General features: G+C 50.5%; 16 protein-coding genes and 1 pseudogene across 20 annotated transcripts in view; 6 read left to right on the top strand and 11 right to left on the bottom strand.

Annotated features, from left to right (window-relative positions):
- RHBG (Rh family B glycoprotein) overlaps positions 1-1,760 on the bottom strand; it is a 12,526-nt gene extending 10,766 nt beyond the window's left edge. The window contains exon 1 of the mRNA XM_052637586.1: positions 1,574-1,760. Within this exon, the coding sequence (XP_052493546.1) occupies positions 1,574-1,760 (187 nt within the window). The remainder of the gene's footprint in view (positions 1-1,573) is intronic.
- Positions 1,761-23,801: 22,041 nt separating this feature from the next.
- Positions 23,802-29,610, bottom strand: TSACC (TSSK6 activating cochaperone). Its single transcript, XM_052637870.1, has 4 exons — positions 29,484-29,610; positions 28,589-28,648; positions 25,400-25,522; positions 23,802-24,023 (listed from the first exon to the last, which is right to left on the bottom strand). The coding sequence occupies exons 2-4, from the start codon at positions 28,623-28,625 to the stop codon at positions 23,806-23,808; spliced, it is 378 nt and encodes a 125-aa protein (XP_052493830.1). The 5' UTR covers positions 28,626-28,648; positions 29,484-29,610; the 3' UTR covers positions 23,802-23,805.
- A 183-nt stretch (positions 29,611-29,793) lies between these two features.
- CCT3 (chaperonin containing TCP1 subunit 3) lies at positions 29,794-44,305 on the top strand. The gene is made up of 14 exons (XM_052636627.1): positions 29,794-29,934; positions 31,923-31,984; positions 32,666-32,716; positions 32,806-32,868; positions 33,905-34,001; positions 36,184-36,301; positions 37,744-37,930; positions 38,548-38,697; positions 39,611-39,743; positions 39,924-40,005; positions 41,751-41,931; positions 42,708-42,953; positions 43,216-43,347; positions 43,972-44,305. The coding sequence occupies exons 1-14, from the start codon at positions 29,904-29,906 to the stop codon at positions 44,074-44,076; spliced, it is 1,638 nt and encodes a 545-aa protein (XP_052492587.1). The 5' UTR covers positions 29,794-29,903; the 3' UTR covers positions 44,077-44,305.
- A 5,266-nt stretch (positions 44,306-49,571) lies between these two features.
- GLMP (glycosylated lysosomal membrane protein) lies at positions 49,572-54,527 on the top strand. The gene is made up of 6 exons (XM_052637125.1): positions 49,572-49,697; positions 50,150-50,407; positions 50,617-50,817; positions 50,941-51,159; positions 51,548-51,804; positions 51,917-54,527. The coding sequence occupies exons 1-6, from the start codon at positions 49,581-49,583 to the stop codon at positions 52,080-52,082; spliced, it is 1,218 nt and encodes a 405-aa protein (XP_052493085.1). The 5' UTR covers positions 49,572-49,580; the 3' UTR covers positions 52,083-54,527.
- TMEM79 (transmembrane protein 79) lies at positions 53,461-58,061 on the bottom strand. The gene is made up of 3 exons (XM_052637126.1): positions 57,302-58,061; positions 56,832-57,045; positions 53,461-53,674 (listed from the first exon to the last, which is right to left on the bottom strand). Exons 1-3 carry the CDS (start codon positions 58,059-58,061, stop codon positions 53,461-53,463), a joined length of 1,188 nt encoding a protein of 395 aa, XP_052493086.1.
- A 2,844-nt stretch (positions 58,062-60,905) lies between these two features.
- Positions 60,906-87,967, top strand: SMG5 (SMG5 nonsense mediated mRNA decay factor). Its single transcript, XM_052637422.1, has 22 exons — positions 60,906-61,121; positions 64,667-64,765; positions 65,291-65,414; positions 66,014-66,170; positions 68,050-68,139; positions 69,323-69,412; positions 70,105-70,183; positions 73,878-74,003; positions 74,109-74,177; positions 74,638-74,846; positions 75,495-75,632; positions 75,772-76,371; positions 77,845-78,020; positions 79,178-79,253; positions 79,687-79,862; positions 80,872-81,030; positions 83,862-83,921; positions 84,261-84,420; positions 84,810-84,900; positions 85,723-85,797; positions 86,219-86,357; positions 86,539-87,967. The coding sequence occupies exons 1-22, from the start codon at positions 61,048-61,050 to the stop codon at positions 86,620-86,622; spliced, it is 3,051 nt and encodes a 1,016-aa protein (XP_052493382.1). The 5' UTR covers positions 60,906-61,047; the 3' UTR covers positions 86,623-87,967.
- Positions 87,968-88,086: 119 nt separating this feature from the next.
- PAQR6 (progestin and adipoQ receptor family member 6) lies at positions 88,087-98,873 on the top strand. 5 transcript variants are annotated; one of them, XM_052637425.1, is made up of 9 exons: positions 88,087-89,304; positions 89,387-89,483; positions 90,676-90,751; positions 91,199-91,326; positions 91,459-91,664; positions 91,780-91,906; positions 92,287-92,383; positions 92,581-92,731; positions 93,046-94,006. In XM_052637425.1, exons 3-9 carry the CDS (start codon positions 90,701-90,703, stop codon positions 93,318-93,320), a joined length of 1,035 nt encoding a protein of 344 aa, XP_052493385.1. In that variant the 5' UTR covers positions 88,087-89,304; positions 89,387-89,483; positions 90,676-90,700; the 3' UTR covers positions 93,321-94,006. The 5 variants fall into 5 exon arrangements, with proteins under 5 accessions (XP_052493385.1, XP_052493387.1, XP_052493383.1 ...); XM_052637427.1 differs by lacking the exons at positions 89,387-89,483; positions 93,046-94,006 and adding an exon at positions 97,559-98,873; XM_052637423.1 differs by lacking the exon at positions 89,387-89,483.
- Positions 94,149-95,124, bottom strand: BGLAP (bone gamma-carboxyglutamate protein). The gene is given in 5 exon segments (XM_052637429.1): positions 94,149-94,253; positions 94,255-94,372; positions 94,527-94,596; positions 94,797-94,835; positions 95,061-95,124. Coding segments are annotated over 5 exon segments (396 nt in total).
- Positions 96,670-123,551, bottom strand: PMF1 (polyamine modulated factor 1). Its single transcript, XM_052637428.1, has 5 exons — positions 123,391-123,551; positions 101,491-101,596; positions 100,364-100,464; positions 98,767-98,962; positions 96,670-97,174 (listed from the first exon to the last, which is right to left on the bottom strand). The coding sequence occupies exons 1-5, from the start codon at positions 123,549-123,551 to the stop codon at positions 97,121-97,123; spliced, it is 618 nt and encodes a 205-aa protein (XP_052493388.1). The 3' UTR covers positions 96,670-97,120.
- A 206-nt stretch (positions 123,552-123,757) lies between these two features.
- Positions 123,758-141,070, bottom strand: SLC25A44 (solute carrier family 25 member 44). The gene is made up of 4 exons (XM_052636644.1): positions 141,015-141,070; positions 136,012-136,649; positions 129,900-130,027; positions 123,758-126,461 (listed from the first exon to the last, which is right to left on the bottom strand). Exons 1-4 carry the CDS (start codon positions 141,068-141,070, stop codon positions 126,270-126,272), a joined length of 1,014 nt encoding a protein of 337 aa, XP_052492604.1. The 3' UTR covers positions 123,758-126,269.
- Positions 141,071-151,832: 10,762 nt separating this feature from the next.
- On the bottom strand, positions 151,833-152,297 carry LOC128045493 (60S ribosomal protein L23a-like; annotated as a pseudogene).
- A 3,407-nt stretch (positions 152,298-155,704) lies between these two features.
- On the bottom strand, positions 155,705-173,531 carry SEMA4A (semaphorin 4A). Its single transcript, XM_052637849.1, has 14 exons — positions 173,378-173,531; positions 171,492-171,652; positions 170,068-170,130; positions 169,700-169,798; positions 169,376-169,481; positions 168,430-168,546; positions 167,623-167,747; positions 167,283-167,455; positions 166,060-166,210; positions 160,110-160,290; positions 158,533-158,651; positions 158,266-158,423; positions 156,671-156,771; positions 155,705-156,297 (listed from the first exon to the last, which is right to left on the bottom strand). Exons 1-14 carry the CDS (start codon positions 173,517-173,519, stop codon positions 155,705-155,707), a joined length of 2,289 nt encoding a protein of 762 aa, XP_052493809.1. The 5' UTR covers positions 173,520-173,531.
- Positions 173,532-190,504: 16,973 nt separating this feature from the next.
- LMNA (lamin A/C) lies at positions 190,505-209,608 on the bottom strand. Its single transcript, XM_052636567.1, has 12 exons — positions 209,038-209,608; positions 197,513-197,669; positions 196,092-196,217; positions 195,638-195,808; positions 195,309-195,434; positions 194,313-194,533; positions 193,995-194,217; positions 193,482-193,589; positions 193,256-193,375; positions 192,775-192,864; positions 191,722-191,994; positions 190,505-191,434 (listed from the first exon to the last, which is right to left on the bottom strand). Exons 1-12 carry the CDS (start codon positions 209,391-209,393, stop codon positions 191,408-191,410), a joined length of 1,998 nt encoding a protein of 665 aa, XP_052492527.1. The 5' UTR covers positions 209,394-209,608; the 3' UTR covers positions 190,505-191,407.
- Positions 209,609-239,026: 29,418 nt separating this feature from the next.
- On the top strand, positions 239,027-244,178 carry MEX3A (mex-3 RNA binding family member A). Its single transcript, XM_052638203.1, has 2 exons — positions 239,027-239,480; positions 243,070-244,178. The coding sequence occupies exons 1-2, from the start codon at positions 239,027-239,029 to the stop codon at positions 244,176-244,178; spliced, it is 1,563 nt and encodes a 520-aa protein (XP_052494163.1).
- A 5,468-nt stretch (positions 244,179-249,646) lies between these two features.
- On the bottom strand, positions 249,647-255,967 carry RAB25 (RAB25, member RAS oncogene family). The gene is made up of 5 exons (XM_052637917.1): positions 255,925-255,967; positions 252,545-252,740; positions 250,860-251,053; positions 250,160-250,240; positions 249,647-249,774 (listed from the first exon to the last, which is right to left on the bottom strand). The coding sequence occupies exons 1-5, from the start codon at positions 255,965-255,967 to the stop codon at positions 249,647-249,649; spliced, it is 642 nt and encodes a 213-aa protein (XP_052493877.1).
- Positions 255,968-257,316: 1,349 nt separating this feature from the next.
- On the bottom strand, positions 257,317-260,377 carry LAMTOR2 (late endosomal/lysosomal adaptor, MAPK and MTOR activator 2). Its single transcript, XM_052637655.1, has 4 exons — positions 260,218-260,377; positions 259,773-259,935; positions 257,743-257,832; positions 257,317-257,520 (listed from the first exon to the last, which is right to left on the bottom strand). Exons 1-4 carry the CDS (start codon positions 260,283-260,285, stop codon positions 257,464-257,466), a joined length of 378 nt encoding a protein of 125 aa, XP_052493615.1. The 5' UTR covers positions 260,286-260,377; the 3' UTR covers positions 257,317-257,463.
- A 1,028-nt stretch (positions 260,378-261,405) lies between these two features.
- On the top strand, positions 261,406-276,681 carry UBQLN4 (ubiquilin 4). Its single transcript, XM_052636583.1, has 11 exons — positions 261,406-261,538; positions 263,085-263,236; positions 263,638-263,855; positions 264,430-264,692; positions 266,659-266,817; positions 270,660-270,885; positions 271,957-272,096; positions 272,589-272,672; positions 272,826-272,941; positions 273,138-273,324; positions 274,674-276,681. Exons 1-11 carry the CDS (start codon positions 261,431-261,433, stop codon positions 274,824-274,826), a joined length of 1,806 nt encoding a protein of 601 aa, XP_052492543.1. The 5' UTR covers positions 261,406-261,430; the 3' UTR covers positions 274,827-276,681.
- Positions 276,682-276,845: the final 164 nt, after the last annotated feature.

Raw genomic sequence — 276,845 nt, forward strand, 5'->3', positions numbered from 1 at the left:
GGACTGTTCCCCCTCCAACTCCCCATCTCTCTGGACAAATGCATGACCCCAAGAGCCTCCCATCCCAGCTCTGTGGCTTTGATCTCAGCATCCATGACTCACTCATGCAGCCAGAATTGGGGTGAAATGTGGGGAAGGAGGAGCTGTAGCCCTCTCTGCCTAGGACCAAGCCTCGACCAACACTTTGGCCACCTGATGCAAAGAGCTGACTCACTGGAAAACACCCTGATGCTGAGAAAGATTGAGGGCAGGAGGAAAAGGGAACGACAGAGGATGAGATGGTTAGATGGCATCACCGACTCAAAGGACATGAATTTGAGCAAACTCCGGGAGATGGTGAAGGACAGGGGAGCCTGGCGTGCTGCATTCCATGGGGTCATAAAGAGCTGGACACGATGAAGCGACTGAACAAAACCGAGCCTCCACTTCACCCTCTTGATTCTCAGCACTATGAGCTTCATTGTGTTGGGGTTGGGACCGGAAGAGAGTCAGGTGAGGACAGCTGCCACCAGCTCTGCACACAGAAAGGAAGGTAATAAAAGCTGGGATTTTTATAGGAGACACCCACATTCTGGGCCTTGTTTGAATGTATATCTTTCAAATGGAGGCACCTTTCTTCTCATTGCTCAGCTGGGGAAAACTGAGCTTAGAGACCTGCTCAAACATTTGTAACAAATCCTGGGAGATTTGGTGCCACTGGTCCTAGCTGCCCAGGGCCTGACTCACAAGGCTGGTCCCCCAAACTTGAGGGAGAGGCTCTGTCCTCAACACGAAGGAGGGGCTTAAACTTCCCCTTCCTGGGCCTTGTCAGCAGGCAGGTAAGCTGCAGGGCTAAGAGCTTAGGGTGACCAAGTCCTAGTTCCAGCTCTGTCACTCACTTACTAGGTGATCCTGAATAAATCACAGCCCCTTTGAGCCTCAGCTTCCTTCTCTGTGAAATGGGTTAATAACACTGCCTTGCCTCCTCCTCAGGGCTGTGGGGCGGCTACTCTGTGATTGGCTGGTGGCTCCTTACATCATTTTTTCTATGACTCTGGAAGAGCCAGGTTTGGGGGACTGGGGAAGAACCGTCTGAGCCCACTGGCCTCGGCTGCCTTCACAAGGGGACGACATCACTGCATCAGGACGATATTACCTGCATCACTGTCTCCCCCGCCTCACCCCCTACCTCCCCTGCCCAGAGGATTTCTTTTTCTCTTTGTGTTCAGGGTGGAGGCCTGAGAAAAGACAAAGTCTCTAGGCAAAGCCCAGCTAGGCCAACGAGAGAGTAGGTAAAGCTGGAGCTTCAGATTTGGGTTCAAATCCCAGCTCGCTCACTTCTAACAGCAAGACCCTGAACCAGCTCAGTTTCTTCATCTTTGTCTACTTCACAGACTAAAGGAGAAAATGCATGTGCCGCCCTTGGCATAATACCTGGAACGTGGCAGACACTAGTGAAAGGATATTACTATAAATCTGGGGCACCTTAATCTCAAAGCAAGAGGGTAGCCCACCTAGGGGTAGATCTGGGCTCCCTCCCAAGACACCAGGGAAACCGGGTCTTAGCTCCCCGCGCGCCCTCACCCGCACTCACTTGGGTAGCGAAAGTAAAATTCATTGTCCGCGTTACTGTGGTTGCCCCAGTGCCAGAGGGCAGCATCGGTTTCACGGTTGTACCGGACAAAGACCGCAAAGAGGATGGCGGTAGCGCCCTGGAGGAGGAGGCAGAGCAGGGGCAGCTGCAGTCGCCGGCCCGCGGAGCGACGGGGAGACCAGGCCATGGGACAGAGGCTGCGAGTCTCCGACTCGGCTGTGGCTCCAGGCGCGTGGCGAGAGCAGACACACCCGGGGAGGGCGGGGCGAGCGAGGCCCCGCCCACTGAGCTGGGCCCCGCCCATCACGAGAAGGCTTGCCAGAGCCTTCCCGTCCGCGCTCAGTTACCTATCCCAGTACCCGGAAGCGGGTGTTGCGGGGAAGGCGAGGGCCTGGGCCCCAGACGTGAGGCGGGGCGAGGAGTGGGAGAGGTTGGGGCGTTCGTAGCCCCAAGTCCTTTTTCCTTTGGCCCAGCTGACCCTGATGCTGTTCCTGTTGGGACAGATCCTTGGAAATAACCCTGGAAAGGCTCCCCGTGTCCTGCCCTGCTCCGGCACAGCTGCGGGACCGGTGGGGGTGGAGGGAGAAAGAAGGGAGGGCACCCGCCCCCTCAAACATGATGTTAGTTTAGAGAATGTTTCCCAAAGAATAAGCGACCTCGATGGGCTCAGACTTCTCCCACCGGACCCCTCCAGGGTGATACAAGAGAGGGTTGAAGTGTTACTCAATCTTTCCCCCAATTGAAAAACCAATAGAGAACGGAGATAAAGAAGCGGCTCTGTAGGCACTGATGATTAATGTGGCCAGGGAGGTCTGAGTCTCGACAGTTGAGTTCCTTACCCCGCTCCGAAGCCTCCTCGCATTTACACCCCACCAACCTTCTAGGACAGAAGGCTGAACCTGGGAGCAGGCTGGGCAGGGGCCCACTGAAACCTGGGTTCCCTGAACACCCAGTGTGACATGAGAGGTTCTGGGCTGCCCCCAGCAGCTGGAAAGACGGGAAGATAGGTGGTAGGAAGGTCTTCTCAGTTAAGAGTCAAGAGCCCCTTGTTAAGGGTTTGTATTCACCGGTGTCCTGGTAGACAAACAATGAGGAGACAGCTGTTAACCGAGCACTTTCTGTGAGCCAGGCTTTGGGGATGAGCCAAATTACCCCTCCCTCCAGGAGCCACTGTCCAGTTAGGAGAGAGACATTTAGGAGGGGAATTGAATTGCCATCGGGGTAAATGTGTGACCCAGGAATCACAGAGACTGTGGAGCCCAGAGGAAAAGTTGCAGAGCCTACAGGAGTAGGGATAAGGAAGGGGACTGGGCTAGAGAATTGCCTCCTGGGAAGTGGTGCCTGAAGGCAGCCTGGAAGGGCAACCTGGAAATTGAGCAAGTGAAGAAACGAGAGGAGACATCTCAAGAAGGGACCCACACAAGCAGAAACCGTGGGCATGTTCAGGGTGCTCAGAAACTGAGTTTGGGCCTGGGTGTCAGCAGGCAGAGAAACGTGGCCTCTATCTAGTGGGTGCTGGGCCCCTGAAGACCTCTGAACAGGTGGAGGACCTTTTGGTCCTCCAATTATTATTATTGGCTCTGACACCCAGCCCACAAAGGGCTTCAAAGAAGAAAACCTGAAGGCCAGTAGGGCTGGTGGTAGGAGAAGCCCTCTGTCCCCACTGCCCACAGCCTAGCCGCACCTACCTGAGGGGGTTGTTATACAGGGGTAGGGGTAGGGGGCGTGGGCTTGTGGGTGTTTGCAAAGATGTCCCAGACCCTGGCCTGAAAGAAGAGCTGCCATTCCCAGAGCTGATGCCAAGTAGGGCTCAACCTTGCTTCTCCTCTGCCACCTCCCCAGTTCACCTCCTCCCTACCTCCCCTCAGGGCCTGAGCCTTGGGTCCAGCATGGACTCTGCAGGACAGTTGGATTCTAGGTGCCCAACCTGGCAGGCGTGGGAGGGTGGTAGCTGCCTCTGATAGCACTGCTCTAGCAGGCAGAGCAGCCTCTCTGGCCCTCGGTGGCCCCTGGCCCTGAGGCTCTGTGTCACTACTTGGTCAGCAAGATGGCTGTTTTCTTGCTCCTCTGCAGGTGGTGGGGCGGGGGAGAGGGTGGGGGAGATGTCTGATCAACTGCCTTTGGATAACAACTCTCAGATCATTCAACATCTGGGGTTTCCTCCCACATCCAGCCTTCTGCCCCAAAGATGCAGTCTGCTTCCTGAGCCCTGTTTGGAAGAGGGGGTTGCCCTGGGTTGCACAGGCAAGGACTAGACAGGCCCTTAAGGGGAAAGGTTTCAAAAGCACCAGAACTTGAAAGAGAAAGGAGTAGGGGCTGTGTCTTCTCAGCATCTTCTGGGAGCTTCCACCGTGATTCCAGCCTCCTCCATCTCTGTCCCACCTGTTGTCTCTCTTAGTCTCTGAATCCCTCTGAATCTCTGATTTTTCCTTTCCTCTGTTGCCCATTCATTCATTCACAATATTCATTTAGTGTCAACCCTGAGCCAGGTTTGGGGGCTGTGACCTAAGGTTCTAGTCACATGTGTAACACGGTTGGGTCCTGGGTGCCTCCAGCCCTGATAGGTGTTCATCTTCTATGTGTTGGATTGTGGGAGGTCTAGAGGGAGCCCTTTGGGAGGGCCAGGATAGCCGGGCCAGTTTCTTGAAGGCACACTTGGAGACCTTTGGGCAATTGCTATTCACCAGCCTTTATAGGAGGATCTTGGTATTCTCACAACTAGTGGGTACCAGCTGGTATCACCCCTGGTCTAACAGAGAACAAGGTCCTGACAGTCCTCCCCTTCTGAGGGTCTCCCTGGCCCACCTGTCCCCTCTGTGGGCTCTCCTGGCAGGCCTACACCTGGGGGCTCTCCTGGCCCACCAACCACTATGGAGAGTCTCAGTCTATGGTTTTCTTTGGGATTGCCAAGTGCTGTCAGAACGCTTGGCCCTCCTTCCTGCCTTCTCCAGCCCTGGAAATTCTGATGGAATTGGGGGGAAGACTTCATCTCTCACCCATCTCTCCACCCTTGACTGCCTCTGAGGGGCCCCAGCTCCGTCACCAGCGCCCATCCTGCCTGGCCTGGTGGTTTGCCCAAGATTTGACCTTCCATCTCCAGTTTCCAGCTATGATCAGCTGGGCACTTGAGGGTGGCCAAGGGGAACTGGTGTCTGCCGCTTGCCCTGGCCCAGCCTGGCCAGGCTGTTCGTGGGGACCAGGGCTTGGGTTACTGAGTAACTCGGGGTTGCTTGGAGCTGTTCTCTACTGGGGTCACCTTCTGCCTACTCCCTGCTCTCTTAGCTCAGGAATCCTCAAAACCAGGGGGCTTCTTTTCTCCATCGACCTTTCCCAGTGTTTATGGGGAACAAAAGAGAAAAGTAGTAAAGCACCAGAATCAGTAAGACTCTCATCTGTTCATTCTTTCATTCTCTCAACACATTTTTGCTGTATCACCTTGGCAATTGTGGAGACTTCTTTGAGTTTCAGTTTTCTTATCTATAGGAGAAATGATATTCCCTTTGTGGAAATGTTATGAGAATTACAAATAATTGCTGAGGAGTGCTGGCGTTTTCATAGGCAGTCAACAGATACTGTTATTATTGTTCCGATTGGCTGAGCAGAGAGGGTAAATGGGTTGCTGACTCCAACATAGCATGGGCACATGTGCCTCTGGTGACAGGAAAGGATGGAGGGGACAGCCACTCTGATGCGTTCTCCTGTTGTTGGCTGGAGTGAGCGATCAGCAGGTCTGGGGGCTAGGAAAAGCACATTCAGGAAGGGCCTTTGGACCAGCAGGCCCCGTGACATAGCAACTCTTGAATAGAGGAGATTTTGGGAGTTTTCCTTCATTCAACAAATATATTAAGCACCTGCTATGTGCCAGACATGGTGCTAATTGTTGGCAATCCAATGAAATGAGATGTCCCTGGGTGGGGGTGGGAGGTCTATCTGTGTGTGGGGTGCAGATGAATCAGCAGGCAGTAGTATTGCCAAGGGTGATAGTGGGGGACACAAGTCATACCAGGACCCAGGCCTTGCTGGGGGTGATCAGGGAAGGCTTCCCAGAAGAAGTGATTCTTACATTGAGATCTGGCCTAATTTCACAGCTAAGGTGGAGCAAGAGGATTCCTTTTTGTCTAACAGTCTGGTATGGAACTAGAAAAAGAAGCTATTCTGGGGAACTCCTTCGCACCCATTTTCTGGGGGTAGACAAACCCCAGAGCTCAGTTTTTCCCAAAAACCACAGCCATGTGGCACCATAAAAATATTACTGTGTTTACATAAAGTCATTTGTAAAAATCAAATATGGCCTTTTGTCCCCAGAGGCTCACCAAAATAGCTTCTGCATAAAAGGCTGCCAAAATTAGATTACTTGTGTTTGTTAAGTTTTCTTTATCTGTAAAATGAAAACGACAATACCTTGGGAAAGAAGTTGGTCAAAAGGCAGTGATCTCAAAGTGATTTCATTTCAAAGCTTTTCATTCATGTAACACATTTTGTTTGCATTCCTGCTACGTGCTAGATTCTAGAGGATTGTCCTCCGTGTTCTGTCACCACCAAATGGAGGGGAATCATGCTCTATCCTCAGGATGCCAAGGCAGATGAGATGTAGTCTCAATTCCCCAGCCCTGACAGCAGCTCTGCCTCAGTGGTGCAACTCTTGTGATCCTACCGGGGGTTCTGTGGTCAATTCCTGACCAGGAAGTTTTGAAAGACAGCAAAGATCAGAAGGTGAGAGTGCGTCTTCAGATTGAGAGGGACAGAGGACTGAATCCCAGCTCTGCCCAAAAGAGATCTTGGAGAAGTTGCTTACCAGGCCTTGAACCCCAGTTTCTTCATTTGTTCCATGGAGATATTAATAGTACTAATAACACAGGGGTTGTTGTGATGATTAACGTCCACAAATCACGGAACACGTAGTACGCCTTCAGTAGTATAGTCACGGTTCTGACTGTTGTTCATAAAGAAACATATCAATAAGCTGTAGAGCATTTCTTTCTTTCCCTTCCATTCCTCCTCTTCGTAGTGGTAGGAGAACTTTTCTAATTGCTAGGGACATGGGAAAAACTGGCCCTCAGTCCTTAGTTTTAAAAATATAATTGTGTTCAGCTAACTCTCAAGGGCCTGAGTGGAGTCCCTTAAGAGAAAAAGCAGGGAGAACTTCCCTGGTGATCCAGTGGTTAGGACTGGGCCCCTTCACTGCAAGGGCTGGAGTTCCACCCCTGGTCAGGGAACCAAGATCTCTCAAGCCGTGTGGTACAGGCCAAAAGAAGAGAGAAAATCCAGAAGGGAATCCAGGGTGCGGTGGACTTGCTTCTAGAAATGGGTCACGTGAAGGTGACTGCAGTTAAAGGGAGCAGGGAGATGGGAAGCCACATCCCCGTCCCAGCTTCCCTTCCGCATTTCTCCTAAGGATTCCGCCACCATCACCAAATCAACCAAAACCACAGCCAAGAAAGCTCAAGTCCTACCACCTCCCTCTGCCAGAAGCTGTTGTTCAGGCGTCCAGACATCGGACCCTTGCTCCCTCTCCTAGGCCAGCCCCATCCCCAAGTGTGAGTGACACTTTGTGATGAATACCTCTCTTCCCTGGAAAGGGCGCAGTTGAGTAGAAATATTCTTCATATACAACCCAGGACAGGACATTGTGAAGGTTGGAAGCACATCTTCTCTGCCCAGGGCCTGGTGAGGCACAGAAGCGGGGAGCAGCCGGAATGGAGGTGGTAAGATGGGTCCATAGGTTTGACAGGAGCTGCAGAAGGGTGATCAGACGGGGCTGTGAGCCCAGGAGAACTCAGCCTCTCTAGTGCACATCTAGCAACATGGCTCCCTGCTCCGAACTCCCTCCTGCAGCCCCGCCAGCATACCAAGCTCCTGAGACACTGGAGAGAACGTGAGATCTGAGGCTCTTACCAAAGCAAGGTCATGACCATTCAGCCGTTCATTTCATAGCTGTTTACTGAGCCAGGTGTTGCAAGGTCAAGCAGGCCCTGCTTTCAACCCTGAGGCCAGGGAAGCAAATAGTCACTGTCCTTGCCCCCATGGAGCTGCTGTCCTAGTGGAGGAGACACACTATAAACACACACGAATAGATACATTAGATGTCAGGAGAGGTTTGCTGAAGAAAACAAAGCTGAGCTAGAGGATACAGTGATGGGGGTTACTAGACTGGATCACTGGGGGAGGCTCAAGAGGGATGGAAGACGTGAGAGGGGATCTCATAGACTCCTAGGCAGAGGGAAGAGCAAGTACACTGCCCCTGGGCTGAGAAGCAGGGAGGGCAGTGTGGCTAGAGGTCAGTGAGTAAGGGGCCAGTGCAGGGAGGGTATGAGGGCCAGCAGGTGGAGGGCTCAAGGCCCTGGTGAGGAGTTTGGACCCTACTATTAAGATAGTGGGGAGCAATTTGAGGGGTCAAGAGCAGAGAAATAACATGACCTGAAGTATTATTTTAAAGGATCCCTCTGGCTGCCTAAGGAGCACGGCTGTAGGGTTAAGCGGTCGCAGACAACCAGTCCCGAGGCTACTATTACAATCCAGGCAAGAGCAGACAGGAGCAGTGACAGTGTGGAAAGTAGCAGGTTCTGGAAGTATCTGGAAGGTAGAACTGACAAGGTTTATGATGGACTGGATATACGAGAGAGAAAGGAGTTGCTATGGACTGAACTGTGTGCCCTCAGAGTCACATGTCTGGGACTTCCCTGATGGTCCAGTGGTTAAGAATCTGCCTTGCAATGCAGAGGATGTGAATTTGATCCCTGGTCTTGGAACTAAGGTCCCACACACCTCAACTACTGAGCCCATTCGCCACAACTCGAGAGAAGCCAGCTTGCCACAACTAAGACCCAGTGCAGCCAAATAATAATAATAAGTAATTTTTAAAAGTCATATGTCAAAGTGCTAAACCCCACGGTGATGGTATTTGGAGATGGGACCTTTGGGAGGTAGTCAGGTTGAGATGAGGTCATGAGAGTGGCCCCTTGTGACGGGATTAGTGCCCTTATGAGAAGAGACCCCAGAGAGCTCCCCAGCCCCCTGCCCCTTCTGCCCTCTTTCACTCTTGCTCACTCTGCCGAGTGAAGACACAGCAAGAAGGTTGCTGCCGGGAAGATGTGTCTCAGCAGAAACAGATCATGCTGCTAGCACCTTGATCTCGGACTTCCCGCCTCCATAACTGTGAGAAAATAAAGTTCCGCTGTTGAAGCACCCAGTTTATGGGCTTTTGTTATGCAGCCCAAGCTGACCAAATACAGAGTCAAGGATGGTGCCCAGATGTTTGATCTGAGCCACTGGTGGGAGGCCCATCTCCAGTAGGGAACTGAGAAGACCCCTCCCCAAAGCAGCCTGTCTCTCCCTCCAGGCTGAGACTTGCTTGCCAGACTCTGTACTTGAGTCTGGGCTGTTAGCAGAACACTCCTTCTTCTACTAAAACAAGACTTCACCTTCAAGGCCCACCTCAGGTATGACTCCCTGCCTTTGGGTCCTGGCTGCGTGCTCTCCAGATAGAGGGCTAGAAGCCCCACTGGGATTTATCCCTCCACCTCTTCTCTGGACTGGGCCAGAAATGCTTGACTGAAGGAAGACAGGACTTTGACTCCGCCAGGCGATTGGGAGTTCTTTCTAGATCTCCACCCTTGAGGGCCTGCCCTTCCCACCGCTTCCTCTGCCTCCTGCTTTCTCTGCCCGGCCCTCTGCCCTGAGACAGCTGGGCAGCCGGTGGTGGAGCTAAGTGAACACGCCGGTTCCTGCCTCCCTCATAACACCATCACCTTCACCCTAGGGTTGCAGCTCCAGCTCTCCGAGCTCAAGCCAGAAGCAGGTTAGCTCCCCTGGAGTAGGGGAGGCCCCACACCATCATCTGCTGGGCAGTGGTGGCGGACAAGAAAGAGGGGGGCCCTGCACCGCTGGCTGGGCTGGGCTCCCTGGCTGGCTCTCCGTGTGCTCTCAACCATCGTATCTTCTTGCCTGCTAAGTTGCTTCATGTCCGACTCTTTGCGACCTCATGGACTGTAGCCTGCCAGGTTCCTCTGTCCATGGGGATTCTTCCAGGCAATGCTGGAGTGGGTTGGGTTATCTTATGTTCTTAGTCAGATCAACTTGTAAACAGTATTATCTTTCCTATTTATTCACTCAATAAATATGTATCTAAGTATTTCATTTTATTAGCCATTTAAATATGCAGAGAGCCAGCAGTGTGCCAGGCACTACTCCATGCATTGGTTACACAGCAATAGGAAAAACCATCAAGCCCAGGGCAAAAAAACCCCCTGAGTTTTCATTACTGTGAAGTTCATTAACGTGCTTTTAAATTGTATTGTTTTAAAATGTGTCACTACTGGGAATTCCCTGGTGGTCCAGCAGTTAGGACTCGGCGCTTTCACTGCCATGGCTCAGGTTCAATCCCAGATCAGGAAACTAAGACCTCACAAGCCTTGCCACACAGCCAGAAAGATAATAATAAGATGTGTCACTGCTTGAACTGACGATTTGACTGCACCAAACTCCTGCCAGTGAAGTGAAGTGAAAGTCGCTCAGGTGTGTCCAACTCTTTGTGACTCCTTGGACTATACAGTCCATGGAATTCTCTAGGCCAGGATACTGGAGTGGGTAGCCTTTCCTTTCTCCAGCACATCTTCCTGACCCAGGAACTGAACCGGGGTCTCTTGCATTGCAGGTGGATTCTTTACCAACTGAGGTATCAGGGAAGCCCTAAATTCCTCCCAAGGGGCTTGCAAGTATCAGGTGAAAACCCCAAAAAGGCACTGAGTTCAGGAAGGGAGAAATTGGGCCGGTGGGGTGGAGTGTCATGGGGAGTGTGTACCCAGAGAACTCCTCCAGGATTCTGACTCTCCCCTTCTGAACTTCATTTTCCAAGCTCTGGACACACCTGAAGCTCTGGATTCAGTTAGAGTTATCACATCTGAGATGCGCAATAAACAGAGAGGCAGGTTCAGATGAAAACCAGAGGAGGGTGGTGAAGGAACTGGGGCTGCTTTATCTGGACAATGGGGGTCTTAGACTGGGGAGGGGGGTTGGCTGGTTCCTGTCTTCACTGTGAAATTGATTTACTAAGGGCTTGGAGAAAGCTATAGGAGTCAGACCCAGGTTTAGGTACAAGAGCCTTCTAGCAGCCAGACCTGCTGCCCTGGGAGGAGACTGGGCTTCCTGCAGAGGGGCTGGAAGCTGGGTAACTCCTGGCAGGAGAATCATGGGCCCAGAGAGTTAGGGGCCGAAAGCACCCTTATCAGAACCACTGCGGGAAAGTCGAAAAGGCTCAGCAGTTGACTGTGAGGGACTGACATGGCAGCTCCCACTCCTCATGTGAACCTTGCTGGCCTGATAGGGACACTGGATCAGTGTCCCTCTGAATCACCTGGGTTGGGGAAGAAACTCTGAAAAAATACTAGTGCCTGCCCCCACCCCACAGAGACTTTAATAGGCTTGGGTGGAGTCCGAGCACCCGTTTTTTTCTTTTATAGCTCTCCAGACAATTTTAACAGGCAGCCAAAGCCGAAGGTCGCTGATCTAGACCAGCAGCACTAGCGCCTCTACCAGGCAGCTTGTTAGAAGGGCGAGCTCTCAGGCCCTGCCCCAGACCCGCCCAATCAGAAACTCCTGGAGACGCCCCGCAGTATGCACAGAACAAGCCCTCGGCTGATTCTGACGCATGCTGATGTTTTGGGGAACTTTGAGGCCTTTCTAGCTCTAGGAGTCTCAGAACCTCAGGGAAACCCAGCTCCATAACGGCTTACCCTCTTCACCAAGGAGGTGTGTTAACAGTTTAACTCACCTAGAGGACAAACTAGCCAAACCTGAGATCACAGAATGGCTTCACTTCTTTATCACAGTGTCACACTTCATGAAAAATCCAAACCGAAAACTTTACCCATCTTCAGACTTTTTCAGGATGTGTTCAATTCGGCAGCAAACAGTGGTCCTTGAATCAGATATACCCATCACCTCCTGTCTCAGAGTATCTACTGCCTGGGTCCTTTAGACCTGACTGCCTGCTTTATGAGGTCTTTACCTAGGGGACCCTGCCATCTGGTAGGTTTTCATCCTGTCTTCGGGAGTCAGGCATCAGTACACAGAGGGAAGGACCTGCCAAGCGAGAGTTGGCCCCACTCACCCAGAGACGGAAGTGGTGGTAAAGCCAGGATTGAGTAGAAGACCATGCCTGGCACCTCTGGTTCATTTAGTAGCAGCTTTAAAGGGATGGGCAGACCAAACCCCTGAGTCAGAGGAAGCCTACAGCAGAGGGCTTGTTTGCAAAGAGGGAGTGACGCACTCTGCGCTGGAGGCTCTGGATAAGACCAGAAGGCTATGAGGGTCCCAGGATTTCCATCCATCAATTCCCCCCAGTGTAGAAGAGAAGGGACCCAGGCTCCTCTCAGAGATTTTTCTCCAGGTCTTTCTCTTGGCCTCGGAGCAATTAGAAAGGCCCAAGAACCCAAAAAGGAATCAAGACCTGGAGAGGAAGTAATGGCAAAAATCTAGGATCTCTAGGAAAGAGTCACGTAAGAAGGAAGAGGAATGGTAGTTAGTGAAATCTCAGCCCCACCGAGGGGAAGCCAAGGGGAGACGGGCACAGGAGGAATGCTACTCGGGCACACCAGCCACCTTCCCCTCCTGTATGCCTCCCTGCAGTTCCCTCTGAGATACTGCCAGGAGGGTGCCCCACAGGCACTAGCACTTGTTGTAACAGGCTCTTGTTCTGTAAATTCTCTGGCCCTTACCTCTTGCTTCAGCTAATGCTGTGGTTATGGTTTACTACAAGCTTCAGCCAGCTTAGTGCAGGTACTACCTGACAGTGTCTCTCCTTGGAAATGGGATTAGTGCTCTTACTAAAGGGACCCCAGCAAGCTCTCTCCCCCTATTTTCACCATGTGAAGATATAAGAAGTCGGGAGAAGACCCTCACCAGCACCCAGATTTTAGACGTCCAGTCCCCAGAACTGAGAATTCAGTTCAGTTCAGTCTCTCAGTCGTGTCCAACTCTTTGCAACCCCATGGACTGCAGCACACCAGGCTTCCCTGTCCATCACCAACTCTCCTGGAGCTTACTCAAATTCATGTCCATTGAGTCTGTGATGCCATCCAACCATCTCATCCTCTGTCATCCCCTTCTCCTCCTGCCCTCAATCTTTCCCAGCATCAGGGTTTTCTCCAGTGAGTCAGTTCTACAAATCAGGTGGCCAAAGTACTGGAGTTTCAGCTTCAGCATCAACCCTTCCAATGAATATTCAGGACTGATTTCCTTTATGATTGACTGCTTCGATCTCCTTGCTGTCCAAGGGACTCTCAAGAGTCTTCTCCAACGCCACAGTTCAAAAGCATCAATTCTTTGGTGCTTAGCTTTCTTTATATGAGAATTAAATGTTGGTTATTTATAAGCCATTCAGTCTGTGGTACTTTTTTTTTTTGGTTTGTTTTTTGTTTGCTTATTGAAGTATAACTGACTTACAATATTATATTAGTTTCAGGTGTACAACATAGTGATTTGATTTTTATTTTGTTTTGTTTGGCCATGCTGCACAGCTTGCAGGATCTTAGCTCCCGACCAGAGATGGAACCTGGGCGCTCGGCACTGAGATCGTGAAGTCCTAACCACTGGACCACCAGGGAATTCCCTCAATATTTTTATACAATACAAAATGATCACCACTATAGTACTCTATTATAGCATCCCAGACTGATTCAGATAGGGAGTTAACCATAGTGGGGCACCCGTGTCTAACGGGGGTCAGGAGCCAATAGATACATTTCCCCTTTGCATTTCCTCTAAGTGGGTGGTTCTGAAATCCATTTCATGAGGCTCCTCAAAAGGTCCTGTGAGACTGAGCAAGGGTCACGTGCTATGGTAGCTAACTGAATGACACCTCTTTATATCATCTTTCCCTTCTTCTCTCTTTCACTCTGCTTGTTCTGCATACTTTTTCTCTGAATCAAATTCCCAAATAAACTACCTGCATGAAAATATTTGATTCTTGCTTTTGGAAGAAACTGGCTAAAACAACTGGTTCCAGACTAGAATGGGATTTTGGAGCTGTATCACTCTTTAGTCAGATGGCGAAAAGGACTCTGGTAATTCCTGGTGTATGATCACTTCAAGATGACTAAGATCCTCAGCTGTGGTGGATTAGGATGTGGTTAAAGGTGAAGTGTTAGGCATTTGTGATAGCTATGACCCTTGGGATGGGGGCAACAGTAATTAGGAGGATTGGCTGGCTTTTAACTGTTTTGAAAGGCTTCAAAGACAGAAAATTAGAGGCTCAGGTCAACCAACTAACATCTCAAGGTATACCATGCAAGTCAGAGAGCCTCTAGGGAGACTCTCATCTAAGCTGCAGGGCAGACAGTGAAAAAATCAGATATGGGGTATAACTGAGGGTAGCACAGCAGCCAAGGAGACTGAGTGCATCGCATCAACAGGACTCCTGCATCGGAGTCAGGACCCTGAAGGGAAAAGGGTAAGACTAAAAGACCCAGAAGGAGACATCTGGGGATGCACGAACCTGAGAATTCTGAAACTCTGGGTTGATCTGAACACTCCAGGTCAGCAGAAGCAACCCTCTTCCCTTGCAGATTAGTAGCAGCATCAAATACTTAAAGGATAAAAGGATGGTAGTTTTGTTGAGATTAAGTGATGGATACACAAGAGTTCACATATTATTCATTTGTCTCGCTCTTGCAGAAGCCAAGCAGAGTAGATGGGAATCAGTTGCCACAAATTTAACCACATGGTAGCCCCAATCATAGCTGCCACACTGACTGTGGTCTCTTCACCAGCCAGCTTCTAGAATCGATATGTGACTGGTGGTCTGGAAAGTGTGTCCTCCATCCTCCTTGGTAAGGATGGGCAAAAGCAAGTGGCCTTTATAAGGGAAGGACAGCAGCACATCGTCTCCATCTCGCCACAAGATCATATTAACTCTCCTGCTCTCTAACCAACAGTCTGCAGAAAATTCAATTGTCTTGACACTGCCCAACACATGCCAGTCCACTGGATTGATGATGTACTACTTGGACTTGATCATGAAAGATGCTAAGTGGTTTAGTAAGACCAGAAGATTCAGGTTCCTGGCTGTACAGCTGTTAGCAAACTGATGCCCTCTTGGACCCTTGGAGTTTCTCCTTTCCTTTCATTGCTCCTACCCAGGACTGTAACGTGCAGCAAATCATTTCTCTGCCACCAAGGGCTTTGTAGCTAATAGATACTGCCTAATAATCATGAGGACAAAGTTGACTCTATGATCTGTTAGACCCCAAACAATGAAGAACTCTCCCTGACATATTCCTGGTGTCCACAAGACTATCTATCCATTCACAAATCTTAACCAAGGAATGCATGTCTTGTTTCCAAGCACCTATCCCCATACCCTAGGTTAACTATAATATCCCCAGTGGCCCCTCTGCTGTGTGGAGTACAGCTGTGAATGCTTCTGGATCATTGCCCACCCAATCCCATTCCCACTGATTTAATCACCACTGATCCACTGATTATATATGGAGCTGCCTGCTTCATTTTTCAGTCTCAAGATGCCTTCTCAGTTTGGTAGGCACTTTTTATTCCCTCTGTCCTCCAAAACTGACACACTGAAGAAACTTTAAGGGATCCAATAATCTGAGGCATGCCAGAACATCTCATCTGTAATAAAGGACAAAGAGCTGCATTTTGTATCTTGGCTTTCCTGGTGGCTCAGAGGTTAAAGCGTCTGCCTGGAATGCAGGAGACCTGGGTTTGATCCCTGGGTCGGGAAGATCCCCCTGGAGAAGGAAATGGCAACCCACTCCAGTACTCTTGCCTGGAGAATCCCATGGAGGGAGGAGCCTGGTAGGCTACAGTCCATGGGGTCGCAAAGAGTCAGACACGACTGAGCGACTTCATTTTCACTTTTACCACTACGAACAACCTAGATAGCGTATTCAAAAGCAGAGACATTACTTTGCCAACTAAGGTCCGTCTAGTCAAGGCTATGGTTTTTCCAGTGGTCATGTATGCATGTGAGAGTTGGACCGTGAAGAAGGCTGAGCACCGAAGAATTGATGCTTTTGAACTGTGGTGTTGGAGAAGACTCTTGAGAGTCCCCTGGACTGCAAGGAGATCCAACCAGTCCATCCTAAAGGAGATCAGCCCTGGGTGTTCTTTGGAAGGACTGATGCTAAAGCTGAAACTCCAATACTTTGGCCACCTCACGCAAAGAGTTGACTCATCAGAGAAGACCCTGATGCTGGAAGAGATTGGGGGCAGGAGGAGGAGGGGACGAGAGAGGATGAGATGGCTGGATGGCATTACCGACTCGATGGACATGAGTTTGGGTGAACTCCAGGAGTTGGTGATGGACAGGGAGGCCTGGCGTGCTGCAATTCATGGGGTCTCAAAGAGTCGGACACGACTGAGTGACTGAACTGAACTGAACCACTAAGAAGAGTAGTAAAGGCAGAACTCTTTAGATTTTGATGGCAACCTATTCCACATATGGGAACTTTGCTCCACACCATTTATGAGGTGACTTGAAGGGCTACTAGTTTTGAGTGGGGTTCAAAGCAAGACAGAGAGCTGTAGAGCACATCCAGACTATGACTGAAGTTATCCCATCTCTAAAGTCACACCACACACACACACAAACACAATGAATCCAAGGTATTTACAGAATATTGATTAGAATATTGTAGAGAGCCTCTAGAAAACCCCAGTAGAACTGTTAACACAGACTCGAGGTTCTGGAGCAAAATTCTGCCAAATGTGGAAGAGAATGACTTGTCATTTGCCAAGTGGGCTATAAGGCTTGAGCACAGACCCAGCACTGACTATGGGACACGGAGCCTATCCATCTAGAGCTGCTCATCTTGGCTGGGCATTATCAGATCCATTCAGTCATAAGACGGCGAGGACACTGCAACAATCCGCTGTACAATGGGGAAGTGCAGATTTGGTATTAGGCCTGAGCAGATCTGAAAGACACTTGGTAATTAATTACATCAAGTGGTGGTCCAGATTGTCTATGCCCTTTGCTCCAGCGCTTTTTCCCTCAACTCATATCTATAACCTCACGGGAAACTTTCCAAGACAAACTGACAGAGGAACAAAAACTCAGGTCTGATTTTGAATACACCCTGGATATCTGATATTAATGTACTTGATACATACTAAAATATTTACAGTGAAATTACATAATATATGCAACTTGTTAAAAATATCACGAGGAGGGGAAAGGATGGGACAGGCCATGCTTAAGGAGGGAGTGGCCATGGTTAAGCATGAGTGAGGGATAGATGAGAGTTCATATATTATTCTATTTACTTAGGTGTACATTCTAAATTCTCTTTTTTTTTAATTTTTATTTTTTGGCTGCACTGGGTCTTTGGTGCTTTGTGCAGGCTTTCTCTAGCTGTGGTGAGCAGGGCTTCGCTGCAGTGATGGGGCTTCTCACCGAGGTGCTTTCTCTCGTTGCAGAGCACAGGTTCTAGGTGATCGGGCTCAGTAGTTGGGGCTCTTGGGCTTAGTTGCTCTGCTGCATGTGGGATCTTCCCAGATCAGGGGATGAACCATTGTCCCTTGCATCGGCAAGCAGATTCTTATCCACTGTGCCACCAGGGAAGTCCCCTAACTTCTTATCTGGTCCAGAGATGGGTCAGCACGATACACTGAGGTTATCATGATACACTGGGCTGCTGCTGTATCACAGCCTTGCTCAGAGGTGGCCCTAAAGGACACCAGGCAGGGAAACACATGGAGGGCCAAGCCTTGAGCATCACACCTAGTTGTTCACTTTATATGGCAGAAGCGGCCTGAGGTTGAGTATACATGGAGTTCTGGACAGTAGTGGTGAATGGCTTGGCGAGTTATCAGAGGCCTGAAGAAGAAAAGCTTGGAAAATCAGAGACAAGGAAGTATGGGAAAGAAAACATTGGTGGAAAAGAATTAGAGTGACTTTTGTTTCCAGTAATCACATTATGTTCCTAATGGTGAAGCAAGGGTTACTTGGCTTTTTTTTTTTTTTTTTGGCCACGTTTCACAGCATGTGGGATCTTGTTTTTGTTTTTGTTTTTTTAATGTTTATTACTTATTTTGGCTGCGCTGGGTCTTAGTTTTAGCACACTGGATCTTCCACCTTTGTTGCAGCTGAGGCATTTGGATCCAGTTTCCCAAACAGGGATTGAACCTGGACACCCTGCATTGGGAGCTCAGAGTTGTATCCACTGGACACCCAGGGAATTCCCGGGCGCTTTCTTTCTTGAACATGTTTTCATCTAAGACTCTCAGCTTTTCTAATCAAAGCTAAGGAGAGTAGAGTCTGAAAGTAGCTCTTCCTTTCATGGAAGTCTTAACCTTGCGGTGCCCAGAGCTCTGTTCTCTGCCTCTTCATTCCCTAGGTTAGCTCCTCCATTAACACACTCATGTCCATAGAATTTTAATCTCCTCCCCACCGCATTCAAGTCATGTATCTACCCACCTGGCGGACATTTCCACTTAAATATGTAACAGGCATCACAAATTTAACATAGTCAAAACCTTCCTTCTGTATCCACCCCTTTTATTCCTTTTCCAGGCTTCTCTATCGCATAAATGACAACTCATCATTCCAAGTATTCAGGTCAAAAATCTAGCGTCATCCTTGACTCCTCTTTCTCTCACACATCATACCTTCTATCACCAAATCCTGAGAGCTATACCTTCAAAATATATTCCAACTCCAAACATTTTCACCACCTCTGTAGCTATGACCCTGTCCCAAGCCACCTTCACCTCTTGTCTAGATTATCAAATAGTCTCCTCCTCCTCCCTTTGCCTCTATCAATTTTCAACTCAGCAGCTACAGTCATTCTGTAAAAATATATTTCTGGGGTTTCCGTGGTGGTCCAGTTTAGAATCCGCCTTCCAATGCAGGGGGCTCAAGCTCAGTTCCACTAAGTTTCCACACACTGTGGGCAGCTCCAGGGCAACTCAGCCGCGAACAGCAGCTGGAGAAGCCCGCGTGCTGCGACTACTGCATGCAGAGCCAACGCTCTGCAACAGACACCTTGCAGCGCAACTTAGAGCCAGCACACCCAAAAAATAAAGGTGTTTCTGATCACACGACTCTTCACAATCCTCCAGTGGTTTCCCATTTTGCACAAAGTAAAAACCAAAGTCCTGAAAATATCCTGCAATGCCCTACACGTCATCTGGGCTTCTCATCCCTCTCTGATCTCACCTCCTTCCACTCTTCCTTGCAGTGATGCCACTGCAACCATTCTGACCTAGTTGTTCTCCCAGAATTCCAGGCACTCCTCGTAGTCTTTGCACTTTCCGTTCCCTTGGTCTGTAATGTGCTACTCCCATATGGCTCATTCCTTCTCTAGCTTCCCATCTCTGCTCAAATGCTACTTTATCAGTAAGACTTCCCCTGCCTCCCACAATCTCTCCCTTTCCCCCGTTATACTACACCAAGGGTTTTCACACGCTGATTTCAGGACCCCTTTCCACCCTTAAAAATTGAGGACCTCAAACAGATTTTGTATATATCTTTCAATATTTACCTTGTTAGAAATTAGAACATTTTAAAATATTCATGTATTCATTTGAAAACAATAGCAACCTATTAACAAATATTTTTAATAAAAATACAGTATTCAAAACAAAATTAGTGACAGCACTATTTACCTTTTTCAGTTCAGTTCAGTCGCTCAGTTGTGTCTGACTCTTTGCAACCCCATGGACTGCAGCCCACCAGGTTCCTCCATCCATGGGATTTTCCAGGCAAGAGTACTGGAGTGGGGTGCCATTGCCTTCTCCAATGGACATCATTAATTAGAGATTAATATTTGTTTAGTTTCTTTCTTGTTTTTAATTTTTAAATTTATTTGGCTGCACCGGGTCTTAGCTGCTTAGCTGCATGTAAGATCTTTAGTTGCGGCATGGAACTCTTAATTATGGCATGCAGAATTTAGTTTCCTGAACAGGGATTGAACCTGTGGTTCCCTGCATTGGGAGCTCAGAGTCTTAACCACTGGACCGTCAGGGAAGTCCCTACAGTTTTACCTTTTCAAATTAAAATTTACATCCAATGAAATGCATAAATCTTAAGTGTATCATTTGATAAATTCTGACAAATGCATACACCTGTGTAACCCAAACCCTATATCAAAATATAGAGCCATTAAACAGAAAGTTCCCTTTACTTATTCCCAGTCCAATTCTTATTCCCACTCCATCCCCCGAGGCAATTGTTGTTCTTAGGTTTTCTTCCATCGTATATTAATACTGCATGTTTTAGAGCTTCAAATAAATCCAGTGATACAATGTGTGCTCTTTTCTGCAAGATGTCTTTCCCTCAGTATGATGTAATGTTTTTGAGATTCATTCACGTTGTTGCATGTATCAGTAGTTTATTCCTTTTTATTGCTAAGTAGCAATGGCACCCCACTCCAGTACTCTTGCCTGGAAAATCTCACGGACGGAGGAGCCTGGTGGGCTGCAGTCCATGGGGTTGCGAAGAGTCGGACACGACTGAGCGACTTCACTTTCACTTTTCACTTTCATGCATTGGAGAAGGAAATGGCAACCCACTCCAGCGTTCTTGCCTGGAGAATCCCAGGGACGGGGGAGCCTGGTGGGCTGCCGTCTATGGGGTCGCACAGAGTCGGACACGACTGAAGCGACAGCAGCAGCAGCAGCACTCTATTACTTGAATGTAAGTTTATCCTGACCTGTCATTATGAAATGTCACTCTATCTCTAGCAGTATAATTTGTCTTGAAGTCCACACCATCTGATATTAATACAATCCCTCTAGCTTTCCTCTGCTGTTAGCATGGTAGTTTTTTCCCTACCCATTTACTTTTACCAAAATATATTTTTACAAGTAAAGTCTGCCTTATTCAGACTGACTCCTGAGTTCTTCCAACACAATTCTTAAAACAGTTTCTTTCTACCTGATAAGGTAAGATATTCCAGGTTCATCTTGCATTTTTCCTGCCAGAGAACTGGAAATAGTCATTTCTTCAAGGAACTCTGCTTCCTTTAGTTGAAAAAAGTGGCACCTAACGGCTATATTCTGGGTGCTTCAGAGTTGATCCGTTTTGAGGCCTTTTCAGTGAACACGACTTTCTGAGAAAGGTGTAAGCTCAGTGTAGACTCACTTGATTGCCTGTGGATGTCCAGTTGTTTTAACAGTTTGGAAAACACTATCCTTTCTCCATTGGATTGCCTTTACTCCTTTGTCAAGGATCAATTGACTATGTGGGTCTATTTTTGTGTTTTCCCTTCTGTTCCACTGATTTGTCTTTCATCAATACCACACTTGATCAGTGTAGCTTTATATGAAGTCCTGAAGACCTAATAAGTCTTCCTCATTCTCTCCCCTCCTCCTCCTCCTTCAGTAGTGTACTGGCTATGCTAAGTCTTTTGCCTCTTCATATAAACTTTAGAGTCAGTCTGTCAGTATTGACAAAGTAATCTGCTGGGATTTTGATTGGATTGCATTGAATCCATAGACCAAGATGGGAAGAACCGACATCTGAACAAGACTGAGCCTTCCTTGAGACTTCTCTGGCAGTCCAGTGGTTAAGAATCTGCACTTCCAATGCAGGGGATGTGGGTTCCATCCCTGGCCAGGGAACTAAGATCCCATATGCAAAAAAAAAAAAAAAAAAAAATCCCCAAACCCAAGATTGAGCCTTCCTATCCATGAACATGGAATATCTTTTCATTAAGCATGATTATAAATTCTTTTATTGAATATATTTGACAAATAACATTGTGTACATTTGAGATGTGTGTGACATATTTTGTTATGTTACTTTTGGTATCTTTATATTTTGTACTGTGATTGCTATTGTAGTTATACTTACCATATTACATAATTATGGTACATACTGTGGTCTACGTTCATTATAGGGTACATCAAGATCACTAAGGCTTATTTACTACTTATTGAAAGTTTGTACCCTTAAACAACATCACTTTTTTATCCCTCCACTCCCATCCGCTAATAATTACCATTTTACTTTGTGTTTTTTTAGATCCCATAAATAAATGATATCATACAGTACCTGTCTTTCTCTGACTTCTCTCACTTAGCATAATGTGCTTGAGGTCTATCCATGTTGTCACAAATGGCAAGATATCCTCCTTTCTTATGGCTGAATAATATTCCATTCCATACCACATCTTTTTTATCCATTCATTCTCTGAAAGGCATTTAGGTTGCTTCCATATCTTGATTATTGGGAACACTGCAATAAACATGGGAGTGCACTTCTCTCTTCAAAATACTGTTTTCACTTCCTTTGGGTATATACCCAGTAGTGGAACTGCTGGGTCACATGGCATATCTATTTTTAATTTTTTCAGGAATCTCTCTATTGCTTTCCATAGTCACTGGACCAGTTTACATTTCCACCAACAGTGTTTAAAGGTTCCTTTTTCACCCACGTCCTCACCAACAACTGTTATCTTTTGTCTTCTTGATGCCATTCTAATGGGAGCATAACTCTTAAAATTTTAAGTGTGAATGAAGAGATCACTGGCTAAGGGAAGAGGGGACCCCATTCAGATCTTATTCAAAAATTGCATTTTAATGAAGACGATGAGATGATGAAACAAACATACTTCCAGACGTAACATATCCTTCCTCTTTCCAAGCAGTTGGGTCAAAACCTATGCACAAATGTCAGAGCCTCTTTCTAAAATTACTTTATTTCTCTTTTCTCCACAGATAATAGCTTAATCAAAAATTTTCAATGCCCAACCCCAATTCCTCAAGCTTCATTTCAGCCTTATTCCTGCTATCTTCCTATTTTAAAACTTTATTTTTAATTGGAAGATAACTACAATATTGTGATGGTTTATGACATACATCTCTGTGCAGTCTTCCTTTTTCATACAGAATAAAGAACTCTCTCTGGAAGCAGATTCAACATGGCACTCACCTTCTCCTGTCAGACCAAGTCATGCACTCATTTTCTTCTGCAAGACCATCAAAATCACAACCAACTGTTGAACAACCATCAACAGGAAGACACTGGAACCCAACAACAGCAAAGGACTAGGAATCCCCGGAGAATTTTACTTTGAAGGGCAGCAGGATTCGACTGCAGGACTTTCACAACTGTTAATTGGTTATACCCCAATACAAAATATTAATAAAAGTTTTTTTAAAGAAAGAAGTCTCTGAAAAACCATTCAAAGAGTCAAAGCCAATGTGAAATTCTCTTCTCAATCACTGCTTTCTCACCTTCTCATCTCTGTGTCCAGGCCTAACTCTCCTTTTATCTTCTCCACATTCCATAGGAAAATAAGCTTCTGGAAAAAGGGCCTAGTCTCAGTCTCAAGAATAATTTGCCAACGCAAATGTATAAGAAAGTGGTGATCTAATGAGATTCAAATGACTAAGCCAACCTCTGGTGTCCGCTTCTCAAACACTGAAAACATGTGGCTGGATTTGAACCACCATGAAACCTAAACTGATTTCCCAACTCAGAAATTTCAGGATGCTGTCGCTTGGTGCTTCAAGCTCAAGACTAGTCCCTCTCTACAATATAGCTAAGATTTACCCATTGCCTGTCTTTATTTCTAAACCCTTTATCCAGACCCTGGTAGTTTCATAGGGGTCTCTCCACTTCCATCCTCCCTCCACCCCAAAATGTTTTGCCTATTTTGTATCCTTTGCTCCCTGAAAGCCTCCAACGGCTTTCCAGTGCTTCAAATAAAATCAGAGCTAACAGTTGCTAGCAGAACAATTCCCCAGGGAAAGCTGTTCTGTTCTCAGCTGCTCCACATTCTGCTTCACATCACACTCTACATTCTGGGGGTAAAAAAAAAACCTCTTTTCCTAATTTTTGATGACTTATTCCCCTACCTCTAGCTTTTTGCCCAAGCTTTCCAACTGACATGGAACTACCTTACCTCATCTGCCCAGGCCATCCAATGTAGCTCCTTCATCAAGTGGCACCACTTCCTCCGGCAAGATTCCATGACTGATCCAGTATCCTAATAACCGCTATCTCTGAACTTCCATTCCCTCTTAAGGTACTGCTAAATTCTACAATGAACTGTCTTTTCTGCCTTACTAGATAGTAAACTCCCTCCCCACAATCTCTCTCTCTTGTAATATGCGTCCCCAAGTGCCTTGTACAGCACTTTGCACTCAGTGAGCAATACGATCTTGTAAACTAACCAGCCACATATAGAATATTTAAGCCCAGATCCCATCAATGGTTTACTGGGAGGAGAGAAGGGAAAACATACATAATAACTCTGTTCCATGATTCATTTACTGAATTGGGGCAGGTGACTTAACAATAGATTGCGAGATAAGGCTGGGAGAGAAGAGTTCTTGCTTTCTTTCCCAGGAGCCAGTTGCGTCATGGATGCTTGTAAATTTTCCAAAATAGCCATCTGTTGTTGGGCAAGCTGGGTCTGAAGCTGGAGATTGGCATACATACATTCTAGGAGTCCTAGGCATTCCTTGGGCTTGTGGTCAATACCTGAAGGAAGAGCAATGGAGATGCAAAGGGGACAAAAGAGATTTTACAATTGTACTGAGATGGGAAATGTTCTAATAAGACGACCCCTCTAACTTTTCTGGGCACACTCAACCCAGATGCAACTATGCTCAACTGTCACCTTCTCTATGAAGCCCACCTGGCCTGCCTATTTGAAACAAATACACTGGAATTTATTACTCATTCCCTTGCTTCACTTTTCCCCTTAGTACTTACGATTATTTGGTGTAACTTATAATTACTTATTTAACTGTTGGCTAATTCCCCCTTCTAGAATGTAAACTCCAGGAAGACATGGATTTTTGTCTGATTTGTTCACTAGTGTGTCCCAGGCATCTAGAAGGATACTGTCATGTAACTGTTCAACAGATATTTGATAAGTGAATAAAATGGTTTGAGATTGAGGCCTAACCTCCCTTTCAAGGGCTCTGGAGATGCCTCAGCCTTCTCTCTGACCTGACACAGTAAGGTCATCAGCAGTGGCTTGAAGTTCTTCCTGCTTTCTAACTTCAGCCAGTCTTGCTGCACCCATTTTTAATGTTTTTAACTACATTATACACATCCAGCTCTGCCAGTTAACCCTGGCAGTTATTTATATATTGTATATTCATTGGTCTTGACTTCTTTGTTAAACTCTAAGGTACCCAAACTCAGGAGTTATGACTGTCTAGGAGATCAGTCCTGGGTGTTCACTGGAAGGACTGATGCTGAAGCTGAAACTCCAATACTTTGGCCACCTCATGCGAAGAGTTGACTCATTGGAAAAGACCCTGATGCTGGGAGGGATTGGGGGCAGGAGGAGGAGGGGACGACAGAGGATGAGATGGCTGGATGGCATCACCGACTCGATGGACATGAGTTTGAGTGAACTCCGGGAGTTGGTGATGGACAGGGAGGCCTGGTGTGCTGTGATTTGTGGGGTATCAAAGAGTCAGACACGACTGAGCGACTGAACTGAACTGTTTGGCTTCCCACAGGTATGCTAAACACACACTGATTTCTCTGTGGGAGGATGAATAACTGAAATGCAAAGAAACTGAGCTAATAGTTACTATTTCTTTCCCTAGTCACTTTTTAACTAACATTACTAAACAAGCAATGAAAGTCTTATTTCAGTCCTGCCAGTCTAATTAAAGGCATTAATAAGCAAAACAAACAAACAAACGAATTGGTAAAATCAGGAAGAAAACGAAATCAACAGAACTGAATAATCAACAAACTACCAGCGAAAAATCTAAAGGTGCCTGGACCCAGAGGTCAGCACCAAAATCAATAAAAGAAAGCTCCAGCCACCTCGTCCATAAAACCCTCCCCGCTGCTGAGTATATTTGGGAAAGCCACCCTGCCTCCTTCCTTACCTGAAGGCAACTTTGTTGGCAGGATTTTCAGGAAAGTGACTGGTGGGGAACTTGCTTGAAGATTAATAAAGCTGGGGGAGGGTTTGGCTCGACAAAGAGGCACAGTATTACCCTCCTCTTTGGCTGGAACAAAATCAGAGGCAACTAAGTCAGAGTTCATTCTGACAAGGGACAGCCTAATTAGAATCCTGCATCTGGTCTATGAATGCAAGCGCTGAGGCCCTGGCCTGAATGTCTCTAAAGAAAGTTATCTAAGACAAAAAAAGAAACCACAGTGAGACTAAGGGAAACCAAGCAGAGATGGGATAAGCTAAAATCTAACTTGCTTACATTTTACAAGTTCGTATTGATCTGTGCTACAGGCTGACTACTGCGCTGAACGCTACAGCATAAACATGACCTAAGACATGGTTTCTTAGGTGTTTAATACCTAGTTAGGGAGACAAATCACACACTGGGGAAATGGTGATATAGCAACACAGGACATAAACAGTGATTCTGATGGTCTTGGGTGAAAATAAGTCCTTTTATCTTTTAGTTATACTGAAATGTGATTAAATGTAAAAATGAATGTTTTTGAAAAGGCAAGGGAGAGGTATCAACATGAGTACAACAGACAAAGAAGATGCCAGGCAGGTGGAGGATATTTACTGGACCTTGAAAATAGGAAGCTTTGGATAAGTGGAAAAGATAATTCAAGTGGGAGAAAAAAGATGGTACGAGCAAAGATAAGGATGCAAGAATATGGCTAGAATGATAAGGAGCCCTAGGAAAGTGGCCAGAATTAGGGTGGGGAGATTAGGATGGGTCATGGAAGACCCTTTCCAATATAAATCTGAGACTCTCTCAGAAAATCACTGAGCCTTTTTAGGGTTAGAAAATATGATAAAATTTTTAATCAACACATTAGGATTAAAATGGGTTGAACATGGAAGTTCTTAATGGGGAAAAATAGATTACCTTTGGCAAAAATACTTAAGTTAGAAGGAAATTTTGATTTGTAGGAAGAAAATGATGAGTGTTATATGAGACATTTGTTATTTCTGTCTACTGAGCCACCGTTCCTCTGAGAAGCTACTCGTTTCCCAGATTCTAGGTCATACATACATCAGGCCCCTCTCCCTATTCCAACAGGAATGGACATGTGACCCAATATAGGCCAGTCATGGTAGCCTATCCCACTTGGCAACTGGGACTGACCCAAGGGGTAAGCACATGAGGCAAACTGGGCTTGTCATGCCTTGGGACTGATAGGTAGACTCTGTGTCCAAGCTTGCTTTCCTCAATTTGCTCTGCTGGGAAGATGTAAAGCTGGGGTCAATGAAAGCTAGTGAATTTGGCTGGCATCTTTGAGAAGCAGGTATAAGCAAGAGATTAGAGAGAAGAGACAGTATAAGAGAAAGAGAGAGATATATGCAGATAGCTAACAGGCACTGAATCCCCAGTTCTAGTCCCTGTGGTCCTCATCACTCTTATTCATTCTTATTCTCCAGCTATCTCATCAACCCTCCCAACTGCAAAAGCATCTGAATTTCCTTTTTCACTCAAGGAAATCTGAGTTTCAGTAATGTCATATTAACATAAATCACATTTTGGACATACTGGATCTGAGATGAGACAAGGCAGTCCAAATGCCTAAAAAACAGCCAAAGACCTGGCACTGAGCTCAGGTGAAAGGTCAAACTTCCAGGCCAGACACAAAGAGGTGATGAAGGAGCTGCAAGAATCAATTAGCTCTCCAAGGTCAAAATCTGGGAGAGAAACCTGGACCTTTGGGGAACTCCTCCTTCCCAAAGTTTGCAAGAGAAAAAGGAAGTGGTGAGGTAGACTGAGGAGGGTTTTTCTGGTGGTCCAGTGGTTAAGAATCCACCTGCCGAAGGAAGGGACATGGGTTGGATCCCTGGTCCAGGAGGATCCCACATTCCTCGAAGCTGCTAAGCCCAAGTGCCACAACTACTGAGTCCACGCTCTAGAGGCCGGGAGCCACAACTACTGAAGCCAGGGCACCCTAGAGTCTGTGCTCTGCCACAAGGGAAGCCACTCTGCAATGAGAAGCTTCTCTGCAATGAGAAGCCCCTGCACTGCAACTAGAGAGTAGAAGAAAGCCCGTGTGCAGCAAGGAAGACCAAGCACAGCCAACAGCAAGTAAGTAAATAAAAATTAAACATAAAAAAGTCCAAAGAAGAGCAATGGATGGAAAGGCAGAATATCTGGCTCCATGAAAGAATTAAAGGGATCAAGACAGTGGAAGTCCATAGTTCACTGTTATAATAAGATCAAAGAAGATAGAAAACTGAAATTTACTCATTCATACATATAAGAGATAGCTTGGTGCTTCTATATATCAGCCATTAAACAGACATGGTTGCTATTCTCAGAAATGACAGTATTACACTGTAGACAGTGAGTTTTCTACTGAACTGTAAGGTTTGAAGAGTACATTATACACAATCCATATTAAAAGAAGTACATTGATGACTAGACGATGTATAATAGAGTATGAGATTGGGTAGCAGCAAAAAGGAAGAACAGAGAAAATAAACGTAAAAAGTGATTTACATACATTATCTTATACATTTTTCGTACTGACCCTATGAAGTAAGTAGCCTTATCTGCACTTTTTTGAGAAAATTTAAGTTAGGAAATTTGCTCAAGATTTTTCAATGAGGCAGTGCTGGAATTAAATCCAGGCCTATAGACTCCAAAGTCATGTTCTTTACCACTGCACAATATAATCTGTGAAAATAGCTAGTTCACTTATGCTCAAGTTAAGACAGTACAGACCTCTCAGATAATCTATCCCACCTACAGTTAAGTAAACAGGCTCTGGAGTCAGATGGTTTCAGGCATTTCCCTGGCCACTAATGGGACTGTCCCACTCAGTTTGATAATCTGTTCACTCAAGTCAATAGCATGTCTTCTGTCCTAAGTATTAAGAGGAGATGCAAAGGAATAATAATATACTTTTCAACTTATAATTACTGAGTATCTACTATTTAATAGCTCCAGTTCTAGGCACTAGGAATACAAGAACGTTCCATTTAGCGGGAAATGCGTTAACAAATACAAATACTTTCCGACTAAGTAATAGGAAAAAACCATACATACAACTAGCTTCATTTTCCCAAAAGCTGGGCAATTAAGAAGGTCTGGTTTTAAGGGAGAGGAAGCAGGGCATCTGACACACACCTCTTTTGTTAGTAGGATGACTAGGAAGCTGCTCCATCTGAACATCCACAGGTGTGGTGCCTGGGGAAAAAAAAAAATCATAGCAGCTCATGACTGACAACCCATCTTACTGTTTTACTATTAACAATTTCTTAAGTTCTCCCCAGTAGAGCTCAGGCTGTTCCAATTTGGAGAGGAAAAAGTGTGAAAGGATGTACTGTCTTAGTTTATGGCTAAATAGAAGTAACTGTTCTTGAATTGTTTTTGGTCTCACGGCCCTTCCTTTAGTTTGGAAAACAGCTATTTCCTTTTTTTCTGGACAAAAGAGTACTTTAACCACGCCTAAACCTTAAGAGTCTCCTATGAACGGGCAAATATTCTGTGTTCTCTCGTTTTAATTTCTGTAGTATCAGTCCTTTTCCTATTCTGTAGGGTTATTTTAAAACTCTTGCTCTCCAGCATCTCCAATGAACCTGCAGCTGAGGCGATGAGGAGGGCACGGGAGGGAATGGGCGTGGAGAAAGAAAATCTTGAGAGCGCTACAGGGAACACTTGTTTTGGATAGGACAACTCGGGGAAAAACTTAAGCCATCACCTCCTGGTACCGCTGACAGCCTCAGAATAAAGCATCTGCCTAAGAAAGGGAAAGTCCACGCAGAGCAACGAGTCAGAGATAATAAACCACAATTCCCAGCGCGCCGGGAAGGACAGTCACCGCTCAGCCCAGTCGGATTGGACTACAACTCCCATTTCACCCGGCATCAAACCGGCCAGGTCTTCTCTCGACAGCCGGTTTAAGTCCCGCCCCTCTATGCCTCCCCGTTGCTAAGGCTGGAACGAAAGCGTGGAACTGACACGCCTTTCCTGACCTTCGCGGCCCGAGAGAAGCCTAGACGCCAGAGTTTAATGACCTCACCTGCGGTGTTAATCGAAAGCCTCAGCCCCAGCACCCACCCTTGTAGTTGATACACATGCGCAGTGGCGTGCCGGCCAACTGCCGGAGCCTCGGCGCTTGCGCTGAGGTTCGCGCCGCACGCGGCCGGGAGCGGCCACCCTATTGCGCAAGCGCCTGTGCCCTCGCATTTCTATCATCGTGCTTTCTCTATCTAACTTGCCCTGCGTTCTTACGCAGGGGGTGGGGCTAAGAATGTCAATTGGTGTGTTTTCGTGCCGGTCAGTGAGATGCATGCAGTGATTGGTGGTGACTCAGAGAGTAGCGTGTTTAGGTGTGAGCCCAGAGGAGGCAGCGTTTTCTGGGCTTCTCTCTGGTTCTCTCTCTCCAGAAGGTTCTGCCGGTTCCCCCAGCTCTGGGTACCCGGCTCTCCATCGCGCCGCCATGATGGGTCATCGTCCGGTGCTCGTGCTTAGTGAGTTGTGGGGAAGGATGGGAAGGGACTCCCCTCGCCGCAGCCCCCCTTTCCGCACTTTACAGCCTTGCCCCAGCCCAGTCGCACCCTGGTTCGGCCACGGAGCTTTCCAGTCGTTCATTTTGAAAGCCCCTTCTCCCGTCTCCCCCTTTTCTTAACCCATTCCCCTGTCTTCGCAGACGCAAATTGACCTTATCCTCGTCGAACGCGAGGGTTTGTCTTTCCAGGCAAGTGACCTCGGAGAGATGCTTCCCACTCTGCGTTCCGTTCTTCACTCCCAACCCTTGCCCCTGCACGTTTTTCCTTGAGCGGTTTTCTGTGTAGCTGAATGAATAAATGTTTTTTAATTTGACCTAGCTTTATAACCTTGGTCTATCCTTTAATAGTGGTGTGGCTCCGGCCAAATAAAGATCGAAATAGTTCTATCTTTATTATTAGGGTTAACAGTATTTCCTCGTAGAATTGTGAGGCTTAAATGAGATAAGTAGGTACAATTGTTTGAAAGAGGGTCTGGCAAACAGCGAGTTTCCTTGGCCACTTTTTTTTTTTTTTTTTTTTGATAACTGTTTTGAATTTCCTTTTGTCAACCCCTGTTCCTGATGTAACCCTGCTTCTCTCACTGATCATATTATATTAGATGTAATTATCCCTGCAAATGTCTCCTCCGTTGTAATCTTTCCCACTTAAGAACTGAGTTTTCCCGATTTCTTAATTGGTTCTTTTTACCTTCGGGAACATCCCAGATTTCAAGTCCCATTTCACTTGTCTTCCCCTGGTATGTTTCTATCCTGTGTAACTTCTGTACCTCTTCTGCATGATCATTTGACATGCTTGACTAGCCATTTTGCCTTTCTCACCATCTCATCTTCTGTGTAAAGAATGCTATTCCGAGATTTTATCTATTTTCTCTACACCTGGAAAATAACTATTTTAAGACAAGCATTCGCTTAACCCAGGAAAAAAAAAAAAAAAACCTATTTTTTCTGATGAATGCATCAGAAAGATCCATGCAGGATTTTAGTTAACACTGCTTGAAATAGGGATCTAAATCCAGAGAGTTGTGTTTAGATTTGATGGGACCAGATCGAAAATTTTACAACAAATTGTAGGGAAAATATAATTTGGAGAAAGGAGTGAGAAAAACAATACATTGGTTCAGTTAGGGCCATTGGCTTTTCTCTCATTGAAAGGGCCCTAGGGTGAGTTAGTGGTGCATTGTGCAACCTTTCTGAAGTCCGTGTTAATCCTTGGCATTAGCGGCTGTAACCGATTCTGCTCCCTGTTAAAGTATATAGTACACTGTTACTGATGGTAAGTGGGTACCTGCGGCATTCTGATTATATCCAAGCATGAAGTGACCATATCTTGCAAACCCCAATACTTTTGAGTGTGTGTTCTCATTCCACAGCACACTGGGGGTCACTGTCAATCATTTATGCTGGGACTGTGGGTATGGTTCACCATATCCTAGTATGAGAATGTAAACTCCCAAACTCTCCCTTGTTATATAAAGGAGAGATTCGTGCTTTTTTAGGGACACCAGCCCTTTGAGAATCCAATACATGAGTGTAAATACACGATTGTTTGATTAGAGGGAAAGTGATGACCAAGATTCCGCAGTTGAAGCTTTGTGGATTGTTTCTTATTATACCAGGAATTGAAGTAAATAAGTAAGTAGCCATAAGTACGTGTGCTTATTTTTTAATAGTTTGTTGAGGTATAATTGATTTAAAGAGTACAAGTCGATAAGCTTTAATCAGTGTATACATCCATGAAACCTGGGTGTGTGTTTATTTTCAAAGATTAGGAGTAGCTTATATACAGTGGAGCAATACTGGTCTGTCGCCTTTTTTTTTTTTTTTAAGGATAATTGCTTTACAGAATTTTGTTGTTTTCTGTTGAACCTCAACATGAATCAACCATAGGTATACATATATCCCCTCCCTTTTGAATCTCCCTCCCATGCCTTTTGTTTTTATCTATTTTAGGCCAGAACACAAAGCGTGAATCTGGAAGAAAAGTTCAATCTGGAAACATCAATGCTGCCAAGGTAGCATGCGTTGTTTATAATAGTTTGCCTGTATTTGTGTTTGTGTGTTTGTTTGTGATCTAATAGAAGAAAATTTGATTTCCTTTCCTTCAAGACATTTCCCTTTTGGTGGTAAGGAGGAAGAAGCCTTCCCTCTCTGAGATGTGTCTAATGCCTTCTCATACTGTGCATATTATATTGTGTGTTTGTGTCTGTCTCCCATACTAGACTGAGTTACTTGGATACAAGAACTATATTAATTCCCTTTTGTATTCCTAGTACTCACTGTAGATCCTGGATAGGTATATTCAGTAAATACCTTTTGAATGAAAGAGTAAAACAGCCCTGGATATAATTTAGCATGGGGTGGAAGCCACTATCATGGAAGGAAGTACAGATATGTGGACTGTCAGTTACCTGTGAGCTGCTGGGAAACTGAAGCTGTGAGAGCTGTGTCCCTTTTTTTCCTTGTGAAAAGTTATTCCTTTGCACATCCAGAAAACATTCCCAAAGGGGGAAAGACAAAGAACAGAATCTAGCCATATGACACCCTATATTGAAAGTTAGTTGCCAACCCTACTACTTCAGAAGTGTCCTTGTTAAAACACTGGCTCTGTGGGTTGCCCATGCCCCTTCCCCTGAAACACACAATCACCAGCCTCTGGTTTGTGCTTAACACGTTTTGTATTTTCTTTCCAATAGACTATCGCAGATATCATCCGAACGTGTTTGGGACCGAAGTCTATGATGAAGGTAGGCTTATCTCATGCTGAAACTTCAGCTACACATTTTTCCTTTCTGTTTTCTGGGGCACTTAAATATAACTTTGGCTTTGGTCCTAGATGCTTTTGGACCCCATGGGAGGTATTGTGATGACCAATGATGGCAATGCCATTCTTCGAGAGGTACGACTTTTCATTTTGTTTTCTAACGTTTCACAAAAGACACATAGAGAGATAATGTAAATAATGGTTAGTTTCTTTGGGCTGCTTGCAAGTTACCACAGACTGTGTGACTTGAAACAGCAGAAATTTTTTCTCATGAACTGGAGGCTGGGGGTCCAGACTCAATGTGTCAGAAGTGAGACACTCCCCCTGAAGGCTCTAGGGAAGAACCCTTCCTCTTCTAGCTTCAGAATCTTGACCACGTTCCTTGGCTTATAAACTCTCCTTCTGTCACATGGCATGCTCCTGTGTGTCTCCACCATCCCAGTGGTTGGATTTAGAGCCTACCCTGATTTGTCCTGTAACCTCATCTTAACTTGATTTCATCTTCAAAGACTGTATTTCCAAATATGGTTCCAGTCACAGTTTCCAGGGGGTGAGGCATCAGCATGTTCTTTCAGAGGCCACAGTTCACCCACCACAACGGTGCTCCCAATAAATTAGCTAAAAGATACTGTTCTGTTCTCAAGAAACTTTAAGTTGTCTTAATGCATTCCTCCTCCTTCCCCCGTCCACTGCAAAAAACTACTTGAAAAAGCGGTTTACTTAGATATCTTGGGGGCCAGTTTTAATCTTTAAATCTGTGATCAAACAGTAAAAGGGAGTAAGTGTGGAAGCAAGAATCTTTAAGAGTTAGGACCAAGCAGAATGGGTTAAGAGGTCTTTGAGTAGTGTTGATTCAATGAGGTCTACATTTTCCTTTTTCTAATTATTTATGGCTGTGCTGGGTCTCCATTGCTACGCATGGGCTTTCTCTAGTTGCGGTGAGCAGGAGCTACTCTTCATTGCAGCGTGAGGGCTTGTCATTGCCGTGGCTTCTCTTGTTCCCAACTACAAGCTCTAGGGTACGCGGGCTCAGTGGTTGTGGCACACGGGCTTAGTTGCCCTGCAGCATGTGGGATCTTCACGGACCAGGGATCAAACCCATGTCCCCTGCGTGGGTGGGCGGATTCTTAACCACTGGACCACCCGGGTAGCCCTGTACTTTTCTTTTCAGATTCAAGTACAGCATCCAGCGGCCAAGTCCATGATTGAAATTAGCCGGACACAGGATGAAGAGGTTGGAGATGGGACCACATCGGTAATTATTCTTGGTAAGAAGAGAATGGAAGGTTGATAAGGAAAATTAGATTGAAACATTAGATTAAATTATAGTCTTTTCTCATTACGGTAAATTATTTTCTATAAAGTCACCACAAACACTGAATTAGTGAGTACTAAACCATCACTCCAGGAGGTAGTATGGGGTTAGATGCCTTTGAGCCTCTGGTCACATATTTTATCAAGCATAAATACGTGTTTTATGTTTTGTTTTAAAGTGAAGTTGCTCAGTCGTGTCCAACTGTTCGCGACTCCATGGACTGTAGCTCACCAGGCTTCTCTGTCCATGGGGTTTCCAGGCAAGAATACTGGAGTGGGTTGCCATTTCCTTCTCCAGGGGATCTTCCCCACCCAGAGATTGAACCCAGGTCTCCCACATTGCAGGCAGATGCTTTACCCTCTGAGCCACCAGGGAAGCTCTGGATGTTGTTTTTAAGTAAACATGGTTTGTTTTAAAGATACCTTATTTAATGTACGTTGTTGACTCATTAGCATTGAACTCGTGCCCAATATCACTGTAACTCACACCTGAGCTAAGCTTATCTAATAAGTTCATTGTCTTTACAAGGCATGTGAGAGCCTTCTTGTACATGGGAAAACTAGCTAGCGCTTAAGTGCTTTCAACAGTGAAATCACCAAGAAAATGCACAGATTTGAGGAAAACTTGCCACTAAATATGCCGCATAAAGGACACTTGTTTACAAGATGAGAGGTGAAACAAGGCAGAGCGTTCAGTCTTGCCTGGGAATTGTATGCATTGGGTGATGTAAATTTTTCATCTCTGCATGTCTGTGAATGACCATTTAAGTGCAGTAAATAAGATTTTGAGATTACAGATTTTAGTGACTAGTAAAACATAAATATAGAATCTTAAGACTGAGTCTTAGCTATACATGTTTTAATGGCTAATTTTTCTGTGTTCTGTGGGATCATAAAACATCCTTTTGAAAACTTGCGTGTTGCCTTAGTTTTATAAATTTTAAGTTGATTGTGAAATTTTTATAATAGCATTCATTTTGAAAATATCTGTAGCAACATGAGAATTCTCTGATGGTAATCTTACTGGCTCAGTATTAGAGAATCTGCCTGCCAATGCAGGAGGCTTGGATCCCTGGGTTGGGAAGATCCCCTGGAGAAGGACATGGCAACCCACTCTAGTATTCTTGCATGGGAAATCCCATTGACGCTGAAACCTGATGGACCATAGTCCATGATGTTGAAAAAGTTGAATACCAACAATAGCAATCTTAGTTGAATCTCCTGAAGTTACTAAATAGGTTAAATATCCATAGGTCTAGGTATTTTAGATATAGCTATTTAAAAAACACCAAAATATTGCCATTTCTGAAGATAACTTCTATGATACTGTTCTGGCTGCTGTTTAACAGCGCATAGTCTTTTCTAAGTTACTAGAGCATCTTTTAAAATATTTGATTATCTTTTAATATACTTAATAGTCACTTATGAATTCTAAAGTATCAAAATCAAACATCTGAGCACATGCCAGAGAGTAGATATGTGAACTTCGACACATTTGTGTACATTTTAAGAATTAGTGTCAGTGGACCTGATAATATAAGCATTTTGTAAAAGGCCCTTTTTTGACCAAAGTAATCGTGTTTTAGAAGCCAACTTTTGTATGTCAGTGTGTATTTGTATTTCTCTGTGTTTGTGTGTGTTTTAATTAGAAGTAAAAAATAAGGACAGTTTTTAAAAGAAAGGAGCATTTTACCAATAATTCCTCTTCCAAAGCGTAAGTTTTTATGGGTATTCTCTGGGTATAAAGTTTTGTGGCGGGGAGGGTGGGTGGTGGTGGTTATTTTCAGTACCTGCAGTTTGACTACATCTTAGGTATTGAAATAATAAGCAAATCAATTTTCCTTTATGTATTTTTCTTTCTTTTTAGAGTCTTTTGGAAAATATTTACTGTTTAAGAAACTGATAACATATGTGGTTAGATCACAGAATTAAGTAAACCGTAGGATCAATCTTTAGTCATTTAAAATGTATCTGATAATACTTTATTTCAGAGTTGGCTTGTGTAGAGTACAAAATTTGAAATAGTGTTGGCATACCTTTGGGGCAGACCTGCTTTAGAAAAGAAGAGCAGGTATTTTAGAAGCTTTGATATCCAGATACTTTTTAAGATGTTATGGTATATATGTCTTTTCTCAGCTGGGGAGATGCTGTCTGTGGCTGAGCACTTCCTGGAGCAGCAGATGCACCCAACAGTGGTGATCAGTGCTTACCGCAAGGCATTGGATGATATGATCAGCACCCTTAAGAAAATAAGGTATTGGAGGTGGGGACCAGAAGCGGGTGGTGTCAACCAAGGAAGGCCTGAAAGACTGATCTGCTCTTAGGTGGTAAAGGAAGGCCGGGCACATCACCAGTAGTTTGTATTATTTTGCAGGGAGAAAGAGGGGAGCAAAATGAAGGGAAGGATAAGGGGAATAAAAGGTTTTAGAAAACAGCCAAGGATCCAAAGGAGCTAGGTTCAGTTCTTTAAAACATGTTTTGGTTACATGCAGTCTGCTGGTTTCCATGTTAGACTCTGCCTTGGGGAATGTATAGTAAGTGAAGCAGAGCTTCACTCCAAAGTTTTCGATTGTAGTAGGAGAAACAAGGAGTTAGATAACTGATTATTGAGGACCTGATATTAAAATATCCTACCATCATGTATGATTATAACTGTTCCAGTCAGTACTCTCTGTAATACAAAGTGTTGTGTAGGATAATAGTCAGCTGTATTCATTAAAATGAAAAGGATGGTACTGAAAATGCTGTTTGAATCCAGTCTAGTTATCGCAGAACTTGCTGTTGGTCTGTGTTTGCTGAGTGCTATAAGGTATAATAAAAAGAATATAAAAATGTGTGACTTCTACTTAAGGGAATGTCAGTTAAATGAGAAGATGATAAAAAATGCAAAACGTTTTTTATTAAAACAGTTGTTTAAAAAATAAAACCTGTAATCTACTCATATCTTGGGTTGTTGGATACGCAAGTACCCAGCAGTGTGGAGAGCTTTGTATTGTACTGCCTGCTATTAAGAGCCAAAGTGCTTGATAACTAGCAGTCTTAGAGAATGAGGTGTTTGATTGAAGGTAATTTTATGAAGTAAGCTTTGTAAGAACGTAGAGATACAAAGGATTTATTGAATATTCGGAGCTGAATCATTAACATTTTTCTTTTTATCAAGCAATAACTTTTGGAGCTATTGCTTTTTTCTCTAAAATACATGATTCAACAACTATTTAATGATTGCTTATTATGTGTCTTACACTGTTAATAAAAGAGATTTCAGCAGTATGTGAAAATTTGGACAAGATGGTATCCAAGGTCTGTAACTTTCAGGATTTTTTAGTTAAGGGATGAAGTTTCAAAGATGAAGTGTGTCTTGACTCAAGTTGTTAAAGTTATATAGAGTGTATATGGTTGGAGTAGAAAGTAAAGAGAATATTGTACTGTAAACTCAAGTAAATGTGGAGAGTTGTCAGAGAAGGGAGCAGATTTTTCAGGGATTTGAGACACCTTCCAGGGATGGGTCAATTGTAAGCTTTCTAAAAAGCAGAAGATGGACAAGGTTACTTCTTGATAACACTTTAGTTTCCTATGAAGGAACAAATTTCGCCTTCTGCCTGGTGGCCCTCTGTTATAGCTGTCAAGATGTAGATGAGGGATTTCTTAAATATCCAAGATCCCCCTAACCATATTACCCGTTTTTCTTTTCTCCAGTATCCCTGTCGACACCAGTAACCGAGATACGATGCTGAACATCATCAACAGCTCCATCACTACCAAAGTAATCAGTCGGTGGTCTTCTTTGGCTTGCAACATTGCCCTGGATGCTGTCAAAACTGTACAGTTTGAGGAGAATGGCCGGAAAGAGATTGACATCAAGAAATACGCAAGGGTAGAAAAGGTAAACTCTCCAAGTGTGTACTTTGGAATCAAATTATTTCCTAGCATCACCCCTTTATTATTAGAACCAGGAAGAAGAGTATTTACTATCTGGAAAACAAAAGTCTTGAAAAAGAGGGTGCTAAAGAGGTATCTGAAATAATTCTGTTAGCTTCACTGCTCTCTCTACCCACGGTTTACAGGGGCAAGGGAAAGGCTTTTTTTTTTTTGGTCTGTGTTTGTGTGCATATCAGACACTAGGTCAGGAAATAAGGGCCCCACACCACAGCACTAATAAAGCTTTCTCCAATATTTAAAAGTAGCATTAATAACTTCTGACCAGTAGAGGGAGCCCTATACCTAAAATTCGTGGAAATCTCTTTGAAGAGGTAGTGATATGTGCCCCTTTAAATCTTTGTGAAGCACTGAACTTGTTTCAGCCAACCTTCAAATTGTGTGTCATGGTCTAAGATTGATGTGCTTCCCAGAGAGAAAGAAAGGTGATTTGCAGCTAGTTGTTTTTGAGGTTTGTGGAAAATTTAGAAGTCTGAAATGGTGGTTATTTGGGAAAGATGAATGTCTGAAAAGGAAGTTGAGAAGTGTCTCCTGGTTGTGGATTAAAGTAATTCTTTTGCTCAGATACCTGGGGGCATCATTGAAGACTCGTGTGTTTTACGTGGAGTCATGATCAACAAGGATGTGACCCATCCACGAATGCGACGCTATATCAAGAACCCTCGCATTGTGCTGCTGGATTCTTCTCTGGAATACAAGAAAGGAGAGAGCCAGGTAAGGGCACTGGCCCTATTCTGTAAAGTTGATGTAAGACTCTGTTGCTATACCAAGGAGATAAGAAGTACTTAGTACGTGCCTACTGTGTGACCTTCACACGTAGTCTCTGATTCACATGTAGTCTCTGATTCTTACGGCAACCCTTAAGAGCAAGTGATACTGACTTTCATTTTACAGATGAGGGATCTGTAGTTCAGAAAAGTTAGGTTAATTGCTTCAGGAACATACCTTGTATTGGCCAAATCAGGGTTTGAACCCAGCTCTGGCTTCAATTCCAGAGTATCATGCAACCTTTTCTAATGCATTAGTAGAACATGGAGTAGGAGTTAATTGAGCTTTGAAGTGCTAAAAAATTTCTAAATGACAGGAAACTCACAAGGCTCCATCACACTTGAATAAAACAAAGTAATTGAAGCTTATCAAACAGTGATTGGGAACAAGAATCATTATTAGTTGGGAGAATTAAGACCCTGAGTTACCCTGCATGCTGACAAGTTAAAGGAAACGTTGAACTAAGTGGCTATAGACTTAGCCAAACTCTCCGCTAATGCACTGTGACTTTCCTTCCAGTAAATAACTAAATGGAGTTAAACTAGATGTAGATGATTGTTGGAGCTAAACTGGTGTACAGAGGTGTTGGATCATGGTTTATTCCAGCTCTTGCTTTCTGGGATACGTGAGAGGGCAGACAGGGGTGAGGGGGGGCGGGTGTGTGTCACTTGCTCGGTCGTGTCCAGCTTTTTGCAATCCCCTGGACTGTAGCCTGTTGGGCTCCTCTGTTCATGGGATTCTCCAGGCAAGACTGGAGTATGTTGCCATTTCCTTCTATACCAGAGGGAGTGTGGTAGTAGCTAAAGAGCTTCACCAGTTCAGAATTTTTAATTCGTGGTGACTTTTCTTCACCACACAGACTGACATTGAAATCACACGAGAGGAAGACTTCACCCGAATCCTCCAAATGGAAGAAGAGTACATTCAGCAGCTCTGTGAGGACATCATCCAGCTGAAGCCTGATGTGGTCATCACAGAGAAGGGCATCTCCGGTAGGACTCCATTCATTTTTCCAGCCTGCTGTTGTGGTAGAAGAGGGTGGGTAGCTTTTTTCATCCCATGTTGTCATGTACTGAACATAATTTACAGTGATGGTTAGGGTACATGGAAGATAAGAGCAGTTCAGAACCTGGAGTTTCTGGCTTCCAACTTAGACATCTCTATTTCCACAGATTTAGCTCAGCACTACCTCATGCGAGCAAATATCACAGCCATCCGAAGAGTCCGGAAGACAGATAATAATCGCATTGCTAGGTGAGTAGGTCAGGTAAAAATAAAATTGTGCTCCTTCCTATGTGTTTTTATTTTGTAGCTTCATAATGTAGTCATCATTATCTGATAAAGCTTAACAGGATACAATCAGCCAAATCATTTACAGGTGGAAATAACCTGGGATTAGCCATCTGCCCTGTTCAGAGGTCCTCTAGAGTAACAGTTATCTGCTGCATGAGACTCTATTGCTCCTAACCAGAAGTGAGCAGCTTATGCTTAGATATCTGTGATCACCACCTTGGTGTAGGGGTCCATTTCAGAGTCGTCTGTTTTAACTAGCTCAGAATATGATAGAACCAATAATTAACGTGATTGGATTCTCAGTTACTGTTAATGCAACCTTAGATTGCATTCACTACTTGAGCATGGATATCTAGGCTTAGGTCCATCTTTTTTATTTTTTTAATGTTCAGTTCAGTTCAGTCGCTCAGTCGTGTCCAGCTCTTTGCGACCCCATGAATCGCAGCACACCAGGCCTCCCTGTCCATCACCAACTCCCGGAGTCTCCTCAAACTCATGTCCACGAGTCGGTGATGCCATCCAGCCATCTCATCCTCTCTCGTCCCCTTCTCCTCCTGCCCCCAATCCCTCCCAGCGTCAGAGTCTTTTCCAGTGAGTCAACTCTTCACATGAGGTGGCCAAAGTACTGGAGTTTCAGCTTTAGCATCATTCCTTCCAAAGAAATCCCAGGGCTGATCTCCTTCAGAATGGACTGGTTGGAGCTCCTTGCAGTCCAAGGGACTCTCAAGAGTCTTCTCCAACACCACAGTTCAAAAGCATCAATTCTTCGGTGCTCAGCCTTCTTCACAGTCCAACTCTCACATTCGTACATGACCACTGGAGAAACCATAGCCTTGACTAGACGGACCTTAGTCGCCAAAGTAACGTCTCTGCTTTTGAATATGCTATCTAGGTTGGTCATAACTTTTCTTCCAAGGAGTAAGCGTCTTTTAATTTCATGGCTGCATTCACCATTTGCAGTGATTTTGGAGCCCCCCAAAATGAAGTCTGACACTGTTTCCACTGTTTCCCCATCTATTTGCCATGAAGTGATGGGACCGGATGCTATGATCTTCGTTTTCTGAATGTTGAGCTTTTAATGTTAAGTCTGTCCTAACATCACATAATACGCCATAGATCCAAATGCAATTTTATACTTAAAACCCTTGCTCTGAAATGGCTCAGGGCATGCATGCGTGTATATAGTTGACTCTGCATGCCCATGAGTGGGGGGAAAGGATGACCGATAAAAAATCAGCCCTACATTCATTAAAATGGGGTCAGACATATATTTACCTTCCTTCTCGATTGACCTTTGTTTTTAGTATAGTCCTGTTATTGGCCTTGAGATCTAACTAGGCAATATAGGACAAGTTCAACATAGAAATGACCATTAATTTATGTCACATGTGCATAAGAACTCATTTGTCCAAATTTTAGGGTCTACCGAATATACTTTGAATTAAACAGTATCTCATTATAGTAGTTATCTTAGGTATGTACACTTACAAAACTATATTAGTTTAAGGAAACTTTACCTCTGTATTTGGAAATCTGTTTCACCAGGCAGCCAAGACCTCTCAAGTTCGGTAGAAATGTTACTAGCAATCCACTTTTGCCCTTCCTTTATCCCCCACCACAGACTCTAGGGACCAGGAAGATGAGTAAAAGTATCTGACATCATCTGGTCTTCTCCCTATCCCCCCTCCTCCCCATCTAATCATTAGAGCCTGTGGGGCCCGGATAGTCAGCCGGCCAGAGGAATTGAGAGAAGAAGATGTTGGAACAGGGGCAGGCCTGTTGGAAATCAAGAAAATTGGAGATGAGTACTTTACATTCATCACTGAATGCAAAGACCCCAAGGCCTGCACAATTCTTCTCCGGGGGGCCAGCAAAGAGATTCTTTCGGTGAGTCAGCCTTAGAAGTGTGACTGAATTGAAGTAGGTCATTCCATTTCTTGAGTTTCCCAGAGGCCCTAAAATTTTCCTGTTGGCCATTTATAGTTACTCAGTTGTCATCTGAAGCTGCAAATGTGTTTAGTTTATTTATTTATTTAAAAAAAAATTTTTTTTTTTCTTTGAAAATGTGTTTAAATTGTGGTTAAAATTTTTTTAATGTAACATTTATTGTCTTAACCATTTTTAAGTGTATTAGTTCAGCAGTGTCAAGTGTATTCATTCTTATGCAACAGATCTTTAGAACTTTTATTTTGAAAAAGTGACGTGCTACACCCATTAAACTCATTGTTTCCCCATCCCCTAGCAACCATTGTTTTCTTATTTAAGTTGAAATTAATAAATACTACCTTTTTTTTTCTTAATGAGGTTAAATAACTTATGGAAGGCACATGAGCTAATAGAGTTTAGAGTAGAGTTTCCACTACACTGCAGCCTCCTAGAGTATACAGCTAGACAGGACAGAGCAGGGTATAGGTCTGTCAAAAACAGCGGACAAAAGCCTAATATCCCAGAGTGACACCTCCTCTCTGTGGCCTTGGAATTGTAGTTAATGTCTTTTTCCAGAGTTATAGGATCTGCCCTTCCCAAAAGGTTTGAAGGACCTTTCTTAGTCTTGCCCTCTTTGGTGGTTTACCATACTTGGCAGTCAGGAAGTCCTTTGGTGCTTCCAGTTTGTTCCTGAGTCATCGAGCTTTGGCTTTATACTGTTTCTTTACTTTCCCAAGGAAGTAGAACGCAACCTCCAGGATGCCATGCAAGTGTGCCGCAATGTTCTTCTGGACCCTCAGCTGGTGCCAGGGGGTGGGGCTTCTGAGATGGCTGTGGCTCATGCCTTGACAGAAAAATCCAAAGCCATGACTGGTGTGGAACAGTGGCCATATCGGGCTGTTGCTCAAGCCCTAGAGGTCATCCCTCGCACCCTTATCCAGAACTGTGGAGCCAGCACCATCCGTCTACTTACCTCCCTTAGGGTGAGTTCCTTTCCATGCTGTTCTCTTAGGTAGGAAAAGCTGTGTTTGGACTAAGAGGATGGTTCATGTCTGTCCTCCCAGGTTCTCCTGGTAGCTTCTTCCCTTAAAAATCTCTATCTTAATTTTTGCCTTATTTGCCGTCATTGGCATTTTCTTTCCTACCTTATCAATCAGTGTATTATTTGGTTTTTGTCTAATGGTCTCTGTCAGCTTACTTGTTCCTAATATTTCCTTTAACTATTTATGCTTGTTCTAACTACAGGCCAAGCATACCCAGGAGAATTGTGAAACTTGGGGTGTAAATGGTGAGACAGGCACTTTGGTGGACATGAAAGAACTGGGCATCTGGGAACCATTGGCTGTAAAGCTGCAAACGTATAAGACAGCAGTAGAGGTAAGGCAGTCAAAATCATGTGCTGTGCTATTTGAGTATTCTTCAAAAGATCTCCCAGGGAATTCCATCCCCCTGCTTATTTTTAGCTCATTTAAAAAGCAAGGTAGTGGGAACTTTCCTGGTGGGCCAGTGATTAAGACTTTACTCTCTACTTCATGGGGTGCAGGTTTAGTATCTAGCTCGGGAGCGAAGATCCCACATGCCTTGGGGCCAGAAAACCGAAATATAGAACAGAAATAATACTGTGACAAATTCAGAAAAGACTTTTTAAAAAATGATCCACATGAAAAAAAAAGTCTTAAAAATAAAGAGCAAGGTAAGGAATTTCCTGGCAGACCAGGGGTTAGAGCTCTGCTCTCTCACTGCCCAGAGCCCAAGTCCAGCCACTGCTCAGGGAACTAAGATCCAACAAGCTGTGTGGCACAGCCAACAGGGAAAAAAACAGTTAACTAGCACAAGTAGCATCTCTTGCTTAGGGAGAACTCCATTTACATTCAAGACTATTGAAGGGTAGATTTCAGATAAAATGATAATTATGTAGGAGGAGCTAGGTGATAATGTCTAAAAGAAAACAAGTGTCCTTCCTGTCTGCTGACCTCTTTGGGGCTGTGGTTTTTCTTCTAGACGGCAGTTCTGCTGCTGCGGATTGATGACATCGTCTCAGGCCACAAAAAGAAGGGTGACGACCAGAGCCGGCAGGGCGGAGCTCCTGATGCTGGCCAGGAGTGAGCAGTGGGCAAGGCAACCTCGACGCACAGAGCCAGCAGAGTCTCCCCCTTCCCTGAGCCAGACTGCCAGGGACACTGTGGATATCTTTGTTTGGAAGGGATCAGGTTGAGGGGCAGCCCCAGTCTCTTTCTGACCCAGCTCAGTTTGCAAAAGGCACTGACATGTAATTCTTCTCTATTGTAAGCTTTCCATTTAGTTTGCTTCCGATGATTAAATCGAAGTCATTTGAGATGGTTGTTATGTGTTTTTCAACCTTGGGTCATATCTCTGCCTCCTGGCAAGAAAGGAGAAGGCAAAAAACTTTACTGGGGAGAAAGAAAGATGGGGATTGAGGTCATTAGGTAACTTAGTCTTCTTGAGAGGGTATTCTTCACACTTGTCAGTAGATGCCAGTTGGGATGGCTCTTGAATTCAAAGCTTGATACTGTAAGGCTTAAAGCAGCACAACTTTGCATTCACCACCCAAAGAACAGGAAGAACCTGTCCAAACTATGGGTGTTCCTTGTGTGTGGCTGTATGTAGAGCAACACGCAGGAGGTGCCAGGGCTCTGGCGTTCATCCTGAAGAACACAGAGCATGTGTTTTTTGTACTGTATCCTGTAGCTTTCCAGAATCTTCGCTGTCCTACCTAGAATTCTTTCTTTGCTGTCTCCCAGGGTTCTTCCTGATTCCAGTCTGTTCTGGCTTGCTGGCTGATTTTCCTGGTGTGTTTGTGTCGCAGTAGGCTCTCTACTTGCCCTGCTAACAGGAGCAAAAGATGTCCCATTTTGTGCTTCATTTTTATCCAGACAAAAAAAAGTCTTGTGACCCTGAGACTCTGGAGGCTAGGTGGGGCTAGCCTTTGATTTCTTTGGAGACCTTCCTCTGCGCTGTCCCATTCCTTCTGTCCTCGTGACTCATGCCACCAGATTGTATCTCCTCCGTGACCACAAGAGTTAGTATTACTAAGTTTAATACCAGGTGGCATGATAATGGCTGGCACATAGTGCTTGTTGTAGAATGGGTATGTTTTGGTCACTTTGCATATATTAGCCAGTCGTTAAAAGGACCCTGTAAGATGGGTAATAACCCTGTTTTATTAGGAATCCAAAGCATAAAGTAATTTGTCCAAGGGTCACAAAAATGATAAGTGGCAGGCCTAGAATTACTGGGTAGATGGTCTGGCTCTAAAGTTGCATTTACAACTAGCAATGATGACTGAACAGAGGTGTGCTATGGAAAAGGGCCTGTGGAGATCTGCTCTCATCACACCTGGTATTTAACTTGCTGTTTAACCCGGTCTAAAATTTTCAGCTTTTCCTTTTCTATGAGAGGCTCTGAAATTAGCCTACCTACCTTTTGCTGAAATCCCTGCCTCTACATGAAGTGTTAGTTCCCTCAAGAGTTTTCAGACATTAAAGAAAGATAATGAGTTAATTCTCAAAGATCTTGAAGAGATGGTGCTTAAAAGACCTAAAAATAATGGAGGGAGGAATTGCCTCCCATTTGTTCTTTACACTTTTCTAGGTCCATTCTGGTTTTACCTCTAATGGTTAAATACATGGATAATTAATTGTACATAGTATCTAACCTATGGAAATTCCTCCTGGAATGTTAGATCAATCTCTGTCCTTCATCAGAGCTTTCAGAGCCCCTTTGTGCTTTTCAAAGCCTAAATTTAAGTCATTAAAGTCTACCCAAGCAACTATGTTGCCTGCCTGGGCTCTAAAGTGATTCCATGAGCACAGTTTTTGCTGCCACCTTGACTTTGTCATGATTCTCTGGCAAATTCCTGGATTCAACTAAATTCTATTCTGCACCTGCCCCCTCATAAAGCAGTGTTTTGGGGGTGGGAAGAGCCTTGAATCCTGTTAAATCACCATGTACTCAGCCAAGACACTTCTGTATATCCTCACTTGTCAAGTCTGCAGGTGACACTTGAGAGGGTGCAACTTATTTTTTTCTCAAGGTTTTTAAATTTGAAGTGTAGGTGATTTACAGTGTTAATTCTATTGCACAGCAGAGTGACATATTGGTGTGTATTCTTTTTCATGTTCTGTCCTATTCTGCTTTATCAGGATAGTGAATGTGGTTCCCTGTGCTGTACAGAAGGACTTTGTTTATGCATTCTACATATAGTAGTATGCATATTGCTAGTCCCAGACTGCCAATCCTTCTGTCCATCCCTGACAACCATAAGTCTGTTCTGTGTGTCTGTGAGTCTGTTTCTGTTTCACGAGTATGTTTGTGTCATTTTTCTTTTTCTTTTTTGGACATGCAACACAGCATGCAGGTCCTTGCCTCTCTGGCCAGGGATCGTGTCCATACCCTCTGCAGCAGAAGCACAGATTCTTAACCACTGGACCACACCAGGGAAGTCCCTTTGTAGACGTTTTTGGTGTGACATGGCCATGGTGACTGGTGTGTGTGTGTATATATATATATAAGCTCATAGTTTATAATTTTTATTGGAGTATAGTTGATTTAATCTAGTTTTGATTGGCATTTCTTTAACAGTGTGATGAGCATCTTTTCATCTGCCTGTTGGCCATTTGTATGTTTTCTTGGGAGACATATCTGTTCAGGTATTCTGCCCATGTTTCAGTTGGGTTGTTTTTTTCTTGCAGTGGAGTTGTATGACCTGTTTGTATATTTTGGTAATTAATCCCTTGTTGGTCACATCATTTGCAAATACCTTCCAGTACGTAGGTTGTCTTTTAGTTTTGTTTCTGGTTTCCTTTGCTGTATAGACGCTTGTAAGTTTGATTAGGTCCCATTTGTTTATTTTTGCTTTTATTTCTGTTGTCTTGGGAGACTACCCTAAGAAATCATCAGTATGATTTGTGGCAGAGAATGTTTTGCATATGTTCTCTTTTAGGAGTTTTATGATGTCTTAAAATTGTCTGTCACCTCCCTAGTGGCTCAGATGGTAGAGTCTGCCTGCAATGCAAGAGACCCAGGTTCAATCGCTGGGTTAGGAAGATCCCCTGGAGAAGGCAATGGCAACCCATTCCAGTATTTTTGCCTGGAAAATTCCATGGACGGAGGAGCCCTGGGGACTACAGTCCTTGGGGTCACAGAAAGTGAGACAGGACTAAGCGATTTTCACATACATATGTTTTCTGTAAGCCGTTTGAGTTCGTTTTGTGGCTCAGCTGGTAAAGAGTCTGCCTGCCATGCAGGAGACCTGGGTTCAATCCCTGGGTTGGCAAGATCCCCTGGAGAAGGGAAAGGCTACCCACTCCAGTATTCTGGCCTGGAGAATTCCATGGATTGTATAGTCCATGGGCTCGCAGAGTCAGACACGACTGACTTTCACTTTCACTTTGTGTATGGTATGAGGTGTGTTCTACCTTCTTTGATTTACATGAGACTGTCCAGCTTTTCCAACACAACTTGCTGAAGATACTTTTCTTTATTCTATATTCTTCCTTCTTTGTCAAAGATGAGTTGTCCATAGGTGTTATGTGTTTCTTTCTGGACTCTTGTTCCATTGATTCATATGTCTGTCTTTGTGTCAGCATCAAGCTGTTTTGATTACTGTAGCTTTGTAGTATTGTCTGATGTCTGGGAAGGTTATGCCTCCTGCTTTGTTCTTTTCCCTAAGGATTGCTTTGGCAGTTCTGGGTCTTTTATGGTTCCATATAAATTTTAGGGTTTGTTCTAATTCCTGTGAGAAATGTCATGGCTAATTTGATAAGGATCACATTAAATCTATAGGTTGCTTTGGGTAGCATGGTCAGAAAAAAAATGAAAATTTTTAAGGAAACTTGAGTTTATCCTAGACTAGCCATCAGAGGGAAAAAAATGAAACTGGATCCTTTCTTTGTTTCTTAAAGCAAAATTGGTTTCTGGCAACTGAAAGATTTAAATATAAGAGCACTAAAAAAAAACATGAGATTTAAAAATACGCTCATCAGGATTTCCCTGATGGTCCAGTGGTTAATAATTTGCCTGCCAGTGCAGGGTACATGAGTTCCCTGGTCTGGGAACATTCCATGTGCCTTGGGGCAGCCAAGCCTGAGCACAGCTACTGAAGCCCACACATAGCAACAAAGGCCCAGCACAGTCAAAAGTAAATCTTAAACTATACACTTACATAGCAGGGGAATTCCCTGGCACTCCTTGGGACTCCATGCTTTCACTGCCAAAGGTGCAGGTTCCATCATGGGTCAGGGAACTTAAGATCTTGTGATGTGTGGCAATAAATGAATGAACGATAGGGACTCAGAAAAATAGGCAAAAGGTATAAATAGTTCCAGGGAAGTAAAAATAAATGACTAATAAAACATGGAGAAGTGTTTCGTTTTATTCATCGGGAAATGCAAATTGTTTGGTAAGCACTTGTCAAAGTGTTGGGGAAATGGGCCCTCAAACATGGTGTAATGAATTGAACTTCATAGAAGGCAACTTGAGGCAATTCTACTCCTGAGTATTAATCTTACAGATTTGGTTACAAATATATATGAAATGCTGTTCATACAGGGATATTTTCAGTGTTTTTTGCCTGTAGCAAAATGTTGGATACTATCAAGGTTCTGGCTAAGTATATCCGTGGAATATCCCCCTTGCAATGAAAGACTGGAGAGATGCAGAATAGTCCTCAATATATGTGAAAGAAAGTTCTAGACAGTGGATTCCATGGTATCTTATTACCCACATGTATGTATATAGTATTATTAAATATGTATGTATATATGCAGTCCAGTGGTTAAGACTGCTTCCACTGCAGGGCATGGATTCAATCCCTAGTTGGGGAACTGAGATCCCACATGTCATGTGGTGTGGCCAGAAAAAGGAATACATAAACATGAGCACACATAGAATATTTTAGGAAGGACACAGAAGAAACTGGTAATAATGGTTGTCTCAAGGAAGGACCCAGGTTGCTGATATCCTCTGGTACTTTATAAATACTGTACTGTGTGCATTTTTTCTTAGCTAAAATGACTAGGATTAAGAAACAAAAACCAGAAGTGCGTTCATTCAGCCAGGCATGCGCTGAGTTATGTATTCAGTTCTATGACAATTGTGTATCACTTTCATGTCTTGTTTTCTGAGGTTTCTTTTCTGCACAGTAAAATTGTGAGCTGTCTTCCAAGACAAGAACCTGCATAGCCAGGGGCTCAATAATTATTGATAACTGACAAAAAGAACCCTCTGAGGTGTGCTATTCCCCCACCGAATTGTTTCAAATTATCTGTGCCTTCCCTGCCACAGTCTTCTGTAGATTCCATTGGATGTTTGAATCCAGATATCATGCCCCCTTGTAGGTAACTTTAGTGGAACCAGTTGGGTAGGAGAGGTTAGGAGTGTGTCTGCAAATCTAGTCTGAGATGGCTCACTTGCCAGCTCAGGTGGGGATGACAAACTCCTAACCTTTCTGATTCTATTCTTAAGTTAAATACCGAAGGGAGGCGGACTCTTTAAGAACTGTTGTGACAGCCCCGCCCTTTTAAGAGATCAGCTGAATCTGTGAGTCACATGACTTCAGCGTCTCTTCCGCTCTCTGAAGTCGGGACCACATGAGCGGCTATGAAAAGCCTAGCCGGGGTCGGGGGTTCTGTGCCCCCAGCCCCGTGCTCCTCCTGAGTCTACTGACGGCAGCTCCACTTGGCCTGCTGGGGGAGGAGACCCGCCAGGTGAGGGGCTAGAGCAATAGGTGTTTCAGCATATGCTGCCTTGAAGGGTGGTTGGAATCTAGGACAACGGAAGGGTGGGGATGAAAGGTGCTTGCATTGAGGAGTCGGGGCAGCCGTGGGTCACGGTACAGGACTATGGAGTAGGATGGATGTGGTAGAATCTGGACCCTGACTTAGCCCTGAGTGAGCCAGGTCCAAGCAAGTGTTGCATTTTTTCCTTCCTCTCAGCCGTGTGCCCTGATCTCTCGACCAGGGTTAGGGCAGTTTGGGCTCTCCCCGCCTCTCCTCCAGCCCATGTCTGCCCTTGACAGTAAGGTTCTCTTAGCTCCCACAAACATTCCTCTTGCACTCTTTCCCCATCATTTTGCAAGCCCCCTCTCATCCCCAGACATCTTTGTCCTGTGTCTCTCCCTGACCCTCTTCTCCTGACCAGCCTCTACTCCTTGTTCCAGGTGTCTCTGAAGGTCATCTCTAACGCGCCAGACTTTTCCCAGAACCTGCTTCATATTCGGGCAGTGGGCACCAACTCCACGCTGCACTATGTGTGCAGCAGCCTGGGTCCCCCAGCAGTGCTGTTGGTGGCCACCAACACCCCCAACAGCACCCTGAGTGTCAACTGGAGCCTCCTGCTCTCCTCTGATCCTGACGGGGGCCTGATGGTGCTCCCCGAGGAGAGCATCCAATTTTCTTCTGCCCTTGTCTTTACCAGGGTGAGGAGGTTGGGGGAGATCCAAGGGGAAGAGTGCAGAGGAGAGGGTTCATTCCAGTTAGAGGGAGAAATTGAAGACTGGGAGTAGGTGAAGTAGAGTCATGTGTGAGAGCCTGGGGTGGGGCCAGTGAGTGCGGGGTGGTGATTCAGGAGAAAGGTGGACTCTGGCAAACCTTGTCCCTCCCCACCCCTCCCCCTCTCCCCCTACAGCTGTTTGAGTTTGACAGCACCAATATGTCCGATGCGGCCTCAAGGCCTCCAGGAAAATCATATCCTCCGTACTCCTTGGCCAATTTCTCCTGGAACAACATCACTGACTCACTGGATCCTGCCACCCTCAGTGCCACATTTCGAGGCCACCCCGTTCACGACCCCACTGGGGCTTTTGCCAATGGCAGCCTGGCCTTCAGGGTAAGGATATAGGGAATTTGAACTCGAAAGGCTGGTTTATGAGGGTGGGAGTTAATGATAGGGGTCGCCTTCAAACACAGGCATCCACCTGCTTCCCACTTCTCCTATGCCTCTTCCATTTAGGTCCAGGCCTTCTCCACCTCTGGCCGACCAGCCCAACCCCCTCGCCTCCTGCACTCGGCGGACACCTGCCAGCTAGAGGTGGCCCTGGTTGGGGCCTCTCCCCGGGGAAACCGCTCCCTGTTTGGACTGGAGGTAGCCACCTTGGGCCAGGGCCCTGGCTGCCCCTCAATGCAGAAGCAGCACTCCATCGATGATGAGTACGCCCCCGCTGTTTTCCAGGTGAGGCTTCCGGCAGAGAAGCAGACAGGTGGGGGTGTGAAGGGGGACTCTATCATTCAACAACTCACTGTTTAGCAACACCTCATTCAGTTCCTTTAAGTGCTGAACGCTATGCTAATGAATTTAGCCCAGAGGAAAGGCGGCGCAGTGTGACTATTGCTCCAACTGGTGGGCTGCGCAAGGGCCTGGGGTCCCAGAGTGGGGAGCTGGTGCAGGCTTGCTGGTGTTGAGACTGGGAAAGGACTCAGCGCCACCCAGCTGCGAGTTCTAGAACCAGGCCTAGGATTCAGGACCGCTCATGACAGAGGGAGGCTGTGAAAGGGTGGGGGAACAGAGTGGCCAAGCATCTTTTGTCCTCCTCAGCCTGTGTGTTTGCGTTTCTCCTCAGTTGGACCAGCTGCTATGGGGCTCCCTCCCATCAGGCTTCATGCAATGGCGACCAGTGGCTTTCTCCCAGAAGCAGGGCAGCCGGGACTCAGCCATGCCCTGCCAATCTTCCCCACTTCACCCTACCTTGGCATACCTTCTCCCCCAGTCACCCATTGTCCGAGCCTTCTTTAAGACCCAGGACCACTCCTGTGCCTTCAATCTGACATTTGGGGCTCCCACAGGCCCTGGCTACTGGGACCAACACTACCTCAGCTGGTGAGAGTCGAGGCCTGGGCTGTGGGTTTGGGAGGTTGCAGAGGAGGAAGGCTAGGCCTCTCAGCCTTCCCTCCTAAGCCTGACTCTCTCTCTCTCACTCTGCTTGCTCTAGGTCCATGCTCCTGGGTGTGGGCAGCCCTCCAGTGGATGCCTTGTCCCCGCTAGTCCTAGGCATCATGGCAGTGGCCCTAGGTGCCCCAGCACTCATTCTGCTGGCAGGAGGCCTGTTTCTGCTGCTGGGCCGCAAGCGGGACTCTGAATACCAGTCCATAAATTGAGGCCTGCTCTCTAGAGGAAAGGACATTACTGGACCTGCCTTGCTGGTCTGCAGGTTTGAGGGTCAGTATTCCCAGGCAGCTCCTCCTCTTTTGTATCTTCCTGTTCGGTAGAACCTCAGATCAGCTTCAACTTCCTGGGGGACCCAGGTGGGGCTTCCTTCCAACTCTGAGGAGGGACCAGACACAGAATGATTGCTAGAGGGAGGGTCCCCTCCGTGTTGCCTCCCCGTTCCTCCACCATCCCATTTCCCTTGAATGGGACTCACAGGCCTAAATGAGAGAGGTCTTCTGACTGTTTGCTGCACTGGAAGGCATGAAATAGACTAGTTTTTTTTTTTCCACAGGGCTTGTCTCTCAATGTGGTGCATTGTTGGGCAGGTTTGGACCTGGTTCCAGGGAATGAGAGGGCTGGAGGTGGGGCTTGGAAGGCAAGTTCTTTTTGAAGCCCCATTTCCTCATCAGGCCTAGTTCTCTCTCTTGCCATGGGACCAGGCTCCTGCCAGCCACTCTTCAATATGTGGAGCTGGGAGGTTTCTGGTGCAGTTTGAGTCAAACAAGGAAGGAACACTTGAAGTTGAGGGGCAAACCCTACGGAAGAGCCAAGAAAGGCTGTGGTATTAATCGTTTATTATTATATACACATTCAGACTGGTTTAACATCAACCACCATGCTTTCCAACCACTCCCAGCCACCACACGTGTGGGCATGCACGCACATACACACACACACACACACCTCTTAGGAAGCAGGTTTCCCTGTCTGCTCCTCTTCCCACAGGAGAGAGATGACTGGGCACTTTGGAGGTGCAAAGTTACAGGGACCTAAAGGGTTGGAAGAGAGGAGTCAGCCACTCTGGGCTGGAGCAGCTGTAACTAACTTGGCTGAGGCTAAAGAGCCTAGGAAGGCCAGTCACGGAGGGTCCTGAACCCAGGTCCCCAGAAGGGTTTTCACCAAACAGGAAAGTCCTATTTGATGTGATGCCCAGCCTTTACCTAAGGCATAGGCAATGTTTCCAGTCTCTTGGAGGCCCTCTGCTTAGACAGCCAGCACAGAAAAGGTCAGAGTTTCGGCTGTGCTCTGCCAGCTGCCTCAAGCAGGAGGCTGCAGAGTGGGCAGCAGAGTCCAGTCTTTGTGGACCCTGGTGGCAGCAGAGGCTACTAAGGAAGGAACCATGCCTCTGGCCCTGGTCCCATGTCCTCAGCATTCTTAAGGAACATGGCTGTCCACCTCTTTCCCTGAAAGACTGTTTAAGTCCCTCCCACATAATTGTCCCAGGCTCCTAAGATGAAGGGAGCACCCCACACTCTGATTAGATGGCACCCCTGTCGGGGCAGTAGGTGGGCTCATCCCACCCAGGAACGAAGGGGGTGGGGCAGCTCAGCCCCGGGAGCGGGGCCTGTAGTCTGAGGCTGAGCGGGCATGGTCAGGGTAGTCCAGGCGGCTCTCGGAGGCGGTGAGCATGCGTTCAGGCTCCACCACGAACATGTAGTAGAAGTTCCACATCAGCATGGACAGCAGAGGCAGGAAGGTCAGGCCGTAGCCAAAGCCTCGGAAGGAGCGGCCCACAGCGAAGGTCAGCCAGTATATGAGCCTGGGAAGCAAGAAAAGGTCGAGCTTTCCTTGAGGGAAGTGCATCAGCTAACAGGTTGATGATAGGGAGAGTGGGAAGTGAGGGAGGCAGATGGGGGTTGGCTGGCACAACTGATACCTCTAAAAACAACCAGTGTTCACGCACTGACGTATGTGCCGGGCACGGTACTAATTACTTTAGGGGCACTATTTAATTTAGACCTCACATCTCTATGAAGCGTGCATATTATTCACCTGCCTCTTTGTATACTTCTCAAATTTGAATTAAAAAGTTTTGAGTAGGCAATATACATTTACACGGTTCAGAATTCAAAGGCACCAGTGAATGTAGTAAAACGTTTTCCTCCACTGATTCCCAGATACTCTGTTCTCTTCCTTCACCTCCTCACCTCTATTCTACTCCCACCCCAGACATCATCCATTATTATGGTTTCTCGTATGTCGTGAAGCTTTCTGTGTATATAAGCAAGAAAACTTATGTTTTCCTCCCCTGCCTCTTTTTTTTTTTTTTTTTTGAGGTTTGGGAGCATACTATTCCATGGGGTCGCAGAGTCAGACATGACTGAGTGACTGAACTGAGCATACTATAGAGACTATTCTGCACATTGACTTTTTCCCCCCATTTAATGCATCTTGGAGATTATGTCATTGTGTGTGTGTGTGTGTGCATGTGTGTGTGCGTGTGTGTGCTCAGTTGCTCAGTTGTGTCCGACTCCTTGAGACTCCATGGGCTGTAGCCCACCAGGCTCCTCTGTCCATGGAACTTTCCAGGCAAGAATACTGGAGTGGGTTGCCATTTCCTCCTCCAGGGGATCTCCCCGACCCAGGGATTGAACCCACATCTCCTGCATCTCCCACACTGGCAGGTGGATTCTTTGCCACTGACCCACCTGAGAAGCAATTGTGTCGTATCAGTGTATAAAGAGCTTCATTATTTCGCAGCTACAGTACATTCCATTGTGTTTATTTCCCTTTTCGTAGATGGAGAAACTAAGATTCCAAAAGATTAAGACGGGTCCAACGTCACATATTGGGGAAACAGTAAAATCATGATTTGAACCCATGCCTGTTCATCAGCCTCTCTCCTACCATTTTACAGGGGCTGAGGGAAAGAAGAGAGTAAGGAAGCCAGCTTCAAGAGAGCTTGAGGCCCAGAGGGATGAATCAGGCACAACTAAATTTCCCCTTTTGGAAGATCCATCCAAATATACACACCCCTCAGTGGGAGGAGGGCAGCAGTTTCCTCTTAACTTACAAAGGACCATCTATGACAGAATTGAGATGCCCCTATATTTTTACCTGTGTAATAGAGGGAAGAGTACATGCTGCCAGTAACTTGCCCATAAAGAAGGACCCTGGGTGAGAGAGGGAAGGGACTTGGGTTCTAGTCCTGCCTCTGCTGACAGACCTATGCAACTCTTCTCACCGAGTCTGTAGTTACTTCCTCTCATAGTCATTTTTCTCTGTAAAATGGGTAAGATGGCCCAGACAACCGCTGGTCCTTTAGCTCCCTGATGATTCTTACTGCTTAAACCAAATTAAACCAACTTCTTATCTGAGATCAGCGTTCGCTGAGAAGGAGATGGGAGGTTGAGTTACATGAACAGGAACATATTAATCTTGGAAAACATCCACTGGAAGAACACGCACGGCTGTATGACAGTCAGGAGACTGGCGGGACAGATGACCATTAGACTACACTTAGAAGTGACAGGAAGACAGATTTCAGCTTAATAGGAAGAATGCTTTAGCAGTTAAAGCCACCTGGAATCCTATATGGAAAATAACAGGACTTCCCTAGTGGTCCGGTGGTTTGAGGATCCACCTGCCAGTGCAGGGATGCAGGTTCGACCCCTGCTCCAGGATGCTGAAGCACGGTCCTACATGCTGTGGGACCCCTAAGCCCCCGTGCCACAACTACTGAGCCCGTGCCCTAGAGCTTGCGAGCCCCAGTCACTGAGCCCACACGCTGCAACTACTGAAGCTCGCGTGCTTTGAGCCTGTGCTCCGAAACAAACCCAGACGCTGCAGCTAGAGAGTAGCCCCCACTTGCTGCAACTAGAGAAAGCCCTCGCTCAGAAACAAAGACCCAGCTCAGCCATAAATAAATAAATATGATAAAATCTTTTTAAAAAGAAAATAACAAAAGGAAATGTATTAGGGGGAAAAAATGGAAAGATCTGCCTTTCTGAAAGACTTCAGAAATTCAAGGGTACCTTTCTGGGTTAACATAGTTTACATGAAAATACCCCTGCTGCTGCTGCTGCTGCTGCTAAGTTGCTTCAGTCGTGTCCGACTGTGCGACCCCATAGACGGCAGCCCACCAGGCTCCCCCATCCCTGGGATTCTCCAGGCAAGAACACTGGAGTGGGCTGCCATTTCCTTCTCCAATGCATGAAAGTGAAAAATGAAAGTGAAGACACTCAGTCGTATCCCACTCTTAGCGACCCCATGGACTGCAGCCCACCAGGCTCCTCCGTCCATGGGACCTTCCAGGCAGGAGTACTGGAGTGGGTTGCCATGTGCCCTCAATTTGGATGAACAGGACAATCCCTTGGCCAGTCCCCACCCCCTTCCCATTTGACAAGCAGAATTTCCTGCCTAGATGGAAAGACACAGGCTAGTGAAGGGACCAGGACCATTTAGCAAAGTAAGCACTGGGAGAGCAGACTGTTGGGAGTCAGAATTGAGAGGTATTGTCAAAGATCTGAATTGACTAGAGAATTCCAGAGGTTAGAGTCAGGGCAGAAGTTTTTAGCACAATACAAAAGAGAACTTTATAAAAACTAGGACTTTTGATAGGTAAGACTGCCTTATAAAGAACAAAGCATTTGGTCACGGGGATGTTCAACCAATGTTCAGCCAGTGGCTGCCTGACCAGAGTGTCACAGAGGAGTGGTTGCAGTGGGTGGGAAGCTGGTCTAGGTGACACCCGAAAGCCCTTCCCTTCCCATTCTAGGTTGATATATGTGTCTTACGAAAGACATAGGAGCTGCCAAGTGAGGTAAAGTGCAAGGCAGAAAGTGGACTCAACTTTCCAGGGTGCACATTTGGGCTGATTCAGAGTCCAGAATCTCCCTGGCTCTCCAGACATTCAGATGCCCAGGTCCCTTAAGCACCACTACCTCCCCTGTGCCCCACCCCCAGCCCCAGCTCACCGGGAGATGGCAAAGAGACCGGTGAGTAGAGGGAGCAGTTTGAGGGTATCTTGAGGCAGGTAGGTGGAAAGCACGGCCAGGTTGAAGAAGTAGAGGATGAAGAGCTGGACCGACTGGGCCACGTATCGCCGGTGGATCTCCACCTCCCGCCGCGGCTCCCCGAAGGGCCGAAGGGCAGAAAAGCACAGCAGGCTCAGCCCGTACACCAGGATCCCTGGATGGGGTTGGACAACACACAGGATCAGGTGAGGAAGCAGGCGGCAGAGTTTGTAGCATGGGCATGGGCTCTGCACCCTGGGTGGGGCTGAGGTGGTCCTGAGTGGAGGTGGGCACACAGGGTGACAGGGTGTGGGAGGCCCTGAGGGTCCAGGTCTAGTGATGGAAGCTTTCCTGCTCTCCAAGTCAGGCAGGCCCTGCCCTCCAGCCCAACTCCCAGACGCCCCCTCCCTACCCGCAGGGCCCAGGCTCACCCAGTACAATGGGGAAGGTAGCAAAGACCCCACAGCGCAAGGTGTAGATAAGGCGGGAACTCATGGTCGGCAGGCGTGGGGCATCGAAGGGCAGGAAGGCGTATGCCCCGTAGAGCAGGCAGGGGAAGAGGATGAGGGCAGCTGCCACCGAGGCCACGGCCCTCAGCACCTCTCGGCCTCCACAGCCCCCACAGCCCCCACAGGAGTGGCCAGGCGGCTTCACCACTGCTTCGGCCCACTTGCACTCCGGGGGCTCAGGGTGGGTGGCCCGGGGGGGCAGGAAGGTCCGGCGGTGCTCGCCCTCGCTGGCCTCACAGCACACAACGAGGTCCTCCTGGGGCCGCCGCTCAATGCACTGTAGGTCGATGGGCACGAAGGCCCGGGCTGCCTTCTCGGGCAGCAGGCTGGCTTCATCTTCAGGCAACTCCTCTAGTTTGGTGGGTGGCTCTGACTCGGGGGGCTCAGGCTCAATGTTCCTCCAGCCCGGGGGATCTGGGAACGGGGCACTGGGCTGGGGGCCAGTTCCCCAAGGCAAAGTGGCAGCCTCACTTACTGTGCTGTCTAGACCGTCCTCGGTCCCCTCTCTGGCTGTGGGAGACTCAGCTGAAGACCCCACTCTAGAGGATTCAGCTCCAAGGGACTCAACCCCGTCTTCCCCTTCCAGCTTCCGGCCATTGGGGACCAAGGCCTGGGGTGGGCTCTTCTCCAGGGTCTCAGGCCCCTTCACTTCCAGCAGGGCCAGGGTCTCGGGTTCTGTCATCCTGGGACCTGACTTCTGAAGTCTACCACAAAGTCATGTCACCCTGGAGGGAGCAGAGCGAAGTTCTGTCAGAAGCTGCCATCCTCTGGCCCTCAGGAGGGGTTGACTGAACTGCAACTTTCCAGGGCAGCTGGCCTCACAGGCTTTAGCCCCTTCTGGGATCTTAGAGAGAACCTGATCTGGAGGAAGGTGTTCAAACAGTGGGAGGCAGGAGAGAAGTGAGCAGCTGAAATGGAGGCACCCTTTCGACATCAAATGCTTTTCAGCAGGAGAGGGTGAGTCAGGGGGCGCAGGCGCTGGCAGCTATGTCCTCAGCCAGCCTCCACCCACACCTTCTACCCCCTCCACCAAAACCCCTGGGGTCATGGCCACCCTAACGCAGGAACGGGAGGAAAGGGAGATATTTAGAATTTTGCCAAGGGCTTTCTTCCCATGAAGGATCTTGTGAACAGAGAAGCTGCCCCTTCTCCTCCACACCTCCCCTTCCCCTGCAGATCCCCGACTGGAACTTTCCTGGCAGCTGACACCCATGATTTGCCAACAGATCTGTCCCAAGGAGCTGGCAGTGGCAGGGCACCCTGGCCTTTTGTCTCCAATCTGGATACTCGGTCAGTTTCCAAACTTCTCAGTAACCCACCCCCTATGTCTCTGGAGGGCCCAGGTGGATCCACTGTGACCTCTAAGTCTAATGAAGGTTGTTTCCCATGCCTCCTCTCTGGTCTTTGTCCCCTCCCTGCTGTCTTCCATCTCACTGCTTCTGGATGGGGCTGATTTCCCTCTCTCTGCCTCCCCAAGCATCTCCTCCCCGCTACTGTGTGGACCCATGACGCCCTCTTACTTTCCATCTGGAGAGAGGTAGAGGGTCCCCAGCGTCCGGGAAGGAGCTGCCCAGCTCTTCTGCTGGCTCTGCAAGTATTCCTTTCGGTCTCCCTCCCTTTACCTGTGTCTCCAAACCTGTCTGACCAGAGCAGGTGGGGCCCAGTTTAAAGGGGAAGGCCCCGCCCTGCTGAATCGGCCGACAGAAAAAGCATTAAAGGACGACGTCATACTTTCTGAGCCTAGAGGTGTGTGTCCTGGGAACATGGGATATGTAAGAACTCCCAGCACAGGAAAGCAAAGGGGGCAGAGTGGGTTTCTGCATCAAAGGGCTCTTGAAATAGATTGGGATACCCCAAAAGAAGTAGAATTACTACCCTTATTCATTCAGTATTTACTGGGCACCTATTATTAGTTAGGCACTATTCTAGGGACAGACACAGGAAAGAACAAGATGACAGGCAAAGTCTCTGTGCTTAAAAAGCTGGCTCTGTTGGGGTAACAGATATATAAGAAGCCCAGCAATTAAACCAACATGACAATATCAATAGGGAGAAACCTCTTTGCCAAAGTGATATTTGAGCTGTGACCTGATGGGAAATCTGGAGAATAAGTGTTCCAGACAGAGGAACAGCAAGTGAAAGGCCAATTAGTGGGAAAGAGGTTGTTTCAGGACAGAAAAGTCAGTCGATGTCTAGAAGGTGAATTTATGTTCCCACTACAGGGTGTACATGGGTCCACTGAACACTTTGCTTTTTAGGTTAAGTAAGTAAATAAGCAAGTGAAGTCGCTCAGTCATGTCTGACTCTTTGTGACCCCATAGACTGTAGCCTACCAGGCTTCTCCATCCATGGGATTCTCCAGGCAAGAATACTGGAGTGGGTTACCATTTCCTTCTCCAGGGGATCTTCCCGACCCAGGGATTGATGCCGGGTCTCCCGCATGGGAGGCGGATGCTTTAACCTCTGAGCCACCAGGGAAGATACTGCGCTTTTTAGGTTAGGTTTAAGATTAAGAACGGAGAAGGCAATGGCAACCCACTCCAGTACTCTTGCCGAGAAAATCCCATGGACGGAGGAGCCTGGTAGGCTACAGTCCATGGGGTCGCGAAGAGTCGGATACGACTGAGCGATTTCACTTTCACTTTTCACTTTCATGTATTGGAGAAGGAAATGGCAACCCACTCCAGCGTTCTTGCCTGGAGAATCCCAGGACGCGGAGCCTGGTGGGCTGCCATATGGGGTCGCATAGGGTCAGATGCGACTGAAGCAACTTGGCAGCAGCAGCAGCAGCAAGGTTAAGAAAGCAATAGGAATCCAAGGTGATCTTTCCCATGGAAAGACCAGGTGGGCAGAAACATAAGGCTGTTGCTTCTCATTCCTGTGGATCTTTTCCCCTAAAGTCATTTGAGCTTTATGAGGGGAGGGGCAGTGTCTGAGTTGCTCATGCCTGCATCTCCAGAACCCAGAATTGTGGCTGGAAGACGGCAGGTGTTCAATAAATGTTTGCTGGGCTGGTTGGAGATTAACAGCAAATGGAAATCTTTGAGTTGGGGTAGGGGAACTGAAGGGCCCAGGTACAGAACTTCTGTATTGGATGGCCTTTCTTTTATGTCATGCTTGACTGTCCAAGAAATTTTTCACATACACGTTTTTTGTTTAATAGGGAAAAGGGGAGCATTTGAGTCATTCTATCCAGCAATCTGAAAGAGGCTCTGCTCAAACGGATGGACCAATGACCACTGTCGGACAAAGCAAAGTCATGCTCCTAGCTGTGAGCCCATCTGCCCAGATCCAGCTTAGCCTCAGCACCCTCGCCGCAGAGGCCACTGCTTGTTGTCTGGCAGCTGTGTCAATAAAGTTTTTCGCAAGGGCTCACCGAAGCCGGAAAGAGGCGAGGCTGCCCAGAGTTAGTTCTGGCAACTTCCCGGGAGGGAAAAAGAGTTTCGCGAGATTTGGTAGCGGCAGGCCACTGGCCCGCCACCTGCAGCTGCTATCGCGAGATTTGGCAGGCGGAGGAGGAGCTGTCGCGGTCAGCCGCCTCACAGCGATGGCGGCCGAGCAGGGCCGGCGGCGGTGGCGGCTGCGGCTACGGCCGGAGACAGCAGTGGTGGCAGTAGCGGTGGGTGGCGGGGGCCTGTGACCGGGAGCCGCCCCTGGGCCCGGGCATCATGAGCCAAGGCCCCCCCACAGGGGAGAGCAGCGAGCCCGAAGCAAAGGTCCTCCACACTAAGCGGCTTTACCGGTGAGAGGGGCCGCGGCGTGAGTGCAGCCGCCAAGGGAAGTGGGGGACAGCGAGAGGCGGGGCCTCCCGGACGGGCGGGCTCCGGTGCCGGGCAGGGTTATGGGTGAGGGAAGAGGGTGCAATTTTGGAGGGAGCAAAGGGGGCGGGGCCGCGTAACCCGGGATTGAGCTGAAAGAAGGAATTGGGTGGGTGGGAGGTTGCGAGGGAAGCACGTGGAGGGAATCTCTTCCGCAGTGAGCTTGGGACGGGCACCGAGCTTTACGGATTTGGGGTAAGAAGGTGGAAATTGGGGACTGCGGGGGTTGAGAAGGTGAGCGTGGGGTCACAGATGGGAGAAAAACCCGGAAGGGAATAGTGCTTAGAACCCTGTAAGGATTTACAGGGAAGAGCCCTGGACTGAAATCGAGAGAGGTCTTTGCTTTGCCGTTCACTGTGTGACCTTGGGCCTTAGTCTTCTCATCCTTAAAAGGAGAGATCTGGATTTGATAGGCGTTTAGGTCTCTTAGCGCTCCAAGTTTTGGGAATCTGAATGAAAATAAAGAGGCTGTAAGATTATTTGTGTTAGACTGGAAGGGAGGTGAAGGACTTTGAGTCCAGAGTTTTCATAGGTCATCGGAGCCCATTTCCAGGCATCTGGGGACTCCTGAGCCTTGCTTTCCTTCCAGCCTCATGACTGCAGTCTCTTGCCAGGCAACTCCATTCCTGGTTTCTCATTTCCACAGTGCCACTCACGCTTCTTAACATCTTCATTCAGCCTTTCAGCCCTCTGTTGGAAACAGGCCAGGGTGAACATTTCCCGCTGAGTGGAGGATATTTTTGTGTGGGGCAGCTAGAACATGGGTTCTGGATGTGGATCAAAAATAGAATGACACATAGAGACCAAATTGAGTTTTCCACTTTCTACTAGGAAGTTAAGAGTTTGGGGTTTTCATTTGGCTAAGGCTCTGGAACCAGAGGTGTTTGCATGAGAAGACTACCGTCAGAGCCACGGGCCCCATCTTGGCAGGGAAAGAGTCAAGAGCATGCTGTCTTTTCCTCCCTTGTGTAGGCATCCTGCCTGGTCTGGCTTCTTAAGCCAGGAGGCCAGGGGAGTATCGGCTGCTCCAAAAATAGAAATGTGATCCAAGCCCTCAGCCTCTGGGCTCCCACTGTGGGCTGCCCCAAGCAGTCTCCGGGCGGGTGAAGAGACTGGGGTGGCACGTGTGCCTCGTCATGCTGCCGAGTGTCGGTGCTGCCTGTCAGACAGAGCGTGGGCAGTGTCTGCGAGATTCCTCACTTGTCTCCAGTTTTCGGAAATGGCTTTGGTCATCCTTCTTATCATTCTCAAATCTTGTTTTTTCTCAAGCCACTGCCCTCACAGAACTGACTGACTTAAGCTGATATGTTTGCATGTGTGGCTTACATGTGTGCACAGGGGTCTCTCTGCCGGTGATTGTGTGTTGTTGGCATTGGGTAGGGTGGAAATTTGAGGCAGCACATCTCTTTCTATCGTTTATTATAGCAGTGGTGATTGGTGGGAAGAACTGGGGGAAGAAGGTTTGATTTCTCGGCCCAAGGTAAATATGTTGTCGGGCTATGAAACTGGCATTGGAGCTTCTGTAAATTTGGGAAATTCCCACAATCTGTTTATAGAAATGAAATTCTGAAATCTTTGAAGCCCCTCAGAAAAGGCAGCTGGAAAAGGGATGCAAGCACCAATTATTAATAATTAGGCAAATTTTAACTACTTAAAAATTTTTTTAAAACATGTTTTTCTTTTTTAACACTGTGCTTCACCTAAGATTACAGTAGTAAATGAGACACAAGACTGGTTTTTGCAGTTTTTGTTCTAAATGAGATTACAATTTAATGGAGGAGCTTATGGTCTGATGGGAAATGTAGAAGAAAGTGTGGAGTCCTCTAAGGTTTAAGAGTTTGCAATTAGAACTCCCTGGAGTAGTGGTTACTAACCTTTTTGAACTGAGAATCTTAAGGAAGGCTGTGGAGCCTGTCCATGAAAACTACGTCCTCCCACCCCCCCACCCCAGATCTGTGCATGGCCCTTTCCTGGGGACTAAACTGGCATATCACTGATGGCAGCCTGGTGCTGCCTTTGGCATTGAGGGCCTGGCTGGCTAAAAGAGCTTGTCTTCCATCTCTAGGCAGCCCAGGAGGTGTTTGGAGAAATGCTGGGCTCTTAGGATTGTCTTTGAGAAGGCCTTGATTACCATCCCACCCACTCAGCTGGGTGTTGGTGATCACTTCCCAAGTACAGGACAGCTTTTAGGGGTACCGACTGAGCCGCCACAAGATGCTAGCCTGCTGTGGCCCACTTTTTCCTGGCCCAGGAGCACATTTCAGTATTCTGAATCAGTTTTGGACTATTTTAGGAATTGTAACTCACTATTTTTCGGTTGTTTTGTGTCCAAGAGCAGTGCCTGATTCATCTGTTCTCACAGCTGCTGTCTGTCATCCTCTGGGTTTTTCCCTTCCAGAGATGATGATTAGGTACCTCTTGGCCATCCATTGCAGAGTTGCCCTGAACTTTTCTCTTAAGGCCTGGAATATCCTCCTCAGGATGAAGACCGATACTTACTAAACACTTACTGTGTACAAAGCATTGTTATGAATGCTTTATGTATTAATTAATTTAACCTACACAAAATAAGTGATGTTACTAATCCCATTTTATAGATGAGAGGACTGAGATAAAGAAGTTAAATACCTGACCCAGGACTGTATAGCTGGTAGGAAGTAGAGCTAGGATTTGAACCCAGGCCGTCTGATTCTAGAGACTATACTCTATATTAAAACAACTGTTTCCTTCAGCAGAATCCAGGAGACCTTAAGAACTTCAGGGACACTCTCATTCCCCTTTCTCTTACCCCATTATTGCAGAACGGAATTTTATGTTAGGAATGCTTTTCCTTTATGTCTGATAATAAGTCAGCCTTTTAATAATAATAATTCATTTCACCAGTATATATATCACATGCTCACTATATACCAATGCTGTATTTAAATTATTTCATTTACTCTTCACAACAGCCCTTTGCGGTAACTACTCTTGTCTCCATTTTTATAAATTGGTAACTAAGCCTTAAAGAGGTTAGGTCATTTCACCCAAAATTATAGAGTTAGTAAGACACAGCCAGATTCAAACCCTAGATTTTCTGCCTGGCATCAGAACCTGTGCTGTTTCCATTGAGAGAGCCTGCCTTCCCATATCAGAGTTTCTCTACCTTGACAGTGTTGACAGCATGACAGTTGTGATGGTGGACTGTCGCATGTATTGTGGGGTGTCTAGCAGCACACACTAAATGCCAGTAGCAGCGCCTCTCCTTCCCCTCCCCAGGGTTGTGACAATCAAAAATGTCTTCAGCATTGCCAGACATCTTCTGAGGGGGTGGTTGTATCAAGATGGAGGCTCTGTTCATCTTGTTTTGAATGGAGCTCAACCTGCAGCCATTTGGTTTCCCTGCCCCTAATTCTGTAGCTTTTCCTATGAGATTAGTATATGGACCAGATGCATGGCTCAAGGGCTGTTTGCCTGTAATTCCCTGCAGGGCTGTGGTGGAGGCTGTGCATCGACTTGACCTCATCCTTTGCAACAAAACCGCTTATCAAGAAGTGTTCAAACCGGAGAACATTAGCCTGAGGAACAAGTAAGCTGAGACTCTATAAACTACACATCCTTAGAGTTTCTCTTTTCCTGTCCACCTGAAACTCTGTCATATACATACATGTTCTCTCTTACCTCCTGACTTCATGGTACATAAATGGTCTGTGACATCTCTGGCCTTCCTAAGAGGGAGAGGGGATCCCTCACTTTCTGCAGCTTCTGTATGTAACAGACTGGTGCCATTAGAGTGGTGTTTGAGTTGGGGGAATTGACTGTACTGCATAAGGAAGGAAAGAAAGAGATACAGAGGCCGAGTGGAAAGGAGAGAACGGTGCAAGGGAAGAAGATGAAGACTGTTAAGATTCTTACTGCTCCCGCCTGTATCTTTTGGGGCTCCACTGCCTTCTAGGACTGCTTGTCTTGTGTCCTACTGAGTGAGCCTGGATGTCTAATGGGAGACACAGATGTCTGTCAGTTGGGGTGTTGGCAGGTGCCTTCTTGCCCTCAGTTCTTGTGTCCCCCACGAAGGGATGGCCAGTCCCTCTCATGCTTCTCTACATCCTCATAGGCTGCGTGAGCTCTGCGTCAAGCTTATGTTCCTGCACCCGGTGGACTATGGGAGGAAGGCTGAGGAGCTACTGTGGAGAAAGGTATACTACGAAGTTATCCAGCTTATCAAGACTAACAAAAAGGTAAGTGGAGGGCTTCTCTGGTGGCTCAGACAGTAAATCCGCCTGCAGTGCAGGAGACCTGGGTTGGATCCCTGAGTTGGGAAGAGTCCCCTGGAGAAAGGAATGGTTACCCACTCTAGTATTCTGGCCTGGAGAATTCCATGGACAGAGGAGCCTGGCAGACTACAGTCCGTGGGGTCAAAAAGAGTCAGACACAATTGAGCAACTTTTGCTTTTCAAGAGGAGGTCGTAGAGCTTGGAAAGAAGTTGGTCTAAAGAGGGGAAGCTAAGGAATGAAAAGACAGCTAGGCAACTGGCCCAGAGCATGGCTGTAGGTAGGGATATCAAGGAAGAGATAGAGAGGAGGGAGGGAGTCATGTAGAATTAGGATTAGGAGAGGAGGGAAGCCTGACCCCAGGAAGGAGACCAGAGAAGGAGATCTAAGGGTATAGGGGTGACTCGTGAGTAAGAGGAGAGGTGGGTAAAGTTCCAGACTTTATCCAGTTTCCAGAGCCAAAAAGATATGCTTATTTCTTCAGTGAGGTAAGTATGATTAGGGACAGGGGAGCAGAGCTCTGATCTTGCTGCTTAACTGGCCGCTTCTTTTTCCCTATCTCCAGCATATCCACAGCCGGAGTACCTTGGAATGTGCCTACAGGACTCACCTGGTTGCTGGGATAGGCTTCTACCAGCATCTCCTTCTCTACATCCAGTCTCACTACCAGCTGGAACTGCAGTGCTGCATCGACTGGACCCACGTCACCGACCCCCTCATAGGTCAGTGAGATCTGAAAGGTGGGCTGGAGGAGCGAGCTGGGTTGCTTCTACTTTGGCCTTCTTATCCCTCAGTAGCTATGTACCTTGTGACCCAGCCAAGCTGTGAAGATTCTAGAAGACATACAAATGCTTCATGAAATTTGGATTTAACCAAATAAGCATGTGAGTTGGGGTAAAGATCTTAAGCAAAGAGAGAGGCCTCTTTAGTTTGGGGTTATAGACTGATGTAGAGCCAGTGGGAGGGATGGAATGATCTAGAGAAAGTCTGGCACTGGAAGATGATATTGATAGCATTTTTTTTCTCCCAGTTGGATTTGACTGGCACGTTCTTTTAACTTTAGAGATTGTTTCCTAGTATTTGATGAAAGGATTCAAGTATTTAGAAATATTGGGAAAATCATGGACAGTCTTTCAAGATAGTGCAGATCTCTTTTTTATTTTCTGAGGTACTGGAGCCATGGTTTACCTCCTTTTCTAGTTGATGGTTTTCTCTTCAGTTTGACTGTCCTTTGGAGCTCCTTCCCTCTTCCTGCTCCCTCCATCTCCCCTTGCTCTTCATACCTCCTGCCCTCCCCCAGCCCCCTTCCCCTCCCCTCACCAGCAGAAAGACGTTCTGGGTCAGAGATGGAGCTTATGTCTGTGCCACTGTGTGGCAGCATTCTCTGATCAGAAGGCACTCTCCACTTGAAACACTTAAGAACAAAACAGTGGGGGGTTTCCTGGTGGTCTAGAGGTAAGGCCTCAGCACTTTCACTGCCAGAACCCTGAGTTCGGTCTCTGGTCAGGGAACTAAGAGCCTACAAGCTGCACGGCCAAAAATAGAGCAAGGTTAACCCAAGGCAGAATTCACAGGTGTCAAATGAGGTTGACAGGAGGGTCCATAGCCTGAACGAGGATGACGAACCCTTACCTCAAAGAATTAATTCCCCAAACAACTTTATCTCCTTATAGATACTTCTCATTCAGCCAACTCAGCAATGCTTCTATAGTAAATATCGGGAAGGGCTTCTCAGAGTGGGAGTTGCATACCTAGGAGAGTGTCTGCAAAATGGAGGGGATACGTGGATGGTCTCTGGAGCCAGGTTGCCATTTGGATCCCAACTCTGTCACTTACCTGTTACGTGACTTTGACTTCTTTACCTGTAAAATGGAAGGAATAAGAGGAACTACTCGTTGGGGTTGCTTTGAGGATCACTTCAGTCGGCCTTGTGGTACACTTAGATCAGTGCCTAGCGCATAGAACTGCCTCCCAAATAGCTGAAGCTCTTTGCAGTCCCAGGGCTGCCCGGATAAAGGGAGGGGTGAGAGCCCCGGCGACTGTGCTCTGTGCCACCACCTGTCCTCAGCCCAGACAAGTCTCCTCCACAGATAGGCTCTTCAGGAGGCTGCCTTCTCCATGAGCTCCTCCGCCAGGCGGAAGCCAGGAGCATTTCCTTTGCCCGCATCCATATGCCATTCTTCCTGGGCAAGTTTCCCATCTTTACCCAAACCTTTTACCTTTAGGTGGGGAGTGGCTCCCCAAGGCACCCACAACTATACTTACACTTGACTTTTCACTTCTTCTTCCTTTCTATTAACCTTCCTGTGATGACCTTTCACATGACCTTTCCCCCAGCAGCTGTCCTAGGTTGAGGACCCTAGACCATCTCTTCCAGTTCCATCCTGTCCAGTGAATGACTCCTACCCAGGAGCCTCTGTGTCCCTATCTCTGCCCACCTGTGAGCTTGTGTCTTGGATGGGCGTCATCTCTGCCCCATAAGGCTGGGCTCCAAAACTAGACCTGGATTCTTGATCTCCATTCTCCACCTAGGAAAGGTGTTTTCCAGAGGTAAGGTCAGAGGAATGGGCTTATAAACCTCTCTCTCTCTCTCTTTCTCAGGATGCAAGAAGCCAGTGTCTGCCTCAGGGAAGGAGATGGATTGGGCACAGATGGCATGCCACCGATGTCTAGTGTACCTGGGGGATTTGTGTAAGAATCAGAACCTTTCATTTTTCTCTGTTTTGGGCTCCAGGACAGGCTCCAGCCGTTCAGATTGTTGGTCCCACCCTTTAAGCGACTGGATGGCAGGAGGAGGAGTTTGGGCTCTGATAACTTTTCCCCTCCAGTCTGTTCAGTGTTTCTTTCTCTTCACTGTTCTTCCATGAGTCAAAGGATGAGTGAACGCAAGAAGAAGGGAAAAATGTGTTTGTGCTTTAAGAAAGTCAGGATGATAACCTGGTTTTAGTAGTAAGTTTGGAAGGTTTTAATTTGATGTCCTTCTCTTTTGGAGTTTTCTTTTCATACATTCCTAGGGGAATTACGGTTAGACCTCAGGGAGGACTTACCTACCTGAAGTATGTTTCTCAGAATGGAGAAGGACTCCTGCTCTATGCCCCCTGAGTCACTAATCCTGATGGATAAAGACCTCTAGTCCTGTTAGGCTCCTGGTGTGTGGCTTTTGGATGCATTGTCTGTAATAGACCTGAGGCGCCTCTCCCTGCCCTTATCCCACTCCTGCACCCTTTACAGGTAGGGGCACAGGGAGAATCGGGCTTCCCAGGCGGTAAAGAGTCCGTCTGACCGCGCAAGAGGTACAGGAGACATGGATTCAGTTCCTGTGTCGAGAAAGGGAGGAGAAAATGGCAACCCACTCCAGTATTCTTTTCTGGAAAATTTCCGTAGACAAAGGAGCCTGGTGGGCTGTAGTCTATAGGGTTGAAAAAAGTAGAACATGAGTGAGCAGACACAGGCGCGTGTGGGCACACACATACACAGAATCAGCTGTTTCACAGTAGATTGACCTGGTGTCATTAGTAATGTCTTCTCTCTAGAACTGAGCAGTTGAATTCCAGAACCAAATAACAGAAGTTATTTCAAGCATTAATATATGCTGTAGCTCCCCTTCCTTGGGAAGAGATAATCAAGAAGAGCCTCTTTACAAACACTAAATATTCTTTACATTTTGGACCTACCAGCAAGGAAGAGTTGAACAATTTGCCCATAGTCATGTAGACTTCCAAATGTGCCAGAGACCCAGACAGCCTGCCTTCTAGCTCAGGTATCTTCCTCTCAGGCTCCTATTACAGCTCTCTAGAGTGGACTTCCAGACTAGGGGAGGTGTTTTCTGAGCATGGGATTACCGTATTTCTTTTCTTCCCCCCCCCCCTTACAGCACGGTATCAGAATGAACTAGCTGGCGTAGACACTGAGCTGCTAGCTGAGAGATTTTACTACCAAGCCCTGTCAGTAGCTCCTCAGATTGGTAAGTGGACCCCCCACTGGGGCCTCCCAACCCAGCAGCATTTTCTAAGAGGAAAACAGTGTTGAGATGGCAGGCAGGCATACTCACTTCCCCCTAGGTCCTCCTCACTCAGTTCTTTCATACTTCACCTTGGTTCTGAATTCTTTCCCAAGTAATGCACACTCAGAAGATGGTGGAAGAGGAAGAGAAATGGGAGAGTCTTGAACTAAGAGGGAAGGAGGCAGAAAAGAAGGGAGAGAAGACGGCTTCCTCATCTCTGGTGTCTGTAGAAAGAGGAGACTGTGCTTTAGCTGCCACTTTGGAGGCACAGTGAGGGAAGAGATGAGGATAAATTACAGGGAGGGATGGGGACTAGCATGTCAGAAGGAGAGCTCAGAGGCAAGAGACTGAGCCGAGGTGAGAGGGTTCCAGGAGCTGAGTCAGTGTTGGAAGAACCGCAGCTGCTGTTGAAGGAGTGGCACCCATCAGTGCTAAATCCCTGAGGGCCAGGTGGGATTAGACTGACAGGACATGAGTCTGGAATCAGTGACCCTCTGGAGGAACAAGGTTAGCTGCTGATCCCCCGAGAGACCAGTGTCTCCTGCAGAGCCACTGTTCTCCACATGAGTTCTCTGATGCTTAGCATGGGTTGGGCCTGGCAGCTTTCGGTGAGTGTTGTGGCCACAGACTGTGTGACTCCTCTTTCTCTCCAGGAATGCCCTTCAACCAGCTGGGCACCCTTGCAGGCAGCAAGTACTACAATGTGGAAGCCATGTATTGCTACCTGCGCTGGTGAGTATTTGGCAGCTCTTTTCCCAGCTTTCACATCTGCACAGTTCCTGCTTTGTTTTCTCTCTTTCCGTTCTCCCTTCTCTAGCTCCTGAGTAAGATAGATGGGAGAATGGTGAGATTAGGGTGCCCTCCTCAGGGGCCCTGCTTCCTGGCAGCCCTGCTGCTTTTCGCACAGCCGCCTGGATTTGTAGGCACTTGGGCAGCTAATGTAGCTGTCTGCTATCATGAAATCTAACAGGATAGCTACCTTCCTGAAGAAAGAGATAAATTGGATAGAGTTGGTAAAATCGTACCAAAGTAACCTCTGACAAGAACTTCAAAATTGTCTTATTTCTTAGAATTAAAAAACAACAACAACAAAACACAATTTTTTCAGGGCACCCAAAGTTGGTTAGACTTAGTTTACTAAGTCACCATAACCAAACGGACATGAGACTGATAGGTAAATGAGAAAGCCTTTGATTAAATTTTAGTGAGACATAAACTGCCAGGAAACTCACTGTTGCCACCTAATCAGGGCCAGAGTCTACTTGAGAAGCCAAATCATTCTCAGTAGTTACATAGTGAATTGGCTTTCAAAGCCCAAAGGGAGTAAGGTGGTCTTATAGGTTAAATGATAAACTACTGAAGTGTAAATTATGATACCTAATTCTGCCGTAGAATTCCAGGCTGTGGTCCTTGATTCACCTGGTCAAGGAAACCTGTTTTCAGTATCAATAAATATTTGCCCTTATCTAGATCAGTACAGACTGGCCTCCCATCCACTGTATTTTTATTTTTATTTTTTAAAACTGAAGTATAGTTGATTTACAATGTTGGATCAGTTTCTGCTGTACAACAAAGTGATTCGGTTATATATACCTTTTTAAAACTTTATTTTTGGTTGCTCCGGGTCTGTTGCCACGTGCAGGCTTTCCCTAGTCGCAGTGCCTGGACTGTTCGTTGCGGTGGCTTCTCCGGCTGTGGGGCACAGGCTCTCGGTGTGTGGGCTCAGTAGGTGCAGCCTGTGGGCTCAGTAGGCGTGACTCCTGGACCCTAGAGTGTGTGAGCTTCAGTAGTTGTGGCTCTCAGGCTTTCGGTGTGTGGGCTCCGCAGTTGTGGCACGGGGCGTACTTGCTCTGAAGCGTGTGGAATCTTCCTGGACCAGGGATCACACCCCGTGTCCTCTGCATTGGCAGGCAGATTGCTCTCCACGGTACCACCAGGGAAGTCCGGTCTTACAGGCTTTTCCATCATGGTTTACCACAGGATGGATGTTGAGTATAGTTGCCTGTGCTGCACAGCAGGACCTGTTTCTTCATTCTAGATGTAATAGTTTGCACCTGCTAACCCCAAACTCCAATCCACCCCTCCCCCGCCTTTCCCTGGGCAACCACAGTTCTGCTCTCCAGGTCTGTGAGTCTGTTTCTGTTTCATAGGTAAGTTCATCTGTGGCATATTTTAGACTCCACGTACAGGTGACATCCTGTGGTATTTGTCTTCTTCTGACTGACTTCACTCAGCATGGTAATCTCTGGTTCCCTCCATGTTGCTGCACATGGCGTTATTTCGTTCTTTTTTATGGCTGAGTAGCAGTCCGTTACATAGCACAGTAGGCGTGCGCCTGTCTCCACTCGTCCAGCTGTAGATGGATGTTTACGTTGCTTCCATGACTCGGCTGTTGTAAACAGTGCTGCTATGGCTCCAGAGGTGAAGAACGCCCCTGCCAATGAAGGAGAAGTAAGAGATGTGGGTTTGATCCCTGGATCAAGAAGATCCCCTGGAGAAAGGCATGACAACCCACTCCAGTATTCTTGCGTTTTTTTGGTGAATCCCACGGACAGAGGAACCTGGCAGACTACAGTGCGTAGGGTTCCGCAGAGTTAAGCGCAGCCAGAACAACCTAGTACGCGCACGTGAGCACAGGGGTGCATGTGTCTGCCTGAGTTATTGTTTGTCTGGATATACAGCCAGGAGTGGGATTGCAGGATCATAAGGCAACTCTGTTTTTAGTGTTTTGAGGAATCCCATACTGTTTTCCATAACGGCTGCCCCAGTTTACATTTCCACCAACAGTGTAACGGGGTTAGCTTTCTTTCACCTTCTCCCGCGTTTATCATTTGTGTGCTTATTCTTCCGTATGATTACCAGGTTTCTGACCTCCCGTTGCGTCTTTCCCATTCCTTGTATGCCTTCCAGGGAATGCCCCCCTTACTTGTCCTGGATCCCGTATCACATTCATAATTTTGATTTAGGGTGAGTCACTTGCAAAGAGAGCCACGTACCTCCAGGTTTGGGAGGTGCCCACTAAGGTCCTCTACTGTGCTTAAACAATTCTGTCTCATGTTTCGTGGGCTGGGCACTTGCCTAGGCTCAGTCTGGGTGGCCTCCCCCTGGTGGCACTGTCTAGGGTCAGGCAGTGGTATTCGGCTGCTCTGGTGTCTGATGTGTCTGGAGAACTGGCTTATCTGGACCCCTTTCCCTCTCCTTTTAGTCTTGGGGCCTCTCCATGTGGTGTCTTGCTCAAGGTAGATGGACTTCTTACATCGTGGCTCAGGACTCCCAACAGCGAATAATGGCCCAAGAAACCTGAAACTAGGGTCCGCCCGTCTCTTACGGCCTGGGCCTGGAAACTGGTGGCGTCACTGCCACAGTGCTTTCTCGGCCAAAGCGTTTCAGTGGCCGTGGTCTCCCACCCCCGCCCCCTGCCAAGGTTGAAAGGCAGGTGACGTAGAACCCACTTCTCAGTGGGAGGAATATCAAAAAATTTATAGCTGTATTTAATTCACCTCTAATGTGTATTTCTTCTTTTCTATACCTTGCTTTTTATAGTTAAAAGATGTTTCAGGGACGTCCCTGGTGGTCCAGTGACACAGAATCGATCTCTGTTTGGGGAACTAAGATCCCACATGCCGTGGGGCATGACCAGAGGAAACAAATAAAATAATAAAAAATTTTAAAAGACATTTCAAAAAACAAGACATTTAAAAAAGTGTGGCATGCTGTTAGTCTTTGTGGTGGGGCAGATTGGGCTGGAGATGGGGCTGCACTGTGTTCAGCTGCGTGGCCTTTGCACTATACTCGACCTCTCGGGCTTCATCCCCTTGTCTGTAATGGGCAGTAGTAGGGTGCAGTGCCTGACAGTGGGGTGCTCAGTACATATTTGCATTTGAGTGAATATTGTGAAGATTAACGAAAATAGAATACGTAAATATCCTTAATGCTTATTAAATGCTGCCTGTTAAGTGCTCTGCTTTTAAAAAGATGAAAAATAGTGTATTTCAGCAATGGTGACTATGTTTGTAACATTGAATGGGATTAATTGTCCCATACCTGGATGCAGAGGAGATACAGATGTTGTCATTACTCTGATTAATCTGAAAGTTGTATGTGTGTGTTTTTGTTAGGAAAGATAGTTCTCACCCTCAGTCTGTACGTGAAAGAGGCGGCTGGGGGCCGCCTGTATATACTAGAAACAGTGCTCCTGGGACATCCCTGATGGCCCAGTGGCTGAGACTCCACACTTAATGCAGGGGGCCCAGGTTCAGTCCCTGCTCGGGGAACTAGATCTCACACGCCACAACTAAGACCTGGCACAGCCAAGTACAGAAACAAATATTTAAAAGAAAAGCAGTGCTTTCTAAATCCCTGGAAGACTGACATTTCCCCTCTCCTCCTCTGCCAAGACTCAGTAGCTCACCTCTGTCTCCTTCAGCATTCAGTCGGAAGTGTCCTTTGAGGGGGCCTATGGAAACCTCAAGCGGCTGTATGACAAGGCAGCGAAAATGTACCACCAGCTGAAGAAGTGTGAGACTCGGAAACTCTCTCCCAGCAAGAAGCGGTGAGTGGGGCCTGTGGGAAGAGGGGGGTCTTCTGCAGTTTGTACAGTAGGACCACAGGGACTCTGGAGCTGTTCGCCATCTACCTTGGGCTCCTCTCATTTCAGATGTAAAGACATTAAGAGGTTGCTGGTGAACTTTATGTATCTGCAAAGCCTCCTGCAGCCCAAAAGCAGGTGAGTAGAAGAGAGTGTGAGCAAGAACTGTGTCCTGGGAGCCCCATCCACAGTGGCTTCTTTATGGCAGGGGACTTGGAGAGGAGGGAGTGGGCTGGTGAATTCTGTCTCTCGATTGGAAATTCTTTAGCTGGTTAGTCCTTTCTCGGCATCCCTCACTGTCTCACCCTAGGTTCCATGCCCATTCTCTGGGTGGCTCACCCTCTGGCAGATTGGGCGCTTACTGGAAGTTGAAGGAATGGCCGAATGGGAAGCCCACCCACATCCCTTCCACTGTATGTGTGCCCTTCCCGTGTTATTCTGTCTGCTTTAGAGATCAGCCAGCACTGAGTCCCCCTCCTCCTCTCTGAAGTCTCCCTTGCAGGATCCCATAGTCTTTTCTCTGAATCCTGAACTCCCAGCTCTTTGTGCCTGCCCCAGCCCCCATCACTGACCTCCCATTGCTCCTGCGCTTCCACAGCTCCGTGGACTCAGAGCTGACGTCCCTTTGCCAGTCAGTCCTGGAGGACTTCAACCTCTGTCTCTTCTACCTGCCCTCCTCACCCAACCTCAGCCTGGCCAGTGAGGATGAGGAGGAGTATGAGAGTGGATATGCTTTCCTCCCGGACCTTCTCATCTTTCAGATGGTCATCATCTGCCTTATGGGGGTGCACAGCTTGAAGAGAGCAGGTAACTCTCCCTGCGTCCCTCTTTTCTCTCCCCCTGGCTTCTGGGATCCTCACTGCCCTTCTCTGCAGCTCCTTACCCATAAAGTTGCTCCCACAAGTCGTCCCTTCACTACCTGCGGCACTGGCTGGCTGTAGGAGAGAGCCCTGAAGGAGCTCCTCGTGAACAGACAAAGGCAGCAGCCTGGTCCCACCCCCTCCACCCTCCCACACCCACAGACGCACGCAGCCTTGTCTGGGACCTAGGCAGACAGAGTTGTTGAGAAGCTTAACTGTTGATCCAGACGGAATTCAGGCTTGGTGGCAGTGGGGCCGGGGGCAGTTAGTTTCTGCCAGAGGTACACGTAGAGCAAGGTCGGATGGAAGGGAGGGAGAGACGGGACTGGGTGTGAACGTGCTTGGGGAGGGGCCTGTGTGAACCCGTCAGAGCTGGGGAGGATGAGGTGGGACGAGAGAGAGCAGGATTAGCTGGCACATTCCACATTACAGGATGGGAGAGCAGAGACCTGAGAAATCTGTTTTTACCTTAGAGAAAGGTTTTGGAGGTGATTAAATCCTTGGGAGAGTTGAGAACAGGTGAGATGGGGTTGAAGTCAGTGGTGCTTCCTACTCTTCAGGCCTCAGCCCCTAACACTGGCTTCCCTGGGTTTAGGGTCCAAGCAGTACAGTGCAGCCATCGCCTTCACCCTGGCCCTCTTCTCCCACCTCGTCAATCACGTCAACATCCGGCTGCAAGCTGAGCTGGAAGAGGGCGAGAATCCCGTCCCGGCATTCCAGAGTGACGGCGCAGGTGCAGGGATGGGGGAGGCTGTGGCTGTGGAATGGTTAGCATGGGGTGTGGGGATCATGGGAGGGGGACATAGGTGTGGCGGGGTGAGGGGCTGTCAACACCTGCCGGTGTCCCAGTGCTGACCATCCTCTTTCCGCAGATGAACTGGAGTCCAAGGAACCCTTGGAGAAGGAGGAGGAGCCGGGTCCTGAGCCGCCTCCTGTAGTACCTCCAGAGGGTGAGGTCAGAAAGAGTCGGAAGTTCTCCCGCCTCTCCTGCCTCCGCCGCCGCCGCCACCCGCCCAAAGCAGGTGATGACAGTGACCTGAGTGAAGGCTTTGACTCGGACTCAAGCCATGACTCGGCCCGGGCCAGTGAGGGCTCAGACAGTGGCTCCGACAAGAGTCTTGAAGGTGGAGGAACAGCTTTTGACGCTGAGACAGATTCAGAAATGAACAGTCAGGAGTCCCGATCAGACCTGGAAGATATGGAGGATGAGGACGGGACACGGTCCCCAGCCCTGGAGCCATCTCGGGCCAGGTCAGAGGCTCCTGAATCCCTCAATGGCCCTCTGGGCCCCAGCGAGGCCAGCATTGCCAGCAATCTACAAGCCATGTCCACCCAGATGTTCCAGACCAAACGCTGCTTCCGACTGGCCCCCACCTTCAGCAACCTGCTCCTCCAGCCCACCACCGAAGCAGCCGCCTCGGCCAGCCTCAGGCGCTGTGTCAACGGGGATGTGGACAGGCCTTCAGAGCCAGGTGCGTGGGCCTCTGTCCGTCGCCCTGCTCTGGTCCACACCTCTACTGTCAGCACTTACCTGAGAGAGGCTGCTCTTGTCTCCGAGTACTTCTCATCCCTACCCTTGCTGCCTGGCTTCCAGCCTCTGCCTATAGTGTGGCCCAGGAGCTTTTCCCTAGGGATCCCCTCTCCTGCTCACTTCCTCATTCTCAACTCCCAGCTGATTTTGTGGTCCCATTCCCACCTTGCCCTATGGGTTTGGGGCTTTCCTCCCCACACAACACTGTAGCAATAACTTCTCCTGTGCTGTCCCAGGTCCTTCCAGGGCTCCTGGAAACTAGAAAAACCAGCACCCACTAGGAGGGCAGGTGGCTTAGAACAAGGCGTTCCTCCTGAGGGCCTTCCCCTGAGGTGCAGAGGGAGCGCCTGGGCAGCGGTGGCGAGCGTCTGTGGCGTCTACCCTGTGCAAGCACTGGGCTGCACTTTTTAGGGTCTTGGCCTATTTAACTTTCATGGCAGTCTTTTTTTCTTACGAGTTTGTTGTTGTTGTTGTTTAGCTTTTATGGCCAGACCTTGTGACATGTGGGATCTTAGTTCCCTGACCAAGGATTGAACCCGTGCCTCCTACATTGGAAGCACTGAGTCTTTACCACTGGACCCCCAGGGAAGTTCCCACGGCAGTCTTGTGGTGGGAGAGTCAGCACCCCTCTTCTGAATGCTGTCCTGCTAAGCTGCTGTGCAGTGCTCCTTTATCCTGGAACATGCTTTCCCTCCCTTGCTCTGAGTGTGTTGCTTGGCTGAGTCTCACTCGCCCTCTAGATTTTGGCTTATACGTACTTGGTCTGGGAGTCCTCCAAGGGCCGGCTTCCTGTGGCCTCCTGTAGCTTCTACACCTCCACAGCTTCCAGCGCTTTCCCATTCAAGTGATGCTGTCCATTGGCTTGTACGTTTGCCCACCAGTACCACGAGCCTTTTGAGGGCAGGGCAGTCCGTGTTTTGTCTGTTGCTGAATCCCCATTACCAAAGGCAGGGCTTGGCACAGTGCTGGGACTTAGGAACCACTGAATGAGTAGAAGAAACGCGGAAGCTGACGCTCAGAGGGGAAGTGTGGCCTGCGTCGTGTTCTAACCTGCAGGCTTGCAGAGCCGGGAGCTGAAGTAGTGTTCAATTCTGTACCCTTTGTCACCCTACCGGTAGCTCCTTTCCGACTGCCTGCCCTGCCTTTGGCACAGAATGAGCACATCAGAGGTGTCAGTTGAGCGAGTAGCTGTAGATCTCACAAGTTAGCTCGTATTTTAAAAGGCACGAGGCTCTTGGCTTAAAAGCAATCAGTGGGCCTAGAGAAATCAGGCTGGAATCTCATTCCTCTCTTTTCACATCAGAATTCTTCAGAAGAGTCCAGGCAGGTGGGCGCACGCCCCTCTCAGAGAGCCGAAGTCTGTTGCCGTGTGTCTGCTAGTTGCTCATCCCAGTTCTCTGTCTCCCACTCCCAGCCTCTGAAGAGGGCTCGGAGTCGGAGGGAAGCGAGTCCAGTGGGCGCTCCTTTCGGAATGAGCGGAGCATCCAGGAGAAGCTGCAGGTCTTGATGGCCGAAGGCCTGCTCCCTGCCGTGAAAGTCTTCCTGGACTGGCTGCGGACCAACCCCGACCTCATCATTGTGTGTGCGCAGGTGCGTCACTCCACACCCACTGCCCTCTTTAGCTCTCAGGGTGTGAGGGGAGGGCTGGGCCAGCCACAGTGGGGCGTGGGAATCCCCTCAGCTGGGCTGGGCAAGACAAAAGTTATTGTGAGGCACCTGTTCTGTGCTGGCTCCTAATGCTTTTACAGGCTAGGCTTAGGCGTGACCATTGCCCTCAGAGCCTGTGGCCTGGGCTGGGATACAAGTCCTGTGGACTGGGAAAGTGAGAGAGCTGCTTATTCGGCTTTGTGTCCCCAGCGCTAGGCATAATGCCGGCTATAGTGAGTAATGTTGGTGAAAATACATGTTCAAGGGTTAACCTTGGTAGGTGAACATCCGCACCCAGAGAAAAGAGAGGGCAAAGCGTGGCAACAAGAGAGATGGGACTAGGCGGTGGTGGGGTGCACAGACGAGGTGCAGCTGCTACGGGCAAGGGAATGGCTTAAAAGAGTTCTGCAGCTGGAGTGAGCAGTGTCAGAGGTGGGCTTCCATGCAGGCTGGCTGGGTTGATGGCGGCCTTCTTCCCTTCTCAGGTTCAGAGTCTTCATCTCAAGCCTCTGGTGTTCTGAGGCTTTTCCTCAGTGTGGTTTTATTCCAGAAGCAGACCTACCTGCTGTGGAAGACCCTTTTCCCTGTCGGTCACCCTCTTCCCTGGAAGAGAGAGTTTAGGTCAGGGCCAAGCACACCCTGGGGTGTGTGCTTGTGCCTGACAACAGCTAGTTAGTCACTGTTAGTCATCGAGAGTGGTGTAGTGAAGATGGCGGTTCAGGCTGCTTCCCCAGAGAGCTGGCCCAGCGCGTGCACCTGGAGGGCTGAAAGGAGGAGTTTGTGCTAGACAGACAGACGCTGCTTCAGTGCTGTAGCTTTTTGCACTACCACGAACCAGAGAGCTCTTCTGTGGTTTCACACCTTGCCTTTTCACAAAGCCTTCACTGCTGATGAAGTCCACTGAAGCTTCAGGGTTCCCCTTCTCCATTCCTCCCTGTTTTCCAAGTCCCCTGTAAGCCCCACTTGTGTTCATTTTTTTGTCAGCGCTTCTAGGCACATGACCATAGCCCCAGACCTCCCAGATCTAGTGCTTTTCTTGTTTACTGCCAGCCTCCAGCCCTGCCCCAGCTAAAGGCTTCCTCTTGTGTCTCTCTCTCAAGAGCTCTCAAAGTCTGTGGAACCGCCTGTCTGTGTTGCTGAACCTGTTGCCAGCTGCTGGCGAACTCCAAGAATCTGGTGAGAGTCCCTGGCACTGCCCTCCCTTCCCCTCTCCCTCGCTGGCCCACGGACTCCCCCACCCCCATCCTGGTAACCTGGTGCTTAGGGTAAGGAGGTTAATGCGATTCACTGCGTCACCTCCCTAACACACAGCAGTCATTGTGGTCTGGGCTTCTCTCGTTCCCTGCCCCGACGCTGCCCTGCTGTGGGCAGGTGGCCTGGGCCACCAGGGAGTGTGCTTGCAGAGCGGTTCTCTAACCCTTCCAGTTCTGGTCTCCTAAAGCTCTGCCTGATGGCCCTCTGGACCATCTCTCCTTTCCTCCCCGCATCTCTCCCCACCTTCTGTCCAAGGAGTATATCCTGCCTGGGAGTTCCCAGTGGGAAGCACTGTGTCCCTCTGACTGGGGGCTCCCACAGTGCAGGGGTCTCATGTGTCCTGTTTTCTCCCCAGGCCTGGCCCTGTGTGCTGAGGTCCAGGAGCTTCTTGAAGGTTGTGAACTGCCTGACCTCCCATCTAGCCTGCTGCTCCCAGAGGACACGGCACTTCGCAACCTGCCTCCCCTCCGGGCGGCCCACAGACGCTTTAGCTTTGATACAGCTCGGCTCTTGCTCAGCACCTTAGAGGAGGTGAGGCTGTCACTCCCCGTGCCACAGGCTTTGTCTTTGAAGACTTGGTAACAAAGCAGGAGCTCAGGCTGGGGGTGGGGGTGGGGGGCAGGCTGGCGCCCCTTCCATCCAGACACAGAGCATGTCCCTGGCTGCAGGTCTGAGTCCTTTTTCACTCTGAACCATCTGGGCTTCCTGTCACTCTTGGCAGGATGTCCATCCAGTGTCTCCCCTTGTAGAACAAGCCATCTTCCTCTCCCCCCACCTTTTGGAGAGGACAGAACAAGTAAATTATTAGGGCTTTAAAATCTCTGTTGCTCTCTTTTCTCTTCTGAGCCCAGCCTCCTCTAAGCTGACTAGCAAACAGAGAAAGTTGGAGCTGGAAGGGAATTTGCTGCCTATTTAGTCCAGTGACTTTCACCCTTGAATTTGTGTCACCACATGGGCCGTCTGGGGGCAGCAGAGGGAAGCCAAGTGGACTGGCGTACCAGCACCATGCACACAGGCACACACACACAGCACACACAGCCCCTTTGGCTTCTCCTTCTCCAGCCAGAGCAGGTTGGCTTTATACTCTGTTTTATATTTTAGCACTCTAGATTAAGATTTTTGTTTGGTTGGGAGAGAAGGGTTTTGCTGACCAAGAACACAAGTTGAAATGGTGACGTAGTTTGTCTTCTCGCTGTACACGTGAGGATCGGGCCCTAGAGGAGAGAGATGCATGAGAACCCAGGTCTCGTGTCTCCCAGCAGGTGGCCTTGTCGCTCGCTCTCTTCTCCGCCCTGAGTCCTGCTTCCCCAGTCCTTCTCAGAGTCTCCTCCCCCTACGTGATCACTCTCTTTCTGGTAGCTACAGGTCTGGGCCTCGCTGCTCCTCTTCTCCCTACACACCCCAAGCCTTTGCAGGGAGCCCATGTTGCTGAGGGGGCTGGACTGGTGGAGGGCGGGGAGGGGAGGAGGAAGGAGCCCAGGCGGGGGCAGGTGAGCCTGGAGGACCCTGCTCAGCCAGGCTGGCTCCCGTGTCTCCACAGACAGTCGTGCGGATATGCTGCATACGCAGCTTTGGCCACTTCGTTGCCCGCCTGCAAGGCAGTATACTGCAGTTCAACGCAGAGGTCGGCATCTTTGTCAGCACCGCCCAGTCTGAGCAGGAGAGCCTGCTGCAGCAGGCCCAGGCCCAGTTCCGCATGGTGAGTCAGGCTGCCCCTCCCTGTTCTCTCTGCTCCCACGGGCTCACTGAGAAACCATGGCCAGAGGCTCAGGCATCCTGCGGCCCTTGACTGAAGAACCTGGTTGCTGGGGCCAGGGCAAGGGAGACCGAGCCTAGGGGGACCAGAGGGCAGGCAGAGAACTAGGGCAGAGATAGGGGGTGAGAGGGGCTGTGAGCAGGGGCAGCCTGGCACCGCCGCTGTGTCTAGTCTGACTGGGGGATGAGGGCCATTTCTGTCACCCCCCAGTCTGAATTGAGCAAGTCACTTAACCTTGCTAAACCTGTTTCCTCACCAGTTACATAGGAATAGTAGAATCAGCTTTATGGGGTTGTGGTGACTAAGGCATGGTAGTGAATGTCAGGCACTTTGCATGTTGTGTTATGCAGTGTGTGTGCTCAGCAGATGCTCCTTGACTGAGGTTCCTGCATCAAACACCATGCAGGAACCTCCCATCCCACAGGAGCCCCAGAGTAGGAGGCGGCCTGTGTGATTTCTTTTCCATTCAGTCATTCATTCTACAGATACTCACTGAGAATCTGCTTTGTATCAGTAGTCTAGGCCTGGGGGTTACAGCTGTGACGAGACAGGCCTGTGTCTTGTGGCGCTGATGCTTTGTGAGCAGCCGTCCGGGCTCTGCAGTGGGGCCTGCACAGCCCTGGCGTGTTGTCCTCCCCCGGCTCAGTGGCACCAGCACATTTGGGGTGGTGGTGTCTGGCACAGCAAACAGCCCGTGTGTCTTGGAGAGCCCAGTTCTTCCTCGTCTCAAGCCAGTCTCCTCCCCCATGTTCTTCCTTTCCCCAGCCACAGGCTCCCCTACCTCTGAGCACCCCCTTCCTGCAGATGGGAAGGAGCACTGGCTCCCCAGAAACTCCCTTCCTTGCTGTGTTAAAAGCAAGCACATTTTGTTAAAAACTAACCTTTTGTGTTAAGACTTTTATTCCTATTCCATGGGGGGAAACAAGGGGGGGTTACAAAAATAATTATGGGGAAGTTACACAGCATCAGAAAATGTAGTGTTTTGCAGGCATTTCCTTTGGCCTAGAACTCCTGAAAACTCCTCCTGGGGGGCGGGGAATACTTGAGAGCCCCTCTGGTGTGCTGCTGGACACCACAGGCCACTCTGGAGCCAGGCCACACTGCCTGCTGGGACTGCATCCTGCTCCACCCGAGGCAGGGTTTCCATCCCGAGGGGCTCAGCTCCCAGGGGTGGCAGCAGTGCGCTCCTTGTCATATTGCCACCTCCCATCACTTATTGAGTTTTCCATGTGCAGCACTGCCTTGCATGTGACATCTCAGGTGCTTGCATCCTTATTTATAGGCAAGGAAGCACAGAATGTCAGGGGGAGGTATGGGCGGCTGAGCCAGAGCCCTGGAATCGGAAGGCCTGGCTCCTGTCCTTGTTCTGAGCTGCTCTGGGAGCTCAGCTTCTCCGCAGGCCAGGGGACCGCTGCTCCTGCTCTCCAGGCTCTAGTGTCTGCTTGGGTTAGGGAACCCCTCGTTCCCCATCGCCCGGTCTCCTGCCTCCCTTCTTTCCTTCTCTACCGGCGTTTCTCAAAGGGGACACTCTGGAGGGGTAAGAGGTGGACACTTCCTACCAATAGTATAATTACCAAAACTAAGAAATTAGGATTGGTGCAGCACTATCAACTACAAGCTTTATTCAGATTTCAGTAGTTTTCCTACAAATCTCTTTTTTTTCCCCCCTGAGGATCCCACGTTACATTTGATTATTAACGTCTCCTCAGTCTTTCCTTGTCTTTTATGATCTTGACACGTCTAAAGAGTACTGGTCAGCTGCTCTGTGGAGTGACCCTCACGTGGCTTTGTCTGGCATCTTCTCATGATCAGGAGGAGGCTTACATCCCAGGTTACTATTTTAAATCCTCACTCTGATGATGCCAGTTTGTTCATCAAAGAGTCTTTAGTGGTTCCCCATGTCTTCTAGAATAAGTCCCCATTCTTAATTTCATCTTTAGACCATGTTCATCTAGAAGACAAAGGAAGACCATCACAGGCTTTTAGTCAGGGCCATGGTGGACCACAGATGGTTTTTGAAAGATTTCCTTGGTTGTCAGCAGAGAAAATGGGTTGGAGGCAGAGAGCAGAAAGAAGGTGGTTTTAATAGTCAAGGTGGGGGGTACTGGCTTAGGCCAGGGTTGTGCTTTGAAAATAGAAGGATGCAAAGGGATGTGAGTGACTTCTTTTTCTTTTAAGGAGGTACAGTCGACAGGACTGGGAGGCTGATAACTTCTGGGGCTGAGAAAGAGGAAAAAGTTGAAGCTGGTTAGCTTTCTGACTTGACAGATGGTGGTTTATTTAGCAAGCTGGGGAACATGGAAGGATTAGAAGCAGCTTTGGAGAAGCAGATTGGGCTTTTGAGTAGGCAGTTGGGTATATACATCTCGAACTCAGGAGTGGTGAGGTCTGGGCTGCAACTGTAGATTTTGGAAGAAGTCTGCAAGTGGATGGCGACAGAAAGTGAAGGGTTCGTGTTCCCTGGAATGGATGGTGTTCCCTGGGAGGAGGGGCGGATGAGGCGGGCAGAGATGAGACCAGACAGGTGCTGGCCCCGCCTTTTCCCCCTGGGCGCGAGCGCTGCTCACGGGAGGTGTTCAGAGTGCACCAGAGTGGCATTTTGGCTCCCACGCCTACCTCCCCCTCACTTAGCAGGAGCGATAGAGAGTTGACTTATATAAGGCTGTACCTATTTCAGACCCGATCCCTGTTGGAGTTCTTGATCCCTGGAGAAAGGAATGTTCCCCCAATGCCTTGTCCCAAGCTTAACACCTGTCTTTTTCTCCCCTTTGTAGGCACAGGAGGAAGCTCGGCGGAACAGGCTGATGAGAGACATGGCCCAGCTACGACTTCAGGTAGGAAGCCAGGGCCCAGCACTGCTTCTGCTCTTGATCTGTTGCCGCCTGAAGCCCCCGCTCCGCCCGCTGTGGCCCTCCACCTGGCCCTGACTACCCTCACAGCCTCACAGACTGCCCTCCACTGCTGACTTGTCACTGAGCCTTTGTGCTCCCCTTCCGCCTTCACTTCTCTTTTCCTTCTCTTCCTCTTAACCCTTGTTCCTATCTGCGTTTCCTCTGAAGCCATTCGTAGAAATGGCAGCAGGAGGAGTCCCATAAGAGCCATCTTGAGAAGCCTTCTACCCCCACCCAGCCCACACCCAGCCCCCCGACCCCGACCCTGCCTTCTCTCAACAGCTTGAGGTCTCTCAGCTGGAAGGGAGCCTGCAGCAGCCCAAGGCACAGTCAGCAATGTCTCCCTACCTCGTCCCCGACACCCAGGCCCTCTGCCACCACCTCCCTGTCATCCGTCAGCTGGCCACCAGTGGCCGCTTCATCGTCATCATCCCAAGGACAGGTGAGTGTCTTGGAGAGGTCGGGGCACATGGCTGAAAGAGAATCTGGCTGGGGGTCGAGAGACCCTTACTTGGGCCCAGTTCACACACAGTGGCCTGGGTCAAGTCCAGCCACCTCTCTCAACTTCGGTCATGTCATCTGTGAAGGGGGCATGACCATCTCTGTCAAACCCTGACTCACAAGGAGGTTGGGAGAAGCAGGTGAGAAAATGTGAGGGAAAGCAGTTGGTAAGCTGCCAAGTGCACTGTTGGCAGAAGGTCAGTCAGACCTTCAGGGCTCCTGGGGGCTGCAGTGTGTCCTGGAGCGAGTGTGGGTGCTTCTGCAGAGCCCACGTCACAGCAGCCGGGGCTCATCTGTTTTGTCCTCCCCCACCCTCACCATGTCCGCCAGTGATCGATGGCCTGGATTTGCTGAAGAAGGAACACCCAGGGGCCCGGGATGGGATCCGATATCTGGAGGCAGAGTTTAAAAAAGGGAACAGGTGAGTGCAGGCCTGGCTGGACCTGTCTTGAGCCCAGGTCAGCACAGACACCTGTGTGTTCCTTGTGTAAGACACATGCTCGTGGTCCCTGCTCACAGTTGGCTCACGGCCTGGGGAAGGAGGCCGAGGATATAATTATTAGTCGGGGGTTAGGTGCTGAAATGAACAATGATTGGAGGAGCCAGGAGCCCTGTTGGGGAGTACTGGCCTGCTGTCCATCTGCCTCTGGGGCAAACATGGCATCAGTGTCAGTGGGGAGAGGGGAGCAAGCCCCCAGCTCAAGCCTTGGGCGCTTTTGCAGGAGTTTCTCCTGCTTTAGGTGATCAGGTTGACCAGGGGCTTCCCACGGTTCAGGGGGGTGGGGTGGCAGCGTATAGGTGCTCAGCCCAGCACAGGCCCTTCTGCCTTTGGGGCCAGAAGAGGACTAGGCACTGGGTGTTGGGAGGAGGGAGAAAGCTCCCCGCTCTCTGCTGGCTGGCCCACCCTCCTCTGCATCTGCCCTTGCCTGGCCAGGAAGCCACACAAAGCCCTCTTGTTTGGACCTTGTCTCCAGAAGCACTGACTTGAAAAGCATCCGCTGCTTCTCCCCACCCAGCTCCTCCCCAGGGAGGAACCAAAGAAGTGATGTTATCAGGAGGAGGAACAAGCGGGGCTCAACAGCTGGGGAGCCACTTAGAATGGCTCCAGATGGACCTGCGACGTGGGAGACGCCCCTTCCCCTCCCGTGACACGGGGTCTCTGTGCCACAAGGGCCCACTTTGTGTGAGCTGGGCACCCCCCCACCCCTGCCCCTACCCCTGCCACTCTCCCGTCTCCCTGCAGGTACATTCGCTGCCAGAGAGAGGCAGGGAAGAGCTTCGAGCGGCATAAGCTGAAGAGGCAGGATGCCGATGCCTGGTAACATTTCTGTCTGCGCCCCTGGAACCCCAGATACGCTGCCTGCCCTGCTCCTCCGCGGGCATGCCCCAGGAGAGAGAGACAGGGCCAGGGAATCCAGGCACAGGCAGCAGGACCAGCCTGGGGCCAGGCACCTCTGTGGCTCTCACCCTAGAGGGAGTGAGAAGTCACCCCAGCTCTGGAGGCCCTGTGGCCCTGAGGCCCTTGGGTGCAGGGCCCTCCCTCTCCGTATCTTTGCCTGGTTCCTGGAGCTCATCCTCCAGGCCAGCTCCCAGAACCCACTGCTCCGAGCTGCCTGCTAGCTCTTGCTGTCTCCTGGGCCCCTCCCCATCCCAGCTTCCCCTCTGCCCTGGGGATCTGGTATTCAGGTTGTGCTAATGCTGGGACTTGGCCCTCCTTCCCCCTCCCCTCCCCGCTCCAGGACACTCTATAAGATCCTGGACAGCTGCAAACAGCTGACTCTGGCCCAGGGGGCAGGTGAGGAGGACCCGAGCGGCATGGTGACCATCATCACAGGCCTTCCACTGGATAACCCTAGCACGCTCTCAGGCCCTATGCAGGTGGGTCACGGGCTGATGTTCGGGGAAGTGCGGGATGGGGAAGAGGTACCGGAGTCGACTCCCTCAGACCAGACAGCTGTCCTTTTCCTCTTCCACCACCCCTTCCCCAGCCCCTCAACGACTTGACCCATAATTTAGGAGGTCAGGCCCTCCTCCATCTGTCCTTCCCCCAATTCCACAGGCAGCCTTGCAGGCCGCTGCACATGCCAGTGTGGACATCAAGAATGTTCTGGACTTCTACAAGCAGTGGAAGGAGATTGGCTGAAACTGAGCCCCAGGCCCTGCAGCGGGGCTGACTCCAGATCTCTCCTGCCCTCCCTGGCAGCCAGGACCACCACCTGTAGTCACCCCACCACACGCAGACTCACGCACGCACACAGGAAGGAAGCCCAGCTGCACACGGGCTGCAGGGAGGGCCCAGGAGCCAGCTGGGAGGGCGGGGTCCCCCTGTTGCCAAGACGACGTCAGGAAAGCAAGGAAAGTGCTCGGAGCAGGAGAGGCCTGCGGGCCCCTAGCCAGCCTTCCTGCCTCAGCCCCCTGCTTTCCCCAGGGGCAGGCAGCAGGTGCGGTGTCTGTTTCATTGGAGTGGTACCTGGACCTCTGAGGGGAAGGGACAGCAGAAGGGGCCTTTCCTCACCCCAGAACGCAGGGTGGGTGGTGCCAGGAGTTGGGGCCCTCAGGGCCTGGGGCAGAGTTGGGTAACACCGGGTGTCTGGGTGGTTCTCTGCAGACCCTTCCTCTCCTCAAGGACTGTCCACCCCTCTCATCCCCCTTTGCAGGGACAGGCAGCTCTGGAGCCCTGGGGACTCATAAGGAAGAGGGGCCTGGGGCTGCTGGCACCGACAGCAGGGCAGGGCTTGGATCCCCTCCTGCTGCGGGGGCTGCACACCGTTGCCCCACTTGTTCCCTGTCTCCCCGCTTCTAGCTTCCAGTGCAGGGAGCAGGCCTGCAGCAGCTGCAGGCAGTCGGGCCTGTGTGCCAGGGAGGGCTCCTGTGCCCACCAGCCCCCGGTCACTGTGCGTTGTGCTGTGGGCTGGGACAGAGTGGGGCGCCAGTAAGAGGAGAGCGGTGCAGAGTTTGAGGCCACCACCCCCCTAACTATCGAGGGAGGGGCCTGAACTCCGATGGGCAGCAGAAAGGAGAGGCCCCTTGAAGTTGCCTGGCTGGGCGCCCTCTGCCCTAGCATGCTTCCCTACTTCTGTCCTTCCCCAGGACTGAAGGCCTGGGGGAGCCAACCGTGGGGCTAGCTTGTGGAGAACCAAGGCGAATGTGAGAGCAGAGATCATGAATAGCTCAGGGCTGTGAGTGGAGCCACGGGAGCGGGGCTGTGTGAGGGAGGCTTTGGCCAGGATTGCCTCGGCCCCTCCCACCTCGGGCTGCACATGTAGCGTGGGCTGGGGGTTGAGGGTGGGGGGTCTCAGCTCTGCTGTTCCCCACCCCAGCGCTAGCCCAGCTTCCCAGGCTGTTCTCAGGGGACAGCAGGCTTCCTGCATCCTTCCTCTAAGAAGGCAAGTCTGGGACAGCCTAGGGGGAGTGGCGTCACTCCCACTTCCAGTCCCTGGCAGAGACTTGAGACTAAAGCATCACTTAATAAAGACCCCCTGAAGCCCTCCCTGCCTCCCGGTGCCTTTCTGTACAGTTTCACTGGGACATGGGAAAGATTACAGGCTGAAATGGCAGTTTGGAAAGGTTTCTACGATGTGGCCCAGTTGAAGCAAGAAACCAGCAGTTGAAACACAAACTCCAGAAGCAGTTTTGACAGCTGTGGAGTTCGCTGACTGCACTGAGCTGGGGTGCCTTCACAGGGCGACCTGCTAGTCGCTCGGTCGTGTCCACTTGTTGTGACTTCATGGACTGTAGCCTATCCATAGAGTTCTCTCGGCAAGAATGCTGGAATGGGTTGCCATTTCCTACTCCAGGGGACCTTCCTGACCTAGGGATCAAACCCAGGTTTCCTGCATTGCAGGCAGATTCTTTACTGCCGAGCCAGCAGGGAAGACCAGGGCCGACAGGTAAAGGCTATACAGATGCCCGAGAACACCACGCGGTGTTAGGGCACTGACCCCCATACAATCAGACATCTGCACGTGGCTATCCAGTTGGCTTTCTGTATTCAGTTTCACATCCTTGATTCAAACATGGACCATGTTGCAGAGTACATATTTAGTGAAAAATTGTTTATAAATGCAGTTCACACGCAAGTTCAAGGGTTAACTTTTGAAGGTGACGGCCTGGGGGTGGTTGGCAGTCTTCAGCTGGGTCCTCTGAATCAAGGAGAAGCCTCAGGAGAGATGGGGGTGAATCTTGAAACCAGCTTCTTGAGTCTTCATCTGTCCCTTCGCTAGGATTGACACACCTCTCTGCGTTTGGGGAGTGGAGAAGCTTGGTGAACCCCTCGTGGTTTAAACCAACGTTTACCAAATGTATTTGCTCTGAATTCTGTCCAGCACCAGGCACTAAGGCAGCAAAGCACAATGAGAAGTGATTCTGGAAAATCCAAAGTTGGGGTTGGAATTCCTCTGCCTAGCCTAAGGCAGAGTCCCCCATCTTCAGCTGCTGGGAGAGCCTGGAACCCTGGAGCTGTGGGGCAGCCCGCACTGAGGGGTCCCTCCATACCGGCCTGGCTGCCTCCTGGCTAGGGCCTGGGCCTCTTCCGGCCAGTCTGCTCTCAGTGGGGTGGGGTCAAGCTGCAGGGGCTGGCTGTTTGCTGGAGGCCGAGTGAGCTGCCTGCTAATGGGGCTGGGCCACCCTGCGCTGCTCCCTGAAGGCTGGACAAGGCTAGGATTGTTTCCCCGCTTCCTTTGTCTCCCACACCCCGCCCAGGCCTGGCCCGCCTGCCTGCCGCTCTTCTCCCTCCCGTTGGCCCGGCTGGCAAGAGCCAGGGACTCCGCCCGTGGAGCGCGGGGCCTGCCGACCCTCTGACTTGGGAGCGCCCGTCAAGCTCTGGGTAAGGAAGGTCATCTGGGGGGCTAGAGGCAATGCACCTGCTCCAGCTGCACCACCCCCCACCACCCATTTCTTGGCTACAGCTGACTACTCCAGAGACCTGACCCTAGTCCTGAGGGGAGCTAGACCCCAGCATCGTCCTGGTCCACCCCTCCCCGAAGTAGCTGGGCTGCACTCAGGGTAGGTCAGGACACCCCCATCCCCCTCTTGGGAGGGGTCGGTCATCGATCTTGGGTAGTTTCTTGGATGTGTTCCGAAGCTTGTGGGGTCTTAGTTCCAGGACCAAGGATGGAACCCAGGCCCTCGGCAGTGAAAACACGGCGTCCTAATCACCGGCATGCTAGGTCACTTCAGTTGTGCCCTACTCTCTGGCCCCAGGGACTAGCCCACCAGAGAAGTCTGACCGCTGGATGGCCCCAGAATTCCCAGGGCCATCTACCTTAAAGCTTAGCCGGGGTGCAGACTAGGGACCAGACCTCCCTTGTGTCCAGCAGGGTCCCCAGCATCCAGCTCAAGGGCAGAGGCTTGGGGTTCAGGCTGGCTGTGTAAGGCCCGGAGTGTGTGAGGCGCAGACACAGAGTCGGCAAAGCGGCAGCGGCAGGAAGAGGGGTGGGTCTGGGCTGGAAAGTTTTGGCCTGGAGAGGTGGGCGGGGTGTCCTGTTTTCCCTCCTCCCACCCTGGTGGCCCAGCCCCTCCACTTGTGCCAAGGAATGTGCCTGGGAGAGGCGGCCCGGGAGGCGGGCGGGGCAGTAGAGCCGCGGCCACCCGGAGGCAGCACACAGGTCTGAGGCTGAAGGGCGCGGGGCTCAGGAGGGACAGGGACCGGAACACCCCCGGGGGTGTGTGTAGTCGTCGAAGAGCTAAGCTTCCCCCAATTCCTTGCCCCACCAGTGGGCATCTGGTTTCTCCCAGAATTCTTAAGCTCCCTGAGTTTTCTGTGCTCAGCCTAGGCACTGGGGGCCAAGGGGCTTTCTGCTGGCGGCGGCGGCGGTGTGCCTGGGCTCTCTCTGTGCTGTCCTCTGTAAGTCAGGGTTCTGAGACAGAAATTTGGGGTTAGGCACTTGGATCCAGGGTTCCTGAGGCAGCCTTCTGGCTGAGGAGGCCACTCCACTCCTCGATGGATCAGTCCCCCTTCATGGGGGAACTGAATGGCCCCAGGTTAGGCTGAGGAGGGCCTGGGGTTATGACCACTGGGGAAGATGGGAGCCCCCCCCAGGCCTGAAGGAAGCAGCTTGGTGGCCAGCTACCACGGCACGCATGCCTGTACACAGCCCACCCTGGGACTCAGGGATGGGGTCCAGCCTGGGCCTGGGTGAAAAGGGACCCATGGATGGGGGCAGATACCTAAATCCCCTCTGCCCTTTGTCTCCAGGTCAACGTGGAGGTGCCGGGCCACCATGCTCAGTCTCAAGCTGCCCCAACTCCTTCGAGTCCACCAGGTCCCCAGGGTGAGGGATTCACCAGCTCCTACTTCCCAGGGTGCTGGCTGGGTGGAGGTGCTTCTCTTTGTGCAAGTGGGGAAATCTTTGCCACAGGCTACCTCTTATCCCTGTCATTTTGGTGTGGGGCTCCTGTTCTCTAAGGAGCAGGGTTTGTGACCTGCTTCCTGGAGCCCAGCACGCTGCTTTACCTGGAGTCCTGAGCCTCAGAGGCCATGTGTCCACCGACTCCCAACCCCACCTTGTCCCCTTCCTCTGCCTCTTCTGTCCCTCACCTGCTCTCTGGGTACTGGGACCTGTGCTGAGATGGGCTTGGATTCAGTCTGGCTTTGGCACCATGGTGACCTCCAGACCATTCCCTTCAACCCTCCTTCCACAGGTCTCTCTTGGAGAGAAAGGGTGAAACACAGTGACTCCCCTCTTCTCCCCCCACCCCGCCCCCACCCACTACCCTAGGTGTTCTGGGAAGATGGTATCATGTCTGGCTACCGCCGCCCCACCAGCTCGGCCTTGGACTGTGTCCTCAGCTCTTTCCAGATGACCAACGAGACCGTCAACATCTGGACTCACTTCCTGCCCACCTGGTGAGGGAAGCTCTGTCCCAGGCTTGGGCCTCGAGCTCAAGGGGGTACTCAGGCGGGCCAGGACTGCCTGGGCCCACGGGCTGCAGTGGGAGTCGCCGGGGCTCCGGTGGCCTGAGCACGTGCCTGCCGCAGGTACTTCCTGTGGCGCCTCCTGGCGCTGGCGGGAGGCCTGGGCTTCCGGTCGGAGCCCTACCACTGGCCGCTGCTCGTCTTCCTGCTGCCCGCCTGCCTCTACCCGTTTGCATCGTGCTGCGCGCACACCTTCAGCTCCATGTCGCCCCGCGTGCGTCACATCTGCTACTTCCTGGACTACGGTGCGCTCAGCCTCTACAGCCTGGGTGAGCCCCACGGCGGCGGCGGGCAGGGGGAGGGGAGTTCGAGGCAGGGCGGGGGTGTGGCACGGGGGTCCTGGGGCGGGGCCTCAGTTCCCGCCCCGCCCCGCCCCGCCCCCAGGCTGCGCCTTCCCCTATGCCGCCTACTCCATGCCGGCCTCCTGGCTGCACAGCCACCTGCACCAGCTCTTTGTGCCCGCCGCCGCACTCAATTCTTTCCTGTGTACCGGCCTCTCCTGCTACTCCCGGTGGGTTCTTGGCCAGTGGTGAAGGGGAAGGCGGAGGGACAGAACAGGGCACCCATAAACACTTGGACACCCAGGACCGCTGGGTGTGCCTGCGCCCCACTGCTCCTGAGCAAAACTAGTGGCTGTGGGGCCGTTTATTGAGGACTTAGTGTGCCCAGAGCCTGCGCCCCAGCACCACCCCGGCTCTGTCTCTCCCTCAGCGACCTAAGCGGCACGTGTCTATCCCCGTTTTACAGCTGTTGTCACTTAACAGAGGAGTTATGTGGCCTAAGGGCTTTCGAAGCCACTAAACATTCCATGGTGGCCAAAGGTCCCCTGCCCTCCTCTCACCCCCATCCCAGCATAGTGACGGTGACCAGCCTTTCCCTCTTGCCTCCCAGGTTCCCAGAGCTAGAAAGCCCTGGGCTCAGTAAGATCCTCCGCTCGGCCGCCTTCGTCTATCCCTTTCTGTTCGACAACCTCCCACTTTTCTATCGGGTAAGGCCGCTGCTTTCCTGTCCTGACCCTCACAGTGCCCAGTCCCACCCCCTCGAGCCCTGACCCCAGCCCTGCCACCCACCCTCCCAGCCCAGCATCCAGTCCAGCTGTGCACCCCCCCAATCCTCACCAGATCCCAGACATATGATGTCCAGCCCCAAAGCCCCTCCCCACCAACCCTGCTTTTCCTTTGCCAGCTGGGACTGTGCTGGGGCAGGGGCCACAGCTGTGGGCAGGAGGCGCTGAGCACCAGCCACAGCTACCACCTCTTCTGTGCGCTGCTCACTGGCTTCCTCTTCGCCTCTCACTTGCCTGAGCGGCTGGCACCAGGACGCTTTGATTACTTCGGTGAGCACAGACCTGGCCTGGCCCGGGGGGGTCAGGGTGACAGCTCCCAGAGCCCCGAGTGAACTGAGCAGTGTTCCCGGCAGGGCCCTCAGGTTAACAGCAAAACTAGCAGCATGTACGCCAGGGGCTCTGTGAACAGCAGCTCACTCATAGTTGCTGATAACTCTGGGAACCTAAAGAAACCCTGGGTTTCTTATTTCTAGTTTAGGGGAGTAGCAGGCCCAGATGACAGGATGCTCGCCATGGATCACAGGACGAATTGGGGCAGCCCTGGGGATGGGCTATGTGTCCTCACCTGCCCACCCTCCCCACAGGCCACAGCCACCAGCTATTCCACATCTGTGCAGTGCTGGGCACGCACTTCCAGCTGGAGGCGGTGCTGACTGATATGGGATCTCGCCGAGCCTGGCTGGCCACGCAGGAACCGCCCCTAGGCCTGGCAGGCACGGTGGCCACTCTGGGCTTGGCAGTGGCCGGGAACTTGCTCATCATTGCCGGTTTCACGGCTTCCCTATTTCGGGCCCCCAGTACATGCCCCCTGCTGCAAGGTAGCTCACTGGAGTGGGGTACAAAGGCCAAACTGCAATGAGGTCCCATCTCTGAGTTTGCCCTGGAAAGAGGCAGAGTCCAGGCAGGCCCTCATACAGGGGAGGAGCCCAGACCCAAGCCTGATAAGATGGGGGCACGTCTGAGCCTGGAAGCAAGAGTGACTGAGGACAGAGCGTGGAGGTGAGAAGGGAACTGGGAAGACAGAGGTGAGGCGAGGGCCTGGGAGGCTGGGAAAGAGCAGGAAGCTCAAGGAGGGGGCTCTTGATGGGGTTGGGAAGTGCTGAGGGTCTGAGAGGGGAGATGCGTGTGTCCAGGCTGGAGCTGCCCCACCTGCCATCGAAGGCTGGGGTGGGAGGCACTGGGTCCTTTTATCTGGTCCCATTTCTGGTGCTCCTGGAATTTCTGCGCAGCCCAGGGAAGAACTAACATGGCTAACCCAGGCCCACCCTGAATGCTTGTTAACCTGGCTGGGAGGCCCCCTCGTGCCCTACCCCCAAAGCAGGCAGCACTGGCCGAGGCAGTTCTTGGCCTGTGGCCGTGAGGGCATCTGTCCTGGTCACAACCGTGGACTCCATATCCAGGCCTCTGGGATCTGGTCTGTTTGGGTGTGTCATGGATGGGGCAGTGGGTTGAGGTGGGGGTGGGTGCTGGGCTAGAGAGGAGAACCCTAGCTAGACTTTAGGAAGCTATCTTCAATGCTTCTGGAATCAGGCAGGGATAAATAAATAAATCAACAACAGATTTTGGGAAACACTTTCTGGGACTAAAAAAGGTAAAACCTCTGGCTCCACTCCCCATCGTCCCAATGCCTCCTCCTCACAATCCACAGATGGACAAAAAATCACAGCCCCAGTTCCTCTTCTGGAGTTTATTCTAGAGCAGCGGGGATGATGGGGAGGGGAGGGGTCCTGGAGAGAAGCCAGAGCTGGGGGCCGCCAGCCAGGTCAGCAGGGCTGCGAGCTCTAGACTGGGCCGTAGAAGCGCCGATAGGCCTCCTGGAAGCCGATGTGGTCAGCTAGCTCATCACAGTCAGGGTTGAGCTCACACACCTCCCTCTTGGGCTCCAGCGGATCTGGGTAGGGGGCTGGGGCTCTGAGAACCCACCACACTGGCCATCAGCCTCCATGCAAAGTGCCCGCCCCTCCTCCCACGGCACTTGGGGCTCCAGGGGACACCCACAGCGGCCACTCCTCCCGGCCCATCCTGCAGATGCAGGGCCTTGGCCCAGTACCTCCCCTCCTCTCACCCCAGCCCAGGATCCAGGTAGCGCCTGAGTCTCTTCACCACCTCGCTGCCCTCCTGCTTGGACACGAAGGCTGTGGAGCACAGGGGCAGGGGTCAGGTGGCTCCCAGTTTGGGTGGATAAGGTGAGGAGCAGGCTGGCCTTCCTGAGAGCCAGACGGGAGGGAGCCGGAGGGGAGAATGGGACTGAGGGGACTGGGGTAAGAACGGGTGCTGGGAGTGGGCAGCTCCCTTGGGGATACGGGGCATAGCCCCCGCCCAGCCCACTTCATACCTGCACCTTTGCCTGACTCTGCATCACCAGGCTTTGCATCTGCAAAGAAAAGGAGCCCAGTTCACCCCTGCCCATCCCTAGGGCCCTCCCCACCCTCCCCTGCTTCTGGCAGCCTGCTCTTCCCTCCTTTTCCTCCACAAGGAGAGAAGGGGGCAAGTGGATTGTGACTACAGAAAGCTAGCTGGGCCGTCGCAGGGACTGCCAGTGGAAGGGGTGAGGAGGGGAGGCCGTGGCACTGATCTGGACCGGGGGCGGGGCGCTCACCTGCCTGGCCAGCAAGGCAGAGCGTGGCCAGGCCCAGCAGGGCGAGGAGCACGGGGGCTCTCATGGTGTCTGTCAGCGGCTGCGCGGACCCGGCCAGTCTGCTTCTCCCGGCCTCCAGCGCTGTTTTATACTCTCTGGGTTGTGCCCCAGAGGCAGGGGTGCGGGCGGGTCATGGGGGAGTCTGCCAGGGCTGCTTGGGGCTCATCCGCCTCAGCTCTGTCAGCCAAACCCCAAAGGAGGTTGTGGTTGGAGCTGTGGCTCCCTGGGCAGGCCCCTGGAGTGATGGAGGAGGGCTCGCCTTAATCCGAGACTGCCAGCCTCCAGAGAAGGTCCCCAGCTCCTCCTCACGGGGCCGCCCCAGGTCCCCCAGCCCCTACTCTCCCTCTGAGCCCCAGCCTCAGTTAGGGCCATCAGTGGGGCAGGCTGGGAGGGGAGGATGGGGAGCCTAGAGAGGAAGGGCGGCCGGGGGTCTAAAATAGAATTGCGCGGAGTTGGGCTGCAGCCTCTCAGACTGTGATTTCCACCATTGGCCCCATGGGCAGGAGCCAAACCCCAGGGAGGGCGGGCCTGCCGACAAGATGCCCTCATTCGCCCCGAGGAGCCCTGTCCTAGAGAGGCCTCGACAGCGGGGGCGGCTCGGCCCTGTGCATCAGGACAGGGGAAGGGGGTGGGGCAGCTCTTTGGTCTGCCACCGGCCAGGTGGGCCCCAAGCTGAAGACCTCCTTACCCGTGCCCCTCACAGGTGGGGACGCAGGGTCTGCACGGGGCAGGAAGATGAAGAGCACCCCTGGGCTCCTGACCACCCCATCCTCTTCCTGCCCTCACAGCCTCCCCAGTGCCAACCCTGGGGACCTGTCCTCCAAGGGACAGAATATCCATCTCGAACTTCTGCCTCAGCTCAGGCTGGAGAAGAGGGGTGTGCTCACCCACCCCCACTCACCGAGTAGAGGCCTGGCAGACAGCATTGCCCGCCCACCCCCACCTGTGGCTGGGTGTTTGGATACCTCCACGGGAGAGGAGCCACTGGGCTCAACTTAGGGGTTGGTGTCTGTGAAGAGGGGCCACCCTGTCATCTCCCAAGTGTCCCTGGAGTTCCCAGACAGACCAATCAGGCCTCTGTCCACAGTGAGGGTGAAGCTCTCGCCCATACCCCTCTCACCCTCTGGTCTGGAGGAGGCACCCACCCCACCTTTGGCCAAGTCTCTCCTGATGCCGTGTGGCCCTGGCTGGGCAAGAGGGGGCGTGAGGAGCCAGAGGACAAAGTCCCAGCCCCCTGGAGGGCCCACCGATGCAACCACTGACGAGGCCCACCACAGAGCGTCTCTCAGAAGCAACCCAAGGGGAAGAGAACGGTGGGCTGGCTTGGACAGAGTACACCCCGCGGAGGCTTGTTCTGGCCTCAGGGAACCCAAGGGTCCTGGTTTTGGTGACGGGGCTTCCCAGCCCTTCTGTATATGATGGTTAAACACAGCCCCCACCCGCCCTCCCCAAGACCTCTTGCAGCCCTGCAACCAAAGACCTCGATGGGAGCCAGGACTCCGGTCCAGGGTGGAATCTTGGCCTTGGAGAGTCTGGGGAGAGGCCCAGGCGGAAGCAGCACCCTCACAGATTACAGTGTAGTGGAGGAGGTTTATTTGCGGATGTGGGGAGAGCATGGCAAGGGCCCCTGGGGCTGGCCAGCAAGGGGGCAATCAGGAGACTGGAAACAGAGTCCCTGAGCCAGGTCCGAGGGCGGGCTCAGGAACTGGCAGTGTCTGTCGGGGGGTAGGGTGGCGGGTTGGCCCAAACCTATACGAGAGGAAGCACAGGGCCTGCCTTCCACGGCGGAAGCTGGCCAAGAGTCCTCAAGTTAGGAGAAAACGGGAGGAATCTGAACGTCGTGTATGTTTCTGACACCAAGGAGCCCCAAAGTACAACAGCAATGGAGACACTTCCTTCTCCAGCAGATTCCATCACTGCTGAGGGACTGTTCTCACATGCAGCTCACTCAGGCCCAGCATCCTGGACCACAGGCCCTTGACCTTGACTGCCCTCTGCTCCTGGGTCTGGCCCTCTCCTCCTCACTCAGGCTCCTTTAGCACGGCCAACAGCTCCTTCTGTTCTCTGTGTAGAGCCTGACATCAATGAGAGAGAAGAGACAAATTGGGAAATGAGAAAACCCACACCCCTTTCCTCCACTGTCCTTGACTCTAGGCCCGAGTTTCCAGCAGGACGATATGGAAGGCGTCTGTGACTCATGTCACGGGCCCAGCAGGGCATGTTAGGAAATCCACCCCACTCAGCAGGTGTTTATGGCAGGCTTGAGGCCTCCACAGAGAAGAGCTGATCTTCAGAAAGGTCCCTAAAGTGTCCCCCTGACCCTCTGACCTCAGTGGAGATTGCTAGCAGAGATGCTTTCTTAAATGGACTTTCAGCTGGGCTAATGGTTTAACTGCTAAGCTGTATCCAACTCTTTTCGACCCCATGGACTGTAGCCTGCCGGGCTTTTCTGTCCATAGGGATCTCCAGGCAAGACTACAGGAATGGGTTGCTATCTCCTTCTCCAGGGGATCTGCCCAACCCAAGGATCAAACCCACACCTCCTGCTCTGCAGGCAAAGCCTTTACCACTGAGCCGCTGGGGAAGCCTTCAGCCGGACTAGACATGGAAATTGCGGTAAAAGGGGCTCTCTGGGCGCACACAGGGCGCGGCGCTGAGCACACCTGACCCACTTCAGACAATGGCTGGGATCTGCGCCTGTGGCGGGAGAGGTGTGGCTCTAAGCAGGGTGCGCCCTCCTTCCTCTTACGGCAGAAGTACCGAATGCCACAGCTGGCAGGGCTCTGGGGATCACTATTTGGCCAATTTGGAAGCCAGAGCCCCGTCAGGGAAGTGACCTTTGGCCTCACAGTGACGGAGTGGCAATGTCAGAGCACCCGAGACACAACTCTGAGCCACGGAACCCGGCCCAGGAGCAGACCAGGCGAGGGCCTCGGCTACCCGCCCTGGGCTCACCAAGCAGGCCTGGGCCACTACACAGCACGACAGTGCAGCCCCAGGGCAGGAGGCTGAGGAGTGCAGACGAGAGGAAGCAGGGCAGGACACAGCCCTTCTCCCGCCGCCGCCTCTCTCAGGCTCGGCGCCTTGCTGAGGCTGCGGCACGGCCTTTAGGTTCCCCTGACTGGTCTTGGGAGGAGAAGACCAAGGAACCCAAGAGCCACGGATCTGGGGACCTATCCTGCTCAGGATCAGGAGGGTTTGCCCCAGGAAGGGAGCTGTCAAGTGGCCACGATAGACATCAGCTGGACAGAACCCAAAGGCAGGCCATGGTTCAAGCCACACTAGAAACCCTCTTTGGGACCGTGCTTTGAGCCAGCAAGGAAACCGCCTCATCACTCTGCCCCACACCTGCTATCTGTGCCACCCAGCCTGAGCAACCCTTCCCTTTGTTTACCAACCTGGCTCCAAGTGACTGGGCCACTTTCAGGACACGCTTTTGTTACAGGGAAGCTATGTTGTAGGTATGCTGACACTCTAGAAGTCGTTCTAAAGTACATGCTGTAAAGGTGCCGGGCAGTGGTCACGTGGAGTTGAGCCGCCATGGCTATGGAGTGTTGACCCTGACCGTGACAGGGAGAAGCCGCCCCTGGGCACACCACTTGCTCTCTCTGGGCCCATTCTCTCCTCAGCTGCCACAGGGCACTGAGGGCCGGGCCGGGGCACTCACCTGCCAGGCCTGCTGCCGGGCCTGGGCCTGCAGCTGCAGCTCCTCCAGCTGCCTGCGCCCAGCTAGGACAGCGTCCGCCAGCTGCCTGTTCTCGGCCTCCTGCTTCTGCACACGACGCTGCAGGGCCCCCCGCTGCTGCAGCAAGTAGGGCCCCATGGCGCTGCGCAGGTCCTTCTCCGGGATCCCACTGGGGCGCCTGCAGGGGGCACAGGGGTGGGGACAGGGAGGAGGAGGAGGTGGTGGGGTGAGGCCTCTCCTCCAAGCCCAGGTGGCACGCCCACCTTCAGCCTCGAGCTGAGCTGGCTCTCCTGTGGTCCCTCTCACTCCCAAACCCAATCGCATGGCTCCTGCTCCTGAAGGGAACGCTGACCCCGTCCCTCAGCTTCCGCTCCCAGGAACCCACCTCTTCCCTTCTCACTAGTCTGCACCCTAGCCTTCCTCCTTTCATCCACATACACTCTCCCCAGCTCTACGCCTCCCGGGCTGGAGGCGACTCTCCTCTGTGCTTGTGACCATGTGGCTTGCTGGGGCGTCCCCGCTGTCAAGACTGTGAGCGGCCCGAGAGCAGGCCCAGACCCCAAGAGGCCATGGCTGGCTAACGTGGGAAGATAAGGAAAGACAGATCTGAGAGGCCAAGATTATAGGAGTTCTGAGTGCCCAGAGGGAGGAGATGGGTCAGTTCTGATGGGCAGGGGCATAGAAGCCACTGTAGGTTCTTTAAAAATCCTTTGTCAGTTATCAAAGGTACTTCTCTTCAGTTCTAAAGATCATAAAGCATTAAATTGAAAACCACGAAAACGGTTTTCCCTCCTCCTGACCTAGGAGTCTGCTCAGGCAGGGAACGGAGGCAGGAGCTCCGGCCGCTGTGGCTTCGGTGGCCTCAGCTCTGCACTCCCGTCCCCAGGGCCCCCGCTCCCTCCTGCCCAGGACAGCCAGGCAGTGGGTCTGCCCCCAGAATCTCGTGTCTTAGTCACTGGCGAACCTCTGGCATGAAAAATAGTTCTGGGTGTATAGTAAATGCTCCTGAAGTATTTGTTGAATGAACAAATGAATAAAAACCAGATGCCTGGGCCAGACTAATCAACCTAAGAGTCCAAACGTCTCTATTCCACCTCATCCCACTACCCTCCACCCTCCCTCTACCCTCTCTCCCACAGGCCACGGGGGTGCTGAAACAGCTGCCTGGGAGGATTCTCTCATCCCAGTCATCTCAACCCCAGGATGACATGCGTCTGCCCCCAGCTCTCCCTCCCCAGAGCGGCTATGCGTTTGTCTCTCTGTGCTGGGGCACTGTCTGGTGTTGGTCCTCTCCACCTGTCCCTGTCACAGGGTCCTCTCAAGGGCCGTGAGCCCACAGTCTCATGCACGTGGTTCCACCAGAAAAGCTCTTTCAAAATGCTGAAATGCTGGGACTTCCCGGGTGGGCCAGTGGAAGCCTGGGTTCCATCCCGGGTCACAAAAGTCGATCCCACATGCTGCGCAGCTAAGATCCAGCACAGCCAAATAAAAAGGAATTTTTTTTTAAAAGATGATGAAATGCTGCCTCTTTCCCTATGAGACTGCCTGTGTCCAGGGGAGCAGGCAACGCCCTTCTCACCAGGCTGGCTCCTTGCGGTCTTTGCTTTCTTCCACAATCGCGTCCAATGCAATCAGGACAGCTTCCAGGTTTCCCTCAGCTTTGATCTCAGAGATTTCCTCCTGGAGGGAAAACAGGCAGGAGCTATAATGATACTAGACAATTCCATATGCTGAACTACTAACGGCACTTAGTAGAATTCTGGCTGACTCAGATTCTGTCTTCACAGAAGCATGCCAACTTTCCCACATGTGACTTCTGTAAGCACGGAAGCGCAACACAGAAAACGCTCTAAGAGCCTGCGTGGGCTTCCCTGGCGGCCCCGTGGGTCAGAGTCCGCCTGGCAACGCAGGGGACGCCGGTTCAATCCGCGGTCCAGGAAGACCCCACATGCCACACGGCAGCTAAGCCTGCGTGCTACAACTACTGAGCCTGTACTTTGGAGCCCATGAGCTGCAACCGTGAAGACTGTGTGCCACAAAGCCCGCGCTCTGCCACAAGAGAAGCCGCTGCAGCGAGAAGCCGAGCCTCGCAACGAGAGAGTAGCTCCCACTCTGTACAACTAGAGAAAGCCCACACTCAGCAACAAAGACCCAGCACGGTTAAAAAAATTTTAAGAGCCTGCAGCAATACTCCCCTCCTGCCCATCATCTCTGAAGGCTGCACGCCGAGCGCCCCCAGCTGACAGCACACACACACGTTCTGATGCTTAACGAGGCCCATCCTGGAGGGTGCCAGCATGGAACTGAGACTCCCCAGGGAGAGTTATTGGAATCCTGTCCTTTCCTGTGGCCCCTCCAGTATGCAGTTCCCGTGAATTCAACCATTTGCTAAATGCCTCCTCTGTGCCAGGCTTTGCAGCAGGTGCTGGAGAAACAGAAAGAAGCAGAACCAGGCCTGCCCTTGCTGAGCTCCCAAGGTCAGGTGGGACAGCAACTATGACCACTGTTCCAGCACGGGACAAGGAGACTAGAGACGCCCACGTCATCTGGAGGGAAGGGAAGGCGGTCACTGCAGCCCCTGGGCACAGAGGACAGTCTTGGGGACTGAGGGCAGACGGGGGCCGAGGGCACCCTGCCCTCGGAGGGCTGATGACCTGGAAGACAGGACCCGAACCAAGAGTGCCTGCGGGGATTCTTGCCACTCACCTGGATAGAAGTCTGCAGCTGAGTTACAAACTTGTCATGGATGCGCTGGGTCATCTCAGGCTGCAGCTGGTAGAAGCTCTTGTAATAGTCAGTGAACCTCTGGAAGCTGGTAGGAGGAGAGAAGGCATAGGCTGGATTCAGAGTCATCAGCTGGCGCCTGGGCAGCGCTGCCCCTCGTCACAGGGCTCGAGGCCTTGTCTCCTTCATGACTCTGGCTAACGGCAGTGGGGGCAGAGTCTCATCTGCAGCTCCAGTCACTGAGGATGGCTCAGCCCCTCCAGTCTCCCCACTTCCTCTCAGCAGAGCCCCGGCTGAGTTCAGGTGTCCCCCTCTGAAGGGTGGGTCACAATCGGGCCAGCCACGGTACTTAAACTCGACCTTACCAAGCACCAAATCACCAGGAGGGCTGACGAAGACTCAGACCACTGCCCCGCCCCCATTCTGAACAAGCTCCCAGGCGATGCTGATGCTGCTGGTCTGCGCCCCTCACTTTGAGAATCTCTGGTCCTTCCAGTGCCCTTGCAGGGCTGCATTAGGACAGGGTATGTGGACGCTGGGAGAGGTTTCCTTACCCCTAAAAAGAACCACACAGGAAGAGCTGATGCCCGTTCTGTGGGCCTTAACTATACCCAGGTGAGGTTCCAGCCCCCAGCAACCACGGGGGCCTGGCCTGGGAGCAGAGTTTCTACCCTACGGAGGCGGAGCAGGAAGAAGGAAAGAACCGGGCCTCAGAACATCATCAAACTGCTGGAAACATCAAGCTGGAGCCATCCTACCTCGGGGCTTCTTGTTAGTGAGGTAATGGATTTCTCTTATTGTTTGTGCCGTTTAAAATCAGGGCTCTGTCACTGGCAGCTGACACACTCCTTGTAGCTGCAAAGGTCAAAGGGTGCCCAGTACACTCCCGATGGCTGGCTCCTCTTGGACAAAGGAACTGAAGTAACTGAAACGAACTCTCATGGCTGTTTCCTCTCCCCCCTCCACCAGTCTCTGCCTGCTCTCTCAGGCTCTTCCCCTCCACAAGTGTTCTCTTAGCATCTGCTATGTGCTGGGTGCTCTGGGTCAGTGAGGCTGGCACGGCCCCCCTGGTGCTTCCAGTGGAGGAAGAGATGGCAGGAAGTACATAAACTCACATGTGAACGTGGGGATGGTTACTAGTGGAGAGTGCTTGGAGGGAAAAAGGCCAGGAGTTAGGGGCTCAGAGAGTGCACTGTGGGGATCACCTTTAAGTGTGGGGGTGGTCAGTGAAGGCCTCTCTGATGAAGGAATGTCAAGGGACCTGCAAAAAGTGGCTGAGGAGGTGTCCCGAAACACACCCCGAGGCTTCACTGCGGGCTCAGATAGTCCTCAGCCATCTGGGCCAGCTAGGGGCTCTGGACAAACAGGACGTTAGGTAGCTGGAGCCCAGTGTGCAGGCCCCGCCGCAGCCAGGGCGTCGCTGCTGGGTCCTCCCTTTCTCACGGCTCTGGGCCTCCTGGCCCATTCCTGCCACCAGAACAGAGCCCTCTGAGGCAGATGCAGAGTGGCGCGGTGGTGTGCCGGAGCCAGCTCCCAGTGGCTGCAGGAGGCAACCGCTATATTGCCAGGAGATCTGTGAGGCAGTTGTTAAACACAGTAATTACTGAAAATTAAATTATGCAAGATCACAATGGATTATACTAAAAACAAAGGTACTGGGGCTTTCCTGGCGGTGCAGTGGCTAAAACTCTGCGCTCCCAGCACAGGGGGTCCGGGTTTGGTCCCTGGTCATGGAACTAGACCCTGCATGCTGCAACTAAGATCCAGCACAGCCAAATACATACATAAGCATTTTTCAAGAAAACCCACAAAGGTGCTAACTGCTTCTACACATTTCCCTCTGCTCCGGAGGCCGACTCCATCCACGGTCTCCCATCCGTGGAAGCACTGCTGCCCGTCCCCCCTCTGCTGCATGTAGAGATGCTACGCTGCTAGGCTTATTTACACCTAGGAAGTGGGCAGACCCTGCAAGCCAGGGCTTTATTTCTGGAGAGCTGGCTGTACGCATCTACCAGCACACCTCTGGCTACGGGCGACCGTCTCCCATCCTCTTGAGGGTACACATTTGGTATCCGCGCACCTTGGGGGCAAAACCAAGGTACCAAATACAAAGATGACAGACGTCCTTTCACCCTCGGCAGAGCCCCAGACATCCTGTTGTTTGGCCGCTGGCCCCACGAGCCACGCAGTCTGCGGCTACATGGAGGAATGTGGAGGGACACACGACGCCTGACAAAGCGCGGCTGGAATGGAGACCGGGTAATTGTGGCTTGAAATGGGTCTGGCTCAGAAACAGGAGATCCTGTTCCTCCTCCCAGCCCACTCGCCTGGCGCATCTGAGCTGGGTGCATCTGCTCTCAGCCCAGGCTGGCAGCAGGCAGGGCCCAGGGCAGGGGTAGGATAATTCTGCTCACCAGTGCTGGTGGTCAACTCTTCTGGCGTCCCCTTCCTGGTCTGCGAGATCAGTGAAAGTGACGGACCCAGAAACACGCACACTGATACAAACACACAATACAGAAAGCATGCTCCGAGGATGTGGAGGGAGAACAGTCAGGCTGGAAGCGGGGAGGAAAGTGGTTTCTTTTCTTTTAGTTTCACTGAGATATAACTGACATCTAGCACCCTGTAAGTTTAAAGTGTACAGCATAATGACATATATACTGGTAAATGATTACCACGGCAAGTAAACATACACCATCTCCGAAACAAAAAGGACTTCCCTGGTGGATCAGATGATAAAGAATCCGCCTGCAATGCGGGAGACCTGGGTTCAATCCCTGGGTTGGGAAGATTCCACGGAGGACGGTATGGCAAGCCACTCCAGTATTCTTGCCTGGAGCATCCCCACAGACAGAGGAGCCTGGTGGGCTACAGTCCATGAGGTCACAAAGAGTCGGACACGACGGAGTGACTAAGCACACACAGAGAAACAAAAAAGAACACTGGATTTTCCTTGTTATGAGAACTTGTAGAATCTGCTTTTTAAACAGCTTTCACATATACCATACAGCAGTGATAACTGTAGCCATCAAGTTGTGTGGCGTCCCTAGTACTGATTTATCTTATAATTGGAAGCTTGTATCTTCAGACCACCTTCTTCACGCAATGCCTTCTCCCCTCAGCCCCCAGGGATTCCTTTCTTAAGAGCCAGTGCAGACTTGGGAATACTGTGAATGCTCTTGTAAATTTCCTGAAGAAACACACTCACAGAGAAATAGGAAAAATGATGCATTTTAGAAAACATTCACGGCCACTCCCGCCAAGTGTCAACTTTTATCTTCTCACGTAAATTCTAGTATCTCTGTGGATAGGGATGCCATCCATAATGGCGCTGGGATGTCCAGGGTAGCCAGAACAGTGTTAAATACACAGCAGCACTCAAGACAAGCTGCAGACCAGGTGAGTGCGACTAAGCTGAGGCCCAGGCTGCACGGCCTCAGACGTGGTCCATTCCCAGCCACCTCCCCTACCCTGGACCCTAGGGTACCAAGGCTTGGGCTGCTTGATCAGAGGCGCCCTCTCCACAGAGCATCTCCATCAGCCTCTCTGCCAAGCCCTCCTGTGCCCTGTGCTGCAATGGTCTTCTGGCCTTGGCCTCCCAAGAGTACACAAGGGGCCCTCCAGCTGTCCATGCCGGGTGAGTGTACCAGCTCTAAGGACTGCCTGTCCTTTTGCCTGGGTTCACATCCTACCTCTACCACTCATCAGCTGAGTGACCCTGGACAACTTCTTTACCTTTATAAGCATCACTCTCTATCTCCATCAAACAGAGATAATAACTATCCATAAGTCACAAGATTGCTGGTTAAATGAGGTTAAATATGTAAACTCTTAGTACAGTGTACAGGGAAATGCTCCACGTTAGCTTCAATTGTTATTACTATTTTCAAAGCGACAGTCCTCACCACCCCCTGAAAAGTGTAGAACGCAGCCAGTGACTGTTTCCCAGGGCTGGGAAGTCTGTAGAACGCAGCCAGTGACTGTTTCCCAGGGCTGGGAAGTCTGAAAAAGGCAGGGGCTTAGTAAAGCATCTTGACTGCGACTGCATGTGCAGGAAGAACCCGACCCCACTGCAAAGAAAAGGCTACACTGTGGTCCCACAAAAACGGCCACATTTTTCATCAATGAAAGTATTTTCTTATTGGAGTATAACTGCTTTACAATGTTGTTACTTTCTGCTGTGTAAGAAGTGAATCAGCTGTGTTTACACATGTACCTGCTCCCTTAGACGCCCCTCCCACCCCTGCCACACCCCACCACTCTAGGTCCTCACAGACCACCAAGCTGAGCTCCCTGGATTACACTGCAAGTTCCCACCAGCTGCCTGTTTGATACATGGCAGTGTATTCACATCAAACCCCATCTCCCAATTCATCCCACCCTCTCCTCCCCCGCCACCCGCTGCTGCGCCCACGAGTCCACTCTCTGTGTCTCTGCTCCTGCCTTGGAACTAGGTATCTGCACCATTTTTCTAGATTCCTCATACACACTGGCTATACATAGAAAACACATATATCGTTAACATATGATATTTGTTTCCCTCTTTCTGACTTAAACTCCGTTCTGCATAGCAGATTCTAGGTCCATCGATACCTCTCCAAGTGACCCGATTCTGTTTCTTTCTGTGGCTGAGCAGTATTCCACTGTATACATGTGCCGTGTCTTCTTTACTCATTTCTCTATCGATGGAGCCTGAGGTTACTTCCATGTCCTGGCTATCGTGAACAGTGCTGAAAGTAACTGTTCAAAACTGCATTTACTGAATTTCAAAACAGAGATGACTACACACTAACTGATTTTAACCTGTTTTTTTCTCTTATTATCCAATATTTGAGACACCATCACTGTTCTTGAACTCATCGAAAAAGCATGTTATTCACAGCACTAAAAATTCATTGCAAGGACTTCTCTGGTGGTCCAGGGGTTAAGATTCCACATCTCTAATGGGGGCCTGGGTTCGATCTCTGGTCAGGGAACTAGATCCTGCATGCTGCAACTAAAACTCAGTGCTTCCAAATATAAAACAAAACAAAACCAAACAACCTCACTGTAAACTGAGTTTTCACATATGTTTAACTTAAAATATTTAAGGCCAGAATCAAGCTCTGGTGGCTAGTCAATCTGTCAGTTTACAGACACAGATAAATTGTGCAGGAATGGAAAGACAGAGGCACAGACAAGTAAACATGTGTACTAGATGGAGAAGGAAATGGCAGCCCACTCCAGTGTTCTCGCCTGGAGAATCCCAGGGACGGGGGAGCCTGGTGGGCTGCCGTCTATGGGGTCGCACAGAGTCGGACACGACTGAAGCGACTTAGCAGCAGCAGCAGTGCTAAAGAAACCTGGTGTGGCCGCCTCCTTCACGGTGACCCGCTTGCTGCCGGCCTGTTCCACAGACTGTCCACCAGAGGGCGGGTGGGAACTGGCGTTTTCGCTCAATAAAGGCATGGAGGGTGAAGACAGACCAATACAAGCATACAGAAGCTGGGGGGCGCTGTCACAGAGACCCATGCTCTCCACCCGCCACCCGCCACCTGTACAGCCGCCCTGCTTTATTAAGAAATGTTTCTCTAAAATGAAAAAAAAAAGAAAGAGAGAAAAGAAAAGAAAGAAATATTTCGCTGCTTGGTCTTTCCCCCCTCACCCTTTTCAGCCTCAGGACCGAGAAAGGAAGAGGGAATAAAAACCAGAAGTGTTCCCTGATGAAAGTAAGAGGTCAGTTAGCTGCATGTAAATCCAGCTAGAACATCTGCTCACACCATACACAAAAATACACTAAAAATGGCTTAAGGACTTAGATATAAGACCTAACACCAAATAACTCCTAATACAGAACATAGGCGAAACCTTCTCTGACATAAATCATACCAATGTTTTCTTAGGTCAGTCTCCAAAGGCAACAGAAATAAAAGCAAAAATAAACAAATGGAACCTAATCCAACTTACAAGATTTCGCACGGCAAAGGAAATCAGAAATGAAATGAAAAGACAACCTACGAAGTGGGAGAAAATATCTGCAAATGATGTGACCAACCACAGGGTTCCCTGGAGGAAGAAGTGTCCGAGAGCAGCAGGAGTCAGTGAGGGAAGGACAGAAGGCCCGGCAGCAGCGTGAAGATCAGAGTGTACGCACGCCTGGGGGTGCAGATGCCGTGACGAGAAACACGCTCGGGGCACCGCCTGAGCCAGGCACTGTTCCAAGCCCTCTATGCCAAGCAACGCACTTAGTCCTCATGATAACTGAGGAAGGGTCTATTCTCACCATGCCCATTTTTCAGATGCAGACGCTGAGGCAGAGAGGAGTCTGCCCAAGGTCACAGAGCTGGGACACGGTGGAGCCATCAGCTCTGGGTCAGGTGTCCTTGGCCGCCAAGACACACAGTCTGCAGGCTGGTGGGTCAGACACACAAAGTCTACACCGTATCATGATAGGAAGAGCTGGAAGAGGGGGTTTTGGGCAGGGGTGGGACAAGATCAGATCTGTATGTTAGAAACCCCCTCTGGCTGCTGGGAGGGGGGACTAAGGAGGCACAGCTGAGCTGACGGCTGCCTCGAGCAAGGCTGACACAGCAAGGACAGAGTGAGATGGGTCATCTGGGAACACACGAAGAGCAGACAATCAGCACAACGGGCTGAAGCCGCACACCACAGTCTGGTGAGTCACAACCACACTTCGGAAACTAGCCGCTGCCAGCCGCACGCATCATCTGCACATTCGAAGAGCGTGAGATATTTCTGAAGCACTTACTTAATCAGAATATTTTAAATATCAAACCACTCTTTTTCCTGTGAAGAACTGCTTCCTATGAACACCAACAGTCGCTGCCATGCGTTTAAAACTCTACCAGTTCACGTACATATGCAATTAGCTCTCCTTCCTTGGCCCCTGTCAGACACAGGCTTCAAGTCAGTTTCTACAAACCACCCTCTGTAGCACGTGTCGGGCAGGAAGACCGGACCCGGACAGGCACTGGGCCGGGCTGGCACCTCAGAACTCAGAAACGGTTGGTCACCTCTCACTCCCTCAGTGCCCCCGGGATGGACACCACTCGTGGCACCGCTGCTGGGGGCCGTGGGTACCTGCGGCAGATGGGGCGTTCCCCCCAACGGTGCTAACTTCAACCGGGGCCCCACCAACACCAACTCTAAGCAACTGCCTCTCTTGGCGGGCCCTGATTTATAACAAAACACAGCAAACCTCATCTACTTGCTTTAGCTAAACAGGAAAACAGCTGTTTCTCAGAAGGTCCAGGAGGCTGTATGGACAGAGAAGAACCCTTCATTTTCAGAAGACAAGGGGAGGTCGCATATGATAAGCTCCAGCGGGGCCACATTTCTATATCCTGAAGCCTGAGAGAGGACAGATTCGGACGTCTCTGCCTCATGATCCAATGACAGGAAGACACCCTAACGGAAGACGGGGGTGTGGGTCTGCGAGATCTGACAGCCCAGCAAGGCCAATATCTTCCAGTCACTCTGGAGTGTATCATGTAATCTGCCCCTCTGGTCAAGCTAACATGGATGGAAAAATATGAGTTGTAGGGGAATCCAATCTGCAGTTTAAAATATCCCTTAGGCTAACTGACATGTGAACAGGCCAGCTTTTACTATGCAGAGATTCCTGTCCTCTGCATAAGTCCTTGGTCTTTGGGACTGAGGACTTTCAGTGACTCAGGAGAGGGTCAAGCATTCGGACACATCTTAAAAGGCTGTATTCATACATGACATTTGTTGAGCCCTTTCTACGTGGAAGCCAGCTGTCAGTTCCTACTTAACTGAATGAGGGGAAGGGTGTTCTAGCAATGAGGAAAAGCAAGTGTAAAGAGCGGGCGGCAAGGGTGCGGGACAGCAGCAGCTCTCAACGCCTAAGAATTTACGTGCGTGTGTTTGCACACCAAGTGTGCCCTGCTGCACACCCACGGCCCTGACCATGGCTGGAGAGATGGGAAGGGCCAAGGCGTGAATGGCCTTTACACTAAGCTAAGGAGCTGAGCAGTCCTGAGCCAATTCGACATTATAAGCAGAAGGACATGCTCAAATCTGAGCCATAGACTGGAGGGAGGGAACAAGATTGAGGATGGAGGGCCATTTTGGAAGCTGGTGCCACAATTCTATGACAGACAGTGAGGGCCTGGACTGAAGCATTTGCATCACGATGGAGAGGAGATTGAGGAGAGAGGCTGAAACCAACAGGGCGTGGTGGCTGACTGGAAGCAAGGGGTCAGTGAGGAATCCCAAATCTCTGGCCTAGAGAATGAGTAGATGGTGGCATTTTCAACCGATCTGGGGACCACAGAGGGAAGAGAAATCCTGTTTTGCTGAACGTGGTGGTTCTGTGGGACACCAAGTGGAGATTTCTAGTAGTAGACTGTTAGAGACAGAGGCCTGAAGCTCGGGAGACAGATGTGGCTTGAGAATCCTCACTTATTCCAAAGCTATTTACTGAATGTTTACTATGTGCCAGGCACCATAATAAGCAATGAGCAGAGAGTGATGAATAAGACAGATCCGATTCAAGGATCTTACATTTCATGTGGGGAAGACAGACCACAGACAGACAACAGAACAACATGCTGTGATAAGTCTTTACAAAGGAATAAAATAAGGTGTCGTGATAAAGAATAACTAGGGGAGAAAGGTGGCTTTAGAGAAGATCAAGGAAACCATTTCTGGCAGAGCAAACATCAAGTGCAAACAGCCTGAGGCAGGAAAGCTCTTGACAGTCTAGGGAATGAGAAGGTTAGGATGACCAAGTATAGCTGCAGCGGGAACAAGAGGCAGGCAGGGGCTAGAACACGCGGGGCCTTGAAAGCCACGGTATGGAGCGATGAACAGCCACTGAAGGGCTTCCAGCACAGCAAGATGTCAAATGAGCTGTGATCTGCACACGTGCAGGTGAAGCAGGAGAAGGGCAATGCTCCCACATTTAAGGGACAAGTGGACGAAGAAGAGCCCAGGAAGGAGCAGCCAGTGAGGCGAGGGGCAGAGAATGGTGTCGGAAGCCAAGGGAGGAATTTCAAGGACAGAGAAGTGGTCAACAGTGTCAAATGCCACAAGGAGAGCAAGTACATTTAAAGATGAAAAAAAAGTCCAAAGTATTTAACAACAAAGAGTTATTCTTGACCTTGAAAGGAAGGTTTTAGGCGAATGGTGTCAAACTCCCCTAAGCTGAGGGAAAAAACTGGAGATGGAGAACTAGAAGCTGGGAAGGCAGAGCCCCGAAGTCACAGCCTGGGGTGTAAAGGGGAGGACACTGGGGTGTAAAGGGGAGGGAGCTAGGAGGAGGCAAGACCAGGCGTCTCGGCCGAGTTTTCAGGTGTCTGAACTCCTGCCTGGAGTCTCTATTCTCTCTGTGAGCCAGGTGTTGAGGTCGTTTTCAGTGAGCGTGTAGAGGTAGCAGGGGAAGGGCCCGAGGAACAGGATAAAGGCTTTAAATATTAATACTTCTGTGGAGAAGGGGAAGAGAGCTGACCGGAGACATGAGGATAATGAGCGCTCTCAGGGCCCAGATGAATTCCAAGAACACGACTGTGTGGAAGCACCATTTTCCACCATGGGCGAGACTCCACAGCGGCTCAGAGGTTGAGTGCAGGGCCAGAGGAGTGCAGACAGGATCCTGAAGGTGGGTTTCACAGCTGGTGGGTTGGAAGCATGAGGGGGCAAAGGAGCTGAGATACACAAGTGTGGCTGCCTTGCACCTCCAACTGAACCTATCCAAATAGAGGTCTTGATCTCCAACCCCAGACTCATTTCTCTCCCCCAGCTCACGGGCGAGTGTTTCTTCCTCGTCTCAGTAGATGGTGAACCTGCACTCAATCACCATCATGAAGAGTCAGCACCCTCCTGGAGGTCCCCTCCCCCTCACCTTTCCTTCCAATCCAATCCGATTCTATCTCTTATTGGCTCACATCCACCCACCTCTCTCATTTACACTTTATCTGGACCTTTTCAGCCCCAACCATGCAGTCAGCATCCCAGGCTCAGGACCGTGACCTGACAAGTAGGGCAGACAAGATGATTTAGACTCAAAAATAATGGGAACAGCTTCAAAAGTAAAAAAGCTCAACACTGACCTGATAATTGTCGTCTTAGAGTAATAAAAAATATAACAGATCAACGAGTCAACTACAATTTTAATATGACTAGATACAAATTATATTTCATATGGGATACAGACACTTTTCTCCCCATGACATAACCTAATTTTTAAACTTACCATTATAACATGGTCATTTTTTCCATAAGTATTATTCAAAATATAACCCCATAGTCATGTGGCATAGGAGATCTTAGTTCCCCGACCAGGAATCAAACCTGCACACCCCAGGCAGTGGAAGCATGGAGTCTCAACCACTGGACTGCCCTCAATAGCATCTTATTAGACAGTTATTATACTTACATAACCACCATCCTTCAAATGTGGAACATTTTTGGTGGTTTTCAACTATTTTCTACTGAACATGCTGCACGGATATTTTTTGTACTTTTTATTTTATGATGTAAATTTTTTGACAATTTTATTTTGAAATAGTAATATTAGAGGAAGCTGCAAAGAAATGTACTCTCCCCAATGTTAACATCTTATACAACCATAGTACAATATCAAAACCAAGACGCTAACCTGGTACCATCTACAGAACTCATTCAGATTTCAACAGTTAGACACACATTTGTTTGTATTTGTGTATCTTCACCACATGTGAAACCTCGCATAACCATCACCTCAGTCAAGATACTCGATGCTTTTTAAATATATTTGTCATGATATGGGTTGAGGTGGCAAAAAAAAATCAGAGTGTAGAAGCCTAGAAAGACCTTACGGTAATCCTACTAACAATCTATTAATATCCTGCACAGCAGTCAGAGTACCTTTAAAAGATCAATCACTGTATTCAGAGCATTACAAATAAATAGATTTTTAAGTCCATGGAGAGCCATCTCCTAAATACACACACACACACAAAAGGATCAGTCATGCCTTAAAAACATCAATGACTTTCCATTTCTCTTAGAATAAACTCTCTTGCCTCTAACAGAAAATAATAACCTCTATATATAATGTAACAAAGACAAACAATGGGAAAAAATAGATACAAACAACTGTGATGAGAGATTTTTTCTTTTCTTAATTTTTTAATGCATTTTTAAAATTTATTTATTTTTTAACTGAAGGATAATTGCTTTACAGAATTTTGTTGTTTTGTGATGAGAGATTTTTAAGATGAAATGAATGGCACAATCAAGACCATTTTTAAAATAAGCATATTCTCTCTCCATACACACACACACACACACACACACGCACGCATGCAGACACATGTAGGCCACATCTTGTGGCATGTGGGATCTTAGTTCCCAGACCAGGGATCAAGGAACCTGGGCCTCAGGCAGTAGAAGTGGAGTTCTAACCACTAGACCACCAGGGAATAACTAAAATACTTTGACAGTAAAATTTAAAAGCTCAAACTAATAAATAAAATAGAATTCTATACCCAGGAAACAGAAACTATATGCTCTTTTCAAGTATACATGGAACATTCACAAAAACTGCCCAAAGACATAGCCATAAAGAGTCAGAATGTCAAAAATTCCCACAAAATCAGCATCACACAAACTGTTGTTTCACCACAACGTGATAAAATTAGAAATTACAACAGAAGGATAACTCTTTAAGAATTACATGTCTGGGAGCCAAATAACATACTACTAAATAATCACTGGGTTACAGAGGAAATGATAAGGAAAATTACAAAGTACATAAAATTAAATGACAATGTCTATATGTCAAAAAATGAAATTGGATCTCTTTCTCATACCATACAAAAACTACCTCAAATTGGGTTAAAGACCAAAATGTCAGAATTAAAACTATAAAAGTCATATAAGAAAATATACGTATAAATCTTTATGACCTTGAATTACACAATGGTTTCTTCAGTTCAGTTCAGTTCACTCAGTCGTGTCCGACTCTTTGCGACCCCATGAATCGCGGCACGCCAGGTCTCCCTGTCCATCACCAACTCCCGGAGTCTCCTCAAACTCATGTCCACAAGACGGTGATGCCATCCAGCCATCTCATCCTCTGTCTTCCCCTTCTCCTCCTGCCCCCAATCCCTCCCAGCATCAAGGTCTTTTCCAATGAGTCAACTCTTCGCATCAGGTGGCCAAAGTATTGGGGTTTCAGCTTCACCATCAGTCCTTCCAATGAACACCCAGGACTGATCTCCTTTAGGATGGACTGGCGGGACCTCCTTACAGTCCAAGGGACTCTCAAGAGTTTTCTCCAACACCACAGTTCAAAAGCATCAATTCTGTAAAGTCTGACACTGTTTCCCCATGTATTTCCCATGAAGCGATGGGACCAGATGTCATGATCTTCGTTTTCTGAATGTTGAGCTTTAAGGCAACTTCTTCACTCTCCTCTTTCACTTTCATCAAGAGGCTTTTTAGTTCCTCTTCACTTTCTGCCATAAAGGTGGTGTCATCTGCATGTCTGAGGTTATTGATATTTCTCCCGGCAATGGTTTCTTAGATGACACTAAAAGCTCAAGCAACCAAAGAAAAAATTCTTTGCAATTTTAAATCTAAATAAATGTTAAGAAATAAATAATCTAAATGCAACTGTGGACGTGACTGGCGATAGAAGTCTGGTGCTGTAAAGAACACTGCATTGGAACCTGCAATGATAGGTCCATGAATCAAGGTAAATTGAAACTGGTCAAACAGGAGATGGCAAGAGTGAACATGGACATTTTAGGAATCAGTGAACTAAAATGGGCTGGAATGAGCAAATTTAATCCAGATGACCATTATATCTACTACTGTGGGCAAGAATCCCTTAGAAGAAATGGAGTAGCCATCATAGTCAACAAGAGTCCAAAATGCAGTACTTGGGTGCAATCTCAAAAATGACAGAATGATCTCTGTTCATTTCCAAAGCAAACCATTCAGCATCATAGTTATCCAAGTCTATGCCCCAACCGCTAATGCCAAAGAAGCTGAAGTTGAACGGTTCTATGAAGATCTATAAGACCTTTTAAAACTAACACCAAAAAAGATGTTCTTTTCAGCATAAGGGACTGGAATGCAAAAGCAGGAAGTCAAGAGATACCTGGAGTAACAGGCAAGTTTGGCCTTGGAGTACAAAACAAAGCAGGGCAAAGGCTAACAGAGTTTTGCCAAAAGAACACACTGGTCATAGCAAACACCCTCTTCCAACAACACAAGAGATGACTCTACACATGGACATCACCAGATGGTCAATACCCAAATCAGACTGATTATATTCTTTGCAGCCAAAGATGGAGAAGCTCTACACAGTCAGCAAAAACAAGACCAGGAGCTGACTGTGGCACTCCTTATTGCCAAATTCAGACTTAAATTGAAGAAAGCAGGGAAAGCGACTAGACCATTCAGGTATGACCTAAATCAAATCCCTTACAATTATACAGTGGAAGTGAGAAATAGATTCAAGGGATTAGATCTGATAGACGGCCTGAAGAACTATGGACAGAGATCCGTGACACTGCACAGGAGGCAGTGATCAAGACGATCCCCAAGAAAAAGAAATGCAAAAAGGCAAAATGGTTGTCTGAGGAGGCCTTACAAATAGCTGAGAAAAGAAGAGAAGTGAAAGACAAAGGAGAAAAGGAAAGGTATACCCATCTGAATGCAAAGTTCCAAAGAACAGCAAGGTGAGATAAGAAAGCCTTCCTCAGCGATCAATGCAAAGAAATAGAGGAAAACAATAGAATGGGAAAGACTAGAGATCTCTTCAAGAAAATTAGACATACCAAGGGAACATTTCATCCAAAGATGGGCACAAGCAAGGACAGAAAGTTATGGATCTAACAGATGCAGAAGATATTAAGAAAAGGTGGCACGAATACACAGAACTGTACAAAAAATATCTCAAAGACCCAGATAACCACGATGGCATGATCACCCACCTAGGGCCAGACATCCTGGAGTGTGAAGTCAAGTGGGCCTTAGGAAGCATCACTACAAACAAAGCTAGTGGAGGTAATGGGATTTCAGTGGAGCTATTCCAAATCCTAAAAGATGATGCTGTGAAAGTGCTGCACTCAATATGCCAGCAAATTTGGAAAACTCAGCAGTAGCCACAGGACTTTCAATCCAATTTGGGATTTTTCATTTCAATCCTAAAGAAAGGCGATGCCAAAGAATGTTCAAACTACCATACAACTGCACTCATCTCACACACTAGCAAAGTAATGCTCAAAACTCTCCAAGCGAGGATTCAACAGTATGTGAACCAAGAACTTCCAGATGTTCAAGCTGGATTTAGAAAAGGCAGAGGAAGCAGAGATCAAATAGCAAATATCTGCTGGATCATAAAAAAAGCAAGAGAATTCCAGAAAAGCTTCTACTTCTGCTTTATTGACTACGCCAAAGCCTTTGACTGTGTGGATCACAACAAACTGTGGAAAATTCTTTAAGACGTGGGAATACACGACCACCTGACCTGCCTCCTCAGAAATCTGTACATAGGTCAAGAAGCAACGGTTAGAACTGGACATGGAACAATAGACTGGTTCCAAATCGGGAAAGGAGTACGTCAAGGCTGTATAGTGTCACCCTGCTTATTTAACTTATATGCAGAGTACATTATGCGAAATACTGGGCTGGATGAAGCACAAGCTGGAATCAAGATCGCCGGGAGAAATATCAGTAACCTGAGATATACAGATGACACCACCTTTATGATAGAAAGCGAAGAGGAACTGAAGAACTTCTTGATGAAAGTGAAAGAGGAGAGTGAAAACGCTGGCTATGAAACTCAACATTAAAAAAACTAAGATCATGGCATCTGGTCCCATCACTTCATCATGGCAAACAGATGGGGAAACAATGGAAACCGTGACAGACTGTATTTTCTTGAGCTCCAAAATCAATGCAGATGGTGATCGCAGCCATAAAATTAAAAGACACTTGCTCCTTGGAAGAAAAGCTATGACCAACCTAGACAAACAGCATATTAAAAAGCAGCTGCTGCTGCTGCTGCTAAGTCATGTCAGTTGTGTCCAACTCTGTGCGACCCCACAGATGGCAGCCCACCAGGCTCCTCCGTCCATGGGATTTTCCAGGGAAGAGTACTGGAGTGGGTTGCCATTGCCTTCTCCAATTAAAAAGCAGAGACATTACTTTACCGACAAAGGTCCATCTAGTCAAAGCTATGGTTTTTCCAGTAGTCATGTATGGATGTGAGAGTTGGACCATAAAGAAAGCTGAGCGCCGAAGAATTGATGCTTTAGAATTGTGGTGTTGGAGAAGATTCTTGAGAGTCCCTTGGACTGCAAGGAGATCCAACCAGTCTATCCTAAAGGAAATCAGTCCTGAATATTCAGTGGAAGGACTGATGCTGAAGCTGAAGCTCCAATACTTTGGCCACCAGATGCGAAGAACTGACTCACTGGAAAAGATCCTGATGCTGGGAAAGATTGAAGGCAGGGGGAGAAGGGGGCGACAGAGGATGAGATGGTTGATGGTATCATAGACTCAACGGACATGAGTTTGAGCAAGCTCTGGCAGTTGATGGTGGACAGGGAAGCCTGGCATGCTGTAGTCCATGGGGTTGCAAAGTCAGACGTGATTGAGTGACTGAATTGACTGAATCTAAACTGGATTTCTCAAAATTAGAATTCTTACCAGCTAACAGTAAAAAGACAAATAACCCAATTAAAAAATGAGCAAGGAATCTGAACAGACATGTCTTCAAAGAAGATATCCAAAGGTCAATAAGCACATGAAATATGCTCAGCATCATTAATCATTAGGAAAAGGCAAATCCAAGCCACTATGACATACCAACTTACACCCACGAGGATGACTACTGGTTATAATAAAAAAGACAGACCTAACCAGTATTGGTGAGAATGTGGAGAAATCAGAACCCGCCATCAACTGCTGGAGTAAATGTAAAATGGTACACTTGCTTTGGAAAATAGCTTGGGAACTGCTGAAAAAGTTAAAAATAGAGTTACTATACAATCCGCCATTTTCACTTCTAGGAATATCCCCAAAAGAACTGATAACATCTGTTCACAGATGTTGATAACAGCATTATTCACAATAGACAAAAAAGTAAAAACAATTCCAAACGTCTATCAACTGATGAATGGGTAAATAAAATATGATATACCATACACTGGAATTATTATTCAGTCATAAAAAGGAATGAAATACTGATACATGTCATAACACAGACGAACCCTAAAATCATCACGCTATGTGTAAGAAGCCGGACACACAAGATGACACGATGTATGGTTCCACTTAAATGAAATGTCCAGAAAAGGCAAATCCATAGAAACAGAAAGTAGATAACGGTTATCAGGAGCTAGGAGACTGGGGTGAGAAATGGGAAGTGACGGCTAAACAGTACAAAGTTTCTGGGGTGATGAGAATGTTCTGGAATTAGAGTGGTGAAGGTAACACAACTTTGTGAGTATACCAACTGCACACAGTGAAGGGCGAATTTTACGGAGTATGAAATAAATCTCGACTTAAACAAAGACTTGAAAATATTAGAAAGCAGTAATTACATGAAAATGTACAGTTTTAAACACACTTTTCAGGAGACAAAAGACTGAAAAAGAAGAGTTAAATGGTCAACTCAAGAACTTCAGGGAATTCCGTGGTGGGCTTTCACTGCCATGGCCTGGGTTTAATCCCTGGCGTGGAAACTGAGAACCTGCAACTTGCAACCAAAAAAAAAAAAAAAATTGGGAGGAGACTAATAAAATAAATCTAATTTTAAAAATTAAGATAAGGATAGATTCCAAAGATAAAGACACAAGATATAACCTCAAAACACAGGAAAAAATTTTTAAAGGCTAATTCTTTAAAAAGATGAATAAGAACTCCGGCTACATAAAGTCAAAAACAAAGAAACAGCATGTACTGGAAAAAGAGGAAATAATGAAAATTAAATAATTTAAAATAGTTCAAGAGACAAAATTTCGGGGGGAGGGGGAACCTATAATATGGTAAATCTGTCTTAAGAAGAAATAACATCTAAACAGATCTGTAGTCATTAAAGAAACAGTAACACCAAAAATCTGCAACAAACACTGCCCAGACACTTTATGGACACAACCAAAGATGCCCACTGAATCACTGCTGCTTAACATAATACTGGCAGGCCTCAACAACCCAGAAAGCTTCAGGCATAAATGAGCTCTTTCAACCTTTTGAAGCATAGGTAATCCTGATTTCATGTAAACCATTCCAGGAGAGGAATATATGTGGCTAATATATCTTTGATTCTATAAGCTGATAAGGATGGTGTAAAAAAAAAAAAAAGAAACTATAGTCTCATTTCACTTCAGTTCACTTCAGTCGCTCAGTCGTGTCTAAATCTTTGCAACCCCATGAACCAGGCCTCCCTGTCCATCACCAACTCCCGGAGTCCACCCAAACCCATGTCTATTGAGTCGGTGATGCCATCCCACCATCTCATCCTCTGTTGTCCCCTTCTCCTCCTGTCCTCAAACTTTCCCAGCATCAGGGTCTTTTCCAATGAGTCAGCTCTTTGCATCAGGTGGCCAAAGTACTGGAGTTTCAGCTTCAGCACCAGTCCTTCCAATGAATATTAAGGACTGATCTCCTTTAGGATGGACTGGTTAGATCTCCTTGCAGTCCAAGGGACTCTCAAGAGTCTTCTCCAACACCACAATTCTAAAGCATCAATTCTTCGGTGCTCAGCTTTCTTTATAGTCCAGCTCTCACATCCATACATGACCACTGGAAAAAACATAGCCTTGACTAGACGGACCTTTGTGGGCAAAGTAATGTCTCTGCTTTTCAATATGCTGTCTAGGCTGGTCGTAACTTTCCTTCCAAAGAGTAAGCATCTTTTAATTTCATGGCTGCAGTCACCATCTGCAGTGATTTTGGAGCCCCAAAAAATAAAGTCTGCCACTGTTTCCACTGTTCCACTGTTTCCCCATCTATTTCCCATGAAGTGATGGGACCAGATGCCATGATCTTTGTTTGCTGAATGTTGAGCTTTAAGCCAACTTTTTCACTCTCCTCTTTCACTTTCACCAAGAGGCTCTTTAGTTCTTCTTCACTTTCTGCCATAAGGGTGTTATCATCTGCAATCTTGATTCCAGCTTGTTTCGCATGGTGTACTCCAGCCCGGCGTTTCGCATGGTGTACTCTGCATACAAGTTGAATAAACAGGGCTACAGTATACAGCCTTGATGTACTCCTTTCCTGATTTGGAACCAGTCTGTTGTTCCATGTCCAGTTCTAACTGTTGCTTCCAAGAGCTTATAAACATTGATCTAACTAAACCCAACTATACATTTTAAATACATCATATTCAAGATTTATTCCAAGAATGCAGACCAATGTAGATCATAAACATTAACAAACTGAAGAAAAATGACAAGCTCTTCCTGAGGAAGAAAACATCTGATAAAGTTCAACCCCTAATCGTGATCTTCTTAATAACTCTCAGAAAACTAGAATGAGACAGGGACTTCCTTAATTTGCCAAAAATATGTACCAAAAACTGCAGAACCCATATGCACTGGCACAAAGAGAGGCAAATAGATCAGTGAGACAGAAGAGAGACCCAGGGGCACAATATGCAGAGGGACTTGCCGTGTGGTAAAAGGGGCTCCATAAAGCAACGGAGATGAATGAACTGCTTAGCTGGCAATGACTGGGAACACTAAAAAAAAAGTAAGAGTAACTGAAGCTACCATTTTACACCTGTGATCACACAGATCACAGACTGAAAGAGTAAAATGATAAAACAGCCAAGAGAAGAAAACACGGCCTATCACCCTTGTGATCTGGGTGTGGGTACAGCCTCTATAAGCAAGATACCATAAGCACAGGCCAAAAGATTAAACACATGGCTTACATGAAAATTGAGGGGTTTAAAATGCAAATTGATTAGGTGACACCTAACAATTTATTAGGACTGTTTGAGGGACGTGGAGTTAGTGCAAAGGCTGAGTAGAGTCATGAGTATCCACATACCATAGCTTGGGAGAAGGCCCCCTGGGATGACTACATTTCTCTTTCTGCCTCATTTTCCTGGGGTAAAGTGTAAACGATTAAAATCTGCAATTCTAATTTAATTAAGGATTTCTGTTACTCAAAGGACACGATACGCAAAGCTAGTATCTCATAGAGATAGCTATTTCCTCTTCAGTCTAAAACTGACAAAAGGATTGATATCTAGACCATACTGGGAACTCCAGCAAATCAGTAAGATAAAAAACCCAATTTTTTAAAAAGTAAAAAAAAAAAATTACAGGAAATAAGTAGGCAGTTCTCAGAAAAGGAAGTCAAATGACTAATGAGGTATACAAAGAATTGCCCACACCTTATAAGGAATTAAAAATGTGCAAATTAAAATAATAATGAAATACCCTTTTCACACCTTCAGAATGGCAAACATCAGAATGGTGAATATAGGAAGAGCTTTTCCGGAAAGCAATCTGACGAAACATAGGTAGATGTAAACCCTTGGATCCAGTGATTTCACTCCACTGTACACCTCAAAGAAATTCTAGCACCAGTCTGTGAGGGGAGGTACCCTGGCATAATCTGTGGAGAAGGGAGTTAGAAGCAATCAAGAGTTCATGACTGGGAACGGGCAAGTGCTGGACGTACATGTATCATGAAATGATAAACAGCACTGAGAAGCTATGAACCACCTGCATTTACAGTCTATGGTTCTATCTTAAAAACAAAAGACACGCAGCACGATTATGATTCATATAAACTTAAAACCTATATAAATTTACAGACGAAACAACACACCTTACAAGGGCGCAAACTTATTCAAATGTCAGGTCCTTGCACTTACACTAAACCAGACCCATCCCTATTGCTCTCTATTCCTTTTCGCTGATTTATTTTTCTTTATGGCACAAGAAAGTCTATTCCATAAGAGCAGGGACCTTCCTATCTTCAGCGCTGCAGTATTTCCAGTTCCTAACACAGAGCCTGAGACACTAGAGATGTCCAGTAAATATCTGCACATGAATACATGAAAAAAATGGAGGACAAACAGCTAATGGAGAACAGGGCCTATGGGGAGGGGCGAGGAAGGCAAGAATGAGCAAGAGAAAGCCAATCAATCGATCAATAACAGAGCTTGCCTGGACATATGATGATGGTGTGTCATGAATGGTCCGTAAAAATGATTATAAATTATTTATCAAAGTTATTACTATGGAAACTGAGCCCTGCTTAGTAAGCCTATCCCCTGCCTGTCCAGCCTCCTCTCATTTTACTCTCATTCTGCTACTTCCTAGAATGCCCTGACCATTTCAAGGCCTTTGCACAAGCTGTTCCTCTAGCTCTTCAAAAGGCTGGTTCCCTCTCATTCTTCAAGTTTCAGATCCATTTCACTTTCTCAGAGTGGAATCCCTATCTTATCCAATGTTTCCCTTTCCCCCAAGCTGCCTCTGCATTGCCTTACCAAGCTCTGTGATGATTTTGCTTACTTCACATCTCCACATGTTGAAGGCAAGCTCCAAGACAGCGGCCTTGTTTTATTGTACCCCCAGCGCCTGACACAGTGTCTGGCACAGGCACTTAAATATTTGCTAAGTGAATCAATGAGTGATGAGATGGATCCTAAGGTCTCTGTAAGAAACAAAGTCCTACAACTAGGAAGGACATCAGAAGATGAGAGTCTTGACCAGGTCAAAGAACAGAGGTAGTGGGGACATAGAGGGTGGATGGAGAACAGGCTGTGGTCAAACCCCTGAAGGTTCTGGTAACAGTGTTTCAGCACTAATGTTCTGGGGTATGGGACCATGGACGAAACTCGCCCGTTAAAGTGTCCAATACTGCTGTGACAGGCTGGGACCTGGGTCCCTTTGCTGCGATGCTTGCACCTGGGCAGAAGTCTCCTCAAACAGAACACAAAGAAACCATAAGGGACTAAAACTGACCACATACACGCACACTTAATGGCAAGTTATGAATGAGACACAAAAAGACCAAAAAGCCAGCTGTTAATTCTGGGCTGTTGGAAGTAAAAGCTGGGTACTGCCCATGATCCCGGCACGCAGCACCGCTGAAGGGGTAGGCAGAACACTTAAGCCTCCGCTCCAAGCTGGACGAATGGATCCACCCCTGTCCTCTCCGCATTTAAGGGACCAGCTGCCTCTCCCACAGGAAAACCAGCAAGGACTCCTACTACAACTTTTTTCCAAGCCCTCCTGCTGCACCACAAGTCTCAATAAATGCTTGCCTGAATTTCTCCTCTTACCAATTTCTATTGTTTCAAGTGCTCAGTAACCCACGTCAGTAACATTGTTAGAATACTGTTCATAGACAGTAGACCGGAATCGTTTCTTTCTATTCTAAGACATTCAGTCCTCACACCCACCCAGTGAAGAACGTATTACTATTTTCATAATAAATTCTACAATTCTAATGCTTTCTACGTGCCCGGCACTGTTCTAAAACCCTTACGACTATTTACTCATTTAAATCTCGGAAAGACCCTATGAGAAAGGTACTATTGTTGCTATTTTATTCACGCTGAACAGAAGCACAGAGCAGCTAAATCTTTTTCATTTTAAGTTGGGCCATGATTTGAACCCTAAATCTAATTCGAAAGCCTGTAACGTTCCTCCCAACCACCTATAATCAAAACCAGGTTTACTGGAGAAAGGAGCAGCTAGAAGTCCTAGCTCTGCTCCACCGTACCTGCGTTAGCAAAATAACCAATAACCGCGCCCCGCCCCCCACATCCACGTGACTCAGCTCTTTGCCCCAACCCTCCCATCACGGGCCGTCCTGATCTCGCGAGGTTTAGATTCCAGTGGGACAACAATCCACAACGAGATTTTACACTCAGCCTCACTTCCTCTACCTTACCTCCCGGCAGCGACCAACTTCTGGAGGAAGGTGTCCACCATGGTGTCGAAAAGCTTCACCCTCGAAATGATAGTGCCGGGGCGCGCAGATTCCTGAGACAATTCCTCGGGCCCTTTTTCTTCACAGCCGCTACCTACGTTGACGCTGCTCGCTTCGGCCATGTTGAAATAGAACCGCCAAAACCCGGACGCCCCGCCCACCAAGGCCCCCGATTGGCCGCTCCCGGCCATGGGTGCCTCCGATTGGAAGCAGCAAATGTCCATCACCCAGCCGCGGGGAGGGAACACTGCAGGAGGCGGAGGATTATGCAAACAAAAAAACCATAGTCCTTTCTTGGCGAGAAGGCAAAATAAGCTTGAAACTCAGGGACTCGATAAAAACGTTTAATTACACTTTTTAGAGAATTCGTACAGTGCAACAGTGAATGTTCGCCGTTAATATTATTCACAGGAGTCCATTTTATCAAATGTTAACTGTATCTGCATTTTTATTCCCCTGTCCAATACTCCCATCAGGTTTCCCCGTCTTGCCCAGTCTCCCGGAAGTTCTTCCAATTTTGGCTACGGACCAATACATCAAACACTCCAACTGGTCCGATCCATGGTCCTGGGAAAACGGAAGGCCACGGTCCCATCCCCACCAAGCCATATTTTAACCAAACCCAATACCAGTCCCTAAAATATTAGATGGAAAAGTAAGGGGCCATGGATCCTTTTTAGTATATATGCACATCATCTTTTAAAACACCTGTGCGCGCATGTGTGTGTGTGTGTGTGTGTGTGTGTGTGTGTGTGTGTGAGAGAGAGAGAGAGAGAGAGAGAGAGAGCAGGAAACAAGACTGAAATACTTTACAAGAAAACAGAAGAAAAAGAGTTGAGGAGTCTGGGTCGGAGAAATAAGAGAAGCAGGAGGCTACCTCTTGTCCATGATACCTTACCCACTTTGCAATGGTGGGGAAGGACTGAATATAATCTCTAGGTAGGGGAAGGTGTGGCGCTGAGAAAAATCAGCCTCCAAAGGTCTCAATGAGTTTAAAGAGAAAGAAGGGACCCCTGGCTTCTCTTCTCTTCGTGGTTCTTAGGGTAAAGGAGTGACTGAGACACAGGAAGATTCAGAATGATGTGCAGACCCAACCCTTTAGATGACCTTTTGTGAATAGAAATTGGAGGACTCTTGACAAAAGTCTGAGAAGGGACAAACAATGAAATGAATGAAAGAGAAAATAACCTTCAAAGAGCACAAGCTGGGAAGTGGTGGTAAAGGTAGAGAACTCAGATTCTGATCTAGGCCGGGGGGATAGACTGTGGGGCAGCCGTAATAAATATCAAGGCTTCAGGTAGCTAGCACCTTTCAAATTGGCACCGTGGCCTCTCCCAAGGGGTGGGACCAAATGAAGTTTGAAGGGTCATCCAAGTCAGATGTTTCAAGCAGAAGTGTGGGTTTGATATGCCTTCTCATTCCATTTGCTGCACCTCTCCCCACTTACCACACTGACTTGGTAGAGGAGGTGTGTGTTGGGGCGGGGGGGGGGGGGGATGAGGCAAGAAAGCAGCACTCATCACCTAGCTCCTGAGAGCGTCAACAGATAATCTTGGCAGTATCAGGCTGGTAAATGCAGTGTTCCTGGTATTGAGTGACTTCCAACCCGCCCTTTACCCTCCTCCAAGCATCGCTCCAGAGGGTACCATGACCGGGATGTCTCCTTACACTGGGGAGAAGAAAAACACCAACAGTTCCACATCTCAGAGATTCCCATTGTGAGACAACATCGGTTTCTGTGAGTCCAAGTGATGGGGGGGGGGGGGGGGGGTGGGGTGTGTGTGTGTGTGTGTGTGCGCGCGCGATGACTGCCTGGGGTTAAGAAGCTCCACTACCCTCTGTTAGGTTTGGCTCAGCTGTAACGGAGATGAACTAGGGCATACAGATCCTTCTGTCACTTTCCAAACCAACTACTCTCTCAACCAGACTTTTCAGGGTAGTGTTCCAAGTACAATGTGTCCCAGACAGTCTGATTTACTTAGAGCTGTGCCCACCACTGTAGTCATCTGGGCCAGGGGAAAACAGCAGCTTGTTTGTCCTAGGGCTGCTGGCCCTGTAGGGACTGGGAGGGATAGGGAACTGGGATTGAGGGAAAAGCTACATTACATTTTTCACCTGTCTGAGGAAGGGGTAGGCTCTGACTGCAGGATTGGTGCTTTAGCAGGACTTAGACAGTAGCCTGGTTCACAGGAAAATATACACACAAAATAAAGTATCAACATTTCTCCCCAACCTAATAACTCTCCAAAGAGAGGACAAGTGCTCTGGAGAACCAGAGGTTGTTGCTGCTCCTATGCCCTGTGTAAAAGTGCCTGGCACCTTGTCCCCAGCGGCAGAGAAAAGCAGAGTAGTCTGGTGGGCAGCTCAGTCCCAGAAGAAAAATAAGCAAACCTAAGAGATGAAGGGCTAATGGCAGCTGCTTGGAATTCGGACTGAAAGCCCAATAGGAAGAACTAGCGCTAGTAACCAAGTTCTGTGTACAGCTCTTCTCAGGATCTCAGGGACACAGATGGAGGGAGAAGGCAGAGAAGGGTCAGTAGGGGATCGATGGAGTGGGATTGGCAGGTAGAGTGGATTTCCTTAGGGCAGGACTGAGTACCTGGACTGAGTGAGGAAGCCCAGCTTGGCAAGAAAATTAAAAACAATGAGGATGGGGGATCCAGGCGTGGAGCCTCTTCAGCAAGAGCAGTTCAAAGTCTCTGTCCCGGTCCCAGCAGGCCACCTGGCCCACAGCAGGACTAGGTCTGCGGTGGGGGCACTTGGAGAGGATGCTGGCCTCTCCTCTCTGCCCTGGACCCAGGGTAGTGCAGGAAACAGCAGGCTTCTCTCCCCATCACTGGTTACCAGTGTCTCGAGTCGACCAGCTCAGGTCGGAGGCTGAGTTTCTTGAGGCTTTCATAGCCCACCACAATGACGATGGTGGAGGGCGTGGCTGAGATGATTCTGGCGGACAGGCCTTTCATGAGCCCCCAAGGCCCCTCTTCTGCCATCAGCTGTCGGAAGGTCAGGATGATGGAGTTCTTGCCCTCAACCTGGAAAAGTCCACAGAGTGCAGGATCACAGTCTGCAGTCAAAGTCCCTACACCCAGTCTCTCCTATCTTAGCCTAAAAGTGGAAAGAATTAGACTTGGGAGTCAGAGGGCTAGACTCTGCTTCAGCAGGACAGTTCAGCAGAATGAGTGTGGCCTCTGGTGCCAGAATGCCTGGTATGAATCCTGCCCCCTAATTTACTAACAGCATAATCTCAGGTAGTTTACTTAGCACTTTGCATCCCAGTTTCCTCAAATATATAATAATAATGATAGTACCTACACCGTATGGTTGTTTTATGCAGTAAGCAAAAGAATTCTTATAAATGCTGAGAACAGTGCCGGGCAGACAGTAAGTATTCAATAAATGTTAGCTTCATTAATATTATTACATAAACTACACAGTGATGAGTCTAGACCAGGTTCTCCTCTCTGGTCTCAGGGAAGCTGGATTAAATCACCTCCAAGGCCTCTGCAAACATTTTGATTCTATCATCTCAATTCCTCTGAACCCACATGGCTAGAGTCCTCTGCTCTGTCCCTGCCACCTCCCACCCTGTGACCTGCCTTCCCTATCGTACCAGAAGCCTGGCTATGGCAAGAATCTTTTCTCTCTTCTTTCCTAATACTCTTGCCCTCTTCTCCATACCTACAACCAAACAACACACTCAGAGACCACCCCACTCAGCCCCGCAACCAATGCAGGACAGACACCCTCCTTGATACGCCTCTCCCTATTCCCAAGGTGGGCCCATCTTTGACTGAGAACATCTCCCCATTCCTCTCTGCTTCCTTTGGCACCCACCTCCACATTCCCTCACTCCCTTCTTCCTCTGACCACTTGTGCGCCTCTCATCTTCCACTTATCTACAGACATGTCAAGGACCTTTTTAGCTATGGCCCTGGTCCCCATACGCACTTTGTCTCTTCTAGCTTGGGAACGCCTCAAAGAAGTTGTTGTTTAGTTGCCAAGTCATATAGTAGGGAGCTGTTCTTTCCCTTGATTCTCCTCATGGAACCCCCACAACAAGGCTAGGAGAGAATAAGGATGGAACTTGTGCACTTTATTATTTGTAAACCGATCAGATACCATTCATTTTAAAATGTATGGGTCATAGCAGGGGCAATCTTTCCTAGAGATAAATATACAACTGACCCTTGAACAACATGGGTTTGAACAATGTGAGTCCACTTATAAGCAGTACTTTTTTTCCAGCAGTAACACTACTAACAGTACTAATAAAAATAAAAAATAAAATAACCAGAAAAACTTCACCATTGCTTTTAGTCTCTATCTATGTATTGTATATCTTGAAACATATCAAGATACATTCTTGTTTCTCTAAAGTATATACTTGGTTAATTTAAGAATTTCATGCTTATACAACATTAAATTTAAAGAGATTATTTAACTTCTCTGGAAAAAATCAAAATTTTACATAGGTAGCAGAGTTATTACATAAAACATTGAATTTAGGGAATTCCCTGGCTGTCCATGAGATCATGGCATCCAGTCCCATCACTTCATGGCAAATAGATGCAGAAACAGTGGAAACAGTGGCAGACTTTATTTTGGGGGGCTCCAAAATCACTGCAGATGGTGACTGCAGCCATGAAATTAAAAGACGCTTACTCCTTGGAAGAAAATTTATGACCAACCTAGACAGCATATTAAAAAGCAGAGACACCACTTTTCCAACAAAGGTCTGTCTGGTCAAGGCTATGGTTTTTCCAGCTGTCATGTACGGATGTGAGAGTTGAACTATAAAGAAAGCTGAGTGCCGAAGAATTGATGCTTTTGAACTGTGGTGTTGGAGAAGACTCTTGAGAGTCCCTTGGACTGCAAGATCTAACCAGTCCATCCTAAAGGAAATCAGTCCTGAATATTCATTGGAAGGACTGCTGCTGAGGCTGAAGCTCCACTCCTTTGGCCACCTGAGGTGAAGAACTGACTCATTGGAAAAGACCCTGATGCTGGGAAAGACTGAAGGCGGGAGAAGGGGACGACAGAAGATGAGATGGTTGATGGTATCATAGACTCAATGGACATGAGTTTGAGTAAGCTCCGGGAGTTGGTGATAGACAGAGAAGCCTGGAGTGCTGCAGTCCATGGGGTAGCAAAGAGTCGGACACAACTGAGCGACTGAACTGAACTGACTGAACTGGCTGTCCAACGGTTAAAACTCCACGCTTCCACTGCAGCGGGCATGGGTTTGATCCCCAGATGGGGAACTAACATCCCACATGCCACGTAGGGTGGCTAAAAAAAACTGAATTTAAAACTGAACTGCTTGCTTATATTACCCACAATATAATTAAATGTCTTTATGACTGTAACCAATACCAAAATGATTTAAGTAAAAATTCATTTTTATTCATACTTAAAAAAAACACCGCCCCCCCTCCCCCAATCCTGTAGTACTAGACAATCTGTGGATGAGGAGCCATGGATTTAGAGGGCCAAGTTACACTCTGATTTTCAACTATGCAGAGTGTCGGCTTTCCCAAACAACATGTTGTTCAAGGTTCAATTGTACCTAGATTTACCAATCACCCATGTCCAAACATCCTGGTATCAGAAAAGCTGACTTCACCTCTAACCTGTTAAGGTTTTTATCCTTCCTTCTCCCTCATTCTCGGGCTTCCCTAGTGGCTCAGAGGTAAAGAACCTGCCTGCCCATGCAGGAGATGTTGGAGCCACTGGCTGGATCCTTGGGTCAGGAAGATCCTCAAGAGGAGGAAATGGCAACCCATTCCACTATTCTTGCCTGGAGAATCCCATGGACAGAAGGTCCGGGAAGGTTATAGTCCATGGGGTTACAAAGAACTGGACATGACTGAGTGCACATGTGTACACGCATGCACACACACACTCCACCTAAAGCTTTATAGAGCAAAATGCATCATTTGTATACTATATATTATCCTTTAGATTCAATTTCTTTGGCCTTCAGGTTGTGAAACTGTCACTGAGCTGACTAAAGACAGGGTCTAAAATTTCTGGACAGCACCACCAAGGCCTTTGTATTTGTGCTGAGACCATACAGAACCATCTGTGAAAACTGTTCAAGAACAGTCGCTTTCACTGTAGAGAGCTCATAGCCAAGTGGAAAACCCAGAGAGACTTATGAAATAAACTAAAATCGTGTTTCTAGTATCTACAAACCTGCCAGACAAGGAAAGGTCACTGATATGCTATGCTAGGGCTTCCCTGGAGGCTCAGACGGTAATCTAACAGGACAAGAGCCTAGAAGACAGCAGTAAGAATTCCTGGGGGCATGGGCAAGGAAAAGAGGCATGCAAGGTGGTAGACAGGGTGATAGAAACATCCTAGGCAGTTCAAAGTGCTCAGCTGGTTTCTGTAGATGGTGAGTCATAACCACAAGGAAAGGCTTCTCATGGCTTATCTGGCAGCTGGGGAGAGAAGAAGACTGGTCTTACCTGTACTCGGGTTCGGATGACATCCATGGGATTGGTGAGGATGGAAGCAGTGGCTGCAGCCAGAGGCCCCGAGATGGCTTGAAAGACAATGTGAGGGCACTCCTTTGGGCAGAGGGATGAGAGCTGCTCTGGAACCGAGGGAAAGACAGTGCCTCAAGACGCGAGCTACCAGCCCACGTGCCCCTCGCTGCTTCTACCAGTTGGCCCAACGATGACAAAATTTCCATCCTTGGCCGCCTTAGACCCTGTAACTTCCGTCCTGTCTTTTCTTCATGTCCATCAGAACCAACAAAAATTTATAAATCTCAGGCCCCTTCCAAAAGTCAATTTGAACAGGACAAAAATTCCTCTGGAGAAGGGGATTTCAAAATCCCTTTGCTTGCTGACTCCTTTCATCTGCTGGACAGAAATCCTTCCTGATGTAAAACTCTTATGCTGATATTCCACTTCCCCCAACTCACAGGCACCAGATAACTGGTAAAATACATTAGAAAGTGGTAACACTGATTGTCTTCATGGAAGGGAGCTGGGTGACTATGGCAGAGAAGCGTTTTCACTGCACACCTTTTCCTACCTTTTGAATTTCAAACCATGTGAATATTTGTAAAAATAAAAAAACAATTACAGTTAAAAGAGAAAATCATATCCTACAGTGAAAACTTTTCTTCAGCCTATATCAAGGAAGGAAAATTCATTTTTCAAAATGGTGATGAAGCAGATGCAATAACACCCAGATTCACCCAACCCCAGTATCGCTGGGAAGTTCACCTGCAACTGAATTCTTTTGCTTTCTCCCTCTCTGGAGGTGAGAGATGAGAGTCTGTTCATTTATTCAACAAAGATTCACTGAGTGACTACCATGAGCCAGTCAGCTTGGGTTCTGAGGAAACAACAATGAATGAAAGAGCCTCAAGTCAGCATCTGAGGAGAATACAGGGAAGCCGCAAGGGTGACTGAGACCTCTCCCGAACCTGGCCATCCTTCTGAACGTTCCATGAACAGTATGATGTGACCTGTCCCCACTTATCTCAGCAACTTCAATTCTCTCTCATTGTACATTAATGAGAAAAGTAAAGTAGCTGTCAATGCTTGCCACTGGGGAGCCTGCCTCCAGCTGCTCCTGGGACAGACCTGCCCCGGGGAAGGGCCACCCAGATCCCCAGGTCCTGAAGGGCGAGATCAGAGGTCCAAATTTTTGTCTAGTTAAACTGGGCTATGTATAGGAATATTAAAATTTATCAGATTAAAAAATCTAAAACAACCTTACAATATTGAGGAAGAAAGTGACAACAGAAGGAAAAAGAACTTTTACCTCGCCAAACAAAGCTAGTGTGTATTTCAGGGTGGGTTGTTTTTTTTGGGGGGGGGCAACTTTTATAAATCCAAATTGTAATGTCTGAAAAAAAAAGCTTCAAATCCCTGCCCTTATGAAATTTACACTCTAGTGGGGGAAAACAGACAATAAATAAAAAATGAAATATATCAGAAGGTGATGTATGCTAAAATATACATAATCCCAAAGAAAGGCAATGCCAAAGAATGGTCAAACTACGGCACAACTGCACTCATCTCACACACTAGTAAAGTAATGCTCAAAATTCTCCAAGCCAAGCTTCAGCAATACGTGAACTATGAATTTCCAGATGTTCAAGCTGGTTTTAGAATAGGCAGAGGAAACAGAGATCAAATTGCCAACACCCGCTGGATCATCAAAAAAGCAAGAGAGTTCCAGGAAAACATCTATTTCTGCTTTATTGACTATGCCGAAGCCTTTGATTGTGTGGATCACAATAAACTGTGGAAAATTCTGAGAGAGATGGGAATACCAGACCACCTGACCTGCCTCTTGAGAAATCTGTATGCAGGTCAGGAAGCAACAGTTAGAACTGGACATGGAACAACAGACTGGTTCCAAATAGAAAAAGGAGTATGTCAAGGCTGTATATTGTCACCCTGCTTATTTAACTTATATGCAGAGTACATCATGAGAAACGCTGGGTTGGAAGAAGCACATGCTGGAATCAAGATTGCCGGGAGAAATATCAGTAACCTCAGATATGCAGATGACACCACCCTTATGGCAGAAAGTGAAGAGGAACTCAAAAGCCTCCTGATGAAAGTGAAAGAAGAGAGTGAAAAAGTTGGCTTAAAGCTGAACATTCAGAAAACAAAGATCATGGCATCTGGTCCCATCACTTCATGGGAAATAGATGGGGAAACAGTGGAAACAGTGTTTTTATTTTTGGGGGCTCCAAAATCACTGCAGATGGTGACTGCAGCCATGAAATTAAAAGACGCTTACTCCTTGGAAGAAAAGTTATGACCAACCTAGACAGCATATTGAAAAGCAGAGACATTACTTTGCCAACAAAGGTCCGTCTAGTCAAGGCTATGGTTTTTCCTGTGCTCATGTATGGATGTGAGAGTTGGACTGTGAAGAAGGCTGAGCGTCGAAGAATTGATGCTTTTGAACTGTGGTGTTGGAGAAGACTCTTGAGAGTCCCTTGGACTGCAAGGAGATCCAACCAGTCCATTCTGAAGGAGATCAGCCCTGAGATTTCTTTGGAAGGAATGATGCTAACGCTGAAGCTCCAGTACTTTGGCCACCTCATGCGAAGAGTTGACTCATTGGAAAAGACTCTGATGCTGGGAGGGATTGGGGGCAGGAGGAGAAGGGGACAACAGAGGATGAGATGGCTGGATGGCATCACTGACTCTATGGACGTGAGTCTGAGTGAACTCTGGGAGTTGGTGATGGACAGGGAGGCCTGGCATGCTGCAATTCATGGGGTTGCAAAGAGTCAGACACAACTGAGCGACTGAACTGAACTGATGTATATTTTATATACATATAAAGATATGTATGTTTTTAGGTATAGATAAAAATAAAGCAGGAAAAGGAGATAAGAATGCCAAGGGTAGAAGGTGAAGATTAAGCAAAGAGTTAAAGGAGAGTGTAAGCCTTATCGATCTGTGGAAAGAACTTTCCCAGCAGAGGTAACATCCTATCCAAAGGCCCTGAGGCATGAGTATGCCTGAGATCTTCAAGGGGCAGCGAGGCCAACATGTCTGGATGAGTGAGGGGAAGAAGAGTATATGAGGTCTAAGAGGTAGGTCATTTAGGGCCTTGAAGCCATTGCATGGACTTTGGCTTTTACTCTGAGTGAGACTGAGTGTCAAACAGATTTAAGAAAACAGTTAAGAATTCTTTTCTGGGAGGAGGGGCATTATAAAGGTAGGGGATTAAAAAGTACAAGCTATTGGGTGTAAAATAGCTACAGGGATATATTATATAACACAGGGAATATAGCAAATATTTTATAATAACTATAAATGGAGTATAACCTTTAAAAATTGTGAATCACTATATTGCACCCCTGTAATTTATACAATATTTTATATTAACTATCAGTTTCAGTTCAGTCGTTCTGTCATGTCTGACTCTTTGCAACCCCATGGACTGCAGCACACCAGGCCTCCCTGTCCATCACCACCTCCCAGAGTCTACTCAAACTCATGTCCATTGAGTCAGTGATGCCATCCAACCACCTCATCCTCTGTCGTCCCCTTCTCCTCCCACCCTCAATCTTTCCCAGCATCAGGGTCTTTTCAAATGTCAGTTCTTCACATCAGGTGGCCAAAGTATTGGAGTTTTAGCTTCAGCATCAGTCCTTCCAACGAATATTAACTATACTTCACATTAAAAAAAATAATAACTTTTTTCTCATGCTCCTAGTTTTGGTGATTTATGGCCAGGCAACTAAAGATTAGAGAACAAGTAGGAGGGTAGAGGTTGGCAGGGCAGAAGCAAAGGCTTCCAAGACCCAGACAGAATTCCTTAAGCCCTACCAGAATCACCTCTCCCCTGATTTCTAATCACTTTCTTCCCCAGGGTCAGCATACAAACAGAAACAAAGTGAACTGCCAGCTGTGCCTCAGGGGTGTCTTGCTCTCCAGAAAAGAAAACATTTCACAAGCATTAGAAGGTAGCATCTGGACTGCCACTGCCAGCCTCCTCGGGCCTGTCTGCATTGGCATCCAAGCCAGCAAGCTGCAGTGGGATTCAGATTCCAATTCTAATCACTCACATACGCCATTTTCCCGGGGTTTACGAAGAGGATGAAAAAAGAAAGACAAGAGCGTGGGAGAAAGAGTCCCAAGTCTTTCCTTCTCCGTTATTCACTCAACAAATGTTTATTGGGCATCTATTATCTGCAAGGCAGAAGATAAACCTAGGCTTACTTGGTTTAAGTCCTTTCTGGCTAAATGACTTTGGGCAAGTAATATAAATGAGCATTTACTTAACATTTACTTTATGCCAGCCACTGCGAAAGCACTAGGCATAAAACAGAGAAATGGGCAGGGAAGTAACTTCATGGAACTTACAGTCTAATTAAGGAGCTGCATGGGAGCTAGGGATAAAACACCTGCAAATTATGCTAAGTGCTCTAAAGGAAAAGGTGCTGAAAAAGAAAACAGGAAGCGCCCTCTTTCCGGCTGGGTAAAGGGAGCATGTATGCCAATGCCTGAGGCATGAGAAGGACCCAGCCACAGAAAGAAAATGGGCAAGGGTGTTGCAGGCAGAAAGAACAGTATGTGCAAAGGCTAGGAGGTGAGAACAGAGCTTGATGTATCTCGGGAATTGAGCCAAGGGCAGTGAGGATGGACCAGAGTGAGTAAGGGGAGAGGGGCGCGAGACGGGGCTGGAGGAGATGAGGATCAGGTCACACAGACCTGTACTGACTGTGAGAAGCATTCGATTTTATTCTAAATACCCATAAGGAAGCATTGGTAGATTTTAGCAAAACGGAGTGACAAGAACCAATCTATTCGCTCAACAAGTATGTCCTGAGCACTGACAATTCATCAGACCCTGAGACACACAGTGTCACAGAGCCTGGCACACAGTGAGGGTTCAATAAATGTTAGTGGGGACAAGGAAGAGGCAGGGGCCAAGCGTGATGCTCAAAGCCTCCGTCTCGGTGATCTGGAGAATAACCTGGCCACTGACACCTGAAAGTCAGTCAGAAATAGGAAAAGGTTGGGATGAAAAATGTTATAGTTGAGTAAAATTTCAGATGTACGTGCATGCCTTCAAGTTGAAAGGTCCAACAGTCAGAAAATCTGTCCAGAGCTCTGGACAGGTTAGTTTGGGAAAAGAAATAGAGATTTGGACATATTAGAAAAGGACAACCCTAATTGTAGATGAAATCAAATGAGGAGACAGGGGTGAAGATAGACTCCAGAGAAAATTGTTCCTAGGATGTTTCTCTAACATTAAGATTACCAGCATCTGTTCCTAAAGAATCTGATACAAAGGGTCAAGGTGGAGTCCACATATTTGAATTTTACCAAATACTCTAGATGAAAGACTGTTAGAAGAAAGAGACAAAGTTACAACACTGTGGATGTTTCAGGGTAGCAAGCACATACACGTCCTGCTCTTGGCAATATGCTTTGCCCTTTCAGAAGGAAATCTGGCGGTATGTTTATTAAGACCCTCAAAAATGTCATCTCTTGGGACTTCCCTGGAGGTCCAGTGGTTACGATGCCGTGCTTCCAATGCAGGGGGGTGCAGGTCTGAACCCTAGTCAGGGAATTAAAACCCGATATGCTGCTCGGCCATTAAAAAAAAAAAAGTTATCTCTGGACCCAGTAATCCCATTTCTAAGAAATACTTGTGAACAAAAAATACAGGATTAGAGAGCTTCAAGACTGTATTACATCTTGAACTTAAATTTTAAAATACCCAGGAAAGGCATCCAACTCAAAAGCTCACACTATCACCATTGATTCCATCTTTAAATCCCAAGGATTTTGTCCCTCTCCACCCATTCTCTGCCAATATTCCACAAACCTTAGTTGATCCTGACGCATGGAGAACATACTCAATGTTCTACAGTCATAGATTTTACTTGTTTGATTCCCTCCACTATAATATTAGCTCTCTGAAAGCAAGAACCATATCTTATTCACCTCTGAATCCTCTTGAATTCAAATGTTTGCTGTATGAATTCTCCCATTAAATCTCCCATTCGAACAGGCCCGGGGCAATATCATCTGTCTCATGAGTAACCCCTCCTCCACCCTCACCCTCCTAGTTCCCGCTTACCTGCATAGAAGTGGTAGAAGGGCCACCAGACAGCACTGTTTGGGATGTAAGTAAGCAGTGAAGCCACGTAGCCTCGGTAGAAGCCACGAAGTCCGTCAGCCCGCAGGATCTGCCTGATGATGTCCTTGGTTTGGCCAAAGGCAACTACCCCGTGTCCCTCTGGACTCCCTCGCACTTGGAAGCGGCCCATCTTCTCACCCTTGCGCTGCATCATCAGGTGCTGGGAGACCACATCAATGGGCACCGTGATGCTCTGGGCCACGAGAGAGGCCGAGCCACCAGCCACCAGTGACTTGACGGTGTTGCTCTGGCTGTAGTCGGCTACGAACTTCCGGGTGAGCTCGTAAGTGGTGACATAGCACTGGCCAGATATGAGGGTGAAGGTGTTGACCAGGAACCCCCGGTAGAGGCCAGTCACACCATCCGCCCGTAGGATCTTGATGAAGGCGTCGAAGGTCCCATGGTAGAGGCTCCTGCCTTTCTGAACCTGCAACCGAGTGCGGATGAGGGTGAAGGGGTAGACGCTGACGCGGATCATCATTGTCATTGCCACACCGAACACGTAGAACTTCTTCTTGTCCAGGTGCTCCCACTCGATGATCTGGATGTTACGTTTGTCCTCCATTGTGCCTGGAGACCTGGGGGCTGGAGCAGGATGGAGGGAATATGAAGGAGATCAGAGTTCACACTTTCTCCTCTTGGCTGGGCTCTGAAACGCTATTCTCAGGCTTCATCTCCTGGGGTACTCACCTCCCAAAGCTTAGACTTCAACTAATCTGGCTCTGCCAACCCCTGCCTGAGTCTTCCTTCACAGATTAAGATGCCCCCCACCTTTACCAGTCCGTGCATATTCAGGGCCCTCCTGTGAAAGCTGTTTCTCACCGCAGGGACTCCCCTGCCCCAGTCCCACCTTAGCTCCCTGCTCCCAGCTTGCTGGACTCGTCTGCTCTCTCTGCCTCTGCCCAGGCCCCGGCGTCACGGCCATCCTTTTTCCTTTTCTAGCTCACCCAGACAGCTCAGGATGCTGTGGACAAACCAACCACGTCACAGGAGGCAAGACCTTTAGGTGGGCTAATGGGATGTCACAAAGTGATATTCCAGGGGTTCCTAAAACCTCAAGGGAAGCGCTCCATTTCTGACGCCCCTAGGCCTACTGAGAAGGTGAGGCTTTCAGCCTTCAGCCACTGAGCCTCAGCAGACTACCTCTTTTAGCACCACTTACCAGCTGACTCACCTGACTTTATTTCTGGTTTCCTGCATTGGCCCCTCTGAGCTTCCCTGACCCACACTCACTACACTTACATTTTCTCCAGTCTGCATTAGAAGAAAACGTGAGGAAGAAAGCAAACAGGGCTTTCACGCCACAGCCGCCACCCCCTCCCTCCCTCCCCTTTAATGAAAGAAATTAGGAAGTCAGGAACAAGTCAAAGGTCAGAGTCCTCTTTGGTTATTAGATAACTCACCCAAGAGAAAGAAATGAACCACCTGAGAGCTAAGCAGCTTCCCTGAAGAGTCTTGACAACTGTAGAGAACATGCCTGGCCCCCTTATCCCCAAGCACAGAAACAGTAACCTCAGCCCTAGACAATGAAGGGAGATTCCAGTGACAGAAGAAAGAGCAACTCCGCCTTTGATACATTCAGTCTCTTCAATGAGACTCAGTATCCCTCTGGGGACTGGACATAAGAAACAGAGATAAAGCAACCAGGGCAAATTAAATACATGGGGCCTTCATGTTACGTGTATCCAAAGACTAAAGTTTCAAACAAAACTCATAAGCTAACAACTGTAATAACTATATAAAATCAGGAGCTTCCAACTTAAGAAATGTCAAATGAGAGCACGTCATATACTGGACATAGACACAGTGACAATGTAATGTGCTCCTGGGTAGGATACTGGACATTTGCAGCCAGAAGGAGAAAGTGGAAAGTTAAATTCCAGGAAGTGAGAAGTCAGGGGCTCCTCAAACTTTAAGTAGCTTCTTGGTTTACCATACAAGTCTGTGGAGAAGCAAGGTTAGCTTTTTGGAATTCCCTGAGCTGGACTGTTATCACTTTCATTAAAATACAAGATACCTGCAGTATAAACTCAGTACATGTGAGCTGCAGGGAAAACCTCAGCTTCAAGGTGAGACATGCGTGAGGCACATGTAACCAAGACAGGCTCCCTGGAGGAGGACAAGGCAGGTGACTGGAGAAATACATGGGGGCAGTGGAAGGGAGAGAAAAATGGCGGAAACAACTGAGTTAACCAGAACAGAGAATTGAGGTCATGGGCAACGAGCTAGAGATTGAGTTCTAGGAGGAGAACCTTTGGAACACGGATGTGCCACTTGATGTGGGCCCTTCCTCCAGCCTCAGCCCACGACACCCACCAAGTCCAGTGCAGAAATCTTCTCCTTTGAGGCCCTTCAAAAGAAGGGGATCACTGTACCATTGAAAAACTAAGTGGGTGTTTGTCATCCAGGGTCCCAAGGTCATATGTCCATTTCTACCGAGACAGGAGGAAAGAGAGAGAGATACTAGGATTCACTGAATACATACTACCTCATATAATCCGTACAACTTAACTTGTGTACAGTTAAGACATTTCTGCTAAATGAGAAAGTAGAGGTACAAACAGGTTAAAAGAAACAGGCCTAAGGTCACACAGTCGTTCAGTGGTGGAGGCAGGACATGAGCCAAGCTTGCTCCTCTGCTCCATCATGCCCTCTGCCCCCTGGGAGTTGAGGAGCTCCAGCACAAATCATCTCTGTTCTGTCTGAAGCTAAGTCATTCCAACCCTGGGAGGCAGAATTAATGCCTTCACAACTGCCAGTCACACAAGGGTTAAGCATAAGCTCCTGGCCGTGCAGATGCTCAGGGATTTCTCTCAGCTTTGTTCCAGAGGAACCAAGAGCTGCCTCTGCTTTCCCAGCGTGTTTGTGGAGGGACTGAGCAGAGTGGCTGGGCGGGCCTGTTGTCGTCACAGGACAAATACAGCAGGGCTCAAGCAGGAGAGCCTTCTGCCCGGCTCATGAATAGTGCGTGACAGGCAGGGCAACAAAGGACTCTGTCCCAGAACCTAGTTTTGAGGGCACCATCTCAACCTATGAAACTGAATGACAGAGTACCAACATCTGATTACAGCAGCACCCAGTGCCTCACTTCCCCACTTTCCTCCATCTCCATCCCTCACATGTGCCAGTCTAGTTTAAATTCCCAGAAAGAAGGAAGGACTCTCCAGGGCCAAAGCAGGAAGCTTCCACCACTGCCATGACAGAGAAAGCCGCTATGGGTCATGCCAAGAGGGCTAAGCCTCTACAGTTGAAGGTGAAGGCTCTGCATCTACCCTCCCTACCCCTTTGAAATGTAGGGCTGCTCCTAAAAGCTGGGATCTCAACCTGCTCTTTGTTCTATAACCTCCCAACTTCATGCAGATATATCAAAACCAGTTCCTTCTGTCTCTCCCTCAGGAAAATCCTTCTTGCAGATACCTGTACACTCACTTCCTACAGCCTTCCAACTCAATCAGTCCAGCTTCTTTATGACTCTTTCCCAGACCCTCATTTGTGCGGATGTGTACATGCTCAGTTGCATCCGACTCTTGGCGACCCTATGCACTGTAGCTGGCCAGGCTCCTCTGTCACGGGATTTTCCAGGCAAGAGTACTGGAGTGGTTGCCATGCCCTCCTCCAGGGGATCTTCCCCACCCAGCGATCGAACCGGCGTCTCTTACGTCTCCAGCATTGGGAGGCAGGTTCTTTTACCACTGCACCACATGGCTCCAATTGTGAACTGTCTCCAATCTTTTAACATAGGTTAGACACAAAGGTTAAAGTGCTTCATGTGGAGACCCACCAGATGACCCAGGATGTCCTGAAGTCATCAAATGAGATGTCAAAGGCAGAGGCCTCACTGATGAGCCTATCAGAGGAGAGGGACAAACTGGCCCAGGCAGGTATACTCCCCCTCCACTTCAGTCTCCCTGTACCAGAACTACATCAGACTTCACTAGGATCTCAGATAAGATTCTCGTTCAGGACAACACAGAGTCACCTGGAATGTAAGGTCATTCGATGGAAAGAACACAAGCAGTCAGGAGACCCAAGTTTGAGTTCCACTACCATTACTTTCTAGTAGGATTGGAACCAAATCACTTCTTTGAAATTCAGTTTCCTCGTCTCTGAAATGGGGCTAATAAAGCCTGCCATAGCTATACAACAGTTTGGGGCAACTCACCTGAGCTAATATGTGTGAAAGCACTTTGTAAACAACAAAATACTTCTATTACTGCAGAAAGCTCTGCTGGACAGTGCTGCTCTAAATCTCTGCTACTCAGAGTGTGGCACAGACCAGCAGCATGGGCATCACCTGGGAGTTTGTAAGAAATACAGAATTTCAGGATGCTCCACAGACCTGCTGAATAAGAGCCAACATTTTCACAGGATCTCTGGGTGATTAATACATAGATCAGAGCTTGGAAAGTACTGCCTTAAGTTTTAAGGACTGTCAGTATTATAAATGGTAACAACTACTCTAGGAGTCCAGGATCGTCTGACTCCATCCTGACTGGTCACCAGGACTGGGCTCAATGATGTCTACTAGACTCATTCAGATCTTATCAGTCGACAACCCCCACCAAATCAAATTGACACCTACAACTTCTGACAAGTCATCTGTGGGGTTTGGTCCCCACTTCTGTGCTGCAAACAAGATCTTTGCTTCCTCCTCTGCTCTTACTGCATCTGCCTGAAGGCTCTGCATCCTGGGAGCTAGCTACCACATGAATGTGAATATATTTCCATGCTTGCCCACCAGTCTTAATGAATATGCATTTCCTTAGGGAAGTTCCCTGGCATGCCTCCAACCTCTCCCTCCAAGACAATCCCCGCTCTGGGACATGAAGAGATTCCCACCCAGCCTTCCTTTGGTCTTTCATAGGCTCCCATGTGACGCTTCATGGCAGACGCCACATGACAATCCTCTTCACCTACTCCACATGACACACGCTTTAAGCTGCTTCTGTCCTGGCCCCCGACCTGCCGCCTCTGGATTCTCGGACTTGTCCCTCGCCATGCCTCTCGCCATGCTTCTTTCATCTCATGCTCCTCCGACAGAAAGAGATGACTAGTTGGAATCGTCCCCCATTCCCCAAACTGCGTGGCGGGCCCCCACTGAAGCGCAGCCGGGCACTGCAGGCGCCCGCTGCCTCCTTGACAGGTCCAGCTCCTCGGAGACCTTAGTCCTCAGGCACCCAAGCAAGTGGTTTCTTACCTCCTCAGATCAGGGTGGTTCCGCCGCGTCTGAGGTGAACTCCAAGTGCGGACCTCTAGGCTGCAGGTCCCATTTTATCCTCTGTTTCTGGCGACTGATGGCCTCCGGTCGCATCTTCCTCCATCTCGACCGGGCTCCCGGTACTGACGGAACCGGAAGTTGGGACCTTGTCACTCCCTCCCCTTGAAGGGGCGGAGATGAACGGTGCCAATTCCACCAATGGGGTTCTGAATCTTCAGCCTCTCCCCCCGCCCCCGCAGCAAGAGTGGAAGTTCCTGGCAGCCCTCTTGAATTCGGGCAGAGGCCACGCCTTCATGAGCTCGGACATGCCCTCAGCTGTACAGCGCATGCGTTTTCTTTCCACTTGGTGGAAACTGAGTCCGCCGGCCCTGCTTGAGTATCTTGTCCTAACTGGGTCACCTTGTGTTTCGATACTATTGGGATCCTTAAATTCAAAGCTCATCTGTTATTTTTCTCATCTCTTGAGCCAAAACAGAGGCTAATGTGCTGACCAGGGAGGACTAAATTTAGACAACCAATTTTAACGTTTGAGAGCTCAAAGAATTGCAGGAATAGAGGACATCCTGGAGGTGGAGTAGTCTCTCCCAGCTCTAAAACAATTTGCCTATACATGGATTTAAAAGAAGAGGCAGAACCCTTTAAATAAGGGACTGGGAGGTGGGGTATGGGGTGGCGAATAGATTCATTTCAAAATAGATATTTCTACACCGCCACAAACAGACAACCCAATTCTTTAAATGGGTAAAGGACTTGAATAGACATTTCTCTAAAGAAGGTAGCCAAAAAGCACAGGAAGAGATGCTCAGTATCATTAGAGAAAAACAAATCAAAATCATAAGATCTCACTTCACACCCACTTGGGTGGCTAAAATTAAAACTAGCAAGCAAACAACAACCTGGAAAGTAAGGAGTGTTAGCAAGGATGTGGAGAAACTGGAACCTTCAGGCATTGCTGGTGGAAATGTAAAGTGGTTTAGCTGGTGTGAAACAGTTTGATTGTTCCTCAATAGGTTAAGCTACGTTAATATATAACCAAACAATTTCACTCTGAATAAGTATCTGAAAGAGTTGAAAACAGATGTTCAAACAAAAACTCGTAACACAAATGTTCATAGCAGCACTATTGCAATAGCCCAAAAGTAGAAACAAGGGTTCCTTGTTTATCTGTACAATGGGGCATAAGCTATTTAAAATAAAATATGGATACATACTACAATGTCGATGAGAATTTTCAAACCATTATGCTAAGTGAAATAAGCCAGACACAACAGTCCCATATTGTGCAATTCTATTTAGATGCAATATGCAAAATACACAAATGTATATAGACAGAAAGCAGGTTAAGTGGATTAGCGATTCCCAGGAACTGGAGGGAGGAGGAGTGGGAGTGACTGTTTAATTAATACAGAGTTTCTGTTTGGAGTGATGAAAGTGTTCTGGACCAGATAGTGGTGATGATTATACAACATTGTGAATGGCTAAATGTCAGCAGTAGTAAATTTTATGTTATACGTATTTTAGGTGGCACTAGTGGTAAAGAACCCACCTGCCAATGGGCTTCCCTGTTGGCTCAGAGGGTAAAGAATCTGCCTGCAATGCGCGAGACCTGGGTTCAGTCCCTGGGTTGGGAAGATCCCCTGGAGGAGGGCATGGCAACCCACCTCAGTATTCTTGCCTGGAGAATCCCCATGGACAGAGGGAGCCTAGCAGGCTACAGTCCATGGGGTTGCAAAGAGTCAGACACCACTGAGCAACTAAGCACAGCCAGTGCAGGAGATTCACAAAACGGATTTGATCCCTGGTTCGAGAAGATTTCCTGGAGGGTGGCATCAGTATTCTTCAGTATTCTTGCCTGGAGAATTCCATGGACAGAGGAGCCTAGCAGGCTACAGTCCTTAGGATTGCAGAGTCAGGCATGACTAAATTGACTTAGTATGCAGGTACAAAGAATTTGATAGTTCTAGGAAAGATCCGTCCTGAACACCAGATTTGTATTGATGACTGCCACAAAGTATCAAATGGGCATTTCAAACTTATTGTGAAAGTTAGTCTTATGTCAGTCTGGCTAGCGCTATGAAGGTGAAAGTGAAAGTTCCTCAGTCTTGTCTGGCTCTTTGCCACCCCATGGACTAGTCCATGGAATTCTCCAGCCAAGAATACTGGAGTGGGTAGCCTTTCGCTTCTCCAGGGGATCTTCCCAAACCAGAGACTGAACCCAGGTCTCCCGAATTGCGGGCGGATTCTTCATCAGCTGAGCTATCAGGGAAGCCCAGGACTATAATACTTATTCACTAGTAGATGTTGCTGTGAAGATGTTTTGTAGGTGTGATTAACGTCCACAATCAGTTGACTCTAAGTAATGATTACCTTGATAATGTGGATGGGTCTCACTCAGTCAGGCGAACGTGTTGCCTTTGGAGCGACACTGAGGTTTCTTTGGGAAGAAATTCTGTATCAGGACTTCAGCATGGTGGGGGTATGTAAAATGAATAAACAGCAAGGATGTACTGTATAGCACAGGAAACTATATTCAATACCCTATCATGAAATATAAAGTAGTACCCTATAATGAAAAAGAATCTGAAAAAGAATATTTATACATATAGCTGAATCACTCTGCCGTACACCTGAAACAACACACCATTGTCAATTAACTACATTTCATTTTTTTTAAGGGTTAAAAAAAATAAAGACTGCAGCATCAACACCAGTGTTCACAGCAGCACTATTTATAGTAACCAAGATATGGATACCATCTAAATGTCCATCAACAGATAATGGATAAAGAAGATGGGGTATACAGACAATAAATGCTGGAAAGGAGGGAGAGAAAAGGGAACCCTATTGCACGGTTGGTGGGAACGTAAACTGATACAGCCACTATGATGAACAGTTTGGAGATGCCTTCAAAAACTAGGAATAAAACTACCATATGACCCAGCAATCCCACTACTGGGCATAAACCCTAAGAAAACTACAATTCAAAAAGACACAGATACTCCAAGTTTCATTGAAGCATCACTTACAGTATTCAGGACATGGAAGCAGCCTAGATGTTCATCAACAGATGAATGGATAAAGAAAATGTGGTTTGTGTGTGTGTGTGTGTGTGTATAGAGAGAGAGAGAGACTAGAATATTACTCAGCCATAAAAAGGAACAGATTTGAGTCAGTTATAGTGAGGTGGATGAACCTAGAGCCTGTTGGACAGAGTGAAGTGAGTCAGAAAGGGAAAAACAAATATTGTATATTAACACATATGTATGAAATCTAGAAAAATAGGACTGATGAATGTATGTTCAGGGAAGGAATGGAGATGCAGACGTAGAGAATGGACCTGTGGCCACAGTTGGGGAAGGAGAGGGAAGGGAAAATTGAGAAAGTAGCATTGACATATATATATACACTGTCTGGGGAAAAATAGATAACCAGTAGGAAGCAGTTATATAACACAGGAAGCCCAGCCTGGCACTCTGAGATCATCTAGAGGGGTGGAATTGGATGGGGAGAGAGGGAGGCTCATGAGGGAGGGGATACATACATACTTATGACTGATTCGCATTGTTTTATGGCAGGAACAAACACAACATTGTAAAGCAATTATTCTCCAATTATTAGTTTTAAAAAAGAGTAATAAAAAATATGCCAGCAAATTTGGAAAACTCAGCAGTGACCACAGGACTGAAAAAGGTCAGTTTCCATTCCAATCCCAAAGAAAGGCAATGCCAAAGAATGTCAAAACTACTGCACAATTGCACTCATCTCACACACTAGTAAAGTAATGCTCAAAATTCTCCAAGCCAGGCTTCAATAGTATGTGAAATGTGAACTTCCAGATGGTCAAGCTGGATTTAGAAAAGGCAGAGGAAGCAGAGATCAAATTGACAACATCCGTTGGATCATCAAAAAAGCAAGAGAATTCTAGAAAAATATCTACTTCTGCTTTATTGACTATGCCAAAGCCTTTGACTGTGTGATCACAACAAAGGGTGGAAAATTCTTCAAGAGATGGGAATACCAGACCACCTGACCTGCCCCTGAGGAATCTGTATGCAGGTCAAGAAGCAACAGTTAGAACTGGACATGGAACAACAGACTGGTTCCAAATCAGGAAAGGAGTACATCAAGGCTGTATACTGCTCCCCTGTTTATTTAACTTATATGCAGAGTACACCATGCAAAATGCTGGGCTGGATGAAGCACAAGCTGGAATCAAGATTGCCGGAAGAAATATCAATAACCTCAGATATGCAGATGACACCACCCTTATGGCAGAAAATGAAGAAGAACTAAAGAGCCTCTTGATGAAAGTGAAAGAGAAGAGTGAAAAAGCTGGCTTGAAACTCAACATTCAAAAAACTAAGATCATGGCATCTGGTCCCATCACTTCATGGCAAATAGATGGGGAAATAATGGAAACAGTGACAGACTTCATTTTCTTGAGCTCCAAAATCACTGCAGATGGTGACATGAAATTAAAAGATGTTTGCTCCTTGGAAGAAAAGCTATGACCAACCTAGACAGCATATTAAAAAGCAGAGACATTACTTTGCCAACAAAGGTCTGTCTAGTCAAAGCTATGGTTTTTCCAGTGGTCATGTATGGATGTGAGAGTTGGACTGTGAAGAAAGCTGAGAGCCGAAGAACTGATGCTTTGAACTGTGGTGTTGGAGAAGACTCTTGAGAGTCCCTTGGACTGCAAGGAGATCAGATCAGTCAATTATAAAGGAAATCATCCCTGAATATTCATTGGAAGGGCTGATGCTGATGCTGAAGCTCAAGCTCCAATACTTTGGCCACCTGATGTGAAGAACTAACTCACTGGAAAATTCCCTGATGCTGGAAAGATTGAAGGCAGGAGAACAGGATGGTTGGATGGCATCACCGACTCGATGGACATGAGTTTGAGCAAGCTCCAGGAGTTGGTGATGGACAGGGAATCCTGGCATGCCACAGTCCATGGGGACGCAAAGAGTCAGACATGACTGAATAACTGAATTGAACTGAATAAAAAAAGCAACATGATAGAACAATCTAGTCATGAGATTAAGGGTGTAGAAGTATGATGTAAATTCTAGAAGCCTATATAAAGGTGGACAGTATTCCAATCCTAATTTAAAAAAAAAGAGATATGGTACATATATACAATGGAATATTACTCAGCTGTGATAGAGTATATATATAAATTATAGAAGCATTTTATATTGTTTTAAAATATAGATTATTATTATTATTAAATATGGGGTGATTAATTACATATATATTAATATGTCAAAACTAGAACTCTTGTTCTTCCCTGAAATCTCACCCACCTGTTTCTCTTCATCTCAGTTCACTGGCAAATTCATCCTTCCGTTCACTCAGAACAAAAATCCTGGAGCCATCCTTTTTTTAAAAAAATATTTTACGTATTTAAAAATTTTTAAATAAATTATTAGCCAGTTTTTTTTGAAGTAGAGTTAATTTATAATATTGTATTAGTTTCAGGTGTACAGAAAAGTGATTCAGAAATACATATGTATATATATATTCTTTTTCAAATTATTTTCTATTATAGGTTGTTACAAGATATTGAATATAGTTCCTAGAGCCATCATTAACTGTTCTTTTTTTCCTCATATATCACACACAATCCATCATCAAATACCATTGGCTTTATCTTAAAAATATATCTAAAGCTGTGGCCTGGGAGGAAATATTTGCAAATTATGCAGCCCACAAGGGCTTCATTTCCAAAGTATACGAACAGCTCATACAATTCAATTTAAAAAAAAAGAACTCAACCAAAAAAGGGGTAGAATGCTTAAATAAATATTTCTCCAAAGAAGACATACAAATGGCCAACAGGCACATGAAAAGATGGTCAACATCACTAATTCCTAGAGAAATGCAAATCAAAACTACAATAAAGTACCACCTCATACTACTCAGAATGGCCATCATTAAAAAAAGTCCTCAAATAACAAATGCTGGAGAGGATCTGGAGAAAAGGAGCCCCGTTACACTGCTGGTGGGACTGTAAATTGGTGCAGTCACTATGGGAAACAGTATGGAGGTTCCTCAGAAAACTAAAAATAAAGTCGCCATAGGATCCTGCAGTGCCACTTCTGGGCATACATCCAGAGCAAACTATAATTCAAAAAGATGCATGCACCCCCAATGTTCATTGCACTGCTTATAATTAGCCAACCTAAATGTTCATCAACAAATGAATGGCTAAAGATGTGGTACATACATGCCATGGAATACTACTCGGCCATAAAAAATAATGCCATTTGCAGCAACATGGATGCAACTAAAGATGATCACGCTAAGTGAGGAAAGGCAGACAGAGAAAGACAAGGATCACATAGTATCACATGTGTGGAATGTGAAGTATATTTCAAGTGAATATATCTGCAGAACAGAAACAGACTCACAGATGTAGAAAACAGATTTGCAGTTGACAAGGTCAGGGGGTGGTTTGAGAGTTTGGAATTAGTAGATCAAATTATCATATACAGGGTAGATAAACAACAAGATCCTACTGTATAGCACAGGTAACATAGGATATATATTCAACATCCTGTGATAAACCATAATGGAAAAGGATGTGAAAAAGAATGTATATGTATATGTGCGTGGTCAGTTGAGTCCGACTCTGTGACCCTATGGACTGTAGCCCATCAAGCTCCTCTGTCCACGGGATTTTCCAGGCAAGACTACTGAAGTGTGTTGCCATTTCCTCTTCCAGAGGATCTTCCCGACCTAGAGATCAAACTCCTGCGCTGGCAGGCAGATTCTTTACCACTGAGCCACCTCGGTAGCCCACGTATATGTATATGTATGTATCTGAATCACTTTGCTAGACAGTAGAAATTAACACAACCCGTAAATCAACTATACTTCAGTAAAATAAAATTTTAAAATGGCCAGAGCTTGAGTATTTCCCACCACCTCCATGCTGCTGCTGCTGCTGCTGAGTCACTTCAGCTGTGTCCGACTCTGTGCGACCCCATGGACGGCAGCCCACCAGGCTCCCCTGTCCCTGGGATTCTCCAGACAAGAACACTGGAGTGGGTTGCCATTTCCTTCTCCACACCACCTCCATACTACCACCCTAATCTCAGCCACTATCATCTCCTACCTGGATTATTCCAGGAGCTTCCTCACTGGTTTCTTTGCTCCCACCCTTGCTTCTGCTATGTACTAACCAGAATAAAGCAACCAGAGTGATACTTTTAAACTTTAAGTCAGATCAAGTCCCTCGTCTGTTTATAATCCTTCAATGACTCCCCAGTTTATTTCAAGTAAAGGTCAAAGTCTTTACAGTGACGGACAGGGTCCCATAATCTTCGCCCACATACAGACAGCATCTTTCTCATTTCACCTACTATTCTCATTTCTGCCTCAGGGCCTTCACACTGGCTGTTGCTTCTGTCTGGAAGTTCTTTCTTCAGGCATTCACATAGCTCCGACTTTCCCTTACTTCATTGTTTTATTGCTCAAACACTGTCTTATAAATGAGACCTACTCTGAATTTCCTATTTAAACTTGTAGACACCCCTCCCACTCTCAACCTTCTTTCTCCAATTCAAGTTTTGTTTTTTTTTCCCTCCATAGCACATCACCATTTAAAGTACCCTATCTGAAGTTCCCTGGTGGCCTAGTGGTTAGGATTCCGGGCTTTCACTGCCGTGGCCCAATTGGGGAAGATCCTGCAAGCTGCATAGTCAAAAAGTTGTTTATATAGTACTCTATTTTATTTATCTCTCTTCTGCACTAGAATGTAGACTCTGTGATGGCAAGAATTGCATCTGTTTTGTTCACTGACATGCCCACAATATGTAACAGTGCCTGTCACCCAGTAGGTGCTCAGTAAGTATTTTTTAAATTATTTATTTTAATTGGAGGCTAGTTACTTTACAGTACTGTAGTGGTTCCTGCCAGACATCAACATGAATCAGCCACGGGCGCACATGTGTCCCCCATCCAGAAACTCGCTCCCACCTCCCTTCCCATCCCGTCACCCAGGGTCATCCCAGTGCACCAGCCCTGAGCACCCCGTCTCATGCATCAAACCTGGACCGGCAGTCCACTTCACATATGATAATATACACGTTTCAACACTACCCTCTCAAATCATCCCACCCTCACCTTTTCCCACAGAGTCCAAAAGACTGTTCTGTACTCTGTGTCTCTTTTGCTGTCTCGCATACAGGGTCATCATTACCATCTTTCTAAATTCCATATATATGTGTCAGTATACTGTATTGGTGTTTTCCTTTCTGGCTTACTTCACTCTGTATAATCGGCTCCAGTTTCATCCACCTCATTAGAACTGATTCAAATGTATTCTTTTTAATGGCTGAGTAATACTCCATTGTGTATATGGACCACAGCTTTCTTATCCATTCATATGCTGATGGACATCTAGGTTGCTTCCATGTCCTGGCTATTATAAACAGTGCTGCGATCAACATTGGGGTACACGCGTCTCTTTCACTTCTGGTTTCCTCAGTGTGTATGCCCAGCAGTGGGATTGCTGGGTCATATGGCAATTCTATTTCCAGTTTTTTAAGGAATCTCCACACTGTTCTCCATAGTGGCTGTACTAGTTTGCATTCCCACCAACAGTGTAAGAGGGTTCCCTTTTCTCCACACCCTCTCCAGAATTTATTGTTTGTAGACTTTTGGATAGCATCCATTCTGACTGGTGTGAGATGGTACCTCATTGTGGTTTTGATTTGCATTTCTCTGACAATGAGTGATGTTGATTATCTTTTCATGTGTTTGTTAGCCATCTGTACGTCTTCTTTGGAGAAATGTCTGTTTAGTTCTTTGGCCCATTTTTTGACTGGGTCGTTTATTTTTATGGAATTGGTTGCTCAGTAAATATTTGTTAAACAAAGGAATGGATTTCGGCACTGAGAGAGTGCTTACCATATGCCAGGTACACAGAAACACAATGAAGAAACAGCACTGTATGAAAATGGTTATACTGGGGTAAACATTGGTCACTAACTCTGCATGGGCAGTTAGAGGCCAGTCCACAGAGAGGATGCTGTTCTAGGGGGGAGTCAAAGCATGTCCAAAGGAACCTGACTGTTGGTCCCTCTAGGCAGAATGTCTTTTCATCTCTGTGTCATCAAGGCCTGGAGTAGTGCTAGGCACTCAATAAAGCTTCCCGCAAAGCTGTGTAGAGAAGCTCACGATCTCCAAGTAGTGTCTAGGTGTGGATGGGGGAGCTGGAGACAAGCCATGCCATACCAAGGGGTTTTCATCTTTCTAAATCTGGATTTAGAGGTTTAGGCAGGCCTTATTTTTTCCTTCCTTCCTTTTCTTTCTTTCTTCCTCCCTCTCTTCCTTCCTTCCTCTCTTTCTTTCCTTCTCTCTTAAGCTCCCTTTGACTGGAGAGTGGAATCCAGGATGGGAGTAGGAGAAGGTGGCAGAGGCTGGTCAGGGATCGGCTCCGGCTGTCATAGGAAGGGGTCTGGGCCACTGGGAATGAAGAGGTCCTGAGGAATTCCAAGAAGAGGGAGGAGGAAGAGGGGATGAGATTGGTGGTATACTAAATGCGGAGAACATAAGAGAAAAGAGGTCCCAGGCTTCCGCATTGCAGTATGGTTAACCAGCATGGGGAACAAAGGAGGGGAAGCAGGTTTGAAAGGGTTGATAAATTCAGTTGTGGACACATTGCATTAGAGATATCTGTGGTGTATCCGGGTGGTGGTTGGGGTGGAAGGTACAGGAGGCCTGAGCTCGCAATACTCTGTCCCGCACCCCACTTCTCCCCCACCCCACCCTGGGCTCTGATTGTTTCCATCTATCCCTTTTGCTGGATTGTAAGCCCTTCGAGGGTAAGAAGCAGGTCTGACTTGTGTTTCTCCCCAGGTCAGATTCTCTCTCTCTCTCTCTTTTTTAAGTAAAAAGAAACAAATTTTGGCTGTAACACCTGGCATGTGGGATCTCAGTTCCCCTGACCAAGAATCGAACCTGCACCCCCTACAATGGAAGCCCAGAGTCCTAACCACTGGACCATCAGGGAAGTCCCGAGGCCTGATTCTGAACCACGCAAAGTACTGAGTGCTTGTTTGCTGAATGAATGAATCTGCATCCTTGGTTGAGGAGTGAGAGTGGAAGCAATAGGCATGGAAGATATTATCCAAGGGGACTTTTCAAGGGAAACAAAAAAAAAAAGAGAAGCGCTTGGAGGACGCTGAAAAGCACAGCCAGAGAGGCAGGAAGGTACACAAAAGCACTGCAGCCGGGGGCCAAAGCGTAGGTGTTACAAGAAGGAACTGTCACTGATGTCAAAGACTGCAGAGAGGTCAGCTAGGCTGAGACTGACCAGGGTTTTGCTGTCATAAATGGTAAGCATTTTCCAAGCGCCTCCCCTCACGAGAGCATCGTGCTTCGCTCTGTAGGCTGTGGAGATGGGAAGCAGATACACCTGTCCCCAGGGTGCTGAGCATCCAGCAGGAGCAACTACATGTGCCATCCCATTCTGTGTTACATTCTTTGTGGAAACTTTTATACTGAGAAGTAGCCGGCTGGATTCAGTTTAGATGATCCCAGTTCTATTGGCAACCTCCAAAGAAAGCATCGTAGTCAGGAGCCAGTTGAACACAGGCCTTCTTTTCTTCATCAGGCCTGATCAGAGTGTTGACCTTGGCCACAGAGCTCTTTCACAGCCTGTTTAGCCTGGTGCTTGTTGGTCGTGACATCCACAGTGAACCCCAGTGAGTTGCTGCTGTTCCCTGTCTTCTTCCTGGCTGATGCAGTGGTGAGGGGGAACTTGCTGATAACATAGTGGTCAAGCGTGTTTCTCCCAGGGGCGCTCTTCCAAGGATTTGGGGGCTGCCTCCTAGCCACAGTATTCTGGGTGCCGGAAATGTAGGTAACATCGGACTGTCCTCTTTTGGTAGCTCTGGACGCCTTTCAACACTGCTTTCTTGGCCTTCGAAGACTTTGCTCTGGCTTTGACTTTCAGAGGGGCAGGGGCCTCCTCCTTCGCCTTCAGTGCCATCTTTGTGAAAACCTGTATTCTACATTCTTATGGTTGGGTCTAAGTACCTCTGAACAATACAGACAGTGAGTGCTGGGGAAATCTTAGGGAAAGACTAAGCAGCCAGAACTGGAGCAGACTGGGAAGAGAAGGAGGAGACAGCCCCTAAACTGTGCCTGAGAGGGAGATGCAGAAAGAGTATCCAGAGTGATGTCGGCTGGAGGTAGAGGAGGGAAAGAGAAAACATGGGGTTCCGGGAGCCCCCAGGTCACCTGGATAAAGAGGTCCGACAGTGTTATCCTTGTCCTGGCCAGAGCACAGGGGAAGGCTAGGCTCTGGAGCTGTGTATTTGACAGAGAGGGATCCATAACACTTAAAGCAGGAAGTTTCCTGTGCATCCCTTCCCTCTGAGAAGTGAAGAAATTGAGGTGCAGACGGGAAGGTGCCCAAGTCTATCGTCAGCAGATCACAGGCAGGAGCTCAGTCCTGGCCCTGTGCCCTTTCCACTGGCCCACAGCCCTTGACCTAGAGGTCATGCAGGAGCCATAAGGAGACAGCCTGGAAAGGATGCTCAGAACCGTGAAGGGTGGGCCTCAGGACAGAAGTGATGAGAGGAAGGAAAGGAGCCAACAAGGGAGAAAGAAACAAAAAGCCAAATACCTCCAACGAAGAATCCGTAGCAGACAGGATCTTGTGATATCTGCACACCCATGCCGACTGCGGCATTATTCTCAACAGTGAAGAAGTAAAAACTACCCAAATGTCCATCAACAGATCAGCAAACAAACTGCGGTCTCTACATACAATGGAATATTAATCAGCCTCAAAAAAGGAAGAAAATCCTGTCCTATGCAACAAAATGGATGAACCCGGAGGCCAGTACGGTGAGTGAGATAAGCCAGTCACACAAGATCAAATATAAGACACCTAAAGTAGTCAGACTCATAGACAGAAGACAGAATGGTGGTTGCTAGGGGTTGAGAGAAGGAGGAAATGTTCAGTGAGCATCAGCTTTTAGGTTCACGAGCTGAAAAAGTTCTAGAGATCTGCTATACAATGATGGGAACGTAGTTCACACGCTGAACTGTATGCTTAAACTGTATGGTTTGTTGCTGTTTAGTTGCTACATCATGTCTGATTCTGTGACCTCATGGACTGTAGCCCGCCAGGCTCCTCTGTCCATGGGGTTCTCCAGGCAAGAATACTGGAGTGGGTTGCCATTTCCTTCTCCAGGGGATGGAACCCACATCCCTGCATTGTAGGCAAATTCTTTACCACTGAGCCACCAGGGAAGCCAAAGCTGTATGGTTAAGGGGGTAAATTTTATATTACCATGTTCTTCTTACCACAACTGAGAAATTCTTAAACATCTTCTAAAGAAAAAGCCATTGTAGAAGAGAGTGGCTGCTGCTGCTGCTGAGTCGCTTCAGTCGTGTCCGACTCTGTGCGACCCCAGAGACGGGGGCCCACTGTCTCTGGGATTCTCCAGGCAAGAACACTGGAGTGGGTTGCCATGTCCTTCTTCAATGCATGAAAGTGAAGAGCGAAAGTGAAGCCGCTCTGTCGTGCCCGACTCTTAGCGACCCCATGGATTGCAGCCCACCAGGCTCCTCCGTCCATGGGATTTTCCAGGCAAGAGGACTGGAGTGGGGGGCCGCTGCCTTCTCCGCAGCAGAAGAGAGTTATGAGGAATCTAGCAAAGAGCGGATATATGTTTAGGTTTAACTGATTCGCTTTGCTGTACAGCGTAAACTAACACACCGTTGCAAATCAACTATACAGCAATAAAAATTTAAAAAGAGTGAGTTGTGAGAAGGGTAGCATGGCCAAGGTGTGAAGACTACACAGAGATCAAGGCCAGCGAGAGGCTTATGGAAAATCGCGAAGAGTCATCTAAGTAGAGAGGTGGGGGGGGAGCCAGCCTGCAGGGGATTAAAGAGGGTGAGGGTGACACTGAGGGTGCTGGGGGGACAGCCAGAATGAACCCGGCCCGGTGTTCAGTAGTTGACAGGAAAGAGTTTAGTGAGGGTGCAGGGGGCAGACTGAAAGTGCGGAGTTGCAAGAAGGATCATTGCTTTTTCCCCTTCGGTACAGAGAACGCCCAGTACACTTGTGGGTGGAAGAAGGGAGATTAACAGGGAGGGAGCAGTAAAGTGGGGAGGGCAGGGGAGGGCATCTTGGCATGGCCCGTGGAAGGGCCAGCGCACCTGTTAGCCTTGGATGGAAACAGGACGAACGTTGTGACAGGATGCAGAGTGGGAGGGTGATAAGGGGGTGTGCACAGAGCATTTGTCAGATATTAGGAAGGATGTGGCCAGGATGGGGGTGGCTGCACGGGCTTTCTATAAATTCAGTCCTCCAAGGGTTGAAACCAACTGCTGCCGAGGGGAAGGGGGACTGAGTAGGAGTCTCGAGAAGTGTGGGACAGCTGAGGATAGCAACTGTGGGGCCGCGGCACGGAGTCCGGGATGGATAAGGTGTTGCCTGGCCAGCAGACAGATGTGAGTTGGCCCCAAAGACAGAGTTGGAGGTGCTCTCCAGCAGTGTCTGGAGTAGAAGGAAGGGCTGTGGGGCTGCTTGGGGGCTGGGAGGGAGCTGGCAGGGAGAAAGGGGTGGTTTGGAGCTGGAGAGAACAATCACCCCACAAACCTACTAATGTCCTCAGACTTCCTGCTCCCCTCACGGTCCCTGGCTGGAGTGCTCTGCTCTGACAAAAAACAGCACCAGTCACAAGCTTTGTCTTTTTAATAAAAAATAAATTGTCTGTGACAAGCAGGTTTTGAATTCCAAAACAGAGGAGAGGGGAGAGAAGAGAGTCCAGGGGTCAGCCAGGGAAACGAGTGATCAAGGCTCAGATTACCCCTGCCGTTCCAGCCAGGCCAGAAGGAGTTAAGTGTGCCCCAACTGAAGCAAGATGGAAGGAGGTGAGACTTGTGGAAAGACCTCCCAGCAGAGCTGATGGGGGAGCTGGAGGGAGCGGCTCCCTGCAGAGTCCTGGCGAGCCCCTGGGGAGTGTTGGTGTCCAGGGAGGCAGCTGCTTTCAGAGTGGAGCCTCCAGGTGTGGTGTGCTCACGCGCTCACTGGTTTAGGGTCTCCTGCAGCGGTATGTCTCTGGACGGTCCCAGGATGCCCAGAACTGAAGGATCCTCTCTGGGTCCTCCTTTCACGGCCTGGACCAGGTCTGGGGCAGCTCCCCTTAGAGAGGCCACATGCTTGGTAGAAGCGGGTTCCACAGAGGGGAGCCAGGCTGCTGTGCCCAGCCTCACTGAGCGCTATCAGTGGCACAGAATGGCGGAGAAGGTCCTCTGGTGGGGGGAAAGCGGTCTTTGGTGCTACTCCCAGCCTAGTCAGGAAGGAGCAGCTCCCGGCTCCCCAGCCAATGGCCGCGTGCCCTGCCCTATCCAACAGCCCCAGCCTGTACCCGGAGTCTAAGCCACCTCTGTGCCCTGGAGGTTGTTGTCGGCGTCCATATCACTGGCAGAGGTCCTGCTTTCCTTGGGAGGTTGGAGGCACTGCTCGCTGCTCAGTGGGGCTTTCTCCCTGGGGGGCAGGGTCCCACAGCCTTGGACTTTGCCCCGGGCTCGGAGTGCCCCCAATGGGGATGCAAGGAAGGTGATGAGGGCTCCTGAAAGCACCAGGGCAAGGAGCACAGTGACGGTGAGGAAGTGGGGCCAGTAGGACTTCGGGGCAGCCAGGGCGGCCCCGCCGCCAACCCTGGTCAGCGGGGCCTCCATGCGCTCCCGGGGAATGCCCGCCAGTTTGGGGTCCAGGGCCAGGGGCTGGTCCTGACTGTGCACCCAATAGGAGACCACAGGGTATGAGAAGTCATTCTCAGTGGCCCAGCACTGATAGAGACCCCCTGCCCCGTCTCGCAGAAGCAGCAAGAGGGATCCATTGTAAACTGTGGAAGGGGCCTCTGGGATGGCTTCTACCCCGTGACTCCAGTGGTAAGAGGCCAGAGCCGAGCTCTGGGGACAGGGGAGCTCCAGGATGGAGTTGGGGACAGCCAGGACTTCTTTAACTGTAGGGGAAGGAAAGGGGCCAAAGGTTAAGGGGAGAATGCAGGCCCCGACATGTGGGGCCCCATTCCCGTCTCCAGCTATTTCAAGTCCTAAACTCAGCTCTGACCCCTTTCCTGTCTCCAGTCTGGGCCCCAAACTAACCCCCAGTCCATCTAACTCCAGCTCTGACACCAGAACCAATTTCAACTCCAATCCTGAATCCCAGCTTAGAATTCCTATCCCTCCGCCCTACAGCTGACATTCAAATCCATCCCAACTCTGGGTACTCAGTTCCCAAGCCAGGCAGATGCTGAGGGGAGAAATTGATGCAGGAGTGTCTCCGCCGCTGGAAGTCCTCCCTAGCCTTTGCACCTTCTCTGGACCCACACTCACTGATTTGGGGGCGGCTCCTGGGCCCCAGACTCCTGCCCATGGGGCCACTGGCACATGCCCACTCTGGGTTCCCTTGCTTCATGTCCTGCTTCCAGGACTTCCTGAGGAGGGAAAGCAAAAATTATCCCTTGAAACAGGCAAGAGTGGGAAGAGGAGGGAGCAAGAGAGGGAAGTGCAGTGGGGAGAAAGATGGGTCGGGGAGACAAAGTAGAACAGAGATCAGGGGATGAGAAGCCCGGGGTGGCCTGAAACAGATCAACAGTGCAACTCCATTCCTGGAGGAGACCCCAGAGGCTGGGGGTTGTCTTGGAGGAGATGCATTAGTATTAGGTTGATGAAAACGTAATTACGGTTTTTGCATTGTTGAAATTTGCCATTTGATATTGGAATACATTCTTAATAAATGTGGTTATAGTATACACCATTTTAATGTATATTTTTTGCTTTATGTTTTTTGCTAATGACTTACTACTTGATGTTTACAAATTTGAGCAATTTTCTTACTCGAGTTCAAAGTGGGTCGTAAAACGGCAGAGACAACTCGCAACATCAGCAACGCATTTGGCTCAGGAATTGCTAACAAACGTACAGTGCATGGTGGTTCCAGAAGTTTTGCAAAGGAGACAAGAGCCTTGAAGATGAGGAGTGCGATGGCCAAAAGTTGCCAAAGAACTCAATGTCCACCATTCTGTGGTCATTCAGCATTTGAAGCAAATTGGAAGGATGAAAAAGCTCAATAAGTGAATGCCTCAGGTGCTGCCCACAAATCAAAAAAATCGTCATTTTGAAGTTTTATCTCCTCATATTTTATGCAACAATAAGAAACCGTTTCTCGATCAGATTGTGATGTGTGATGAGAAAAGAAAAATGGATTGTATACTATAACCAGTGACTACCAGCTCAGTGGTTGGACCAAGAAGAAGCTCCAAAGCACTTCCCAGAGCCAAACCTGCACCAAGAAGAGGTCATGGGCATTGTTTGGTCAGGACCTCTTTTGGTGCAAGTTTGGCTTTGAGAAGTGCTTTGGAGCTTCTTTTTGGTCCAACCACTAAATGTCTGATCCACTACAACTTTCTGAATCCTGGCGAAACCAGGACATCTGAGAAGCATGCTCAGCAAATCGATGGGATGCACTGAAAACCACAATACCTGCAGCCAGTTCAAAAGAAACGGCCCCTTCTCCACAACAACAGTCAAACACGTGCCACACAACCAACACTTCAAAAGCTGAACGAATTGGGCTGCAAAGTTTTGCCAAATCCACCATATTCACCTGACCTCTTGCCAACCAACTACCACTTCTTCAAGCAACTTTTTGGAGGGAAAACGCTTCCACAACCAGCAGAAAATGGTTTCCAAGAGCTCATCAAATCCTGAAGCACAGATTTTTATGCTTCAGGAATAAACCAACTTATTTCTTGTTGGCAAAAAATGTATTGATTGTAACAGTTCCTATTTTGATTAATAAAGATGTATTTTAGCCTAGTTAAAATGATATAAAATTCACAGCCCTAAACCGCAATTACTTTTGCACCAACCTCATAGCATCTGGAAAGAGGGAACCCAGACACACACCCTGGGTAACTGGCACTCACACGATTGGGGTGGGCAGGAGGCGGCAGGTTTGAGACTCAGGGTCCCAGGCACAGTGAGGGTCCCGGGCAAGGACACAGTCCATACAGCTCTCGTAGACACTACAGTTGGCTCGAGGAACCTTCCAGATGCCTCCTGAGAAGCCTGCAAACACTGCTCCCTGGAAGAGAGATGAAGCCTGTCAAGTCACCCTGCCACAACTAGTAAGGACCTAGCACCCAAGACCTGCCCCTCTGGAGACCCCATCTGAGGGTCAGGCCCTTTCCCACCTGGGTAGGGGCCAGCTGCAGGTTGCGAACAGGTTCAGGGTCAGGGAACAGCTGAATCTCCTCCACCAGATGAGCACTGTGGTGGCCACTCACCACAGCCTTATGGAGGGAGCCTGTGCCTGTGGAGAGAGAGAGCTGAAAGCACCTAGCCTCTCATGCTTGCTCTCTGACTCCAGATGGCCTCCCCTAGCTGTCAGAAAGTTCCTTCTGGGACTTCTCTGCTGGCCCAGCGGTTAGGTCTTTGGGCTTCCAAGCAAGGCGTGCTGATTTGATCCCTGCTTGGGGACCTAAGATCCCACATGCCTTGAAGCCAAAACAAGAAAGAAAGAAAGTTCCTTCTGAAGTCTGCACTGGACACAGATCTGTCAGACCATTTCCTTCCGTTGCCACGGAGACGGAGCTCTCCTAAATGGCTGGAAATCCCTTGCCTCTCAGTCCTTCCTTGGAAACTGCCTGGTCAAACTCCAGCCCTAGAGGAACCGAACTATCCCCTTTCTTCATGGATATGTGGACTTTTAATCACTTCTGGAGAAAATCACATCACCAGCCTCCCTCACTTCTGTCAAGGGTCTCTACTCAAAGTTCAATGAGGTCTACCCCAACCACCCTTTCAAAAATTACCACCTCCCCAACAAGCATTCCTGACCACCCCATCACACTGTTCTATTTATTTTCTGATCTCGTAATGTGCCAAGTAACTGACTCCTTCAGTATGTTTATTGTCTGTCTCCATGCACTCCAAAAGGAGCTAGCTTTTTGTCTGTTTCGTTCTCGACTGTGCACTCAATATAGGCACAGCTGACGTCCTAAAAGAAAGAATGAACCTGATGGGCTGCTTCTACTAAAGCTCAAGGTCATCCACCTTAGCCAGGCCCTCAATACATATGCTTCACAATCTTCCCCATCCCCCCACAGACCGTCTCTCCTTCTTTCCACAAAGAATATTTGAATCTACTTCTCTCTTCTCAAATCTGCCTTTTCCATCCCTCAGTCCCCACCACTCATGACCTTGTGTTCTCCTACTTCATAGAAAACACAAAAGCCTTCACCTAAGAGCTCCCTCTACTTCCTGCCCATCTTCTCCCTCCCCAAGTCTATACACTCCTCCTCTATCCTCCCTTACTCTGCACCTTTCTAGCATGGTTCCCCCCATAAGACAAATAAACAAACAGCTCTTGCTAAGGTCACCAAAACCCTTCATGCTTCTCTACCCCACCAGACTGAAAGTTCAGAAAAGTTAGGGATGGGGCTCTTTGGTTCCCCTGCTAGATTTTCAGAGCCTAGCTGGGTGCCAGGCACAGCGCAGGTGCTCAGATAAATATTTGCTGCTTCGTGATAACCTAGAGGGGTGGGATGGTGGGGGGTCCAAGAGGGAGGGGTTATATGTATACGTATAGCTGATTCACACTGTGGTACAGAAGAAACTAACACAATATTATAAAGCAATTATCATCCAATTAAAAAAAGAATTTGCTGAATGAATGCATGAGTGAATGAACTCAAAGGTCTCCCCCCTCAACCTGAGTTGCAACCCAGGCTCCAGTCCCTTGAGGGGTGCCCTGGAGCCCTCTACTCACTGGTGCCCAGGTACATGACCAGATGGCTCTGCCCGTCGATGCCCTGGGCTGTCTCCACCGCAAGCCATGTGTACTCTACACCAGACTTCACCAGCAGGGGTGTCCCCACCACCGGCTCATCCATCAGGAAATGGTCCTTCATGAAGGTCAAGGCTTTGTCAGAGGAGGGGCCCTCGGAGCACTGAAGGGGGAAGGAGGCAGATCAGGTCAGCGTTCTCCTTCCCTTCAACCCACCCGTGGCCTCTTCTCTCCCTCCCTCCCCCTTGGCTAATCTCCTTTGCCTCCCTCCCTCTTGGCAGTCCTTATTTCAGGATTGTGATTAAAGCTGCACTCTGGCACTGCCTGGCTTTAAAATGCAGCGTCTGAATTCAGCATGTCTGAGGTTCCTTAACAGTGAACTGGGCCTATTACCAACACAGCACAGACTTGCTATGAGGATGCAAGCGAATTACATGAAAAGTAATTAGAACAGTACTTGGCATGAAGTAAGTACTTGATAAGCGTTAGCGGTCATTATTTCTATCCATCATCCCCGTCACCAAGGATGCCCAGCCACCAGCAGAAAGTAGGGTGAGGATCCCCTGCAGGTAAGGACCACCCTGAACTCATGTCTGTAGGCCCAGGCTTAGCATAGGACCTAGTACTCAGTTGGGGCCCAATAAATGTTCACAGAGTCAATAAGGGACTGCAGTCTGTCACAAAAAGGGGTGGTGTAGCAGGGAGTATTCTGCATCATGGTTTGGCATGAATTGGATGCACGACTCGGGGAGAGTCCCTTCTCCATTCTGGGCCTTCTTTTTCTTACCCATAAAATGAGGGGGTTGGACCGGCTGTTCTTGAAAGGCCCTGCCAACAACAGCATATTGTGGCTCTGGGACACCTGTGTCCTGATCACTGGTCACGATTCTTGTCCTCCATTTCTAACAGCACTGTCTTAAAGCCAGCCACAGCTGCGTCACCTACATGCTGTGTCCTCAGACAAGTTACCCTACCTCTATGAGCCGCAACTTCCTATCTGTAAAGTGACGTAATAACATCTGTATCTCATTTAGATGCCAGAATGAGCACATGTACCTACTCTCACATCCTCCAAAAGGGATTTTTTTTTAAAAAGACATGTGAGAACATGAGAGGAGGCAGAAGCAGCCACATTTGGGAAGCTAGAAAGCAAATGAACAAAAGGGAAAAGACTTAGCAGGAAAAAAGAATCTTTCTAAGCCAGCCCAGGCTTAAATTCTGATTTATAAGGCAGAATTTCTGAAGTTCATAAATTAGTGGCCTCAGTCCCCTCTGGAAACGGGGCAAAAGAAAGGCTATATTTGAAAATCTATTTAAGAAGCAGGCAGATTTCGTCCCAGCTCCATGCAGCTGAGTGACTGTCCCTTCCATACCCTGGCCCAGGACTGGAGGCTTATTCTCTAGAGAGGACTCTGGTTGGAGGACAGCGGAGGGGTGACACACCATGATGAAGGCAGGGGATTAAATGCAGGTAGACACAGCACCTGCTGAGACTCTTCCCCCACCCGCAGCCTTTCTTCCCCAGATCCCAGGAGCCAGACCGCCTCACTCCAAGAGAAGACCAGAAGAATCTGTTCCAGGAAAGCTGACTAAAGGCCCAAAAGGAAAGACTTAAAGATACTGATATTGAAGGTCTCCAGTAAAGCAGCCTAGCCAGCCCATTCTCAGTGGAGTTATCATGGAGTTCAAGTTGCCAAGTCACCCAGCGTGCAGAGTTTTCATAGCTTCAAGGTCCCCTTGCTCTTAACTATGAGTAGATAGCCAAGGATGACCAAATATGTGAGTGAAACCATAGACATGAAAGATATAAACAAACAGTGACATGGGAAAAAATTAATAAACCTTAAGAGGAAACAAATGATTCAGAGAAAAGAAAACTTCACAGCAAAGTATCCTTACTACCTTAAGAGAGAGAAGTATGAAGACAGCATACCCATGAAACAAGAACACACATAATGCTTCAGGAGAGGAGTTCTTATTCCAAAGAATGCGGCCAGAGATTATAAATGTCCTGAAAGAAGACCAAACTAAATACAAGTTTTTATTTTGCTTCCCAAAGTCAAACTTTAAGAGCAAGTTTTTATGGTCAAGTTTCTAGATCCAAACAGCAACCAATTTATAGAAAATACTTAAACTCCACCACAGCGATGCAAAATCATCAAGATCCAGACTGTGGGAAATTCTATATAACAAATAAATCGTAAGAGAAAGAAAGAAGTTGGAAAGGGAACATATAGAGTAAAAGAGACTGAGAAGAACAACCAATCCAAATTTACAGATCTTATTTGGATTTTGATTTCAAAAGCAAACTATATTTTAAAAAAAACCCTTATGATATCTATGAGACTATTAGAAATTTGAATACTTTTGCATATTAGATTAAGAAAGTGTTATTAATTGGGGCAGAGTGGGGGGCTTCCGTGGTGGCTCAGATGGTAAAGAATCCACCTGCAATGCAGGAAACCTGGGTTCGATCCCTGGAGAAGGGAGTGGAAACCCACTCTAGTATTCTTGCCTGGAAAATCCCGAGGAGCCCAGCAGGCTACAGTCCATGGGATCACAAAAAGTCAGACACGTCTGAGTAACTAAACATGCACGCATGCGTTATTTTTTTGGTGTAATGATGGAACTATACATTATTTTTTTCAAAGCCCTTATCTTGGGTGACACTAAAATCACTATGGATGAGGTAATGGGATGGATGGTAGCCACCCAAAGGTATGCCCATTGAAAACCTGGGAGTGTGACTTTATTTGGCAAAAGGCTATTTGCAGATATAATTAAAAGTCTCAAGATGACTCATTCTGGATCACATTGGGCTCTAAATCCAATGACAAGTGTACTCATAAGAGAAGAGGAGGAGATACGCAGAGATAAGGCAACGTGACGGCAGAGGCAGAGACTGGAGTGAGAGAACACCAAAGACTGCCCCAGCCAGGGCAGGAGTGAGGCGCGGAACAGATTCTCTCTCAGGGCCTCCAGGAGGACCCAACCTTGACTGCAACTTTGATTTCAAACCCCTGGCCTCCAGAATTGTGAAAGAATAAATTTCTGTTGTTTTACACCACCAAGTTTGTTGTAATTTGTTATGGCAGCCATAGGAAACTAACACAGATGAAATGATGCCCAGAATTTGCTTCAAAAAATAAGAGGGGAAGTGAGTGGGGTAGAGATGAAGTGGTCTGACTGGCGAGGAGTTGCAGCTGGCTGATGGGTGTATAGAGGTCCATTATACTATTCTGTCAGAGAAGGCAATGGCACCCCACTCCAGTACTCTTGCCTGGAAAATCCCATGGACAGAGGAGCCTGGTGGGCTGCAGTCCAAGGGGTGGCTAAGAGTCAGACAAGACTGAAGCGACTTAGCAGCACCAGCAGCAGCATACTATTCTGTCCAGTTTTTATATGTTTAAAATTCTCTATAATAGAACATATTTATAAGACATATCGGAGAAGGCAATGGCACGCCACTCCAGTACTCTTGCCTGGAAAATCCCATGGACAGAGGAGCCTGGTAGGCTGCAGTCCATGGGGTCGCTAGGAGTAGGACACGACTGAGCGACTTCACTTTCACTTTTCACTTTCATGCATTGGAGAAGGCAATGGCAACCCACTCCGGTGTTCTTGCCTGGAGAATCCCAGGGATGGGGGAGCCTGGTGGGCTGCCGTCTGTGGGGTCGCACAGAGTCGGACACGACTGAAGCGACTTAGCAGCAGCAGCAGCATAAGACATATACAAAGCTCAAAAAATCTAGGAAATTAAATATGTTAGCATAAATTTAAAATCTGACAGAAGGATCAGAAGATAAAATTGAGATATTCTCTTAGAAAGTAGAACAAAACCAAAGACTTGGGAAAATTCCTAAAAAGGATTTTAAAAGTTATAGGATCAACCAATCCAGGGGGTTCAGAAAGAAGTGAGAAACCATTCCAACAGTAGAATATCCTCTCCATGAAGAAAGACTTTTTTGTTTCTTTCACTACTATGTCTTCATTGCCTACAATAGTGACAGGTGACCTTAAAAAATATGTATTAAATGAAAAGGTAACAGTTCAAGAAAACTTCTTAGAACTGAAAGAACTAAATTTCCAGGCCTAATAGGGGGCAAAGTGAACGCCCAGGCAATAAGTGAACAAGATCCCATCAAGGCACAATATCATGAAATTTCAAAATAACCAGCAACACAAAAAAGGTACTACAAGGTTTCAGAGGGAAAAACAGATATTCAAAGCTTTGGGGATCAGAATAGCTTCAGACTTCTCAAACAGGAGCACTGTAAGCTAGAATATAATAGAGGATGCCTTCCAAGTCTGAAAGGAAGATTATTTTTTCCTAGAATTAAAATAGATACAACTAGGCAAACTATCTAAGGTGAATGTAGAATGAAGACATTTTCAGACATTCAGGGTCTCAAAAAAATTTACCTGCTGTGTATTCCTTTCCAGGAATTTACAGAGGCTGTCCTGGTGGCTCTAGTGGTAAAGAACCCACCTCCCAATGTAGGAGACATAACAGACATGGTTTTGATCCCTGGGTTGGGAAGATTCCCTGGAGGAAGACATGGCAACCCACTCAGTGTTCTTGCCTGGAGAATCCCATGGACAGAGGAGCCTGGCAGGCTATAGTCAATAGGGTCGCACAGAGTCAGACACAACTGAAGCAACTTAGCACCCACCCACCCATCCTCCACTAAAATAAGACAGTGGAAGAAAGAAAAAATAGGAAGTTGTGGGACACAAGAAACACCAGATTATCACAAGAAAGAGGAAAAGGGAATGCCCAGAATGATGAGGAAGGGAGCTTCCAGGATGGCAGCTGTGCTCCGGATGTACATGAGACAAAGAGGTAGTCAAGACTGCAGCAGATAGAAGGGATTTCCAGGAAAATGAAACTCTTAGACTACCAAATGGGTCTGTTTGCAAAAGAGATTCAGTTAATTGAGGTAGAGTTTGGGGTTGAATTAAAGATAAGAGCTTAGAAAACAAAGCAAAAAAAAAAAAAAATCAAGATAATTACTAACCCCAGGGAAAATTTTTTTAATTATGCAAAAAGGAAAAATAATCATGGCCTACTACATGGCTCAGCTGTGAGTAATGAATCATAATATAAATACTGGCCTGACCAAACTGACTATAAACCAATGCTAGGAGATAAGAGGTGGGTACAGCAGTGTGTTGGTAAGGCTGCTCTGAGATGATGATTTTGCTGATTTCCATAATGTATTATTCCCATCATGGCTAATTTCAAGCTATCAATGTAATGTTACTGAACTCGGATTTGGAAAGAGATGCACAAAGGGTTCTTGCTAGTTGCTGCGAGTCAGATCCAGCTCATTGCTGAGTGGGGGTGGGGATGGGGAGACACGGTTAAATCTTCACCATCCACAATGGGAATTCAATAGATGCTGCCTGAAATGGAAGCGTCAAGGAATAGCAATAAACATATTTTGAGATTTGGGGATAAAATCAAAAGAATCAGCTAAAAGAGTTGAAGGTGACTGTCTCTAGAGAAGGAAAAGTGCTGAAGAGAGGAAACTGGGCTGTTGTTTGTAACCAACCATGTAAATCTTCTTCGAATGTTGTACATATACAACTCCAATCCAAAAACAAAAGTTAAATAAGAAATGCAGATGAAGAGGCCCAAGAAAGTCCTTGGCACAGCCTGTGCTCCTTTGTTTTTTCAGTGATATACCGAAGTATATGGTGTGCACTTAGCTGGGGTGCAGGGGTGCTATTCAGTGTTTAGGATGGGGTTGGACACCACGGATGTAGAATGTGGGCAGCGGGAATGGGTGAATACCTGAGCAGACAAGACTTGGGGGTGTGGGGAGCACTAGCATTTATGGGGCACTATCATGCTGTGACAGGTGCTTTGACACGCATATTATATGTCCTGGGGAGGAGGGCTTTACTCAGTGGTGTGGATGATACTCACACTGCCTGGCCGTGGACTGATATCAGGATATTCATAAGTAGTCCAGCGTGAAGTCTCTTTGTCCAGTTCCTTATACTTCCCCTCAAAGACATTCTTGATGTCCTTGAGTGAGAAAGCGCAGACAGCAGAGCTCCTGGTCCCACCAAGGTGCCTGGAGACAGCCAGAGGGGATGTCGTCTGTAACGTCCTCTGCTACACCAGGAAGCTCCCCCTCCCACCTTGGCCTGCTTTTGGTGAAAAACCCCAGAAGGGGAGAAGTATGAAGGGCTGGGTCAGTCCCCAGCCGAGGCGATAAGAGCTAGGAGAGTCCCAGACTTTATCCCATTTTAGGATCTGAGGTGTGGTTATCCTTAATGAGAACTAATCTGGGCTCAGGCCCTGGGGCGTCACCCGCCTGGCCTGCCCAGACTGAGCCTCTATGGGAGAAGCAATGTAGCCAGCTCCCGGACAGGCTCCAGATGAAGCTCTCCTCCCTGGGGGTCCAGTGCATTCTCGGTCCTCAGATAACCAAACAGAACCCAGCTACGAGACTATTTTTATTCCTTCCGCCCTGGTCTGTGGAGACAAAAGCTCTGTCTCTATTGTTTCCTTTTAACCTGACTGTGGCATAAACCATATTCTCGGTCCTGGAAGCCACAAATACCAGACCCTGCTTACAAAAGATATCTTTGGTACCTGATACATTGTCAGCAGACACCTGGAAGCTGTGGGAGCCAGACCACAACAAATAAGTCTCAACCTCCAAGCAACGACTTTATTTTCATCTTAGGTTGTTGATGGTGTTTCGCTTTATGCTATGACCACTAGGAAGTTCACAGCTACATGTCTCCCAACATCCCCAACTGTATAAGTGATAAACATCTGTAACGTGCTGACTCGATTGCTGGGTTCTCTTATTCTCCTTTTATGTCCATTTCCTCATAGGTTTATTTTATTTTAATGTTTGCCTTTTGTAAGCTGCCTCCTATCCTTTTTGGAACCAGGCAGGACATAAACTAATAAGAACCTTTCTGAGCTTTATTTTCCCTATCTACATTGAGCCCTTACATTAAGGGCGTGAGTCAAATTCCTGGGAGATGGTGATGATCAAATGTCTTCATATGTGAAGTGTGGAGTTTGTGCTTCGCTCACATCAGTTCCTACCCTCCCTGGCGGGCCAGGGCGAGATGGGGGCTGACCCCAAATCCCACTTCCAACCCCCACGCTCTCGCCTAGCTGCTCACCACTGAGAGGTAAAGACTGCGTAGACCTGGGGATCGGTGGAGGAATTGTCTGCCAGCAGGACAGCGTGACGGATAACGTTGAAGGGAAGTTGTTCCGGCTGGGTGCAAAGCAGCTGGGCCTTTAGGAAGGTGGTCCACTTCTTCTGCAGTAACTTTTCGCCACCCACGTCATTCTAGGGGCGCAGTCTAAGAGTCAGAGGGTCCCCCGACTGCCCACGCGTGACCACGCCCTCTAACCCGCCCCCTCACCCCCATTGGGCCCTAAGCGCCCGGCCCCGCCTCTGCCATCTCCCCCATTGGCTTCTCCACGGCCAGCCCCGCCTCCCACCAGGCTGTCGACCTTGCAGACTTGGGCCACCCGGGAAATGTGAAGCTTCTCGAAGAACTCAAACTCGCTGGCTGTCTCCTCGAAGAAGAAGTAGACCACCTGGGTGGAAGGGATGGCTGCCACGAAGGAGGCGTCCGCTGCAGGGGAAGGGCAAATAGGCTAAGAGATGGAGCACCTAGGGGTCCTGGTTTCCCCTTCGGGAAAACTCTTGACTCTGAAGACCAGGAGGTACTATGCCCCGGATCCGCGGCTGGTCGGGGCGAGGCCATGGGTGAGGGGAGGTACTTTAATTATTTACATAAGATGAAAGCTTCGTGAGTTTCCCTGCCAATGCCGGAGACAAACGTTTGATCCCTTGTCAGGGAAGATCCCACATGCAGCCGCTAAGCCTGTGGGCTTCAACTATTGAACCTGTGCCCCAGAGCCAGAGAGACCCACAGCCGCTGCGACCCCGTGTGCTGCAACTACTGAAGCCTGCCTGCTCCAGAGCCTGCGCTTCCCGACAAGAGCAGCCACCACAATGAGAAGCCCATGCACTGCCCACGACTGGAGGGTAGCCCCTCGCTCGCCACAACTAGAGGGAAAAAGCCTGCGCAACTACGAAGACCCAGCGCAACCAAAATTGTTTAAAAATTAAAGTTTTTTTAAAAAGATGAAACCTTCCCCGGACAGGAGCTCTGTCTTCCCTGCAGTATCGCCTTGCATGTAGTACGCCTCAACCACTGAGAGTTGAGTGAATTAACAGCAGTTCAGAGTGCCAGGTCTCCGGGACTTGGGGAAGGGGGCCAGACCTGTGCTGGGTGGGGCTGAGATCCTTACGTTGCAGCCAGCGGAGGAAATTGTCAGTCTTGAGGACAGGCTGGGATCCCAGAGTGCGCAACAAGATGGGCTCACTGCCCAGGAAGTTGTTCATGGTGCCGGAAAAGAGCATCCCATCTAATGTGAGGAGAGGAGGGGGGACCTTGTCAGCTGGAGGGTGCCCCTCCCCTTCTCAGATCTGCCTCTGACTGAGGTCAGCATTGACATCAGTCTGTGGCCTTCTTCATTTGTTCTGTACCTTCCCGTGGAGTCCCAAAGCCCAGCTCACAGCCCACCCTGAGCACCGTTCTTAGGTCCTTCTCCCACAGGGACTGGCGAACTTCACGGCCTTCAGTGTTTTGGCATTTTTCCAGCCTTTCTCTGGCTCCTGCCTCCCATATCCAGCTGAACCACTTGCCAGTTAGAATCACTCATTGTTCCCCCAGGATGGCTGTTTTGTTTCTATACATGAGGGCCTACCCTTTTCTTCCTGGAACACTTTCCCTGCCCATCTACTTGTCTTTCAAGGTCCCACTCAGTCAAAGGCCACCAGCTTCAGGAAGCCAAGGGGTGAGGGGAGTGATGGTTTGTGTCCAGGAGGGCACAGCACCATGATTTCCTCTTTGCAATCCCTACGTTTCCTAGCACAATGCCTGGCACACCAGAGGGGCTGTTCATACAGATCTTGCTTGTTGAACAAATGGTGACTCTCAGGCCTCTTCCCTGTCTGAGACCCTTCCAGGACCCTCCTACCTCTGTGCATCCCTCCACATCCATCTTGCCCCACCTCCCTCGTGGCAGCTTCAACTGGTTGGGGTACCTGATACTCCCTCTGATTTTATGCTCTGAGGCTCCTGTCTTCCCCTCCCTTTGTCCTCTTGCCTTTCAGGAAATCGTCAGATTCCCTGTGTCACAGAGTGACCTGGGAAAGCAGTCGTCGGGATGGACCAGGGAACCCGACACTCACCTGCCATGACAGCCGTGTGCTTATGGGTGGGGTCGAAGGGGCTTTGGCCTTTCCCCTCCACGACCCTGTCCTCCGAGATGGGCAACAGTTTGGAGTCTTGGAGTTCCTAGAGGGGGGAACGTGGCTGGGGGGGGGCCAGAACGCCAGAGAAAGGAAAGGAGGGACCTGAGGGAGGAAGGGGTAGGGGGTGCAGAGGAAAATTGACCTGGAGCTCGGAAGCTCACAAGGACCCTGGGCTGCAACATCAGAGTTTTTCAGAACTGCAGAGGATGAGCCGGGGGTGGAGGTGAGGTGGGGCCTGAGAGCCGGGGCCAGATAACTCACAATGAAGGTACAAGCAGGGCTGAAGGCGAACGTGCCGCAGGCATAGAGATGGGTGGCGTTGAAGGATACCAGGACACGAATAAAGTTGAAACACTGTGTCTGGGGGAGAGAGACAGTTCAGGCCTCCAGAACACTTGCCCCAGACTCCCGGCCCCTGGAGGACTGCTCCCTCACTCGCCAGTAGGGAGAAGGGCTGGGCAATGCTGAGGCAGTCCCCATAGAACAGCAGGCCATGTGATCATGATCCTCTAGGACACCATCACTCAAACAAGCGTCCTCTGCTGCCTGCCTCACCTAAGGTCATCCAGTGATGGCCTGGGGACACCAGGGCTCTCTTCCAGAGCCCCAATATCGCCACCCCTACTTACCTCATTGCTCTTCCTCTTAAAGGCACATTCACTCTTTTTTCTGTCACTGGCTGGCCAGGGTATCTGAAGTAGGGCATTGGGAGAGGGGAGATGAAGGGAATGAGATCTTGAGTTCTCCGACCTGCGACCCCCTCCTTGGCTCTGGTGTGAAATCACCCGCAGGCATAATGGTGAGTTGCATGCTGGTAGGCTGTAAGAACCTCACTTTGTGACCCTGGCTATTACTCTAATGATACTGATATTCATGAGGACACAGCTCCATGTAAGAACATGGTCAATGGAATGAGACCTGAGCTTGAACCTAGACTCAGCCACTTACTGGTTGAGTGATCTTGGTCAATGGCACAGATTTCTGTATGTAAAGCACCTAATGCCATGCATGGTATACAAAGCAGCAGCTGGAAACAAAACAAAACACACTTCCTGGGGAAATTGTTAAAAATTTTCGGTTCCTCACACCTCAGAGAAACTGTATTTTTAATCCGCATCCCATATGTGCAGGTGGCCCACAGACCACACACTGAGCAACACAGACTGTGTTGAGATGCTCAGTAATTGCTTGCTCCCTCCCTCCCTCTTTTCCTTCCCTCTCCCTTTCTCCCTCACATTATTCCTGTGAGTAGGGTGACTATAATTTAACACAGAAGCTTCGGTGGTATCTTCCAGTGGGTGGATATCACATTATTGATATAGTTTGAGTCAATGTTTCTCTCATATGTCAATTTCCATATCAGTCATTTTAACAATTAGTATTGGGGCTTTCATGGTAGCTCAGCTGGTAAAGAATCCGCCTGCTAATGCAGGAGATCCTGGTTCGATTCCTGGGTCGGGAAGGAGACCCTTGAGAAGGGATAGGCTACCCACTCCAGTATTCTTGGGCTTCCCTGGTGGCTCAGCTGGTAAAGAATCTGCCTGCAATGCGAGAGACCTGTGTTCAATCCCTGGGTTGGGAAGATCCCCTTCACCCACTCCAGTATTTTTGCCTGGAGACTTCCATGGACTATCCACGGGGTTGCAAAGAGTTGGACACAACTGAGCAACTTTCACGTTCACTTTGTCAATTTCCATATCAGCCATTTTAGCGATTAGTATTATTCAACCAGTATTCATGGTACCCATGAAGAGTGAGGCCACTGTTGTGTTTCTTGTCTGTCATAAAAATCATACATGTATATGTCTATACTAAGAACTGCTAATCGGGAACTCATGTACACACGTGGTGGATTCATGTCAATGTATGGCAAAACCAATACAGTATTGTAAAGTAAAATAATAAAATAAAATAAAAAATAAAGAACTGCTAATCGTTGCTGATTATAGATGACAGCAAATTGGGTAGTTATCCATGCATAGACAGCCCAGGCCCAGGGCAGCTGTCAGCCCCCTCCTCACTTCCAGCCCTCACCCTTTCCCTGGCCTCTCACCATGTTCTTCAGCCTTGGCACCCCAGGATCCTCGATATTCAAGGCCAGAATGGCCTCTCGAGCCCCCACATAGAGAGTGCCTCCATCATCACTCAAGAGCAGAGTGTCAAAGTCCTGGAGGCCCTTTTGGTGGAAGAAGCTAAGAGCTCTGCGTCCATCCCCTGTTGAGAGGTGGTGAGAAGGGGTGAGTGATGAGAAGGCAGTGGGCAAGCAGCTGATTTCTGAGAGAAAAGCAGGGAAAGGAAAGGGTTGGCAGAGTGTGCTCCCCCCAGCCCTCGCAGCCGGACCCACTCCTCAGCAGCAGATCCCTGCTCTGCCCGACCCTGCTGACGGCCTAGGAGCATTGGGTGCTGAGCTCATAGTGGAGAGGAAAGACAACCAGAGACAGGGCAATAACAGCCTGGGACAGACGGAGGGCGGCCCACACTCAAGAGACAGACAAAGGGACAGGAAATAAAGCGAGGCACAGGGGATGTTCTTCCAGGCCTAGGGGGCTGCGGCTGGGGAGGACACGTCAGTCCTCACAGGCGGGGAGGGCAGAGAGCAGATAGACAGACAGGAAGGTGTTGGCAGCCACAGACAAGGCTAGAGGCAGATAGGACTATGTGTCAGAGTAACCGTGGGTTGCAGTTGTCCCAGTCACCAGCCCCACTTTCCTTCCCTCCTCTACAGGAAATTTCCACCATGAGAACCTCTGCCATAGGTGGAACAGAAAGAAATGTTTTTCTCGAGTTTCCTGCAGGCGCCTGGATATCACCTGGACTGGGGATTTCGGTTGGCTGTGGGAGACTCCCTGAGGTCTCCCCATCACTGCGATGTGGCAGAGGTGGGCGTGTGTGACCGGTCCCCTGGCACATATGTCCCCTGGCGCAGAGAGATGAGCTTCTCAAACTCTCCCTCTCTCATGAGCACATTTGCACTTTTGCATTAGAGGACTGATCAGCTAGCTGTTAGCTCCGGAGGCGCAAAGAATATTAGCACCAACCACGCAGAGGAGTTGGGGCAAGGTGCCAGAGAGGCTGGCCTCCCCAGAGCTGTATAAACCCCTCTGTCATTGAACTGATCACCCTCGAGTATGACTGTGTGACGGCCCACCTGCCTGCCCCTGGGGACCATCAGCACCTTGGGGGCAGGGTTTATGCTGTAATCCCAGCACCTAACACAAGGGAGGCCCTTCCATCAATGGGCAACATGCATTTCCTTTACCACGTTGCCCCAGAAAGATGTTAAAGACTCAGCCATGCCCAGGAGACCCTGCCCCTACAACTCTGACAGGGCCCATGTCCTTTCTTGAGTCTTTTCCTTGGAGGTGGAGGGCCAGCAGCCCCCACAGCCTCAGTAAGAAACCAGTCAAACTGTGCCTGCAGGGTCCCAGGGCCCATATCCCGGCAAGGCTACTCTGGGTTCTTCTATTCCTGGTGTCCACAGTACTGGACACAGCATGGTCCAGCATCATCTGTGCACTTTGTGTCCTGGGTCACCAGGTCCACGGATTCCCTGCCGCAAATGTCCTTGGGGCAATTGAGGGCATGAAAGCAGTTATGGGTTTGAAGTGCCCAGTTTGATAACAGTGACACTGAAGGAGGGAAAGAGAAATCACCAGCTCTGGAGAACCAGAAGGCACATCGCCCCTGGCCTCCTGCTCCCCTCACCTCCCTGTCCTCAGTCTCTCCCCCAAGTGAGTTTCATCATTCACTCCTTTCTCAGCCTGAATTTCTATTTCTGGCTGTCTCTCTCTCCCTGATGCCCTCTGCCTCTCCATGACTTATCTATTGTGGTTTCTCCAAGTCCAATTTCCTACCCTTCTCCTTCCATTCTCTTTCCTTCCTCCACCCGCCTCCAGCCCGGGGCTGCCATCCCCTACTTCCTGATCATCAGACCCTTACCTGCATAGTATTTGACCCTGGGTGTGGGTCCCTGCCCTTCACCCCCCGCAGTTGTCGGCGGTGGCAGGAACAGCAGGAGCAGCTGGAAGAGGAAAAGGCCCAGGAAGCTCCAGGAGTCCAGGCCCAGGGCTGGAAGGGCCATGCTCAGCCAGGGGCTGTCACTGGACGTCTCTGGGGAAACAGGCACCGGGTACTCTCTGGGTGAGCCGTCCTTACCACATCCCCCCTGGGAACCAATCAGAGAGCCCCAGGCAGCAGAAGTGTGTATGGCAGGGGGGGGATGCTAGGGGAACGGGCCAGTTTCCTCTCCAGCGTGCCCTCAGAGAGTCTCACTTCCATCATTCTAACAGGCTCACTCCGCCCCACTCTCCCCTCCGGGCTGAAGTCCAGTTTTTCCCCATCCCTTATGACCTCTTTGCGCCAATAGCCCGGCTCTGCCTTTCCTCACCTTACTCTCAAGGAAGTCCTTCTTGTTATCTACTCTTTGCCTTTCCTCCTCCCATAGCCCAGATCCCAAACCACTGCCTGGTCCTGGCTCCAGGACTTTCTAGGGAGCAGCTTCCTGCACTCACAATATAGGTTCTTCAGACTTGATTCTCCCGGCGCTTTCAGATCTCTTGATAACCAGGGCCTTGTACTCAGCCCTGCCCTCTGATGACCCAAACAAGAAGACCAGGTCTGAATCGGCCTGCTCTGTTCTCTGACTCTGAGGCCTACAGGCCTCTTCTTGCAGAGAGGAGATGGGAGACCAGCCCTCCAGGCTGGCTACTAGCATCGCAAGGAAGGTGGCCCAGGGCAGGGAGCGGCTGGTCGTCTCCCAGCCTCTGCAGCTCCCCGCCCCCCTCTGGTCTTAGTGCTGCTGCTGTCCGTCTCCCTGGTCTCTGCATAATCCTCCCCTTGGACTGCCACCCCTCCAGTTAGCCATCACATCTCACGTACCGTTGAGCCAGACACAGCATAGAACCCAGGTATCCAGACTCTTGGGCAGGGGGTGCCATCCAAGACAAAGAAGAAGGGAGGGCTCCCAGGCCCCAGAGGTGGGGGACGGGAGGCTCAGCCTGGCTGGGCCAGGAGTGCGGCCCTCCAGGTACCCATAGTGGCAAAGCCCGCACTGGGAGCTCTGGGCAAGGGAAACCAGAATTTCCACCTCTCGAGTTGTGACAGATCCCTGGCTTGGGCGGAAGTTGGTTGATTGGGAGGGGAATAAAAGGAGACACACCTCTCTCTTTGGCCCTCCTCTCACCTGTCTATCAAAAAAGTTTAAAAGGCCAGAAAGTTTCTAGGTCATTTCAGCCATTCCCCTGTCCCTCTATCTTGTCACAGCCAGTCTAACAAGCCTAGCAGGGATTTTACCTCTTGCTCAAGATTTCCCAGACAGGAGACATGATACCATCTTTCATATTCCTCTTTTCACTTACCCACAAGGTGGGGTCTCTCCACTCCTACCAACAGGGAAATCCCTGAAGTGGGATAACCTTTCAGACCTCCCACGTCCAACTGAGCCATAGTCTTTAAAAAACAATACAATTGTGAACAACAAGGACCTGCTGTATAGTACAGGTTGCTGCTGCTGCTAAGTCGCTTCAGTCGTGTCCGACTCTGTGTGACCCAGAGACGGCAGCCCACCAGGCTTCCCCATCCCTGGGATTCTCCAGGCAAGAACACTGGAGTGGGTTGCCATTTCCTTCTCCAATGCGTGAAAGTGAAAAGTGAAAGTGAAGTCACTCAGTCGTGTCTGACTCTTGGCGACCCCACAGACTGCAGCCTACCAGGCTTCTCCATCCATGGGACTTGCCAGGCAAGAGTACTGGAGTGGGGTGCCATTGCCTTCTCCAGTATAGTACAGGGACCTATATTTAATACTTGTAATAACCTATAATGGAAAACAATCTGAAAAAGAATATGTTTATATATAATCTGCCTGCAATGCAGATTGACCCGAGCTCAATCTCTGGGTCAGAAAGATCCCTTGGAGAAGGAAATAGCAACCCACACCAATATTCTTGCCTGGAAAATACCGTGGATAGAGGAGTCTGGTGGGCTACAAGTCCATGGGGTCGCAAAGAGTCAGACACAACTTTGCAATTAAACAACAACAACCAACTCCAGTATTCTTGCCTGGAGAATTCCATGGACAGAAGAGCCTGGTGGGCTGCAGTCCATGGAGTCACAAAGAGTCAGACACCACTGAGCGACTCACACTTTGAATTTTCTTATCTATATATACGTATGTGTATGTAAAACTGAATCACTTTGTTGTACAATTTTCTCTTCTTTCTCTCTTTTTTTTGGCCACACTACTCAGCAATGTGGGACCTTCCCCAACCAGGAATCAAACCCCCACACCCTGCATTGGAAGCATGGAGTCTTAACCACTAGACCACCTGGGAAGCCCACATTTTGCTGTACATTTAAAATAACACAACATTGTCAATTAAATATATTTCCATTTAAAAAATGATTTCGGGGCTTGCCTCTTGGTCTAGTATCTACGAATGCACCCTGCAATGCAAGGGACACAGTTTCGATCCCTGGTCAGGGAACTAAGGTCTCACATGCCTTGGGGTAACTGAGCCTGCATGACAGCTAAGACCCAAATAAATAAATAAATATTTTTTTAATGATTAAAAAATTTTTTGTAATAAATAAAACAATTGCATTAGGCTCTCATCCATGGCTTTGCTGAGAAAATTCCTTCTGTAGTCTTATCTCCAGCGCTCTTAGGGCGGCATCAGGCCAGTGGGAGACCCAGAAAATTTCCCATCTGCGCTCATACTTCTGAGGCACCCAAAGGCCCGATGGTGGCTGCTCACCCCTCCCTTAGGGCTCCAGGGATCTCATAATGCAGGGTTAATGAGGCATCTAGCACCAAAGGCTTCATGACCTAGAAAGTGGGTAGTTTCCTGCTCACTCAGCCCCAGCTGACTGCTGGTTACAGAGCACAGACGTCCCAGGGCTAATCCAACTCTAATAAATAGACCACCTCCTTAAATGCATATTCCTCATGGTCAGGAAGTCTTTCCTGCTGCGTAATATCCACCCACCCACCCCCCTCCCTGCCACAGCAAGGTGTACAGAAGGTGGGACAGCTTAGACTCCTTCTTAGAAGAATTCCTTGTCAGAGTCGGCTCAGCTTTCTTCCCTTTCCCTCTGCTTTCATTTTCCCTCAATTTCTCTGAGGTCTCAGCCAAGCCGCTCCCAACAACTGTTTCGGGCAAGACTAGCTTCAGGGACTTTCCTGCTGATCTAGTGGCTAGGACTCACTCTGCAGTCTCAACTTGGGGACCCAGATTTGACACCTAGTTAGGGAACTAGATCCCACATGCTGCAACTAAGACCCAGCACAGCCAAATAAATTTAAAAACAAACAAACAAACAAACAAAAACACTTACTTTAGACTCCCCAGACTCTCATGGAGTCTCATTGCCAGGCCCCTGGGAGAAGCCATTGGCCCAGTCACCCGGAGAAAATTTTCTGGACTCTCAGAATCAAGGATCACTCCCACCTGGACCCCACATTTCATGCCCCTTAACCCTCAGTTTAGAGTGGAAACCTACCCTGCTGCAGGCCTCTCTGCTTGAATGGACTGGCTTGTCTGAGAAGAGTTCTGATGGTGGGGAGCGGGGAGGAGGGAGGAGGTTCCAGCCCCAGGCTCCCGGCCCCTGCCTTGTTCCTGTCTCTCCCCGGAAGCCTTAGATTCAATGCCCTGAGCCTAGTCCTTCCTTCTGACAAGTCTTCTTTACCTCAACCACAAGTATGAAGTTTGCCTTATTGATAAAGGCTTTGATCTACCCAACAATTTTAGCTTCTAGATACTACAGTAATCTTTTTTTTTTTTTTGGTCTTGCCATGCAGCATGTGAGATCTTAATTCCCTGACCAAGGATAGAACCCTCACCACCTGCTTTGGAAGCATGGAGTCTTATCCACCGAATCACCAGGGAAGTCCCCACATTTTAAAGGTAGGGGAAGTGAGGCAGAGTAGCCCGAAGGAAAGGTAAACCAGGTCTGCCTCGTTCCAGAGTGAATCCCTTAGCTACAGTGCCTCTTAGCTGTCCTCCTCCTGCCCGGGTCCAGGGAACTCAACTCTGAGCAACTTGGCTGGAGAAAGCAAGTTCTAGTTCCCCCCTGGGCTAAGAAACAGTATCTCTGGGCTGAATCCTGACTCAAGAGGAAACAGAAGCCTACAAGTCCTGCCTCCACTGCCTCCACAAGGGCCCTCCGGGCTAGTTCCCTGAGGAGCCTGGTGGGGAGGAGGGTCACCTTGCCCCCATCACTGCCCATCTTGTACCAGAGTCTCAGGAGTCAGACTTCAAGCCGCACTGCCTCTCTCTTGCTGCTGCACACAGAGCCAGCCCACAGTCAGGGCTGGCTTCCTGGGCACGTAACCTGGGCAGTCGCACAGGGGCCCAGGCTCAGTCTAACGCCCAAGTGCTGCCATCTTGTAAGCCTTGATATATATATATATTTTTAACTTAAAAAAACGTTTACTAATGTCTATTCCCACTTAGGCTACAGTCCATGGGGTCGTGAAGAGTCGGACACGACTGAGCGACTTCACTTTCACTTTTCACTTTCATGCATTGGAGAAGGAAATAGCAACCAAATGGCAACCCACTCCAGTATTCTTGCCTGGAGAATCCCATGGACAGAGGAGCCTGGTGGGCTACAGTCCATGGGGTCTCACAGAGTCGGACACAACTGAGTGACTTCACTTTCCATTGTTCTTGCCTGGAGAATCCCAGGGATGGCGGAGCCTGGTGGGCTGCCGTCCATGAGGTCGCACAGAGTCAAACATGACTGAAGCAACTTAGCAGCAGCAGCAGCAGCAGCATTCCCACTTAAACATAGCCCTGTCATAAAGGGAAGAAAGGGAAAGGGAAGTTGCTCAGTTGTGTCCGACTCTTTGCGACCCCATGGACTGTAGCCCACCAGGCTCCTTTGTCCATGGGATTCTCCAGGCAAGTGTACTGGAGTGGGTTGCCATTTCCTTCTCCAGGGGATCTTTCTGACCCAGGAATTGAGCCCAGGTCTCCGGCATTGTAGGCAGACGCTTTCCGTCTGAGCCACCAGTCAAGCCCCCAAAGGCTGGCTTGTCAGGAGTGGGATAAAAGAAACTTTAAATATAAGCATTTGCAATTTTTTTATAATTTCACATATGTGTTCATGAAATCATAATGAAATTGATCTGGTAATCCATAATATTTTCAGGTTGTAAACTGCAGAGGCTATATATGAGATAGGTGATTTCAGAAATGCAAGGAAGGAGTTTGGGAGGGAGGAAGAAAAGAAGAAAGGAGATAAGGTCTTTGAAAACAGAGTTTTCTGTGGAATCTCTTGAAAACATCTGGCATTCCAACCACAAGTATGAAGTTTGCCTTATCAGGCTTTGTTCTACCCAACAATTTTAGCTTCTAGATACTACAGTAATCTTTTTTTTTTTTTGGTCTTGCCATGCAGCATGTGGGATCTTAGTTCCCTGACCAAGGATAGAACCCTCACCACCTGCTTTGGAAGCATGGAGTCTTATCCACCGAATCACCAGGGAAGTCCCCACATTTTAAAGGTAGGGGAAGTGAGGCAGAGTAGCCCGAAGGAAAGGTAAACCAGGTCTGCCTCGTTCCAGAGTGAATCCCTTAGCTACAGTGCCTCTTAGCTGTCCTCCTCCTGCCCGGGTCCAGGGAACTCAACTCTGAGCAACTTGGCTGGAGAAAGCAAGTTCTAGTTCCCCCCTGGGCTAAGAAACAGTATCTCTGGGCTGAATCCTGACTCAAGAGGAAACAGAAGCCTACAAGTCCTGCCTCCACTGCCTCCACAAGGGCCCTCCGGGCTAGTTCCCTGAGGAGCCTGGTGGGGAGGAGGGTCACCTTGCCCCCATCACTGCCCATCTTGTACCAGAGTCTCAGGAGTCAGACTTCAAGCCGCACTGCCTCTCTCTTGCTGCTGCACACAGAGCCAGCCCACAGTCAGGGCTGGCTTCCTGGGCACGTAACCTGGGCAGTCGCACAGGGGCCCAGGCTCAGTCTAACGCCCAAGTGCTGCTGTCTTATAAGTCTTCGTTGTTTTGTTTTGTTTTTTCACTAAAAAAATGTTTACTAATGTCTATTCCCACTTAAACATAGCACTGTCATAAAAGAAACTTTAAATATAAGCATTTGCAATTTTTTTATAATTTCACATACATTTTCATGAAATCATAGTGAAGTTGATCTGGTAATCCATAAGATTTTCAGGTTGTTAACTGCAGAGGCTATATATGAGATAGGTGATTTCAGAAATGCAAGGAAGGAGTTTGGGAGGGGGGAAGAAAAGGAGAAACGAGATAAGGTCTTTGGAAACAGAGTTTTCTGTGGAATCTCCTGAAAACTTTTCTGGCATTCCACCTTGGAAAGATATTTTGGTAAATAGTCAGAATGTTTGAAAGTCTAGATTTTGAAAGAGGGGCCCCACACTTTCATTTTGCACTGGGCCCGGCGAATAATGTAGCAGGACCTCTCACAACATCGAGGATGCTCAGAGCTGATGGGGTCCCACCCCATCACTGTACAAATGAGGAAACCAAGGCCAGGGAGAGGAAGTGTCTTGGCTGAGGCTAGGTAGGGCAGCAGTTCAGGTGGGGTGGCGGTAGGAAGGGGTCGGTGGTTCAGGACCAGGTTGTCGGGGCTATGCCATTTCGCAGCTGCACTGTGGCGGCTCCGCAACTTCTTTCTCTCTAAGCCCTGGGGCCCAACCTGGGGACCCCCATGACAGCTCTGCTGAGTTCAGCCCTGACCTCCTGGTGGGGACTCCTTCCCCATGGCCCCTAGACCACATCAAATAATAACCCCTTTCTGGCCAGCTTTCAGCCCAGGATGGAAATCTAGGTGTGGGGATGGAGGTGGGAGAAGTTGCTTCCCATACCCACCCCATGCTCACCCCAGGGTCTGTCTATTCTGCACTCTGATGGAGCCTGGATACCTCACCAAGGGAGGGGTCCTGGAGCCAGGAGAGAAGCCACTCCTGGCTGTGCCAACGACCCAGCTGGTCTAATTCTTCCCACCACCTCTACCCTCAGCTTCAAGGAAGCCCCATAAGAGCACAGTCCTAGGGAACATCAGATTCCCGGGTCCGCTTCTTAGCCCTATCTACCCAGTCCCTTGTTATCCTCTTTTTTACAATCACAAGCAAGTCAAATCAACTTATTATTAAAGAGTCAGACACGACTGAGTGACTGAACTGAACTGAACTGAATGTGTGTAAGGCACTAAGGATATATCCCCAAGCCTCTGCTCCCCCAGCACCCCCCACCTCTTCTCACCCCCACAGTCTCCAGCCTTCTTTCCGTCCACCCAACCCAATCCCCTTTAACCCCTTACCCAGTGCCTCCTGGGTTTCCTCCTCCTGTCCGACTAGTGCTGGAATACTCAGCTGAGTACTGAACACAATGGCCTGACCCCCTCATTCTGCCCCCTCCTCGGGGCAGAGCAAGCGCCAGACAATGGACCGCCCCCTCCATTCTGAACTGTCAGCGCTTCGGCTCCCTTACCTGGAGCTTGGATATGCTGCTGCGTCTCCCTCCCTCTGGAATGCCAGGCTTCCGGTCTCCCAGTGCCTTCGTCCCTGCCACACCCCCACCCCCCACCCCCAGCCCCATCCCGCCTCACTGGTCCTCAGTCACCATGGCAACTGCATCTCTAAGTGGGAGGGACTAGAATCTCCCCATATTCTTCCTCCTCCTACTCGTGTCCCCCTGCGCCCCACCTTCTGTGGCTCCTGAATCCACATGTGTGGAGGACGCAGGGCTCTGGATGTCGGGGGAGGTAGGAGGGGGAGCACACTAGCCTCTGGGGGTCCTTGCTCATCTCCCTTGCCCACTGTCAGGCAGACATCACGAGGCAGATGTTCCCCAGCTTGGTTCAGAGGATTAGTTGAGGCCAATTCTCCTTTATGGTCAGTTTCTCTGGGTTTTCCCCCTTCCTTCAGGAGCTCTGTATATGTAAAGGGTTCACCCCCGGATGCTGGCCAGCCTGACATCAGGCAAACTGAGTTTGTCAGCGAGGATGCAAATGAACACCCAAATCCCTATGCAAATAAGCCAAGAGGCAGGGTCTCTGTCAAGAAGCTTAAGAAGCTGTCTCCTACTAATATTATCCTGCCCTGCACGGCAAGGGCTCCACTGCCAGGCTCAAGTTCTGTGTTTATTTCTAAGCCACTGTACTAAGATGCCAGAAGCCTTTGGCTAACCCCCTGAGACCTAGTAGAAGAAGAAAGTTTGTGCTATAAGAGGAGGGACGGAGGGTAGACTTCAGAAAGGACTTTCCAGAGGATCAGACCAGATAGGAATTGAAAGAGACAAGCCTAGGCTGGATTCTTTCCTATTTTGAGGCAAGCAGGGGTCTGGGCAGAAGCTTTGGAAGCTGGGCCTGGTGTCCTCTACTAGCCCTGATCCTGAGCCACTATTTACCAGAGCTGCCTCCTGTCCCGGCTGGGCCTCACTTCTTCACTGGAAAAATGAGGAGTTGAAAAAGCCCCTTCTAGGGGATCTCCCTGGCGGCCAGTGGGTAAGACTCTGCACTTGCGCTGCAGGGGACAGGGCTGCGACTCCTGGCTGGGGGACTCAGATCCTATATGTCACACGGCCAAAAACAGGGAAACAAAAAGCCCATTCTCGAATGGTCTGTCCTGGTCTGTGGGAAGACTGTGAAAAGAGGCACCATGGGGCTGGAAAGCAGAGGCCCTGGATCCTGGGCCTGGATCCCTATAACTTGCTGTGTGATCTTAGGCAGGGCACCTGCCCTCTCTGATTCACATAAGTAAAATGATGGCTTTTCAGCTTACCTGGGAGCAGCTTGGCTCATCTCTAGATTTAGTATGTTTACAAAGAAGGAAGTGAGTGTTCTGGTGCCGGTCCAGGGCAGAGAGTTTCACAGGCCAGATGTGGTTCCCCTTAAGGTCTGGTTTGGGGTAGTGGGTGAGCATTTCCGCCTGGGGCAGGGCAAGAAGGGCATGTGTAGAAAGCAGAAGTGGACTAAGCAGAGATGCTGTCACATCCCCCACCACTTCCTGACACGCCACCCTCTGTACCCTCAGCCGTGAGGCCCTGGGGATTCAGAGAAAGCCAAAGGATTCTTCCTGAGGCAGGAGGCAGACGGGCCCCTCAGGCCCACGATAGGAAATCCATTCCATATGGACTGAAATTCCAAGAAGAAAGTAACAGGACAGTTAAGAGAGGAGGCTGGGCCCTGCCCAGACTACATATCACTCATCTTTAGGGCACCTGTCTGACCACGCATCCACAGAAAGGCTCCTTGGAGATCATGGGGAATAATGCTAAGGGATGGCCTACCCATAGGCCTTTGCGGTAGAGTCCATCTTGACCAAGAGATGCATGGGCAAACGTGGAAGGATCCTGAGATATATGAAATATGGACTGTGAACCAGGCAAATCACAATGATTGGCCAAACGAAAACCAGAAGAAATACCCCATAAAAATAATTCCAGCTATCACGAGGGCGCGACTCAGGGACTCTCCCTCTGAGTCTGCCCATGTGTATATCCAAACATACTGTACTCTTTTCCTCCAAATAAACACTTTACTAGCCTCACTGCTTTCCAGCCTTGTGGGAATTCTTTTCTGCAAAGCTTGTCCCTGACCACTGGTCTAGTGGCTAGGATTTGGTGCTCTCATCTCTGTGATCTGACCTCAATCTCTGGCCGGGGAACTAAAGCCCAACTTCAAGCCACTGCAGGCCAAGGCCACTCGAAATCACTCTCCCCCAGGATTGGGACACACAGCAAGAGAGGAAGAAATGATTTGGAATCAAGGTGGCAGGGGCTAAAAGACACTGAAATTGAGCTAGGGCTTGACTGCAGAGCCTACACCTGGGGGTGTCCTTGGGCCCCTGCCCCAATGCTTTCCCTTTTGGGGGCGTTGGTCCCAATCCCTGTAGCAGAATTGGAAGAGACTACATTTCCATTTCTGAAGAGGGAGGAAAGTAGGGGAAGTCTACAGTCCCCCCTCTGCTTCTTTCCAGGTTGCCCAGCTGGGCTTCAGGGAACCCTCTCCTGGTTGTGACGTGGAACTCAAAACTTCCAGGAAGGAGCTAAGTTGCCCCATGAGGGAACAAAGACTTAGTCTCTGGAGGTAGCTCTGGCTGCCGTTAGAAATTTACGGGGGTGAGCGGGACACCCGAGTCCCCTGTCTAGCTCTTGGGAGTAGAGAAGGAAGGAGGTGCTTTCTGCAGCCTCACCTCCACTTCTCCAGCCGGGGCACACGATCCTACTGACTCTGGTTTGCTTAGTCTCAGTTTCCCCATCTGTGGGAAGACAGGGTGTCAGGGCCCTATGTCCTTAATTGAAGGAGGGGCAGGAAGTGATTGGACAGAGGTTAGCAAATGACAGTCCCAGGAAAATGAGATGAGGAGTGAAGGGTGAGGAAACGCAGGCATCCTGTCCCCCTAGGCTCTGTCCCTCAAGATCCCTGGGGTTACCCTTCCCCCACTTTGAGGCCGGAGGACCACCCAGAGGGCCCCTTAAGTTATCCATTGAAGTTGGCACACCGATATTCCATGTCCACAGGGCTAGGAAACTGACATCCCACACACCCCCATCCCACCCCAGGGGCCGAGGTCCTCCTTCCCCACCACCTTCAAGCCTTACCCCCAGCCCAGCAGTGCAGACCCTAACCCAGGCGTCCAAGACTTCCAGCAGAGTCTGTACCGGGCAGGGGGCGGAGCAGAGGCAGGCAGGGAGGGGGAGGGGTTGGGGACCCTGCCAGCCCCCTCCGATGTCCCAGTTCCCAGGCAGCTCTTAAAGGGACCAAGGAGAATTAGCTAGGGGCAGCTTAAGGGGGTAGGTGTAGAGGAAACTGGGTGGTGGGGAGAGGATTAGGTCTGCCAGGGATAGGAGGACCAAAGTAGGGGGCCTGACACATCCCCTCTTCCTCCAGAAACCCCCAGACTCTTCAGTCTAGCCTTTTCCTCATCCCTTGTGACCCCCATTTTGGCCACCCAGCTTATGACTACCACTTCCTCAAATCCTGGCCCCTATTTTTCCTTGGGTCCTTGCCCACTTCCTCCCCCCTTCCCCATATTCATGCCACCCCAGTCTCCGGTGGGAGCTGCCAGCTGGCACTGACTGGTACTAAGCACGGAGACTCAGCCCAAGGATTGTAAGGGCCCGAGGCCTGGCCCAGAGGGGGCAGGGAGGCCAGCGCCTAGAGTCCATCCAGGTTGGCCGGGGTGGGTGGGGAACAAGAGGCACCCTCCCCTCTCAGCTGCCTTCTAAGTCTTGCTTCCTCCACCCCCCTGGCTGGGCAGGGGGCACCGAGGCATTGGAGAGACTAAGAGACAAAGGGTCCTGTCTCAGCCGCTCCCTCTCCTGATCCCTGACAGGCTGTCAGGGTGGTGACACGGAAAAGGAAAATGGCTTAGCCAGTTACTTCTGGGCCTGGAGGGGCAGGGGGCAGCTGAGAGACACACACATATAAGGAGAGGGGGAAAGAAGTGGGAACTGAAAGACATCAGTGAGCCAGCAGAAAACCTCAGCGCTCATATCACTGCTCTGCTCAAAAATACCCCCTGGCTCCCCAGGGTCCTGGGAATTAATTTCAGGCTCCCTGATGGTGTTCCAGGCCTCCTCTCATCCCTTCAGCCTGGGAAGGCTCGGCCCAGTCCACCTGGACTCTGCCTTTCCTCAAGTATCGGTTTATTATGTTTTCTGTATCCTTTTTTCTTATTCTTTTGTTTTTCTTCTTTTTTTAAATGAGAAAAAAATAAAAAATATTTTTTAAAATGAGAAAAAATTCATTTTTAGTCTTTTTCAAGTTTTGGTTTAAATTGCATCCCCTACCTGGGATGGTGTTTCTTCTCATTTCTACCTGGTAGAAAACTTCCCACCTTGCCATGCCCTTCTCCCAAAGGATCCCTTCCTCTGCAAAGTCCTCCTGGGTCCTCCCACAGTATTCTGAGTTGCCTCACTGTCTTCTGGGAATCAGGAGTCCTAGGCTCCTCCAGCAGTGAACCGGGTGACTTCAGGTAAACCTCTCGTTCCTCTGGGTCTCTGCTGCCTTGCTTAAAACGGGACTACTAATAGCCTGCCCCCTAGTGGCGATTGTGCAAATTGGTTCTATCGCTTTGGAAGCAATTCGGCTGGAGGTCTCAGGTTCTCCAAAAGTGCTCACACTGAGTCTATTTCTGAGTCTATGAATTTACAAATACTTATAAAGCACCTACTATGTTGTCAGACACTTCACTAGGTACTGGAGATTCAGACAGACAAAAACACCTGCCCTCAGATGTATGTCTTCAGGTATGGAAGATAGATGATGAACAGATACACACAAGAAATACGGGCAGTGAAAGTGAAGTTGCTCAGTTGTGTCCAGCTCTTTGCGACCCCATGGACTGTAGCCTACCAGGCTTCTCTGTCCATGGGATTTTCCAGGCAAGTGTACTGGGGTGGGTTGCCATTTCCTTCTCCAAGGGATCTTCCCGTCCCAGGGATCGAACCCAGGTCTCCCTCACTGTAGGCAGGATGAGCCAGCAGGAAAGCCTGAAATAAGTGCAGTGATGTTAAATGCACTAGAGAAAAAATAAACCAGGGAGGGTGGCTCGGAAATCGTCAGGCTGAGAATGAGAAGGAGTGTGTGCGTGCTCAGTTGCTTAGTCGTGTCCAAGTCTTTGTGACCCCATGGGCCCCGCCAGCCTCCCTTGTCCAAGGGATTTTCCTGGCAAGAACACTGGAGTGGGTTACCATTTCCTTCTCCAGGGGATCTTCCCAACCCAGGGATTGAACCCATATCTCCTGAATCTCCTGAGCTGCAAGCAGACGCCTTCTCACTGAGCCACCGGGGATATCCACGAGCAGGAGGATGCTATTTCATTAAATTTGGTCAAGGGAAGTTTTACTGGGGGTGGGAGGGAGGTGATATTTGAATAGAGACCTGAAGAAAGTGAGGGAACAAGCAAGCAGATATTTGATCGGGAAAGTGGTCCAGGCAGAGGGAACCACTTGTGCAAGTATCCTGAGGCAGGCGTGCGCTTGGTGTGTTCTAGGGAGTGTCTGGGTAGTCACTGAAGTTGCGTGGAGTAACCATGAGGGAGAGCAGGGGGAGACGGGCTGCAGGAGTTGCCACGCCTGGCTTTGCATGCCATTTTGAGAACTTTGGCTTCTACACTGAGGGCTTTGGAAAGGCTCTGGAGGGTTTTGAGCAGAGGAGTGACTCAACTATTAAAGGACCACTCTGCTACTGTGTGGAGAATGAAGTGTACGGAGCACAGGCAGGAGACCGGTTAGGAAACTGATCCATAACCCAGACAGGAGATGGTGGTGGTGGTGGTGGTGGTGAGAATGAACTGGATTCCAGATATATCTTCAAGATGGAGTTGGCAACATTCACTAATGCACTGAACTCGAGGTATGAGAGGACAAAAGGAGTTAAGGACGAGCTCCAGGGTTTTTGACCTGAGCACCTGGAAAGAAGGGTGGTCATTGGCTGAAGTGGAGGAAATTATAGGCAGAGCAGGTAAGAGTCCATCAAGAATGGAACAGAGGGGTAGAAACCAGCATATCAGTTCGGGACATACTCACTTTCAGATGCCATTTGACTTCAAGTGAGTATTCAGGCCCTGGGTCAGGGCACAGGAATAAGCTAAAGATTTATGGAGGGCGTTTAAAGTTGTGAACCTGGAGGAAGATTCTCAGGGCCTAAGCGCAGACAGAGGAGAGAGGATTGAATGCTAGGTCACTTTCTCTGTCAGGGGTCAGGGAGAAGAGGATGATTCAGCAATACTGGCTGAGCAGTGACAAGCAGGGCCAAAGGAGCTGAAGGCTGAGAAGTGGCCGCTGGGTTAGCAGTACGCAGGTCACAAGGACCTTGCCAAAGCAGTCTTTTTGAAATGAAGGAGGAAGCAGGTCAGCAGCTGAGAGTTAGGAGAGGAAGTTTGAAGAGAGAGGAGAGGTGTGAAATGGTCATCTGGAGAAAAGGATGACTGAGTTCAAAACAGCAATAGCAGGGGAGGAAGTCCCAGGGGTGTGTGGTCATGAATTTAAAGTAAGATTCTGTGCTAAGAAACTACCTGAAATATTTACAGAAAAGTGATTCACTGCTTCATTATTTACAATCATAAAATTGAGAATTAATCTAAATATCCGGGGGAGGGGGTGGTTAAATGAAGTGCTGTCTATTCATTCAGCCACTAAAAATGGCTGTAAAATATCTGCAAAACACATGACTTGATAGCTGTAGATAGATAAAATTAAGAGAAAAATCTTTCTCCCTGATCTTAAGAACTGATATGAGAAAGATCCTGCCAATAGAAAGATGGGCAAAAGGGATAGAAATATGTTATTCACACCAGAAGAAAAGTAAATAACCAATGTATGTGGATGGAAAAAAATGTTCGACTTCTCTTCAAAGAAATGCAATCTGAAACACTAATGAACTGCAACTGTTTTCCTAACAGGATGGCAAAGATTAAAACTGACAAAAATCCTGGTGTTGGGAAGAGTTTGGGGGCAAAGTGGGCTCTGCTGCAGGTGAGAATGGTAAGGACCCAGTTTCTCTGGGTTACACTTAGCAATATTATCAATAGCCTTTATAACATGTATACCTTTGATTCAGCTAGTTCCCTTCTTGGAATTTATTTCATTGACATGCCCAGAGATGTGTGCAAAGATACCCTGTTCTAGGACACATTACTTATAAGAACCAGGAGAAAACTGTAAATATATGTATATAAGTTGAACAAAAAAATGCTTGAAGGCCTCCCCCCATGGTATTCACAGAGGTTATCTCTGAGTAGAGGAAGTATAGATGGTTATTATTTTTTTTCTTGTTCTACCTTCTCTATAATGATCAAGTATTACTTTAGTTAGTGTCTGTTAATGAAAGTTGCTCAGTCGTGTCCACCTCTTTGTGACCCCATGGACTGTACCGCTAGGCTCCTCTGTCCATGGAATTCTCCAGGCAAGAATACTGGAGTGGATGGCAATTCCCTTCTCCAGGAGATCTTCCCACCCAAGGATCAGGAACTCAGGTCTCCCGTATTGCAGGCAGCTTCTTTACCATCTGAGCCACTAGGGAAGCCCCAAGTATTACTTACACGATAGGAAAAGAGTCGATGCTATTTAAAAATAACCCATATGGGGGAATTCCCTGGTGGTCCAGTGGCTAAGACTCTGTGCTCAGTGACAGGGGGCCCGGGTTCAATCCCTGGTCGGGGAACTAGATCCCACACGCTGCAACTAAGACCTGGCACAGCTAAATAAGTTAATTAAAATAATTTATAATTTAACTTAGAAAATGAAAATAATGCTTATAAACTTTGAAATAACATCGGGAAGTGCTGATGCATGTCAACCGAGTAAAGCAGAATTAAAGTTTAAACCACGGTGAGATCTTAAGTATGTAAAGTGTATGTTCAGGGGGAAAAAAAAATCTGAAGGAAGATCCATCAGGAGGTTCCCTCTGGGTGACTGAAAAGGAATGGGTTCGTTTTTCTCTCCTTTTCGTAATTACTTGTGTTTTTTCCGTTTTACTACAGAGTATGCGTTACACGTTAAGAAGAATGACCAAATCGTTAATAGTCACGTGCGGTCCGCTGAGTCACATGAGGTAACCACGTGTGTGACGCACCCGCTGGGCGGAGCTGGAGCTACCAATTCGCCTGCGCGGTCAGCTTGCCCCGGGTTTCGTGGACCTGCCTTGCCCTCTGCCTCGCTCAAGAGCAGGGACGCTGCCTGCTAGCCCGGCCCTCAGTGCTTCCAGCGCGGAGCCCCGCAGTGTTCAAGCTGCCCGGGAACCCACGCCGTGAGCGGGGCTCTGGCGCCCCCAGGTGTCAAGTCTGGGAAGTCCATATGGGCTGTCCCATTTAGAAAAGACGGGAACTCCATTGACGCCCAAGTCCCATATTCCCTGGGACCCCTGAGTCCTTGCCTGGGACTGAGAGAGAAAGGATTTCCTTCTTCAGAACCACCCTCCCCAGATAAGGACCGCTTCCTCAAGTCCATGCCCTATCCTCTCCGCATCCCTTTCCCAGAGGCACCTGGCTTGAGCCCCTAGGTAACCAGGACTTTCCAGCAGGACTTCAGAGGTTTTTCTGATCTCATTCATTTTGCTTTCTCCAGTTCTTTTTCCCACAGCCCCAGGCATGCTCTTTTTCTCACAACTTTTGACTGCAGGCTCAACTCATCTGCCCCAGGGAACGCAAACTTATATTTTACCATCACTGTTTTGTTTTGTTTTTTCCCAGAAGGGGAGCATAATGTCACAGAAGCAGGGGTCTGCAGCCAGGACCCTGGGTTCTCTCTGCCATCTAGTAACTGTATGGTCTTGTTAACTCTGAGCCCCCATTTCCAGGGACAAAGGGGACAATAACCACCTGTGAAGACAGCATGAGGGTCAAATGAAATAGCGCAGAGATGCATTGGAACCTATAAAGGGCCAGAGAGGGGTTGGTCCCTGTAGCTCATTTTCCCTGCTTGAGGTCCTTTCCCTCAGTCTGGTTTCCCCATTCCCCTACATTAGAGGCCTCCCCCTGAGGCTCCGACTCCACCTGACCTATCCCTTTGTCCCCAGCAGTCCACTGGAGTGTAAGATCCCTGAGAACACTGAGTACACGGTCTTGTCCATTTCCCTGTCTCTGAGGTGAGCACAGTCTGGCGCAGACGGACATTAACTGCATGCTTGCAAAGTCAGTCCTGCCCCTTTCCTGCTAACTCCCTCCTCCCCATCTGTCCTTGCCCCGGGTCCTGAGACGTCACCGTCACCCGTCCTCAGACTGGGTCTGTATCATCATGTGTCTTGGTATTCATGCTGAGCTCAGGGTCTAGCACAAAGAAGGTTCTCGCTAAGTGCTGGCTGGTTGAAGAAGTCAGGAAGGAAATGCCTGCCCTCAGGCTCTGCCTCTCTGCGGGACTCACGGAGACAGCCCTGCACTGGGTGGGCAATGCTCATGTCAGAGCGTCTCCCCAGCAGCCACTGCTGGGTGCCCAGCTGTGCACCTGAAGCTCTGCGGTCTTTGTCTCCCTAGAGCAAGGGGGAGGCTGGGCGGCGTGAGGATGCAGGTGACCGAGTGACATGTGTATGGGACCCTCAGAAAACACACAAGGACACCCACCAACAAAGACACCACAGCAGCCAGGGATAGAAACAACTAGTGTATTGATTCAGGGAGGAGAGAAGTGGTGCAGATGGGAAACGGGAGGCAAGGGGCTCCTTAGTGTTTGCCGAAACCCACTGCCGCAAGCCCTCCACACCTCCTCCCCTTCCTCCCCTTCGGTGGGGCCCCAGCAGGCTCTCCCCTTTCCTAGTAGGCCTCCCTCTCCCTCCTCCCCTACACCCACGTGACCTTGATCGACCTCCAGTGACTGGGCAGAGCCCACCCCTGGCTCTAAAGCTAGGTGAAGGCAGGCTCAGACTAACCTTATTCTACCTCCTTCTACCTCCCGCCTCATTCCCATCTCTTGTCTAAATAACATACAGAAGAAGCAAACGCAGCTAGGACCTGAGAGAATCGAGTCACCCCGGGGCTGGGGAGAGGAGGGGCGGGGCGGGCAGGCGGAGGAGCCTCTGCCGGGGGTAGTGGAACGATGGGGGCCGGCCCAGGGGCGAGGCTCAGCCCTCCTCCCTTGGAGGCTGGCGGAGCAGACTCCACACCTGCCTCTCAGGCACCATGTCACGGGGTCCCCGGGATGGGGGTGGCGGGCAGGGCAGAAAAGCAGAAACGAGGCTTTGTAAAAGCATCCCCTCTCCTCAGCTCCCTCTTTGGTTTTAAGGCAGATACGGAGTTTCTCGGAAGCAGGGAGAAAAGGGGGGGAATTGAGAGAGATGCGCGGGGTTTTTTTTGGCTTATGTTTTTCCTTCGGTATAAAACCACTGTAGAAAATAACTTCTCTTAGAAAAACAAAAAACAAAACATAGAAGAAAAAATAAAGGGGTATTTTTCTTTGGCTTCGAACCCCTTCCCGTGAGGCGCAGGGCAGGGGTGGGCATGAGGTGAGGAAGAAGCATGGGCCTCCGCCCCCACCCCTGCCTGGCAGGTCCCAGGTTACATGATGCTGCAGTTCTGGGGGCTCTAAAAGAGAGGAGAGAGGGAAGCGGTGTGAGTGGCAGTGCTTGGCCGAACCCTCCCTTCCCCTCTTAACCCAGCCCCGCCCCTGCCCTCCAATCTGGGGCTCAGACAGGAGGGGCAGGACGCAGGAGCAGCAGCCGCTCTCTAGGATCTTGGGCTGCGGGGAGGAGGCTCCCACTCCCCCGGGCTGCGGAAGAGAAGGCTCTCCCTCCCACAGGGCAGCCTGGCCCTAACCCTGGAGGACTAGGGTCCTCTGCCCGCCGGGGGTTGGAGACAGAGGGCCGACTCACCTGGGTTCGGGGTCTGGAGTTGCCCAGGAGGTAGGAGCGGGTGACCAGGCTGTCCCCGAAGCTGCCACCCCCACTGCCCCCCACACTTCGGTAGCTGCGAGTGACTGTAACACTGGAGGCGGAGGAGCCAGAGGAGATGGATCCGCCCACCTGGGCTCCCGAGCCGCTGGCAGGCGCCTTGTCTGCGGGCTGCCCGCAAGTCCCGCACAGCACGGTGCGCGAGCGCAGGTTGTACTCGGCGGGGTCCCCCGAGCTGCTGCCTGCGTGGGAGCCCTGAGGAGGGAGACAAGGCTCAGGCCGGACGGCGAGTCTGGGACTGACCGCTCAGGCCCAACACCCAGGCTCCGCGCTCCGGCAGGGTCCAGGCAGAAAGGTGGGCTTCTGCGCTTAAGTAACCTAACTGGTGGGTGGTATAGGGCTTGGGGTGGGGAGCCTGGGCTGGGAAGAGGGGAAGGGAAGGACATGACAGGAGGAAGGGTCAGGAAGACTTGGGGACAGGCAGGCAACGGGAGCCACGCTTTGACTCTCGTCTTAGCTACTCTAAGCTTCAGAGGGAAAGGAGAGTCAGCAAGCTTGTAGAGCGGCAGGCATGCAAAATTAACTGGGAGGAGGGTAGGTGCGAGAGACCCTTCTCCCGGGAAAAATGGGGAAAATGAGAGGCCATGCAGGTGACCAGGATGGGGAGGAGACAAGAAAGGAGATGCATGCGAGAGAAGTGTGGGCGGAGAGAGGCAGGGCTGTGCGCCCCACGTCTGTCCTCCCTTCCCCGCCCTGGGGGATAAATCCAGACTCTTGTCCACCGCTCCCATGGGAAGACTCCGTGGCATCAGAAGTTCCCACTCCCTTCCTTACCAGAGTAGGGCACCCAGACACCTGGGTTCCCTGTTCAAGGTATAGGGAGGAGAGAGAAGAAAAGCCAGGGCAGCGAGTGAAGTTCCAAAATGTTCTTTAATGAAAAGATTTTTTTGGCAGGGGGAGGCCAGGGAGAGGGTGTCCCCAGGCCGGGCTGGGTGCCCTGGCGTGGGCTGGGCCTCAGCGGCGGCTGCCACTCACGTGGTGGTGATGGAGCAGATCGTCTCCATCCTCATCGTCGTCGTCCTCGACCACGGTCACTGAGCGCACCAGCTTGCGCATGGCCACCTCCTGCCACGGACACAGGACAAGGCCGAGGGTTAGGGGCTGCGGGTCGGAGAAAGGGTGTGCAGCATACCCACCCCAGTGACCTCCAGAAGCCTGCTCGCGCTCTGCCCCCTGTCCAGGCTGCCACCTGCTCTGTCCTCCGGGGCGCTGGAGGTAAGACACTTGTTTCTACTCCAGGGGCGTGCTGTCCAGGTCTCTGGATAGGAGCATGATCTGCCCTTAACCATGCTCACTGTCTAACCCCCACCCCTCCTGCTGCTAGGGGAGCTATCTCTGGGTGGAGAGTTTGGGCCCTGGGAGAAAGCGGCCCTGAATTGGCGTGGGGGCAGCTGCCTCCGACTCTGGCCGCCGGGGAAGCCTTGTCCAGTGAGAGGCCAGCCTGCAGCACACTCACTTCCCCAGTGGAGTTGATGAGAGCTGTGCGCAGGCTGTTTCCGCAGCCCCAGGTGTTCTGCGCCTTCCACACCAGGTCGGTAGGGGGGCTGTGGGTGGCCCCAGCTCCTGCAGCCCAGATCTGGGGGACGGAGAATTCATTAGAGAAGGGCACTCACGCTCCAGCACACCCAGCCTCAGGCCAGCCCATCCCCACCCGAGGCCATCCCAAACACCCAGCCACTCACCGTCACCACCTGCCCAGCCTTCAGAGTGAACTTTGGTGGGAAGCGGTAGGTCAGCAGGGGGTCATCTCCATTCTGGCGCTTGATCTGCCAGTTGCCCATGGACTGGTCCTGCCCGAGAGGGAAGGGGCAGGTGAGAGAGGCTCCTTCAGGCTCTTAGAGGGTTTATCACCTTCTCTTCCTCCCCTCACAGCTCTCCCCCTTCAAGGATAAACAACAGCTACATCTAGGGGCACTTAGGCTGTACCAGACCTACTCAGTCCTTCCACCTTCCCAAGAACTCAAAAGTTAGGGACTATTGTTCATGCCTGTTCTGCAGATGACAATGCTAGGAGAGGGGAAATACATTGCCCAAGAAGGTCTCACTGCACTGGTGAGTCCCGGGGCGGGGCCTGGAACCGGAGTGTGGAGGAGATACCCACACTTGCCCTGGTCTGATGTGAGGAACCACCCTCCCCGCAAACTCCACCCCTTCACCGTCCAGGTCGTCTCCCTAAGCCGACCTGGGAGGCCTACCTCGTTGGACTTGTTGCGCAGGCGCACGAACTTGCCTTCCTCGTCCACCTCCTCCACGGCCACGCGCCCGCTGGTGCGAGCGTGCTGGGAGAAGCTGCTCCGGCTCTCGGTGGACTCCAGCTTGCGCTTTTTGGTGACGCTGCTCCCACTCTGGGTCTGGGACGAGTGGGAGGAGGCCCGGCCTCGGCTGCGCTGCGAGGTAGGGCTGGGGGACAGGCGGAGCCTGTGGAGGGGGAGGCAGGGGTGAGGGGGCCTCGTCAAGGCGGGTGGCGGGCAGGCAGGAGGAAGGGGCCTCCCCCTGCTGCCCCCGGAGCCCACCTCTCCTCCTCGCCCTCCAGGAGCTTGCGGTAGGCGTGGATCTCCATGTCCAGGGCCAGCTTGATGTCCAGCAGCTCCTGGTACTCGTCCAGCTGCTGTTGCATCCTTGCCCGCATTTCCGCCATCTCCCGCTCCTTGTCTGCCAGCAGCCGCCGGCTGGTGTCACGCTCACGGGCCAGCGAGTCCTCCAGGTCCCGCAGCTTCGCTTCCTTAGCTGCCAGCTGGTTGAGGGGGAATGGGGGTCTGGTGAGCTCTCGAGGTCCCCGAGTATGGAGAGGTAAGGGATAGGGGTGGGGCACACCCCCCCCCCGGGGCACACACCCCCCCACCCCCCCACCCCTGTCTTCAGGTTCCCATCAGAGCCTTTCATGGGCTCTAATGTGGCTGTGGCTGGCTGGCGACTGCAGAGTCCTTCTCAACATCCAACTGAAATCTCTTAACTTGAGGCTAGAACCTATTTCCTCTGCCACAAATGGCACAGCCAGCGACAATATTGATGCTGTTAACACCTCACTATGCCTGCAATGCAGGAGACTCCGGATCAGTCCCTGGGTCAGGAAGATCCCCTGGAGAAGGGAATGGCTACCCATTCTCCAGTATTCTTGCCTGGGAAAGCCCATGGACAGAGGAGCCTGGCAGGCTACAATCTGTGGGGTCACACAGAGTCAAACATGACTGAGCGACTAACACTTTCACTCTTGTTTTTTTTTTCCACTTTTAACACCTCACACTGAGTCTTGTGGCAGATCTGAGTTAGGGAGGACAGGAATGATCTCCATATTCAAATGGGAAAACCTAGGCTCTGAGAAGTGAAGGTCAAGCAGGTAAATATCAAGAGATAAGAGGTAGTCCTGGACCAGCAAACAGGTCATGTGGCTCCAAATCCCAGGCTTCTTACTCAGTCCATGCTCCTGGGGGCATGTTCTGCGCCCGCCCTATGGGGAGGGGAGGGGCGGTGGGGGGGGAGGGGCGGTGGGGGGGGAGGCGGGGCAGCACCTGCTTCTGGAGCTGGCTGAGCTGGGCCGAGAGGCTGTCGATGCGGATGCGGGACTGCTGCAGCTCTTCGTGGGCAGCCCCCACCAGGTTGCTGTTCCTCTCCGCTGACTGTCTGGCATTATCCAGCTGGGAGGGAGGGCACAGGGTTAGGGCTGCAGGGACCAACCAGGAAGGAGGCAGGGGCCCGAGAAGGACGTCGCTGATGCAGCCCGAGGTCCGGAGCAATCTGGGGCCCCGTCCACCTGATCTCCCACAGAACATCTCAGGGAGGGCAGCAGGGAGGGCTGCTGGGGACAGAGGCAGCATGGGAACCCCGGGAGAATGAGCACCTTGGCCGAATAGGTCTTCTCCAGTTCCTTCTTGTACTGCTCCACCTGGTCCTCATGCTGGGCCCGCAGCTCCTGCAGGGCATCCGCCAGCCGGCTCTCAAACTCTCGCTGCTTCCCATTGTCAATCTCCACCAGGCGCGTCTCGTGGCGGCGTTTGGTCTCACGGAGCTCCTGGAAGGGGTGGACCCAGAGACCAAAATCAGAACTAGTCCTTTGAGGATGAGGCCCAAGTGGCTGAGCTTCCAGCCCAATCCTAACACTGAACAAAGTCACTGTGAGCTCCGCTTTAACCTGGGGGCTGGCCACCAATCCCCCCAGCCCTCACCCCGACTCCCCATCACTAGTACAAGCCAGCCTGGCCGGGGAGCTCTGCACACAGCTGATACCCCAGCCCAGCTCTGACATCTTTCACCACCCAGCCCCAGTCCTCCGGTCTGCAGGGCACAGTTCCCACCTCGCTGTAGATGTTCTTCTGGAAGTCCAGCTCCTCCTTCAGGGTTTGCAGCCGGTTCTCAGCATCCACTCGTCGCAGCATTTCATCCTGAAGTTGCTTCTTGGCCTCACCCAGGGCTGCCTCGAGCTGAGAGGAAGGGGACAGAGGTCAGGGAGAGGGGTCATAGGACACCAGAGCTGGAAGGAAGCTGAGAAGGGGGTCATGTCCAGCACCTCCCTTTGTATGTGGAGAAACAGGCCTAAGGGAGCAAGAGCCTTGGATGCCCACAGAGGTGATGACGCATCTACTTCACAGTAATGACCTTGGATAGTTGCTGTGCTAATGAAAATATAGAGTGCCTCCTCTCTATATAGCTGCATTTTGCTACAGCCACAGAAATATGCCCAGAGTACAGAAGGAACACGAGGGAAGGGACCAAAGTGTGCCTGGGGTGGTAGTGGGGGGCTTGTAGGAAGGCCTCCAGAGTCTGAGATCTGAAGGACGGGTGAGTGGGCAGACAGGAGCAAGTGCAAGGGCGTAGAGGTACGAAAGCACACACGTGCACTGCGGAAGGCTCAGTACTGCTGAAGCCGAAGGATGGGGCCCTGGGGGGAGAGTGATGGCAGAGGTGTCTGGACTGGAAGGCAGGGGCTGGGCCATGGATCCATGGATCGCACCCTGACTGCCACGAAAAGATCCTCTGAAGCCTGAGTAGGGGTGCACCTTTCCTAGATCTTCATCTTAGAAAGCACAAGCTGGGCGGTGCAGCTGGGAAGGGGTGGGGGCAGGGCCTGGGAGCAGAATGGCCCAGCCTTGATTTTCTGGCCAAACTGCTGGTTTCTCCTGGTCTCTCCACAGTGTACTCTGGTGGCAAGGCCTAGCAGGGAAGAGCACCCTGGACAGAGGCTTGGTGGCTGACTCTAGTCCTGACCTTACTCTGAGCAGATGTGGCGGTGAGATTGGGAACAAGCCTGCTTCTTTGATTCTGTTCCCTAGCTTATACCATGAGACTAGAAGCTGGAATCGATAGCAAAGTGTTTGAAAGTAAAGACCATCGTATACATTAAAAACCTACGTCCATACATGGTCAGCCATCAGCTCCCAACTAGGGCTCTGTGGACAGTCTACACTCTTCTCTGATCTTCCAGAGAGGTCACGGCTGTCTATAGCAAGGCCAAACGGGAGGGATCCAGGGCCAGGCACAATTCATTTCAAAGTCAGATGGAAACGGTTTGTGGATTCTTTTAAATTCATGGTGCTAGACACCATGGGGAGCAAAGGAGGAAGCACTGGTCTGGATGGATGCAGCAATGCTAGGACACAGGAATGGCTCTGATGCGGCGGGACAGGCGCCTCCTGAGAATGCCTGGAGGGAGCAGTGAGTGTGCGTTTGGGCGGGGAGCAGGGTGCCCGCGTTTGGGTGGGTCTCGGGTGGGCCTCACCTTGGCCGCTTGCCCCCGCAGGTCATGCAGCTCGCCCTCCAGCGTGCGCTTCTCGCTGAGAGCAGTGCTCAGTGCAGCTTCCTTGGAGTTGAGCAGAGCCTCCAGGTCCTTGAGCCGGGCCTGGGCGGCCATCAGGTCTCCCTCTTTCTTGGAATTGCTGAAGAAGCCAGAGAAAAGTGGCTTTAAGAGGAGGAGTCTGCGTTCCTAGACAGAGTTAGGTCTCCCACGGAGAGTGAGAAGTCAGGTCCTGGGAGGTCAGCGGCAGGACCTGGTTCTGCTATCCCCCAAGCTGCCAGGAGAGGGCATCCTTGGCTCTGGTTTGTTTGCGTCTGCCCGCCTCTGGGGCTGGACTCCCACTTCTCCCAAGGCCCCCCAAACCCCTTTCCTGCTTCTCCACCCTTCCCATGACTCAGTGCTCAGGAACGTGCCTGGGGCCGAGGGCAAAGCTCAATCCCATGAGCTGAATGCTTTTCCCTCTCTCCCCTCCCATTCCTTCCCAAACAGACAGAACCACCTTTGTCTCCTGCCCCTTCTCACAGAGGGCCTTAACCTTCTCCCCCTGACTCCACCCACCTTCCATTCAGCCCAGCCTCCTCCTCTGCAGGGATCCAGACAGCCAGGCTCCTAGCCCTGGGGTCTGAGTGTCCCTGACGCTTATCAGTTTGAGTGCTGAAAGTGTCAGTCACCTGCCCTAGTCCCTTCACACACCAGGGACTGCTGGGAGGGAAAGTTTGGTCAAAGCTCAGGGAGACCTGGAATGAAGACGAGCAGGCATTGTGTTGACCTTTCCCTTTCTCAGGCCCAGTCTGGGTCCCCTGATGGGGCAGAGCACAAGGGTTCCAGCCTTCCTTCTCTCTCGGCCTCATCAGAGCCTGAGAATGCTGAGCCCAACCTATCGACCACAAGCCCAGCATCTGGTTCCAGATGTGACCCCAGGCCTCCAGGTCCATCTGGGCTCCAGCCTTGAACCTCCACACTCCTCAAACTGGGTAAAGCTTTACCTAGAACCAGTTCAAACAGGGGGTGGCCTCTGCCACCTCCCTTCCCTTTCCAGGCCCCTGATTATTTCTGCCGGATAGTGACCTGGAGAAATAGACGGATCCTATTTTCTTAAAGGCCTCTGGGGAATGCAAGAACTTCCCAGTTGGAATGATCCCTTCACCGATGTGTGGGGAGAGAAAACACTAGACCCAGGGAGTGGAAGGAAAGAGCCCAGGGGCCTAGTCCTAGCTGCCATCTGCGACTCAGCAGACTTCAAGCATGAACCCACTTGGGCAGATGGAAAAAACGAAAAGCAAACGTGGGCAGGGGGAGAAAGAAATCTATCCTGAAAAGCAGAGAAGTGGCCCCGCCAACATTTTTCTCCTGCCACCAAGCCCTCAGCTCCAGGAGCCCCAGCAATTCAGTGTGAAGAAGGATGAAGAAGGCCCAGCAGGAGAAGCTCTGGACGGAGGGCCCAAGACTGGGGCAGTGTGCTTCTGCCGTTAGCTTAGAAGTCTTCAATCAGGAGTCACCTCCCCTCCAACTGGGCTCCACTGCGAGGGGGACAGAGTGCCACCCAGACAGGCAGGGGAAGGACGTGAAGATCTCGGGGGAGCCCCCCCCAGCCTTGCTCTGTCCAGGCCTCTGGCCACATTTCAGAACAAGCTGTTTAGAGCAAGAGTGTCTGTCTCCTGTGAAAAGAGGCCCTTCCAGACCTGAAGGAGCTCTCCCCTCCTCCGTCTTAGCCAGAAAAGCTAAAAATAAAGTCAAAACCCAGCTCAGGTTTTGGCTGCCATCCGGCCTATCCCCCGGCTGGGAGCACAGCCCCAACTTTCCATGACTTCAGAACTTTTCCGAAGCTGAGGCAGCTGCAGGGGGAGGAAAGAAGAAGAAGAAAAACCGCTGGTAAAGTGAAGCGACACGGCAGACAAAGATTCCGAGCTCCTTGGGCTGACTCCAGGGCTGGCAGGGACTTCCCAGAACAGGCCTCCCTGCCCGGCAGGCTAACGGCTGGGAGGTTCTCAGAACTTAAGAGAACTGGGAGGAGCTTCGCATAGGTTCCGCTTAACCCCCTCCTTTTACAGATGAGGAAACTGAGGCACAGAGGAGGAAGGTGAGTGACCCCATGTCAAACACAGCATGCAGCTCTGGGGACCCAGGCGGAGTCACAGTCAATTCTGGCTGCTGATCAGGAATCCTCCCCCTGCTCCTCCTCCTCCTCAGCCACAGGTCTAGAGAGAACCGAGCCAGCAGGATACAGGGCTCCCGATCCAGCCAGCCTGAGCTGGGAGCAGCAGGACAGAGCACCATGACGCTTTCAGAAGACGTCTCGAGGGTGTCTCTTCCCTAGCCCCGCCTCCATGGCCTCCTCAGACCCAGAGGAGAAACTTCAGAAGTTCTCCTTGGAAATACCTTCCCTGTGAGAGTGCCAGGCAGACACTGACACAGGAAAATGTAGCTGCATGGTCCCTGCCCTCGGGGGCTCACAGCCTGACAACTGCAGGATTTTGCCTTCAATCTAACCTCTTCAGTTAGGACGCTCCCAAAGGTGGGGTGGTAGTAATACCCATATTAATACTAATAGGACTAATACTGGTAATATATAATGACAGCAGAGCTGACTGTGTACACGTTATGGCTGTTGTTCAGCCACCAAGTGGTGTCCGATTCTTTGCTCTAAAAACTGTATTAACTGAATCGCCACAGCTTCCTCACTGAGACAGGTGCTAGTCCTAGGTGTCGGAGGAAACAGGCTCAGAGAACTCTGCCCAGGGCACCTCCAGGATCCTGCAGCAAGTCTGGGAGCAGAAGTGTGAATGGGTGCCGGATGGCTCCCCCTGCCCTGCTAATGGTCTCCAAAGAAATTAAGGGGGCGATTTTCCTTCCCCTTCTGGAGACTCTGATTAGCACTTAAAAGAGTTGCAATGAAAGGACCGAGATACACTCTGCAGATGAGGGAAGCCACTTGAGCAGAGAGGTAAGCAAGGAAGAGCCTTTGTGGTTTTCTCAGTCATTTTCCGGGAGCTCCCCTCTGTGGGGAAGCAGCCACTATCACCCATGGGCTTATGACTCAGACCTCAGGAGCCCTGTGGCCAGGAGCCACACGCACCCCGCAAGAGACGGCTGGGGGTGGGGTGCAGAAGCCAGCGCCTCCCGAACCTCCTCCTCAGTCTTGCCTGTCCACTAGCTCCAACTGACATTGCTTCCTTAGTCGGGGTCCCCAGCCCTAACAGGGATCCCAAGCAGACACTGGCCAGGCGTTCAGCCCAAGGAGCGGTGCTGCGTGTGCCCCAGTCCACTGGGGGCCAGCAATGGGAAAGTTGGGCACATGCTGCCCCACCGTGGGCTGGCAGGAAGAACAGGGTAGGGCAGGCAAGGGGAGCTGGGAAGGGTGGGACCCAGGGGCTCCACAGGTGACTCATCCTCCAGCAGACAATACCCGGGCAGGTGTCAGGAAATCCTCTAGTGCTCACACGGGAGACCCTGGATGTACCCACGTCCTGCCCAGGCCCCCGTGCCACGCCACGGGGAGCCCACTCGCTCCCTCCCATCCGCCAGGCTCCTCCAGCACTGGAGTGGGTTCATCCCAGTGGGCTCCTGATACAAGGGCTGGGCATCCTGTTTGTGAACTCTTCCCATGGCTGGCAAATCTGATCGCAGAAGGCGGGAAAAGTCGGGTGGGGCAGGGCAGGAGAGCAGAGAGGAAAAGGATAAGGCCGACACACACGAGAGCGGAGAGCTCCCAGGCTGGGGTGCTATTAGGCAGAGGCTGGAGGGATAGGGGAGCCGGGCTTCAGGGCCACTGCAGGGCAGGACTTTAGGGGCTTCTTGGGCGGGGGTGGGGGTGGGGGGAAGCAAGGCGCCTGGCGCAGCAAAGGGGCTGCGTGGGCACCGCGCCAGGCGCGGACCTGCCGGCTGAGTCAGCCTCCTCAGCCCAGCTCGGATGCCAGATATGGAAGCCAGAGCGGCCACAGGCCTGTTTGGGCCGGGTTGCTGGGAGCAACTTGCTAGGCCCCGAGGGAAAGGCCCCCATTTCCTCCGCTGGGCTGAGGAACACGAGGCGAGCAGAGACAGCCGGCTGGGGCTAAAAATAATCAGTGGGCGGGGCAGATGGCCACAGGGGCAGTGGAAGAGCCTGGCCAGCCCGCCAGGGCGCCCTCAGACCCGCCCCAGTCCCCTCGCTGACCACGCCCCAGGCTCACCAGCCCTCGGAGTTCCCCATCGACGGGCGGAGAAGAGGGGGGAGGGGAGGCAGGAGCACCGAGATCCCGAGTCCCTGGCGTTTCCTGCCTCACTAAAAAGGGAGCCCCCTGTGGCTGGGCAGGGCAAAGCAGGGCTGGGTGTGCAGCAGTGAGTCCCAGCCCTCCCCTCTCCTCCCAGACGGCTAGACCTTCCCAGGCTGACTCCCTGCCAGGTGACCGGGTCTCTCCTGTGGCCACCCCACGCCGGGCCCCCACGTTCCTATCACCCCTCCTTTTGTTCCAGCAACTCCTCCCACTTCAATGTATTCTTCCCTCCCTCCACCTATCCAAACCCACACCTGCCTCCTTCATTTGAGCCCTGCGCCTCCAGACCCAGCCACACCTCTCTCTCCTTTTCCAAGTCCGCTCAGCTGTTGTTTTACCTGCTGGTTCATTCTCTTTCCAGTTATAAGTGTGTCTCACGGCTTTTTCTGTATGTCCCCAAATGCCCTGAGGCCAGAAGATTCATATGTTCAAGGTGTCTAAGGGGGAACCTCCTTCTGGAACAATTCCTGCCCTTTTACAGGTGGGGAAACCGAGGCCTGCAGAAGAGTAAGCTCAGACCCTAAAACCCTGCCCTCCCGGTCACCTGAGGACACTCGGAGCAGATGGAGACAGGCTCAGAAAACGGCACGATGCGTGCAGGGCTCGCAGAAAGTACGCAGTAAACCCCCAGGAAGGGTGCCCGGGAGACACCTGGGCTTCTGCTCAGTGGCCAGGAGTCACCCTAGTTCCCAAGTGATGACACAGATACCTAGCGAAAGAGCCCTCAAACATCAGCTGCACCGCAGCTGTGTGTGGAGCCATGAGGTTCCGCAGTTCCCTCTCCCAGGAGGAACCACTCCTGGGTTTCTAGGCTGGTCTGTGGGTCTGCCATCACTCTCAGGTATGGGCAGGATGTGGAAGGGCGGGGACATTTGGTTCCGCACTCTGGCTTTCAAGGCCCCAGCCCTCTCTGGAAAGGAGACCTTAAGGAGATCAACTGAGAGGGGCAGGTGTTCTAGGGACTGAGAAGCCCCTTGAACCTTCCCCACATGCCACCCTGTGGAAGGTCTGAATGTCTTACACCTGGAAAGTACACGGGAGGATCCCAGTATGGATCCCTGCCCCCACCCCTCCCACCCCGGCACGTGCACCCACAGCAGGCACGGCTCTGCTTCCGCACGCCTCCCTTGGGCGTGACATCCACCACATATGCTCGGGGTCCGAGGGCCCTCGGATCCCCTTCCAGAGCTGCTAGGCTCCCAGCTGTCCTCACCCCAGACAAAGCCAGGTCTTAATTCCAAGCAAAGGGAGGGTTGGGATGGGGGAACTGGCTGGCGCTGAGAAGGGGGACAGGAGGCCTGTTGACATGTTCAGACGCAACTCCAGCAGAGGCGCTGGGCCTGGCGCAGGGCCAGGCCTGAGTCACAGCTGCTGGGTGTATCAACGTGGCATTGTGCAGCAGCCGGAGAGGCCTGCAGTCCGAGGCCGGTGCGCTGGGGTCCTGGACAACAGGCGGCGGGCTTCCTGACTAACCGCTCCCTCCTGCCAAACTCCACTTTCCTTCTTCCTGGCCTGTCTCTCCAGAAATCATTCCTGTGTTGTCATAAAAATGCAGGCCAAGGCCTGGAACAGACCAAAAGAAGTCAGGGCATGGAGGGGAGGATGGTCTAGGAAGAAGTAGGAGGTCCTGGGTGTGGGAGGGAGGAAGGCCACTGGCCGACATCCCTACAAGAAAGCGATTCAGTTGTCCCTTCTTAGGATGTATTAACCTTCCATCCGGTGGCTCACAGTTATTAACCCTGACAACAGCAGGAGGAAGGTGGGAGCCGCACCCCAAGATGGAGAAAGGAAGTTGGGGAGGACCTAGGAGTTCTGGTCCCACTGCATTCCAGCTCCAGCCTTGGAAGATGCAACGCTGTCTCCCAGCCGGTAGAGGGTGGCAGCGTCATCAGAGCTTTGGGAGGAGGAAGTGGGGGGTGCCTTGGCAATCCCAAACATCCCCCTCTGAACTGCCAGGGACTGCGCTCCTGGAAATCAAGGGTCTCTTACTTCCCTGAGCCAGTCCCGAAAGGGATTCCTGTATTGTTCCCCCTCCATCTGGCCCCCATCTGATTCAGATCCTCCTCCTTCTTCCTGCCACTCAGAAAAGTAGTTTTCAAAAAAGGCCGTCCCTCAGTCTTTCTTTCTCTGCCTGGACAATTCAGGGTCTCCCATCCACTCTCTACTCTGCCCTCTACCGTGACTCAGCTCCTCTGCTGGGCCTGGGATTTCGGCCAGAATTATTCCTGGTTTCAACAGGCAGGATTCAGGCTTCCTCACAAAAGGACAGGGGAGTGTGGCCCCCTACTCTGCCCTACCTCCTTCCCAAACTATCCCCTTCCTTGAGTGTTAAGGGACAAGACCTCCTCACAGCCCAGCCTCAATGGGGGCAGGAAGAGCAGAAGGTGGGCAGTTCAAGGTCACCCTGCACCTCCCTCTGATTCCGGCCCATGCTGTCTAATCCCGGCCAGCACTAAGGTAATGGGCCTGCCTGCCTGCCCCAGAGCCTCTGCTTCTTCTCCAGCACAGGTCCTCAGGACTCTCCTGCATGGTACAGCCTCAAGGGAGGTATGCTCAAAATACAGTGTCCTTTCCTAATAGTAATAAAAACAAAGCCTAAGCCAAGAGTGTAATGTCATAATAATTACCTGTTTGTAACAAACTTTCTTGGGAAAAGAGAGGAGGGTGTTAGTACTTTTAATTCCACAGCTTGTGGGCAATATTTCTATTGAGAATAGCATTGGCTATTAACTATTTTCACATTAATTATGTCTGCTTTTTATATGCATAGCTTGGTATTTTAGAGAACTGTTTTCTCACTTTGTGGGTCATGGTACTACTTTGGAACTGGAGGCATCTCTGGAGATCTTCCGCCTTAACCCCTTTCTTTTACAGCTAGGGAAATCCAGAGGTGGAGGGTGATTTCTTCAAGGTCACAGAGCAGTTTAGAGGCAGGGCTAAGCCTGGAACTACGGACACCGAGGGCCCGGGGTATTTTCACTGCCGCACGCTACCTGTCAGTTTGTTGGTAGATCACCTTGCCTTTTGTTAAGAGACAGGAGAACCTGCAGCCTCCCCCACAGAACCTCTTTCCCCGCCATCTCCAAGAACATGAGAGCTTAGCCTGTGCCATCTTCAGTTCAGGAGTGGGGGTTCCAGGGGCCAGGGAGGTAAGAATGGAATGAACTGCCCTGGACCTCTGGTCCAGGCTGCTGAAGCTGCTAAAGGTGGTCAGGGGCTGGGGAGGAGGGAGACTGGGGGGTGGAGGGAGGAGCACAGGGAAGCAGGGGGCACAGTGGGTTCTCCTCCCAGTTGTCCCCCACAGCTGTCCCTGCCTTCAGCCCTGACACTGAGCTACTGAATCACTGGGGATGGGCCTGGGAGTGCAGACAATGGGCTCATTCCGTGCAAAAGTAAGCCTCAGATCCCTGGAGGCCAGGGGATGTGCCAGGGACGGGGCATCAACCGTGGGAGGGCCGTGGGAGGGCCGTCGTTGGGACCCTAGCAGGAATTACAGTCTTTCTTGTTTCTCTTGGGCTTCTCAAGTACTTCCAGCTCAGCCCCTGGGGTTAATTGTACTTTCTTCTTTCCATTTGAATAAGAATGTGGACTTCAGGGTGAGGGGTAGCGTGGAGAAATGACAACAGGAGCACGCTCAGCATCCTCAAAGGCCTCCATCCCCGCTATCCTTATCCCCAAAGGGCACACTTTCTTACACATCCAGGCAGGCAATTCCTATGACAAGTCCCAAGACGGTCTCAAGACAGGAGTTACCAGCCTCTCACAGCTCATGATTCATGGCCTGGAAGGGTCCTGGGTCTTTCCAGGTATGGGCTGTGGCAAAGGCTATTGATCAAGTGATAACAGGCCCTGCAGGACAGCAGAACATTAAGACAACACTGGCCTCAGAGCAGAATCTCCAGAGTGCAGGGGTGCACTTCAGTCACCCCAACCCTCCTTCTACATCCTCCAACCTGTCCCTGAAGCTAGAGAAGTGAGGTTTAATGGTGTGTGTGTGTGCATGCTAAGTCACTTCTGTTGTGTCCAACTCTGTGCAGCCTTATGGACTATAGCCCCCAGGCTCCTCTGTCCATGGGGATTCTCCAGGCAAGAATACTGGAGTGGGTTGCCATGCCCTCCTCCAGGGGATCTTCCCGACCCAGGAATCGAACTGGCATCTCTTATGTCTCCCACATTGACAGGCAAATCCTTTACCACTAGCGCCACCTGGGAAGCCCAAGGTTTAATAGTAGGAGCACTCAAATGAGAGTCAAAAGACATGTGCTCAAGTCCAGGCCTGTCATTCATTGGCTGTGTGACACGGGACAAGCCTTCGCACCTCTCTGGTTTTCCCTGTTCTTATCCTGATGAGAGCTTGGAAGAACCTGGGCCTGCAGGTCCCTCCGTGTCCTGACTGAGGCCATCATGTAAGGCGGGCAATTCAGGAAGTTGTCGGGCACCCAAGGCCTTGTTCGGGGGAAAGGGATGCTTCTGCTTTGTGGGTCTGGGATCTCCCCACTTCTGACTCAGCCTTCCTCTACCAGTTCCGTTCGGGAAGACGCAGACCCTGGCACCAACCCGCAGCCCAAGCCTACAACTCTGGACTCTGCTCTAGAATTACTTGCGTACACGGTCTGTCAGGAGCCCTGGTTCCAGACCACCACCTAAGGAAGAAGGCAGAAAAGGATCCCAGGATGCAGTGGGGAGCGGCGAGCAGGGATGCAGACACTCAGGCCCCCACCCCTCCCTTTAAGACATCTGCTGCCTCCACCCTGTCTCTTGCAAAGCCACTGGGGTGGGAGGGAGGGGGGCAGTATCTGAGTCATCCACCCAGCTGTCCTGCCTGGGATGGGGCCTAGCTCCAAGCTTCGACCCCAGGCCAGCCTTCTCTGATGCTTTTAACCTCCTCTTTCTTCCCGCGAGTAGGTGTTCAAAACCCCTGGGCTCCAGAATAAAGGATGTGAGTCTGTGTTTGTGGGCAGGAGCAGTGTTTCTGCTTGGAGCCTGTAACCCAGCCTGATGAGAGGGGGCCCCAAAGCCCTGGGTGTGGTCAAGGTACCCAGGCTGGGCCAGGAATCGCCACAAAACCTTACAGACAGCTCTGCATCCCAACCCAAAGCCTGGCCCTGAACTCTGAGCTCTAATTAAACATTAAACCAGACAACACCTTCTCTCTAGGCTTTAGTGGGAGGAGTTAGGACAATGCCTTTCTTCCTCTCCCAAATTCTTCATGGCGTTCTTCACCTCACCCTGAGCAAAGCAGACACTCCTCCCACTGGGGACATAGAAGGGGACAGAAACCTCAATTGAGCCCTCTTTGTCTCCGCCCAGCCTCCTATCAGCCTAGGATCCAGGTGTGCAAAACCACCCCCCCTCTTCCGGAAGCCCAGCACCCCCAGCCAGGATCAGTGGGGGAGAGGAGAGGCAGGCAGCTAAATATAACAAGTACACACACCACCCCCGGCCCTGTCCCACGTGCGCGCACACCCGCCTGGTGTCCCAGACCGGGACAGCTGCACCAGGAGGCAGAGACAGACTGGCGTGGCTGGGTTAGCGAGAGACCACAGACTCCACAGGTTCTGTTCCCTGACCAACACCTTCCCCAGAAAAAGACCTGCTAAGAATGCCCTTGGCAGGGACCCGCAAGGTAGTAGTTCGGTAGCTGGGTAAGCTAGTTTAGAAGACTGATTCTCTGGGACTCCCCTAGCTTGCCTCTTGTCTGCCCTGTTAACTAAGTTATTCATATCACTAGTGGACAATGACAGGAATGATCCCTTTCAACAGAAATAGCCCCTCTGAGTGCCCTGGTGGCCTAATGGTTAGGATTCCTGGCTTTGGACCCCTGGTCTGATCAGGGAACTGACACCCGGCAAGCCTGGGCTTGGGGGTGCGGGGGGTGGGGGGGGAGAGTCACCTGCCTGCCCACACCATTTCCATCTACTCTTCACTAGGGGATGATACATCTGCCACACGCACCATGCCAGGGGCTGGGGGCTAGCGAAGGGGTATAAAGAGCAGCAAATTCACAGCGCTTCTGAGAAGAGCATGAGCCTGAAGAAGACGCAAAGGGGAAGAAGACCAACCACTACAGCCTCAGCCAGGGGTCTCCAAGCACCTTAGTGCTCTCTGGCTGAGGTCTTCTCAGAAAACAAATCCTTGGGGAGCTGAAGAGGGCCTAAACTTCCCAGCTCCAAAGGCCTTTTTCGAAAAGAGGGAGGAGACAAGTAGGGTGCGGTAGGGTGGGGCAGGGATGGGTAAGGTAGGAGGGGCCTGAGTCTTCCAACGGCTGGATTTCAAAAATGTCACAGTATTCCAGGAGTTTAATAAGGCAAAGAACAATAACAAAAAAAAAGTCCCAGTGGCTGAGAGGGCCGGCCAGAGCAGAGGCTGCTAGGCTTGGCCGGGAAAATGAAAGTGGCTCACCCCAAGAAGGGAGGCAGGGAGGGACTAGGCAGAGGGTGAGGGTGGGGAGGTGGGGAAGGGGAGGTACAGACCTGGGCATACATAACACAACTTCCTGAGCCGGGAGCCTCTGCCCTCCGTCTCCCTCCCTCCCTTGCATTCCTGGGCCAAGCAGGCCAAGGGCTGTGGGAGCTGCGGGGGAGCGGCTCTCCTAGAGCTGATCGGTGGGCCTGTCAGAGGCCAGGGGAAGTCCCAGACATGCAGGGAGTAAAGGAGCACTTCAAAACTCTTAACAGGAGCCCGGGAAAGGGTTGTGCAGTGGGGGCCATCGCTGTGCCCCTGCAGGGGGAAAAGGGGGTCACCCGGCTTTGCTGACCTCTCTCTGGCACCACTGGACATCTCCCAGCCTAGGAGCTCTGTTTTAGTGGGAGTCATGTCTTCAGAGACAGGCTGGGCAAAGTTGGCACGGCGCCAAGGCTGCCAAGAAAGTTCCAACAGGACCCTTTCACCCACTCCTAAGTGTCTTGGGCGCCTAGATGTCTTAGACCTGGCAAGGCCAGTTCGGCTTTGCTCAAGGCCCTCTCTCAGGCCCCAAATGACTGGCAAATCCCACCCTGACAGAATGCGGGCCTGCCACCAGCTCCTACTTGGCCCTGATGAACCCCGCCATTCCTTATATACCCCACCCTCTCCCAGAGACCTCTCCCTTCTCAGTCCTGTCTTGACAATTTCACTGCCAGGCACTCGCTGGGGGCAGTTCCGGGAGGGAGGAAACTATACGGCAAAGTTATCAACGGCCTGGAGCCCAGGCAGGGGCGGCAGTCCACCTGCCCTCGCTGCTCCTCCCGGCCCCACGCCGCCACCTGGGGCACTCACCGTGCCTTGAGCTCCTTGAACTCCTCTCGCACTTTGCTCAGCTCCAGCTGCAGGCGGGCGCGCTCCTTGGCCACCGAGTCGAGGGTCTTGCGGGCATCCCCCAGCTCGGCTTCGTAGGCGGCCTTTATGCCAGACACCTCGCGGCTGACCACCTCCTCAGACTCAGTGATGCGAAGGCGCAGACCTGCATTCTCCGTTTCCAGCGAGCGCACACGGTCGATGTAGACAGCCAAGCGGTCATTGAGCTCCTGTAGGTCCTCCTTCTCCTGCAGCCGGGTGATGCGGGTGGGTGACAGCGGGGTGGAGCTGGCCTGCGCCCCGCTGCGGGTGGCGCGCCGCTGGGACGGGGTCTCCATGGCCGGCAGGGTGGCAGCACTGCCCGAGGGGCAGAGGTCCCGGGAAGGACGCGGGGCTCAGGCCGAAGGACAGAGACTGCTGGGGTAGGAGCGCGCCGGCCGGCTGGCTCTCGGCTGGCTCCTGGCAGGCTTGTGGATCTGGGCCGGGCGCTGTCAGACCTCGGGATCTGGGTTGGCCGGTGTGGATGCGGAGCTCCCGCGAACACTCTGAGTCACCGGCTCCCGGGCAAAGGCTCTAATAGGTCTAGGGAATGGGAGGAGGGGCCACTCTCTTAAAGGGGCCGTCGCTAACCCACAGGGGTGGGAGAGGGAGGGGTGAGCAGGGGAGACGACGGCCCGGGGTAGGGCCCCACCCTCCCTCAGGCACCCCCACGTGCCTGGGGCTTCCCTGAAGCTCGTCTCTAGGTCTCTACCTGCTCAGCGATCCAAGCTGAAAGCTTGCCCCCACTGCCTTTGGCCTTAGAGGGGGAAACGGGCAGAGCTAAGGGGTGAGGCTGGGTGGGCAAAGGGCAGGGGGAAGAGGGGCAGTAGGCACAAAGCAAGGGAGGGCGCCAGGCAGGCAGATCCAGGAAAGTGGGGGGAGGTTGAGGCTGGTGCCCATGAGGGTGACTCACTCTTCCACCACTGGCCCCCCTTTTCCTCCCCATAGTAATAGTGAGTCACCCCTACTCCCCCACCCCCCACCTCCATGAGTGGGCAGTCCATTCAAAGCCACATCTCAGTATGCCAGGGTGGGGTGGGGAAATATGCCTGGGTTCCCTGGGGTGGTTGGAGGGAGAGCTGCCACAAAGTTCTGGATCCTGAGTTCCTTTTACACCCTCAAATTCAGGGTGGGGACCAGAGTTTGGGGTTATTCTTTTCCTATTTTCTGCCCCAGTTTAATCTCCCTTTGAAATCAACTATTGGATCGTAGACCCAAAGAACAACCCCGAGGCCCCAGAGAAGGTCAAGAACAGGACCCAAGTACTGCCCACCCCATCCCCTTCCTTTGGACCCCAGCAGTCGGAAAAAGAGCCTGCCTGAGGTTCCTCCCAGCTTTGGTCCCTTTCTAGTCCTCAGCCCAGCCCAGCCCATCCCACCAACCCCAGAACTGTACTTATTTTTTTTTCCAGGACTGTACTTATTTTAATGGATAATTTAAAACAGATACCAGAGCTGTGCATGCGTTCATCACATTGCCAGGACACCAGGTCCCAAATTTTTGTGGTTCCCAAAGGGGCCTGAAAGGGGGAGCAGGGCTGGGGGCTGGACAGCCAATTTTGGGTCTCTATCCTGGTTTCAGCCAGAAAAGGGGGGTGATGGGGGTGAAGACAGCAAAGGCGCCCACAGCCTTGCTGACTGCTAGGCCAGCACCGCACTTATCTCCACATTCCTCTCTGACCAGGTCTGCTTTGCCACTGGCTCCGGGGAGGGGCCAGGCCCTCTCACAAAACAGGATCATCCACGTCCCTGAGCTTCCATCCTCAGGACTCGCGGGAGACCCCTTTAATCAGCCTCCTACTCCCCACTCCCATCCGGGCCCCGGCCCCACCAACCATCTCATCTCATCACCTCTAAGAGGTGGCAGAGGCTGAGGCTCCAGAACCCATGTGCTTTCCTGCCCTGACCCTGGGCCTCTCATGGCTTAGTCTCTGATGAGGAACTGGGGAAATTAAATTATGTTGCTAACTCCTACAGCTCCAGGATATCAGGATACACAGAGAAACAGGGCTGGACAGGTCTTCTGTTCTGGAGCTGGGGCAGGATTAAGGCAGGGACTCTGAGTGTTCAGGGAGAGAAACACTCCCTGAGGGATGGCAGGTTTCCATCTCCAGGGGTTGACTGGGCAGGGTGGTGAGCATCCAGGATACTCAGAGTTGGGGGACCCGCGATATGGTTCCCCTCCCTGCAGCCCCCTTCCTCAGGGTGGGGCACCCACCTTCAGCTTCCCAGACAAAACAGAAAGTCTTTCCCTGTTTCTCCCTCTTGTGTCCCCCAAGTCAGAACGAGAGGTGGGGTGAATGAGCCAGTGAAACGTGAGGGACAGTGGCTGTTCCCACTGCCTCAGCCCCCCTCCAGAGGGCTCCCCGGCCTCTGCCCCACCCAGTCCCTGCCTGGCCTGGCCTGACTTCCCCTCCTGGCTGGGGAGGCAAAATCACACTTAAGCCTTCCTCTCTCAGACCTCCCCATCTTTGAGAAAAGAGGCAGGATAAAGGAGAGGGGATTCTCACCCTAAGTTTCTCTCTTTCCAAAGGGTTCACCACCACCACTACCACAATGGCCTCAGTCCTAAACCTGAACTTCAAAGTGGGCCTTTAACCTAAATATTCAGGCCTAACTCTGAATCCCAGATGTCATCATCTGCTCTCCCCCTGCCAGGGTGTAGATGGTCAGTCCCAGCAAAAGCAGAAGGCAGGGAAGGCCAGGTCCAGAGGAGCGGAGCCTGCTGGGGGTGAGGGGTGGCAAGAATTGTGTCTGGGTGGAGACCAGTTTCCAATCCTATCTCTCACTTGGCCAGGTGATGACAGGTCTGTGACTGAATTCTCTGGGCCTCAGCTTCCTCATCTATAACAGGGGCAGAGTGGCTATCAAAGAAATGACGGTTGAGCTACTATGTTTGCTCTCTAGGGAGTTGTCCACCGGTAGGGAAAACAGGAAGAGGTGATACCAAGCACAAGGGGTTAAAGAGCAGCATAGAACCCTGAACTGGTTAATGAATTTCAAATGGGTTCCAGAAGCCTGGAAGTTGGAACATTAGTAAGTGATATTAGAATATAGTTGTTGAGTGCAAGGGTCCAACTATCAGAATACAATTGTTGGGCAGTGGAAAAGACACTTGTCTTGAAGACCAACGACTTTGGGGAGGGGACCCTCCTCTTTCCCATAGCATCCTGGACATCTGTGTCCCTAACACTTGGCCCAGTGCCTGCATTCAGGAGGTGCTCAGTGTTCCTTAAATGAACAAATGCATCTGGCCCTGCCACTTCTCAGTTGACTGACTGGGCACGTTCTATCTTTTCTTTCAGCCTGTTTCCTCGTTTATAACATGGGGATGCTGCCATGATTAAGTAACATGCATTTAAAGGGAGGCTTCTTGGAGGAGTTAGGTTTCAGGCTTTACAGAAGTGCCTTATGCACACAGTGAATTCACTCATCCAACAAAGATTTATTGAATACCCACTGTGTGCCAGGCACTGCTCTAGACACTAGGGAGACAGCAGTGAATAAAACAGGTCAGAATCCCAACCCTCATGGAGCTGACATCCAAGTGGAGGGAGATGGTCCATAAATAAAAGACAAAATTAGTTTGCTGGGGCTTCCCCAGTGGCTCAGTGTTAAAGAACCTGCCTGCCAATGCAGGAGTCACAAGAGATACAGGTTCAATCCCTGGTGAAGATCCCCTGGAGGAGGGCATGGCAACCCCACTCCAGTATTCTTACCTGGAGAATCCTATGGACAGAGAAGCCTTTCAGGCTACAGTCTGGAGGGTCATGAAGAGTCGGACACAACTGAAGTGACCTAGCATGTGCACATGCATGCACATAGGATACTGCTCAACAAACTGGGTAACTGGCACTTTGACACTCTTTAGTATGTTTTCACAAACATGCTCAATCTGGCCCACAGAACCACCTTATGGGCTGGGAATCATTTCCCTGTTTTACTGCTGAGGCTGACTTTCCCCAAACTAGACATTAATAGGCCGAGCCCAGAAAATGGAAGAGGTGGCCTGGACCAGGATTCCTTCACTATCTTATGCCTCTTTGATGGGCCGTGTGGGAGAAGTTGGGGTGGACTGGTGCTGGGAGGAGTTCTGTACAGAGGTGCTGAAGTGGGAAAGAGCTGAGGAGGATACACAGCTCAGCTGAGCAGGCAGACACTAGACGTGAGGTGGGAAAGTGTGGGAGCAAAGGCAGGACTGGAGAAGAGGGAGATGGAGGCAGCCACCTGGCTCAGGGATGGAGACCTGCGGGAGGGAATCTGGCTGCTTGATAAGGCTGGGCTCAAGGAGGAGAGAAGGGAGGCCTTGAGACCTGCAAGGAAGGAGTCAGAGGCAGCAAGTGAAACAGTGGGCTCAGCAGAAGGGTGAAATGAGGAGGGCTTTGAGGGGCATACTAATAACGATTCATGTGGGGAGCATTGTGGAGTACCTACTATTATTAGGCACTAGGTATCTGCATTACTGTGTTGAACCTATACAATAAATAGCCCTACATGGTAAGTACTGTTATTAGCCCTATTTTATAGATGAGGAAACTGAAGCCCAGGGAGATTAAATTATTCCTTTAAGGCAGGGATTCTCAAAGTTTGCACTATTGACATTTTTGGGCCAGATAATTCTTTGTTGGGTGGGGAAGGGTCCGGGCCCTGTGGGATATTTTGCTGCCTCCCTGGGCCTCTATCTACCTCTGCCCCCAGTTATGACCATCAAAAATATCTTCAGACAGTGTCAGTGTTCCCTATGGGGCAAAATCACCTCCAGTTGTGAACCACTTACCTAAGGTCATATGGTGAGTAGCAGGACTGAGATTTTAATACAGGTGGACTTGACTTTGAACACCAAGCACTTACTGCTGCTGCTGCTAAGTCACTTCAGTTGTGTCCGACTCTGTGCGACTCCATAGACGGCAGCCCACCAGGCTCCCCCGTCCCTGGGCTTCTCCAGGCAAGAACACTGGAGTGGGTTGCCATTTCCTTCTCCAATGCATGAAAGTGAAAAGTGAAAGTGAAGTCACTGAGTCGTGTCCAACTCTCAGCGACCCCATGGACTGCAGCCTTCCAGGCGCCTCCGTCCATGGGATTTTCCAGGAAAGAGTACTGGAGTGGGGTGCCATTGCCTTCTCCCAAGCACTTACTATCAAAGCTGTAATTCTAGACAGGAGTCTAGGAGTGGGAGAGACGCGTTCAAATGGATCCTAGGCCACTGGGGAGACAACTCCCCCATAGGGATGGGAAGAGGGGAACTCCTGGAGGAGGGTCTAGGGAGTGGAGGCTGATTGGGAAAGTGGGAGCTGGCTGAGAGCCATGGTTTGAGGATCCTTTTATAGTAGGTTCCAGAGGGAAGGTCCCTTTCTTATTCATTCTTTGATCACAGGGTCTGGCACAAAACACCTGTTGAACTGCTGAGTCACTCGTGCACAGGTGAATATTATAACCTTGAGAGTGGAAGGACTCTCCTGTTCTGTAAATGGTTGTCATGTACAAGGCACCCGGTGAGGGGCTGTGTGGGGCTGATCCCACTTAATCTCCACCTAAGCCCTAGGAAGGAGGTATTATTATTGGCATTTTATGTACCAAAACCCCCAGACTCTGAAAGGTTGGCAAATTGACCTCAGGCCTTCCAGCTGATTAGACTGCCTTCTTCTCACTCAGACTCAGCTAGATGGAATGATGCAGGCTGTGGGCATTCACTTAGCTTAGTTTAGCCAGGAAGGCCCTTAGAAGGAATGTGTGTTTGACAGTCCTTTGGAAAGGCAAAGAACTCCTCATTCGAATAAAATCTCACCCCCAGAGCCTAATATACTACATGACAGAGACAGAGCCTCTCTAGCAGGGAAATTTTGGGACCCCTTCTTGGTGATCCCTTGCCCAGAGGGCCCTCAGGGCTCTGGGGAATAAGCCCCCGTTTTTTTTACAAATAGGCTTCTAAGGCCAGAGGAGAAAAGATTTGCCCAAGGTCACACAGGTAGGCCTGCCCAGAACTCCTGAAATAGTGCTCTGACCCCATCATATGCTACCACAGGGCACAGGGCACCTCAAGGGAGGGCATTAATATCCCCTTGATGTGGGGGTGCTGGCTGCTGAGCCAGGGTCCACGTCTATTCCTTCAGGGAAACAGCCTGGTCAGAAAGGGCCACTGGACAATGGGCAGAGAGCCAGTCCTTTACACCTCACAACCTGGCTGGGCAGGTCTCCCAGGTGTGGCCCTTTGACAATTAAGATTACTACCATAACAGTCTCAAAGCTCTTAGAGGCGCACAAACACCATTATCCCCATCATACAGATGAGGAGATTGAGGCTTGGGCGGGTTAACTGATTTGCTCAAGGCCACGCAGCTGACAAGTGACAAAAGGAGTCCTCAAACCCCAGGTGTCCGCCTCCAGGTCAACTAACATCCCACCTCTTCAGCTCAAACCCTGAGGAGACAAATCCAACAGCAAAATCCGAGGATCTGCCTGGGAGCTCCAGCCCATCATTTCAAACCCCCTTCCCCACCCAATGGGCCAAGACAGCCACCCACCTGAGAGCCTCTAGTTTCCCGAACTGTCACAGGACACACCAGAATACACACCAGACTAGGGCCAGAGAGGAATTCCGCAGTGACAGCTCCCACTCTGCTCGCCATCCCCCAGATTTGGCCCCTGCCACCAGGTGAGGGTAGGGGAGGGTGGGCGTGGATAGGGGCGGGGCACCGAAGATGTGGGTGGAGCCATGGACCGGCTGGTCCCGGGCTGATCGGCTGGGGCTGGTAGGCTGGCTGGGGTTCTGGCTGGGTGGTTCCTCCCTCCTTCCCGCCTGGAGGCGGGCAGTGCTGACGGCTCCTGCTGACGCAGGCCCCTGCGTGTGGGCGGCTGCCTGTGAGTCTGTGTGTCTCTGTGTGTGTGTGTGGTTGCTGGGGCCTCCCAGGTCTCCTAAATGGGGGTTTCCTCTCCCTGTTGTCAAGGAAACAAACAGAAGCTCCACAACTCCAGGGCTGGGGCTGGAAGAGCAGGGTCCCCGAGCCTTTTACACCCATACATTTCCAGAAGGTGAGGCAGAAAAGGATCCCCTGTTACCCTCCGCTGACCAAACAGTGGGGCCCTGAAACTGGAGTAGCCACCTGTCTGTCCTGTTTGCAAAGCACTGGGGAGTTTCCTAAGACAAGGGAGTGGTGGTGCTCAAACCAGGGCAGGTCCTGGCAAACCCGACAACTGGTCTCCCTACACGTTCATCCAAGTTTTGTGGGGAGTCTCTTTTTAAAATATAAGAATATCTTTTACAGATTTTACACAGATATATGACCATGTGGAAACATGGGCAGACTCCTCTGAGGGTCTTGGAAACCCCTGTGCAGCTGAGGGTCCCTGAGCTTCCCCTTCATCACCTTCACTAGAAACCCACTTGAGGCCCCAGTCCCCCCAGCCCTTGAGCTCCTGGGTCACTTTGAAGGCTACCCCCCTCTCCCACCAGGCACTCACACTAGGGGGATCCACTGGGAAGGTGAATTCTTGAAAGGAAGATGGTGTTAATCTGCAGATTTCCTGGAGGGTGGACCGAGCAAAGGGTTCTTTCTGGAGAAGTGGTTGGGCTGCCAGGTGGGGCAGGTGGCTCGGCAGCGTCTCTGCCAAGATCAAGAGCTCCTGGAGAGCGGCGCCATGGGTGGGGGAGGGACTGTGTTGGGCCAGTGCTTCATCATTCATTGCCTAGAAGCCAGAACTTCGGAGCTGGGAGGAGTTAGGGCACCACACAGACCAACCTCTCATTTCTAAACCCTCCTTGGTTGAACTCCCCGGATTGCCCTGTCCCACCATCCTTATGCCGCCTACAGACCTGCCCCAGAGTAGCACCCCATTTGCCCTCTTTGTCCAGTAAATCCAAAGCTTACAGGGCACCCTGAGAGCCCACCTCACTTTGGCCCTCGACTCTTGAGGGGCTCTTCATCAGAGTAACAGGTAATGGGGAAACCACTGGAGCAGGGTGGGGCAGCAGGGGCTGGTCGGGAGAGACAGGATGCATGGGCTGAGGCTGTGCTCCCAGGCTGCCCAGGGAGGGGCGGAGGGGGCATCTGTTTCCTCTTGGCCAGGATTCCCTCAATCTCATCCCCAAAGGAGGTGAAAATGGTCCTGGCTTCCCACAGCGGAGCTTCCTGGCCTGGGAATGGAGGATGGTCGAGGTGTCCATCAAAACATCCCATATCCCCTCTCTTCCCTCTGCCTGGAGCTTCAGGGAGCTCAGCTAGGGTTTAGGGGTGGGGGCAAACTTCCTGTTGCAGCAGACAGTTAAGGTCCTGGGGCTCAGTGAGCACCAATGATGTACCTGAAGCTTTAGCCATGCTGGACTCTCAGTGGGTGTAGTGGGGTAAGGGAAGGGGACTTGTCTGGCTCAGTTTTTGGGGGGGGGGAGGGCTCACCTTAGTGGCCTACAGATGGAGGATGGACCAGAGAGAGGTGAGCACAGAGGGTAAGTGGGGATGAGGGAGAGATACAAGTAAAGGAAGGAGGTTAGGGAAGAAATCTACCATGAGAGACGAAGAACTGAGCTTTGAGGCAAGGGGCAAGGGGATCAGATCTAGAGCCCAGGCCAGGGGGCACCAGGAGGAGTGGCAAGCTGGGCAGAGGGGGAGCCCAGGAATTGAGGAGAGGGGCAGCTGCCCAAGCTGACGCCAGCACTCCAGCCCCAGATCTTGGTGGGGCAAATATTTACCAGGCAACAGTTGCTAAGTAAGGAGGAAGGAGGAGGAAAGCCAGTAGCTAGAGGGCTTTCCAGGCTCCTCCCATCCTCACAAAAGAGAGGGTGAGCCACACTGTTCTCCTCAGCCCTCCACCCCCACCACACAGGCGTGGCCACATCCCTTCATGCACACATATCCTGGAATCACCCCTGCCAATGCCCACTCCCCCGCCCCCACCAAACCCCAAGCTGGTAAGAGGACAGAGGGCTGGGCTAGGGGCAAGTTCATCCCGGGGCTGCCAGGCCTTCCGCCTACCCTAGGACATCTCTGCCGCTCAAACCTTGTGAAATTCCCCTTCCCAATCTGTTGTTCAGTGGAGGCTGGAGAGGAGGATGGTCCAAGCAGTCAGGATACAGTGAGGGAAAGGATGCTGAAGGATGGAGTCAAGATGTCCAGGGGGTGCAGGCTGCAAGAGAGGATGCGGAGGCGGAAAGGCGGGGAAGAAGTGACTCCATTAGAGGCTGTGCAAGGGCAGGCAACTGGGGGCTGCTAGACCCAGAGAAGAGGGATTCTCAGGAGTCCCTCCTGTCCTGGCCCCTGGGCAGAGGAGGGGGAGGGCAGAGGAGGCGAGGGTGTGCTCAAATGGAGCCAGATGTGGCCCATGTGATGTGGGCTGTCGCTGGCATGGGCACAGTGGGGGGCTGGGCATACAACTGCCGCCAGAAAGAATTAGTCAGAAGCTGGGAGGGGACAGGGGAGGACCGCTAGCCCAGGACCCTCGGGGGAGCAGATGAGAGCTCTGGGGAAGGGTGGGAGGGCTTACAGCCTGCAAGAAGGGGTTGAGATGACCTCCCAAGCCTCCTCGAAGTTCCCATCCATTGCGCTGGCTAAGCCCCGATTTCCTTATGCAGAAGAGATGTCCTGACACCCCTCCCCAGGACAGAAGACATGCCATGGGCCCGGCTGACAGCCTGACACGTAACAGGGGCTCTCTTCTTTTTACCCACCTTCTCAGGGTGAGGTCTCTGCTCTGCAGGGCTTCTCTTTGGGGGTCAGTGGGTTCAGACCCTCTGGAAATTGGGGCGCAGGAAGGGGAGGGAAGGGCACCAAGAGGGTGCTGCTGGGGCAGAGAGGCGGTTCCGAGCCCAGGCTCCCTGGCGCTGATGGAGGTTCTTGAGGGTCGAAGGGTCGGCCAGAGTGACTGCAGGCCCCATGGGTCCACCCTGAAATGGAGGTAGATGGAGGGCCTTCACTATGGAGTGACACCAGAGAAGAGACCGAGGCGCCTCCCCAGGGGGTACTTCCGGGAGCCCAGAGCTCACACAGAGTGAGCCTCCAAGAGGGAGCGGGGGTTGGGACCCCAGGATACAAGGCAGACCTGAGGGGTGGGCCGGGGCACAGCCCTGTAGAAACAGACAGAGGGACCCTTGGCGGGCCAGGTCCAAGCTGGCAATGGAAAGAGTGTTGCTTTCCAAACTCCCGTTGGAAAGTTTGAAAAATACACATGGAAACATGACTCACTGCCCCCTCCCCATGGCCCCCCTTTCCTGATTTCTGTGATTTTTTTTTCTCCCAAGAGTTAATTCAAGTCACATTCCCATAGAAACCATACTTAATGAGGGGGGGCAAAGGGCAGGCTGAAGGAGGCAGAGAGGCACCACCGCAGGAGCCGTCTAGAGATGGAGATGTGTCCTGGGCTGGGGCAGACCAGTGTGCGGCAGTCTAGCCGCAAGGGAACACCTCAGACAAGGAGAATTCAGCTTCCAAACACTGAGATGCTCACGTGAGGGAAGTGAGCCCATTCACACGGCCGCAGCCAAAGCTGCTGCAGAGCGGCTGCTGCGCCCTGTGCCCCTGTGTAGCCCAGGCCCAGACAGCGGCCTTCTGGCCGCCTCCTCAGAATCCATTGCCGAGGCCACAGCTGAGGCCAGAGGCCCAAGGAGGAGGGAGTGGTGGCGGAGCTCCCTGAACTCATCGCCTCCACCGCTGCCTCCCCAGAACTGCCTCCCCGGAGCTGGGCTCTCCCCCTTTGGGCTGGGGAGGATCCTGCACGCCTGGCCCCCAGGGTGTCCCTAGGCCAGGAAGTCCCAGCCTATCCAGGAGAGGCCAGGGAAAGGGAAGCCCGGCCCTGGGCCAAAGGTGAGGGGCCCTTCCACTCCAGACGGCTCTCGGGAGAGGCCGTGCAAGATTCCCAGGGCAGGGGTGACTGCTGAGCTCCCACACTTGCCATCCCTCCTTGGATGTCCCACATGGAGCTTCTCAGGCCTCCCCACCACCAGCCCAGCCCCGCCCTGTGCCTCCTCCTCAGCCTCACCCTTTCTGTCTCCCTTGGTGAGCAACCCCCGCAAAGTCCTCTGGATCCAGAATCTCTCTCCATTCTGCCCACCACATCCAGCTCCTGTGGTTCTTTCTGTTTTGTTTTTTTGGCCATGACACGCGGCTTGTGGGATTTTAGTTCCCCCAAGCCGGGCCCTCAGCAGTGAAAGCAGGGAGTCCTCACCACCGGACCACCACGGAGTTCCCCAGCTCCGAGGTTCTGATGTCACACCTTCAGGCCTTGCCTGAGGAACTGCAGGAGCCTCCGGCCAGTCTTCCTGCTTCCACCTTTGCTTCTGTTCTGATCCTTTCTCCTCGCTAAACCACAGCCATCTTTCCAAAATGTAAACCTCGGCGTGTTTCTACAAGACTTCAGATTCCCTGACTTTATTCGGGATAAAGTCCAAATTCCTTGAGCTGGAGTGTAAAGCCCTCCTTGACCCAGGCTCTGCTCATTATCTTCAGCCTCGCCACTTGCCTCACTCTCATCTCAGTTCAGTTCAGTCGCTCAGTCGTGTCCGACTCTTTGCGACCCCATGGATTGCAGCACGCCAAGCCTCCCTGTCCATCACCAACTCCCGGAGTTCACTCAGACTCATATCCATCGGGTCAGTGATGCCATCCAGCCATCTCATCCTCTGTCGTCCCCTTCTCCTCCTGCCCCCAGTCCCTCCCAGCATCAGAGTCTTTTCCGGTGAGTCAACTCTTCGCATGAGGTGGCCAAAGTACTGGAGTTTCAGCTTTAGCATCATTCCCTCCAAAGAAATCCCAGGGCTGATCTCCTTCAGAATGGACTGGTTGGATCTCCTTGCAGTCCAAGGGACTCTCAAGAGTCTTCTCCAACACCACAGTTCAAAAGCATCAATTCTTCGGCGCTCAGCCTTCTTCACAGTCCAACTCTCACATCCATACATGACCACAGGAAAAACCATAGCCTTGACTAGATGGACCTTTGTTGGCAAAGTAATGTCTCTGCTTTTCAATATGCTGTCTAGGTTGGTCATAACTTTTCTTCCAAGGAGTAAGCGTCTTTTAATTTCATGGCTGCAGTCACCATCTGCAGTGATTTTGGAGCCCCCCAAAATAAAGTCTGACACTGTTTCCACTGTTTCCCCATCTATTTCCCATGAAGTGATGGGACCAGATGCCATGATCTTTGTTTTCTGAATGTTCAGCTTTAAGCCAACTTTTTCACTCTCCACTTTCACTTTCATCAAGAGGCTTTTTAGTTCCTCTTTGCTTTCTGCCATAAAGGTGGTGTCATTTGCATATCTGAGGTTATTGATATTTCTCCCGGCAATCTTTATTCCAGCTTGTGCTTCTTCCAGCCCAGCGTTTCTCATGATGTACTCTGTATATAAGTTAAATAAGCAGGGTGACAATATACAGCCTTGACGTACTCCTTTTCCTATTTGGAACCAGTCTGTTGTTCCATGTCCAGTTCTAACTGTTGCTTCCTGACCTGCATACAGATTTCTCAAGAGGCAGGTCAGATGGTCTGGTATTCCCATCTCTTTCAGAATTTCCCACAGTTTATTGTGATCCACACAGTGAAAGGCTTCGGCATAGTCAATAAAGCAGAAATAGATGTTTTTCTGGAACTCTCTTGCTTTTTCCATGATCCAGCGGATGTTGGCAATTTGATCTCTGTTTCCTCTGCCTTTTCTAAAACCAGCTTGAACATCTGGAAGTTCACGGTTCACATATTGCTGAAGCCTGGCTTGGAGAATTTTGAGCATTACTTTACTAGTGTGTGAGATGAGTGCAACTGTGCGGTAGTTTGAGCATTCTTTGGCATTACCTTTCTTTGGGATTGGAATGAAAACTGACCTTTTCCAGTCCCGTGGCTACTGCTGAGTTTTCCAAATTTGCTGGCATATTGAGTGCAGCACTTTCACAGCATCGTCTTTCAGGATTTGAAATAGCTCAACTGGAATTCCATCACCTCCACTAGCTTTGTTCGTAGTGATGCTTTCTAAGGCCCACTTGACTTCACATTCCAGGATGTCTGGCTCTAAGTGAGTGATCACACCATCGTAATTATCTTGGTTGTGAAGATCTTTTTTGTATAGTTCTTCTGTGTATTCTTGCCACCTCTTCTTAATATCTTCTGCTTCTGTTAGGTCCATACCATTTCTGTCCTTTATCGAGCCCATCTTTGCATGAAATGTTCCCTTGGTATCTCTAATTTTCTTGAAGAGATTTCTAGTCTTTCCCATTCTGTTGTTTTCCTCTATTTCTTTGCGGTGATCACTGAGGAAGGCTTTCTTATCTCTTCTTGCTATTCTTTGGAACTCTGCATTCAGATGCTTATATCTTTCCTTTTCTCCTTTGCTTTCTGCTTCTCTTCTTTTCACAGCTATTTGTAAGGCCTCCTCAGACAGCCATTTTGCTTTTTTGCATTTCTTTTCCATGGAGATCGTCTTGATCCCTATCTCCTGTACAATGTCACAAACCTCAGTCCATAGTTCATCAGGCACTCTATCTATCAGATCCAGTCCCTTAAATCTATTTCTCACTTCCACTGTATAATCATAAGGGATTTGATTTAGGTCATACCTGAATGGTCTAGTGGTTTTCCCTACTTTCTTCAATTTAAGTCTGAATTTGGCAATAAGGAGTTCATGGTCTGAGCCACCGTCAGGTCCTGGTCTTGTTTTTGCTGACTGTATCTAGCTTCCAGCAATCCTGATCTCTCTCGTTTATTCTGAGCTAACCTTCTGGGGCGTGGCACACACTTTGCCCTCTGACCAACTCCTCCTCATTCTCCCGGCTCAGCCAAGAGTGTCCCTAAGTCGGGGTCAGGTGTCCCACTAGGCCCCCAACATCCCTTGTCACATGAAATGGACAGTGTTCAGCTCTCTTTCCACATCAGGGGAACTGCTTGAGGGTAGAGGCTGGGTGGGTCTGGTGCTAGTGGTTTAGCCGCTAAGTCATTTCCAATTCTAGAGACCCCACAGACAGTAGCCTGCCAGGCTCCTCTGTCCATGGGATTCTCCAGGCAAGAGTACTGGAGTGGGTTGCTATTCCCTTCTCCAGGGGATCTTCCCAACCCAGGAATTGAACCCAGGTCTCCTGCATTGCAGGTGGACTCTTTACCAACTGAACTGGTGGGTCTGTCTCTTCCCTTTATTCTGAGACACCCAGCATGGTACATAGGGACAGAGAAGTTTCTCTTCACATGTGAGCCGAACATCTCAACATATCTCCCTCCTGAACGGGTACTCCCAAAGCTCTATTTCTCCCTCTACTTTTTCCATTCACCCCACTCTTCACCACCTAATTCTAGCCCCGCCTGCCTCCCACGTGCCTCTCGCTGCCTCCCTGCATATGCCCTGCAGCCAGGCCTCTCTCCACACCCAGCCCACAGCCGAGTCTCAATACCAGTCGTAACAACAGCTACTGTTTACTGAGTGCTTGCTATGTGACAGGGCCTGATCTAGGTTCTTTCCATTCATTGGCTCATTCGATACCAGGCAGGAGCTAAAAAAAGAGATTGGCCCAAGAACCTGACTTTTCTGATGGCTCAGTACCAGTCTCTCCAGGAGTTCATACCTCTGTCGTCACTGTGTGTAAAAGAGATGGGTTATATGCTAGGCCCTCAATAAATGTTTACTGAAGGAATGAACAATGTAACTGCCTACCTGTGAAGCAGGTCCCATCGCTAGTGAAACATTATCTCTGAGCAGCCCTGAAAGGTGAGCAGGGCAAGGGCATTATTCTCACTTTATAGAAGAGGACTTGGTCCAAGTGAGTGAGGAGAGACCTGCTTCTGGCCGCACGGGTGGTAGTGGGCTCCCGTTCAGTGGCAGCACCTCCGGGCCTTGCAGAGGGTCCCGTGTGGCACAGACAGGGAGCTGCTGTCCAGAACGGGGGTGAGGGTAGGGAAGGATTTACTTGAGAGTTTTCAGGAGTCATGGCTGGAGGAAACCCAGTGGTCTCAACCCTCACTGGGCAACAAAATCACTTGGCGGGGGTGGGGGGTGAGGCCACTGCCTCTGTGGTTCAGTGGTTAAGAACCCGCCTTCCAACTCAGGGTACATGGGTTCAATCCCTGGTCAGGGAACTAAGATCCTACAACTAAGCCTGAGTGCTGCAACCACTAAGCCCAAGCGTTCTAGAGCCCGTGCTCCGAAACAGGAGAAGCCCGCTCTTGCCACAGCTAGAGAAAGCCCACGTGCCACAGCAAAGACCCAGCATAGCCAAAAACTAATAATAGTAAATCGCTTGGGAGAGGGAGCTTTCAAAACTGCCAGCCCCCAGAGTCTTAGATATTTTGATTCAATAATTCGTCTAGAGTGGCTGCTGCTGCTGCTAAGTCACTTCAGTCGTGTCCAACTCTGCAACCCCATAGACGGCAGCCCACCAGGCCCCCCCGTCCCCGGGATTCTCCAGGCAAGAACACTGGAGTGGGTTGCCATTGCCTTCTCCAATGTAGGAAAGTGAAAAGTGAAAGGGAAGTCGTTCAGTCATGTCCAGACTCTTCACGACCCCACGGACTGCACCCCACCAGGCTCCTCCGCCCATGGGATTTTCCAGGCAAGAGTACTGGAGTGGGGTGCCATCGCCTTCTCCCGTCTAGGGTGGAACCTTGGCGTTTTTCTGTAAACACTACTTTAGTCTTTCATTTACCAGATGGAGAAGCTGAGGTTTGGAGCAGGGATCACAATGACAGCTAACACGGAGCGCTGATGGTGCCCAGCTCTGTTCTAAATAGAGCAGGGGGATTATTCACCTGATCCTCACCGTCACCTTTTATGGGAAGGACTGTTATTATCAGCTCCATTTTACGAGTGAGGAAACAAAGTCCAGTGGGTCCAGGGTCACACAACCAATCAGCGGCGGAGCTGGGATTCAGATCCCAGAGACCTGGCTTGGAAGTGCACACTCTCAACCCCAGAGTTGCAAAGGGGCCAGTGGCAGAGCCAGGCCCAGCCAGGCGCCACCTCCTCTAGACAGAAAGGTCAGAAAGCTGGTGAGATTGGGTAAACTGAGAGCAGCGAAGCCACAGTCCAGATGGGAGCCCCTCCCTCACAGAGAGGGAAGGGGAGGGGTGATGCGGGGCTGGGCAGTGAGGCAACTTCCCCGTGGGACCACCCTTCCACCTGCCTGCCTCCCTGGCCTCCTGGAGAGGAGCCCTGACCAGCCCCAGCTGAGCCGGCACCTACCCTGTGCTAATTGATGGAGCCTCCTAATTGCTGATCACAAGCAGTCAATTAAGTCAAATTAGGGAGCTAGAGCTAATTAGTGCTCAGCTTCCTACAGCCTCTGGGCACCCCTGGGGTCTGCAGGAACCTGCTGCCCACCTCTCCCCACCCCCAGGGAAGAGAATTGCTGCTTGTAGTGAGCGTGTCAAAAGTTCATTTGGCTTCCTTGCTCTCGTAAGGATCAAGGGCTTATCCCCCATCTCTGCACTCCCGCGCAGCTCTGTCTCCAGTCCCACCATGCATGACTTGCCTTCTTTGACAATCTGACAACATTCATGTCACCCCATAATTCATAAGGATCATCCCATTCACCATCCTGAAAACCCTGGAGGCAGGGCACTCCATATCATCACTGCGGCTCAGAGAGGGTAAGAGCTATACTATGGGCTTCCCCTGTGGCTCAGTGGTGAAGAATCCAATCCTCCTGCCAATGCAGGAGACACAGGTTCGATCCCTGGGTCAGGAAGATCCCCTGAAGAAGAGAATGGCAACCCACTCCAGTATTCTTGCCTAGGAAATCCCATAGACAAGAGGAGCCTGGCGGGCTACAGTCCTTGGGGTCTCAAAAGAATTGGACCCAACTTAGCGACTTAACAATAACAAAGCTATACTATGTGAGGTTTCTCCATTGAATCTGCTGTCCTCCCACTGTTCCTCGGCCTGACTCCAATTCCAAGACCCAGCGTCAAATTCAAAGAGGTTCTTTCTGAGATCACAGAACAGGGGATATAGTTTTCTCTTCTATACTAATTCATTCTGTGACCTTGGAGAAATTGCTTCCCTTCTATGGGCCTCGGCTTTCTCATCTGCAAAACAGGTGGACTGGGCCAGAAGATTTCCAAGGCATTTTCACCTCCGTCCCTTCTGCTTCAAGGGAAGAGATAGTGACCAGCTAGGGCTCCTTGCATGTCATGAGGGCCCCTGGATGGGATAGGAATACTCCCTTTCATACTGAAATTCTGGGGGCCCCATGGCTAGACAAGAATGAAACTGTGCTGGGACTTCTCTGGTGGTCCAGTGGTTAAGATTCCATGCTGCCAATACGGGGGGCGTGGGTTCCATCCCTGGTTGAGGAACTAAGATCCCACATGCCATGCAGCACGGCCGAAAGATTGAAAAACAAAACATAAATATAATAATACATTGGAAACATAAAAAGGAATGAACTGTCCTGATAGCTGCCAGAGGATGCTGGGAATTGCCCGGCTCTAGCAGGGGCTGGGAGCGGGGAGTAAGGGGGCAAGCATGATGACCTTTCTCACCGTCTCTCTCTCTCTCTCACACACACACACACACACAACTACCCCAAAGACAAGGATACACGGAAAGTTGTGGGGGATATTGGATGGCCAGAATTAGGGCCTGCTTCTTTGCACTTGGAAGATGGTGAGAGGCAGGCTAGATGCAGTTTCTGGCTCACATCAGGCTGTACACTTTGCCAAACCCCCTCTCAATCAGGGACGGATTCACAGAGGGCAGGGCAAGCAGGGAGGCTGGGGGAGGTGGAGGGAGTCCCCTCCTGCCTCCTCCTGGGTCTTAGCCACACTGTAACTTGCATGCGCCTGACCTGCTTTCTGGATCTTCACGAGGATGGTTAGAGTCAGACTAGACTGGATTCCAGTCTTCACTCACTCATGTCCCACTTCAGTCACCCTGGAGTTACTAGAGTCACCTTTGGCCAGCCTGACAGTTTCCTCTAGTTTCCTCTTCTGTAAGATGGGCTGACACTAATTCCAGGGGCCGTTGTGAGCAACAAGCAAGATGTGCACGTCCAGTGAGGAGCAAGGGCCCTGCCCCTTGTCAGGGCTCAGTTCCCCTCGAAGCATCTGAAAGAGCACAGGTCCAGGAGCTGTGGTCAGGGGAGCGTGTGCTGAACACCAAGCAGGAGCCGCAAGGCATCCGGTGCCTAGCACCCAGGCCCTCTGCAGCTTTCCTTTCCTGTGGTGAGTCACTCCTCACCACCCTGGGGACTCAGGAGTCCCCAGCTTGCCACAAACACTACGATTGTCATAGAAACCAGGCCTCCCCTTCCTCTCTGACTGATTGATTTCACCACATTGTCCCCCACACTCTCTCCGGTTCCTAGATCTCTGCTTTTGACTCACTGATTGAATCGCTTCACATTCCTGTGCCCAAGATACTATCAACCTCGTCCCCGCTTCATGGTTTGCGCCCACAGCCCCTCAAGCAGGGCCCCTTTCCCCAGTGGCCTCTGCTCCCTTCTCTGCCAGGTTAGGCTGGGCACCCCCTAGAAAAATGTCTGCCCAGGAGAGATGAGTGAGCGTCAGCCCCGGCTCTGGCTCCCCCGCCACCTCCTACGTCAGGCGCCCAGTTCAAACTCCTTTAGCGCGGGATTGTGAAACCAGCAAGGGCAAGGGAGGTGGCCACGGGCAGAGACTGACGGGCACTGGCGCCACCTGCTGGCCCCGGGGGAACCAGCCCCACCTTCTCCCTATAGGTGGGCGTGCCCAGGCTAGTCCTGAGTGGCAGAAGGCCCTGGTTCTGTGTCTTGTCAGAGCAGCCATCCACGTCACCCGTTCCTTCCTTCATTCACAGATATTCACAGATCTGTGTGCCCCAAAGAGCTCTTTCCCTCGTGGAACAAGCAATTAAAATGGCACGAGTGCCCCAAAAGAAGCAGCTCTGGAAGGCAGGGACAGAGAACCAGGCCCCTAACCAGGGGTGACTAAGCTAAGTCCTGAGTAACAATCACCAACATTCATGAAGCACTTTCTGTCCACTAGACGCTACGTCAGTACTTCACATGCCTCTTCCCACTAATCACACGTCAAACCCATGAGGCAATTGCTACCATTATCTTCACTTTATTGATGAGGAAAACAAGTTCAGAGACATTAAGTAATTTGCATAGGGCTCGTGGGTAGTGCCACCTGCCTGCCTGTAGCCCAGGTGTGGAGGACAGCCACACTATGGGCTCCTGCTTGAATAGCTGGGCAGAAAGGCCGGACAAAGTGCGTGTCAGGTGGAGGAAACTACAGGCCTAGGAGCCACTGGCCCTGGGGACAGAGGAGGAGAGATGAGCAAAGGAGGCTGAAAAAGAGCGCCAGGCAAGCAGGAGAAAGGTCAGGAAAAAACGCATTTGGAGAAGGAAGACGGGACCAGCAGGGTCAGAGGCCAGTGGCTGAGCAAGACTGAAAACGGAGACTGGACTCACCCCCCGCCCTGAGGGAGCCGGTTAGTGTGGGAAGGTGGGGCCAGAAGGCCTGGAGAGCAGGGCAGGCAATCCCTCTGCACAGGTCTGACCTCAGGGCTTGGGCCAACCAACAGGCTTGGGGCAGCCTGGGAAGGCTGTCTGGGAGAGGCATGCAGAGTTACCACCAGGCAGACCAAGGAAGTACCTCAAGAAAACTGGTAATAAGGGTGGCAATAAGGGTATAACTGGCTTCCCACACGGCGCTACTAGTAAAGAACCTAGCTGCCAGTGCAGGAGATACGAGACACGGGTTCGATCCCTGGGTCGGGGAGATCCCCTGGAGGAGGAAATGGCAACCCACTCCTGTATTCTTACATGGACAGAGGGGCCTGGTGGGCTACAGTCCATGGGGTTGCAAAAGAGACCCGGCTGAAATGACTTAGCCGAAGATATATCTGGCAACCTGGGTACAACTAGCCAAGTCCCAAACTGGACACAACTGGGGAGCAGCCTGGCCCTCAGGCTCTGGCGGGCGGTGGGGTGGTGGTGGGGCGGCTTATGCAAGGATGTTAAAACAAGAAAGTGCCTGGAAGGCCTTTTAGCCCAAGCCACCCCACCTGTAGTCCTGAGTGGGAGGTGGCTTGTACCTGTTGGTAACAGACCTTGCTCACATTGAAATCAGCCATGATGAGAGAATTTACACCCTGGAAATCGACAACCACCACAAACCAGGGCTTCCCCTCACCCCACCCGTTATTAAACGTGTGCAAGTACATCTCTGTTCTACCTCTCCTGCCCCCACTTTACAGAAGAGGAAACTGAGGCCCAAGGATGAGGAGTGACTTTTTCAGTATCATACAGTAATTTTCTTCCGCTTGCTCATTTATCATTTGCTTAACAAATTTTTATGGAGTGCCCCACCTGTTAGACTTTGGGGAGACATGTCCCTTGTCCTGGGGGCACCTGAAGTCTGGACTAGCGTACAGAACATGTACCCCAGCTGTGGCACTGAGGGCTGATAACCACAAAAGGGATGGGTGCCAGAGCCACGGCAGACTCAGGAGGACACCAGCGTCCATCAGCATGGCCAGGAAGGCCTCTCGGAGGACAAGACTCCTGAGCGAAGCTCTGAAGGATGAGTGGGAGACAGATAAGACGATGGGGGCGAGAGGGCTGGAGGCAGAGAGAACAGCATCTGCAAAGGTGTAGCAGGGGGGAGGGCCTGGCAGGGGCACGTGACCTGTGGGCACCTCTTCGTACTCTCAAGGACCCCAGGTCCAAGACTCCTTTTACCAGCAGCAACCGAGAGGAGGGGTACACTGCTTAGACCCCTTCGGAGCCATCAGTCAGAAGTCACACCAGCGAATTAGCACCAGTATTGAGTTCCTGCTGGATATGAATTCTAGACTAGGCACTGGGGAGAGGAGGAATCCAGTGAGGGTGTATCTGAAGCATCACCCCCAGGGGATCCGATAAGGAATGTCTGTGACGGCCAGGGTAGGGGGTGAGGAGGGCAGGGGAGAGATGCAGTTGGGTGTGGAGGGTGGGAGGTATGATGGAAAAACAGAGGGAGAAGATGAATATTTGGTGGGGTGTGGGGGCCAGAGGCCGTTCAAGAGGAAAGGATGGATGAGCATGCACCGCTTCTAAGCAACAAACATTAAGCACTTACTGTGTGCCAGGCACAGGTGCGGGGAATACAAGAGTGGATTAGAGCCCGTCACTGTCTTCAAGTGGCTCCCAGGTACTGGGGAGACAGAACTGTAAATGGACAGTTACAATATAGTGTGATCAATGGTAAGACATCCCCAAAAATGACCAGGGGAGATTCCCCGGTGAAAACAACATGTGATTTGAGTCCCGCAAGATGAACCAGTATGAGCCAGGTGAAGTGTGAGGGAACAGTAGATGGGGCAGCCCAGGCCAAAGCTGGATGACAGGCCGAACAAGATGCGCTGAAAGCCTGAAAGAGGGCCCACGTGGCTGGGGCGCAGGGAGGAAGGGCAGGGGCAGCTGGACTGCTGGGCAGAGGGAGGAACGTGAAGGACGTTCTAAAACACACTAGGGAGGGAACTAGCGGCTAAACCAGTGGTCCAGAGGTTAAATCTCAGTGTTTCCAATGCAGGGGGTACAGGTTCAATCCCTGATCAGAAAACTAAGATCCCACGTGCTGCATAGCCAAAAAAAAAAAAGGGGGGGGGTTTAAGTAAGCCACCTGAGGGCTTCCCTGGTGGCTCAGTTCTAGGGTAAGTCTGCCTGCCAATCCAGGAGACACGAGTCCAATCCCCAATTCGGTAAGATTCCACATGCCATGGAACAAGAGATACTGGTTCAATCCCTGGGTTGGGAAGATCCCCTACAGAAAGAAATGGCCACCCACCCTAGTATTCCTGCCTGGAGAATCCCAAGGACAGAGGGGCCTAGTGGGCTCCAGCTGACGAGGATGCAGACAGCTGGACACGACTGAGCACAGCACAAACCACACCGAGGAGTTTGGTCTTGGATCTAATGACAATAGGGAGCTGAAAAAGGGCTTTAAGAAGAAGAGTCTCATGATCAGATTTTTTTTTTTTTAATGATCGCTCTGGCCACCTTGTCGAGAATGGATTGAAGGGGCAGGGGAGACAAGAGTGGAGAAGAGAGACCAGTAAGAGATTACTGCAGACAGGAAAGGATGATGGCTTGGATCAGGAGGGTAGCAGTGGCAGTTGATGGATTTGGGAAATGTTTTGAGGCGCAGTTGACAGAACTTGTTGATGGGTTAGATGGGAGGAATTAGGGAAAAGACAGGAATCATAGATGGCTTGAGCCACCAGGTGGAGGGTGATGTCATTTACCAGAAGCAGGGGACGGGGGAGCAGGTTTGGACTGTTGTCACAGAGCCAGGACTAAAAACTCAGGACTCCTGATTCCAAGCCAGCACCTGTTTTCCCTGGGGGGACTGCTGGGAGAAGGTGGGGAGAATGTGGGACAGAGGAAGAGTTACACGGACATGGAGAGGAGAGGAAGCAAAGGGAAGAAGATAACAGTAACCATTGCTAAGTCAGCACCAGGCACTGTGCTGGTATACATGCCCAGCTAAATTCTCACATGACCATCCTTTCTAAATCAGCCGCCTCACCTTTCTACCCCGATATCCTGCTTTGTTCTCCCTCACAGTGATTACCACTACCAGAAATTACATGATTTACTTGCTTATTCTCTATCTCCCCTCTCCCACAGAATATCAGCTCCATGAGAGTGAGGACCTTGTCTGTCTGGTTCAGTGATATCTCCAGGCACCTGGAACAGTGCCTGACACAACAAATGTTCAATATGTATTTATTGGATGAAAACTTATATCTCCTTATCAGTTTTATTATTATTCCCCTTCGGATCCAAGTCGGTGGTACTCAAATGTCTGATTAGCCTGGCCCCAAACAGTGTCTTCCAGGGACTCAGAAGGTCAACCGGACACGAACCAGTCCTGAGCAGTGGAGAGGGCTCAGGATGACCTGGGGAGCTGGTCAGACCATGTGGATGCCCAGGTCGTGGCCACCTGGCTTTTTCATCAGACTGGTAACCTTATCTCCCGTATGTTAGATGCCCTGCCAGAAAAGGGCAAAGTGGAAGCTGGAGATGACACCTGAGGAGGCAGGATTGAGCGCAGAGCCCTAGCTTGGGCAGGAAGAAACCTCTGGGCGCTGGTGTCCAAGCCCACCCTGGAGCTGCTCCCGGTAGCTGGTCTGCAGCGCCACCTCGTGGCCAAAGTTCAAAGACGCTTTTCCTCCCCCTGTCCCCTGCTGCTCAGAATCCAGGCAAGCTGGCCACTAGTCCAACTTGCAAGCTTCCTGAGTACCTCTAGCATCAGTCTTCAGCCATCCCTCCAGTCCTTTCGCTTTGAATGAACCTCTCTCATCCTCAGGGACTCCAGATCCACTTCATGCAGGAAGCCTCTTCTGGTCAGTGATCACTCTCCTCGGCCTCCAGACTACTCACTGGGTATCACTGTTTACCTCTGGGTTCTTAGACTTTGGGGTCAGACAAATCTGGCTTTGAACACTGGGGTGTCCATTTACCAGCTGTGTGACCTGAGCAAGTTACCTAATCTCTCCAACCCTTAGGTCCCTGACGCTAAGCAGAGATGGCAATTCCAGTCTCACAGGGATGTGAAGAGGATTAAATGAGATCAAGAAATGAGATCAAGTCTGTAAATGCAAAGAGCCTAGCAATAAGAAAACTCGGGAAATAGAAAGTCCCTTCCCACCCCTCTCAAACTTCCTCTTCCCTTTCCTGAAAAAGGAAGCATGATGAAATAGAAGGCGCAAGTCACAGGACCTGGGTTCTCTCGGCCGTGGTTTTCTTGCTCTCTGTAAAATAAGGCCATGAGACAACTGCTAGATCTATTCATTCATTTACTCACTCACTCACTCATTCATTCAGTTTCTAGTCTACCTATGACATTCTAAACAGTGAATATGTCTTTTATATCCATTCATTCACCTGTGCCAGACGCTGTCTTATGCTTCAGTACCAACCTGCTAGTATCCAGCCCAGTGCCTGGCACAGAGAGGGCACGGGAGAAAATCCTTCCCCAACAATCTACCAAGAACATGTTTCCTGCCTCCCCTTCCCTGCCCCAAGAGAACACCCAGCCCTGCCTGGCACCAGGTGCCCCTCCCTCTCCTCAGCCTGAGAAACCAGAGCTGGCGCCACCGGGTGAGGAATCTGGGGACCAACTGTCACAGCTCCGGTATCACCCGCCTCTGGGACGCCTGGGTCCGATCCTGAATCCCAGTGGGGCTCTATCCGCCAGCTGTCCTGGGGGACCCTAGCTCTGCCCCAGCCCCTCTGAGCTGCTCTCCCTGGGGAAATCAGAGAGGGCAGGCGACCTGCTGGGGGGAGTTCCGGAGTGGTACTGGAGGAGGAACAGAGAGGAGTTTGTCTGTCCAAGTCCAAAACTCAGGCTGGGCGGCAAAGCCCTTGGAGACTGGGTCCACAGCGGAGGACCCAGAGTGGCCTCCTCTCTCCTCCAAACTCTGCAGGCCTCCAAGTCCCAAACGCTGTTTTGCCCTCACATTTATTCCTGTTTGGCCATGTTCTGTGGGTCAGATAGGCTAGTTTCTGTGTCTTTCTGTGGGCAGAGAGCAAGCCTGCCATTTCTTTTGTGTGTCCTACAACAGAATTTTAGCCAATACATTCTCCTTGATGGAAATGAATGAGTTGGTTGTATTTGAGCAATACACCCAACAGAGGGAATACTGGCTGCACTCTCAGCAGGAAGGATGATGTTAGATCACAAGGCAGACTTCCCATAAGGGAGGAATATTAAGAAAAGAAAACAAAAACCCCATAAAGTTCAGTAGAGGAGGCTCAGTAGGACCGATGGAGGTGGCTTCTCAAGCGCAGCAGGGATACACAGGTGAGATAACCTCTGTAAGGACCAGCCAGCTTAGAAGGGCAGCCTTGCTGGTAGCCTCCTGCGTCTGCCTCCCTCCCCAGGGGCTCTGAGAAAAGGACAAGGGAGGGGCGGCATCAGGTCTGTGCCCCATCCCTTGATACCTGGTGCCTGGACAGCAATAACAGGTGCCCAGTTTTGCTAGAAAAGGGACATAGACGCACAGAGATAAGCACAGTCCGGACCATCCATCCCACCCCTGTCCTCCAGCCTCCACTGGAGTTCTGGGCCACCCCACTCTCAACTAGGTCACCTTTCCTGCCTTGCAGCCAGACCTGTGGGTACACATCCCCACCCACACATATACAACTTGCACACAGACACACATGCTCGTAGCGCCAACTCAACAACTCCATAGGGGCCTCTTTCCACAGGCCTGAGGCCGTGTGTGTGTTGAGAGAGACATATATAGAGTTGGCTTGCATTCCAGGGCTCAACAGGAATTATGTTTGGATCTCTCTGTTTGTTTGTTTGGGATGATCTTATTTCTGCAAGTCTAGATCCAGAACTGACTTCAGGTGACTCACAGTGGGTCAGGATCTCCTCCAGTGCCTGGCACATCCTAAGAACTCAATAGGAAGTAGTTAGCTGAATGAACGCATTAAAATTAATTAATGAAGACCAGAGTCTAGCTAAAGTCAATTGCCAGCAGAGAACAACCAGGGCCCCCAAACTAGCATTGATTGAACATCTAAAATGAGCCAGACACTGTGCTAGGAACTTGGCTTATTATTTCCATTTGAAAGATGAGGAAATCGAAGCGCAGCAGTTATTGACTGTTCAAGAAGCATAACAGGGACTTCCCTGGTGATGCAGTGGATAAGAATTCACCTGCCAATGCAGGGGACATGGGTTCGACCTCTGGTCCGTAAAGATTCCACATGCCTTGGAGCAACTAAGCCCATGTGCCGCAACTACTGAGCCCGTACTCTAAAGCCCTCGAGCCACAACTACGGAGCCTGATGCTGGAGTTGCTGAAGCCTGTGCACCTAGAGCCTGTGCTCCCCAGCAAGAGAAGCCAGTGCAGTGAGAAGCCCACAAACGGGAAGGAGAGTGGCCCCCACTCACTGCAACTAGAGAAAGCCCGCGTGCAGCAACGAAGACCCAGTGCAGCCAAAACCCAACAAATAAATAACGAAGAAGCAGAACAAGCAGCGCTCTTGGCTCCAGAGGCCACCTCCTTCCTCTTACACCATGATGCTTGGAATGTGCAATTTCACTCACCACACCCTTACAGAGTTTCTGCTCGGAGTAGGGCTGTGTGCTGGACACTGGGGGACCAGGATGGGACACAATGACAAAGGTGAGACACACAGTCCTGTCCTCCAAGGTCCTGAAGGGGACATATGCCACCTACCTACCTTTCTGGTCATAGGCAGAGTGCAGGATGGGGAGGGGTGGGCATAGCTGTCTATTTCCAAGCAAAATTGTTTAAGTAAGGCCTTCGGTCCTCATGGTCGTAATTCTAGATTGAGTAGGCAGGGACTTCCCTGGTGGCGCAGTGGGTAAGAAGCCACCTGCCAATGCAGGGCACACGGGTTTGACCCCTGGTCTGGGAAGATTCCACATCCAGCGAGCAACCATGGCCACGCGCCACAACTTCTGAGCTCCTGCTCTAGGACTACAAATACCGAGCCTGCGAGCCTGCGTGCTGCAACTACCGAACCCGCTGGCGCTCCCCAACATGAGAAGTCACTGCAGTGAGAAGCTTGGGCGCTGCAACGAAGAGGGGCCCCCGCTTATCACAGCTAGAGAGAGCCCACGAGCAGCAATGGGGATCCAGTGCAGCCCCCACCCGACCTAAAAATAATAATATAATAAATAGACTGGGTAGGCAGAGGGAGAGGAGAATGGGAGCCGCTGGACAGAAACAGCTTGGCCAACATGTCAGCGGATGAGGGGAGTCCCCTGAATAAAGGAGGCCACCCACTTCCGGAAGTGAGGAAAGAAAGAAAGTGGGGGTGTTAGTCGCTCAGTCGCGTCCAAATCTCTGCAACCCCATGGACTGTAGTGCCAGGCTTCTCTGTCCATGGACTTCTCCAGGCAAGAATACTGGAGTGGGTTGCCATTTGAAAGGACTCATCAAATAAGTTATTTAAAGACTTCAGAATAGGGAACCCCCTGGCAGTCCAGTGGTTTAGGACTTGAGTTTTCACTGCCAAGGGCACAGGTTTGAGCCCTGGTCAGGGAACTAAGATCTCACAAGCCCCTCAGCCAAACAGTAACAATGACAAAGCCCTCCCCTCTCAAGGTGCACGCCCCACCCCCTCTGCTGCACTCTGGCAGGTCCCCTGTAGGTGAATGTACCCCCACAGAATTCGGAGGCACACACCTCTGTGTACACCCATGCCCCAGACCTAAGTGCGTTCACACACAGCCTGCCCTCCAGGTGCCAAGTGCCTCTCTTGCCCTGGATATTTGGAGTCAATGGGAGCCTGAGGGTGGACCCATGGCACATGAATACACCCCGGGGGGCTGATTAGTCCTTGCTGGATCAGTGAGAGGGGGTCCAGCAGGGACTGCCCCTTCCTCTACCCCCGCTTTAGTCTGCCTCTTTGCATTCAGCAGCCGCCCGCTCCCCGCTCACTTACACTTGTTTCTGTTCTTTGTTTTCCTCCCTGGCCAAATCCCCAAGGCTTCTTTGATCATTAACCTCCTGCTTTAATTAGCTTAGTGGGGAGGAAAGTGGAAGCAGGGAAAATTCAGGAATGGGTGTCTAGGGGGAATCTCATTTTGGTGGGGACAGGAAGGCTTCGACCAGCTGGTGACAAAAATGCCTGGCACATGGTCAGACCTACACAACTGTCTGTGATTTCTGATAATGTGCAAAACAGTCACCTGTCCACAGAGCGGGAGGCTTCCCCCACGGCTCCCAGGTCCCCCAGCCTGGGTTCCTGGGGTAGGAGAGTGGACAAGAGCAGGGAACAGCCAAAGGTCTCATCTCTCCAATTCTTCCTCTCTCACTCTTGCTTAGAGGTGGGAGCACTTAATCCCCCAAAAAAAGGTTTGTTGCTAATTTTGTTTAATCTTTGATCCAGAGGGCATCTCACCCCCAATTCTGGGGCCTTCCAGTGTTTCTCTCTCATGGTTTCCTTCCCTGGATCTTCCGCGGGGCAAAGAGCAAGAGACCCACAGTAAGCCAACTCCCACGCCCTCCTGAGATCCTCCTGTCTCCCACCCTCCCCTTGGTGTGCAAGTTTACTCTTTCCAAGAATCAATTTAGGGAACTGGGCTTCGCAGCTCAGCCCTCACGGCCTCACAGTGCCTGGTCTATGAGGTCATCTCCTCCGTTCCCCCATCCCCCTGCCTCCAAGCAGGACGTTACCTCACAAACTAGCTCAGATTTTTGGTTTCCAAGGCACTCCAAAAAAGAACACCCACCCATTCCTATCAAACTCTTTTGGGAAGTTCTTCTTAAAAAGTCCGTCCTCAAGCCCTCAGGTTGCAGTGCCATCCTCTCTCTTACTGGGAAAGACCCAGGCATAAAAAGGGTGACAAAAGAAATGCCGAAGCTATGGGATAAGGGGAGAAGAAGAGATTGCATTACACTCCAACTTCCACAAACTCCCCTAAAAATACCCAGCTCTCCAATTCACGACTTAAAAACTGATTTTTACTTTCACCAAATTTCCAGAGTCAAAGGAGCTGAATTAGTGGGTTTTCAATGGGGGAGAGGTGGGTGAGGCAAAGTGGAATGATGGTGACGGCTAAAGAACAGAGCACCCCCAAGCTAAACGGATGGCCCGGGCCTGAGGAAGCCTGGGTCTCCATTCCACCCGGTGTCTTCTTTCCTCCTTCCGTCGCACCCAAAGCTCGTGTGGCTCCCACCCGAAACTGTTAACTCCTATCATGCCTTTAAGACTTCCCTTGCCTCCCCGCTCTCGGTCCCGTACTTCTCTCCACCCCTTCATCCTCCTCACCTCATTTCTCCACAGCCCTCCCAGCTCCCCTCCACTGATCAGAAGGATGTTAACTAACTCACCTCCCAGTCGGTGCTTCTCTGATCTCCGAGACTGGGGGTAGGGAAGGGAGGAAGGGGGATGGCTTGCCGCTTGGGGAAGAGGGGACCCCGTCTTTTGCCAGGGGGTCCCACCCTCCAACCCGGCACCCCATCCCGGCCCCCCACCCCCACCCCCCAGCGCGCAGAGCCGTGTTCTCCACGCATCGCCGCTGCGGGCTTTGTCTGCTCTGCGGAGAACCTCTGCCCGCGGCCCGGAGCCGGGATCGACTCTGGGAGAACGGGAGGGGGGAGCGGAGAGCGGAGAGGGAGCGCGGCAGGGAGGGGGAAGAGGGGAGAGAAAGCCAGAGAAAGCCGCAGGGGCCCAGCCGGGACAGCTCCCCGCCCTCTCCCCCCGCCTCATTACCATAAGAAAGAGGGACCTAAGACTGGCCGGGATCGCGAAGGAGCCCGTTTTGGGAGGGGGGCACACTCCATTAGCCTGTTTTCAACCCGTTCCGTTTCTGTACACTGACTCCTTTCCTCTCTAAAAATGAGGGACCTCGACTGCCTTCCCACCCCCAGCTTCGCCTCCCAGCAGAGCGTAAAGACCGAAGGCACATCCCTATCTTCCTCGGGTCAAGGAATTCGTCCCCGCGCCCCCGAGGGCGGGAAACTACAACTCCCGGCATGCCCCGGGCGCCCCCGGCGCGCCCCCCTCCCGTCAGTTCCATGCTGCTCCATCCAGTTCATTTAAAACAAAAGAGTTTGAGCGCTGGAAGGGGCTGGGCTCTATTGGGGGCCACTGAGCGCCGCTCCTGGACTGGGGCTCGGTGCGGGAGCCTAAGGGGGGCGTCTGGACGGTGGGGTCTAGAGACTCCCGGGACCGAGGCGGGAGGGGTGGGGGCAGAGATCCCGCAGCCCCCCGCCCCCCCCGTCACCCCCGGAGAGGAGAGGAGAGGAGATCTGCTTTCTCGGTTTTGCTTCTCTATCCCCCCACCCCCACCCCGGGGGCTGGGGCGAGGGGAGTCGGGTTACAGGGTGTTTGGGGAGGGGGGCTTAGAGGGAGGGTCTATCTTTCTATCTCGCTTTCTTCCCCCCTCCCCAGTTCTTTGTTCCCCCCTCCCCACACACCCCCCTCCTCTCCTCTCCCCTCCCCTCCTCTCTCCCCTTTTCCCTTCCACCACCTCTCTCTCTCCCTCTCTCTCTCTCCCCCAGCTTTTGTTTCGCCATGCCTAGTCTAGTGGTATCTGGAATAATGGAAAGAAATGGGGGCTTTGGAGAACTAGGATGTTTCGGGGGAAGCGCTAAGGACCGAGGGCTGCTGGAAGACGAGCGCGCCCTTCAGCTGGCTCTCGATCAACTCTGCCTCCTGGGTTTGGGGGAGCCCCCCGCCTCCACGGCGGGCGAGGACGGGGGAGGTGGGGGGGGCGGCGCCCCCGCGCAGCCGGCCGCCCCCCCGCAGCCGGCCCCGCCGCCGCCGCCCGCGGCGCCCCCGGCCGCCCCGACGGCGGCCCCCGCGGCGCAGACGCCCCAGCCCCCCACCGCCCCCAAAGGGGCCAGCGACGCCAAGCTCTGCGCTCTCTACAAAGAGGCCGAGCTGCGCCTGAAGGGCAGCAGCAACACCACCGAGTGTGTACCAGTGCCCACCTCCGAGCACGTGGCAGAGATCGTGGGCAGGCAAGGTAAGCGGGCGCCGGGACCGCGGAGAGGGGCTGGAGTTGGGGGGCACCCCATCCCTAGCAGGGAAAGTTCACTTCCTCCCTCCTTGCCCGCCTCTGGCTCAGTCCCTTCCCCACAAAGGGGGACCCGCCCCCTACCCTGATTCCGAAGTGCCTCAAAGTTCCCTGCTACCCCCTAGTTGGAACTGTCCTCCAGATCCTTCCTTCCCTAGGGCTCTGCCCTTAGACAAAGAAATATCCTCTCTCGGAGAGAGGGAAAAGGGAGGGGGATCGGTTTTCCAATCCGGGGAGGCTGTCCGGAGGGGGTGTCCACTCGTAGCCAGAAAAACTGGTCGAATGTGCAAAAGAGTTACTCAGGAGCCCCAACTACGGCATCTACTAGTGGTTTGGGGAGGGGGCACCCCTGGGACCCCCAGCCACCTGGAGTTACAGACTTTGGGGGAGACCTGGCCCGGGAAGGCAGACTGAGTATCTGTCTCTTTGTTGGGCTGAGTGTAGGAATGGAAGGGGGTGTGGCTCATGGGAGGGTCCCAGACTGGGGGTGAGGTGGGGAAGGGGGGCTGATGGGAGGAGGGAGTCCCGTGGTCACCTCACCCGCACACTAAAGTTGGATGGTCTGTGGGATTTTGGAAGGGGTGCCTCCAGCGAAGTGCCACGTCCCGGTGTGGACCTCTTCTCCTCCCTCTCAGGCTTTTGTTCTGGGCTGGCCACGGCAAGGGGCCAGAGGCCTGGAGCAGGGTCTCTGGTAGTGAGAGAGTGGGACTGGGTGGGAAGGGGCGTGCTGAGGGGTGAGGAACCGTCCCCTGGAGATTTGCTGGAGGGCATGGGTCTGGGCGTGTTGTTGGGGAAGGGGGGTGGGTACAGAATTAATCCAGCGTAGAGTGTCTGATACCACACCCTGCTCTGCTCCAGCATCCCTGGGCGGGTGGGGGTGGGAATGTTGGTAGGGGTCCAGATGGAGCAGACGGGATCCTGGGGACCCTTCCCTCTCCCAGTTTCCCAAAGGGGAGTGGGGGGGGGGGCGGGATTTGGAAATTGCAAGGGGGCTGGACTGGGGAGGTGTGGGGTGGGGGAGGAGCAGGGGAGGAGCTGTCCCACAGTGGGGAACAATAGAGAAGCTGCATTCCGGCTGGGAGTGAAGGAGGAGGCCGGCTGCTGGCTGGTGAGGAGGGGAGGCAGGTCAGGGGGGCCCCTACTCCACATCACACCTCGTCTACCCGAAGTGTGGGGGGTTGGGGGGATTTTGCTGGGAGATCCAGAATGGAGGAGGGAAAGATGCCACTCCCCAGCGTAGCCCTCATCCCCCTGGGGCACCCCATCTCTTGGGATTTCTGGTTTTAAAAGTTGGATTTCCTCTTGTTGTCAGAAACTAGGGACCCAGAGCCCTGGAATCGGGTGGGGACACTGTTATCTTTTCTTGGGTGCGGGGGTGGTCTTGGGAGGCCCCGGAATTTCATGGAGTCATTCTTTCCTCTTCTGCCTCCGCATCAGATGGGCCTGTCTCTCATAAAAGTAGGGGGATTTCTCCTATTCAGAGAAGACAAGCCTCCTCCTCACTCCTTAAGGAAATGGAAGTCCTTTTTCTTGTCTAACCTCCCTTCTGCTGCTGTGGTGTCAGTGGTGCTCTATTTGACCTCTAGGAAGGTGAAGCCAAGTGGGTCTTCCCTTCAAGAGATGCTTCTTCAGGGTTGGAGCAGGACGAGATCCGCTCCGCTACCCGGTTCTGCATCTCTAGGCCTCTAGCTTCCTCCTTACTTTTATACCTGGCCTGTTCTCCTCGCCCCAGTTCCAGTCCCCAAAGACACCTATAACAGCTCTCCTGTAAGTTTAGGGGCCCAGAACTTAGAGCCAGAACCCAGGTGCCTATCAGATGCCATGCAATTAGAAGTTGTAGAAGGGCCTTCACTGTTCCTTCCCCCACCCCCCATGCCTCCCAATCATTTACTGATATTAAAGCAGCAAGGATGTGGGCTTGACAACAGGTAGGACTTCTCAACTGCCAAGAGGTCTGAAGACAAAAAGGGAGGAGCAGATTCTCCTTCCTAAGGTCTCTTGAAGGTGAGGAGAGCTGCCCCCAACCCACTCTCTCCTCCCACATGCCAATCTGGTAGGTTTGGAGAAGAAGCCATCTGGAGTGGAGGAAGGAGAGGGAAAAAAAGATGAGCTCACCTCAGGCCTATGGTTGGAGGGTTAGGCAGAGTCAGAAAACTAGGACCACTGGCATTGGTTGGGGAGTGAGAAAGGGGACTGTAAGTGCGTATCTGGAGACAGGTATGAATGTCTAAATGTGGATGGGGGCAAAAGTTGTGGGCAGGGGTGTATAGGAATGTACTGCGTGTGTCCTGGGAATGATGGGGATGGAAGAGTGGGCTGGATGAAAGGATGAAACACAGGGAATCCATGTGTATGGGGGAGAGGGGTATGTGAAAGTGTGCATTAGACTTGCACCAGAAATAACGTTTAGATAAAGGCAAGCTGCATAGCGGCTTCTAGGTCCGTGTCTGTGTGTGTGCATGTACACACACACACACGTGTAGCATGTGTGCTTTGAGAAAACATGTGAGTCTCAGAGGTTCTGTGTGAAGATAGGGGCAGGGATGGGGAATCGGAAAAGGAGGAGAGAGGTTTGTCCAGTCAGCCGTCAAGGTCTGCCACCTTTAGACTGCAGTCTGGCCATCCCAGCCTCCCTCACTTTCTCTTTCCCCTTCTCCCTCTTTGTCTCTCTTTGTCTGGGCCATTCTCCTTTCTCTTCCTGACTCTCTCCCCAGCCTCTCAGCTTTTACCCACTCCTTCTTCAAAGCAGGAGTATGGGTCGAGAACACCTTCTCCCCCACCTTATTCAGCCCACAGCCCATCTTGGCTCTCCTGCCCCAGGGGACAGGGTGGCAGGAATGTCCATGAGGTCAGGCACTGTGTCCCTCACATGTCATTATCCTCCTTTCCTCCCTAAAACTGATTCTCAGACCCTTCTCCACCTCCCACACTCCATGAGTTGCTGAAAACTTGCTGTGAATTTGGGACCGGCTGAGAGACACTAATGGGTGGAAGGCATGGGAGCAGATGCGGGTCAGTCATCCCAGTGTAGACTGGAAGACACTTTTAATGCATGGAGATCAAGTGAGGAGTAGGCTGTAGACTTCTGAGGGAAGATCAGGGTCAGTGACAGACTGGAATTCGCAGTTGCAGGGCAGGGTGGGTGATTGAGCGACTTGGAAGTATGAGTAGCCAGAAATCAGGAGAGAAATTGGGGGAAACAGCTAATCGTTGTCGAGGAGTTAGTGAGTAGATTAGCAGCTTGTCTGGGAAGGTCAGTGATTGTTTCAGGGTTTCAAAGAGTGCATGAATTTGGAGGTCCTACATGGAATTCAAGGGAAAGTTGTGACATTTTGCAATCTGTGGCTGATAGATACCCTGGATAGATTTAAGATACAGTAAGTGAATTGTTCTGGTTAGAGTAGGGGGGGAGGGTTTCCTAAGGGTAGATAGAGGTTCCTGGTGGGCTGGGTATCGGAGTAGGAGCAGGAGCTTGTTGGCTCCAGCACAAACCTTCTTGCCTTGTGAGCTGATTTCTCTCTTCCCTTCCCTATCCCAGGCTGCAAGATTAAGGCTCTGAGGGCCAAGACCAACACCTACATCAAGACGCCCGTGCGAGGCGAGGAGCCAGTGTTCATGGTGACTGGGCGGCGGGAGGACGTGGCCACAGCCCGCCGGGAAATCATCTCAGCGGCCGAGCACTTCTCCATGATCCGCGCCTCGCGCAACAAGTCGGGCGCCGCCTTTGGAGTGGCGCCTGCTCTGCCCGGCCAAGTGACCATTCGTGTGCGGGTGCCCTATCGCGTGGTGGGACTGGTAGTGGGCCCCAAGGGGGCAACCATCAAACGCATCCAGCAGCAGACCAACACGTACATTATCACGCCAAGCCGGGACCGCGACCCGGTGTTCGAGATCACCGGTGCCCCGGGGAACGTGGAGCGCGCGCGCGAGGAGATCGAAACGCACATCGCGGTCCGCACAGGCAAGATCCTCGAGTACAACAATGAAAACGACTTCCTGGCGGGGAGCCCCGACGCCGCGCTGGATAGCCGCTACTCCGAGGCCTGGCGGGTGCACCCTTCCGGCTGCAAGCCCCTCTCCACCTTCCGGCAGAACAGCCTGGGCTGCATCGGCGAGTGCGGAGTGGACTCTGGCTTTGAGGCCCCGCGCCTCGGCGAGCAGGGAGGGGACTTTGGCTATGGCGGGTACCTGTTTCCTGGCTATGGCGTGGGCAAGCAGGACGTGTACTACGGAGTGGCCGAGACTAGCCCCCCGCTCTGGGCGGGCCAGGAGAACGCCACGCCCACCTCGGTGCTCTTCTCTTCCGCCTCCTCCTCCTCCTCCTCTTCCGCCAAGGCCCGCGCTGGGCCCCCGGGAGCGCATCGCTCTCCTGCCGCCTCCGCGGGGCCCGAGCTGGCTGGACTCCCGAGACGCCCGCCGGGAGAGCCGCTCCAGGGCTTCTCTAAACTTGGGGGGGGCGGCCTGCGGAGCCCCGGCGGCGGGCGGGATTGCATGGTGTGCTTCGAGAGTGAGGTGACTGCCGCACTGGTGCCCTGCGGACACAACCTGTTCTGCATGGAGTGTGCAGTACGCATCTGTGAGAGGACGGACCCGGAGTGTCCCGTCTGCCACATCACAGCCACGCAAGCCATCCGAATATTTTCCTAAGCTCCTGGCCCCTGGCCTCCTGGGGCCGCTCCCCAGGGGCCCTTCCTGGAGCTGTTTTCCACTGGGGCCTTTTGCAAATCAGTGGTTTGAGGGGCAAGGTGCTTAGATACTCGCTTGCTGGGGAGGGGGGAGGGGAGGCGATGGTGGCTGGAGGGCGGGGCCACTTTCAGAGCCTCTGGTCCCCCTGTCCTGGAAAGGTTGGGAGGGGGGCCAGGCCGGAAATTTTACTAGAGTTACAACTCTGATACCTCAACACACCCTTCAATCCGGAAGCAGCTAAGAGAAACTTGTTTTGCCAGAGGTGGCCGCTAAGGCATCCTGACTCCTTGCCCGCCCAACTCACACTACCCCTTCCTCTAGGGAGGGGATGGGGGACGGGAGAGGGAGAGTTACCATCTGTATCTAGAGGTGCTCCAACAATCCCCAAGCCTCTGGTCCTGACCTCTGACCTCCAACCACGACCCTTTAGACCCTTCACCACCGTGTATTCTGTTTGAGGATTTGTTCTGGGCTTCCAGCAGTATGAGGGGGTTGGGGCCCTTTTCAGAAGTCTGAATAGATTTTCTGAGGGGGAAGGGGAGGAAGTATGTCAATCAATAAAGGGCTCAGAACTCGCCCCTCCCCACAAAGCTGGGCTAGAGGAGTCTGGAGAGGCGTGCTCCTCTGCTTTCCCTCCACTCTCTCCTCCCCATCATCCTTCCCTTTGGATTTTCCTCTTTCCTTTGCTCTGTCCTCCAGCTCTTCTCTCGGCTTCCCCTTGCTGGCTGTCACAACCAGCCCTGTCGTGCTCTTCCTCTTTCTTCCCTTCTCGCCTCTCCTTCCTGCTCCATCCAGCCCAGCTTTGGGGACACTATCCCCCTGGGGAGAGGCAGAGGGAAAAAACATTTTAATGGTCCCCTCAATTCGTCTTTGTCATCCAGAGGCCCACTTTTCTCCTCCTCCAAAGAAACACCTCAAGTTCTTGATAGAATGTATCCCTGTTCTCAGTGAATATTTGAAGAGGGGACTAATACTGGGGTACATAAAGGGTCAAACCTCCACCTTTATCATCTTTGGGCATTACATTTAGGGAGCAGTTTGGGGGCTGGGTTTTCTGGTGGTGGGAGGGGGAGAGCCAGGGTAGTGTGTCTGCTCTTGAGGAGCAGGAGGGAGGCAGTAGGAGACGCTGCTGGAGGGAGGCAGTGTTCCTCCTCCCTTGCAGTGCCCCATTCCCTGCGCCCCTCTCTGGACCTGACCTGAACCCTTGTTAACAAATTAATCATGAAGCCTCTGAGGAGAGACCTTGTCTTCAGAGAGGGGTCACTCCAGAGCCAAGCAGGATTGGGGCGCAGCCGGGCCTGTTCTAAGAATCATGTATTATTATAGGCCTTGCCCGACCTTTGCTGCTTCCCTACTGCTCACCTGGGGCAATCACCAGCCTCCCACCCTCCTGGTTCCGCTGGCCGGGCTAGGAGGGGATGGGGGATGGGAGATGGGAGTCCCCAGGGGTCCTAGGAGATTCTTGTATATAGTAGGGTGGGACTCCTCTAAGTGATCTCTGAGCCTTGAGGCTCGGGAGTCCCATTCTTCCTGGATGGAGAGGGGGTGCAGGGATGGGGGCATAGAGGGGATTTCCTCCTCTCCTTCCTCCTGTTGTGAATTAACTCACCTCTCCTCAGCCTTCCCCTCCAGACCACCAGCCAGGGAGGGGAGCGGAAGGAGGTCACAGCCAGGAAAATTGGCCTGTGACAACTTCCCTCCTTCCCGCCAATGTGAGCCATCCTGAGATGTCTGTACAATAGAAACCAAACCAAATGGGCACCCCTCGGGCGCCGAGGGAGGGTGGGGAGGGGGGTGGGAAGATGGGATGTCTGTCTGTCGATCCCCTCCCCCTCTCCACTCTACCCACAAAGGCGGAAGACTGTTACACTAGGGGGCTCAGAAAATTCAATCCCACTCTTACTAATTGAGCCAAACCTAGAAACCAACACAAAACACATAGTGAGAGACAAAATAGAGGAGAGAAAGCATGAGGGAGCGAGATAGGCAACCAACACAGAGGAGAGAAAACAAAAATAGAAAAAAAAAAGCAGTTCTTTATAATTTAATATTCTATTTTAATAAAGGCATTTATTACCGTATAAATGTAGCAAAGAACCTGGGCTAATATGAAAAAAAAAAGACTTTTTATTAGGTAATTTATTATATGAAAAGGATATTTTATTTTATGATAAAGTGATCCTTAAAAAAATAAAAAAACTTTAGAAGGTTTAGAATATATGTAGGGAGAGAAGAAGAAAAAAAATACATTTGTATTCAGAGTTAAATCTTAAAAAAGTGTTTTTAATATATGTTCTGGTTTACGTTCCTTTTTTCCCCCACATTTTTTTGGGGAGGAATGTCGTTTGCTTTTCCGGGGGAGCATCCTGGGATGGCTTGTGGAGACAGGGGCTAGGGGAACCTGGTCCCTCTGGGGCCCTCCAAGTAGATTGGATTTCACCCCCAAGGCTCCCCCTCCCTCTCCCCCTCCCCTTTGGGGGAGCTGGCAGAGCCAAACAAAGAAAGGGATTAAGGAGAAAGGAAGAAGCAGTGGGACTGAGGATCCTGGGGTGTCCCCCCCCCTCCCCTGTCCGGTCCCAGGGGCAAGTAAGGTGGGGAAGTCCAGAACTGAGGCCTAGCAGGCCTATGGGAACCCTCAGAGAGGTGTGAGATTTAAGAGAAATAGTTTTTTGTTTGTTTTTTTTTTTAACCAAAAATGAGAGAGAAGAAAAACCGAGGGGTTTAAAAGAAAAGAATACTACAAAATAATAATAATTAATAATAATAATAATTCAAATTTATTTCATATAATCCTAGAGACAAAGAGAAAGAATTACTAGTTACTTAGTAGACGATATTCAGATAGCTTAAAGTTTAGTAGCATTGAGGGCCCCTGGGTCCAGTAGAATGTATAAAAGTCATAATGAAAAGGAAAATAGAGGAGGGAAGTGGCTGAGTCCACCCTGAGCCCCCCCCCCCCCCCCATCTTCAGATATCAGGGTGGAGCACGTTGCTAGTTATGGTTGGGAGCTTCCTTCCAGTCTGCTGGGGTTGATTCTAAGAATCCTTGGATTTTTAAATTATAGGACAAATAGATGAGGGGCTCAGCTCCCAGGGTCTTTGAAAGCATGAACACTGCTCATTTCAACCAGAGGAGGGCTGGGTTAGGGACAGCTGAGGTGGGAGAGCATGGTTGGCTCCCTGTCTTTGGGCAGCCCTTACTCCAAGCTTGTCCTCTTGGGGCTCTCTGAGAGGAGGAAGACTGCCCAGCTTCAACCCTCCAGAGACAACTTCTCCCAGGTCTAACTGAGGAAGTCCTTCCTGAAGTATAACTGCAATCCGCTCTACCTCTGATTAATTCAAGAGCCTGGTAGGTCATTCCACCAACAGACACACACGCACACACTTCTTTCTTTCTCAGAGCTTCAAGGGGACTGGAGGGTATCTGTCCCCCATTCTTTTTCCGACTGCTTAGCTTCTGGCCTCCATGGCAGCCGGTGAAAGAATGATCTCCACAATCAGTCTCCTTTAAAGCTGGACTGTGCTTTACAAATTTGCAGGAATGCTTTATTATCTCTTAGATACTAAGGACTTGCCACCCACTGGGGTGGAATGGAGATGCTGTCCTTGAAGGCCTGGGAGAACTGGCCCCCAAGGGTACAGAGTCGGGGTGCAGCAGGGACTCCCCAACCCTAACCATCTGTTCTAGTTCACTGCCATCTGTAAGAGTTCAGGTAGAGGTCATCTGCTGTACCCTGACCCTCTCCACAGAAAGTTGGGGAGCTTGGCTTTTGCTTGTGAGAAATCAACTTATTTTTTAAGCACTTGCCTTCTACCAACCCCAGCTTGTAATCAGGTTGGTCCCCCCACCCTCGCTCCTGTCCAAGGGGGTGTAGAGGCCTCTTGACTCTTGGCAAGAAGTTCCATGACACTAATGACTCTGTCATGCCCCTCCCTGGCCCTAGACCCCAAACATATCTCCTCCCCAATTTACTCTTCTCACCTCACCCAGGGACAGACTTTTCCCCTGCTCTTTTTGTCCTAAGAACCCCGCTAGTTTGGGAAGGTAGCGTCTGGGGTGGGGAGGGCTTCCTCTTCCCTACTCGAGGGTGCGGGTGGGGTAGGGTGGGTGGGGGGAGACAGCCCTGGGGCAGGGGAATGGTCTCTCCACTGTAGAAAGTAGAGTAGGATTGTGGTCAGACTTAATTTGAGGCATCTAGTGAAGACACGTTACAAATCCACCAGGAAAACCATTTCAAAAGCAAAATAAAGGCGGGAAACAGAACGGACCCATGAATAATCAAGTCAAAGTGATGTTGCACAAAATGCAGAGAAACCAAGAAGGGGGAGGGTTAATGTATTAAATGTGCTATTAAGAACTTAATTTTATTAAAAGTATTATTACTTAAGGCTCAGGCTTCTTTCTTGGCATGTTGGTCGGAACCACCTTAGGGTGAGTGGGGTTTTCTCTAGTGTCATTCTGGGTGACCTTGCTTACCTTGCATGAAGTGGATGGCTCCTATCTGTCTGGTCTCCACAGCTTCCTACTTGGGTCTCCAAGTACTCAACCCCTCTTTTCTCTCCTTTTACCTCCTTCTGTTCCTTGGGGCACCAGGAGACCTCATTCAACCCTACCTTGCAGAACAGGGGAAGGCGAGGCAGGGCCACCTAGACCTTGCTTGGAAAGCCAGCTTCTGGACTTGACAGAGAAAGGGCCCAGCTGAGAGCTCAACCCTCCCGTCAATCCGCACCAGATTCAATCCATCCCTACACACCACATCTTCTCTTCAGGGTCAAGTAGAAACCTGGATGGAAGACTTAGGCCTTCCACCTCCCAGGCTTAAAATCCCTTCCGCAGCACACACAGCCTGGGTTAGCCCTGACTCCCCTTTTCTTAAACATCCCCCTGCCTCCTCCCCTCACCCCTGGCATTGGAGTGACCTCAGCTCTTGGCACCAGGGCCCAGGGCACCAGATGGTACCCGCTGATGGTTTCCTTTGTCTCTTCTTCCAGATACCCCCTCTCTGCCATGCTGTGCTCCCTCTTCCACCTGCCCTGGGGGTTGGCAGAGGGAAGGGTGGGCACCTCCCACCCCCTTGGCACTGTCCCCAGACCACAAGACTCCAGAGACAGCTGGCCCTGGGGGGCAGTGGATACGGTAGGGGGGATGAGGGGAGGGGAAGGGGAAGGACTCAGAGGAGGGCCCAGAGATGAAGGGGAGGCAGCAGGATGGTCAGGCTTGATATAAAACACAGCTTTATTGGAGGGCCGTAGTCTGTAAGGAGGGGACCAATAATAGAGATCTGGGGGCAGGGAGGGGCACATGAAGACCCTAGAGCTCTGCAGGGCTGTGGACGGGGATTGGCCCCTCTGGCAGCTGGACCAACAGGGCAGAGAAAGCTCCTGGAGCTTGGCAGGGCTGGGGGGCACCGGAACGCAGTGGGGGCAGGTCAGAGGCCGATGCAACAGGCCCTCTTCTCCCCAGGACCCAGCTCCTGCCCAGCCGGGCCACTGCCCAGGGTGATGGCATTGGTCCGGGCGTTGTTCTGCCTCTGCTTGGAGACCTTAGCGAAGATCTCTGTGAAGGCAGAGGGCGGTGATCAGGGCAGACGAAGATTAGGAGCCCACCCTCCCCATACACACTCTGCGTGCCCCTCTCTGAACACTGGGGGTTTTGCTGGAAGGAAGAGGAGTTTGGGCGCCTGGGTCCCATCTACTTACGTGGGTGGAGTGGGACTAACACTCAGCTCCCTGGGAGTGTGGCCTTCTGGTTCTTTCCCTAAGCTCCAGCTGACAGGGGTAGGGGTGTATGAGGGAGACTCTGAGGAGGCTGGGGAGGCCCACAGAGGGGATGAGGAATCAGCTGGGGCGGGCGAGGGCTGGGTGCCTGCGTTCCTCCCGCGGCCCACAGAAGCCTCAAGGGTGGGATGGCAGTGCCTGTCGAATGGAGGCAGGGGCTCTACCTCTGAGGACAGTCTCAAAGGCCAGCTCGACATTGGTGGAATCCAGGGCCGAGGTCTCCAAGAAGAGCAGCCCGTTGTTTTCTGACAGAGAGGAAGCACACCGTTAGTTGTGAAGGGTCAAGACAATAATATTTACTTCACGTTTTACCATGTATGTTTGCCATGCACTAAGCCCTTGGCATGTGTGTCTCATTTAAACCTACAAACAAGCTGGAAGGTAGGTCGGAATACTATTCCTCTCTTTTAGAAGAGGAAACTGTAGCCCAGAAACAGAGAGAACCAACAAAGAACTTGCGTTGTGTCCCACATCTAGTCACTCACCAAGAGACGTGGGCTAGGCCGTGGGACCCCACAGCCTCCACCCTTAACCCCTGTATCCTGCTGCCTCAAAAACCCAGAAAGCTCCTGGGCAAAGTGTGACAGGAGACAAAGAAAGCTCACCTGCCACACTTGGGATCTCTGAGCATGGCGACGTGGGCTGCCTTGAAACCAGCTATGAATAACTGCCCATAAAGACAGGGCAAGTGGGGTGGGATACGCCGAGGGACACAGGGTCACTGAGAGGAAGGGCGAGGAGATTCTGAGGCAGACAGAATGGAGGTAGGGGGACCCTGGGGAGGAAGTCCAGGCCAGAGCCCTACAGTGGGAGCAGGGGCTGAGCACTGGCAGAGCAGCAAGGAGGGTTGTGGTGGGCTCTCACCAGCAAACATGCGGGCTTCCTCAGTGGGCACCTCCCGGGACTGGCTGAGGTCACTTTTGTTACCGACGAGCATGACGACGATTGTGGCCTCGGCATGGTCGTAGAGCTCCTTCAGCCAGCGCTCCACCACGGCATAAGTCTGGTGCTTGGTCAGGTCAAACACCAGGAGGGCCCCCACAGCACCACGATAGTACCTGGGTAGGGGGTTAGTGGGGTGGACAGAGGCAAGGTCAGGGCCTTCAAGCCCAACCTCAGAGCAGAGCTCTTAGGCCAAAAGCCAGAGAAGAGCACCAGAGACAGGGAAATACGAAGGGTACAGTCCAGAGACACAAAGCACACAGGGCAGCCCGGACCTCCTGTGTCTGATGCTGAACGCCCTCCAAGGATACTGGTCTCGGTCTCTGAAGACTCACCTCCCTTCTCCAAAACCACAGGCTCCCTCCTCCCTCCTAACCCCTGCGCTGCCTCTGGTCTTTGTTCTGATGTTAGCCCCAGCTATCCACGGATGTATACCAGGACTCTGGTTAAACTAGCTTCCTGGATGCCCAACACCCAAAATCTCCCTCACATAGCGCCTTGACCCCCAGCACTTCTGTCTCATGGCCGTCTTTCTAGAACTAGTTGAATCTCCCTGATCTGAGGCACCCTTACGAAGCATCCAGTCTCACTCTTGGAAGTTTGATAGCGCTTTTTCAGACCGAAAGAAAGAAAGTGAAAGTGGAGTCACTCAGTTGTGTCCAACTCCTTGTGACCCCATGGACTGCAGCCTCCCAGGCTCCTCCGTCCATGGGATTTTCCAGGCAAGAGTACTGGAGTGGGTTGCCATTTCCTTCTCCAGGGGATCTTCCCGACTCAGGGATTGAAGCCAGGTCTCCCGCATTGCAGGTGGACGCTTTACCCTCTAAGCCACCAGGGAAGCCAGACTGGTGGTATATAATTATTCCCTTTGTACTGAGGCTTGCAAGAGTCAAGTGACCAGTCCAAGTGGGATGAATATGCATAAACAAAGCCACAAAGCCCCTGACTTCTGCTTCCTGCAACCCCCCCACCACCCACACCCACACACACACCCACACCCACACCCACACCCCATCTTTGGCCTGACACTGACTGGGAGACCCTCTGTGTCCAGTATCAAGAGGCTTATGTTCCTCTGTGTCCTCTGAGTTTTGTAAAGTGTGGTTATGGAGTCTAGCCTTTCACCTTGCAGTTAAACAGTGAAGGTTGTCAAGTACAAAGCATTGCAGAAGTGAGGGGGGGGTGCTCTCGATCCTAGAATATGTTCCCATCACAGCTGCACCCCAATTTCACCTGCTTGAAACACAAACTTCTTATCTAAAGAGGGATTCATGATAGCACCTTATTCCTGTGGTATTTGGAGGATTACATAAAATGCCCAGTGTAAAGTGTCTTGTACCTTTCCTGGCACATAGTAAAGACAAGTAAGTGGTGGTGATGACCCCTGTTTTGGGCGCCAGCAGTCAGTATCATTGCTTCCTGTCTCAGACTGTTCGTAGCTCAGAGTACTCGTGTCTTCTCCCCCGAGCCATGGTGGCCGCATGGTCCCATTCAGGGAACTCCCTGCTGAGTTTCCTTGCCTCCTCCTCCTCCACGCCTCCTCCAACGGTACACCCTGACTTCCCCAGCACCCCAGCACCCCAGTACACCCCCAGCCCAGGGCTCACGCCGACGTGATGGCTCGGTACCGCTCCAGGCCAGCCGTGTCCCAGATCTGAGCCTTGATAGCGGCGGTGCCCAGCATGACAGTGCGGGTGGAGAACTCAACCCCGATGGTGGTGCGGCTGTCGTGGCTGAACTCATTGCGAGTGAATCGGGACAGCAGGTTGGTCTTCCCCACTCCTGACTCGCCGATCAGCACCACTGAAGGAGTGGAGAGATAAGGACTGAACTTGGAGGGTCTACCCATCAGAAAAGACGAGTAGCTCAGAAAACTGAGGAGGGAGCCAGGACTCCTGGCAAAGCCATTCACGCACGCTCAGTCGCGTCCCACTCTTTGCCACCCTATGGGCTGTAGACCGCCAGGCTCCTCTGTCCATTGGATTCTCCAGGCAAGAACATTGGAGTGGGTTGCTGTGTCCTCCTCCAGGGGATCTTCCCGATCTAGGGATCTAACCTGCGTCTCTCAAGTCTCCTGCACTGGCAGGCAGGTTCTTTACCACTAGCGCCACAGGAAGCCTGGCAGAGACAAGGGTCTCGAACTCTACGTGATGCACCCACCCTGGAGCAGAAGGCATGAGAGTCTGAAACGGGCTGAGGGGCTTCGAGGGTTCTCGGCCTGGCCTGTTGCAACATGGTGGCAGAATCAGCTCATGGATTTGGTGAGGGAGTGATGTCTATGGACTGTTTGTGGATAGTGGCGTTCAACGGTTGTGAGGTAACAGGGAGGGTAGGGGGTCTCTGAGGGGTGGGGTGCACATTTCTGGGTGAGAGGATATGAGAACAGGTGCGTTTTTCTATGTATATAAGCTGGAAGGAGAAGTGGGCAGTTTGTGTCTGTTTGTGAGGGGAGCAGAGGTGGGAATAGCAATATGGGTGAGGAGAAAGTTTGGCAGCTGACACACCTGTGGGTGGGGGAAAGGTATGGGGGTGTGTGTGCAAGAAATTAGGATCCTGTTATCCTCAGGAAGGGGCAGTGCTTAAGACCATGGAACTGGAGGTGGGACCAGTTATGCATGGCTTCAGCAACTTGTTTTTCTCTTTCTTATGAAGAAAATGGGAATAACAATTTTATCTGTGAGTTGTAGCAAGAAGTAAACAAGATGTTGCCCAGGATACAGTGAGTGTGCAAGACTGTTGCTGTCATTATTGTTGCTGGTGAAAAGTGAAAGTGTTAGTCACTCAGTCGTGTTCGACTCTTTGTGACCCCATAGACTGTACCTTGCCAGGCTCCTCTGTCCATGTGATTCTCCAGGCAAGAACACTAGAGTGGGTAGCCAGGCCCTCCTCCAGGGAGTCTTCCTGACCCAAGGATCGAACCTGGGTCTCCTGTGTCTCCTACATTGCAAGTGGATTCTTTACCCACTGAGCCACCTGGGAAGCCCATTGTTGTTGGTAGGCTGGTGCTTTTACCTTTAGGTTTTCATGGACAAGGATACACCAGAGGGGCCACGAAGAGCCTTTGGGTTGAAGGGCAGGATCCAGGGCCCAGTCTTACCCACTGTGAGTGAGCTAGGGGCTGGCATTAAAGTGTAGGGGTTGATGTTAAATATAACCCATAATCCACTGGCCTGGAGCTACCCAGGGTGGTTCTAGACAGGCGGGCTGGTGCCCCAGGACTGGGCACTGCATAATCTGGGCCCTGGTACCCACTCAGCCTCTGACTAGCTATGTGACCCTGAACAAGTGGCTCATCTTTTCTGGGTCCCAGTTTCCCTGTTTATAAAATCTAGAAAGGCTCACTCCAACTTCAAAAATTCCTTATTTGTGTAGGATAGGGAAGAGCTGGGAGCTGTATGGATGTGTGTAGGTAAGAGGATTTATGAACATGAGTATGTGTGTGTATGTGTTTCTGCTGTTGGGAACCTCATCCCCATCTCATCCCTCCCACGAGGTGGACTCTGAGCCAGGGCTCTCAATACTGACTGTGCAACCTTTTGAAAACTATTTGTTCTGTGTCTCATCCTCCTCTGAAAAATGGAGATACTAATGGTTAACGTTTATTGAGCCCCTCCAGTATGCCCGGTGCCCTCCTGAACATCTGAACTCACTTAATCCTCACAACAATGCCGCAAGGCAAGTACCGCTATTAGGATCACCCCATGTTTACATGGGGTGGGCGTTCAATGATTTGCACAGGATAACGCAGCCAGTGTGGTAAACGTGAGCTGTGCTGCCCACATGAGCCTTCCAGGGAGGCCTTGCCCCCCGCTGCAGGGAGTGCAGGCAGCACCCAGCCTTCAGCTGTTGCTCCTTCAGCTCCTGCTTCTGACGTCGAGGCAGCCTCACCCGGGCTCATGTCTCTCCTGGGCAGCCGCGCCCAGAGCTGCTCGCCCACGGTCGAGGCTTTGTGTTCCTGCCTTGCAGTGTGACTTCTCCCTCTGCCCCATCCTGTGTCCTTCCTCTTCCTTTCACTGCTGTTGAGCCACGATAAACATCTCACACTCCAAACTTCTCCAGGTCTGCTTCTAGTGAGCCTAAATTGCAATAACTCCTAAGCGGCGGGGCTGAGATCTGAACCGCCCCAGGCTACTGTGACCCCTTACCCTGTCTCCCTTCCTGGGAAAAATGCTGGGAGTACAGGTTTCCCAAGCCCTGGTCTCCTGAGAGTCCCAGCTCAAGGGAGGGTGGGGCTGAGGCTGGGAGGGTGGAGTGGCTGGACAGGGAATCACAGCGATGCCAGTCCACCCTGCCCTGAAGGAGGTGTGGAGGTGGGGGTAGGGAACACAAGACTGGCTAAACACAGGGGCGAGATAAAGGAGCTGGAAAGATATATGCAAACTTCCAGGGATAGCCTAGTTAAACCCAGTTCCTGGTATTTGAGCCCACGGGGTCTGCCAAGGGACAGACTGACAAGGCTACGGTGCTGGGAGTTCTCCAGATTCTATTAGACCCTGGTCCCGATTCATAATATCTTCCCTGTGTCTTCCTCCAGCCCTGGATGGTATAGATCTTCCTATCTCTCCTTTCCTGTACAGCTGCCCGGAAAGGTGACTTTCTTCCTCTTAAGTCTGCTTGTCCCTCCTTCTCAGGAGGGAATCCTCTCTGAAGTCTCACCTCCATCTCTTGTGCCACAGTGGCTAACTCTTCCTAGGGACCGGGGCTTCCGTTAGGAGTGGGGCAGAAGAGCCCGACTTGCACCATTAAGGAGTGATCAGCATTGTTTACTTCCGCAGAGCATTCTGGCAGCTCCAGGACTTTTGCTCCTGTAAACAGATCCCACCCCCGCCCCACTCCTTAAGCTTACTTTCTGATCTGAAGGAATGATGAGCCCTAGGAGGGGGGCCCTGCTAATTGATTCAAAAATAGGAAGGGGCCCTCTGGCTCTGTTGTTCTCTTCCTGGGTCTCTCTCAGGTATTCCTCTTTCTTTATGGGCCCCCGACTCACCCTTGAAGACAAAGTTATAATCTTCCTCGGCTCTGCTCCCCATCTTGGCGCCGCATGGAGGGCACAAGTGTCTTCGAGGGCAGAAGTGATGGGTCTACGAGTTGGCTCAAAGCCCTCAACCCTCAGCTCTCAAGACACCTGGATCTGCCCTTCCTCTCATTGAGAGTAAGACTTCTGCAGTGAGAGGGATCGAGGGCCGACTTTAGGCTAGCCAGGGCCTAGGGAGGCTCAGTTCTGGCAGGTGGCAGAGCTGTAAGGAATCTGAGAGGAAGGAAGCTGAGAACAGGAAGAGTGAGCGGCTGGAGACCTGGAGCCCAGGTGGGTGGAGAGATGATGACGTCAGACAGGTTAGACAGGTTGGGTGTCTGCTCTCAGCCTCGGCTCTTGCAAGCGGTGAGCAGGCTCAAGGGAGTGACAATGGGGGCAGCTAGGACAGGGACAGGACCTTCAGAGAGCCAGCTGAGGACTGAATGTGCATTGCTAGGCTCCTGGGACCTGTGGCTGAGGGGGCTCAGCCACTAGTGAGTGAGAAATAGTCCCTCAGGGAGCAAGAAACTACACAGCTTTCTGCTATTCCTTGGAGCCTAGTAGGAGCGGTAACTGGGGGGACCAGAGGAAGGGCTGTCGGGGGAGGGCCTGGGGTCACCCCACTGCAGGGCAGAGCTCTGGGAGAGGCATCTTGGATGCAGCAACTTCTACCCCTCCCTGACAGCCCAGGACCTGGGATGGGCAGTTTCTCAACCTGGGTGGAGCTGGGACTTGCAACCTACCAGCTTCCCTGGGATGAGTCCCTTCCTACAGCACTGGGAAAGATCCAGCCTTGCTCTAAGGACACTGCATAGCGGGGGGAGCTGGGGCAGAAACAGCCAGGTGCAGGGACTTCTTAATTGTTTCTATTCTTTCCCCAGGACCTGAAGCTTCAGGGCAGATACTTCCTGTGTGCAAAGGACTTCCCGATCTGGAGAGGGGTTTGCGTAAGCTTGTGAATGCCCAGAGAAGAGGGAAGGGGTGGCCCTCGTAGGCCACTAGGGGGCACACTCCCAATCCCAAGAGTAGAACAGGGGCCCCCCAAAGTTGGTACTGAGGGACACTAAACTCCCACAGCCTGTTCTTCGTCCAACGTGACCCCCACCAGCCCATTGTTCCCCTCGGCTCACTCCCAAGGTTTTGCCAAGCAGGTGGGCAAGATTCTTCTCTGAGTGGCAGGGGCCTGGTGAAGTCACGGCACCGCCCCGGCCAAGGGAGTCTAGGCACCTCTGCCAGAAACCGTGTGGTGGCTGGGGGTCACAGTGGCGTGGGAAGCATCCTAGCTGAACACGAAGCGCGTGATGCACAATCCCTGCTCCTTCCTCACTCCTCTGATTCCCCCCATCCAAGCAAACAGCCAAGACATGCGACAGCAGTTGACGTTTATTCGTGGGAAGAACAAAGTCCCCCCACTCCAACCCCCTGTGACAGTCCAGGAAGGTTTCCCCGGGGAGCCGTGCCCCACCACATGGTCATCTCACTCTTCTGAATCCCAGGCTCCACCGACGCCCATTATGATGCTGCTACTTGGGTGAGAGGCTCCTCCAAATACTGCACCAAGGCCTGGGCCTGTGGGAAAGGGAAGAGAAGGCCTGCCACTCGAGGCATCTTAAATTCAGGTCTACTCCTACCGCTGAGCCCCCAGCCCCTAGCTGCTGCCTGTGAGCCCACCCTAGACGTTGACTGGGTGACATGAGAAAGACTCTGGGAAGATGGTGGGGATGGGAGCGGATACAGTGATGGAGCATGAAGGCTGAGCCCAGGGGTGTACAGAAATGGGCACATACACACCTTGGCCTTGAGCATTCCGAAGCCAACGGTCTCCTTGGCATACATGCACAGTAGAAGGTTGGCCACTCTCGTGATGGCTACACGGCCCTCCTGGTGGGGGTGATATCAAGGGATGTGATATCTGCTTGCACCCTTCGCCCCTTCTTTCCCCAAGGGCTTCTCTTGAGATGGCCTGTATCTTCCTTTCATGCCCCAGGCAGGGCAGGAGCTTCTGCTGGGGGACTTTAGCCACAGCCCTGAACCTGAAGTCCTGAGCCCATTCTAGCCTCAGCACAGTCACCCACTAACCAAGTTACCCGAGAAAACTCCATCTCCCAGAAGCTTTGTTTCTTTCTGTAATCCCTAGTTCACTCCAGTTGCTGAGGATGCTAATACACAGGAAGGAGTCCGGTGTCTACAAAGGGCTGTCCAGATGGGTGATGTTATTATTATGGTTTCACCCCCAGTGACACTGTAAGGGGAGAACACAACCCAACTTATAGTTCTCCTTGTTTCCCAACATCATATTTTTCAAACTGTAGGTTTGCGCCAGGGCTAACTAGCCCCAGACCAATTAAGAAGGTTGATCAGCATTAAAAGAGAAATAAAGTGTATTGCATACAGCAAAGGAAGTACTATTTCATAAAACTTTTGTTTTACTAGACTCCGACTGAAAATATATTTCGTATGGCTGGGCTGTGGTCAAGACATCTGAAAGCTATTGCCGTTATGGCACCAGCTCTAGGCTAGGGACCCCAGGGATCATCAGTTGAACTGGCATCTGTGGTTAAGGAGGGAGTGAGGAAGAGGTAGGTGGCTGAGGTGCAGTGGAAATCCTTCCAGAATTCACTCTTGGGGCCTTCCCAATTTGGTTCAGCAAATTTTCACCAAGTATGCACCATGTGCTTGGAACCAGGTGTCGTGCCCTCTGCCTCTCTGGCATCGCCTACTAACCTCTCCCATTCTCATGCTACTCTGGCCACTTCAACCTTGTTATACCTGACCAGGCATCATTCTGCCACAGGGCCTTTGCATTTGCTGTTCTATCAGAAATGTTCTTAACCCAGACGGCCTACCAGCCGCCTTTAGATGGATCTTTGATGAGATGTCACCTTTTCAGCGACGTTGTCCCTGATACACACATCCTCTCTATCTTACTTCCTTGCTTTTTCTCGATAGCATTTTCTTCTAATTTGTACATTATTTTATTTTTTTGGTAACACCACATGGCTTGCAGGATCTTTGTTCCCTGACCAGGGGTCAAACCCGGGGGCCCCTGCAGTGAAAGCACCGAGTCCCAACCATGGGATCACCAGGGAAGTTCTCCCCTAGCATTTTCAATACCTAACATACTACTTTTTAAACGTACATAGATATGTTACAAAACATACTCATGAACTTATTTTACAATAAGTTCATACGTAAGACTGTAAGCTTCATTAGGGTGGCAGTTTTTGTCTGTCCTCTTTCCTACTTTTCCCCTAGCCCTGGGAACACTGCAGGGACCTAAAAATATGTTGACTGGACAGATATAAAGATGTATGAGCCAGTTTCTGTTTCCAAGAAGTTCACAGTCTAATGGCCACTTCCCTTTTCTGGACTTCATGACCTGTAAAGTGAATGGACGGCAGGGTCTAGAGACTCTGCCACGCTTCTGGGTTCTGTTAATCTCAGATGACAACACTTTGTGTCTGCATATCGCTTTACAGTTTATATTTACCCTCTCCTTTGATCACAATAGCCCTGTATGCATGGTGTGGTGGAGGGGATTATTGTTTTCACCTTGGAGGAGTGGTCAGAAAGCTCAAAGAGATTAAGTCACTTACCCAACGTTTCACCAATGCTAAAACCAGAACCCCAGCCAGACCTTGGTTCCAGGACTCCTTTCTCAGCAATGCATAGGGTCCTGCCTATCATAAATGCTGCTGCAGACCAACTCTTAGTACTATCTTCCAGACATCCTTTCCCTGGCCCTCCAACCATCCAGGATGGGGTCCAGGTTGCCCTTTGGGATCCCCTTAGGATCAGAAGAATGGATCCCTTCTTCATACCATGCAGTCCATGAGGATGAATTTGAGATTGTCTTCATTAAACGCTTGGTTTCCGTTCCGGTCGTAGGCCGCCCAGATGTTACTGGCGATGGCCGCGGTGACCCGGGCGTCTGTATCCCCATAGCCGGAGTAGGCCAACAGAGATCCTTCGTTATTCAGCAGCCTGATGAAGAATCAGGAGGGATATCAACGTGCTCAAGAGGGAGTCAAACTCCTCCGTACCCATCCCAATTCCCGCCACCGGGACTGAGTGTGTCCTGGGACGTGCCCAGAGCACCTAGCACGTCGGTTTCCTTTTCAAAAGGGGCTCTCCGTCAGATTCACCTAGTTGCTGCCCCCTCTGCCACCTCCTCCTTTCCCAAAGAGCCTTCCCCAGCCCTCCCTCGGAGAGTCGCGCGCTGCCCCACGCCAGTGCTCGCCACCCGGCTTCTCGGTCCGCACTCACAGGGTGCTCTGAACACCTCCAGTGTTGGCCTGGCTTAGCACCTGGGTCAAAGCCTTGGGACGCAGCATGCCTGAGGCTCCTAACCCTGGGTTTTTGCACCCAGAACCCAGAGTTTTTTATTGCCGGCCTCCGCCAGTCGCTTTCCGTAGTCCAGCTGACCTGCTCCGGAACGCCCTGGGAGTTGTAGTTTCCAGGCCTGATTTTGTGGTTCCGACTCAACCCTGCCCCACAGCGATGAACGCTGGGAATTGTAGTTCTCCGCGGCTTCGCGAGGCACCCTGGGAACTATAGTTCGCTTTTCCAGTGCGACCACGCGGTTATGCGGGAAAAGAGCGGGAGTGAAAGGACAGTGGCAGTATTGGAAGGACATTTAATCCCCCCCCTCGGGCAGAGGAAAGTCATATCCGCATGACAAGTCACGATTCAGTAATTAAAAGAAAGTAAAATTCCTATATTTGTCAGGCATACCTTTGGTTACTTTTCAAAGCAGTTTTCTACATTATACAGTTAGGTGAGATGAGGCGAGAGATACTACTTGGGAAATCAAGGTTCAGAAAGGCCGCGCAGGCAAAATTCAGGTCTCTGGAACTGTACTTTGTAGACTTCGTGCAAGCCACTACTCGCAGGGGAATAAAGTCAGTCCTAGAGACGAGTTTTTGAGTGGACATCCAAGAGTAAGAAAAGTCAACCTCAAAGTCGGGATAGGTCTCAGGCCTGGAAAGGATTTGGGCTTCCGGAGAAAGGCCAGTTATCACAGGGAACGGAGATAAAGCGGCGACACAGAAAGTCCTTTGTCCCGAAGCTGGAGTTACCCGCGGAGGGGCGGGGGCTGCTTTGGGCCCAGGGGGCACCTCGGCTTGGCTCCGGCGGGCTGCGTCGGGCTGTGGTCTCTCGCGGGGAATTCGGCCCCCGCCCCGCAGTGACCGACACGCCCCGCCCCTGCCCCGAACCCCTCGGAGACAGCATCCCTGCAAGGCCCGGTCCAAGCCGCCGGACCCCGGGCTCGGCCCTGGGCGGACCCCACTGCAGTGGCCCCCCCAGTCCGCCCGGGGCGCTGTGGCCGTGGCGGGTCCGGAGGGGGCGGTGAAGCCTTGGGGAGGGAGGGGACAGGGGAGTGTTGGAGGCGCCGGAGCCGAGCCCGGCCGGCCGGGCGGGCGGGGAGGAGGAGGAGGAGCCGGGGCGGGCTGGCGGGCGGCCGGGTGGCGGCGGTGGCATGGCGGAGCCGAGCGGGGCCGAGACGAGGCCCCCCATTCGGGTCACCGTCAAGACCCCCAAGGACAAGGAGGAAATTGTGATCTGCGACCGAGCCTCGGTCAAAGAGGTAGTACGGGTGGCGGGGGTGGGGGTGAGCGCGGAGGAGGGGTCTGCGAAGAGGCGGGTGGCTCTGAGACTGTCGGGCGTGCAGGAGGGCCGGGGAGTGGAGGGCGGGGGCCCAGCAGGCACTCGGGGGAGCAGGAGGGAAGGGCTGGCGGGTAGGGGGCATCCTGCGAGGGCGATCTGGGGGAGCGTGGCGCGTGTTGGGGAAGGGAGGCCGGGGTTTGCCTTGTGGCCTGAGCTGGGGGCGTGGTGGAGAGTGGGAAGAGGACACCTTGCACTGGGAAGGGGGGAGGACCCTAGGTTTGAGAGGAGTGTTCGCCTCGGTTACTGGTCGGGATTCGAGGCGCAGAGGCAGAGTGGGAGCCGGGCCAGGTGCTGAGCCCGGAGAGTGGGCGGCGGGGCGCAGGTTGGGGGGAACTCTGGGCGCCTACTGTGCGACTCAGAGAACGCCCAGAATTCTGACGCCTGGTCGGTGCGGGGAGGATTTCCCTCTGCCTGGATCTTTCCTACTCTTTCAAATTAAAGTGGATACATTTGATTCTCAGCCCCTCTGGGGCTTACACAGTGTGCAGTAGGTGCTTAGTAAAATGTGTTGAATGACTGAGTGAGGGACTATTGCCTGCGTTCACCACCTCCCTGTGGCTGCTCCAGAATTTCACAGAGGCGGGGTTTAAGATAGGCGTCTGATTGGAAGGGAGGGGTCTGGAAGCTGCCTTTGCTTAGCAAGTGCACCTTCTACTTAAGAGTGTGTGTTTGATTTGCTTGGGTTGATGGGGGGCGGGGACGGTGTGTGTGATAGGTTTGGGGAGTCTAACTCTCCCCAGCCAGCCTTTATTGGCATCGTTACCCCTACCCCCGACCTTATAAAATGACCACATTCCATAATTTAAATTATTTTTGCCTGCAAAGCTGAATTTGAAATCAGCTCTAATTGAGAGCTCCCCACCCCCGCCCCGCCCCTCCACCCCGCAGCGTGTGTTTGGTTAAGAGGAGCCTGGGCTTTGATGTCAAGACTTGAGTTCCAGTTTCCCCAGGGCAAGTTATCTAACTGCTCTAATCCTCAGTTTTTTGGTCTCTGAAATGGAGATAATAATTAACATGTATAGTTAGTGCTGTTATAAATAACTGGGACTTATTTGTTGTAGTTGTTACAAGAAAACTGGGAATAAAGAGAGGAAAGAGACTTGAAGTCTGAAGAGAGAAGGCTGAGGGGAGACAGGGTTGGGCCAAGGAGTTTCCATGAGAGAACTGCCCAGGTAGTACCCTCAGGGGGAACTTGGGACTGAAGAGGGAGTGGCAGATAGAAGCAGGGCTTGGGAGGGTGAGAGACCCTGGAGTATTGCTGAGAGAAGCCTCTCACTGGTCCAGCTCCTTTGGTTAAGAAAGGAGCCGCTTAATTTCAGCTGGAGGGATGGAGTCAAGACTGCTGAAAGGACTTCCCACGACTAGAGGTGGGAGCAAGGGAATGCAGAAGCTTTGAAGGAGAGGCAGGGTCCCTGGTTGGTGGAGCCCAGGCAGCCTCCACAGTGACCTTCGCCTCTTGATCACAGTTTAAAGAGGAAATCTCCCGGAGATTTAAGGCACAGCAGGATCAGCTGGTCCTGATCTTCGCAGGCAAGATCCTCAAGGATGGGGACACACTGAACCAGCATGGGATCAAGGATGGGCTCACTGTTCATCTGGTCATCAAGACCGCTCAGAAGTAAGTTCAGGAGAGGAGCAGGTCCAGCCTCAGATTGGGCTTTCTTTGTTTTTCCCCATCTGACACTTTCTCACCCATTGTTTAAGCATGTGTCTGTGGAAGGTCTGTGGAATGCCAAGACCCAGGAAAGTGGCTCTTTGATGGGCTGCCAGAAGGCCCTGTGATCGGACCTGCAGGGCCAGGGAACTTGACTTACCTCGCCCTAAATGACCTGGAGATAGAGGATACTGGCTCCTTTCTCCCTCTGTCCGATTTGCTGACTGGCTCCGGCGTCACCCTGCCCCAGCCGCAGGGTTACCTCAGAGGTGGCTTGGTTTAGGGCTGTAGCTGCACAGCACATGTAGAAATCATGGTCTTCCCTTTTGTGTCCACTTCAATGAGGATTTTTCTTTCTTTCTCAGGGTTCAAGATCCAGCTACTGCCACTGCTTCCTCCCCTTCCACCCCAGACCCAGCCTCAGCCCCCTCCACCACCCCTGCTTCACCCGCCACGTCTGCCCAGCCCTCCACTTCTGGAAGTGCCACTTCAGATACAGGCAGTGGAAGCCGAAGGGGCAGTGGAGGGGGTACCTCCCCAGGGACTGGGGAGGGACCTCCCAGTGCCACTACATCCATACTCTGTAAGCCTTTAGGGAGGAAAGCACCACACTGTTAGAGTCTATAGAGTGGGAGAGAGACCAAGAAGAGGGGAATATTGATCCCTGCTCCTGATCTGATGGGGATTGGGGCCCCTGAACATAGTGTTCCAGACACTGGCGCTTGAGCCACGTGCGGAGGAAACCAATCTGCAAGGGCTTCCCAGAAGAGGGACCATGGTGAAACATTAAAAGTGAAGGGAGAAATGGGGCTGGGGATGTGGAAAACCCTGGGAGAGGGTGTTGGAGTTTGGGAAAAAGGTGGGCCCAACAGTAGCCAGTCAGAGAATATTTATTTGCTCATTCGGGAGGCCGTCACTGATTGCCCTCTCTGTGTTCAGTACCGTGCCTGCCTGTCAGCCTCGGCCATCAAAGAGGTCTCAGTCTGGTAGGCACCCATCTCTTTGCCAGCAGCAGATCAGGGCTGAGTCTGTGGAAATGATTGAGAAAGGGAGATGTGAGAAGCAGAGGGGGCCCATCCTGGTTCCTTCGGGTGATTTCAGTGGCTCTGGCCAGGTAGAGTCTTGGGAAGAACTGACCCTGCCCCCCTCCCCCACAGCTGGCTTTGGGGGCATCCTGGGCTTGGGCAGCCTGGGCTTGGGCTCTGCCAACTTCATGGAGCTGCAGCAGCAGATGCAGAGGCAGCTGATGTCCAATCCTGAGATGCTGTCGCAGATCATGGAGAACCCCCTGGTCCAGGACATGATGTCTAACCCCGACCTGATGCGCCACATGATCATGGCCAACCCCCAGATGCAGCAGCTGATGGAGCGGAACCCCGAGATCAGCCACATGCTCAACAACCCTGAGCTGATGAGGCAGGTGGGTCTGGGCGTGGAGGACCCCGGGCACCCAGTTCTGCCCTGTCCTACCTTGTCCTACCTTGATTTGTTCACTCACTCATTCAGCAGCCATGTTTTGAGCGCTGGGGGTACAGTGATGAAAAGACATAGGCCTAGCTCTCTAGGAACTACTTTAAAAAAAATTTTTTTTTAGATTTGTTTAATTTCTTTCTTTATTTTTGGCCGTGCCGGGTCTTTGTTGCTGCATGGGCTTTCTCCAGTTGCTGCGAGTGGGGGTACTCTTTGTTGCACCTTCTCACTGCGTGGCTTCTCTTGTTGCAGAGCACAGGCTGTAGGGCACACGGGCTTCAGGAGCTGCAGCCCGTGGACTTGGTGGCTGCTGCTCCTGGGCTCTAGAGCTCAGGCTCAGTAGTAGCGGGACACAGGCTCAGCTGCTCCATAGCATGCGGGATATTCCCAGACCAGGGATCAAACCTGTGTCCTCTCTGTTGGCAGGCCAATCCTTAACCGCTGGACCCCCAGGGAAGCCCCCCAGGAACTTCTGGTCTCAAAGGGAAGTAGGGCAAGTAAGAAGGCATTTATAGTACAGCGTGGATAGTACTATCGTAGAGATGGCCACAGGATCCCTGAGGAGTACACAGAAGGGCTCCTGACCCTACCCTGGGGCTCAGAGGGAGCCATAAAAGAAGTGTTGCCCAAGCAGAGACCCAAAAGAGGAAGAATGAACCAGAGGGAAAAAAGAGAAGAGTATTCAGGGCTAAGGGACAGCAAGCACAAAGGCCTGGGAATGAAAAATAGGATTGGAGACCTTTGTGTCTAGGCAGGGCCAGGTGGATAAGGGAGGGTTAGGTGGGTAAGGAAGACCCAGGCAAAGGGCTCTGGTGTGGGTCTTCGGGAGCTCCGTCTTGTGGCCACCCACTAGGGGACGAGGGTAGATGATCTTAGCAGAACTGTGGACGCTAGTGCTGGACTCACCAGAAGGTAAGTCCCAGAAGGGCAAGAATTTGCAAATGTTTTGCTCACTGCCTAGAACAGTGCCTGGTGTATAGTTACCACTGGTGTATAGTTAGCCACTCAATAAGTACTTAGTAAATGAGTGACTTGTGGAATAAGAGATCAGAGGCTTATCATAGACATAAAAGTGTCTTAGAAGAGGCATGTATGGAGCAGATTTAGGAAGAAGGACAGGGAAAGCTTTCCTCTCCCCCCACCAATTTGTGGTCATTTTTCAGAAGCCGTAATCTAGTTTTGGTCAGACAGACCAACCCGGCCTTGAACCCTGTCTCTACCACTAACTGACTGTGGGTACTAGGCAGTGAGTCTCTGAGCCTATTTTCTTATCTGCTAAATAGGGACAGAAAAACATACTTGGGATAGTTATCATGGGGATTAAAGTGACTTGAATTCTGTAAATTACTTAGCTCAGTGCCTATATGTAGTAACTGTTCAATAGGTGTCAACTTTCTCTTTTGCTTTCTCCCCTTTCTCGTGTCCTTTCTTTCTTTAATATTTATTTAGCTTATTTACTTGGTTGTGCTGGGTCTTCATGCAGGATCTTTAGCTGTGGCATGTGGGATCTAGCTCCCTAACTAGAGATCGAACACAGGGCCTCCTGAATTGGGAGCTCAGAGTCTTAGCCACTGGACCACAAGGGAAGTCCCTCTCATGTCCTTTCTTATTTAACTTCCTTGTGTTCCCTGATACTTCTGCAGATCCCCTGAACCTGAGGGAAGAAAGCTGCTGCCCTCACCCCATCTGGGATCATTGTACCCCCAAAAGTCAACCAGAATGCCCACAGAGAGGCAGGGTTGGAGCCAAGATGACAATAGAGAAAGGAAATCCAGTTCACCCTCCTCCCAGCCACTCTGGGTCAGTTCCTGGGCCCTGGACCCTAGTCCTGGTCCCCCTCTTCAAGGGCCACACTTTTCCAAGCTTGGTGACCTCCTGGTTCCAGAGTCATTTTCTCTCTTTCCCTTTTCCACCAGACAATGGAGCTTGCTCGAAACCCAGCCATGATGCAGGAGATGATGCGGAACCAGGACCGGGCTCTAAGCAACCTGGAGAGCATCCCTGGAGGGTATAATGCCCTCCGCCGCATGTACACGGACATCCAGGAGCCCATGTTTAGTGCTGCCAGGGAGCAGGTGGGGCCAGGGGCTGGGCTGTGGGAGGGCAGTCTGAGCTCGGGATCACCCACCCCAGACCCAGGCAAGCCTGAGGTGCCATCTGCTCCTCCTTCCCTCCCTAGTGCCCTGAGGGTAGGCCTTGGCTTGAAGGTGGTTTTCACGGGGCATAGCCAAGGGTGGTCCATCTCGGCATGGGCCTGAAGCACTAGGGCAGAAGATAGCAGAGGTCCCTAGGGAGTGGGGGCAGTGTAGTATCCAAAGGCTTTGACGTTGTTCTGACAGACTTGTTGCGCCGAGGGCTCAAAGGTTGTGGGGCAGGCCTGAGGTCAAAGAGCCTACCCTTCCATGGTGTGTCTCAAGTGTGGTCCACAGATCACCTGCATCAGAAGCACCTGGGGTGCTTGTTAATCATGAGATTCCTGGTTCCCACCTTTGAGATACTTACTGAATCAATCTCTGGAATTAAGCCTTGGGAATATGTGCTTTCAAAAAAGTTTTGTGAATTTTTTTCAAATATACAAAAAGTGTAGCATTCTCTCATATTAAAGTTTAATTTACACTAAATACATTATGCATTTACCTGTTTCAAAACTCAGAAGTTACACAAAGTAAACAGAAGGATATTTAAAAAGTGTGGAAACGTATCCAAGCTTAATAAAAGTATACAAAAGGGATCCTTCTATTTCCATCTCCCAGCCCTCTCTTTTCTATCCCGGAGTTAATGAATGTTTTTAGTATTTTGTGTGTTTTCCTAGATATCTTTAACATTAGCAAATAAGATATTACACATGGAACTGCAGCCTTCACATGCCCCTCCCCCATCCTATGCCTCTCTTTCCCTCTCAGAGTCACTACCACGCTGAAGTTGGTGTTTGTCATTTTGATTCTTTTATTACCTATGCATGTATCCCTAAATAATCTGTGGCATCATTTTGCATATTTTTTCAACCTTATAGAAGTGATATGCTCTTTGTATAATTTTAGACTTGCTTTTTAAAAACATCTAAAAATGTTTCATTTGAAGAATAATATAGTTGCAGAAAGGTGCACATATCCCAAGTGTTCAGCTTGATGGATTTCACAGCCTGCCCCCACAACCAGCACCCAGGTAGGAGAGTGGGACCTCACAATACTTTTTCCTTGTGGAAAGGAAAAGGCACCATGTCCTGAGCAGTCCTTGCCATTCCAACAGATTTCTTGTTCATGGCATCACTAGCGGTAGTGTTATTCACTCAGTCATGTCCGACTCTTTGTGACCCCATGGACTGTAACTTGCCGGGGTCCTCTGTCCATGGGATTCTACAGGCAAGAATACTGGAGTGGCTTGCCATTCCCTTCTCCAGAGGATCTTCCAGACCCAGGGATCAAACCCGGGTCTCCTGTGCTGCAGGCAGATTCTTTGGTGTGTGCCTTGCTGGCTGTGTCCCTATAATGATACCACGTTGTCTTAATTAAGCCTGGGCATCAGGTAGGGTGACTCTCCCCTCCCCTCTGCAGCTTATTCTTCACCGTCATCTTGACAATTATTGCCATGCTCTTTCAAATTTTAGAAAGTGCTTATGAAGATTACCTGTTTTTAGTTTATTTAAGTTTTATTTTACTTAAGTATTTAATTTAAAATGTATATCAAAGTAATGCATGTACCGGGTTAAAAAAAAAATTCAAGTAGTTGAGCAAGGCTTATAACAAGCCCTCAGCGAATTCTGATATACTTTAAGGTGTGAGAACCACTGGCTCAGCTAAAAGAACAGTGTTTGGCAACAACAAGCCTGCATTCAAACACCTGCTCCACCATTCTTGAGTGGTGTGATTTTAAGTGAGTTGCTTAAGCCTCCCTGAGTTTTCTGCTGCCTCATTTTCAAAATGGAGACAATGTATTATAGCATTGTCCTCAATCATTTTGGTCTCTGGATCCCTTTATTTATTTATTTTTAAAAATTTTTGTTTTTTTTTTTGCCTTACTGCACAGCATGTGGGATCTTAGTTCCCTCACCAGGGATCAAAGCTGCATCCCTTGCAGTGGAAACATGGAGCCCTAACCACTAGATTACTAGGGAATTCCACTCTGGACCTCTTTATATAGTTAGGACCCCAAGGAGGTTTTGTTTTTGTGGGTTAGGTCTATTGATATTCACTGAATCTGAAATTAAAACTGAGAATTTAAATAAATATTTATGAACTCATTTAAAAATAACAATAAACCCATTGCACATTAATATAACCAGCATGCTCTTTTAAAAAATAATTTCATTTCCCAAAACAAAACTTTAGAGGAAAGAATGGCCTAGTGTGACATTTTTGCAGATCTCTTGAACGTCTGGCTTGTGTGGCTGGGTTCTCAGATCAGATCTGCTTCTGCATCCAGTCCATTGCGTTGTCACATGTTATGTGGCCTTTGGAAAACACCCCTGAATACTTATGAGAGAATGAGAGTGAAAAAGGCAAATAATGTCTTAGGGTTATAAAAATTGTTTTTAAACCTTGCAGAGGTCCTAGGACCACACTTTGAGAACTGGTGTATTAGAGGGATATTATAAGCATTAGAATGAATGGGTCAGGCACATAGTAGGTGCTCAATAAATGGCAGTTGTTATCACTTTTGGGAGTTCTGGCAAAGAGATTCAGGCCTCGGGGTGTACGGGGAAGAGCAAAGCAGGACCCAGAACTAGGTGGGGTGGGTGCTAGACAAGTTACCAGAACAGGAAACCTGCAATGATGACAAAGACTGAAACTGTGGTACATGTTCCCTGGCCTGCAAACCCTATTATCTGAACAGGCATCTGGTAGGGCAAAGGAACCACAGCTCAGAGCAGGAGCTGGCCCCCTGTTTGAATAAACAGGAAAAGTAACTGGATATGAAACTCCCTGGTGCAGTGGGGCTGAGGCTGCTCAGGTACCTCCTGCATGGGTAAGGCCTGCCTGGGAACAGGAGAGGGAGGCTGAGCAAGGGGAAGAGGTCTATGCTCCCTCAGCCATCACAGGCCTCAGACAGAGCTCTTTCCTGGCTATCAGTGGGTCCAGAGGGAGGAGGTTCAGATGCAGTTTCAGGTGCCACCTTAGGCAGCCCATCATGTAGTGGGGTGCAGACCCTGAGACAATCCTGGGTAACATCCTAGGGGGCCTGGTGCTAAGGGGGACTGTTTAGCTGAAGCAGCCAGTCTGAGAAGATGGGGGTGGAGAGGAGAAAGAAGAGATTACCTAGAGGAAGCAACAGAGGGCAAGACCTAGGGAAGGGTGCTCAGCCAGAGGTGTGCCCCTCTGAGGGGCTCCACTGTGATGTGCCTGGTGGGACAGAATGCCGCATGGGGGATCTGGAGGTGCGGAAGAAGGCTCAGCGGAGTTAGACTTGGACCGAGGCGGCTGGGAAAGGGAGAGCTGAAGGCAAACAGGGCTTGGAGTAGAGTCAGCTCCCATCAAGCCAGTAGTTACCTATTGAGCACCTACTAGTGTCGGGGCCAGGAGTGCCAAGGTGAATCTGACATTGTCTCTGCCCCTTAAGAGCTAAGGAAAACAAGTATCTTGCTGCACAGTAGGAAAGGTGTGTGTCAAGTACTATAGAGCGCAGAGAAGACTAGAAACCAAATGTTTAGAGCCACCAGGGGAGATGGGGGCGGGGGGGGGGGGTGTTCCGGTTATCTGAGGGGTTCAGTTATCCAGTCATTAGCATCAGCCAACTGCTGCCTTGCAGGGTGAGGGTGAAGTTGCCCGTTGTGAGGCCAGAAACTGACATGAGGACTTCCACAGTTTTAGATCCCTCTCCCTTTCCTGGGGACGGGGAGGCTATTAGGTGAGAAGAAAGGGCCTAGCCCTTCCCCCTGATTTGTTTCAGTCCTTAACCCAAAACCTTTCCCTCCTCCCAGTTTGGCAACAACCCCTTCTCTTCCCTGGCCGGGAACTCCGAGAGCTCATCCTCCCAGCCTCTGCGGACTGAGAATCGAGAGCCCCTCCCTAACCCCTGGAGCCCCTCGCCCCCCGCCTCCCAGGCCCCCGGGTCCGGTGGGGAGGGCACCGGAGGATCAGGGGCCAGCCAGGTGCACCCGACAGTCTCCAATCCCTTTGGGATCAATGCGGCTAGCCTGGGGTCAGGTATGTCCTGGGGTGGGAGGAGCTGAGTGGGGTCACCAGGGCAGCCCCCTGCCCCAGGCCTGAAGGGGGTTCACACTGCTCCAGAATGTTGAAGACAGAGGTGAGACTGTATCGGAGCCACAGACAGAGCTCTGGCCTGCAGTAGTGGCTTCACCCTTCAGAGGGTGAGGCTTGGTTCTAGCCCTGTTCCAGTGTCCCCAAGAGTAACCTAAGTAGAGGCTTATGAATGAACCAGGTCCCACTTTCTCAGCTCTTTCAACTCTGCTGGTATTATCCAGTGTAAATGGGTTAGACTGGGCATGAGGGTGTGTGAGAGGAATGAGGGACGGGTAGATGTGAGGCTGGGCGAGAGGGATGTGCAGAGCTGCCTTGTACAGAAGTGTAGGTTATGCACTGCGCAACCCTGGGAGATGCCCCATTTATCAAGACTATGACTATAAATGGCCCTAGGGATGTCTGGTAGATGCCATGATTTCTCTGTACTCAGGAATATCTTGGTCGGGAAAGTCCCTTTCCCTCTATATGCTTATATCATAAATAAGGGACTTGAACCTGACCCATGGTTGCAGAATTATACTGCTGAGTCTTGAGGGGTCTGGACCATCGCCAGGTTGGGGGAAGACCACATGGGAAAGGCTCCAGGCCTTCCGCCCCAGCTCCAACCAGACCGTTGACATACTTGGATTCCTAATGAGATTTGGTTTGAGGAAAGGGTCTCTGCTGCTACGACAAGTTTGAAAACCATTGATCTGGGTCATCTTTAGTCAAATCCTTTCCAACTCTGACATTATCTGACCTGTGGCAGGAGCAGAGGGATAGGAATCAGACCCAGTTTGTAACCGGCTTGATCATAGCAGAGCAGATGGTGAGGGAGCCAGACCAAAGCAAGGCAAGATGACCGCAGGGTCAAGAGAGACTTGGACCCACTCCCCAGGACGTGGGTGTCCACTTTACTGCTGCCTTTCTGAGTTTTGCAACCGCTCAGTGCCTGAAGTAAGGTAGACTGAAGTCAGGCATCTGGTTTCCATTTGGACCCCTTTTCTCTTGTGTTTCTTTCCCTTCCTATCCTAGGGATGTTCAACAGCCCAGAAATGCAGGCTCTGCTCCAGCAGATCTCTGAGAACCCCCAGCTGATGCAGAACGTGATCTCAGCCCCCTACATGCGCACCATGATGCAAACGCTTGCCCAGAACCCCGACTTTGCTGCTCAGGTATGGGACTGGCATGAGGGGGAGTGTGCCGGGGGCTGTGACTTGTGATGATCAAAATGCTCCAGAGCCAGACTGCCTGGGTTTCTGTATTGAGCTCTACCACTTCCTAGCTGCATGAGCCAGGCAAGTTATTTATCCCCAGTTTCCTCATCGGTAAAATGGTAATAATAATAGTACCTGCCTTGGAGTTGTGAGGGTTAAGTGAGTTAATAATATAAAGTGCTTAGCGCATGGCCTGGCACAGAGTAAGCCCTGTGTACTCAGAAATGTTCACTATTATCATCCTCATCAGACTGGCTTCTGACTCTTGTCCTTGTCCAGAGTATAGTTCCAGTTCCTCTCACTGTCCCACCTAGGACTTCAGGATACTCTGAGATCCTTGGAAAAGCTGGCCCGGTTTCCTACAGTGGTGGGGTGCTGAGGGAGATGAGGCGGTGGGGGCATTGTGAGGGTGGGTAGGCCCAGGCCTCCCCCTGCTACCTTCCCTGGCAGATGATGGTGAACGTGCCGCTCTTTGCGGGGAACCCCCAGCTGCAGGAGCAGCTCCGCCTGCAGCTCCCGGTCTTCCTGCAGCAGGTAAGTGAGGAGCCTAGACGGGTGGAGGTTGAGGGCCAGAGGCCCAGGGAGTGGAGCTTAAGGGAGGGGCCGCGCCTGGCTCTGGACTCAGGGTCTAGGCCACCTCCCGACTCCTGCCACCTCCTGTGGCCTTTCCGTGTTGTTTCCCACCAGATGCAGAACCCAGAGTCACTCTCCATTCTCACCAACCCCCGAGCCATGCAGGCGCTGCTGCAGATCCAGCAGGGACTGCAGACCTTGCAGACCGAGGCCCCAGGGCTGGTACCCAGGTGAGGGCGGGGGCAGGTGGGCAACAGGGATCTGGCTCCTCCTCCCCCTCAAGCCCTTTTCCTGCTGCTCTCAGCAGCCCTTGTGTCCCTGAGGATCTGTTTTCCTGTTTCTTCCAACTGCTTTTCCTGCTGGATCTCGCGTTCCCACCCTTTTCTCAGAGGCCATCTCCCCCTTCTCGGTCTCTCCTGCCTGCAGCCTTGGCTCTTTTGGGATGGCCCGGCCCCCAGCATCCTCGGCAGGCAGCAACGCCGAGTCTGCGCCCGAGGCGCCCACCCCCTCGCCAGCCCTCCCAGTCACGTCATCTCCAGCAGGGGCCTCCAGCGCTCAGCAGCAGCTCATGCAACAGATGATCCAGCTTCTGGCTGGAAGCGGAAGTTCACAGGTACGCAGGGCAGCGGACTGGTGCTAGGACCCTGCAGTGCTAAGGGTGGCAGTCAAGTGGAAACAGCAGGCTTTGGAATCAGCCAGGCCTGGCTTTAGTTCCTGGTCTGCTACTTTCTAGCCTTAGGTAAGTAACTGATCTTCCATCAGTTTAGTTTCCACAGCTGTGACCTGGAGATGAGCATAGTAATAGCACTTACTGGGTCAGCTGAGTACTGGTCTATGTGCCTTGTATAAGAGCTCACTTAACCACTGTGTTTTAATACTTCTGTTGTATCAGAGGACTCTTTTGATAATTAAAGCAGCCTCTGTCCGGGACTTTCCTGGCAGTCCAGTGGTTTAAGACTCCACATTTCCACTGCAGGGGGCACGGGTTCTTTCCCGGGTCAGGGAACTAAGATCCCATATGCTATGTGGTGCAGCCGAAACAAAAATAAAAATAAATAAAGCGGCTTCTGTCTCTGAGACTGGAGAAGAGGATTCTGGGAGGAGAGGTGACCAGAGCCCTGGGCTACAAAGTCTAGGCCTGGGGCTTGGGGGCAGAGCAGGGGATTACCTCAGGTAAGCCCCTTGACCTTTCTCGGACCTCTGTGACCTCCGGGGAAAGCCTTTCAACAGAAATGGAAGTGTGCCCAGCTCTGTGCGAGGCTCTGAGAGGGCTGGGTGAAGCGCTCTCCAAGGCCCAGTCCAGCTGGGTCTGGAGCCCAGTGTGGGTGGATCATGATGGAAACATCACAGAGCGGCAAAGGGCTCCTGGACTGCGGGTTGGGTGCTCTGATTGCTGGGCTTCTTCCAACCCTGAGTCTTCTGTTCGTGATCTAGGCTATGGGTTCCTGAACATCCCCTGGGGAAAACATTTCTAGGAGATGTGTTTTGGAGTGTCAAAAATGAAACGCCTCCTCTTTTGTAAATAACTGTGTTTGTTGATGGGTTAAATACAATTAAACAGGTTCGTGTTTTCCGGGGGCCCTTCTCTGACCTTTAATGTGGCCGTGTGTGTGACAGTTGCCAGGAGCAGGTTTGGAGGCAGTATTTACTGACCGCAGAACATTTGGCTTTTGGACTGCCTGTTAACATCTCCAGAGTGCTGATGGAAAGTTAGGAATATGGGCTGATCTAGACCTATTTGTTACTTTGAAATTTCAAGAAAGATGCCCCCCCCACTTATGACGGCACAGCTGTTTAGTGATTTGGGACGCTGGCGCCCCTGGCCTCTGTTTGCTGGTCACTGACCCCTACCCCATTGGTTGATTCTGAGGAGGACTTCGTCCCTCCATCATAAATCCTCGGAATCAGCTAGGCCCTCTGGGGTTGGTCCTGAGCCCACTTCACAAGGCTTGTCCCCTCCAGGTGCAGACGCCAGAAGTGAGATTTCAGCAGCAGCTGGAGCAGCTCAACTCCATGGGCTTCATCAATCGTGAGGCCAACCTGCAGGCTCTGATCGCCACGGGAGGGGACATCAACGCAGCTATCGAGAGGCTGCTGGGCTCTCAGCTCTCCTAATCCCTCAGCCCGGGCCTCTGGCGTCCCCCTTCCCTTGATGCCAGCGTTTGGCTCCTCTGTCGGGCTGGCCCTCTGCAGCTTGTCATCCCTTCTGTTCTTCCCCCTTGTTCTCTCCAGACAGCAGGGTGACTTGAGAGGGGTGGGTCCCAGCCCCGTGGCTCTGAGAATTCCACTTCCACTTCACCTCTTGTAGAACCTTCTCTCCTGGTCCTGCCTGCTCAAGCAGAGCTATTTAAACAGTTTTCAGTTTTTGTTGATTGGCCCCACCTGCTTACCCCACAACCATCTTTTGCAGCCTTCACACTTCTCAGTGGCAGTGCAGAGTTGAAGGAGGAACCCACTGTCTGCTTTGTTAGAACAGGGTCTTCTCTCTCTACCACTAGGATTTTTCTTGTCTTATGATTACTTTTGGTAACTCTTCCTCCTCTCTTTCCCCTCATCCCCTCCCACCTCCAGCCTACCCAGTGCTAGACTTCCATCCTCTGAAGGAGGGCCAGGTGAAGCAGGCTGTGATTTTCCTCCTCACCCCATGTTCTGAACACTTTCAGGGGGTCTGTTGGCATTCCCAGTGGAAGGAAGATGCTTGTTCCCCCTGTCTGAAGGGAGACATGAGACGCAGCCCCCTGGAGCAGGAGTTAACAAGCCCTGAAGTGAAGTTGCTCAGTCGTGTCCGACTCTTTGCGACCCCGTGGACTGTTGCCTGCCAGGCTCCTCTGTCCATGGGATTCTCCAGGCAAGAATACTGGAGTGGGTTACCATTTCCTTCTCCAGGGGATCTTCCCGACCCAGGGATTGAACCCAGGTCTCCCGCATTGGAGGCAGACTCTTTAACCTAAGCCCTGTACCAGCCCAATAAGGGGATGAGGGAATGAGACTTTCTGGAGGAAGGGAATGGGGGAAATAGCCTGAGCAGAGAACTTGGAAGTTGGAATTGACAGGGAATGGAAACACTAATAGTTCTTTTAGTCCACAGAGTCTAGGCTTTGGCCTGGCAAAAGAGATTTAGAGATGGTAATGAAATTTGAGTTGAAGAAAAGGGTTCAGTGAAGCTAAACAGTATGGCTCACAAGGGATTATATTGGTTCCATTTCCTCAAACACACATGCTTCTGTACATTCACACACATTTCCATGAACTCAGGACCTGCCTGCATCTCCAGGTACCAGTGATTTAAGCCCCGCTCAGAAGACATGAAGAGGATTGGGGTCTGTCTCAGCAGTGAGGGTGTGTGTGGGTGGGTGGGTGCATGGATGCATGCACGCACACATGTGCATGTGAGTTGAGTGGGAGGGTGGATACCTTATTGATTTCTGGTTAGAGTTTCAGCCCACCAGGCAGAAATAGGCAGAAGGGCCTGTCTAGGTCAGGAATATATACACCCTGGAGAGCTGGGTCCCTTAGGCCTCTGGATCCCTGGGTAGTGTGGGTACCCCTTCTGAAGCTGTCAGGGCTGTGACTGGCACCCTTGATTACCCCTCCCCTTATTGCTTTCGGGGGGATAGTGGGGGAGGAGTCTTACTCTGTAGAACCCCTGGCCGCTCCTGCCCTTGAGTTTTCACTGTTTCCCTCCAGGCCAGAAAGTTCTATTTGTGGAAGGAAAGGAGAGGGCAGCAATGATGCCTTTGATCTGGAATTGGACTTTACTCTAGTGGAGCACAGGGGAGGCTCAGATCACCTCCTCTCTCTGCTACTTAGCCCAGCTGCTTGGAGGACCAATTACGGAGGCAAGAGGAACTGAATTTTCTCCCAAGTGGGAAAGGGTCCCAAGCAATCCAGAGAGGATGTCTGTGTGGCTTTCCCTCCCTACCTCCCCCAACTCCTACTCTGGCCTTTGTAAATAAATGATATGGTCTTTGTTGTGAGGGTGTCTTGGTGTTTGTTTCCTGGGGTAGAGGAGGCTGGCTGAAAAGGGCTTTTGTAAAGCCGAATCTAGACCAGTGGTTAAGAATCTGCCTTACAATGCAGAGGAAGCGGGTTCCATCCCTGGTTGGGGAACTAAGATCCCACATGCTCCAGGCA

Source organism: Budorcas taxicolor, chromosome 3 (genome assembly GCF_023091745.1).
Source record: "Budorcas taxicolor isolate Tak-1 chromosome 3, Takin1.1, whole genome shotgun sequence".
NCBI classification, from domain to species: domain Eukaryota; kingdom Metazoa; phylum Chordata; class Mammalia; order Artiodactyla; family Bovidae; genus Budorcas; species Budorcas taxicolor.

What these genes read in the sequence shown, in the direction of transcription:
- MEX3A (XM_052638203.1), top strand. Translation starts at nt 239,027, where the DNA reads ATGCCTAGTCTAGTGGTATCTGGAATAATGGAAAGAAATGGGGGCTTT. An exon ending in AGAGATCGTGGGCAGGCAAG is followed by an intron (nt 239,481 to 243,069) that starts GTAAGCGGGCGC and finishes TCCCTATCCCAG; the next exon opens with GCTGCAAGATTAAGGCTCTG.
- TSACC (XM_052637870.1), bottom strand. Translation starts at nt 28,625, where the DNA reads ATGGAGCAGCTTCCTAGTCATCCTACTAACAAAAGAG. An exon ending in TCATCCTACTAACAAAAGAG is followed by an intron (nt 25,523 to 28,588) that starts GTGTGTGTCAGA and finishes ATTTTGTTCCAG; the next exon opens with CCAAAGAGGAGGGTAATACT. An exon ending in GCCAACAAAGTTGCCTTCAG is followed by an intron (nt 24,024 to 25,399) that starts GTAAGGAAGGAG and finishes CTCTTCCTTCAG; the next exon opens with GTATTGACCACAAGCCCAAG.
- UBQLN4 (XM_052636583.1), top strand. Translation starts at nt 261,431, where the DNA reads ATGGCGGAGCCGAGCGGGGCCGAGACGAGGCCCCCCATTCGGGTCACC. An exon ending in TCCCGGTCTTCCTGCAGCAG is followed by an intron (nt 272,673 to 272,825) that starts GTAAGTGAGGAG and finishes GTTTCCCACCAG; the next exon opens with ATGCAGAACCCAGAGTCACT. An exon ending in CTGGAAGCGGAAGTTCACAG is followed by an intron (nt 273,325 to 274,673) that starts GTACGCAGGGCA and finishes TGTCCCCTCCAG; the next exon opens with GTGCAGACGCCAGAAGTGAG.
- LAMTOR2 (XM_052637655.1), bottom strand. Translation starts at nt 260,285, where the DNA reads ATGCTGCGTCCCAAGGCTTTGACCCAGGTGCTAAGCCAGGCCAACACT. An exon ending in GGAGGTGTTCAGAGCACCCT is followed by an intron (nt 259,936 to 260,217) that starts GTGAGTGCGGAC and finishes ATTCTTCATCAG; the next exon opens with GCTGCTGAATAACGAAGGAT. An exon ending in TCATCCTCATGGACTGCATG is followed by an intron (nt 257,833 to 259,772) that starts GTATGAAGAAGG and finishes CACCCCCACCAG; the next exon opens with GAGGGCCGTGTAGCCATCAC.
- SLC25A44 (XM_052636644.1), bottom strand. Translation starts at nt 141,070, where the DNA reads ATGGCGAGGGACAAGTCCGAGAATCCAGAGGCGGCAGGTCGGGGGCCA. An exon ending in CTTCTACCACTTCTATGCAG is followed by an intron (nt 130,028 to 136,011) that starts GTAAGCGGGAAC and finishes CCTCGGTTCCAG; the next exon opens with AGCAGCTCTCATCCCTCTGC. An exon ending in TCATCCGAACCCGAGTACAG is followed by an intron (nt 126,462 to 129,899) that starts GTAAGACCAGTC and finishes GGACTTTTCCAG; the next exon opens with GTTGAGGGCAAGAACTCCAT.
- GLMP (XM_052637125.1), top strand. Translation starts at nt 49,581, where the DNA reads ATGAGCGGCTATGAAAAGCCTAGCCGGGGTCGGGGGTTCTGTGCCCCC. An exon ending in ATGGCAGCCTGGCCTTCAGG is followed by an intron (nt 50,818 to 50,940) that starts GTAAGGATATAG and finishes TCTTCCATTTAG; the next exon opens with GTCCAGGCCTTCTCCACCTC. An exon ending in GACCAACACTACCTCAGCTG is followed by an intron (nt 51,805 to 51,916) that starts GTGAGAGTCGAG and finishes TGCTTGCTCTAG; the next exon opens with GTCCATGCTCCTGGGTGTGG.
- RAB25 (XM_052637917.1), bottom strand. Translation starts at nt 255,967, where the DNA reads ATGGGGAGCAGAGCCGAGGAAGATTATAACTTTGTCTTCAAGG. An exon ending in TTATAACTTTGTCTTCAAGG is followed by an intron (nt 252,741 to 255,924) that starts GTGAGTCGGGGG and finishes CCACTCCTTCAG; the next exon opens with TGGTGCTGATCGGCGAGTCA. An exon ending in GGAAGCCCGCATGTTTGCTG is followed by an intron (nt 250,241 to 250,859) that starts GTGAGAGCCCAC and finishes CCTCTCTGTCAG; the next exon opens with AAAACAACGGGCTGCTCTTC.
- PMF1 (XM_052637428.1), bottom strand. Translation starts at nt 123,551, where the DNA reads ATGGCCGAAGCGAGCAGCGTCAACGTAGGTAGCGGCTGTGAAGAAAAA. An exon ending in AGCTGCAGACTTCTATCCAG is followed by an intron (nt 100,465 to 101,490) that starts GTGAGTGGCAAG and finishes TTTTCCCTCCAG; the next exon opens with GAGGAAATCTCTGAGATCAA. An exon ending in GACCGCAAGGAGCCAGCCTG is followed by an intron (nt 98,963 to 100,363) that starts GTGAGAAGGGCG and finishes TGCCCCCTGCAG; the next exon opens with GCGCCCCAGTGGGATCCCGG.
- TMEM79 (XM_052637126.1), bottom strand. Translation starts at nt 58,061, where the DNA reads ATGACAGAACCCGAGACCCTGGCCCTGCTGGAAGTGAAGGGGCCTGAG. An exon ending in TACCTTCCCCATTGTACTGG is followed by an intron (nt 57,046 to 57,301) that starts GTGAGCCTGGGC and finishes AACCCCATCCAG; the next exon opens with GGATCCTGGTGTACGGGCTG. An exon ending in GGTCTCTTTGCCATCTCCCG is followed by an intron (nt 53,675 to 56,831) that starts GTGAGCTGGGGC and finishes CTTGCTTCCCAG; the next exon opens with GCTCATATACTGGCTGACCT.
- SEMA4A (XM_052637849.1), bottom strand. Translation starts at nt 173,519, where the DNA reads ATGGCCCTTCCAGCCCTGGGCCTGGACTCCTGGAGCTTCCTGGGCCTT. An exon ending in GCAGTCTTTACCTCTCAGTG is followed by an intron (nt 166,211 to 167,282) that starts GTGAGCAGCTAG and finishes GGCTGTCTCCAG; the next exon opens with GCACCTTGGTGGGACCAGGA. An exon ending in CAGGAGCCGCCCCCAAATCA is followed by an intron (nt 156,298 to 156,670) that starts GTGAGTGTGGGT and finishes CTTCCCCTACAG; the next exon opens with TTAAAGAAGTCCTGGCTGTC.
- SMG5 (XM_052637422.1), top strand. Translation starts at nt 61,048, where the DNA reads ATGAGCCAAGGCCCCCCCACAGGGGAGAGCAGCGAGCCCGAAGCAAAG. An exon ending in CGTCACCGACCCCCTCATAG is followed by an intron (nt 66,171 to 68,049) that starts GTCAGTGAGATC and finishes TCTCTTTCTCAG; the next exon opens with GATGCAAGAAGCCAGTGTCT. An exon ending in TGCTCAGCACCTTAGAGGAG is followed by an intron (nt 79,863 to 80,871) that starts GTGAGGCTGTCA and finishes GTGTCTCCACAG; the next exon opens with ACAGTCGTGCGGATATGCTG.
- LMNA (XM_052636567.1), bottom strand. Translation starts at nt 209,393, where the DNA reads ATGGAGACCCCGTCCCAGCGGCGCGCCACCCGCAGCGGGGCGCAGGCC. An exon ending in AGGCTGGGCAGGTGGTGACG is followed by an intron (nt 193,376 to 193,481) that starts GTGAGTGGCTGG and finishes TCCGTCCCCCAG; the next exon opens with ATCTGGGCTGCAGGAGCTGG. An exon ending in TCATCAACTCCACTGGGGAA is followed by an intron (nt 192,865 to 193,255) that starts GTGAGTGTGCTG and finishes TGTCCGTGGCAG; the next exon opens with GAGGTGGCCATGCGCAAGCT.
- PAQR6 (XM_052637425.1), top strand. Translation starts at nt 90,701, where the DNA reads ATGCTCAGTCTCAAGCTGCCCCAACTCCTTCGAGTCCACCAGGTCCCC. An exon ending in GAGTCCACCAGGTCCCCAGG is followed by an intron (nt 90,752 to 91,198) that starts GTGAGGGATTCA and finishes CCACTACCCTAG; the next exon opens with GTGTTCTGGGAAGATGGTAT. An exon ending in ACTCACTTCCTGCCCACCTG is followed by an intron (nt 91,327 to 91,458) that starts GTGAGGGAAGCT and finishes TGCCTGCCGCAG; the next exon opens with GTACTTCCTGTGGCGCCTCC.
- CCT3 (XM_052636627.1), top strand. Translation starts at nt 29,904, where the DNA reads ATGATGGGTCATCGTCCGGTGCTCGTGCTTA. An exon ending in GAAACATCAATGCTGCCAAG is followed by an intron (nt 31,985 to 32,665) that starts GTAGCATGCGTT and finishes TCTTTCCAATAG; the next exon opens with ACTATCGCAGATATCATCCG. An exon ending in GCAATGCCATTCTTCGAGAG is followed by an intron (nt 32,869 to 33,904) that starts GTACGACTTTTC and finishes TTTTCTTTTCAG; the next exon opens with ATTCAAGTACAGCATCCAGC.